The sequence below is a fragment of the Heloderma suspectum genome, chromosome 5 (genome assembly GCF_057233095.1).
Source record: "Heloderma suspectum isolate Gila_16-S chromosome 5, 16-S_ref, whole genome shotgun sequence".
Classification (NCBI taxonomy): Eukaryota; Metazoa; Chordata; class Lepidosauria; order Squamata; family Helodermatidae; genus Heloderma; species Heloderma suspectum.
The window spans coordinates 9,549,283-9,837,640 of NC_139462.1; the positions used below are offsets into that span (position 1 = coordinate 9,549,283).

Here is a 288,358-nt window from a genome sequence, read left to right on the forward strand (position 1 = left end):
GGAAATAAAGCCAGACTGCTCACTTGAGGGAAGGATATTAAGGGCAAAACTGCAGTACTTTGGCCACATCATGAGAAGACAGGATACCTGGAGAAGATGCTGATGCTAGGGACAGGGGAGGCAAGAGGAAGAGGGGCCGACCGAGGGGAAGGTGGACGGATGATACTCTGCAGGTGACGGGCTCGGCCTCGGGGGATCCGGGGGCGGCGACGGCCGAGAGGAAGCTCTGGCGCAGGCTGGTCCGTGAGGTCACGAAGGGTCGGAAGCGACTGAGCGGATAAACAAGTACGACAAGAGCAGTTTCACTTTCAGTTTCAATCGCTGCCTCACTCTCGAGTAAACACCCGCGGAGGCCCGTGCTTGAGAGCCAGTTATGCCCCCCGGGTCGTGTGAACGCGGCGCCCGCGGCCGGCCCCTGGCCCCGCCCCTTCGCCCCCACGTTCCCGCACGGGCGTGACGAGCAGCCCGGGGCGGAAGCCGAGCAGCCAATGGGGGCCGGGGCGGGCCGAGCACGCTCCCCGGGCGAGTGCGCGAGGCGGAGGACGCCGCCCGCCCCAGGCCGCTGCCTCGCCAGGCCCGCGCGGCCCCCCGACCCGGCCCCCGCCGCCAGCAGGTAACGAGGGCGCGTCGGGCCGCCCCGCGCGCGCCGCGCCCCGGGCTCGGAGGGAAGGCCGGGCGGTGGGAGCGCGCCGCCCGGGGTAAGCCCGCCTCCCCCTCCTCGCCTGCCCGGGTCAGGCGGGGGCTTGTGTTCGGGTCGCCCCTCCGTCCGCGTCGCTCTCGGGCGTCGGCCCTTGCTGACCCGGCCGCGCGGCACGCTGGGCGGCAAGGGGCCCTTTTGAGGGGGGCGAAGCGGGGCCTCAGGAGGCCCCTTTGCACGGCCGTAGGCGAACCCGCCCTCACGGATCCGTCGCTTTGCTCCCTCTCCCGCGTTCCCACGCGAGGCGAGACTTGCGCCGCAGCCCGGCGCCCGCTTTCTTGGGAGTAAGCCCCAGGGGAGTCGCCCTAACCGTCACCCTAGCAGTCCCGCGCGTGCCTTCTTCAGAGGATTGCCCTGTAAGGCTGCCCTTCGACGCGCACTTCCCCGCGTTCAAGCGCTCCTGATCGCCACAAGCCTTTCCTAGTTCCCTTCATGGATTCCTGCTGCGCAGGAACGAAGGTATAACTTTCCTTCGCTCGTTCTGGAGCAGTCAAGAACTATTTGTTTATTGCTTATTCTGAGAATGCCCGCAGAATACTGTCCTTTGCTAACAGGGGCCTGCGACAGATGGGAATAGTTTCCTGATAGTGTGGAATAAGCATTGGTTGCCGGTGTGTGGAGTACATTAAAGGTGCAATCCTGTGCGTGTTTAGACAAAAAAAAGCCCCACGACTCCCAGCATTCCCCACCTAGTGGGTAGGCAGGCAAACAAGCTTCTCTTGTGGTCCTCTTGGTCTAACTTCCTGGTTTGAAAAGCTCCATCATATGGCTCCAGAACACACACACACACACACACACACACACACACGGGGAGCTTGGGGACTTTCCCGGTGATTTGTTGTTAGAACACAGAAATGTCCTCTAGGTTCCTTTCCTCAAGGGTGTGGTTCTGTTTCATTGTTAAAACAGCGAAGAATCCTGTGGCACCTTTAAAGATGGACAGTTTTATTACGGCATAAGCTTCTGCGGACCGGGGTCTGTTTCCTCAGACACTTGAATTGTTATCCTAAATGGGCAGTCGTATATACACACGTGACTGGGGAAGGGAATGAAGATGAGTGAGGTCAGAGGGAAACCAAATGCAAAAAGAACAGATGGCAATAATTGCGTAAAAGCAAAATTGTTACAGTGGCAATTAACAAGGCAGTGTTGGTGATGAAACGCACATCCTTATTTATTTATTACATTTCTGTACTGCCTAATAGCTGAAACTCTCTTAGGTGCTGAATTATCTTCTTTTCTGTAAAGGCCTTATCAGGATCTGATTGGAAGCCACTGCCTTCACCCCCTCCCCAAGCCATTTCTAACTTTCAAACAATCTATTCTATAAATAGATTGACAAAATATTAATTTGAACTTAATCCATACAGCCAACCAACTAGCCAGGGTGGGATCTCTTACATAGCGGGTATGTTGGTTGTCCTTATCGTCTTGGCCAAGAAAGGGGACTCTTGCCACAGATCGCATCCAGATGTGTGGTAAAATGGTCATCTGTATTGACCCACAGTAAGAACCACTCTTGGCTTTTACTGGGGTCATTGAAGTCAAAGATGTATGAGTTGAATCACAGGTCAACATTACACCCTCTGTCTTTGGACAAGACAGCCCCCCTTTGGTGCCAACAGGCCTTGTGGAAAGATGAGATGAATTATGGGGACAGGGAAGGAACCCCAGGCATAATCACATTTCCCAAATCTTGCAAATTCTCTTCACTCCCTGTGGACTATGCACCCCCAGTGAAGGTGACAATTGTGATTCCAAAGCCATTTCATAGAAATATGCTTTGGCTTCCATGGAAAAACCCCGGCTAGAATCTGGGCTCCCCAAAGCCTTTCTTTCCCAACAGAGCCATCAGGAGCTGTCTTTTCAAGGTAAGGGGCTACCAGTAAAGCAAAATCCCAGGGCTTAGCCTTTTTAAATTCTCCATTTTAGCCTTGCTTTGTGTAAATACTGTTGCTTTGCAGTGTGGAGAAACCAGAATCAGGTCGCTTTCAATGGGATCCTCCTTATTTATTATTTATTTATTTATTACATTTATATCATGCCTTTTTTCTTCTTGCAAGGAGCCAAGGCGGCTTACAAGGTCCTCATTTCTCCATTTTATCCTCACAACAACCCTGTCAGGTCAGTTAGGCTGAGAGTCAGCAGCTTGCCCAAAGACACCCAGTCAGCTTCATGGCCGAGTGAATCTTGAACCCGGGCCTCCCGAGTCCCAAGCCAACCAGTACACTACACTGGCTCTCCATATCATCCTGCATATGTTCTGAGATTGTTTTTGTCACCGTCTTGGGCATTGTGTCTTTGCTGAAGCAACTTTTTTTCCTGCAATATTCCAAGCTGGCGGCAGCTTTTGCTAGAACCTGCAGCCCTGCAAATTAGATCCCTGGTTGGCACCTCGCTGCTGACTCCTTACTGATCCCTGTGTGCACCTCTTCTACCTTCTTTTTGCCTGTCTGCTCTGCTATCCTAGTTGACTTCCCAAATCCATAGGCTCTAACCCCACATGGTACGTGATGCTCCTTGCTCTTTTCATCACTCTCTTTCTGCAACCGCTCTAGCACTGCTGTGCTGTTGTGGCTGCCTCTCCCTGCACCTTAAGCTGGGATAGCCGTCAAGCACTGGATGAGCGAACGTGTGTAGCCATAGTTTAGCACTGTGCCACTTTTCCTCCTCTGGCTGGAAAGCTCACGTCTAAATTGATTTTAGATGGCTTGATTTTTGTTGTGGTGGGGATTGTTTGGTGGTTGACTAGTTCATGCCTCTTGTTGTTGAAATCTTTATTGCTGGTTTAGATCTATTGCTGGATAAGAGCACACCTGCTCCCAAGAGGCAAACTGTGGTGAGATTTACACTTCAGGCCTCTACGGCTGAAGTTGGTTTGATTGATGCTTGGAGAATTACGCATCCTGGCAAGAGAGACTTCACCTTTATTTCACCTGCCCATCACAACTGTTTTTGATTAGATTATTTTTTGGTTTCTACATCTTTGCTACATCAAATAAATGTTCATAAGATTGATACGCTGGTAGTCTCAGACCATGACTCAGTCAGCTTGGCGTTGCAATTTTCAGATTTGCCAAGGCCGCCCGGGCTCTGGCGCTTTAATGTTTCTCTTCTTAATGGTGTTGTGTTTAAATCACAGATTTCTGCTGAGCGACTCAGGTACTTTAAAATTAATGAGGGTACAGTTGATTCTTGCGCCGTTGGGTGGGAGGCCAGTAAAACTTTTTTGTGGGGCCGAATTATTGCCTATGCCTCTTATAAGAAAATAATTTCTAAAATGCAACAAATATCTCTAAATAAGAAGGTGAAATTTCTTATAACCCAGTTTGCCATTTGCCCAACTTCACAACTTTATCTGGATTTGCAGAATGTTAAATATGAGCTGAATAATATTCTTTCACAGCTGGCGGAACTTGCCTCAACCGGTTTACAACAGGCATATTGGTAAAATGACAAGCATCACATTGTCTTGAGCATCACATCGTCTTAAGCAGCAAAAACAGTGAAATTTTATTTCAGCTATTAAAGATGAGAGTGATACCATATGCACCTCTGCCATAGATAAAAATTCACAATTTTTAAAGTTTTATTCTGATTTGTATAGTATGTGTAGTAAAACATTGGAGCAGGACATGGATGCTTTTCTCCCCTCTCGTGTTGATCTTCCATGTTTAAATTCTTCACAGCAGCGTTTTCTCTTGTATTGAGAAAATTACAAAAGTAATTAGGAATATGAATACTGGGAAATCATGTGGTCCAGACGGGTTTCCAACTGAGTTGTATAAAACATTTTCTAATCTGTTAGTTCCAAAATTTCATTGTCTAAACAATCATATATGAATGAGGCTCCCTTCCTTCATCGTTAAATGGTGCTTATATTACACTGATTCCTAAGCCTGGTGAGGATTATACTTATTGTGCTAACTATTGGCCTATTTCATTAATTAACATAGGTATTAAAATATTAACTGCTGTTCTGGCCAATAAATTGCAACAAGTACTTGAAAGGTTGTCCCAGAGAGGAAGGCCAGGATCTCTTCTCGATCATCCCAGAGTGCAGGACACGGAATAATGGGCTCAAGTGACAGGAAGCCAGATTCCGGCTGAACATCAGGAAAAACTTCCTGACTGTTAGAGCAATAAGACAATGGAACCAATGACCTAGGGAGGTGGTGGGCTCTCCCACCCTGGAGGCATTCAAGACAAGGCTGGACAGCCATCTGTCAGGGATGCTCTGACTTGGATTCCTGCATTGAGCAGGGGGTTGGACTCATGGCCTTGTAGGTGTCAGGAGCGCTCTGGCGGCTTCTCCCAGTAGATTCCAATAGCCAACTCAAGACACAGATGAAAGGATTTCTTTTCAAAGCTTTAATCCTTTTACAACTTAATGACTCTTTCAGATGCTAATCACCAGTGACTAAAGCAAGGAACAGCAGGGTGGCCTAAGCTTCAAGTAGTCAGTTGATCCCCGTTTGAAAGAGAGTCACTTGAAGACCCAGAACTTATGGGCTAGGGAGAGATCCTCCCTCTTTCCCTTGGGTCCATGGGAGGCGGCCGTTGCTTGCGTTCCAAACGGGCGCTACGCCTCCTTTCCGCGCCCTCCATCACTCGTCGCTCTTTGTGTCGCTCTTTGTGTCTGCGTCGAGTGTCTAAGAAGCCCTCCTCCCACATTCCCTCACTACCCGGGTTGCTATCTATCTCTGGAATGCTGGCAGGAGGAATCTCTGCCAGGTGCTGAGCCTGTGAAGGATGAGCTGGCCCCTCTCCCACGGATAGCTGTTCCTCCTCAGAATCCGAACTGCTCTGAGGCTCTCTGGGCTCAGTTTCCACCCTGACAGTAGGCCCCTTCCAACCCTACTATTCTATGATTCTATGAAGTTATCACAACATTGGTTTCAGCAAATCAGGTGGGATTTAATAAACATAGATAAGAGGCTTATAACCTTTGATTAGTTGTTGATTTGATAGCTTTAAACACTGGTAGAACAGACTGGGCTGCCACTGTTCCTTTGGATGCTGTAAAAGCCGTTGACAAAATTCACTAGACATTTATCTTCACTACACTGAGTAATTTTGGGTTTCTTGCAGAAGTTTTGAATTTGGGTCAAATTTATATTCAAGCCCAAGAGCTAGGGTTATGACTAATGGTCTCTTTTCGGCTTTCTTTTCACTTGGGAGAGGTACCAGGCAGGGATGTCCACTTTCTTCTTTGATGTTCGATTTATGTTTGGAATCTCTGGCTTGTGCTGTTAGAGGGAATATTAGTATTCATGGCTTTGTCCATGATTGCTTAGAATGTAAAATTATTCTTTATGCTGATGATCTTTTATTGTTTATCTCAGAACTCCAGTCGTCTGTCCGAGCCTTGATCCAATTGATTAATACTTTTGGTAAGTTGTCTAACTATTCAGTTAATTGGTCAAAGTCTGAATTGATGCTATATCTCGTAGTGTATTAGCTAATTGGCCATTCTGAAGGTGCCCAGATGTTATTACCTATTTGGGAATACTTATGCTTAGAGATGTGTCTCAAATGATCAAGTAAAATTTGAATAAGTTGGTTAATCAGATCTCATGGGATTTAGACAGATGGGCATCTTTAAAGTTGAGTTTGTGGGGCAAGGTAAATCAATGCAAAATTGTTCGTTGTACACGGGATTCCTCTATTTATACCTGGCAAACATTTTCAAAAATTCAATACTCTGTCTTGTAAATGGGGGCGGGGTGGGGGGGTCCCTGCCATGAATTTCCTTGAAAAGGATGCAGCTTCCAATTAGAGAAGATGAGTTTGACTTTCCAGATCTTGCTTTATATCATTGGGCCTATTTGTTGACTTGTACTAAATTTAGGTCTTTTCCACTTAAATCAGATTTTCCACCTTGGTCAGTTTTGGAATCTTTTTGTCTGGATCCTCCCTAAGTGGATGGCATTAGGTTCTCGACAGATTAAAATGGATAGGGTTCCTCCCACAGTTACAGCTGTCAGAGATTTGTGGGCATCAATTACATTTTGATCCATTTTCTCATGCTAAATTGACTCTATGGGGAAACCTGGATTTAAAAATTGGTAAGAGAATGCTTTTGTGGATAAGTCGATTTTTACTTTGGATCACCTAGTGGGTGCTGATTATGGGTTTTTGTCATTCCCAGCTTTGCGGGCCAAATATGATTTGCCCGCTGTGGCTGAACGGCAATACTTGCAGTTGAAACATTTGTCAGAATTTAGGTTTCATAGAATAGAATAGAATAGAATAGAATAGAAGGGTTGGAAAGGGACTACAAGGCCATCGAGTCCAACCCCCTGCTCAATGCAGGAATCCAAGTCAGAGCATCCCTGACAGATGGCTGTCCAGCCTCGTCTTGAATGCTTCCAGGGTGGGAGAGCCCACTACCTCCCTAGGTTATTGGTTCCATTGTCGTATTGCTCTAACAGTCAGGACGTTTTTCCTGATGTTCAGCCAGAATCTGGCTTCCTGTCACTTGAGCCCATTATTCCGTGTCCTGCACTCTGGGATGATGGAGAAGAGATCCTGGCCTTCCTCTCTGGGACAACCTTTCAAGTACTTGAAGAGCGCTATCCTATCTCCCCTCAGTCTTCTCTTCTCAAGGCTAAACATGCCCTGTTCTTTCAGTCTCTCTTCATAGGGCTTTGTTTCCAGTCCCCTGATCATCTTTGTTGCCCTCCTCTGAACCCTCTCCAGTTTGTCTGTATCCTTAAAATGTGGTGCCCAGAACTGGACACAGTACTCCAGATAAGGCCTAACCAGTGCTGAGTACTTCCCGGGATTTGGAAGCTATGCTTCTGTGAATGCAGCCCAAAATAGCATTTGCCTTTTTTGCAGCCACTTCACATTGTTGGCTCATATTCAGCTTGTGATCTACAACAATTCCAAGATCCTTCTCGCTTGTAGTGTGGTTGAGCCACGTATCCCCCATCTTGTAACTATGCATTTGGTTTCTTTTTCCTAGGTGCAGAACTTGGCATTTATCCCTATTTAGGTTACAGCTTTTACAGCTTCAGAGTCTCCCTCACTATTGGAAGCACTTACTGAGGCCAATCAGTTATATCGACCCATGTTTATAAATACTTATTATTGGTGAATAACCTTATGATATACAGGGTTCTAAGCAGGAATGGAATAGGGAACTGGATTGTCTTATTTTGCCTAATCAATGGATCGCCACATTAGCATCTTTACCTGAAGCATCTATGAATCTCAGGTTATACCTTTTTCAGCAAAAAATCTTCTTCCATATCTATTGGACACCACAACATCTCTTTAATGAAGGTTTGTTTAAGTCAGCTAATTGCTGGAGGTGTAACACAGCTAATGCTGCTTTTAACCATATGTTTTGGCAATAGTTGCCTCTTTTGGGAGGAGGTTGTTATATGACTAAACCTTGTACTGGAGCACTCTTTAATATTTATCAAATAATATTATGATGAACATGTCCTCTTAAATTAACTCCCTCTTTCCTGGAAGCTGACACATGGTCAGCGGAAATGGATTCTCCGCACACTTTTGACAGCTAAAAGACTGATACTACAACACTGGAAGGATAAATGCTCACCTCCTATAATGCAATGGATAGAGGGCCTAACAACACTTTCAACATTTGAATGGGTGGTATACTGATGCCAGTTGTGAATGGATACTTATATGAATATTTGGTCTGCTTTTGTTGAAGTTTATGTATCGTTCTTAGAAAGCTATATGTTTCATGTATAACCTTTCATATCCATGCACTGAAATAGATATATTCAAATCTATGTAACTACATTTTTTTCTCTTTCACTGTTTTATTTTATTGAAATTTTACACTAAAATTAATTAAAAAAACCTTTATTGCTTTTATATTGTGTTTGATTTAATAATTTTATGTATACCACCCCAGGATCCCTTGAGGATGGAAGCATGGTTTAGAAACATTTTAAGCTAAATAAATTAGACGGATTGCCTCTCCTGACTTAATTTTAAGGGACGGAGAAATGCAGCTGCTTTAGCCGTGTACGTCCTTTTCATGTGCATTGCAAATTTCAATTCTGGTTATCATGTTTATGAGACAATAACAGCTTCTTTCTTCCCATAGTTCTAGTCACTAACTGAAGATGGGCTTTGCTGAGGACCAAGTGAAAATGTATATTGATAGTAACTTGCGTAAGTTCCATCGCATCCCTGTGGATCAAATGTTGCATCTGAGTTGCTTCACCGAAATGGACAGGGTAATTATTCAGGAGTAACTTACTTTTTCTGGCTAGCGCTGATGTGTGTAGGGTGGAGAGAACTGCCACTGAGAGCATGCCCAGGGCAGGGTCTCCAGGCCAGCTTTCCCCAACCTGGAGCTGTCGAGATGGACTCCAATTCCCATCACCCCTTTGGTCATGCCAACTGAAGATTATGGGAGTTGTAGTCCAACACAACTGGAGGGCACTGGTTTGGAGAAGGCCGGAGTAGACAGTACTGGGCTAAACAGATCAGTTGTCTGACTCGGTATTATGTTCAGCTTCCAGAGATTGTTTTTAAATTAAACCCCTTTCTCGCCTTTATGATTGTAAAGATGGGCTTGAAAGTGTGTGAGCAATTCCTGGTGAAATGTCAGTTGTCAGGGGATGGGGCTCAGTTGCCCTGCCCAACACCTTGCCCCTTCCCATTTTTTAACAGAAAGAATAAATTTTGCAAAATAGTAAGAATTACAGAATAAATTGTGCAAGATGGTTCACAGAGTTGCAGAATTCAGCTCTACTTTTCACAGAATTGTGGTTACTGCCCTACACTTTTTTTTAAAAGGGCAACACACACAAAGACCTGGATAAAAGCAACTGCCCTTCACTGAGACTGTGTGTCCATCTTTACTAGGGGTGCAGAACCTCAATCTCAGAGGCCAGATCCATCTCTCTTGGGTTCTCAGTCAGGCCTCCAGGGGTCCTCAGAAGACCATGCCCCCTTCCCCCAACCACTGGTCATTTGGTGGTTCCTGGCTTTTGTGCAGTTTTTTCCCATTCTAAAAGGTTGAAATGCCTCTCTTAAGGCTTAGTGGCTGGCAGTAAGAGTTTTAAGCTAAAATATTAAAATATTTTTAATTTTTAAAATAATAAAATATTTGGTTTTGGCCCCACCCCTTTTGCTTTTGGTCCCACCTAGTGCTGGGATGCTGTTCCAGACAGCTTCTCTGAAATGGAATTTGGCTCTCAGGCTGAAAGAGGTTCGGCATCCTTAATCTATACCATCCCAGACAGTCATCTCAGCTGGATGGGATTCTCTCCCGAGTGTGTGTGTGTGTGTGTGTGTGTGTATGCTAGGCAACAGCCCAAGTTCCCGCAAAGGAAGCAAGTCGAGCAAGGCCAAGTTTAGGTTCTAGTAAGGCAAAGTCTAGTAAGACAAAGGTAGGCCGGTATTATTATCCCCCCTATTGCAGATGGTGGTAGTATGGGGGTTGAGACAGAGAGCAGCTTGTCTAAGCCCACTTGGTGAGTTCATGACAGAGCTAAGATTTCAACTGGGAACTTTGTGATTTTGTAACTCAGTCTCCTAGCCACTGTACTACATCAGCTGTCCTTGCACTATGCCAGCTTGAAGTGGAACCTGTACATTTGTTCAGTTATGTGTTCACCCTTCACTTTATTTTAAAAATAGCAACATACAGTTTTAAAACAGTTGCAACATTTCTTTGGGTACTGCAGGATTAGGGGGGTTGTTGGTGACTTCGTGGGAGCTGGCAAATCAGTGCCTTCCAAAGTTGGCTTTTTCTGGTTAATTGTGCATTTGCACTGAACGCAGCAGGAGTGCTTCTGAACTATCTGCTCTAAAAAAAGTTACACCTGTCTTCACGTTTAGATCTGACAGCTGGAGATGCTTGGGATTGAATGAGGAGCTTTACACAAGCAAAGCAACACTTATGGGGCGCTTCAGTGGTGCTTTTCTTTCTCCCTCTCCTGAAGCCTGCATTTGCTTGTTCCTCATATTTATAGCAACAGATTACCGCGCATGTGGACAGACATGGGAACGCGAAATCTGTGTGGCACTTCTTTCAACACCTGACGTGCAGGGAAGGCTGGGTGACGTTACTCGTAAAAGCTCTCGAAACAGACAAGTTACAAGACCTAGCTAAGGACATCCAACAAGTTTATGACTCCCACCGGATCTGTAAGTTACCTTTTCTTCTTTTGCAACCAGTGCTGCTTTTCCTTCTCAGGAGCATAGAGAACTTCAGGTTTGCTGAAGGGCGGTAATATAAACTTTTAAAATGCATGTACAGAGGAGGCAGGTAAGGGCTAGTCCATGTTGCATTGGCCAACATGACACGTTCCTTGGGTTAACCTCTAGGTTGGAGTGCTGTAATGTGCTGCTTTGACTAGTGTTCAGGAAGCTTAGCTCACAGGTAGGCAGTGTGGCAGCACTCTTTGCACATGTTTTGGACTATTGCTGATGCTGACTGTGGCTGATGGCAGTTGGTATGTCATGCTCCCTGCTCCTTCTGCCACCCTCCTTCCGCTGCCCCCAGGGCATTTTTGTTCCACAGCGGTTGGGATACTTTGGTTAATTTTGGGGGATTATTCAAAGTGCTGGTGTTCTATCAAGCGAACAAGGGTTGTATCCAGGGTACCTTAAAGACCTTCTAGCCCTGCTGGATCAGACCAAGGGTCCATCTGGTCCAGCATTCTGTTCACACAGTGGCCAGCCAGCCAGGAGCCCACAAGCAGGACATGAGCGCAACAGCACCCTCCTGCCCATGTTCCCCAGCAACTGGTGTACATAGGCTCACTTCCTCTGGTACTGGAGGTAACACATAGCCATCAAGACTAGTAGCCATGGATAGCCTTTTCCTCCAGGAATTTGCCCAACCCCCTTTTCAAGCCATCTGAAGTGGTGGCCATCACTACATCCTGTGGTAGCAAATTCCCTAGTTTGACTATGTGCTGTGTGAAGAAGTCCTTCCTTTTATCTGTCCTGAATCTCCCATCAACAGCTTCATGGGATGACCCCAGGTTCTAGTATTCTGAGACAGAGAGAAAAATGTCTGTGGCATACCTGCCCAAGGTTCCATCTTTCTCTAGCCTCCTCCTCAGAAACTGAGAACCTCCCTACAGTTCCCTTCAGGAACGTCTTCTTTCACTGTTGGACAGCTGTATCCACTGTCCCACAAGCTTCAGCCCTTTTACTCTCTCTGGGTTCCAGAGCAACTCAATATGCTCAATTAGTTCTCTCAACCATCTACAGGAGAAGTAACAGGGATTTAGATATAATAAAGGTAGCGTAAAATCAAATGACACATGGGAATTTGGATTTTTTTAAAAAAATAAAGATTTATTTAAAAAATGACAATTTATAAGTTGTTATTAGTAATCAGTGCTTGTTCCTAACTTCCCTGCCTGCTCTACTCTCTTAAAATCCTGTACACAAGCTCCACTAACTAGATGTTGTTTCCATAGGCACTATCTGACTGTCTGACTGTCATTTCACCCTTTATATAACCTCAGAATCCTCACATACATTCAGGCCCCTCCCACCTTTCACTCGTTCTCTGGTGTACTGTCAACCCTGTCTTACCTGGGTTAAAGTTAACAATGAAAACACATACATTAATATAATAGGCATACGTTACAATCTCCCTATCTACATTCTCCACACCATGCATAATTTTGTAGACCTCCATCATGTCTCCCTTTATCCTCCTTTTTTCCAAGCTAAACCATCCCAGATGTTGTAACCTTCTCTCATAGGGAGATGCTCCAGCCCCTTGATCATTTTAGTTGCCCTTTTCTGCACTTTTTCCAGCTCTACAGTATCTTTTAGGTATGGTGACCAGAACTGTACACAGCATTCCAAGTGTGGTCGCACCATAGATTTGTATAAGGGCAGCATGATATTGGCCGTTTTATTCTCAGTTCCTTTCCTAATTATGAGTCACGTGGGATTTACCTTTTTTACAGTGGCTGCACACTGGGTTGACATTTTCACCAAGCTCTCCACCATGATGGGGAAGGCGTGTTCTCCGGTATATGCCTTCCCCATCATGACATGCCTTAAGGTCCTCTGGGGACAGAACCGGCCCTGCCATTAAATAGAGTGAGGTGGTTGCCTCAGACAGCAGATGCTTGGAGGCAGCAGCGAGGTGTTGGAGGAGGGAGTTATGTGCCATGCAGCCCGCCCTGCACCTCCGAGGCTAGCCAGCTGCCTTATGTGCTTTGGAGGACACTGTCCCATTGCCAGTGCAATTATAACAAAACAAAAAAGGGAGAGGGGAGACAACAAACAACAAAAAGAACACAACAAAGAAAGCATGTTTGTTTACAATAACTGTTCACAACACCATTTTTTTTAATTGGAGAAAAAAGATTTGAGACTGCTGTTTCAAATATATGTGTTAATATAAGTAGCCCAGATATCTAAATAAGCATTCAGACGAAATTGACGATGGTGGAGAGACGTTCCAATGTTGCAAGAGCAGTAAGATCTTCAGACCACTGGGTAGAATCCAGTGTTAATGCTATGTAGAGTAGACCCATTGAAATGAATGGGACTTATGTTAGTTATAACTAACTTAAGTTTCATTCATTTCAGTGGGTCTACTCTGTGTAGGACTAACATTGGATACTACCCACTGAATGATATGGTGGGTGTTTATCTTTCCAGGCTTCAAGTATGAGTCTCTTAGCAACTGCAAAGGCTCTCAGTATGCACTTTTGCCGTCCATCTGTTAATCCCCACATCACAGGAGTATAATTTAAAAGTGTATGAACATCCCCCGTTATCGCAAACTTTTCAAGAGCAAAATTTATGCGGGCCGTAACTTTCGACTGAAAGAGGCTGCCGCAGGGCATACCCACATCATATGCCTCAACAAGGCATTGTCTGCATTATATCGCCAGCATCTAACAGAGCCAGCCAGCTTCTTCTTAAACAAGCCTCTGTGGTGTCCAATATACACAAAACGTCATTTTTGTTGAATTGGCCTCAATTTTAAATCTAGAGAAATAGCACATATGGAAGCCAAGGCCACTTTCTATTTAGTAGGCTGTATAACACATTCCATCTCCTTATTCCATTTATCTCTAACATACTGAACATCCACTTCATTACATTCCAAAAATTCTTTATAAACAGCTAAGATTACAATAGCTGTAGGTGCAGAAACGCTTATTGCTGATGGCCCATATATAGACACCCAAAGGTGCTGTAATTGAATATATCGCCACCCAGCACTAGATGGTAAGTGATATCTAAGCCACAATACTGAAAATGGTAAAAACTCATTGCCTGATCCTATTAACTAATCAAAAGTATATCAATCCAATTCCTCCACTAAAAAGCAGGTAATAAATCTAATTAATAAATAAAGGCTGTCTCTCTATTTTCACATCAAGATTCCCATCCCATTGTTGCCAGTCCAGTCAGCTTTTGTATACAGAATGAGAGGGAGCACTATCTTGTACTTTGTCTCTAGCAGCAAAATGTCTCGGGCTGGCCCTGTTGCAGGAGATACTGATTAAATGGCCCTACCTTCTGAAGTGAGGCAGAAGATTACTTAGAACAGGGCCTTCCCAGCACTGGCCCCCTTGTGGATCTTGCTGTCTAGAGCAGCCTGCTGTTTACTGCGCTTTAGGGAAAGGATTAAGATTTGGCTTTTTCAGGGTAGCTTTTTGTTGGGTTGTATGCTACGGAATAGATTATCCCCTTGTCTGAGTTGTTTTCCTTCACCCCGTATGTTTTATTGACATTTTTCAATTAACAAAAATGTTGACTCCTCCACTGTGACACACACCCTCTACCTATGACTTAGGAGGCTCTTCAGTATTAATAAATGACGAATAACACCCCAAATCTGTTCAGGTGGTATCACTGCCATCACTCCCACTTTACCATAGTTCCCCAGCTGGGCCGGGAGCACCCTTGATCTTTATAAATCTGAACACAGTAAGCAGAACTGAGGAGAAAGCATCATGGAGGAGGTCTGTGAGGAAGGTATCACACCACACAATCTGCTGAATATTCAAAATGGGGCTTATTTATTCGCAGGCAAAAAGGCAGGGCTTGCAGACAGGAAAACATGGATCCACATGCAGAATATATACTCAGGAACAAAAGAAACAAAGTTGTTACCACCCCTAGCTTCGCCGACTCTGGGAGCATTTGGATCAGGGGCGAACAACTTGTGGCCCTCCAGATGTTACTGGATTGCAGTGTCCATCACTGAGCCTTATCATTCGCTATTCTGGTTAGGGCTGATGAGAGTTGCACTCCAGCAACATCTGAAGGGCCACAAGTTGCCCACCCCTGATATAGGGAGTAGTGCAACTGTGTGTATGTGTGTGTGCGAGAGAGAGAGAGAGAAGAGAGAGAGACTGACTGACCATGACAGGCTTAGGAAGAATTCTTCACCTTCCCTCCCTCCAGTTAACTGCCTGCTCCCCAGCTGTCGCTTCCAACTGCTACTGAGGCTGTGCTCATACCCCCTCCTCTCCCTAATTGCACCATGGGTTGGGGGGGCTCCCTCTTGTTAGACAGCTGCTCAGGCCCAGCTACCAAGCCTGCCAGATCACTTTATTAAATCCACAGATTAGAAAGGGAGAAGGAAAGGTAGCATGGCAAAGAGGAGGTCAGATTTACAGAAATAAACATTGTACAAGCATGTTTATAGATAGAAACACATAGAGGCTGCTAGTAGTGAAATCCACATCCATGCCATCGCTGAAAGCCAGGGTGGTTAACTTGCGGGCCACATGCGGCCCTCAGGAAATCTCCCCTGCGGCCCATGGGTACCTTAGCCAGCCACACACCCCACCCAAATTCCCCTGCTCACACCTCTCCCACTTCACTTTTTCCCCCTTTGGTGGTGTAGAATGAACTTTTTGCCACTCTAGCCCTCCAAGTCCTGTCTGAAAAATAGCACTATTGAGAGGGAAATCACAGAGTATGGAGGGCTAGAGTGTCTTCTGCCACTCTAGCCTGCTTTGTTCCATGGTTTCTGAAGGAGAGGAAAGGTGGCCACTCGAGCCCACCAAACTGTGTGGTTTCCCTCTGAATAATACTACTTTTCAGAGAAAAAACGCAGAGATTTGACAGGTTAGAGCAGCCACTTTGCTTCTCCTAGCAGGAAGAGGAAAGCCTTCCCTCCCCAGGGAGTGGAGGTTTGTGATCCTGATCCCGCTGTGGAGAGGAGATAATGGGGGAGTCTCTTTGCGGGAGTGAGTGTGTGTGTGTGTGTGTGTGTGAGAGAGAGAGAGAGAGAGAGGGAGGGAGGGAGGGAGGGAGGGAGAGAGTGAGGGGGGTGGTATGTGTCTGTATGAGAGCGAGTGAGTTGGAGTGGGGGGAGGCTATACTTGTGTTTGTGTATATTTGCGTGTGGGAGAGAGGGATGGAGGAGACCTGCAGCTCCACGCACCGTTGGCTCTGGCCACGGCCACTGACCCTCTGCCACCACCCCGGCTGTAACCAGATGCACTTTACTATCAGCAGAGGCAGGTACCAATTTTTAAAGACACTTCTAATGTTAGAAGAAGAAACTTTTTAAAGGGTTGCATACCAACTTAGTCTTGATGCCTGCCCATCTGCCTGTCTAGGACAGACCACCCCCCCACACACACCTTTCAGGAAGCCATTAAAAGTGAAGTGAGGCGTGGGTGCGCAGTTCTCCTGGGAATCTGTCTAATCTGGGTTTTTATGATTTTGAAGTCTGACGATTGCTTCCTTTGTTTTGTTTTCTGTTTTGTCTTTGCTGTTACCTTCTGATGTAGCGATCCCTGCAGTAAACTTGGTATCCCAGGCTCTGGGTTTTCAAGGCAAGCACGAGTTTTGGTTTGAAAAGACTGATAAACAGCTCCCTGTGACTAATCAAATTTGCCAATTGACCATTAACATCTGTAGTACTATAGACTTTGGGGCCAGGCGCTCTTCCTCAGGCGCTGGACTGTGAGTGCCAAAATAAATGTCCCTCTTGCTTCAGCCAGGGCCTTTTTTGTGTGCCTTACTAGAGGCTCAGTCTTGAGGGACAAATGCGAAGGTGTAGGCAGTTGTCATTTTAATTTTAGTCCAGCGAAGTGAGGGGCTTCCAGGCCAAGGCGCCACTGTCTTGTAGCAGTGATACACCACCACTCCAAATTTATGCAGATAATCCTATACTCCAGGGGAGAGAGATGCCACCACTACACCGGGACATTGTCATGTCCTACATTCACCAAGTACAACAGCGAGTGAAAAGCGCGCACACAGGCGGCTCTAAAAAGCATGGAATGGGGCAACAACAACCGCAACATCCCTAGCAACCATGGCAACACCGCCAGTGCCCACCAGCCATGACCAGTTTGGTGATGGCCTGGTGAAGTTGCAGAGATGTCCACATGTGAGCCTGACACAGGAGGACCCAATCCACCTGTGCAGACAGGGAGATGCCCCGCCTAAGCCCTCTCACCCCACCCACGGTGACACAGTCCGCCACGTATCCTGCTGCTATAGAATCTACCGCTGTGTGATTCACTGTGGCACAGGCAGGAAGACACCAGCAACCAAGACCAGTACCTAGAATTGTGCCTGGAAACAGACCAGGAGCCAGGGTGGCTGTCAATGCACTGCAGTAACAGGATCGGGATGTGTTTGCTGTGCTGTTAAAGCATGCCCTCCAGATGTTTTGGACACCAGCTCCCAGCCATCCAAAACATCTGGAGGGCACCAGGTTGAGGAAGGCTGTGTTAGAGCCATCTGAGTGTGGAGTTTCCGCCACCCACTATGTAGTATGCGGTATAGTTTGCTCTGTCTCCTGTTGGGAACATAGGGAGCGGCCTTATACCAGGTGGGACCGTGGGTCCTTCTAGCCCAGTATTGTCGACATTGACTGGCAGCAGCAGCAGCTCTCCAGGGTTTCAGGCAGGATTCTTTCCTAGCCCCACCTGGAGGTGTTGCTGGGGATTGAACCTGGGACATTCTGCATGCAATCCCCACCTAGGGCTGTACGTGTTGCCCGTCCCCATACCCTAACAGAAATTAACTGCTGCATCCCTGCATGTGTTCCTCCAGTGCCTCGAAGCAGCGCGTCAGCAAGTTCCAGCCCACCTCCTGGGATGAATATTTCCCAGTCAACGGAGTCGGGTGCCACGCCTTCGCCCTTGCCTACAAATGCCCCAAGGGCGGTGTCCTCCTCCACAAACCAAGCCTTCCAGGATATGGGCGATTACAGCGCTCCCATTCAAGAAACCGTGGTAAAACCTAAGGTTGGTTGGCTTGTTTTCCCCTTGACTTTGGGTCTGTCTGCTTTAGTGCCGGGCATGCGTAGCCTTTTAAAATTGGGTTAAATCTCTCATTGCTGTTTTACCGTCTTTGAAATGCCATGGGTGTGCTGTGTGCTGTGTGGAGCATCGGACCGGCTGTGGCTGAGCGGTAAGAGCTCGTGTTTTGTTTGCAAAAGGTCCAAGGACTGGTCTCTCGGGGAATGATAGGTAAAATCAAGGGAAATTTCCATGTCTCCAGTTGTTCTCTTCCCCATCAAGAAATATACAGTAGGGAACTGTATTACACTGTGTTAGGTTTGAGATACTGGGCCAATGAGAAGGTGTAATGGTGCTACTTGGTCTTACCTGCTGCCCCCACTAAGCCTCTGGGCAATGTTATACCACCTTGACATGGTTTCTCATGACTCTAAACAGCAAAGAAATATCAGACATAATCTGCCATCACTTTAAGATATTAAGATACCATGTGACCTTTGCCAAGTTCGCGTCCTTCCCTGTCCCGGACCCATCTGGGGAAGAAGACTTCATTGCTCCACCCTAATTGCATTATGCCTGTGATTTTCCTTTTCAGGCCACAGGTAGTGCCAAGAAGCCAGAATCTTCCAAATCTTCCAAGAAAAACACAGAATCAGCATCTAAGCCCGGAATTGAAGGGGAGAAACCTGCTTCTGTCCAAGCCCCATCAGCTACAAACGTATATCCTGAGCCTTTGACTCAAGGCCATCTGGGAGAGATGCCTGGGGAGGCAGTGCCAAGTATTGTACCAGTTTCCTCAAGTTCTGATGCAGGTAGTTTGGAACAGAAATGGGATGGCCGCCAGCAACGGCCTGTTTGTGTGAAAAATGGGTATTTCGGGAACTTCAGTCGCCCAACAGACAATGGCGTATCTCTAGCACCAGCTGCTGTTCGTAGCCCCGAAATTCCCGGTAGTCAGCCGGAAGAGAATTCCTACATCTCTTCTGACAGCTCCCCATCGGCTCCAAGAGGTCAAGATGAGCTGCAGACTAAAGAATTGCCTAGGGGAGAGAAGGTCCAAGCCCTGCAGTATCAAAGTGAGGACCTGTCGGCTAATCCAGGGAATGCAGGGAGCCCCATCTGCACACCAAGACGCTTTGACGTAGGCCTGGACCAAATCCGGAGCCAGTGGGAATGTAGCGCTCATGCTGCAGTGGTGGATTCTGACGAAATGCCTGAAGCTGGTCCGATAGGCTGTGTGCCTATAAATCCCCAGAGAAGGGGTAAGGGTGTGCCATGCTCGGAGCCCACTGCAGTAAACAAGCCCCAGCCAGCTTGCTCTGATCGAGACCCGCCACCCACTTGTTCATGAGAAGGGGTCAGTGATCGGTATGCCCATGTACACCGGTTGCTGGGGAACTGGTGCTGTTGCGCTCATGTCCTCCTTGTGGGCTTCCCGTTGGGGCATTTGCTTGTCCACTGTGCGAACAGAATCCCAGGCTAGGGACGCCTTTGGTCGGACCCAGCAGGGCTCTTCTTAGGTTCTTAAGGATGCAATCCTATGCACGTTTAGATAGAAAATAGTCCTACAACTCCCAGTATGCCCCAGCCAGCCAGTACTTTTAAAATGTCTAAACCTGCATAGGATCACATCCTAACTTGCTTGTGACGGGAATGAACATAGGAACGCCGGAGTCAGCCTTATAACAGTCAGACTATTTGTCCATCTAACCCAGTATTGCCTACTTGGATTGGCAGCTGATCTCCAGGGTCTCAACAATGGGGGTGGGATGGGTGGGGTGTATTTCCAGTCACCTGCTACTTGATCCCTCTAACTGGAAAGGGCAGGGATTGAAGCTGGGACCTCTGTCTTAGAGAGCCTGTGCTTTATCACTGAGTGAGGGTCCTTCTCCAAGGTACTCTGTGAAAAGCCCACAAGGCATCATGGGTATTAGTAGGAGCGTTAATATCGTGTGTGGCACTTTACAGAGTACTAGAAGACAGATCCCTGCCCCAAGAGGCTTACACTTTAATGTTTGACCAGGGCAGACAAGAGAAGAAGGGGGAAGAGATGGAAGCAGGCATAGCAAGGAGAAAAATACATATTTCATGTACTGACACTTGGGCTTAGTTAACCAGTCCTTTCTCATTCAAATGGCCAGTTCTTGCATTATTACCCTTCCTGCCTGTTGCTGTTATCTGAAGAAGCCGTGCTGAAGATCCCGTGGTCCCATTACATTGAATCAGGCATGGGGAACTCAGGTCAGGATGTCAGAGATCACGTGCCGGCAATGGGCAGGGCCAATGCTTGCATGTCCCCCCCCCTCATATTTTCACACACAATCACCCCATTCACTCGCGCACAGATGTGCACACACATTCCAGACTCCTCCTCAGCTTGAGCCATACAGATCAGTTGAAGCTGGGGAGGGGGCATGTTTATCCCCATTGTGGCACACTGGGTGGAGAGGTTTAAACTTCTGTCAGTGCTCAGCTCCCCCTTAGTCCATCAGGAAATGAGCATATTGCTCAGGTACCCTGCACCCTTTCTTTTAGGCAGCTTCAGCTTCTGCCTTTGACGGTCCTCTTCCATTGATGTGATCTCACCTAACTTGCTTACAGGGCTTACAACTGCTCCGAGTAATGTGTACACCGATGATCTCAAATCTCCTGTTCAAGAGGAAAAGCTGCCTTTTAGCAGCGCAGATGGCACAGTCGCTGCTCCTGTGCATGAGGAGGTAAGCTGTTGTTTGCCAGCTCTAGAGATGTTTGGAGGTGTTGAAGTTGCAGGGAACAAAAGTCGAAATTTTGGGAAACTTGGGGACATAAGAAGTGGCCCTAGGCTGAGTACTTCTAGAACCTTCTGCATGCAGAGTGTGGTACCTAGAGCAGCATGGGAACGATGGTCTAGGCACCTTGCTCTGATTGCATTGCCAGGTACCTGCCTGTTTTCTCTCCTGCTGGCTTTTCTGTGCCACCTCTCAGCAGCAATACAAAGATACCAGGCGTGTACTTAGGGGCTGCACAGAGGGGAGAGAGAACTGTGTGTGTGTGTGTGTGTGTGTGTGTGTGTGTACGCACACTATGCAAGAAAGGAATGATGGTACCAGCTGCTGAAAATGGTGCTTTTATTTATGCAAGCATTTAATTAAGAGGTCTATAAGTTTTTAATAACGCCATTTAAATTTAATTGCAATCACTCCCATAGTAATAACAACAACAACAATTTTAAAATAGCCCTTAAGACAGAACAGTAGAATTGGTCATTCTTCCTCTAACCCTTACTCTACTGGTGGGGAGGAAAGACCACTGTGGGTTGGAGCATGAGTACGGATGATGGAATACATGAAGGGTGGTGGTGGTAGAGAGAATGTGTGTGTGTGTGTGTGTGTGTGTGTGTGTGAGAGAGAGTGAGAGTGAGAGAGAGAGAGAGAGAAAGAGAAAGAGAGAGAGAGAGGCACACAGAGAGAATGAATGGATGATAAAAGGGAGAACAAGGGAGAGAAGGGGTGTTCCCTTCCCACTGCTAGAGAGCCATTGTGGTGTGGCTAGAGTGTTGGACTGGGACTCTGGAGATTTGAGTTCTAGTCCCCACTCGGCCATGAAGCTCACTGGGTGACTTTGGCCCACTCACTGACTCTTAGCCTAACCTACCTCACATGGTTGTTGTGAGGATAAAATGCAGAGGAGAAGGGTTGTGCATGCCACCTTGGGCTCCTTGGAAGAATAAGCAGGATATAAATCTAATAAAAATAAAAATAAATCAATAGTATGCAGTCCAGCACCACTTTCTGCAGAGGGAATGTGGTCCCCCACTTCAAAAAGGTTGCCTACCCCCTGCTGTAGGCAAAGGTTACATGGAGCCTTCCCTCTCCGCTGCTGTCATCCATTTTGGTTCCTCATGGCTACTCCGAGATTGGCAACATCCAGTGGCTCCTTGGGCCTTGCAGGGCCAGATTAACGATAGTACTTTTTAGTGCTTGTGCTGCTTGGCACTTGTCAAGCCCACCTCAGACCAGCCCACCTGAATAATCTCATGCAGCCCTCCCCCAATCTAGTGGCCCCCTGGCATGTGGCACTACTGCTTCCATCATCCCTGACCTTTGGCCATGCTGGCCGGAGCTGATGGAAGCTGCAGTCTGGCACATCTGGAGGGTACCAGGTTGGGAGAAAGCTGATCTCACTAATCCTAACAACATCCCTGTAAGGAAGGCCAGTGTTCTCCCCACAGAAAAAATGGTGGCATGCCTAAAGCCACCATGTGGGTTTGTGGTCCAAGCGAGATTTGAAGAAGGGATTTCTTCCCAGCTGGCCGCTGCAGTACGTCAGCTCCTGGTTGTTGTATCGGTCATACTGATGCTTGAGGATCAAGATGCTAGTAAGGTGCAGGGGCGAAGACATGAAGGGAAAGGCTGGGAAGAAATTTAGAGGACTGGTGATTTGGAGTAGCTAAACTTGAGGGAGAGGGGAAACTGCTGAACATAAATGGGCTGCATCCAGTATGGTGGAAACGCAAGGATGATAGCACAACCGAACTCCCCGCCCCCGTCATCCCCCTGTGCTGCCTGTAAAGCCGCTCCTGAGGGTTGAATGGCACCGGGTACAGAGAACAGGGGATATGGGGTGGGGGGAATCGGGAACCGTAACAAAACCCCTTCTCTCGTCTCCCTCAAGAGGGCGTTTACCTCAGCCTGGGCAGCTTGTCTCCCCCACCTCAGGCTTCCTCCTTTAACAACCTTTTAAATACTCGTATATTTCTTTAAGAGCAGTGGAGTGTGTCAGATGCGCCCTGCTAGTTTTTGCCTTGGTTATGTATGAGTAGTGTTATTATGAATCAAGTACAGACTCTGTGTAAAATAACCAAAACCGTTTATTTAGTTTAAAATAACTACTTAAATTATAAACGATTTCTTTAATATGACGTTCTTGCTCCTGGCTACGATGTCATTTAATCTCCTAACCTGGCCTAAGGCTACGATCCCCACCCCCCCATCCCCAGGAGATGGTGCTGCTTATCAAGCCAATCCCTCTCTGAACCCCCTGTGTATTCAGCTGTCCCCTTTAACCGACAGTCCTTCCCTCCAGCACCTGTCCCATCCCACATTCTCACTGACCAGTCACCCAGACCAGGTGCTCAACCAATCTTAAGGTCCCATATGTTCTCACTCACTCTTCAGGCGACCTCAAATGTATGGAGAAGCTATTAAACCATAAACACAGAGTTTAAATAAATAAGACCATGGGGCAGTTTCGCCACAGGAACCCTCACTGGATTTTCCACAGTTCCCTCGTCCTCCAGCATTTCCTGAGGGTTCCCTGACCCTCGGGAGAGTCTTTGGGGTGGGGGAGCTGCAGTGGGGAGAAGGAGGCAAGGAATTCCTCCTGTGAGAGCATTGCGTTGGATGCAATCCACTTTTGTTTAATTTTCCATGTGGGGGTGTTTGCCAAAAAGAGAGCTATACGTTTTGAGAAGAAAATAGATAAAAATAGATGCTCGGAACTTCCATAAATAGAGACAGGTTCGATGTTCCATTTCATAGAAGGGGCCATTGAGGCCATGGAGTCCAACCCCTTGCTCAGGGCAGGAATCCAATTTAAAGCACAATTTAAATAAAGGAATCCAATTTAAAGCATAAATCCCATTTATGGCTGGCCAGTCTCTGCTTGAATGCCTCCAGTGATGGAGAGCTCACCCCCTCCCAAACACTGGCTCCATTGTCTGAATCTTCGGACCATTAGGAGGTTTTTCCTGATATTCAGCTTAAATTTATATATTTAATTTATTAATCGCCCATCTGGCCAGTCACCCAGCCACTCTGGGCGATGTACAACAATAAAAACAGTTCATACAATAAAATTCAACATTAAAAACATCACATTACTAAAATTACCCTAGCCCACCCCAAATGCCTGCCTGAACAACCACGTTTTTAATGCGTGGCGGAAGCTCATTAAAGAGGGGGCATGGTGGAGTTCCCTAGGGAGGGAGTTCCACAGAGTGGGGGCCACCACAGAGAAGGCCCTCTCCCTCGTCCTCACCAGCCTAGCTGTCCTGGCTGATGGGACAGACAGAAGGCCATCCGAGGCTGATCTTGTTGAGTGGCCTGTCTGGTGTTGCTGGAGGCGCTCCTTAAGATAGGCTGGGCCAGAACCATATAGGGTTTTAAAGGTCAAAACCAACACCTTGAATTCGGCCTAGAAAACAACTGGTAGCCAGTGCAGCTCCTTCAGCACTGGAGTGATGTGATCTCACCCACAGCTGCCTTTAATCAGGCCAGCTGCAGCGTTCTGTACCAGCTGCAGCTTCTAAACCATCTTCAAGAGTAACCCCATGTAGAGCGCATTACAGTAGTCTGCCTTCCTGTAACTGAAGCCTGTAATTTTGTGTCCTGCAGTCACGGATGATAGAGCACAGGTTGCAGGCCTATTCTGTGTGACAACCCTTTAGGTCAGGGGTGGGGAACCCCAGGCTCGGGGGCCCAATCCAGCCATCCAGGATTCCCCAGATGGCCACACTGGCTTTCCCCAGCTCTACCCCTTTCCCCCAACCACCGATCATTTGGTAGTTTCCCAGCTTTTGTGCAGTTTTTTCCCCATTCTCAAAGGTTGAAATGCCTCTCCTAAGGCTTACTGACTGGCAGCAAGGGCTTTAAACTACAATAGGTGGGTCTTTTTTGTATTTTTGGTCCCACCCCCTTTGCCTTTGGCTCTGCCCACCAATGGAACGTGACTCAAGAGCTTCTCTGAAATTGAATTTGGCCTTCAGGCTGAAAGAATTTCCCCACCCCTGCTTTTGTACTCATATCCCCCCTTAGTCTTCCCTACTCAAGGCGAAACATACAAAGTTCCTTCAGTCTTTCCTTGTAGGACTTAGTTTCTAGTCCCTTGATCATCTTTGTTGCCCTTCTCTGAACCTGTTCTGGTTCACCTGAATCCTTCTTAAAGTGTGTGGTCCAGGACTGGACACGATGTTTGAGCTGAGGTCTGGCAAGTGCAGAGTACAGTGGAACTATTACTTCCCATGATTTTGAAACTGGACTTCTATTTATATGGTTTGGCCTAGTACTGACAGCTCGTCCTGTGTATTTGGCTCAGTACTGACTGTCAGAAACTCTCCCAGGTCTCTGCTACATGAGATCTTCAGCTGGAATTGTCCTTCCCTGTTTGAAAGGCTGAATTAATGTCTTGTTTCCCGCAGGTGACTTGGCCTCCAAATGACGCAGGCTGCAGCACCGTGCCTTCATGGGGGACTGGGAGCCGTGCCCTTCGCCCTTCTAGAGTTGACCGTGTCTTCTATAGCAATTGTGATGACAGTGGGCCCTGTAAACCTGGTGTTCTGAATTCAGAGCCAGATGAAGGTTTGGCAGGATCACCTGGCCAACGGTTGAGCAGCCAGGAGACCAATGCTGAATATTCTGGCAGGTCGTCCAGATTTTACCTCAGCAGTGAGTTCTCTTTAACAGATGACCCTTTACTGCTGAGTGATCTCAGCCAGAAGGGTCAGTCTGAAGAGATGTGCCCTGTTCCAGCTGTAGGTACCACTTCCGGAGCTGGCGACGCTTCTCTTCCACCAGTGCGTGGCAGCCACCAGGATGGCAGCTCCATCCAAAACTACAGCATCCATCTGGTGGAGAATCCCAGTGCTGACCTCACCGAAGCACCTAATGTGCTTGTTTTGGATAGTGACCCCAGTAGCCGATCTCCAGATGCTGTCTCTAACGCAGTGACTGGATATCAGCCCATCAGAAGTCCCACTTCCTGCCCTGAGAATTCTGAGGATCCCCTCGCAAATGAGCGAGCCGGTGCCATGCCCCCACCGACAGCTAATGATTATAACTTGCTCCTTGTCGGTTTTGCCCTAGCATTTGTGGCAGCCATGGCTTTTGCGCTGTACAAGAAGAAATAGAAGCTTGGCTTACAGAACACCTCCCAGCCAGCTAAAGATCGGTAATAAATTCCCATGTTGTAGCCAAGCGTTAGAACCCCTTCCTTGCCCGCCAATGCCTTATGCTATGTGTCAGAAACACACTCCCTGGAATGAGCATTGCTTTCTTTTAATATACTTTCTCGCACAGATGTTGTGTGATGCTCCCAGCAATTGATTCCCCTTTTGAACCTGTCAGTTGCCTTAATGTGCGCTGCCTTTAGTGCAGGGCTAGGCTGGCTTCAGACTTCAGATCTTTGTTTTTCCCCAGAACCCTGAGGTCCACCAACTGGCGCCAGCTGCAAGATAGGGGTGCAGGCTGGCAGGTGCATGCTAAGAATGAAAGAATAGGGTGCCTCTGAGCACATGCTCCACCCAGGAATTTGTGATCAGTACCAGAGCCAAGCTCACAAATCCTTTCACCCAAAAATCCATACCTGGTTTCCCCCCAAGAGTTCTTTTTCAGTAACCTAATCTAGGGGGCAGGGGGGGATGAGACTGGTTACTATGGAAACCCTTCCCAATCCACTGCAAATCACCCAGAAATCTACCAGTAGATCCATCTACCTTCTGCCCACCCCTGCTTTGCTCCACCTTTGACTTTAACCTAAAGAATTGGACCTTTTATTGTGATGGGTGGTATTTCACATCTGGACAACCATGGTGCAGTTGGTTACGTCACCCCCTTGGCAGGCACAGGCAAACAACCTCCTTCCTGACGCAGTGCCTTTGGTAGATCTCTCTGGTGGAACAATGTACTTCATTAAGAAAATAAAAATAAATGATACAGTGCATGGATTTTAGAGCAGTTATGCAACACTCTTTTACCAATTCTGCTGGAGCTCTTGTGCCTGAGCTGTTCTTCACTTCCAGATTCAGTAGCATAATACAACTGCTTATCACCTACTGAGGATAAAGAAGAGGGCATGGTTATCTCCCATTACGCCCTGGACTTAAGCACTTCATGAAGGTGTTGCTGATTGGCTGCTGTTGGAAGCAGGATGATGTGGACTTTTGAGGCTCCCTTTGGGTCAGGGATGATGGTTAGAGCAACAGGAAGCTAGTGCTTGATAGTGCAATTGGAAAGTAGCCCAAATTAGCCCTTCTGGGACAGGTCTAAACAAGTCAGTGGAGCTCTTGAAAGGGAGCTCCACAGACTTATCCCATTCCGGAAGTACTAGTTTCCTGAGTTGTGCTATGGAGCACTGGCTTCCTGTTGCACTAGTGGTAATTCCTGCTGCCCATGGTCTGATCCAGCAAAGCCATTCTTAGGTTGCTAGAATCATAGAATAGTAGGGTTGGAAGGGGCCTACAAGACCATTGAGTCCAACCCCTGTTCAATGCAGGAATCCAAGTCAGAGCAACCCTGACAGATGTCTGTCCAGCCTCATCTTGAATGCCTCCAAGGTGGGAGAGCTCACCACCTCCCTAGGTAATTGGTTCCATTGTCGTATTGCTCTAACAGTCAGGAAGTTTTTCCTAATGTTCAGCCGGAATCTGGCTTCCTGTAACTTGAACCCATTATTCTGTGTCCTGCATTCTGGGGTGATCGAGAAGAGATCCTGGCCTTCCTGCCTGTGACAACCTTGCTAGATTTCAACTGATCTCTAACAGAAGCTTAATAAAAGGTTTGTATGGGTTGTACCTGATTAGAGGGCCTTTCTTTAATATCTGTCTTTTAATCCCCCCCCCTTTAGCATTTCTCAGGCTTAGTAGAATCCCAGTTGCCTGATTGCCCAAATGCCTACAAAAATGAGTGTTTTCTTCTTAAGCATTAAAAAAAAATTCTGCTGGATCCCTAGGGACTGGACACACTTTCCCTCAGCCCTGTTTTTTCTGCAACCAGATAAGATATGCTTCTCCAACTTGGTGCATGCCAATAGTTATGCTAGCTGAGGATGATGGATGTTGAAGTCCAACACCCCTGATAAGCACCAGGTTGGGGAAGGCATAAGACCAAGGGCTCTGTTTGCAGTCAGTTTGTATACATGTTTATTATTTGTTTATTACAGATTTTGTATCCTGCCTTTCCATTTCTTGAAAAACACCCAAGGCCCCTGACAATGGCAATAATTAAAGACAAATCAAACCCAAAGAAGAGCAACAAGTAAAATCAACAATAGCAAGGCGTAGTAAATTATAGAAGAGGTACAAAATTATTTCTGCAACTTCATACTGTTCCCCCTTCCTAGACATCGTCAATCCCTCGTCCTTTAATTGCAAAACTTTTCTTTAAAAAACTTTGTGAGGTTGTACCATTCTGCCTGCCTGCCTCATGCGCCTGTTCATCTAAAGACTCTGATCATTGTACATGCTGATTTTTTAAAAAATACATTATTAGTAGAAAGTGTGTTTGGCTGCTTCACAATCCCATCTTCATGTGCGCACATTTCTTCAGGACACTGCAGCAAATATGTTGGGGGGTGGGGAACAGGATGCATGTACGCACATAGCTACAATTGTGTAAATTCAGCACTAACTCAGAAAATATCAAGTGGCAATTTTGGGAGAAGGAACTGCTTATGTTTGGGAAAGTTGTGAAGCTTTGTTCTGGAGCAGAAAAGGATAAAAGCAGAATGTAATAGGGGGAGTGTGCTAGTGCAGACACAATTCTTCAGCAACTTCCTTCCAGTTTCCTTGTGTGCTTTGAGAACGACCCCCAGGGATGCAGATGCATAGAAGATCGTTCTCCCTGAACTAGCCTTCCTGTTGCCCTTTTGCTTTTTTCCAGGAAAATTTTGTGAGCAAGATCCAATGGGAAGGCAGCTCATCCTGTCTCTTGAAAAATCCATGGAGTGAGTAATTCCATTTTAACAGGTTTTGCATGTGTTCTTCTATGGAAGTCATTCCAAAAGATCCCTTTGGCCAGAAAATATTGTTGGAACTGGCCTTGTGATGGCTCATGGCTGTACCAGATGCCTTTAAGAAAATATAATTAATGTTCAGTTGCTACTAGGAACATAAGAAGCTGCCTTGTGCTGATGGGAGTTGTAGTCCAAGCCATCTGGAGGGCACCAGACTGGGAAAGGCTAATCTATGCTGAATGGCAGCAGCTCTCCAGCGTTTCAGACTAGATGCCAGCAATTGAACCCGGGACTTTTTGCATGCAAAGCAGGTCCTCTACTACTGAGTGCCAGAAGGTTTGTTGTGCAAGGTGCATTGCTTATGGTGGATCCAGACATCTTTTCTCCAGATTGTTGTATACTAGTGGTAATATCACAGTGCCTCAGCCCTCAAACAGTAAGTTTTTGTTAACAGGGAACTGTTAACTGCCTCATGAGTTGCAATTGTAAATGCTCATGAGTTGTAATTGTGAATGCTACATTGAGGCTGTTCACACAACACACTAACCACACTCAGTGGTTGAGTGTGGGTTGTTGTTGAACCATGGGTTAGTGTGTTGTCTGAACCCATGACATTTTCCACAGAGTGGCTTGTTAACTATCCTGAACAACCCAACAACAAACCATGGGTTCTCAAGTGGCTTGTTCGAGAAAAATAAGCCACACTGCATGCTTAACAAGTCACCCTGTGGAAAATGTCCTGGGTTCAGACAACACGCGAACTCATGGTTCAACAAGAACCCACACTCAACCACTGAATGTGGGTTAGTGTGTTGCGCGAACAGCCCCATTGACTGAAGTTGAACACATATTGGGAACCCCTGTTAGGCTGTGCCTGCAACATCTATAGTGATGGGCGATCCAGAGGGAACAGGCTGTTATTCCCAGGCTCTGCAGACAGAACAGGTGCCAAGCTTGGTTTCCTGGTGTAGCTTTTTTTAAAATGGATGTTAGGTAGTAGAGCAGGAGAAAGACCCCTTCCCGTGGTCTTCAGAGAGCCACCGCCAAACAGAGTAGGGAGCATTTTCTTTATTTCAAGTATTTATGCTCTCCTTTTTCATGAATAGTGCTCAAAGTGGTGTATAAACCTTTAAAAACATAGACTTAAGTCATAAGACAATTCAGCAGCATGCGCTTTGAAGGATGGCAGTAGAACAGTAGATAGGGCCTGAAAGAATAAAATAGTTTTCAGTTGGTACTTAAATATTGATGCTTCCGGTGCCAAGTGGGGAGGGGCAATAGCTCAGTGGTAGAGCACTTCCTTTGCAAACAGTGGGTCCCAAGTTCAATCCCCAGCATCTCCAGATAGGGCTGGAAAAAGCCCTCTCTCTGAATCCTCGAAGAGCCACTGCCAGTCAAGGTCCACAATACAGTGCTAGATGGACCAGCGGACTGACCCAGTACAAGGCAGCTTCCTATCACCCTGTGGCCAAGTAGACATCCCTGGGGGAGGGGGGTATTCCAGAGGTGTGGTGCCATGACCAAAAAGGCCCTGTCTTCAGTTGCTGCCCCCTTAGTTCATTTGTTGGAGGCACCTGGAGCAGCTGCTGTGGACCCATCAATATTGTACTGGAGAGCAAGAGGCTAGACTTCTGAAAAGTTAATCAGAGATGCTTTTGTTATTCATGCTAATTTGGATCAGTTCAGGCCTTAGCAAGTAACATTTATTTAGCATTTAAATCAGAGATTCCAGGAAGGGATAGATGTTTACTGGACAAGACAGTTCTGGGCAAGACAGACCAGAAATGTCAGAAATTCCACAAAACACTTCAGCGCATGTAACAGGCTTTATAAAGTGCTGGAAAAGGAGGGGCTGTTACTTTCTGTACCGCACAAGAACTGGCCAGCATTGCTCAATCCTCCAAAATGGGAGTTTTTTCTTTTTCCCCCCCTTTCCTTTTTTCTTTTTTTTAAAGAAAAAGGAAGTTAGTCATTGCAAATCTGTCCAAACTATAGAAATCATGGGAAATTACAGGCCAGGTGTATCATACTGTGCTAGATGGACCAATGGCCTCATGGACCAAAGGCAGCTTTTTATGAAAGACAACCTCCACCCCCCCCCAGATACAGAGACTCACATGCCTGAACCACTTGGCAATCTTTTCAAATATTTCATTGGATGAAAAAACTTTTATCAGGTCCTGTCTATGGGATCACTCAAGCATGGGTGTGCTTACTTGGGCTGCAATCCTATATTCACTCCCTGGGAGTAAGCCCTGTTGAATTCACTGGGGCTTACTTCTGAGTAGACATCCCTACGGTTGCACTGCTAGTCTTTTTCTTTTAAGTGGGAAGTGTGCATCACAAATCTGCTGTCCTATGCAACTTACTTAAGTGTAAGTTCCTTTTATTATATGCTACCTTTCTATATATATATAAAAAGAGAGAGAGACAGAAAGGCAGCATATAATAAAATAAAATACAAGGAATTTACTCCCAAGTATTTTTCGGAGCAGCTTACCAGTACAATGTGGAGCAAAACAAATCAAAAGGGCAGCAGATAAAAGCATAAAACAGTGCCATAAAAATTTTAAGGGCCTGGGAAATTTAAAAGCTCTTCCCCTGGTGCTAGAAAGTCATCAGAATAGGTGCTACAGTAGGCCAGTCCCTGGGAAGATTATTCAACAGGTGGGACACAACTATGTTCAACGGAGCTTATTTCCAAGTAAGTTGTGCATAGACTGGTAGCTTAACTAAGGTTATTAGCCTGGGCAGCATTTTGCAAAACCTCATAATTTTACATTTTATTTGAAGGCAGTCTGTTTCTTTTATCCAGCACTGTAGTGCACTTTTCTCCTGATATAAAACATACAAACAGCAGCAGTGGTATGACTATCCTCAGGGCTATATGTAGTCCATGCTAATAAATCGGGTGGGCAACCTTTTTTCTGTTGTGGGCAGCATTCCCCCATTGCTGCTGGTGGGGGGGGGGGCAAAGTCAGCCATGGGCAGGGCCAGAGGCAAATGTGGGTGAGTCGACACGACTTTCTCTCTGCCACCCCTTTTTCTCCCTCTCCCTTCCTGCTAGGGAAGGGATATATCATTCTTGACAGAGGTCTGAATTGATCACACACAGAAGGCTTTCGGAATTGGGCCAAGGGCTTTATGTTACCCACCATTCTAATAAATAAAATTTTGTATGCATGCAATCCAAACCTGTACCAAGGAAGGCTAAATTGTGTGGCTTGGATCGCAAGATAATTTAATTTTAGGAAGCTAAAGGAAGGAAAATTTCCCTTCTTCCTGTATCCATCTGTGCTCCCCTCACCAATCCCCTTCGGGGGGGGGGGGGGCCTCTCAGATGGGCATTGGCCAAATTTTGGGAGATACTCCCAGCAGTCCCCCAAACCCCATCCCACATTGTTCAGAAGCCCCCCCCCCCCCCCCCGAGACTTTTCAGGGAGAGCAGGTTGTTGCAGGATGGATGAGCGGATGGGAGATGTTTCTTCCATGAACTTAAGTCTTTATCTTGGGATCCAAACCTGCAGCTGTCCACATCATATGTTCTTTTATTTTGCACAATTCATTCTGGTTTTGCTAGCCATGTGAAGAGGGCAAGGAGCTGGGTGGGGTACTGAATCCCTGCCCTCAATCACTGGGAATCTTATTTGACTATCTTATATAAAGTTTGCTTCAAATAATGCATTCTGGGCACCCCCACCCCACCCCCTGCCCTGTACTCTTGTGAACTGTTGCACACAACGCTTACAATCTGCTGCATTACTCACGCACCATTATAAGGTGATGGGGTGTTGAGCTTTCAGTGCTGGATCAGACTGAACTAACATACATGTCTTGCGAAGGGGGGAAACTGGGTCAGGCTTTCTTATCCCCCCACCCCCAGTCCCAATCTGGAAAGGCCTTTTTTATATAAACAGAGTGACCTATGGGAAATTGGATCTGGTAAGTTCCATTGATTAAATTGTTCTTATTGCCTCAAATCAATTTTCTCAATAGAAACTGCCTTCTATCATGAAGGGTATAGCTATCTGATCCATGGAGATCTCTTCCTCCACCCTCTTTTACAAAGCCTGTTAGTGTTGAGGCTCTGGAGGGGAAGCGTAGTTCACAGTGCAGGTGTCATTAGTTTCCACCCAAACTAAGCTAGTTCTTGAATGTGTGTCATATTCTTCCAAGGAGCTTCCGACCAGCATCATGCGGACTCCAGCGGCACGTAGATCCAAAGAGTTCCCCCCCGCCACCTCACACACACAGCAACACAGACACATGACCTTTAAATGTGAACTTGGCCCTACATCCATACATGGGGCCTGAGGAGGCCTTGCTCTCTCCCCCGCCCCTTTCTGCAGCAGATGGGTTGCATATGCATGTCAATCAACCCTGGAGGTGGGTTCTGGTTTTTTGGTTCACAGAATGGCTTCCGTTCAGTGAGTCTCCTAGGTTGGAATCCCTGCTCAGCCGCATTTCCCATATCCCTGTACCCCACTGACTTAGGTGAGGCTGCCCTCTTGTTCTATGCAAGCATTGCCAGCAGGAAATAAAACTTGCCTATTCATTACATCTGTTAATTCCCGAGAAATGTTCTTATGGCATTTGTACTCCACATATGCCTGCAGGGTTAGGCTTCCATTTCCTGCACTGCTCTCTTACTAGGCTTATATCCCCCCCTGCTTCTCCAACTCCATCACTTCATAAAATGATCCCCACCCCCACTTCCGTAACTAGCACTCAGTGTCTGTCTTGCTAGCATTAAAGCAACTAAGCTTTCCAAAGTATTAACAATTTCCAGATGCAGAGGTATAACTGAGACAGTATTTGTCTTGGATGTCCATTGACTGGGTTCTCTCTTTTTGCTGTTGATAAATTCTAAGGCAGAACTAAGCTTTAAGAAACTGCAGGGGTGGTGTCAAGGAAGGAAGGAAATGCAGCAGTCGCGTTTCAGCTAATGTTGTGGTAATACCCGTAATCTATGTAAGTGGGTTAGTGGGTTAACATGTGCATCTATTCAGAGGGATCTATGAAGTGCACTGAGACAGCAGTCAGCATTTTAAAGGATGTATTCGAGTACCAGGTTGCTCTCTCTCAAGTACTAAATTGCCCTGTTTTTGGGCAAAAGTGAAAAGAACAAAATGCTGGACCAAATAGGCCATTGGGCTGAGCCAGCTCTTATATTCAGAGGGGTGTACAAAATCGGTTTTCAACTCTGCTGTGTCTGTTTCCTTGTCAGTGTCTTTCAGCACACCCTTGTGCATGTCTACTCAGAAGTAAGTCCCACTGTGTTCAATGAGACTTATCCCAGTATACTAAGGATTGTACTTTTAGTCATTTACTACAGAGTAAGTTCCACTGACCTCTAAATTCTGAGCAAACAGGATTGAGCTGCTAGACTACAAAAAGAGCTCTTTGGCCAAATTAAGGCTGTATGCAGAGTGGCCAGATGTAAAAGAGATCAGGGCTCCTTTGATAGTTGCATAAAAGTAATTTTTTATTATTGATTTAAAATATTTTCAACATGCTCTTCATCTTAGGATGCCACGGTAGCAGCTTGCCATACAAGCTACACTGCTGAAATTCCCATTTCTATATATTAAAGATTCAGGAGCCCTGTATAGTTCTCCATCTGGCCACCCTCTGTAAAGTTAAATAAAACCAGTTCTTTAAAAAAAAAATCAAGTTAAGCTGGATATTGTCATATATGTGAACATGCAGCTAGCTTGACATGTAGAAATTAAACCAATGGAGCTTTTCCTGGCATAGAGATAAGTGGTTTGGGTAAAATTAATCTCCTAAATTTTTGTGTGTCAGATTGCTGCTATTAAAGGCACAGGAAATAGAGCTAGTAGAAAAAGTCAGCAGTGCAATCCTATATGTGTCTTCTCAGAAGTAAGTCATGTTCAATGAGGCTGGCTCCCAGGTAAGTGGATATAGGATTTCAGCTTAATTGTATTAACAGTTCAGGTGGATCTTATAAATGTACACAAGGTATGGGTTCCCAACTACACTTTATTTCATATTTTGTTATTTTTATTCTGTCCACAACCTTCCTGCTTGTCCTTCAGAACAATTTAGTGACTACTGGGCAGGATGCATAGAGGGGAAATGGTTTCCTGCCAAAGTTTTGTAACTTTCCCCAAAAGAGGAGGTGAAAGTCACAAGTCACTGCTAAAAGAAAAAAGTTTGTTTTTTACATACTCAGGGAAAGCTCAAGCTGTGGCCTTGGGTAGGGGGAAGATTCACCTGTCAACCTTTAAAAAAAAGAAAGAAAAAGGAGGGGGAGGTGTTTGAAAAAGCAAGCACATTAATATGATGGAATGGGATTGTTTATTTGTTACATTTCTATACCACCCAATAGCTGAAGTGCTTTTACAGATGTTCCCTGTTTTTTAATTTAGTGTAAAGATCTAGATGAACACTCCTGCATTTGAAGGATATGGCATATAAACATTAAAGGTGTTTTTTTTTTAAGCGTTCAAAAGATATACCAAATGGAACAGCTGTGGTTGTGTCATTTGTCTCTGGGAATGTCAAAAGTGCTATTCAATACATGCCTGCAGTGTACGGAATTGTAGTCCACACACCACTCACAATTTCAATGGAAGCACTAGTCTGGAGCAAGTGTGTGTCTCATTTTTATGGTGACAAAACCTTGTGGTTAACTGCTGGGGAAGTGTGATTCCTCACAATCAAAGGGGCCCCGTCTGGAAAGATGTCTGCAACAGATGGAATAATTTTTACAGTGATAATTGTTTTAAAAAAACCATTAGTGTAAATGAGAAATTTGCTATATACCATGTTGTGTGTAAAATGTTTCCCACGATGGCGAAGGTGGGATTAACCCTTCTTATCCCCACAACACTCCTGCATAGTAACAAAGGGTCCAGAAATACATTTGCCACCTTCTAAACAGCCCTGCTCAACTTTTAGTGGCTAGCTTGACTGCACAGAAATGCGGCAGGTGACGCTTTTCCTGGCATGGGGACACATGACTGGAAAAGGTTCACCTGTTTAATCTCTTAACAAATGGTTTTTTTCAAGTGCCACAACGCTCTCTTGCTGCAACAAACACACAGGCACACCCTCTGGCATTGGTTTAGTGTGTGTGTGTGGCAGCGGCAGCTGTTAAAAGGCACAGGCCTGGTCAAGAAGATGGCAACCCTGCCCATCTTCTAATTCTGCGATGGTTGTCAGCTTTTTAATTGGCTGCTGCAGCTATACCTTTAAGAACAGCGTGGACGTTCGCGCCAAGGTGAGCTGAACACCGCACATGACGGGTGACGCTGTGCATCCCCGTGATACGAAGAGCGCCACCCAGTGACGTGTGGATCCAAGCCACTGTTAAGCGCACACGAACAGGCCAGGCCATATTTTTGCCCTGGTCCTTTGGCAAAGGCCTCTGGTGTATTGGTTTAAAGCGAGCATTACTGAGGTAATGTCTGTGAAGTGTTTTTGAGCACTGTTTTCCATATATATAAGACATATACATACAATGGGGCCATTAATCTATATATTTAATTAACAGCCCATTTGAAATCTGCGTATGTAAATAGCATGCTGATTGTGCGCGCGCATTTTTTTTCCTTGCACCAAATCCTGTCCTAGTTGGGTAGTCATGGATACCTGACGTACCAATCATCCTCTTAGCTCCGCCCTGTAGCTCAATCCCGTTCGTTTCACTGGAGTGTAAACTTGTCGCTCCCCCTTCTGGAGGAGACGGTTGGCTACAACGATTCCGTTATACGTCCCGCCCCTTGAGGCCTAATCCCAACAGTGTCGTGGTGGTCCAACTTTTTTTTTTGCTCTTGTCAATCTCCATGAGCGGACGACGTTAACTGGAGACATTCATTCTTTGCCCCCACCCCTACGCGCTTTCTCCAACCTTGTTGGCTAGTTTATTTATCGCTCTAAACAAGGGCGGCCCCGATTGGTGGACGTTTGAGGAAGCCTTATTCCCCCCCCTTTCTCTGAGGAGAAAAGGGAGGGAGCGAAAAGGGCGTTTGGCGCAGGCGCAGTGCCTGCTTTGGCCACTGCTGTTTCCGCGGCGAATGGGGCTGGGCACCGCTGCGGATGGAGCCTCTGCAGAATGGAAGTGGCACTGAGGGGGCGACGCGGCCAGCGCCTGCCACCGCGACGGGAAGCGAAGCTGGAGCCCCCGCCGGGCAAGCCCTGCGGCGGGCGCCCGCCCCTGCGGCCCCCGCCGGAGGCTGGCGGTGCGGTGGCGGGGCTGGGCGGGCGGAGGCCGTCGCGGGCCGCGAGAAAGAGCGCGCCGGCCCCGCCCTCCGGCCGCGCCTCGACTCCCACCGCAAGAACCGCCCTCGTGAGTGACCGCTAGGGGGCGCCGGGCGCGAGCCGCGCCTGTGAGGGAAAGGGGCGGCGCGGCGCGTTTGTGGGCGGCCCCTGGCTGGGGGCGGGGCGGGCGGGCGCGTTGTGGGCGGGGCCGAAATGACGAGCGGGGCCGATGCGCTTGTGGGTGGGGCCTGGATGGGGGCGTGGCTTGCCATCTGCCCAGGCGTGGCTTGCCATCTGCCCAGGCGTGGCTTGTTCTGAGCTCTCGACCTCTGCGTGAACCTGTATACCAAGATAATTTATTTTTATTACACTTTTGCCCCATTTTTCCACCAAGGGTGTACAGCAGCAGCCTTCCCCGGCCTGGTGCCCTTGAGATGCGTTGGACTGCAGCTCCCATCATTTGCAGCCAGCATGGGAAATGGCCATGCTTGCCGGGAGTTGTGGGAGTTTTCATCTGACATCTGGAGGGCACCACATTGGAGAAGGCTGCTGAACAGTGTGGTGGACGTGGTTCAGTTTTGCCTTCACAACAGCCGTGTGAGGTAGGTTGGGCAGAGCGAGAATGTAGGGAATGGTGCTGGCTCAGAGTAGCTTAATGAGCTTCATGTCTGAGTGGAGACTTGAAAGTGCGTCTTGCTGGTTGTGGCCTGATATTTTGGAGGCTGGCGTTTACAATTCATAAAGAGCCACCTGGTGGAGACCCACATAACAAGATTGTGTTACCTGCATGGGATAATATACTTTGGTAATAACAAACTTATGACCCCTATTTATTTACATATTTATGGGATTATAGTCTTCCATTCAGTAACATTCCCAAGGCAGCTTACTAAATTTCAAAATGCATCAAGGCGTTTTTTGTGTTTTTAAAAAAACACAAATAAAAAAGCCATTAATAAGCATACTAAAAACAGCAAGATCCACACAAGCAGTATAAAAACAAAACATACCCAGTGCCAGCCAAGAAAAAACAGATGGAATTGAATTAAATGGCCTAAAACATAAAAAGGTCTTTGCCTGGTGGCAGCATGTGTACGTTAGGTACACATTTGCACACGTGCACATGCTGCATAACGAGAGAACAATGATTTCAAGATGAATTTTTTTTTAAAGTCATGATTTTAGTATGTGTGCATTCATTCTTTTAATATATCTTGTGCCCTCCTGCTGTGTTGGATTACAGCTCCCAGCATCCCCAGACACCCATGCTGGATGGGGATACTGGGAATTGTAGTCCATCACAGATAGAGGGCGCCAGGTTGGGGAAGGCTGTTGTAGAGCAGTTCTATTCCTTCGCCCCTTTCAGGACTGCTGTGTCCAACATTACACCACCGCCATCTTCACTGTCCACTCTGTGCATCTGATGAAGGCCGTGCCACAGGAAACTTGTTAATCTTTAAGGTGCTATGACACACTTTGCTGTATTTGCAACAACACTTCAACACAGCTCCTCTTCCAGAATGTACATAGATGACGCTATTAATAATGCTCTAATCATAGAATAGTAGGGTTGGAAGAGGCCTATAGGACCATCAAGCCCAACACCCTTTAATGGGGCCATTCAGAAGTAGCTGGTATATGAATTTATAAGGTGTTTATTTAGAAAGGTGGTGAGCTGAAATACCCTGGAGTTTCTTCTTTGTGGCAACCATGAAATAGAAGACTCAAGATGGCAACCATGAAATAGCAGGCTCTGAATCTTGACTGTGTACATAAACCCTTAGTTATTACAAAAGCGTGTTGGTGATTGTGACTCAGTGGTTAGGGGGGTGAAAATGATTCTGGTTTAGTTAATGTGAAGTTTGAAAGGGTGTGATTTTTATGTACATATGGGCTAGGGGGAGGTATTGATGTTTCAAGGGGTGGGAGGAAGGAAATGGGGTGCATAGATGAGAGGTGCAGGCTGGGTTGCAGTCCTGAGTAGGGCAAGATCTTAGTGAAGGTGTCAGAACATTAGGAATGGGTTTAAGAGAATGATGTCATAAGGCTGGCTTTGTACAACAGCAGATTATAATTCAGTGTGGAAAAAAAACTGAAAGGGATGTTAACAGTCAACTGCAGAGAGTATGCCTCATTTGTAGGGTTCAAAAGGGCTGGATTGTATATTGTCAACTGCTCCCTACTTTTTCTTACTGAAGTTCTTAATATTGGGATAGCATTCCTTCCCCTTCCCCACTCCTCCCCCCACCCCCGAGGCCCAGAATTGATGTATGCTCCAGCGCTGGAGAGAGGAAGAGCTCACACCCTAAATTAAATAAGAGGGATGGGTCATTGAGATGCCTACAGTGGAAGGGATAACTTTCCTGGAATTGTCAGGTTTTCTTCTTTGCCAGATTAAAAAAGTGCCTCTTGCAGAGTTCCTTATATGTAAAAGAATCAGGAAAACTACTTATTTTAAAAATGTGGTTGGAGGCGTGGGTCTGTGTGTGTGTGTGTGTGTCAGAAGTGTGTTGCCCCCTCAGTAATGTCAAAGATGCTAATGGGTGCCTGTGACAGCCAGATTCCATGTTGTACTTCAGATAGCAAGGGAATTGCTAGTTTTGAGGAGAGGGGTCAATGGCATTTTCTCAGTGAACACAATATTGCAATTTCAACACTGAGAAAATACAATTTTCCTGCAGCAGATTTTCTAGCTGATAAAAATGTGTTGAGTCTGCAACAACTGCACACTTACTGTGCAATAAAGTTATGCGTCTGTCATAACTCTGTAATTTTTTAGATTATAAGTGGAGTAGTAGAGCTGGTTAAGCAGTAGTTTTGCTTATAGAAAGACATTTGTGTACATCTGATTATTGTCATGGCAGAAAGTGATAATTTAAGTGTGGGCTTTCGGTTTCATATTAGAACATGACAATATAAAAAAAAGGAGTGGAGTGGGTTATTCACATGTCAGTTTTACACTACCTTTTTCTCCATGCTATCCCCCCTTGCATGCACAACTTCCACAGTTGTGTGAAGAAAGTACATTTACAATGGGACTTACTTCTAAATAAACATGTGTAGGACTGCAGTGTTATACAGAACATTTCTTTTGCACTGATTTCTGTCATTTTAGCAGCACTTGCTGGAGCCACTGCAATTGCAGAAATAGGAGCATTGCATGCTTGTATATTCAAGCAGACAGTAAGGGGCGCCAAAATAGTTTTGAGGGGCATATTGCTCAAAACACCAAGACTAACAATTTAAAAGATATTTAAGTACATCAGAAGCTGGAAACCTGTTAGTGAGGTGGTTGCACCATTGAACAATGAGGAAGTTAAAGGTGTGTTAAAGGAGGAGAAGAGATCACAGAGATGCTGAATGAATTCTTTGCTTCCGTCTATCACAGAGATGCTGAATGAATTCTTTGCTTCCGTCTTCACTGTGGAAGATCAAAGCCAGATACCCATACCTGAACTTACTTTTTCGGGGAGGGGGGGATCTGCAGAACCGAGGCAAACAGTAGGATGAAGGCCTTGGCCTTATTGACAAATAAAAAATGAACAAATCACCAGGTCTGGATGGTATCTACCCAAGAGTTCTTAAAGAACTGGTTCTGGTCACCACACCTCAAAAAGGACATTGTACAGTGGGAAAAGGTGCAGAAAAGGGCAACTGAAATTATAATTTCATTTATTACATTTCTGTACTGCCCAACAGCCAAAGCTCTCTGGGCTGTTTACAAAGAGCAGGCCCTCCTCTATGTGGAAAGGTTACAACATTGGGGGCTACTTAGTTTAGAAACAAGGCAGGTAAGGGAGGAACATGATTGAGGTTTATAAAATTATGCATGGTATGGAGAAAGTGGATAGGAAGAAAAACCTTTTTCGTATTGCTAGAACCTGGGTTCTTCCACTGATGCTGAATGATGGGAGAATCAAGCTGGATGAAAGGAAGTACCTCTTCACGCAGCACCTAGTTAAAACTATGGAATTCACTACCGCAAGATGTCATGATGGTTGCCAATTTGGACAGTTTTAAAAGGGGGTTAGACAAATTCATGGAGGATAAGGCTATCAGTATCTCCTAATCATGATGGCTATATGCTCCCTCCAGGATCAGAGGCAGTGTGCTTCTGTGTGGCAGTTGCTGGGGAACTCAAGTGGGAGGTTGCTATTGCACTCATGTCCTGCTTGTGGGCTTCCCAGGGATGTCTGGTTGGCCACTGTGGAAGTGGGATGCTGGACTATATAGGCCTTTGGTCTAATCCAGTAGGGCTTTTCTTATGGTTCACAGAGTGCTTTCCTTCTCTTCATGCCACTGCATACCTGGGAAGAGTTTATGTGCTATATGTGCATGGGATAGGTGATCACCCTTAATGTTTGTCTTTTGTAGTCAATGCTGTAAATGATGTCACCCTTTAGGATTTATATTTATTTGATTTGTACCCCATCTTTCTACCCAGAAAAATGGCACTCAAGGCAGCTTAATGTTAGGAATCCTTACAAGGCTACAAATTGGTATTTCTGAAACCCTTCTTTAAAAAACGACCATCTTAGTATCTCTTCTCTTCATGGCAGCAGAGGAAATAGGAAAGAACTATTTCTTGTGCTGTGAAATGTGCTTACGTTGCTAGCTTCTGAGCTGATTGTACTAGAACAGCAAAAATAGTTCTTAACACAGATATTAATATGTGCTTGTGTGAGAGTTCAGCTGCTTTGGGTTGAGGAGGGAAAAGGGTTTTACATGATCAGTTGTCCTGAACTCTCTTGAGTTCCTGATTTTGAGAGCCAAGAGACCTCAGTAAGTTCACTTGCCGCCAGGTAAATTATCTAGTCAATAGGAAGGTTTTAAATCTTGCATGGGCAAGCACAATTCATGCTCTCCATTACCGTTTATTTGCCATTTACTTTAATGAGGCCATTCAGAAGTAGCTGGTATATGGATTTATAAGTTATTTATTTAGCTAATGGGGAGGCTTTGGCAGGTCAAAATTGGAGGAATGTAAAAAAATTAAGAATAAAAATATGTTCATGTATGTTCTTTATGGGAGAACTTTCAAACCGTCTTGAACATAAAAATATACTTAAATTACATCTACCACATCTGCACAGCTATCAATCCCTCTCTTGGACAAAAAGGTTAAAATTTGTGGAATTTGTATTTCTCGTGTCCCTTTACAGTGTTTTTCCTTGACAGGCTGATGTTTTAATGCTGAATCTACAGAAGCCCTGTTCAGTTATCAGCCTGTAGTCTTGATACACAAGGAGGGGGGAATGGGGATGAGCATGCTTCCTCTTTTGTCATTCTCACTGCCTCCCATGTGTAGATGGCAACGAGAAGAACAATGATGGGGGTGAAGTTAGTATGCTCTTCCCCACCCCTCATGTGTGGGGACTATGCACTTTCTAACAACTGAATCAGGTTGTAGTTTTGCCAGAATTCTAATTTCTGGTACAATCTCCTGATGTTGGAACATTTGTGAACATTCCATGGTGTCATAGTAGCTCAGCCTGTGGGGTGGTAAGTGTTATATATAGGCAGGTAATAGCGAATGTTTTATAGTGATCCTTTTTCTTTCTTATTCCTTTAGCCTTCCCTTGGTTTGGGCTGGATATTGGAGGGACCTTGGTGAAGCTTGTCTATTTTGAACCAAAAGACATTACCACTGAGGAGGAGGAGGAGGAAGTGGAGAATCTGAAAAGTATTCGAAAATACCTGACCTCCAACACCGCCTATGGAGCTACGGGCATTCGGGATGTTCACCTTGAGCTAAAGGATCTTATGCTGTGTGGACGTAAAGGCAATCTACACTTTATACGCTTTCCTACTCATGACATGCCTGCTTTTATTCAAATGGGCAGCGAAAAACACTTCTCAAGCCTCCACACTACCTTATGTGCCACAGGAGGCGGAGCATATAAATTTGAGCAGGACTTCCGCACAGTATGCAATTTTTGGCTTATAAACCCTTAAGCTGCAATAGCACGTTGTTAAAGTTCACAAAATAGAGGCTGTGTGTATTAATATCCCTGTCACGATGGCTGTCTCTTGGAATGTGTTTGCGGTAGTCTACTTTTCCTGATTTGAGTTTAAGAGCAACGCAGGGTTGGCCTGTTGTTGTTCAGTCGTTCAGTCATGTCCGACTCTTCGTGACCCCATGGACCATAGCACCCCAGGCCTTCCTGTCCTGCGCTCTCTCCCGGAGCGTGCTCAAGTTCATATTCATTGCATCGGTGATGCTATCTAGCCATCTCATCCTCTGCCGTCCCCTTCTCCTTTTGCCTTCAGTCTTTCCCAGCATCAGGGTCTTTTCCAGAGAGTTTTCTCTTTGCATTAGGTGGCCAAAATATTTGAGCTTCAGCTTCAGTATCTGTCCTTCCAATGAGCATTCAGGGTTGATTTCCTTTAGGATTGACTGATTTGACCTCCTTGCAGTCCAGGGGACTCGTAAGTGTCTTCTCCAGCACCACAGTTCAAAAGCATCGATTCTTCGGCGCTCAGCCTTCCTTATAGTCCAGCTCTCACAGCCATGCATTACTACTGGGAAAACCATAGCTTTGATTAGACGGACCTTTGTCGGCAAGGTGATGTCTCTGCTTCTTACTATGCTGTCTAGGTTTGCCATAGCTTTCCTCCCAAGGAGCAAGCATCTTTTAATTTCATGGCTACAGTCACCGTCTGCAGTGATCTTGGAGCCCAAGAAAGTAAAATCTGTCACTGCTTCCATTTCTTCCCCTTCTATATGCCAGGAAGTGATGGGGCCAGATGCCATGATCTTAGTTTTTTTAATGTTGAGTTTCAAACCAGCTTTTGCACTCTCCTCTTTCACCCTCAACAAGAGGCTCTTGAGATCCTCTTCGCTTTCTGCCATTAGGGTGGTATCGTCTGCATTTCGGAGGTTGTTGATAATTCTCCCAGCAATCTTAATTCCGACCTGTGATTCATCCAACCCGGCGTTTCTCACGATGTACTCTGCATATAAGTTAAATAAGCAGGGTGACAATATGCAGCCTTGTCGTACTCCTTTCCCAATTTTGAACCACTCGGTTGTTCCATGTCTGGTTCTTACTGTTGCTTCTTGACCCTCGTACAGGTTTCTCAGGAGACAGGTCTGGTGGTCTGGTACTCCCATCACTTTCAGAATTTGCCACAGGTTGTTGTGATCCACACAATCAAAGGCTTTAGCCTAGTCAATGAAGCAGAAATAGATGTTTTTCTGGAATTCTCTTGCTTTCTCCATGATCCAGCGAATGTTGGCGATTTGATCTCTAGTTCCTCTGCCTCTTCGAAACCCAGCTTGTACTTCTGGTAGTTCTCGGTTCGCATACTGCTGAAGCCTAGCTTGTAGGATTTTGAGCATCACCTTGCTGGCATGTGAAATGAGCGCAATTGTGCGGTAGTTTGAACACTCTTTGGCCTTGCCCTTCTTTGGAATTGGAATGTAAACTGACCTTTTCCAGTCTTGCGGCCATTGTTGAGTGTTCCAAATTTGTTGGCATATTGAATGCAGCACTTTAACTGCATAATCTTTTAGGATTTTAAAAAGCTCAGCTGGAATACTGTCATCTCCGCTAGCTTTGTTGTTAGTAATGCTTCCTAAGGCCCACTTGACTTCACTCTCGAGGATGTCCGGCTCAAGTTCAGTGACCGCACTATCATGGCTATCAGGGACATTCTGATCTTTCCTGTATAGTTCTTTTGTGTATTCTTGCCACCTCTTCTTAATCTCATCTGCATCTGTTAGGTCCCTGCCTTCTTTGTCCCTTATCATGCCCTTCTTTGCACAAAACATTCCCTTGAGATCTCCGATTTTCTTGAAGAGATCTCTAGTCTTTCCCATTCTGTTGTTTTCCTCGATTTCTTTGCATTGTTCATTTAAGAAGGCCTTCTTGTCTCTCCTTGCTATTCTCTGGAACTCTGCATTCAGTTGGGTATATCTTCCCCTTTCTCCCTTGCTTTTCACTTCCCTTCTTTCCTCAGCTACTTGTAAAGCCTCATCAGACAGCCACTTGGCTTTCTTGCATTTCTTTTTCTTTGGGATGGATTTCGTTGCTGCCTCCTGAACAATGTTACGGACCTCCGTCCATAGTTCCTCAGGCACTCTGTCTATCAGGTCTAATCCCTGAAATCTATTCCTCACCTCCACTGTATGGATTGAGGTCATACCTGAATGGTTTAGTGGTTTTCCCTACAGGGATATGATTGAGGTCATACCTGAATGGTTTAGTGGTTTTCCCTACATTCTTCAATTTAAGCCGAAATTTTGCATGAAGAAGCTCATGATCTGAGCCACAGTCAGCTCCAGGTCTTGTTTTTACTGACTGTATAGAGCTTCCCCATCTTTGGCTGCAAAGGACATAATCAATCTGATTTCGATATTGACCATCTGGTGATGTCCATGTGTCGAGTCGCCTCTTGTGCTGTTGGAAAAGAGTGTTTGCTATGATCAGCGTGTTCTCTTGGCAAAACTCTATTAGCCTTTGTCCTGCTTCATTTTGTACACCAAGGCCATGCCTGCCTGTTATCCCAGTGATTTCTTGACTTCCTGCTTTAGCATTCCAATCCCCTATGATGAAGAGGACATCTTTTTTTGGTGTTCGTTCTAGAAGGTGTTGTAGGTCTTCATAGAACCAATCAACCTCAGCTTCTTCGGCCTCAGTGGTTGGGGCATAGACTTGAATTACTGTGATGTTGAATGGTTTGCCTTGGATTCGTACTGAGATCATTCTATCATTTTTAAGATTGTACCCCAGGACTGCTTTTCCCACCCTTTTGTTGACTATGAGTGCTACTCCATTTCTTCTAAGGGATTCTTGCCCACAATAGTAGATATGATGGTCACCTGAATTAAATTCGCCCATGCCTGTCCATTTTAGTTCGCTGATTCCCAAGATGTCGATGTTCAATCTTGCCATCTCATGTTTGACCACCTCCAGCTTACCTTGATTCATTGATCTGACATTCCAGGTTCCTAAACAATATTGTTCTTTACAGCATCGGATTTTCTTTTCACCCCAGACACATCCACAGCTGAGTGTCCTTTCGGCTTTGGCCCAGCCACTTCACTCTTTCTGGCGCTACTTGGAAATACCCTCTGCTCTTCCCCAGTAGTATATTGGACACCTTCCGACCTGAGGGGCTCATCTTCCGGCGTCATCTCTTTTAGCCTTGTGATACGTTCCATGGGGTTTTCTTGGCAAGAATACTGGAGTGGGTTGCCATTTCCTTCTCCAGTGGACCACATTTTGTCAGAACTCTCTGCCATGACCTGTCCGTCTTGGGTGGCCCTGCACGGCATAGCTTATGGCTTCACTGAGTTACGCAAGCCCCTTCGCCACAACAAGGCAGCGATCCATGAAGGGGTTGGCCTACACACCTGTAAAACAGTTATCTACTAATTGCAAAACCTTGTTCCTTGCATTTCATGAATTAGGACTTTACAAGAAAAGCTGCATAATCAAGATGCCAGTTAATATTACTGGCTGCTGCAGCTTTGTAACTGCCATCTCTTCATGAGCTTAATGTGTGTTGGCTCAGCTGGTAAAAGAGTTTGTCTTGTAATGACTGTGGTGAATGTGTGATAAATTAGTGAAAACGGCTTGCTTACCATTGGAATGTGTGTGTGTGTCTTGTTCAAGTATCTGTGAAACAGAGCGATGCTTGAAATACTTTCTTAGCTAACCAAAGACCATGGGGGTGGGAGTGGGGAGGCAGTTAAGGGGTCTCTTTGCAATTCTCTTCACATCAGCTCTGGCAGCTATTCTTCATTCTTTGTGCAGGGACACTGGCTTACTGCATGCCTATGATTTCATTGTGAATCATGGAATACAGAGTATCCACCGGACTCTTGCAAATCTCAGTTTTCTTTTTCTTTTTTTTTAAGGACCAGCGCATTTTGAGACTAATGATATCAGAAAGCAATGTTTGTTAAAAGCAATCTGACAGAGCAATATCTTGGTGAAACTCCCTTTCCTCATGAGCATCTTGGAACTGCCCCAGTCAGGGGCAGGATGGTGGGAGGTGTTTATTTTGAGGAAGAGCTGTACCTCTGGTAAAGCTGATGCATTGGGTAGAAAAGGTCCCAGTTCAACCCCTTCTATCTTAAGGTAGGGCTGGGAAAGATCCCTGTCTGAAACCCTGCACAGCCATTGCAAGTCAGTGTAGATGATAGTGAGTTTTAATTGACCAGAGGTCTGACTGGGTATAAGGGAGTTTCCTGTGTTCCTCTCCACCATGATTCCGAACCACCTTTCCCCACCAGCAAATCTTTATGGGTATAAATGTGAATATAAACACGTGAAGCAACCTTACACTTTTTTCGACCATTGATCCGTCTAGCTCAGCATTGTCTACTCTGACCTTGCAGCAGCTGACCTGGGTCTTGAGCAGGGAAGGGCTTTCCCTACTTTCTACTTGAGATCCTTTTCTGATGGAAATGCCAGAGGTTGAGCCTGGGCCCTTCTGGGCCTACCTTTGGGTATGCACTTGGCCACTGAGTGATGGTGACAATCTGTTTTCTTCATGCATAGGAGCTAACAAGATCATGATATAATTTGTCTTTTCCCAGGCCAACTTGGCCACAGGGTTTGTTTTGTTTAGTTTGCATTATGTAGCTTGGCTCACCTGCTTGAATCATCTGGAAATGTGTGCTCAGCAGACACATTCTGTAGTGAAACTGCTGTTGGCATGTATACATTAATTTGGAAGCCTGACCTAATGTGTAGGCAGTCCTGCTGTGTAGCAAGGTTTGGACTAGATGGCTTTAGGGCCTTTTTGACTCTTTGGTACTTCGCTGTTCCCCCTCTCATCCTGAAACCAGGATGTTACATAGTTGTTTGCTGCCCATCACAAGATGATATATGTATCTCTCAGCTCCCAAATACTTGAACCATCATGAATTCAAGAGTGCAACACTATGGCTGAAACTGAGAGCAACTACCCCTGCGTTTGGTGCAAGCTGGCCTAGCTGCTGCTGATCTGCCATAAAACCCCAAGTATAGGATAGTATCCAATGTTAGTCCTACTTGGAGAAGACCCATTGAAATGAGTGAGACTTAAGTTAATCATGACTTATGTAAGTCCCGTTCATTTCAGTGGGTCCACTCTAAGTAAGATTAACATTGGATACTACCAATACCCTCCTTGAAGACTGCAGGTTCTACTTCAGGTCCTCTGCCTCCTGGCTCCCTGCACCATAGGAATCCCATCCTCCCTTTACCTTGAGTCTTCTGCTTAGTTTGTGTTGACTTATTTATTAAGCTATTTTGACCCCATATCTTTGACCTCAGGGGTCCCCAGAGCAGCTTAGAATGGCATAAAATTCATTTTAAAAACCCATCAATCAATTTACAAGAAGGAAAAGCACATTCATCAAACTGAATCATTGTAATCATACCGTTAGTACAGAGTGCCTAACCTAGCACACTGGGATAGGTTTGAATAAAATGTTTCCACTAGTGCTGATGCTGATGAACTTGCCAGATTTGGCATTTCTTGCATTGGAATTCGACTCGCAATAGGCTGGTGTCCCTGAGTGATATGCCTAAGAGAGAAGGAAACTACCATGAAGTGCTAGATCCCACTCTCCTGGCCCTGCTGGAAGTGTTTATCTAGTTCTCTTCAGAGCTTGTTTCTCCAAACAGGTGAGTGACCTCCAGCTTCACAAAATGGATGAACTCGACTGTCTTATTAAAGGAGTTTTGTACATTGATTCAGTTGGGTTCAACGGACACTCGGAGTGCTACTATTTTGAAAACCCAACTGACCCTGACAAGTGTCAGAAGCTCCCCTTCAACTTGGAGAATCCCTACCCTCTCCTTTTGGTGAACATCGGCTCGGGGGTCAGCATCTTAGCTGTATATTCCAAAGACAATTACAAGCGAGTGACGGGGACCAGGTGAGAAGTGAAGGTGAAGGCATGATGCCTTTAGATCTGATAAGCCATGAATTAGTGATCTGCAAGTCATATACGCAGCTGAGTGTCACCAATGTAACAACACCACCGGCATCATGTCATGTGCACACGCTGATCATAGTGTAGTCAGGTAATATAGAGACAAGCTGCACGTGGGAGTAAGCCCCATTTAACACAATGGAACTTAGTTAATGTGGAAACATGCATGGGATCTGGCTGTAAAAGTGTTAACTACTCCCTTGAGTTCTTGGGATATAAAACTGCCAGGAGGATTTGCCACATCCACACACCCCATGTGAGGCTGGTGTGGAGAAATATATGCCAACCAGCAGGATGTCAGTTATTAGCTAGTTAACTTTATTTTCGTTAGGATTAAATTGCAGACTTGTTTTCTTGCCTGTGGCTGTTTCCCCCTGCCTCCTCCCATTCTTTTTTGGGCAGCAGAAATTATTTATGTGTCTTTTTTTTTTTGCTAGCCTTGGTGGGGGAACCTTCTTTGGTCTATGTTGCCTTCTGACTGGCTGTTCCACCTTCGAAGAGGCACTTGAAATGGCATCCCTCGGGGACAGCACTAAAGTGGACAAATTAGTGCGGGATATTTATGGAGGTGACTATGAGAGGTTTGGGCTGCCAGGCTGGACTGTAGCATCCAGGTAAGGCCACAGCTGGTGCTTTTGTAGGGAGCATAATATATCTCATAAGACCCTTCTCTGATTGACCTACTTCACACGTAATAGCAATTCCTGGTGCTTGTCACCTCTGCTTTCAATCAACAACCCAGGAACACCCCATTTCTGGGTTGTTATTGCAACATCCGAACCTGGAGCTCTGGGTTGTCTAGGGGTTAACAACCCAGAGTTAACCAAACAATAACCTGTGCTTTGTTGTTGGGTTAATTCTGGGTTGTTTTACCCCTGAACAACCCACGAATGCAGCGTTCCTGGGTTGTTAATTGAAAAATGACAAGCGCTCAGGAGGCAGTACGCCCACTTGTTCCCACTTGGCTGCAACAATTCCTGGGTTAAACAACCCAGGAATTGTTACAAGCAAACTGGGTCTTTGTTTGCTTTTGACATTAATGTGGTCTTATTAATAGGCTGCATTTAACATTGTTCCTTGTCCAGAGCCTTTTGAGATGGGCTGGGCTGAAATTGAAATAAACTTGTGTTAACAATGAAACAGAATGTGGTCTTCTGCTTCTAAGGCATGAATCCTTAGTCCTACTAAGTATTAGTAGAATATGATAAGGAAGTATTAGCGGAATCCAAGAAATAAAAAATAGCTTAAGTTTTGAATCCCTTAGTTCAGCCTTTCTCAATGTGGTGCCCTCCAGAGGTGTTGGAGTACAGCTCCCAGCATCCCCCAGCCAACACATCTGGAGAGCACTAGGTTGAGGAAGATTGCCTCAGTTGTTCTATCTCTGTCTTTCTCAGTATATGGTCTGCAAGCTCCTGAAAGCATTTGATGAGCCTGTCTCTCCATTAGAGAACAGTGCTTGGGGACAGATAATGGATGAGGAATGGGGCTAGCCTGCCTTGCAGATCAGTTCCATTGTTTCACTCTTAGCCTGAATAAGTGGGCTTTCTTTCATTTTTTAAATTCTCTCTCTCTCTCTGCCATATTTTTGGAATTGTGTATTCTCCCTCCCCCCTTCTCCTGGTCAGATTGGTTGTGGCCCTAGGCTTTTTATTTCCCCCCTGAAGTGAATGGCTCTGCTTGTTTTCTTCGAGTTATCTGGTGCTATTTTGCTCCATGAGCACTTGCTCTCTGCTTGCGCTATGTGTGTGTGGGCTGGTGAGTGTGGGCAGATGATCTTGTGTCCTAGCAGAGCAGTTAAACTAGGAGTCTCTTCCAGCTCTGTGATTATGTGAAAAACATCTTCTGGAATTTTCTTTTTTCATGGTTTTTATATGTATCTTGCAAGTTGTTCAACTTGTTCCCCTAAAAGCTTTTTCTGTGTGTACACTTTTCTGTCCAGCTTTGGAAACATGATGAGCAAGGAGAAGCGAGAGGCAGCTAGTAAGGAAGACCTGGCAAGAGCGGCCTTGATCACCATCACCAATAACATTGGCTCCATAGCACGGATGTGTGCACTTAACGAGGTACAGAAAGAGAAGCTGAAGGCCCTCTCCCCCGTGTCTGGGAGCCATTCAAGGGACGTGCATGCTTCTCAGTGGGAATCCATGCTTTGTTCTTTCTTGCGGGGTGTGGTGGTGGTGGTGGTGGTGAGGAGATGCTTTCTGAAATCAGTGTGTGAATAGCTGTTCTGAAGTCCTTTGCTCTAATGAGGAGTTAGAGTTGCAAAAAGAAATGACACTCGGGCCCCATACTTAGTGAGACTCCATTGCCTTCTGCTCCCAACACTGCAGTGTGAGTCAAGAGCAGGATTGACTAGTTCAGGATATGCTAAATAATGTTTCCAGCTTTCCTAGTGGACTACTCACTTGTTCCTTCGTGAACAACAAATGGAAATGTTCTTTTCTGAGGGTGCTCAGGAGAGTCAGATGGGAGGGACTTTGGGGGTCATTGCTTTTTAAAAGGACTCAATGGCTTTGCAGCAAAGAGAACATGGCTAGTATTCCAAGCTGAGGACGTCCACCAAGGAAGAGGTGAGTGTACCAGGGAAAGGCCTGTCCTACGGCAAGAGTTGCTACATCTCTCCCAGCTTCTGTTGTGGACTTACCTGAGCTTGGTGCTTTCAGCTTCTTTACAGTGCTGCCTTGTTGCAACCATGTCAAGCAGCATTGTACAGGGCTATGAAAGAACTGGGACCTGCTCTTCTGGTTATTTTGGGGCATGCGTCTTTGCACAATTATGTGTCCTTGCAGATCAGTGACCAGACAGCAAGAAAGGCTAATATGTGTGTGTGCTGGTGCTGAAGTCTGTAGCCTGATACAGCAGCTCCTAAGAGAGAGGTTCTGGGGGAACTCGGAAAGGAGGATGGAAGGGTATGTTGGAAAACCAGAGAGAAAGGTAGTGCTGTGGTGGAAAGGGTAAAGGTTGGTCTCAAAGCCAGGACATAAGCTGGGTTTTAGCTGAGTTGTAATTGCCTACCTTGATCCCAGGTTTTAAGGTGAGTCGCTGAGTAACTGTTTTTGTTTATACTTGTATGATCACTGACTAAAGTTTAGAAAACTGTATGGGGAAGCTGATTGAATGTATGCATGCATCTGTTAGATACTGCACTGGTTTATTGTAGTCTGTGTGTGAATGTCATCTCCTCCTCTTGAGTCATTTACCACCACCTTTATTGGACACAGCTTCCCTTGTCCCCGGGCCCCATTTTCACCTCCCCCAGTCAAAACTACTGGCGCACTAATTTTCAGTATTCTGGGACTGATCCTTGCCCACCAGGAGTTAAAATGTTTGAGTCTTCTATGACATCACAACAGTTCGGCCAGTGGCTTGGCTTGGATCTTGTAAAGGGCAGTCCATTTTTAAGATTTTTTGTGCACGATATGTTAACCAAAACTAGTAAAAAAGTCTGGGAACTGCAGTCTTTCCTCAAATGACTCTTCTCCCTATGATATTCCAATCCCCCACTTCAATATCTAGTTTTCCATATTAGCTTGTCCCTTTTCCTGAAACAGGCTCATCTAGACCCAAATTCTATATCTGCCAAAAACCTTTCCACCCAGATCCTTTTCCTTCTTGGTCAGCACTTTGCACCCTCTAATAAATATTTGCCAAGGTGAAAGAGGAGGAATAAGGGGATGAAGACTTCAAAGGACTCCCCCCCCCACCTCCCCAGAAGGGGCCTGCTTTAATGTTGAAACTTGAAGGAGGTGAACCCAAGTGGAAATAATGCTTTGCCAGTAAGACACTTGCTGATGTCTGGGCTTTGCATTGTTTTCTGGGATGTACCAGTGACTCTGGCACTAACTTGGTGATGTAAAGCAGCATGAACAGATCAGTGAATATGGTGCTCTAAATTCATGTCAACAGGCAGTATATTTTTTAGTGTGTTCACTACGCTGAGGATGGCTAGCAAGATTCTAATACTCCTTTCCCTTCTTGCAGAACATTAATCGAGTGGTTTTTGTGGGGAACTTCTTACGTATCAATACAATCTCAATGAAGTTTCTGGCGTACGCTTTGGATTACTGGTCAAAGGGGCAGTTGAAGGCCCTTTTCTTGGAACATGAGGTAGAGTCACACTACATCGCAGACACTTCCTCTCTCCCCACCTCCCTGTCTCACCTGGGGACAGAGCAGCACACACAGGGTTTTTTATTTCCATCTTGATTTCCGTGCTGTCATTTTACTCTGACAATTTAATGATCTTGGAACTTAGATTGTAATTATTTTATTAATTAATTGGATTTATATCTATAACCTGAGGACTCTGGGTGGTGAATAGCAATTTCGTAGGCCACATATAAGAAGAGCCCAAGTGGGGGAGAGAAAGTGTTCGTGGGAGCATGGACAAGATGGGGTGAAACTCGGAACTCTAAAATGATGAATCCCCCTCCCCAAGATCTTCAGAACATAGATAAGAACATAAGAATTGCTATGCTGGATCAGCCCAATCGTCCACCAAGTCCAGCATTCTGCTCACACAGCGGCCCACCAGCCACAAGCAGATAACCGCTACTTCCTCTGCATATGGGGTGCCAGGAGGGGCAACTCACAGCTGACCCAGGAGCAGGTGTGTGATGGAGTCTCTCACTGCCTCTCTGCCTCGGCTGCCTTACATAGGGCTCAGATGATAGAGGCTTTTAAAGAAAATTTAAAATACACTCCAGTTAAAGGATTATCAGTATTTAATATGCTGATTGTTTTTAGACAAAGAATCTGATAAATTACATTTGTGGGGGTTTTGTGGGGTTTCTTCCCCCCCCCTTTTTTTTTAACAGGGCTACTTTGGAGCAGTTGGGGCCCTTCTGGGGCTGCTAGATTCATCCTGATTCTGCATGGAGCCTGGCCCAGGTTGCTGCTTTGGAACATCTAGACCAAAGGGAGCATCTGCGTTCGTTCAGCTTTATTTGTGAAAAGTCTCTGTCTGTCTGACAGACAATATGAAGCAATTGTGAGTGACCTCATCAATCAGTGCCGAGAATGACAAAGGTATTTTTAAAAACAGTTACAGCTAATCTGAATATGTACTAGTTTGTAAGAAACCCATACCTGTATATGCAAATGTGTGGACTGAACATATCTGTCTCTCAGCTCTTAATATGCATGTTTAGTCAGTCTTGTGTTGAGCAGCTTTTGTTACATAAACTGTGAGGGAGCTGGAGCTGAGTGCATGTAGAGCTAGACGATGATGCAAGTTGCACTATTCACAAACTATTTTTAAGCGTTCTTTTATTTACTAACCTTGTATGAATTTGAAGGGCTGTGTGAATTTTCATAATAGCACCGAGATGTGCAGGATATGAAAACACACTTGAAATATTAAATCTATTTTTTAAAAGAACAGTTTGGCATCTTCTTACTTTAAAGAAAATTGCTTTCCTGTTTGTGTAATACATTGAGGGGGAGGAATGGAGGCGGGGAGAAGAGCAGGATTTAAGCCTGCAATCCTGGCTGAGTTTATAGCAACCTGATCTAGCAACTTTTTTCTAAACATCCCATCTCAGAAAACTGGGAGGGTGATCAGATATTGGAAGCCACCTTGTGAGAGGCAGTCTTTTGGGTAAGTATGTGCTAAACCAAGTCCAAAGTATAATATAGGCCCTCTGGTTGGTGCACATGACAACAGTGTGGTTTTGCTTCCAGTAAGGCATCAGCATATGCAGGAGAAGCAGGCAGGGATGCATCCCTGATCCTGTGCTGCACCCTGGCTTTCATCCCTGCGTCATGGTGTGCCACAAGTTCCTGATGCTGATGCCACTTGGGATGACAGTACTGTAGGTTGACCACCTATGGCTTACCTGATCCAACTGGAAGGTCTCCATTCCAGTTCTTCAAGCTCTCAGGTACTATGCAACTGCCCCCACACCTAAAAAAAAATTGTTTTTTTAACCAAAAAAAAAAGGCGTCCTGAGCGCTTGTTGTTCAGTCATTCAGTCATGTCCGACTCTTCGTGACCCCATGGACCATAGCACGCCAGGCCTTCCTGTCCTGCGCTCTCTCCCGGAGTGTGCTCAAGTTCATATTCATTGCATCAGTGATGCTATCTAGCCATTGCATCCTCTGTCATCCCCTTCTCCTTTTGCCTTCAGTCTTTCCCAGCATCAGGGTCTTTTCCAGAGAGTTTTCTCTTCGCATTAGGTGGCCAAAATGTTTGAGCTTCAGCTTCAGTATCTGTCCTTCCAATGAGCACTCAGGGTTGATTTCCTTTAGGATTGACTGATTTGACCTCCTTGCAGTCCAGGGGACTCGTAAGAGTCTTCTCCAGCACCACAGTTCGAAAGCAGTCCTGAGCGCTACAAAGTGCATAAAGCGCAAACCTACCTTGTTTGCAAACTAGATGCGACCCTTTTAGGGCTCCATAGCTGCTGTAGGGTGAAATTTAGCTTGCGAAGAAGCTAGATTTGACTTCGGCTCTCCATAGTCCTGTGGACACTTTTTCCCACTAATTTTTTTTAAAAGATAAAATACTTATAGGGAGACTGCAGCCTGCGGGGTGCATGGGGGGCAAAAATGGCCCCCGGACTTCCCAAAGTTGCCCACCCCTGCATCTACAGCAGAAGAAAAGGACTGGGTTTTTGTTTAGCAGACAGCAGATCTATTTTGGACTCAGTGAGTGGAGCTTTTAAGCACTTACACTTTCTCCAAACACTGAGATAAAAATAAACTCCTGTATTTCTGGTTTTGGTAATAGAGCATCTGGATGCCAGCAGTAGACCATTGTTACTCTTGGTTTTCCTGTGAGAATATTGAATGATTCCTCCCTATTGCGGTACCTTGCAGAGTGCGGGGGCTGCCTATAGTCTTAATAGAATGAGGCAGGCTATAAATGCATTAGAGAGTGAAAGGAACGGAGCTGTGTGTAGTGTTGAACTGCATCACACAGAATTGAGTTTGACCTTGATCTCAGTTTTGCTTCTTTTCAACTTTTTCATTGAAGAAAAAGCTTTTTTGCCTGCCAAGGTAGGCTTGAAAATGCACAAAACACGCAGTAAAATCTCAGAAGCTGAGGCCATGTCACATTTCCAATTGGTCTGGTGGTGAAACTGGGCACTTCGTGCATTTCCTTTTTGCCTCTTCACAGCTAGCAGAATAAACTGCAAATTACACACATTCAGACGTACTTACATATTGAATGCAAGTTACATGATCTTGCAACTTGTGTATATGTAAATATGCTGAATTCGCAGCGCAGAATTCGTACACGCAAGACTGTGGTGCTGTGCAATGCCAATCACATTCTGCACTCAGCCAGGTGCTTGATAAACCCAGTGTTCTTACGGGGCTGTCTGGCATTACAAAGACATACTGAGCACCTCCAGGACATTTCATGCGGATGCTACAAGTCAAGTTTGGCATGCCTTCTCTCGTACTTTCCTTAGTGTACACAACAGGGGTAGGCAACCTGGTGCCCTCCAGATGTTTTGAACTACAACTCCCATCAGCCCAAGCTGGGATGGCCAATGGTCAGAGATAATGGGAGTTGTAGTCCAAAATGTCTGGAGGGCACCAGGTTGCCTACCCTTGACATACAGGAACCTTCTCCCCCCCCCCCATCCCCCTTGGTGTCTTTTCACATCCTCTAATTGGAATGCATCATTGGCAGGAGGCCATGATGCTGTTGCCAAACAGGTCTAAGGAGCCAGTGTCGTGTATGAGACTTGGACTGGAGAGGGCTGGGTTCTTACCTGGGGAGAGAGCCACTTGCTCCACCTAACCTCTCCAGGATAAATGAGGCTACAGACTTGATAGGTTTTTTTATCACAACTACATGGGTGACATCAGTGGAACAGCATGGAGTTCTTCACCGCTTATGAAGTGTCATAGAATAGTATAGTAGGGTTGGAAGGGGCCTACAAGGCCATCGAGTCCAACCCCCAAAGTGGATCTGCTTCCCCCACTGACATGCAGAAGGAAGCTGATAGTCCTGAGGGCTCTGTGCTACCTCCAGTATCGGAGCAGGATGGCTATGTACACCAGGTGCTGGGGAACATGGGTGGGAGGATGCTGTTGCGCTCATGTCCTGCTTGCACGTTTTTCGTGAGCAGCTGGTTGGCCACTGCGTGAACAGAATGCTGGACTGGATGGACCCTGGGTCTGATCCAGCATCAGGGCTCTTCTTAAGATCTTATGAAGGTGCTCCAGGCGGGATTTTGGATGGTCTGTTGCCACAGCAGGCTTCGGCAGAGAGTGTGTGTCTGTCCCAGTGTGAGCTTCATGCCTGAGTGGAGATGTGTGCAACATGGACACACTGCAGTTGTGGATTGGGGTGAATCTAAGCAATTAACTACTGAGGCTCACATGTGCACACAATCAAGCTACACATCTTCATGCCAAATGCTGTGTGCCAACAGGTGCAAACCAAATTGGTGACATAGACATAAATGCTAACCTTCTTCATGCCCTACTTACTAGTTTCCTGATCCATCTAGCCAACCTCTGTTGGAAACAGGATGCAGGACTAGAGGGACTCTTGGTCTGGGACAGCAGGACTGTTCTCATGATGCAGGGTTACCATCTTGGAAAGCACGACTTGTCTTTTAGATCCATCCCTGCCTTATACCTGGTCAGACCATTTACCTATTTAGTGCCCAATATTGTCTACTCTGACTGGCTCCTGAGGGTCTCAGGCAGAGGAACCCTTTTCATCCATTGCTCCTCAATCCTTTTACTTAGAGAAGCCTAGAGTTGAATCTGGAACCTTCTGCATGCAAAGTGTGTGCTCTTGCCACTGAGCTAAAATCCCTCTCCCAAATTTGCTTTTAACTTCCAGGACAATCAGAGAGTACTAAGAGGCAGGGGCTAGGGCAGGCGGTAGGTTACCCTGCATCACACTCCCAGCCCAGTTTTGTTCCACCATCCATTTGGCAAATGAAAGCAAATAATCTTTCTCTTGCATGTTTAAAAACAACCAAAGTCTTGACAAAGTCACCCTTGGTGGTGACATGTATTGTACTTAATGAAAAGTAGGTCAAGAGGAGCGTATGTGCTTAAATAGAAATTTTGTTTTTCACAAATTGTCGTTTAGTAAATTGTGCATCCTATTCTAAGATAGTAATTATTGCAGAAGTAGAGCAGTTCCTTAATGAGAGGAGGGAGGGATTAGAGGGGGGCTGGCAAAGGAGGAGTTGTGTTTTCAACGGAAACTTCCCCAGTGGGTCTGGTTAGAGAAGATGCAGAGGGAGGTTCTGTAGCACAAAAGAATGGGAGCGTGGATTTGCTTCTGAAGGCCAATAGTGGCTTTTTATTTATTTTAACACATACGTCCTGATCCCTAGAGCTTCAGAAGAGATGAGAGTTAAAATACAGTCTTCAAAAGCATGGTTTAGAGATAAAATGAGCAGAGATTTTGAAGCAAAGGGGCCACTGCATATGTTGTTTCTCACAGGGAATATTAAAGTATCTGTGCTTGGAGAGAATGCTGGGAACTGGGTAGAGGCTGCTTTGCAAAAAAGATGAGAGCTGTTTAAAGCCAGACAACCGCTCAGGTGAATTGCAGCCTGTTCAGTGTTGCTCTTGACCCTTATTATCACTAGAGGGCAGCATGGCTCTATCCAATAACACAGGCTTGGTTGGTTTCAGTAGGGATGGGATAACATTTTGTTTCAGTTCACTGTTGATAAGAATTTACCAACATTTGCAAAGTTCTCCATATTTGGGACAAAAAGAACTCAAGATTTATTTTTTTTTTAAAGCATGTAAGAGAAACCAAAACTGACAGATTTGCCCATCCAGGCCCAGGGCTTTGAGTGCTTTCTCAAAGTTTGAATTCCTGTGTATTCAGCCATGTTAGTACTTAATTAGGGTTGCCACATCTTTTCCCCCCCACATTTTTAACAGGTTTATGGCAGGCAGGTATATCATGATCCTTTCCATACAGGGAATAGCTGTATGTATTGAATTTGGCTAGTGCAGATGGGTGAGAAAGCTGTACCTATTGAATTTGGCTGGTGTAGATGGGTGAGAATTTTGTTCCATTTCGTTTTGGATAAGAATTTACCAAATGTTGCAGAGTTCTCCGTATTTGTGAGAGAAGGATCTTGCAATTGAAAAAATCTGAATGTGGTAGAAAGTGAAACTGACAGATAGGACCTTCAACATAACTTAATGAATGGTGACTGGAAATAAAACTGCCCTCTTATTTTAGGGAGAAGATGCCTTTCTTAGCTGCAGTTGACCAGGGCCAAAGTTGATGTCTATTACAGCTGATTAGTAGCTATTTGGCATGTGGCAACTTTCCAGGTCAATTGAACCCCTTGTCCAGATGAGTGTCTGAGGCAGCTGCTTCTCCAGTATGAACTGCCTCCTTCCCGCAAGGAAAACTGTCCTCTATTTGTGAAGCTAGATCTGCTAGGATGCAGAGCGGACTCTCATCAAAGGTGGCCCTAATGGAATTATTGCATCCTCAGGGAGGGGACACAAAAATCGTGGTCAATAGCAAGAGGGGTTCCAGGTAGGCTTCCCAACTGCTACCTGCCCACCAGCCTTGTACCGTCTAAATGTCCCAATACTGTCCTGCCCTTCGATCTGCTAGCACTCTCCCCCTGAAGAACACAGGAAGCTGGTCAGACTATTTGTCCCGCTAGTCCAGGATTGTGTATTCTGACTGGGAGCTGCTCTCCATGGTCTCAAGCAGGGGTCTTCTCTGCCATTTGCACTCAGATCCTTTTAACGGGGTTACTGTGCTTTTCATGCTTTGCCTCATTAGTCGGCTGTGGGGCCGGTTTGCCGTTTCCCCCACCTTGTTGCTCTTTGGCTGGTCATTTGGGGCCCCCTGGGCTATGGACCCTGGACTTTGGCCCCAAGGCCCAGCAGTAGCTGCACCACTAGCTCACCGAAGCTTTGTCGTGGGCCACCTCCAAGCAACAAAACTGTGGGCAAAACCATCCTGGCAGTTCCTGTTCACAATCGGAAAGAATGACTTCTGAATGCCGATGTGTGTAAAAGCCAAAGGAACAGACAGCATCAGGAGGAAAACAAAGCTGGCATCCCTTAGGCCCAGTTCTCCCAAAGGGGTTTCGTATGAAACACATGTTTCTTGGGGACAGAGAAAGTGAGCCAAGTAGGCGGCAGCATTAGCACAGATATCTCCCAGCTGATCTAATTAAATGCAGAGACCAGCAGCCCTCTATCGAAGGCTCTGCCGAAGGTGGCCCCTCCAAAGAGCACACTGCAAAGACTAGCCACGCTGCCGCATGCAAAGACGACACTTCCATTGTGGGAGAAAGTATGCAGCGTCCTACATGTCCTACAGCTTTTCCCAGTTGCATGTCAGGCAGGACTCAACAGATGAAGCTTTCCCCCAGCCTGGAGATTCGGTGATACCTGTCACGCTTCTGCCCGCCATGCCAACCTTGAGTTGCATCTTGCAAACCATTTGGGAAACTCACAGCAGGGGATTCCAGGTTTGTTTTCACATGATGCTCCATGTTTGGCTGGCTGGCAGGGTCTTCTAAAGCTAGTATGCCTGACAGCAGCCTTGCCCAGTCTGCCCTCCAGAGATTTGGGACTACAGTTCCTATGAGCCCCAGCCAGCATGACCAGTGGTCAGGGAAGATGGGAGCTGTAGTGCAAATCATATTCCAGAACAGATCTCTCTTCCCCAGGTTACAGACGGCTGCTTTAACTGGTAATTTTAAATTGCCACGAGAGCCTTTGGGTTGCAACCTAGCAGCTATTGACACATACCAAGATTGCAGTGGAGGGTTCTGACATTACAACCAGGTTGCTATACTGGCATTTACCTTTAAACAACACCATCTTTATTGGCGTTTGACATCACAATAGTCGGCTTGTTGAGGTAAGTTGTTATCGCTCCCATTTTATAGCTGGGGGCTATGGATTAATAGCTGAGGACACTTTTTTTAAAAAAATTAACAATTGGAGGTATACTTTGCCCTCACTCCTTGACAACCATCAGACTAATGGATAAGCTAGCTGTGAATTTTGGAGCTGCAGTCCCAACACAGCTGGAGGGCACCAGGTTGGGGAAGGGGGCCATACATGGCAGCACAAAACTGACCTCCTGTTCCTCCTGTGCCTCCCCATGGACAGATTGGCCATAGCAGTGCCTTTCACACACTATTACATGGCTTGATTTATTTTTATTGCTTCTTGAAGACCTGCAGATAACAGCCCTAACTGCTGGCAACCTTTTGGCATCCGCTTGCTATTCTGGAAAGCCTGCAGACCCTGAGGCACAGGCCAAGTTGCTTATGGTTTGCCCAGCTGCCAACACCCCTCAGCTGCTGCCACCCCCCAGCTGTTTTGGTTCAGTGGTCGGCGGACAGGCTGCCATACCACACATCTTGCACAGCAGGGCTGGTGCACCTGGTGGGTTAGCAAAACATCGTAACACCTCACCCACCCACCTACCTGCAACCAAAAGGAATTCCAGCGCAATACCCTTTGGCTAGAAAACGAGCCTGGCCCCATTTGTTGGCCGGAGCAGGAGCAGCTGCAGGGAGCTGGCTTCTCCCTGCCAGAGAAACACACATACCAGAATTTTGCTCAGGCACTAAGAGCTAGTGCCTGAGTTTGCATTTCCCCTCCTCCCTCCCAACCCCTTTTCCTTGTGTGGCATGCCTTTTAGATTATGAGTCTGAGGGGCAGGGACTGCCTTATTATTCCATCTGTCAAGGGCAGCATGCCGTAGCCCTTAGTTCAGAAAAATGGTTCCACCTAAGTAATAATACTAATACATTACATCCAGAGGCTTACATAAAGTCCTAGATGTATTTTGTGCAGAGTATTTTCTGTGTCCCTTTTCCCTTCATGCTCTCACATCCTTCCCCATTCACACTATGACTGTGTAATGCACTTCCAACTGGGGTTCAACATGTTTTCTTGAGGGTATGTTATTTTATTTTTGGAAGCCACCTTGGGAGGGTTTTCACCTTGAAAGGCAGCATAGAAAACCTAGTAATAATAAAACAGAGGATCAATATAGCACTCGCACAAAGGGGTTAACAGTTCATCAATATTTGTGGCAGTGCTTACTCTCTCCTCTTACGCACCCTTTTTCCACCATCCATCCTTGAGCCTTGTGTGTGGACAGTGGTTTTTTTTTTAAACTTCTAGTCTATGTTTTTTCTCCAGGCCCCTCCTTCCATTTTTATGCTGAGTTTATTTGATCTGGGGAGTAAAATGATAGACAAAACGCATAATTTTTCTGAAAATTTACATGCACTATATTTTGACTCTTTATCTCTTTCTACAACTACAGTAAGATTAGCCCTCAGATCTTATCCAAAGCTGACTTTGGGCTGTATCCAGATTTAGTCATACTTAAGAGTAGACCTCCCCTTCATGGATCACTGCCTTGTTGTGGCGAAGGGGCTTGCGTAACTCAGTGAAGCCATAAGCTATGCCGTGCAGGGCCACCCAAGACGGACAGGTCATGGCAGAGAGTTCTGACAAAATGTGGTCCACTGGAGAAGGAAATGGCAACCCACTCCAGTATTCTTGCCAAGAAAACCCCATGGAACGTATCACAAGGCTAAAAGAGATGACGCCGGAAGATGAGCCCCTCAGGTCGGAAGGTGTCCAATATGCTACTGGGGAAGAGCAGAGGGTATTTCCAAGTAGCGCCAGAAAGAGTGAAGCGGCTGGGCCAAAGCCGAAAGGACACTCAGCTGTGGATGTGTCTGGTGGTGAAAAGAAAATCCGATGCTGTAAAGAACAATATTGTTTAGGAACCTGGAATGTCAGATCAGTGAATCAAGGTAAGCTGGAGGTGGTCAAACATGAGATGGCAAGATTGAACATCGACATCTTGGGAATCAGCGAACTAAAATGGACAGGCATGGGTGAATTTAATTCAGGTGACCATCATATCTACTATTGTGGGCAAGAATCCCTTAGAAGAAATGGAGTAGCACTCATAGTCAACAAAAGGGTGGGAAAAGCAGTACTGGGGTACAATCTTAAAAATGATAGAATGATCTCAGTACGAATCCAAGGCAAACCATTCAACATCACAGTAATTCAAGTCTATGCCCCAACCACTGAGGCCGAAGAAGCTGAGGGTGATCGGTTCTGTGAAGACCTACAACACCTTCTAGAACTAACACCAAAAAAAGATGTCCTCTTCATCATAGGGGATTGGAATGCTAAAGTAGGAAGTCAAGAAATCACCGGGATAACAGGCAGGCATGGCCTTGGTGTACAAAATGAAGCAGGACAAAAGCTAATAGAGCTTTGCCAAGAGAACACGCTGATCATAGCAAACACTCTTTTCCAACAGCACAAGAGGCGACTCTACACATGGACGTCACCAGATGGTCAATATCGAAATCAGATTGATTATGTCCTTTGCAGCCAAAGATGGAGAAGCTCCATACAGTCAGTAAAAACAAGACCTGGAGCTGACTGTGGCTCAGATCATGAGCTGCTTCTTGCAAAATTTCGGCTGAAATTGAAGAACGTCGGGAAAACCACTAAACCGTTCAGGTATGACCTAAATCATATCCCTGATGAATATACAGTGGAGGTGAGGAATAGATTTCAGGGATTAGACCTGATAGACAGAGTGCCTGAGGAACTATGGACGGAGGTCCGTAACATTCTTCAGGAGGCAGCAACGAAATCCATCCCAAAGAAAAAGCAAGAAAGCAAAGTGGCTGTCTGATGAGGCTTTACAAGTAGCTGAGGAAAGAAGGGAAGCGAAAAGCAAGGGAGAAAGGGGAAGATATACCCAACTGAATGCAGAGTTCCAGAGAATAGCAAGGAGAGACAAGAAGGCCTTCTTAAATGAACAATGCAAAGAAATCGAGGAAAACAACAGAATGGGAAAGACTAGAGATCTCTTCAAGAAAATTGGAGATCTCAAGGGAACGTTTTGTGCAAAGACGGGCATGATAAAGGACAAAGAAGGCAGGGACCTAACAGAAGCAGATGAGATTAAGAAGAGGTGGCAAGAATACACAGAAGAACTATACAGGAAAGATCTGAATGTCCCTGATAGCCATGATAGTGCGGTCACTGAACTTGAGCCGGACATCCTCGAGAGTGAAGTCAAGTGGGCCTTAGGAAGCATTAGTAACAACAAAGCTAGCGGAGATGACAGTATTCCAGCCGAGCTATTTAAAATCCTAAAAGATGATGCTGTTAAAGTGCTGCATTCAATATGCCAACAAATCTGGAACACTCAACAGTGGCCACAAGACTGGAAAAGGTCAGTTTACATTCCAATTCCAAAGAAGGGCAACGCCAAAGAGTGTTCAAACTACCGCACAATTGCGCTCATTTCACATGCCAGCAAGGTGATGCTCAAAATCCTACAAGCTAGGCTTCAGCAGTATGCGAACCGAGAACTACCGGAAGTACAAGCTGGGTTTCGAAGAGGCAGAGGAACTAGAGATCAAATCGCCAACATTCGCTGCATCATGGAGAAAGCAAGAGAATTCCAGAAAAACGTCTATTTCTGCTTCATTGACTATGCTAAAGCCTTTGATTGTGTGGATCATAACAAACTGTGGCAAATTCTTAAAGTGATGGGAGTACCAGGCCACCTTACCTGTCTCCTGAGAAACCTGTACGAGGGTCAAGAAGCAACAGTAAGAACCAGACATGGAACAACCGATTGGTTCAAAATTGGGAAAGGAGTACGACAAGGCTGCATATTGTCGCCCTGCTTATTTAACTTATATGCAGAGTACATCATGAGAACTGCTGGGTTGGATGAATCACAGGTCGGAATTAAGATTGCTGGGAGAATTATCAACAACCTCCGATATGCAGACGATACCACCCTAATGGCAGAAAGCGAAGAGGATCTCAAGAGCCCCTTGTTGAGGGTGAAAGAGGAGAGTGCAAAAGCTGGTTTGAAACTCAACATTAAAAAAACTAAGATCATGGCATCTGGCCCCATCACTTCCTGGCATATAGAAGGGGAAGAAATGGAAGCAGTGACAGATTTTACTTTCTTGGGCTCCAAGATCACCGCAGACGGTGACTGTAGCCATGAAATTAAAAGACGCTTGCGCCTTGGGAGGAAAGCTATGGCCAACCTAGACAGCATAGTAAGAAGCAGAGACATCACCTTGCCGACAAAGGTCCGTCTAATCAAAGCTATGGTTTTCCCAGTAGTAATGTATGGCTGTGAGAGCTGGACTGTAAGGAAGGCTGAGCGCCGAAGAATTGATGCTTTCGAACTGTGGTGCTGGAGAAGACTCTTACGAGTCCCCTGGACTGCAAGGAGGTCAAATCAGTCCATCCTAAAGGAAATCAACCCTGAGTGCTCATTGGAAGGACAGATAATGAAGCTGAAGCTCCAATATTTTGGCCACCTAATGCGAAGAGAAAACTCCCTGGAAAAGACCCTGATGCTGGGAAAGACTGAAGGCAAAAGGAGAAGGGGACGGCAGAGGATGAGATGGCTAGATAGCATCACCGATGCAATGAATATGAACTTGGGCACGCTCCGGGAGAGAGCGCAGGACAGGAAGGCCTGGCGTGCTATGGTCCATGGGGTCACGAAGAGTCGGACACGACTGAACAACAACAACAACAACAACAACAAGAGTAGACCTGCTGAAATCAATAGGACTTAGAGTAGTCATGACTAACCTAGGTCCCATTGATTTCATGGTGTCTCCCCTAAATATGACTAAGGCACAAATGATTAAGGCACAAATCCAGCTGGCTGGAGGATGCTGGGAATTTTAGGGCATTTTTCTGCCTAAACATGCATAAGATTGCACCCAGAGTATGCATACACAACCCTTTGATTCTGCAAACTGATGTGGGGCAGTAAGAACAGATTCACACGCGCACACACATTATTTCCAAAATCTGTCTTTATTTACATTTCAAGTCAAATCACATGCAAACTTTCTCCCCCCCCCACATTTAATAATAGTATGATTAGCAAAAAAGATGCATTAGAATTTTAAAATAGCAATTAAATATACAAAAATATAGCTTACAAAATAAAAACCAGCGAATGTTTTCTTTGTCTTATTTAAAAAAAATATTCTGCTGCAGAATTTTATTTATTTTAGTGTACAAATGCGTCTATGAATCCAGGAGGATCTAAGGTTCATAAACTCTTTCGAGGGTCGCACGCTATTTACAAAGATTGTGGAAGGGGGACGTTCAGGGGGTGGGGGTTAGAAAGGGAGTAGACTGAATCTGGATGATCTAAAATGGTAAATGACAATTGTAAGCCTAGGCAGCTATCATTTACTGCTGCTACTGAAATTCATGCCATGTTATCAACTGGCTATTGGAAAGTTACCCTGTTGCAGAAGGGCTGGGAAGAACAGTCTATGCCATTGTTAGAAAATGTACAACGTAATACTGAAAAATCCCTTCCCTGTACCCTTAGATCAACTGCACGTACTGACATATAAATAAAAAATACACTCCTCAAAAGGGATATCAAGGTTTGGGGTTGCATCCTGCCTCCTCTGTATACTCCAGAATAATTTATGCACAGTTAATCTTGACAATGGTTTCCCCACTTTGCAATGATAAAAACTTCCTTTTTTTAATATAATGAAAGCTGATGTTTTCAGGAAGCCAAATTTATAACAAAAGAGGAATTGGGCTCCAGTCTGCCCTGTTTGGCCCTGTAACGGAGCAAAAAAATACCAAACCATATTGCTTGGTAGAGCCTGTTTTTTTTTATTTTATCAAGTCCAGATTTTTGTTAGGGAACTGAAATATCGATTGGAAAAATGAGGGTTCTACTACAGAAATGTGTCACTGGCTACTAGTCATTATGATGTCTATGTACTACCTCCAGGTTCAGAGGCAGTTACAAATCATTGCCTCCGAGTACCAGTTGCTGGGGAACACGAGTGGGAGGATGCTATCATGCTCATGTTCTCTGTGTGGGCTTCCCATTGGGGGCATTTGGCTGGCCACTGTGGGAACAGAATGCTGGACTACAGAGGCCTTTGGTCTGATCACGCTTCAGGGTTCATCTTTTGTTGTCACGCCTGGATTTCACAGATGAACTCCACCACCAAAATCGGCACTTTTAACACATTCAAAACTACTAAGACTTCACATTTCAGAGCCACATTTTTTAAAAAAGCAAACCCATTCTAGTTCTACACCTGTGAATACCCCTCTTCTGTGCTGGCACACAGCTCGAAAGGGATTCGCATTATGGGACAAAATGGATGCTCCCGTATTCCAGTGCTGAGTGTAACTGGCTGGCCATCAGCCCCTTTCATTAGATGCTGACTTGGCCTTGGCATTCCCTGTGCTTCTCACGGGTGATGACCATTAAGGTGACAGTAATTTAAGAGATTTGTTCCTCCCACATTCCTGGGGCACGTAAGGAACCGTTTGCCGAGGCAGGAATTGAGCAAATGTGCATCTCGAGTGCCTAAAGGGAACCATCGCAGCACTGGTGGATCTCGGCCTAACTTCTAATCAAGCACGTTCCATGCATCACCGTAGGGTCTCCAGGCATTCACTCGTCCTTAGAAGTTGTGGGTGGGCTCTGCTTCCACTCCCCATCCCGCACATGCATGAGAGAGAATCTGATGTCCTGAATCATCCAGCAACAAGATCAGGGTTTGGCCTAGCCGCTCGTTAAGTTCCAAGCGCCACAGGCAATGTGGTGTGAGGTAACCACTGGGTGGTGGAATTGCGGGGTACAATTTCCCCAAGGAGAATGCAGTGTCTCTCCATCTTGAGATGCAAAGATGCACGCCGCACACAGGGCACCTGTGTGCTCCTGGTTTTTGTCTCTCAGATCACTCTTGGCTTGGGCCTCCTGCCCTCCTTCGCCATCCATCCGGCCCAAGTCAAACACAGGCACCCGATCTACCCTACAAGCGTCCTTCGTAAAGTGCTCGTATAAAAAGAAGAAAAAAATAAAAGAGAAGCCAAATCCACGGACTCGCCATTTTACCTTCTTGTGTGTTGCACTGGTGGACGCTGCACTATGGATGCGTTGGCAGCCTGAGCACCTGCCCTTCCTCCTTCAAGTGCATCTGGGGAGCTCATCATGAGCCAAAGGGAACCCTGGCAGATACTCCAAGGCCGTAAGCAGCAGCTTCAGAGGTCGGCGAGCGTCTGCATGGCTCTCTCGGGTGGTGGGCTGCGATGAGGGCATGTGCCGCTTGCGGGAAGCTATACGATGTTTGCCGCCCCGGGCAGGGGCTCTTGTGGGGGGCCGTGGTGATCCTGCTTGCTGTGGAGTTGGGCCAGCTGGAGGACGGCCATGTTGCAGAGGGGGCACACTTTCCGAACCTCCAGCCATTTAATGAGGCACCTGGGAGCAGGGAGAAAGCGGCACATTTGGTGATCTGACAACCTACATCAGTACCCTTAAAGCTCCGGCTGTCAGCCAATGGAGGAAAGCCTTCGCTGACCAACGGCCTGCATTTTAAATACAAGAAAACATTCGTTCTATTTGGTTTTAGACAGCCCATGCACAGGAACTACAATTAGCTCCCGTGCTTGGCTTTTACAAATGCTGTGAAGAAACGTATTTTTAATTTAGCCTTTTAAATTACGCCATTTAATGTTTCAACGCTCTACTGTCCTTAATGCTCTTATTTTAAAATGTTCCAAGATTTTGTTTTAAAGTGTTGTAGGCCGCCATCATGGTGTTTTTTTAAGTATTTTTTATTTAGTTTTAAGAATAATACAAATAAACTAACCAACATCGGGGGCAATTTATAGCACATTGGAGACAATATATGTTTCATTGATGATTGGAAAGAGATCAAGTTCATTCATCTAAGAGAGCCTCTCCAGAGAGTACCATGCATATTTGGTGGGTGTCGTTCTTTTGCTTCATTTCTTACATGGTCTAGGAAGCCTTGGTGGTGTTTTAGTAAATAAGGTGGAACGACAACAACTGCAGCGGCTGCCTCTTAGAAGAGGCTTGCCCTCTCGCAGACCAGGGGTGGGGGAGGAAGAGTGATTCTTCCAAAGTGACACCCTGCCACCTGCAATGAGTTCGGAAAATAACTGCATTAAAAATAATGACTTTAAAAGATGTCTGTTGCTGCCCAATTCCCTGGGGGCACATTTTTAATCGATTAATCTAGTTAACGGTTTCATTGCACTGGCATTGTGGCCCTGTGCCTCATCACACATTACATCCTGCATCTTCCAGGCAATACTTTGAGAGGGAAGTCCCACGTTTCTTCCAGGGAAGTTCCAAAGGGGGACGTTAACCTTAAGTGTGTGTGTGGGGGGGGGGGGGGGGAAGCACTGCTCCAGCAACAAAATCATATTAGGAGAAGGCCAGAGGAAAATAATATGTCTTAAAAGCCTGCAATGTCGGAGCATGGTGGACCCGAGGGCAACTTATTCCAGAGGTGTGTAGCTGCTTTATGGTGCTACTCAAGTATGGTGCTGCATCTGTTTTTATGTTGATCTTATAGGAATTGTTGCTTTGGTTTTTGTTGTGTGCATACATTGTTTTTATTGTTTTTCAAAGCTGAGTGTTTCAAGGGCCAAACAAGATCTGATGCAACTGCAGGAACAGCTTTTAAAGGGAAATTGCAGTCGCAGAGCCCCAATCTAGATTGGGAGCCTGGAGTGGGAGCGGAGGGGGCAAATAGAAATTCCCCCCTCAGTGCAAATAGCAGGTGGGGCGGCAAAGAGTTAAAGCCCCCCAACACCCACTCCAGGGTCCCAGTTCAGATTGCACACATCCCCCCCGCCCCTGCCCGGCATGACTGTGATGCACTTTTCAAAAGCCATTCACACCATGGCTAATTGCACGCGTAGTATCTCATTTGGCCCTCAGACAGCGCTGCTGGAAGTAGTGGGATATAAATCAGAGGTGCAGAACTTCAGGCCTGGGGGCCAAATCTGGCCCCCTGGTGCTCCCCAGAAGGCCCTGCCCTCTTCCCCAGGCCCCAGCCCTGACCACCAATAGTTCAGTGGTTTCCTGGCTTTTGCACGGTTTTTCCCCCATTCTAAAAGTTTGAACTCCCTCTCCTACGGCTGAGTGACTGGCAGGAAGAGCTTGAAACTAAAATATGCTGCTATTTTAGCCCCACCCCGTTTTGTCTACAGCCCCGCCCACACCGAAATGCATTCCTCAAAAGCTTCTCCGAAATGGAGTTCGGAGAAAGAGGTTCTGCAGCCCTGAAATGAATCAGTTCAACTGAGTCAGACCCTGTTGTCCTCCTAGTGCTGTCGACTCTGGCTGGCTGGCACGATTTGCAGGAGCATCGACTTTTGAAGTCGGAGCACTTTGGCCTGATGCAGCATAAGCAGCCCTTGCAGTCTAAAAAACACCCCAAGCAAATGCCTTGTGCCTGAAATTGCTTCACCCTGCATCCAGCCATTGGTCTGTCTGCAGACTGGCTGCAGACCCAGGCCGAGGGGATCTTTCTAAGCCTCGCCACTCACAGTCCTTCTAACTGGAGATGCCAGGGGTTGAGCCTGGGTCCTTCTGCAAATGCTCTACCCCCGAGCTACAACCTCCCACATGAAGGTGCACTGGGGGTTGGAGCCTGTACATGGCAATGGATGCGTGTGACTGGAAACTGTGGGGCATGCGTTTCCCCGCCTGCAGTTGTCACGATCTTGGGACCTGGCCCTTAGATGTGGGCGCAATGACCAAGGAAACAAGGAGCCCCCAGTGCCACAGTCTAGGCCCATCTCCCCCCTGGAAATGTACAGGCTGTGAACAGCACAGGAGTTTCCAAGAGAGACCTGAGATCTTCACAAACATTTCACTTTTTGTGCTGATTGGCGAGGTCGGCACTTACTTTCTGTGGAAGGCATGTTTGCATGGACAGATTCCCAACTCATCCTTGGGCTTGAATTCCTCCAGACAAACAGCACAGATCTGGAAAAGAAGCAAAGGACAAAAAGGAAAAGAACAGTCAGCTACACACACACACACACACACACACACACACACACGAACCCCCCCACCCCACTTTGCATTCATGACGGATAAGATGAGATCAAGAAAGGAAGGAAGGAGAAGGTATTTCGTGGTTTCTTTGAGAAAATGCCACTAACTGCTCAGCTAAATTATTTTCCCTGTGGTTACAGATTGGATGAGTTTCCCCAGCTGTGGCATTGACCTTGGCATGCCTTCAGTGAAAGCGGGTTCTACATCTTTCAGATCCTAACAAATGCAATTTGGTTGAATCTGGCCCCAGCCCAGCCCCTAACTCCCCAAGGTGACAGTGGTTCTGCAAGATTATCCATTTCTAAGCTGAAGATGGACGGAAACATTTGAAGAGTAAGGTATTATCCTAGTTCGCCTATGAGGTCATACTATCCTTCAGTTCTGGAGACAGCGCAAAACAATTTCCTGGGGTTGCTGCTAGGTGCCTGGCCCTCAACTCCCAGGGCCTCACTAATGTTGGAGACTTACTGGGTATTGTAGCTCTGTATGTAAATTACTGCTTTAAAACTGCAGTTAATGGAAGCTGTGTCCATTAACTTCCAAAATTGCATTTGCAGGAGAAGCTTGAGAATGACATTCTCAACCAAATTCCTGGCTACGCCAGGTGTGGGAATCCGTTTATCGGTGTGGTTTCTCTTAGGCTGTTTACAACTTTAAAAAAGTAAAAACGAGCATGTTGAATCACGCCCAGAAACAACTTGGTAGCTAGTGGAAATTCCTTTAGCACTGGCAAAGCAGCACATTTCTGGATGTCCTAGTTAGCAACCTCACAGCTGTATCCTAAACCAGGGCTGGGCAGAAAGTAGATCTCTGGAAATATTGGACTTCCAGCTCTCAGCATTCCTGACCACTTACTGATGCTGGCAGAGGCTTCTGGGAGTTGAAGTCTAAAACATCTGGAGATCTACCTTCTGCCCAGGCCTGTTCTAAACTGATGGAAGTTTCCAAGAAGTCTTCATGGGCAGCCCCATGAAGAATGCACTGCAGTAGCCTAAGCCGGATGTTACCAAGGCGTGCAGAACTATGGCCAGGGCATAGTTTTCCCAAGAAGGGCTAGTTGGTTAGAGCCCTTTCTGCTATTAGGGACATGGGCTCTCCAACCCCAAAGCCAGTCCTAGCAGCATCCACCAAGGATCAAGTGGTGACTGAAAGAGCCACTGCAGACCTAACGCTACAGGGAGAGGTTTCGCAGCGCCTCCCACGCAATCCCACTCAACTAAGCCAGTTCATGTATTCAGTTGCACATCACTGTGTGTCGACTAATCAAGGGATCATACAAACTGGACCACAGAGACCTAAAGCAAATACACGTGCCTTGCCTATGCCAGAAAACTAAGCTATTCATCTCTGGCCAGAGGCTCTTTGATGTGCCACCAGCCCACTGGGTTGGCCACGCATGGAGATTTTGAGAGGAGTAAAAAGTATGCAAAGCTCACACTTGGGAGGATGGTGCCAAGGATACACAGCCACCCACAGAAACTGGGCCAGCCAAACACAGCTACTGCTAACACTCGTCGTTTTGTTTTTAAAAAGGGGAACCATGTAGGTCAGGGGTCCCCAACCTCCAATGGTGCCCACACAGATCTTCACTCCCTGCTTCCTTCAAAAGATATTTTAAATAAAAAAATGGAAAAACATTAGGACACCAGGTTGTCCTTCTTGTTCCTGAACCTGCCACTCATCAGCTCTCCAGCGGGCAGGAACAGAAAGCAAGGCAAAAGGACTAGAGGGGAGAGAAAGAGCGTGGCTAGAGGCTAGGAGCAGGGAGAAGCTGCAAGATAAAGAGGTGTGGGGAGAGAAAGAGCGAGGCTAGGAAGGGAGAAAAAAGGTGGCTAGGGACGGGGAAGGGACAAAGAAAGAAAAAGAAAGAAAAGGGGTTGTGGGAGGGCAAGAGCGAGGCTAGAGCCTGGGAGTGGAGGGACAGAGTACAAAGGGAAACAATCTGTATGGACAGAAGACGCAGCCAGGAAGCATCTCTTTCCATTTCTCCCAGCCTCCAGCCTCACTATTTCTCTCCCCGCTCCACCACCTCTTAACTAGCCAGGCCCCCACGACAGCCATGATGTGACTAGCCACATCCTCCATGGAAGCCATTTTGTGGCAGTGCTCACAGCAGTTTCTCAAATTTCCAAATGTGCCCACACGTCCAAAAAGGTTGGGGACCCCGATGTAGGCGGTTCCACTCTCATGCCTCTCCTTCCAAGGCAGGGCAGACATCTTGCAAAGGACAGGATGTTGCCTCAAAAAATGTGTCTCTGTTCGTTTCGTCAAGCACGTGGGCACAGCTGCTTTCCAGCTCTCAGCTTTAACAGGGGAAGGAGAGGAAGCTGATGAGTCAGGTTTGGGATCTCACAATCTGGTACACACTGTCCTAAGGAAATGACTTTTTGTCTCCCACAGCAACAAGTCTGCTTAGCTGGGTGGGCCATCGCTTTCAACCTGAGAGCCAGTCTAGGAAAAAAAGCTGCCCCAGAGCACTGCTCCGTAGCTCCGTATCACCTACATCAAAGGTGCCGAACCTCACAAACCATTTGGTGGTTTCTTCAGTGGAGGCCGGCGGCTCCGATGTCAGTGGGGCGATGTATCCGCTCTGGTTCCAGCCAGAACTCTAAAGGGGCTCTCCAAGGTGTGAAGCTCCTTGCTCTAACTCCGTTAGCATTCTGACTGGTTCTGACTGAAACCCGGAGCAGCTTCACTGCACCAGTGACATCAGAGCCACCAGCCTCCACTGGGTTTCTTGGCATTTCCACGTTTCCCCTCCTCACTCCAAAAGGTCAGAATGCCCATCCTCCTAAGGCTTAGTGACTTGGTTACCCCTGGTCTACCGAGATCACCAGCAGACCTCCAGGGTTTCAGTCAGGGGTGTTTCCCAGCCCTACTGGGAGATGCTCTTTCACTTTCTCATGCAAGCTCAGGTCTCTTCAACATGCTAACCACTACACTGCCCTTTGCCAGATCACTGTTTGATGATCCTAATACATTGGGTATTATGCTGCATACTGGGGGCACACACACATAATACACACACGCCCATATAGAAAAGGATCAACACAGGTGCCTGCATTTTGGGACTTTCCTGGGGGAGCGTGACTATGGGAACTGCCATGATGCATGCCTGCACTTCAAAAGCTACTACTACACCACTACAGAAAGTCATATACTAACTTCTGGGATGCTCAGTGGCAGTGCATCTGCTTTGCATGTAGAAGGCCCAGGTCCGATCCCAGGCAAGGCTGGAAAAACACTGGCCTGGAACCCTGGGGAGCCATTGCTACCAGTCTGTATTGACAATACTGGGCTAGATGGACTGACGGTCTGACGCAGGATAAGGCAGCTTCCGATGTTCCTAACGTCACAGTTCCCAGTTCCTTCCTTTCTAGTGTTGACTTGCCGAATGAGATCTTCTCTTAAAGCAACAGGCCCACCTTCAAGATCATCGCTCTGCGGAAGATACTCTAGTGACCTGCCTCCAAGGCAACTGGAGTGAGCTTTATCACTGAGCAGGGATTTGAAACAGCCTCCCCCGCCCCCCTCCAAGGACCTGATGGTAGCTATTAAAAGCTGAATAACGCTTTTGCAAGGTTGGAGAGGGAGAGAGCAAGCGTTTTGGGCTGGTGAAGCAAAGCAGAAATGCCCCATGGAAAGGAATGGGCACAGCCCCGAAGCTGTGACATATTTTAGCATGGGAGCTGGCTGTCGAATGTCTTGAAATACAAGCAGAACAAGAAACGTGGCTGGCTGTACCCGATGGGCAACTCCAACCTAGCTACGTTGCTCTCGCTTAGACTCCCTTTCCCCCTCCCCCACATCTTGACTTTTAAGAGACGCGTTGGCTTTGCTTTCCTCCGAGGCGCCCAAGTTCACCGTGGGAAGCAAAGAACACGAAATGGTGGTGGTGTGTGTATCAAAACAGCCACGGGGAACTTTCTGGGAAGTGGTCAAATGATTCCAGGTAGTAGTTTTCAGTGGAGGTTCTACATGTGCCAAAATAAAGACATTCCTTCTATGGCGCGGGGGCGTTGCGCACACAGTGAAAACACATGCTGGGTGTATCAGTCCTTGTATGTGAAAAGCTGGCTGTGCCCAAGCGAACCTGCCTGGCCTTCCAGGTCCTTAGCAGAGCCCCCGCTCCAGGCCTAGCCTGTGGACTGTCTTAAAAGTTATCAAAAGAGGTGTCAAACTCACCCTGGCACCTATTTTGGTGAAGGCAGTTTTATTCTCCTCGGCTTTGAACAGACAGAAGTTGCTGTTTTATTACAGTTTCATTGTGTGTGTTTTTAATGCAGTGGGCGGCAGGCCTGGCATCAGGGGTTGACATAGGTGGGCAGCTGCAAGGGCCCAGAGGCTCGGAAGGGCCCAGCTCTGCCCCGGGCCTATCACAGCAGCTGCCGCCATCCTCCTGGCCAGCAAAGGGAGCACTGGGGCTGAGCCCAGTGCCCCACCCTAAAACATTTTTTAAAGTTACATTTTGAGCAGCAGTGATCTGAGCCAATCAGGGGCTGCCTTTGGGAGGACACAGCCAATGAGAGCACAGGGAAGTCTTTTCACCACTCCTGTGCCCTCATTGTCCCCCAGAAGACAGCATCTGATTGGTACTTGCATGCCGCAGAGCCTGCAGTCTCAGCCAGCCAGGGCAGGCGGCGCTTCGCCAGTGAGTGGACTGGCCAGGTGCGGAGGAGGAGGAGAAGCCGTTGCCCAGGTAAGAAAGAGGGGCCCTGCTGGCCCGGCTGGGGAGGGGTGGTTTGCCAGCCAGTGGGGGGTGGGCTGTTTGCGCAGCCAGTGGGCGGGCATGGAGGTGGCGGCAGGCCGCGGGGCGCCCATCACCAGCGCTATGCCGAGGGCCCACTGGACAAATTCTTGGAGGAGAAGGCCATCAATGGCTACTGGTCCTGATGGCTCTGTGCGACCTCCAGTAGCAGAGGCAGTGAGCCTGTGCACACCAGTTGCTGGGGAACATGGGCGGGAGGGTGCTGTTGCGCTCGTGCCCTGCTTGTGGGTTCCCGGTCGACAGCTGGCTGGCCACTGTGGGAGCGGAATGCTGGACTGGATGGACCCTGGGTCTGATGCAGCAGGGCTCTTCTGATGCTCTCATGTTCTTATGACTCTGGCACCAGCCCTGGTGGGCAGGGCTGAATGCAAGAGGCGTGGGATCAAACGCAGAAAGGGGCGGGGCTAAATGGAAAAAAAAACACACCTGGCTATTCCGGCTTGGAGCCCTTGCTGCCCGTAACTAAGCCTGAGGACAGTCATTTGAACCTTTTAAAAGCAGGGGCGGGGAGGTGGGGGAAGACTGCCCAGAGGTTGGGAAACTACCAAATGATTGCTGGTTGGGGGAAAGGGCTGGATTGGGGCCCTGCGCCTGAGGTTCTGCACCTCTGCCATAAATGCTGAAGCGTGGGTGCGTGCGTGTGCATGCGCGCACACACGCGCGTATGTGGACATCTTTCCTTTTGCATCTGCCCATAGGTTCTCTGGGAGTCCAGGGCATAGAGACAGAGGGGTGTCCTTTCACCTTGTGCAAATGCACCTGCTAAGAGGCTGAGTTCGAAAGAGCACTCTGGGACTTGGGCCTGAAAGCTTCTCCAAGGCGAAATGCCACGCTGCCCCTCCCCAGTCAGATGTTCCCCTTTGGAAAACAAAACGTTAAGAACTCGCACGCGTGTTCTGCTGCGCCTGTGTAGGAAATGAACACGCCACCCGCTGGATGCAAGGCTCTAGTCTGCGCTTCACGGTTCGCAGTCAGCTTGGCTTCTTAATAAAAACGGGCCTGGCGGCATTTTGCCTAAACAGAGCCCGTTCTTTTGAGAACGGTACAATGCCTTAGCAGCCTTCACGGAGGCCTGCTGGGACTCTCCCCGCCCCCCGCCCCGTCCATGTGTCCCCACCCAGGGAAAGGATTTATAGCACATATAAATAACGTCTTCATCTGAGCTACTGTTGGCAAGGACAGCCACGGCCCAGTTGCATAACCAAATTTTTGCTTTGCTTCCTCCTATCCGTGTGATAACAGTGTCAGGCTGGTGCCCCTGAACGTGGGGGCTTTAGCACTCATGCATCCAGCCCATCCCCCCCCCCCCCGGCTTCTCCGGTGTCCCAGAGTTTAAATTTAGAGTTTTGGCATTCATGCTGATGGTGCTGCAGTAATTCAGGAAGGCTTGACCTCTCTTTCCTCCTTGCCAATAGAACTCTGCAGATTTTAAGAGTCAGAGGGCTAAAGAACCTCCTTCCTGAATTCGGAAATAGGCTGATGACAAGGTGACCCAGCTAAGATTTTATTTCATTGGATTGAGGCCTGTTGGTAGAGGAGGCAAGCCTTCATAAGTCACTGGGCTCTTCTTCAGATGGAAAAGTATGCCATAGCCTAATGCACCCCATCTGGAGATGACAGGGTCGAACCTGGCACATTCTCCATGCAACGCACACGTACTCTGCCACTCAGCTACGGCTCCTTCCTGCAGTTTCAAGTCTCATAGCTTCCCCCAAAGAATCCTGGCAACTGGAGTTTGGGGAGGGCACAATTATTTGATGAAGATACCCAACCTCCCTCTCACAGAACTATAGTTCCCAGGGTTCCCTGGAGAAAGGGAAGCGCTATTCAACCAGTCTGATTCTATAGCATAGATAAGCCTGGCATATTTGTAGTTTGGCTCCCGTATTCCTAGCAGGCTGCTTGAATTGCTCACTTGACCCGTGAGTGTTTTAAGACATGAGAACTCCATGGTACTGCTGGAGCGTCAGCTGCGACACCTTCTGGACAGCCGGGCCACAGTTCTCCACACCCTGGTAACCTCCAGATTAGACTACTGCAATGCTTTATATTTGGGACTGCCCCTTGGAGACCACTCAGAAACATCAACTGGCTCAACAGTCTATCTGCTTTGAGTGCTGTTCAGGACAAAGCAGTTAGTCTGATGACTGGCATTAGGAACACCTTGCCAGTTATATGGAGCAGCTTGCCAGTTTCATGCCCCCCCCTACACTTTTCCAGGCTCTGTTCAAAGTGTTGGTGCTAATCTATAAAGCCACAAGATGCCCTGCTCCATAGGTGAGGTGAGGTGAGCTGAGGTGGGTGGAGACGCGAGAGAGGGCCTTTCCAGTGGTGGGCCCCCCATTTGCAGATGTACCTCCCAAGATAGCTGCAATTAGCCCCAACTGTGACTGTTTTGAAATGTATGTTAAAGACCCTTTTACTTACCCAATAATTGGGGCTCCTGGCTTGCTGGCCTTGTGGTGTTTTTAGGTTAGAATATTATTGTTGTACTTTAATTGTTTTAGTGTGATTTTATGATTGTCTTATTGGTACTTGTTCTATTAATATTATAAGCCACTTTGACCTCCTCTTGGGGGAAAGGTGGGGTACCAGAACTCTAAATTACTTTATATTAATTTATTATTTTACTCAGGGCCAAAGTCGCTCAAGGACCGGCACTGGGGACATGCAAGCATAATGGGAGTCTTAACATGGTTTGAGACAGGCATCGCTTCCCACAATGTGTACGCTTTTCTTTTACCCTACTGCCCCTTCTGGCTTTTGAACCAGTACCAAAGCCAACAAGACCGACTCGAGCGAGGCTGGTCATGGGATGCCACAAGCAGGGCCCCTTCCGTTCTGAAAAAGCAACAAGCTCCAGTAGCCTTCCCCAGCCGGGTGCCCTCCAGAGGTGTGGGACTACATGTCATGTTTCCCTTGGGCCCCCTCTTTCCTGATGCACTCACACACACCAACAGAGAGGCTTCAAGTCTCATGCCTTTAATTCATTATCAACAGGTTCATTACAGATGCAAATCCTCGAAGACTCTCAGGCTACAAAGGAAGGCCTCCAGGGGATTCAAATGGGAACACCCAGGTTGCCTGCAGTGTGAAGTGAGGCTTGCTGGCTAGAGTAACTTAGGGAGGGATGTCCCGCCCTTCCAGTGATGCTTCCCTACGTCGCCTCTCACACATTGCTAACTGGGTCGACCATCTGAGCTCCGCTCCTGACGTTTCCCTCTTAGCTCTGTGCTGCAGTCTAGCATCTCTTAGGTCACAGCCCCCACTCTCCTCCTCCTCCCGGCTTCTCAAAGAGCAGGGCAAGGGGGGGACTTCAGGCCCGGCCATCTGGGAGTTAGTAATCTGAGAAGCGTGCCTACCCATATCTGAACTGGCTTGGGAAAATGCATCCCCCGGTTCTGACTGTTCCTCTTCTGAATCTGAGCTTCTAACTATCTCCCTGCACTCAGAAACAATCCTGACATCACAATTCCTATCAGCCCCCAGCCAGCATGGTCACTGGTCATGGGAGGTGTAGTTCAACACATCTGGAGAGCACCAGGTTGGAAAGCCTGGTCTACTGATGTCTTCTTGGCAGATGAGGCGGTATAGAAATTAATAATAATAACAATAACAATAACAACAACAACAATACATGGTTATGATAGTGTCTTCCGCTTGGGATGGGGGGACGATGACTCTGTGATCACTTTCTGGTAAAACTGCAGCAATACTGACAAACCAACCAAGTTACTCAGCAAAACCGATGCAAGCAGTCTCCATTCAACAGTTCCTAGAGCAACCCCCTGCCTCTCATGCAATATTCAGCTCTTAGATCACTGCAGAACCTGAGACGGCGCTCCTTTGGCTCACGGCCAAGCTCAGACAGGGTTGAGTACATGATCAGAAGGGAGAGGATAGTGAAAAGCCACAGAAACAGCCTCTAGAACAAGGGTGGGCAGAAAATAGGTCTCCAGATGTTTTGGCTTCAGCTCCCAACATTCCTGATCATTGGCAATGCTAGCTGGGGCTTCTGGGAGCTGAAGTCCAAAACATCTGGAGATCTCTCTTCTGCCCACCTCTGACCTAGACCCCTTGCTCCTCACAATGGCTGCATGCCAGATGATCATTTCTAAAAAGCACTGGGATGGACTTCTCACTTGACATGATCTTTGTAGAACTGACATTGGTAGCTTGAGATTGGAAGCATTGGTGGTTAAGTCATTTGGTGGATCCCCACAGGAAGAAATGCCAGCTTACCTCATGTAGGTTGAGTTCTTTGACTTTTTCCTTTAGAATAACCTGCCAGGAAAGATGACATATTAGCAGAGGGATTGCACCAGTGGCAAAACAAGAATTACAAAGTACAGTTTAAATTCGTGTAAGTTATGCAAGCCCAGCAATAAACAGATCTTGCTCCTTTGCTCAAAAAGCCTTAGCTGCAAAGGTTTGAAAGCAGCTTCAAAACTGCAATACCCTCACTATAATATGAGTGCTGGACACATGAAAAGGAGCCCAACTACATGGCCAAAAGGAATATCAAACTTACTACCAATTTCCAACACCTCAAAGGAGTTTCATGCACTGAATGGCTTCTGTGGGACCCCCAAAAGAGAAGTACAGCAGACCCCTATGCAGGTCTGAATCAGAGGTGACCCTTACTGTGTCCAGTGGAGTAAGTGTGTTTAGGATTGCAGTTGCAGAGTGTGAGAGTTAAACTATTTGGCATTTTTCACTTTGTAAAACAACTGTGCATTTATGGGAGTTGCTACGCATGTATAAAAATTTTGTTTCTGCTCGCAAAATGTGCAAGCATGCCCCATTCAAAGCCCTGAACGCATGGGCAAGCACATGTCTGCCGAAAATTTGTGCAAATTGTCAAACAGACTGTCAAACGTGCACGCATTCATCTTTTTCTCAATTCCCAGTTCGATTTGCACAATTTTCCTAATGTGCACAAATTCTCTCAGCAGACCGAATCAGCCCTGCCATAATCGATGGAGGATATTTGCACAAATTAGGAAATTTGCACAAATTTCGGGAGGTTTATGCAAATCTCCCATTTGATTGCTGCTTGATTTGCACAAATCTCCCATTCGCGCAGAGCGATCAGCGATGGTAACAGGTATCAGCCACGAGATGAGCAGCGAGATGAGGTTTGGAGAATCCTAGCAATACTGAACGTTACTCATTCGCCCATCCCTAGGAATTGAAGGGATTGCCAGCTTTTGTATTCTTGGGGGCTACCTGATTCTCCAGGCACGGGTCTGCCATCTGTAAGTGTATTACGCTTCACAATATATCCCTCTAATGAAAGGTCAGGCGCCTTTGGCTTAGCCCCGTAGGACTCACCGCATATTGAAATCAAGCCTACATACATACATGAACGAAATGCATATTTGGTTCCAGATACCCTGAATCTTCTTCCCCTCCCTTTGTGACAAATCTTAAACTGCAAGTTCACTGGGGCAGAGACCTGTCTTCTTGCCTGTTACTTTGTCAACGTGCACACTGATGACGTTATTTATCAATAGCGACAATTAAGAGGCACCACGGTGCCTATCTGCCAGCACAAATGTGTTAATGAACATTAACAAGTATGTTACTGCACATATTTGTAGGTAGTGCTCCGCAGCAAGTTAACGGCTTCCCAGCCGTGGAGCGCTACCTGCAAATACATGTGTTTACATACTGCATACACGTTACAAACACAATTTTTAAAGGAACATGTAAATTCATGTGAGAAATTTCACTCACTTGCTCAGACCTTGAAAACATTTTTATTTTCATGACATGTGAAACTCTGGGCAAGCTGCTTACTACATCTTGATTAAAAATTGGTATGGCCAGCTGCAGCCACGTAAAATTGCTTTGAGAGAGAGAGAGAGAGAGAGAGAGAGAGGGGACACATTTTATTACATTTATATCCCACCTTTTTTCCTCTTGCAAGGAACCCAAGGCAGCTGACATGTTCCTCCTCCTCTCCATTTTATCCTCACAACAGCCCTGTGAGGTAGGTTAGGCTGGGAGTCATTGACTGGCCCAAAGTCACCCAGTGGGGACTAGAACCTGAATCTCCTGGCTCCCAGACCAACACCCTCACCACTGCACCACACTCACCTGTTTGTAGGCATAAAGCTCTTTGTGGGCTTGATGTCTCAGCCTAGAAACCAAGAACAAAAAAGAATGAATATGAAGGTAGAGTAAAAACAAACAAAAAACACAGCACACGAGGGGGAAAGAAAAACACCCTAGGGAAAAGACCACAACAGAAAGTTTCTTTAAGGCCTGGTCTCCCCAAATAAAATAGCAAATAGCCCAGTAAAATGCTTCCTGCATTGTACAATTTCAGACTGTAGGTGGGGGTAAACACACTCCACACTAAACTATAGTTTAGTGCAACATGTAGGAGCAGGAAAGCTTTGGGTTCTTATGCTGCCTGCTCCCCTTCTCCCACACGGTCAAGGGGCGGTGTTTGGAAGCTTCTGATCTATCATAGCCTTCTTCGATGTGGCGCCCGTCAGATGTTGGACTAGAACTCCCAGCAGCCCCAGCCAGTCAGGGATGATGGAAGTTCTAGTCCAGAACTTCTGGAGGGCACCATGTTTGGGAAGGCCAATCTATCACAACATGGATCCGTGTAAGTTCTCCCCCTGGAATTTGTCATGCTGCTCCATGAAAGACATGTGAAATTCACAGCTTCCACTTTCCTCACGGCAAGGATGCTGAGCGACCAGGGTCAGCTTCAGATCCCAGGCAGCCCTGGACACAGCATCTTCTGTCTGGGGGGGCTTACTTGGCTGCATTGCCAGAGCTTGGCAGCTAGGCCTGGCTACCCTTTCAGTCTCCCATAATGCCCCAGAGTGACGCCAAACCTGGGCCACTGTCTGATCCAGCCAGCTGGTGCTGCTCTAAGTACCAGGTGAGGAGAAAAAACAAAGCTGCCGGGGGGGGGGGGGACAGTGGTCCTGACAGGTGCCCAAGGATGCCTGGGGTGCTCTGAGGGATGGTTGAACCTAACTGGCAGCATAAGCCCACTCAGTGCAACAAGAAACTAGGCTAGCCCATGGCTCCAGGAGGCCATAACCTGCCCCATCTGCAGCTACTGACAGTGTTTTCAAGGGCCTACTGGCAAGACACCCTCAGTGGGCCCCCTCCCTCAGCGAGTCTCCCACCGCCATTGTCACCAGCTGCTCTCGCTCTTCATCCCCTTTCTCATCGTTGCCACCACTTGCTTGCCTGACAGGCGGAGCACCTGCGGGCAAGGAGGCCGAGGCATCTCCTGCTCCTCCTTCTCACCGCTGCCGTTGTCTGGGCCGGAGCGAGAAGCGGGTGACCAAGCAGTTTGCAATGGTGAAGAGGAGGGGCAGCTCCAGGGGGCTCTTGTCCGTGGGCCCCTCTTGGGGCATGGGCCCTTGGCAGGTGCCCAACCAGGCCTACTTTTGATGCCAGCCCTGTTCAGCTGTCTTTCTTGGCCTATGGCGTTGTTCACACACAGATCCCTCTAGCCTCCGTGGGCCTTCTTGCTTTGTCTTCACCGTTCCACTTTTCCTTGCCCTTCTGCCCTACATCAGCTCCTTCCACGCCCCTCCGGCCCACCTGCGCATTAGCTCCAGCTCTTGCTTGCTGTTCCTCCCCAGTCCCTCCCCGGAGCATTCTTTTGGTGTTTTCTGCCTCTGGGCTCCCAATCGTGAAGCCCATTGATCCAAGTCCTGCTAAGGCTTCCAGAAATCAAGGGAGATTGACAACGTTAGCATCGCTTGGTTGCTTATGGGAGCATTCAGTGAAATTAACTCCCAGAACAGTAGATATACCTCCCACATCTTTAGAGAATATCAGCCGAAGAGAAGAGGCTTTAGAGAAGAGAAGCAGAAATCAGTGCCTAGGAACTAGCCTAGGAACACAGGAAGCTGCCTTGTACCGAGTCCAGTGCTGGCCCCAGGTTTGGTAGGCCGCTTGGGCAAGACACCTTCATGGGCCCCCTCCCTCACCAAGTCTACTTTCTCACGCCAGGGTCGCCAGCTGGTCGTGCTCCTCATCCTCTTCCTCATCCTTGCCACCACGTGTCTGCTTGCCAGGCAGAGAGCCAGGGAGCAAGTTGGCCGTGGCACCCGCTGGCCCTCCTCCTCACCTCCACTGTGATCTGGGCCACAGGCAGGCAAGCAAGCAGGTTGCAATGGTAAGAGGAGGAGCAAGTATATGGGGCTCTTCCCTGTGGACCCCTGCTGGGGCGTGGGCCCTGGGCAGGTGCCCACCAGGCCTACCTATCCTTGACACTGTCCCTGCCTACTGGTATAGAGCGTGTGCTTTGCAAGCTGAACATCCTGGGTTCAGTCCCTGGCACCTTCACTTAAAAGGCGCAGAGCAGCAAAACTCAGAAAGGCTCTGGAGAGGGAACAACTGCTAAAAACCAGTGTTAAGTCTGTGGCGTAGACACTTACTTTAAAAAGGGATTTTAGCATCTTTCCAAGTCATTTCCCTCTTATTTCCAGGGTCCAACTAGTGTCTCTTGTAATCAGGAAAGTGAACATTTGCAAGATACCAATGATAACAAAAATGAAGAGTGAGGAGAAAATGAATGAATGAATGAATGAATAACATTTTTATAGATTTACTTCCATTAATAATACACTTAAACTCTCCAGGTTCAAAGACAGAAATCTGTAAAACAGACAGCACAGTCTACAAGAAAAAAACCTCGCCAAAGTCTAACAGTTTGCAAGAGGGAAGCATTTAAAGATGCAGTATCTCTAATTAGCGTCTGTTGGTGGATTGGATACGCACATGACCCACACACACCTTTCCCAGGTCGGAAATGCTAGCAAGCATTTCTCCTTCAACACCTAGGAAAGTCCCTTCCTTGAAAAAGAAAAGAAAAAAGAAGTCTGATAGATTATTTGCTCTGGCTCTTGAACAGGCAGAGTTTTAAAGAATACCATAAACATGTTAAAGCCAGGCACTCGTGTTTCCTGCTATAAATACTTCTGGGTGGTTCTTGTTGTTTTAATTAAAAAAGAGTGCAAGAGACCAACATAGCTTGATGTCCAAATTGGTACTTCTTGTTTTATTTTAATCCCATGCTTGCTTCTGCTTTAGTTTTCATGCAAACAAGAGTTCTGTATTTTACCCATTCAACCCCAGTCCACCAATTGCCACTGGGTGTTCCTTGCAGGAATTTGTACTTCGTAAACAGGTGAGCAAAAGAATTTACTTGCCCAGATGTGGACGTGCAGCTTGGAGCCAGTAAAGGATGAGGCTAAAAAGTCCAAGTGGTGTTTCTATTTGAAAGGAGACCTTTACCTGAGCCCCTGAAAAACTACTACCTGTGAAGGTTGACAGCTCTGGTCTATGACAGGCTGAAAATGGCATAGGATGTCCCTGGAAAAGCACAGCACAGCTCCTCATAGGCTTGTACCACCACAAAATGCACATAGGGGATTTTCCCCATATTGGAATATCTTCCTGTATAAAAATCTTCCTACATGTGAAAAAGTTATTCTAGCCATCTTACTGATGTACTAGCTTTCCAAGTGCAGGGAGGTTTTGACAAAAGCATGCAACCCCACTCCCACCCCATTCATGACGAGGTGGTACAGTCCTGTGATGACTGTATCCGGCACCTTTCCTGGATGCTTCAAAAGGCCTATTCACAATCCATGATGGAAACCTATGAACAAATCTGCCATGCACAATTTGGAATTGTAGGATTTTAAATCAGGCACTCTCTTTCTATATAAATGAGCAGAATGCAATCTTTGTAGACGTCACCCCAGTCTCAATGCAACAGCACTGCATTAGGATCAGAACTGGCTTAACAGAGGAAGAGAAACGGCACTGACGTGCCTTGTGGAACAAAGAGATACTGCATCTTTAGCTTTGCAAAAGGAACAATGAATGATTTGGTTAATCTGAGCACAATTCAAGTTGAAAATAATAAACTCTCCCAACAGCTTTATGTTCGAATATGCAGCTGAATCTGCTTCAGCAAAAGGCATCAGCTGCAAAATGAGAACATCACACCACTGGACTACAACACAGTTATATGGGAAGCTATAAAAATTATACAAAAATCAAAATGAGCCCAAGACCGCTGAGTGGAATAGTTAAGACAGACTGGAAAACAGCCATTTACCTTGCCACCTATGGAAAGCAAAAATTGCCTCCAGGTGAACACCAGGCAAGGGAGGGTTTTGTGCTTTGGAAGGAATTGGTTTTTTTTCTCTTTTCGTTCCTCCATGACTCATATAATCACTTACACAGGTAAGGGTAGGCAACTGTAAAAATGCTTTGTAGGCTAATAACCTCTGCAGATTTATTTGCAAGCCTGAGTTATGGGACTACATTATTTGATGTAGAGAGGAGGTGCTGGGAATTGTAGGACTTCTTTCTGTCTAAACATGCATAGGATTGTGCCCCAAGGGCTTAACTACATTATAGATCAACCTTCTCCAACCTGGTGCCCTCTAGATTTGTCAGACTACAACTTCCAGCATTCCCACCCAGGGAATGCTGAGAACTGCAGTCCAACACATCTGTAGGGCACCAGGTTGGGGAAGTCTGCTACAGACATAGGCAAACTGGCTCAACAATCATTGTCTCTCTCCCTTGGAGCTGTAGTTTCCCTAACAGAGTACTGGATCAATGGTTCCATTCCACTGACTCCTATCAGAGGAAGGGAACCTTGGGATCCAACCCCCACCAAACTACAATTTCTAGGACCCTTGGGAGACCCCATGACACTTAAAGTGGCCATAAAACCAATATACGTACATGTATAGTGCAGACATACCCTTTTATGCTTCTGGAACCTGCTCTTAATCCCATATGAAGAGGACCAACCCTCAAAATAGCCCTAAGCTGACTGGCTAGTGGCATAAACCAGTTTCATCCATCCATCTTAGGCGGTTTATTAGCCAATGGCTGCACTGCGTTGTCCTCCACCTTCTTTTGATTCAAGCACTGTACCCTGCTAGATGTCCAAGGCTATGCCACAAACCTTTTGGCTGTGGTTCCCACTTTGTTTTGGCTTGTCAACTCGGCACGGCACAATATCACTGCATGAAGCATGCAGGACTCAGGAATCCCCCAGGCCAATCTTTGGGGAGAAAGGGGCGGCATTTTTTCTTATGTATCCAGAGCATAGTGTGTTATTTTCAGGGTTAATGTGGGACTGTTTATGACCTTTGTGGAGTGAGTTGAGTGCATTTGTGGCTCAGTGGTAGAGCCCCTGCTGTGCATGCAGAAGGTTCCCACTGCTGCTGCCAGTCTGTGTCAATAATATTGGGCTAGATGGACCAAAAGTCTGACTCAGTATAAGGCAGCTTCCTATGTTCCACTGTTCCATTCAGTGCTATGCAACACCCTGTCCATAATGCTGCAAGTCTCTTGAAGCTGACAGACCAAGGATTAACACCGCGTTTAAAAAAAGAAAATAAACGTTGAGGGTATTTACAAGCAGATGCAGGACTCTTTGGAAAGACGTTAATTGCTCCATTGCTGGAATGCCTTTTGTGTTGCAAAATGTTTACGTTATTAGCTGCTCTCCTCCGCCCTTCTTTTCTTCCATAGTCTTAATGTGTAACTCATTCTGATTCAGGGTACAACCCACCCTAATTTATAAATACCACTCCTCACACCAATGGGACCATAACCTCCTGGAACTATTAGAGAGGTGAGGTCAGAGCAGTTTAAATAAAGAAAATGCTCTATTAAAAACATTCACGTAAATGGGAAAACTAATTAAAAACCTCCCACTCCTTCTTCCCAAGTATAATATCCATGTGCCACGTCCCTGCCACAAAGCACGTACACAGATTTCCAGTGGCTATCCCAAGCTGTGGAACTCCCTTCTACTGGAGATTTGAGAGAGTGAACTTTTACCAAAACTGATGTACGTACGGATCACTTGTTTTGGGATGGCAGCTACATAGGTCCTTTAAAAATTCACACATTTTACATTAAAGTTTAAATTATTGCTTTTAGTTATACTGTTATCCCTATGGGATGGATCAGGTTTGAAGTGTATAAATAATCAAATAAAATAAAAGAGAGAAAAAATGCTTAATGCTCCAGCACATTTTTTTAAAGTCACTGACCAGTAGGGCATCCTTCATTTACATGGAGAAATGACCGTGGAGAAACAGGAAAATTGTCACCTTGTGGTGCCATTTCCCTAGAAACAAACATCCATCTTAAATCATCTTCAAATCTTGGGAGGCAGTACCTGCAGTTCTTTCCTGCCCACAGTTTTGAGTGTGTCTCACCTGGCGTATGTTCTATTGAATACAACGGCCTTTCCTTCCAAGTAAACATGCTTTGGAGGGCACTCCAAAGATATTTGCACAAATAAGCGGCCTTGCTCTGTAGCAGTGGTTCCCAAGCCATAGCAGAACATAAGAAGAGCTCTGCTGGACCAGAACAAAGGCCTTTCTAGTTCTTTGTCTCCTACAGTGGCCAACCAGATGCTTCTGGAAAGCCCACAAGCCAAGTGCTGGATCAGCTCACATCTAAAAACTGCGTAAGCCTATCCAGCAGGAGGGGGTGAGTGACTGGTGGCAGCTAGGATGGCCATGTGTCCTGCGTTACAGAGGAGAGTCCTCTATTTGGAGGGCTGCTAGAGGACGGTCCTCTATCTGAAGGCGTCCTCTATTTGAAGGGCTGCCCAGTCCAAGCCCGTTTTAAAGATAAAGAGGCATAAGAAGTGTTGAACAGGCAGGCACACAGGTCACCTGGCCACAGTCTTCCGCTCTATGGCGAGATGTACTGCATTTCTATATAAACGATAAAAGTTATTTCAAAATTTGCATCTACACATATAAATTAGCTCATGCAAATTTAATGCACAAATCCATGCCCCATTTTGTCCTCTTTTGGGTGGTGGTCACCCTAGGGGCAGCGGCTGTGCCAGCTGGGGTGTTATGTGCAGAGGTTCCATTCAATGAACAGAATGCAACCATCCTTCCATGCACAGACAGCAGCCTTTGGATCCAACCCTCTGAGTGGAAGTGTGCCTTTGGTTTTGATCCAGGCCAGGGGGAATGCTCTGGGTTTCCCCCCCAAAACTGAAAAGCATGCCCTAGAGCAGCCTTCCCCAATCTGGTGCCCTCTAGATGTGTTGGACTACAATTCCCATAATCCCCCAGCCAGCTATCTTGGCTGGGGGTTATGGAAGCTGTAGTCCAACACATCTGGAGGGCACCAGGTTGGGAAAGGCTGTTCTAGAGTCATGAGTTAGCGAGATTTCCATTGCTCTTGAGTTTGACGTAGCTAGAATAATATGTAGACTCTTGCACTTGGAACCCCGCTCCCCAAATATCACTGCAGCGTCTCTTACAAATGTGCTTTCACTTTGTGGACATGCACAGTCACTGCTGAGTGGACAGCTCTTTTGGAAAACTCTCTTTTGAAGCTAAGCGCTGCGTTTGGTTGTTCACCATAGCGGCCAATACACTGGAATCCACACAATAAAACCCTTTGTTCCTGACGGGCCAAGGAGAGCAAGAATGTAGCTTGCTGAAGGAGCATCACAGAATCCCCCCCCCCCCCCGCTGCTCTTGTGGTCAGGCATGTCGATTGTCTTAAACCAATTAAAAAAAACACCACCTCCCCCCCAAAATGCCACTCCAGTCTCTTGCCTCCATGGTTAAATAGTCAAGTATCTCAAGCAGCAATCGTTTTGCGAAGGGGCTGCCTTTTCTTCCACTTTGTTCAGATGAGCAAGTCTAGCCTGTTTCATTGACCTCTAAACCATGCTGTTCAGGGAGCAACGTACATGTGACAAGATCAGGGGAGGTGGTGGAGAAGGATACCAACAATTTCTTAAGCACAAAGTATGAAAGTTATGAGCGGGGGGGATGCTTTGGAGCTGGCGTCTCCAGAGTGGTGCCTGCTTGGAAGCTCAAGACTTCATCTCTGTTTGTAATTATGTTCCTGGGCAAGTTACATTTCTTGTAGTTTACCATTTGCCTTCTGGGAAATGAGTGTTTCGTGACCAGCCATGCCCACCATGGCAGCCATTTTGTGAGAGTGCTCACAGCATTCTCTCAAAATTCCAATTGTGCCCACTGACCCAAAAAGGCTGGGGACCCCTGCCTTGGGGTGATAAAGGCAGGAAACCACCCAGTGAGCTTGTTTCCACCTCCCACTGCATGTAAAACCCACACGCTGGAGTCATGCGTGAACAAGGCAAAAGACTTCTAAAACGGTTATATACAGAAAGCTATGGGGCGGGGGGGAGCAACCACTGAGTCACTAAATAACCAGCAACAGTTCCACAGAATTGCTTTTCCAAACAAGGCATCCTAAGATCTGCCTGGAACATCAAAGCACTTACTGCACCTGCTTCTGTGTAGAAGTTGAAAAACAACGAAGGCAGCATCTAATAAGCAAATAAGTGAATCATTCTGCTTTGGAAAGGGGAAAACATTTAAAACAATTTCTCAAGTGAAAGACGAGAAGCATCAGAAGAGAAACCAGGTATCAAGATGCTGAGTAGAGGAAGCAAATGCAGCCGAGGGTATGTCTCTGTTTGCACAAGTTGAGAAACTCAACAGTGAATACATTAAAAACCTGATGGGATCTGGAGTACCAGTGGGGAATGGGGAGAAAATGGACTTTTCATAGAGAGATGTTCTGTTTCCCTAAGTGTAAAGCAGTTCTGAGTTGGGGAATTCTTTGCCTGCCCCACTTCGGAATATAACACAGAATTGGAGTAGTGCGTTTTGTTTTGAAATAAGGGGTGTTGAACCTCACCCCTGTGGGCCAAATCCAGCCTGCCTGGAGGTCTCAGTCTGGCCCTCTGGGGTTCCCCAAATGGCCAGGCTCCTGTTTTTCCTATTCTAAAAGTTTGAAATTGCTCTCCTAAGGCTTAGTTACTGGCTGGCAGAGCTTTAAGCTAAAATATATAGATATTTTTTACTATTTTGGCCCTGCTCACCCCTAGAATGCAGCCTCCAAGAGCTTCTCCAAAATTGAATTTGGCCCTTGGGCTGAAAGAGGTTCGACACCCCTGCTTTAAATTGACATAACATGCTGTTTTGTGCATACACCATGCAATGAAAATGCACAGGTCTTGGGAATGGTTCAACATGCATCCTGATCACAAGAAGATTGGCATTCTTGGGTTAAAATTGTACTCAGTCAGTCTTCCCTGACCTGGCGCCCCCCAGATGTGCTGGACTACAACTCCTGGCTGGGGATGCTGGGAGTTGTAGTCCAGCACATCTGGAGGACACCAGGTTGGGGGAGGCTCCTAAAGACGATCTCCATCAAAACATGCTGTGAATACCGTCTGCAGGACACACTGTGCTGAAGGGCTTCAACCAGGAGCCCAGATTCCAACACTCGCTCCTTCCATCAGGGGTCCCCAATGTGGCACCTGTGGGCATCTCCAATGGTGCCTGCACTGCTCTTCACTCCCTGCCCCCTTCCAAAAAAAAATTTATAATAGAAAACTGAAAAACTTTTTAAGAGTACCAGGTTGTCCTTCTTGTTCCTGAACCTGCCACTGAGCAGCTCACCAGTGGGAAGGAAGAAAAAAAGACAAAGGGGCAGAGGGGAGAGAAACAGCAAGGCTAGAGGCTGGGAGAGGGGAGAAACCACGAGGTAAAGAGGTGGGAGAGAGAGAAACAGTGAGGCTAGAGGCTGGGAGTGGAGAGAAACAGCAAGATGAAGGGGTGAGTGGGAGAGAAAGGCTAAGGGCCAGGAAGGGAGCAGAAGAAGTAGACTAGGGATGGGGGAGGGAGAGAAATAGCATGGAAAGGGTTTGGTGGAGAGAAATAGTGAGGCTAGAGGATGGGGGTGGGGAGAAACAGCAAGATAAAGGGGTGATTGGGAGAGAAAGCGCACAGTTAGAGGTTGGGAGTGGGGACTGAGAGAAAGAGAGAGTACAAAATGGAAAGGTCTGTGTGGATGGAACAAGGTTGGGCAGGCCAGGGAGCAACCCTTTCCACTTCCCCATCCCTCCCAGCCTCTAGCCCATTTCTCTCTCCCCTTCACCATCCCTTGACAGGCCAGGCCCCCACAGTAGCCATGATGCGACTAGCCAGGCCCCCATGGCAGCCATGATGTGACTAGCCACATCCTCCATGGGAGCCATTTTGCTGTGGTGCCCACAGCAGTTTCTCAAATTCCCAAATGTGCCCAGGAGTCCAAAAGGGTTGGACATCTTACTTGCTGCACCACTGTGACATCTGGCCAGGGTGGGCAACTACAGGCCTTGAACACATGACACTTTACACCGAGTCAGACCATAGGACCATCTAGCCCAGGATTGCCTACTCTAACTGGCAGCAGCTTTCCAAGGCCTTTGGCAAGAGACTCTTCCCCATCCCTTGATCATTTTGTTGGAGATGCCAGGGGCTGACGTTGGGGCCTTCTGCATGCAAAGGCAGGTGGTCCACCACTGCGCCAGGGCACTTTCAAAGCTGCAGGTGGAAGTCTTTGGGCAAAGCCCTCCTAGGCAGGGAGTCTGGTAATAAAAATGGCCTTCCATTCCTTCCAAAACAAATTGCAGGAAGTTGCTGTTTCTCTTCAGTCTGAGGAACACGACACCTCTAGGGAAGCCACCTGGCGGCTTTGCGGTGCCTCTTGGGGCGTGTGCAGATGTACATAAAAAACAGGACCCTGCCTGATTTTTTGTTTTTGCACCTGCTGGGTGAGCATGGCTTCCTCCTTCCCAAGCAGCAATCTGCCTGCCTGTGCAACGAATGCGGTTTTCCTTGTGATTTAGGCCTCTCCCACCAAGCTTCTGTTGGGCTGTCTTTTGTCTGTTTGAGGGCAGGCATGGTTGGGCACCTGCCAAGGGCCCACATCCCAGCAGGGGCCCAGCGACAAGAGCCTCCTGGGCTTGCTCTCCTCTTCCCCAGCCTCTCATTTTGGCCCAGACAACGGTGCTGGTGAGAAGGAGGGGCAGTCGATGCCACTGCTTGCGTGCTGACTGGCTCTCAGCGCATCAAGCCAGCAGTACAATGGTGAGAAAAAGAATGACGAGCAAGAGCAGCTGGTGACCACGGCGGCGAGAAGGGAGACTCACAGAGGAACGCCACTGAGGGTGCCTTGCCCCTCACAAACCTGGAGCCGGCACTGCATATGTGCAATCATACATTTAAAAACAAACTTATGGTACTTGGTTATTTATTTGTTTAGAATGCCAAACAAATGGGTATTTTTAGAGTTGAAAAACTGCTCCTGGGATAAGGTGCTTCGTAATGTCGCAGACACCTAGCCAGCTGGAACTCCGCATAGCCCTTTCTGCTTCAAACTGGCAGAACTGGGGACCCACTGAACCCGATCCCTGAGAGAAGATTGTACAGGTAACAACACGATGGTGAGACACTTTCCAGAGCGGAGTGGCTCCTGTTTTTAATATATTAATATACATCTGTGTATACCAGCCTTCCCACCTGGGTGCCCTCTACACATTTTGGACTTCAACTCCCATCAGCCTCAGCCAGCATGGCCATGGTCAGGAATGTTGAGAGTTGTAGTCCAAAACATTTGGAGAGCACCGGTTGGGGAAGGCTGGTGTACACCCTCAGACTCATCCCCCTTAAACACCTGCCTCCTTACCATCACCTGCTCCTACTCATGAGAAAACATAAGATCACCCCTGCTGAATTAGTCTAAAGGCGCATCTAATCTAGCATCTTTTCCCAACACGGGCCAGCCAACATACTGGGCTTCATCACATGGAGCTTTTATCCTGTGATTGAGATTGCTCCTTCACAGAAGTTTGCGAGCTCTTTACATGACGCTGTGACCCTGCCGTGACACCCCTGCACTAAATGCCCTTTGTTCTGTTTTTAAATAGATCGCAGATAATGAGCTATCAAATTACCCCATTGTGTTCCGCTTCAGTTTCCTCCATGAAAAGAGTTAAAGCGGGAAGAAGAGGAGCGAGATCAATGAAAGATAATGGAAGACTCAGATACGGGGAGAAGAGGGTCGGGTGCGGGGGAAGGAAGTGCATGTAAAGGGAGTCAGTGGTGATCCTGCATTTAAAATGGAAGCAGAAAGCCCCATTTTAAATGCAGGATTTTAGGATGGTGTAGAAATGCCCCCTGTGAGATGGTTGCAGGCTAATCACGGACTGGTGCTGCCTCACAAATCTGATGCACATCTAATTTATTCTCAAGTCCAGACCGCATGCAGTTAACCCACAAGGCAATCGCAAACACCAACTTGCAGAGGGGGAAAAGCAAGAACAGTTGTGTGAATCCATGCCACCGGATTGGGCGAAGGGGAACCAGGCATGCTCCAGCTAGCAACAGGAGTGGTTCATTTACCTGATCAAGTAGCAGCAGAAGAGTAAACTGAGGATGAAGACAAATATGGCAGTGCCAAAGACCACGATGTATATGTTCAGAGGCAGGTTCTGGAATCCAATGTTTGGCATCCTGAAACTGTAATGCTGGAAATCTGAGCTCATGGATGGTCTGCCAAGAAAAAGAGGAAGAAAAAAAATGAGGTGGGGAGAATTTAGAAGTACTTATTAAAATGTTTCAGGCCCCACCTTTCAATTCAGCAAAGCCTCAACTCAACTATAACGTCACTTTAAGAAACACACACAATAAGGGCACAATCCTATGCAAGTTTAGACAGAAAAAAAGTCCTACAGCTCCCACCATTCCCCAGCAAGCATGACTGGGTGGGGAATGCTGGGAGTTGTAGAACTTTTTTCTGTCTAAACATACATAGGATTGTGCCCTAAAAGACTAAAATCAATCACGAAAATAAAACAGCAAACACAGAGCGCCAAAAACAAGAGAAACAACCAGAGGGATGCTGTCAGCTCAGCAGAAACAAAACCCAGCTACAGCTAATTGAAGCAATCGGGAAGCCCCCAAACCACTCGGAAGTGGTACGCTGCTTTTATCAAATGCCAGGAGGACCCATGTGGTATTTTCTCCACTGTGCAACATCCTTACACCTCTTTACCTAGGTGTGCAAGACAACCAGGATATGGAGCATAAACTGTGTCTGGCTGCAGTATCCAATGGGGGGAAGGGACCACCTTCATGCATGGATCCCAGCCCCCAGGAGGCAGAGTGGGAGAGCCAGGAAGAAATCACCTGCTGATTTAACCACCCAATTCACTCAAGTGCTAGCAAGTACTGGAGGGCTGCACTGTGAACTGGGAATTCCCTGGTTCAAATGTTGCTTACTGTCGAGGGACACAGAACACGTGCTTTCCAGAAAGAAGGTGCCAGGTTCATGCCCCGGCATCTCCCGTTGGAAGGATAAGGTAGGAGGTGATGGAAAAGGCCCTTCTCTGCTTGAAACCCCAGACAGCAGCTGCCCGTCAGAGTAGGAAGTACTGGGCTACATAGACAAATAGCCTGACTTGGGTGCTTCCAGACAAGGGAATATAAAGTAATTGTCCCACTTAAGAGTAGGCTCATTGAAATGAATGGGACTGAAGATAGTCACGATTAACTTAGGTCTCATTCATTAAAATGGGTCTACTCTAAGTGGGATTAATAGTGGATTCAAATCAAGGGGTTTTACTGTGCAATCACACTGCTTCATTCACGGAATTTTACAGGATGCCCAGACGTCCATTTGTAGCCCTCCTGTGTTTTCCCACCGCTTCTTCCATCTTTTTTCTTACCAGAAAAAATATTTTAGGGGGCTAAGGGGAGACAGAATAACTGCACAATGCCTTTTGAGTGTTAGCACTAAGAGCCCCCCATCTGGAAGCACCTTCCTATCTATAGCAGCTTCTGCCAGAGGTATGCCTCTGACATGCCTTTGCCACTAGGTTGTCTCAGATATCTCCTCTCCCTCTCTGCCTCAACTCCCCGCTTGCAATAACAGAGAATAGGGAGTGGGAGGGGAGAACACAAAATGCAACACAGGTTTGCCAACTCTCCCACTTTAGGCAGGCCCGAATCCAGAGAAAGCCACAAAGGAAAGCAGAGAGGAAAAACATCTGCAGCCCCCTATTTGATCTTCTTAGTTCAATATTTTCCTTACTAGATTTACACACCAATGCTCAGATTGAGAGGGAGGGAGGGAGGGAGGGAGGGAGAAGAAAAAAGAAAAGCGTGTAAGAAAAAGAAAGAAAGAGAGATATGCTTAAAATCATTTCGGCACAATTAGACTTACATGCTATGTGGCATTGGGATAACAGCAAAGGACAACAGCACCAAAAACTTAGAATAGATTGAGAGGTTTTAAAATAGTTTTCTTCTTAAGTGGCTTCTACCAAAGATGAGTCATGTTTCTTTGGCAGTTGCAAGAAACAGCATCTCATCCGGTAGAAATTCCCTCCTCAAGTTTTCACAGCCTGCCTAGCATTGGCTGTGGTCCAAGACTGCTAAAGCATTTGAGAGCTGATCCCTGTCTCAGCTTGGCCAGGATGAGTGATCATATATTAGCAGAGAGCATTCTCCTTTTGTTTCCAGGCGTGGTTTCCCCATCGTGGCATTATTATTGTTCGGTTCACACGGGGGAGGGGGAGAAGGAGGAGGAGATTTCCATTGACCACGTGGCAGATCCAGAGGAAAATTACAAGCATCATAAAAGCGGGACTTTACAGCTCTCATGTGGCTCTGCCTGCAGAGCAGCTGTTTAGCAGGTTTTAAGCTGAATTCCTCGTTTTCTGACCTTCTCTAAGCATGCGGGCTCACCCACAGGAGAAATAGGATGCTAGCCCAGAGCGCGTAAGCTCCTCTTGGGCTTATTTCACATGAAATGGTCTCCTTTTTGGAAGGTAGGCATGCGCTTGAAGCAGTATTACATGTAGGGATGGCGGAGAATTTCTCCCCGAATCTTCGGGGGGCCGAGCACCAATGCATTCACCCCCCCGAAATCGGCGGTGAAATTCTCCGCCCCCCGCCCCCCCCGGGATGGGACTTACCTTTGGCGAATGTCCCTCCCGGCGGCGGGTCCCGGCGGCGGTTCGTTGGCCTTTCGTTGGGGGTGGGGGCAGCAGCTGGTCTTCTGACCAGCTGCCACCACCGCCATTACAAAGTAAAGTGTAAAAAAAACAACAACCCCGATAGGCTACATAACGATTAACGTAGCCTATCACGGCTAGATTTCCAAAGTCAGCCATGATAGGCTGACTTTGGTAGCCAAAAAAAAAAGCACATACGCGTGATAGCCAAAAAAAAAGCACATACGCGTATGGTGTAGTCTACGTAAATCTTTACGTAGACTACCGGGACCAAATAAGGAACACAAATGGCAGCGCCCATAGGGCACCGCCATTTGCGTACGCACTTATTTTATTTTTTTTCAAAGTCACCCGTGATAGGCTACGTAACGATTTATGTAGCCTACCACGGCTGACTTTGGAAATCTAGCCGTGATAGGCTACGTTAATCGTTATGTAGCCTATCACGGTGTTGTTGTTTTTTTTACTTTTTGTTTCGCGGCTGGGGAGACGGGGTGCTTCTCCCCGGCCTGAATTTCGACCGGGCGAGGCGGGACGCCTCCCCCCCCTCGCCTCCCCCCCACCGCGAAGCACCCCTGCGAAAAGGTAAGTGACTTTCGTACATCCCTAATTACATGGCATGTGCAAGGTATTCATGCAGCGATTGCAGCACACATCAGCCAGGGCCAGCGTCAAGGGTAGGCATGGTTGGGCAACTGCTGAGGGCCGACACCCAGCAGGGGCCCACTGACCCAAGGGCCCTCAAAAAACCTGGGGCCGGCACGGGCCATGGCTACATGTTTTGGTTCCGCACCACCTCAAAGATGTTACCGACAGGTTTGATCTACTCATGGCTGTGCTGATATGGCTGTATCCTGAACCCCCCACCTTCCATGTGGTCAGGAGGCGGTGCCACAGCTATAACATATACAAGTGCTAATGGGGCTCAGGTTGTGAGATTAGCGCAAGCACTTTTAGATGGAGATGTAGCACTGGGGTTTGTTCAATATGGAGCCTTGATGACATGGAAGTAATTTTGGGGTGTAATCCTCATGGCTAACTTATGCATCGGAACCCACTGGGATGTTTTCTGGAAGTGTGGCAACAAAGTATCTGCCAGTGGGTGACCTGTGTTACACTGAGAGTTTGCAGAGTGGAGCAGCCCACAAGGCGGCCATTTTGAGTGACATGAGCCTTAAGGAGAAGGAGGACACAAGCCACCAACCCAGACTGAGAATACAGGGCTGGTTCGAGCTCTCCATTTCCATTCATCCCGGCAAAGGGGAAAACACGCGACTAAAACCTATTTCCATAAGGATAAACTTAAATTTAGATTAGATGAGGATTCCTTTCTGAAGTAATGGGAAGGACATTACAGTGTGGTGAGTCATTACTCGAGAGACCAATAACATACAACTGCTCTAAGAATCTGTTCGGCGGAGAGAACAGGAAGGAAGGATTTTGTCATCCTGAAAACGGAGGAAAATAATTATTTAGCATCTGTGACGTATGTTTGCCTTAAATTCATAGCAGGGTTGCAAAGCCAACAATGGCAATGGGTCTGGAGATTCACAGAAGGGTTCAATGTTAACTATTTGGCCCAATCAGATGCCTTCAATGTTTTGAGAAAAGCAGAGCTTCAGGAATTTAGCTCTGGAAAATAATTTTTTACGTGTATACTTTTGAGGTAAGGCACTGAATCCCATGCCATCAGTTCTGCTGAGCGATCAACAGACCGTCCCGTCAGTGGTGCAGCCCACGGGGCCCCAAAATTACCACCCAGAAAGTGGCCTGGTGGGGGGTGGCAAACGTGTCAGCACCTGGACTGGCATTGGCCCACGAGACCTACCAAGGCTGACACCGTTTGCTGCAGCATTCTTAGTCTTTTTATTTTAAAAATATTTTATAGCAAGGAAGCGTCCGGTTGGGCTTGTACATGATTACAAGATGCTCATTATGCTGTGGATCACTGCCTTGTTATGGCGAAGGGGCTTACATAACTCAGTGAAGCCATAAGCTATGCTGTGCAGGGCTACCCAAGACGGACAGGTCATGGCAGAGAGCTCTGACAAAATGTGGTCCACTGGAGAAGGAAATAGCAACCCACTCCAGTATTCCTGCCAAGAAAACCCCATGGAACGTAACACAAGGCTAAAAGAGATGACGCCGGAAGATGAGCCCCTCAGGTCAGAAGGTGTCCAATATACTACTGGGGAAGAGCAGAGGGTATTTCCAAGTAGCGCCAGAAAGAGTGAAGCGGCTGGGCCAAAGCCGAAAGGACACTCAGCTGTGGATGTGTTTGGTGGTGAAAAGAAAATCCGATGCTGTAAAGAACAATATTGTTTAGGAACCTGGAACGTAAGGTCAATGAATCAAGGTAAGCAGGAGGTGGTCAAACATGAGATGGCAAGATTGAACATCGACATCTTGGGAAGCAACGAACTAAAATGGACACGCATGGGCAAATTTAATTCAGGTGACCATCATATCTACTATTGTGGGCAAGAATCCCTTAGAAGAAATGGAGTAGCACTCATAGTCAGTAAAAGGGGGGGAAAAGCAGTCCTGGGGTACAATCTCAAAAACAATAGAATGATCTCAGTATGAATCCAAGGCAAACCATTCAACATCACAGTAATTCAAGTCTATGCCCCAACCACTAAGGTCAAAGAAACTGAGGTTGATCGGTTCTATGAAGACTTACAACACCTTCTAGAACTAATACCAAAAGAAGATGTCCTTTTCATCATAGGGGATTGGAATGCTAAAGCAGGAAGTCAAGAAATCACCGGGATAACAGGCAAGCATGGCCTTGGTGTACAAAATGAAGCAGGACAAAGGCTAATAGAGTTTTGCCAAGAGAACACGCTGATCATAGCAAACACTCTTTTCCAACAGCACAAGAGGTGACTCGACACATGGACATCACCAGATGGTCAATATTGAAACCAGATTGATTATGTACTTTGCAGGCAAAGATGGAGAAGCTCTATACAGCCAGTAAAAACAAGACCTGGAGCTGACTGTGGCTCAGATCATGAGCTGCTTCTTGCAAAATTTCGGCTTAAATGGAAGAACGTACGGAAAACCACTAAACCATTCAGGTATGACCTAAATCATATCCCTTATGAATATACAGTGGAGGTGAGGAATAGATTTCAGGGATTAGACCCGATAGACAGAGTGCCTGAGGAACTATGGACAGAGGTCCGTAACATTGTTCAGGAGGCAACAACTCAATCCATCCCAAAGAAAAAGAAATGCAATAAAGCAAACTGGCTGTCTGATGAGGCTTTACAAGTAGCTGAGGAAAGAAGGGAGAAAGGGGAAGATATATCCAACTGAATGCAGAGTTCCAGAGAATAGCAAGGAGAGACAAGAAGGCCTAAGAATGAACAATGCAAAGAAATCGAGGAAAACAACAGAATGGGAAAGACTAGAGATCTTTTCAAGAAAATCGGAGATCTCAAGGGAACGTTTTGTGCAAAGACGGGCATGATAAAGGACAAAGAAGGCAGGGACCTAACAGAAGCAGATGAGATTAAGAAGAGGTGGAAAGAATACAAAGAAGAACTATACAGGAAAGATCACAATGTCCCTGATAGCCATGATAGTGCGGTCACTGAACTTGAGCCGGACATCCTCGAGAGTGAAGTCAAGTGGGCCTTAGGAAGCATTAGTAACAACAAAGCTAGCGGAGATGACAGTATTCCAGCTGAGCTATTTAAAATCCTAAAAGATGATGCTCTTAAAGTGCTGCACTCAATATGCCAACAAATTTGGAACACTCAACAGTGGCCGCAAGACTGGAAAAGGTCAGTTTACATTCCAATTCCAAAGAAGGGCAACGCCAAAGAGTGTTCAAACTACCGCACAACTGCGCTCATTTCACATGCCAGCAAGGTGATGCTCAAAATCCTACAAGCTAGGCTTCAGCAGTATGCAAACCGAGAACTACCGGAAGTACAAGCTGGGTTTTGAAGAGGCAGAGGAACTAGAGATCAAATCACCAACATTCGCTGGATCATGGAGAAAGCAAGAGAATTCCAGAAAAACGTCTATTTCTGCTTCATTGACTACGCTAAAGCCTTTGATTGTGCGGATCACAACAAACTGTGGCAAATTCTTAAAGAGATGGGAATACCAGACTACCTTACCTGTCTCCTGAGAAATCTGTACGAGGGCCAAGAAGCAACAGTAAGAATCAGACATGGAACAACCGAGTGGTTCAAAATTGGGAAAGGAGTACGACAAGGCTGCATATTGTCACCCTGCTTATTTAACTTATATGCAGAGTACATCATGAGAAACGCCGGGTTGGATGAATCACAGGTCGGAATTAAGATTGCCGGGAGAATTCTCAACAACCTCAGATACGCAGACGATACCACCCTAATGGCAGAAAGCGAAGAAGATCTAAAGAGCCTCTTGTTGAGGGTGAAAGTGGAGAGCACAAAAGGGTTTGAAACTCAACATTAAAAAAACTAAGATCATGGCATCCGGCCCCATCACTTCCTGGCATATAGAAGGGGAAGAAATGGAAGCAGTGACAGATTTTATTTTCTTGGGCTCCAAGATCACCGCAGACGGTGACTGTAGCCATGAAATTAAAAGATGCTTGCTCCTTGGGAGGAAAGCTATGGCAAACCTAGGCAGCATAGTAAGAGGCAGAGACATCACCTTGTCGACAAAGGTCCGTATAATAAAGCTATGGTTTTCCCAGTAGCAACTATAAGGATTATAAGGAGCTGGACTATAAGGAAGGCTGAGCGCCGAAGAATTGATGCTTTCGAACTGTGGTGCTGGAGAAGACACTGACGAGTCCCCTGGACTGCAAGGAGGTCAGATCAGTCAATCCTAAAGGAAATCAACCCTGACTGCTCATTGGAAGGACAGATACTGAAGCTGAAGCTCAAATATTTTGGCCACCTAATGCGAAGAGAAAAATCACTGGAAAAGACGCTGATGCTGGGAAAGATTGAAGGCAAAAGGAGAAGGGGATGGCAGAAGATGAGATGGCTAGATAGCATCACCGATGCGATGAATATGAACTTGAGCACACTCCGGGAGAGAGCACAGGACAGGAAGGCCTGGCGTGCTATAGTCCATGGGGTCACGAAGAGTCGGACACGACTTAACGACTGAACAACAACAACAACAACTTTAAAATATATATTATCCTTTTCTCCAACAAAGTGGTTCTTATTCCTCAAGTTTGTTTGTTTGTTTATTTATTTATTACATTTCTATACCGCCCAGTAGCCAAGGCTCTCTGGGCAGTTCACAACAAGTAAATGTGTTTAGCATCAGGGCCGCAGAAGCAAACTCCTCTTTTTTTTTTCTTTTCCGTTTGTGCAGTCATGATGGTGCCATGATTTAAGTGAATTTAAAATGTGAAACTGCACATACGCAGAGTATATCTTTTTAAAAATCAGGGTTGGCATACTGTCTTTTGGGTGGGCTTTGCACAAACCTATCAGGAATGTAGACGCAGTGGTCAAACATGGCACGATGGAGTGGGGGAGAAGAGAAATGTTAGATGTGTTCTTCACAACGGAAGTAATACACATGGCCATTTAAAGCCCTCCCACCTCTCTGTAAGACTATTAAGTCTAGGGTCTAAAATTAGTTAGCTGCGCTGCTGCTCAGTGGTGCCACTAAGGCTAGACTTTGAGACCAAAGACGGGGGGGCCAATATGACCACCCAGAGAGTGGAGGTGACATTTTATTCCTGTAGTCATGATGGAGTTTCAAATGCAAAACTGTACATGCTCAGAATATATATATATATATATTCTGAGCATGTACAGTTTTGCATTTGAAACTCCATCATGACTGCAGGAATAAAATATATTCCTGCAGTAAATATATATATATACACACACACACACACACACACAAAGTGTGTGTGTGTGTGTGTGTGTGTATATCTATCTATCTATCTATCTATCTCAGGGCTGGCGAAGAGATTTGTTCTTATTGTTGCAACATATCAGGAATGTAAAAGCAGTTGTAAAGCATGGTCTGACAGTTGGGGGTGGGGGGCAAAGAGAAAGTTTTGCTGTGTTCTTCACAAGTAATACATATGGCTGTCTAAAGTCCACCCCCACCACACACACACACACACACACACACACACACACACAAAGACCACTGACCTGGTTTGAAGAATCAAAATAAGCCACTGTCATGGTTTAAAAGGAATTCTACTTTGTTAAACAGGCCAGCAAAACAAGCCAAGGTCTGTTGTTGGCTTAGTTGGCAGCCTTCCCCATCCTAGAGCGCTCCAGATGTTTCAGATGACAGCTCCCAGCATTCCTGACCATTGCCCATGCTAGCTGAGGCTGATGGGAACTTCAGTCCAACACATCTGGCGAGCATCAGGTGGGGAAGGTTGGCTATGTGATGAAGTCACTGAGGGCAGTTGGAACAATGCAGATCAGGGACCGACAATGTGTGGCCCTCCAGATGTTTGGGCCTACCACTCACCATTGGCTCTCGTGTCTAGGGCTGATAGAAGTTGTAGGGCAAAACATCTGGAGACCACAAGTTGCCCAACCCTGAATTTTCAGCACGGCTTGTATTTCTGCAAGCTGTGCTGAAAGACAGCCAACAGGGAGAGGTTAACTGCTGGGGAAAAAACTCATTAAACACAGATCAGTAATTTCAAGCCAACCCTGTTGAATCGTGGGGATCCAGATGCCTTTTTTTTTTTTAAAGATAGTATTTCTGTTAGAGGGATCTCACAGTTCCTGAGGACTCCAAACATATTCGTTGCAAGGAAAATGAGATTCCTACAATCCTGCTAAAACTGTTCCGCCCACTGCAATTACAAGCTCTGCATGGAGTGTCAGCGTGTGGGTGCCATAGGCACCTATTGCACGGGTGCAAAACCACTCTCAGCTGGAGGGCTGTATTCCATTTTGGAGAAGCTCTCGGGGGCCACATTCCAGTGGTGGGCCAGGCCAAGGGGGCCAGGCCAAAAATAAGGAAAAAACCTGCACAAAAGCTGGGAAACCACAAAATGATTGGGGGTTGGGGGAAAGGGGGCATGGCCTTTTGGGGAATCCCGGAAGGCTAGACTGGAATCCCCAGAAGGCCAGGTTTGGCCCTCAGTCCATAATTCTGCACCTATTGGATAGTGCCTGTGACACCATTAGCGACAACTGTCCTCTATCCCTGCCTGCACCATTTTGCAGCAAGTTGTGGTATATTTCCTGTAGCAAGGATACTGCAGTACCTGATGAGAGCTAACACAAGTATAATAGTGCTAAGGGGTGAGTAAGGGGACAGAACAGTCAGGCAAAGAGGCCAACCCCAAACAGCTTGGGTTAAGTTCATCGTGCATCATTTTGTATTTTTGTGTCTTGAATTTTGCAAGCGTAAAAAGGAACTCAGTCACTACAACGGTTGCTCGAAATGCTGGGTGGGATTAAGACATAGTCCTACTTGGAGTAGTCCCACTGAAATCAACAGGGTATAAGGGAGTCATGACTGACTTAAGCCCAACTGATCTTGATAGGTCTACTGTAAATATGACCAAGTGGGGATCCAACCCACTGTGTATAATTCCTAATACTTTATAAACAGTCATGGTAAGACTATGGAGGGGATGAATGAGACATTAAGTGGGGCAAAGAGTCATAACCACAGACATAACCACACTGTTCCAGCAAATTTATTTTGGTCAACAGCAAAGATCTTTTCCTTAAAACTCCTAAACCAGCCCTCCCCAACTTGGTGCCCTCTAGTGGAGTTGGACTACAATTCCCAGCATTCCCCAGCCAGCATGGTCACTCAGCAAGATGTGCCATTAACTACTATCTTCACCGGCCTTATATTTATAAACACAGCTAATTAATCTCTCCCAACTTCCTTTTTCTCTCCCTGCTTGGATTTCAGTTTTCATTATTCACTGAATGTTTATACAGAGACAGAATATGTAGAGATGTTTCTCCCCCTCCCCACGCCCCCACTATCGAACCTGAGACTTTATGTCCCTTCAGGCATGGTTGCCCCAGCCCACTCCTTTTCTGCTTGTGCTATAAAATTCCATCTGATCTCCACTTAAGTGCAGAATTCTGAGTTTTCGTGGTACACTTTTGAAGGTGTGCAAAGTCTGAGCAGCTCTGACTTCAAATTTAAACCGCACCAACTTCCCCAAACCTTCTCCACAGAACAGCTTGGAAAAGACCCAGGAACCTGGTGTTGCAGTACTTGCATCTAAAAATCCAGGTCTTCTTGTGCCTATGAGAGATTGATACAAGTGCCTGGGAATTTGAAATTCTATTCAAAGCTCTCCTCTCGAGTTTCCTGTTTGTGAAAGTTTTGACCCTGAGCAACCTTTCCACTGCTTTTGCACAAGGCAAGGATTGCACTCACAGGTCTTCCCAAGGCATTCTCACCACTTCACAATGCAGGTGGGAGCTAATATGACTGAGTGCTCCTCCATGCAACAAACAAACAAACCCAGTCCTCTCACATAGAAAGCTAACATGTCAGGGAGAAAACTAGCTTAGAATCAGGATTTTTGCCATCTAGTTCTCTACGTGCAGAGGATATTTTTTTTAATAGAGAATTCAGGCATATGTGTGTATGCGCCCATGCATGTGTGATGCGTGGGCTCCAGGTGCATGGGCTCTTCTAAAGACCTTTGTGTGTTGAGCAGGAAGGTCTGGCAAAGGGTTTCTACACACAGCTGGCTAAACGCGCTTAGAGCATCTGTGTGTTTGGGAGCCCTGTGGCAGAAACATCTCATAGATCTTCCTGCTCAACAGGGCCAGGATGCTTCTGTATCGCAGGTGCTGGTGAACATGAGCGGGACGGGGCTGAAGCTGAATGGTGGGAAATTCAAGATGGATGAAAGGAGGTCCTTCTTCACATAGCATGGAGTTAAACTGTGGGATTCACTACCAGAAGATGTGATGGTTACCAAACTGGACGGCTTTAAAAGGAGATAAAACAAACCCACAAAGGATACGGCTATCAGTGGCTACTAGTCACTGAACTGTTGTGAACTACCCAGAGAGCCTTGGCTATTGGGCAGTACAGAAATTAGATAGATAGATAGATGGATGGATGGATGGATGGATGGATGGATGGATGGATAGATGGATGCATAGATAGATAGATAGATAGATAGATAGATAGATAGATAGATGGATGCATAGATGATAGATAGATAGATAGATAGATAGATAGATAGATAGATAGATAGATGGATGCATAGATGCATAGATAGATGGATGCATAGATAGATGGATGCATAGATAGATAGATAGATAGATAGATAGATGCATAGATAGATAGATAGATAGATAGATAGATAGATAGATAGATAGATAGATGGATGCATAGATAGATAGATGGATGGATGGATGGATGGATGGATGGATGGATGGATGCATAGATAGATAGATGCATAGATAGATAGATAGATAGATAGATAGATAGATAGATGCATAGATAGATAGATAGATAGATAGATAGATAGATAGACAGACAGACAGACAGACAGACAGACAGACAGATAATGGTCACGATGGCTATATGCTACCTTCAGGGTCAGAGGCAGTGTGCCTCTGTATGCCAGTTGCTGGGAACACGAGTGGGAGGGTGCCGCTGTTGCACTCATGTCTTGCTTCTGGGGTTCCCACAGTCATCTTGTTGGCCACTGTGTGAACAGAATGCTGGCCTTTGGGTCTAATCCAGCACAGCTCTTTTCATGATCTTTAGAAGAGCCCACACATTTGGGGGCCTTGGGGTGGGATCTGCATGCACACCCCTACCCCGCTATCCAGTTTGAGCCCTCCCGCGTACCAGCCAAGGCCTGCGTAGGGCTTGTGCCCAAGAAAGAACGGCTGTACACATGCATTGTGGGCCAATGTCATTCCAGTGGAATAGGGCAGAGTGTCCCAAAGAGCTGATAGCTGAGACACATGATGTTCCCGCATAGCGGGACTGCAAGTCTGCAGTCTTAAAGACTACAATTACTTGTTGACTTTGTACAGCCACAACAGTATGAAAGAAGATACTTTCTTTCATACACTCGAGAGGACCCCACCTCTTGAGTATTTGCCTCCTGACTTGAAGAGGGCCAGCCCATGGCAGCAACTCACACAGGGATACACGGGCAGCCTCCTGTGGAGCCTGTAAACCAGGGATGTGGAACTAATCCAGCCCACAGAGGTTCCACATCCAGCCCACAGAGCCCCTTGGGTTCCTCCAGAGGCCAGCCCGTAGCCTCCAAGCCTTGCTTTATGGAGGAATTCCCCCACGGCCTGATTGGAGGTAACAGTAGGGATATGGACTGCAAAGGACTTGGCCAGAGCTGGGAGAAGCAGATTTAGGGTGCAATCTTATGCATGTTTAGGCAGAAAAAAGTCCTACAATTCCCAGCATGGCTGGCTGGGGTAAGCTGGGAGTTGTAGGGCTTAGAGTTGTCCCCTTAACCCATTTATTTTTCACCACATGCCAGCAGTTTTCACAGAGTGTGACGCTTGGGAACAGCTGGGACCGAATACGATGTCCAATCTTGGAAGATACCCACGTTCAGACTCCTGCTCAGTTTTCAAGTGTGGGGCAAGTCACCGTCACCTGACTTAACCTAAGATTGTTCAGAGGATACATGAGGTAAGAATGATTAAGTGGCAGGCTGGTTAATAAATATTAAGGGATACGCTTGGGTGAGACAATGCGCATGTTTGTTCCTGGGTGGAGCCGAGAGGCCAATTCTAAAAATCACTCCCAAAAGCTGTTCTGCAACTTCCTTGACCTTCTTGAATGAAGCTGCCAGATGGAAATTCCTACCTAGTTACAAACTCTGGATTTGGCAAATCAGGTATTCTGTTACAATCTTGCAGAGGCAATTTCAATTCAGGGGATCCCATTGACACAGTTCATTCATTATTTGGGGGAGGTCTGGTACAGGCTGACTTTAAATTTGAGGGGCCTCTGTGCAAAGTATCCTCTGGTGACCCACTGCTCCATCCATAGGTTGTGGTGAACTCATCTGGTGGTGGCTGCAGTGACAGGGGACTGGAAATTGCAGTATTAAATATCTCAAAACGCTGCCAAAATAGTGTCATTCCAAGGCATTGTGGGAAATTTAAATTTCCCAAATGCATGTCTGGTTAAAATTAATGCAAGGGGCTTGGGGAAATTGCAGAGGAGAGCCCATTGCTCGGTGATAAAGCACAGAATGGCTTGCATGCAGAGGGTTACAGGTGAAGTCTGTGGCACATGCAGAAGTTTGCAGGTTCAGTCTGTGGCACCTCCAGTGTAAGGGCTTTCCTACATGAGGCTTTTAACCTACCATTTTACCAAGGCTTCTGCTTCCGGATTCTTTGTGGAATAAAGATCTGATCATCTCTACACATATTTTTCCCGGCAGTTTTCCTTCTCTGCTTTTCTATATGTTCCATTACATAACCTCTAGGTGGCACTGTGTTATAGCAGAATTATGCAACTACACTAGGGTTTCAATCTGCTGTCCCTGGATATACGAGACTTCCCCTGATTACCCCCCCCCCCCGCCCGCTAAAATAGTTGCAAGGAACAGGAGAGGCCTTGGAGGATGATGACATCATGTACCCACAAACTACCATGACTGAAGAATCACAAGCGCACAATAAATGCCTTGTGTAGAAAGGCTCTATGAAAGCATTAGATAGCAGGGTTGGGAAAGACACTCTGTCCAAGGCCCTAGAAAACCAGTGCCAAGCAAATTAAACTGTACTGGGCTAGAAAGACAAATGACTTGAATCTGTATAAGGTAGCCTTGTATATCAATTTCATATAATGACTAAAGGGAGGATCCTCAACCTCTTCACCTGCCAGCTATGGGGAGTGAGTAAAGAAATGGCCAAGGGGGTGATTTGCTGGGGGAAATCAGCTGATGCACAAAAAGGGAAAGCCCCTGCCCCTCGCTACCAATTCTCTCCATCAAATGCCCACCCCCACCCCTTGCATTGACGTGAGAAGAAAAACCACAAAGGAGTCATGAACCCCTCTCTTTCTTTACAACTGATAGTTCTTCCCTCAGACAAGCCATTGCCTCCAGGGCCGGCCCTACCATTAGGCAGGGTGAGGCAATCACCTCAGGCAGCAGATCTTGGGAGCTGGCAGCAAAGTGTTGGAGGAAAAAAACTGTGTGTTATTCCGCCTGCTCTGTGCCCCCTAAGTTGGCCTGCGGCCTTCAGGTGCAGTGGAGGATGCTGGAGCATGGTCAGTGTGGAAGACAGATTCTTCTGGCAGGCCACTTGGCTTTCATACATGGGATGGGAGGGGCGCCATCTTGATCTTCACGTCAGGCAGCAAAATGACTTGCGCAGGGCTGTTGCAAGGTTTACCAAGATTATGTTAGTGAAGCACTCCAAAACGCTACACAAATGCTAAGAACTATTCCTGAGAAGTCAAAAGGCAGTGTATTAGCCTCTAACAAAATTAAGCTCCCTTAATACCGAATCCATTCAGCTACTTTATGAATAGCGGAGTTTGCCAGAATCTCAGATGATGCTTGAATGAGTGGATTTAAAAACTGAACTTAAAAACTCCACCATCAGAAGTCTCAGTGGAATGAACAAACTCTTGTCAAAGCTGATTAAAAGCTTCACATTTTGCTTGCTATCTTGTACCATAAGCAAGTCAAGAAGCAGCCTCAGGGGATAAAGGAGCAAAGCCACTCCATTGCCTGCTTCAGAAACATGTTTTTAAATATTTCTTAAATATGCTTTAAAACTGTGTGTGTGTGTGTGTGTGTGTGTGTGTGTGTGTGGTGGGGGAGGGACACCAGCTGGCCTAATCCAGCCCTCCAGGCTTCCCCATCCAATCCAACATGCCACACCCCTCCCTTTTCTGCAGCAATCTGGTGATGCAGAAAAAGATTGGTTTCTTCCTGCATCACTAGATTGCTTGCATTACTGAGCACTGAGAAAGGGGGGGGGGGAGAGAGAGAGAGAGGGAAGAGAGAGAGAGAAAGGGAAGAGAGAGAGAAAGAAATAAAAGAAGAGAGAAAGAGAAGAAGAAAGGAGAGAGAAAGAGGAAGAAAGGAAGAAAGGAAGGAAGGAAGAAAGAGAAAGAAAGAAAGACAGACAGACGAGCCATACTGGATCAGACCAAGGGTCCATCTAGTCCAGAATTCTGTTCACACAGTGGCCAACCAACTGTTGACCAGGAACTCACAAGCAGGACACAAATGCAACAGCACTCTCCTGCTCATGTTCCCCAGCAACTGGTGTACATAGGCTCATTGCCTCTGGTACTGGAGGTAGCACATAGCCATCAGGGCTAGTAGCTATTGATTGCCCTTTCCTACAGGAATTTGTCCAACCCCATTTTAAAGCCATCCAACTTAGTGGTGATCACTTCATCCTATGGTAGCGAGTTCCATAGTTTAACTATGCGCTGTGCGAAGAAGTCCTTCCTTTTACCTGTCCTGAATCTCCCACCAATCAGCTTCATGGGATGACCCCACTGGGTTCTAGTATTTTGAGAGAGGGAGAGAAATGTCTTCCTATCCACGTTCTCCACACCATGCATCATTTTGTAGACCTCTATCATGTCTCCCCTTACCCTCCTTTTTTCCGAGCTAAACAATCCCAGCTGTTGTAACCTTCAGAGAGAGAAAGATAAAGAAAAAAACATTGAGAAGGAAAGAAAGAAAAGAGGAAAGAAAGAAAGAAAGAAAGAAAGAAAGAAAGAAAGAAAGCGGGAAGAGAAGGAGAAAGAGACAGAGAGAATGTTGCTTTGGTCCTGCTCACTTCAGGCTTGGCCACATCCAGCACCGGCATGTGGGTCCCAGAGGATTACTCATACGTGAGTGTAGCCCTCGGACTAAAAAAGAAGGGGGACGACATACCAAATATTCCTATGACCATTTCACAGATAAATGATTTGGCCAAAGGCAAAACTAAGAGCATTTTTAACCAGATACCACAACCAAGTGTATTTCTACATTACAGGCTCCAAGAGACATCTGTTTAAGCTTCATCATCACAAGGCTGCTTGGGACAAAGGTGAAACTTTAAGACAAAAGAGGCTGGATTCTTGATTATTATTAGTTTAAAACTGAGAAGAGAATGAAGGGTTGCCTGATGCCATTTTGCCCTTAATGAAAACAAAACCTCAGTATTTTAGTGACGCCTCCTCGTGTGCAATACACGCCACTCCACCACTGTGTGGCGCAGAAGCTATGCTGTAGCCCTGCCCAATTTCGCCTTGCCAAGCCATAAGCACCACCCATGCTCTGGGAGGTCACCACTCCAACTACACACACAGAACAGTGGCTACTGTTTATTAAATCACAAATCACATCAACACATCCTTCAGGACCTCAAAAAGGAACCTATATTGAGGTTTTAGTAATATGCAAGTATGGGCCGTAGCTCAGTGGTAAGAGCACGTTTTGCATGCAGAAGGTCCAGGTTCTATCCCTGGCATTTCCAGGTAGGGCTAGGAAAGACTCCTTCCTGAAAACCTGGAGAGCCGCTGCTGCCAGACAGTGTCGACAATAGTGGGCTACATGGACCAAGGTTCTGACTCAGGGCTTCTCCACATGGAGCTTTTAACCTGCAACTGAGATTGGTTATTCATGGAAGTCTGCGGGTGCTTTGCATGACATTGTCAAACTCCAGCACCTCTCCCATGCTTTCGGACCATTTCTGTGGCTTTATTTGAAACTTAAATAATGAGCTAATAAAAAGAAGCGGTTTGATTTGTCCGTGTAAAGAAGAAGTGGTGCTATAACAGCACCATCTAGTGGCTCTATAATGAAACATATAGAACTTGCAGATAAAGCTAATCCTTCATAAAAACCCAGGAAGCATGTGTGAAGGAGCCCATCTTAAGCCTGCAAGGAATCCGGAAGCAGAAGCCCTGGTAAAATAGCGGGAAGCCCTCAATTTACGGCAGCTTCCTATGATCTTATGTTCCTAAGTTTAAATTTAATCATTTCATTAAAAGGCAGATGTTTAATCAACTAAAACCATTCAGTACTTGAAAGCATAAATACATCTCCACTTCATGGTTTTCACTGCATGGACATGCTGGAGACACACGTCAGCTGTAAAAAGTGGCCCAAAGCGAAACCGTGACTTGACTCAGGTCCCCCTTGGGCAGAGGACATTGCATACGAATGTAAGAATGTAAGAAGAGCCATGCTGGATCAGACCAAGGGTCCATCCAGTCCAACAGTCTGTTCACACCATAGCCAATCAGCTGCCTGTGGGAAACCCACAAGTAGGACATGAGTGCAATAGCACCCTTCTGCCCGTGTTCCCCAGCAACTGGTATACATAACCATACTGCCTCTGATACTGGAGGGAGCACATGATCATCAGGACTAGCAGCTATTGATGGCCTTCTCCTCCAGGAATTGTCCAACCCCCTTCTAAAGCCATCCAAATTGGTGGCCATCACTACATCTTGTGGTGGCAAATTCTATAGTTTAACTATCTCCTGTGTGAAGAAGTAGTTCCATTTATTGATCCTGAATCTCTCACCAATCAGCTTCATGGGGTGACCGTGGGTGCTACGGTTTCTTCACATGGAACTTTTATCCTGCTATTGAGATTGGTTACTCACAGAAGTTTGCAGCCCTTTGGATGACATCGTCAGTCTCCAGGGCATCTCCTGCACTAAATGACCTTCATTCCATTTTTAAATAGATCAGAGATAACGAGGTATCAAATTACCCCACTTGTGTTCTGTTTGAGTTCCCTCCATGAAAAGGAAAAGCTGCAAGAAGAGGAGCTAGATCAATGAAACGTATGGAAGACTCAGATAAGGGGGGAAAGGAAGCATGTATAAAGGGAATCCGTTGCGATCCTGCATTTAAAAGGGAAGCAGAAAAACCCCATTAAATGCAGGATTTTAGGCTGGTGTAGAGATGCTCCTAGTATTATGAGAGAGGGAGACAATTGCCATAGGCTCTGACAATGCTACTTTGAACCTTAAGAATTGCTTTGGTGGATCAGACTAAAGTCCATCCGAAATCATTATCCTGCCTCCATCCCGGTACCTTCCCTCAAATGCTTATTTTTCCCCCTTTTGCTTTCCTTATCTACCTGTTTCTTTCCTTTCCCCTCCCCACGTTCTCTGCTTTTGCCCTCTGTTTCCCTCAGCTCCTATCTACCTTGTACCTAAAAAGGTAAAGGTGTCCCCAACCAGTCGTGTCCGACTCTAGGGTGTGGTGCTCATCCCCGTTTCTAAGCCGAAGAGCCAGCGCTGTCCGAAGACGCTTCCGTGGTCATGCGGCCGGCATGACTGAACACCCAGGTGCACAGAACGCTGCTACCTTTCCCGCCGAAGCGGTACCTATTTATCTACTTGCAATTTCTTGCTTTCAAGCTGCTAGGTTGGCAGAAGCTGGGACTGAAGACGGGAGCTCACTCTGTCATGCAGCACTCGGGTCTCGAACTGCTGTCCTGCTGACCTTCCAGTCTGCAATTCAGCATCTTACCTTGTACCTAGACAAAGACAATTACCCCCCCCCCCCACCACCACTTCCTCTATTAAAGTTAGGAGGAAATAAATGCTAGCAGTCCTAGATAGAGCAAGATGGATTTGTAATCTTTTTTAGGGAAGATAAGTTACCTTTTGAAGATAGGTAAAGCACAGTACATGACTGGCAAGACCAAAGGATAAGCAGAAAATTCCAAAATGGTACAATAGACACAGAAAGGAAAATTACAGCACACTGTTATGAAAGGAAGAAAGCTCTAACTCGGCCCCAAGAAATATAGCAAACCATATTGCTTAAACCACACAAACAACACCAGGAATGTGGCACTGGGCATATCCATCTGGGACATACAGGATGCATTTGGAGAGCAAAGCCCCTTTAAGTCAGGGCTGGGAAACATCTTCCAGCCTGAGAACTGGATTCCACTTCAGAGAAGCTCTCGGGGGCCACATTCCAGTGGTGGGCAGGGCCAAGGCAAAAGAGGCAGGGCCAAGAATATCTGCCAGTAGCTGAGCCCCAGGAGAGGCATTTCAACGTTTTAGAATTGGGGGCAAAAACTGCACAAAAACTGGGAAACCACCAAATGAACAGTGCTTTGGGGGAAAGGGGTAGAGCCAGGGAAAGGGTGTGTGGCCACTTGGGGGATCCCAGACAGCCGGATTTGGCCCCTGAGCTTGAGGTTCTGCACCCCTGCTATTATGGGTACTAAAGCCTTAAGTTAGGCTTGAGGTTCTGCCATGCTAGGTACTGGACAGTTATATCATGAGCTCAGGGCAGCCTGCTAGAGAGGTTACTCTAGTTTGGACTCCACTCAGATGTGGATTAAAGACATCTCTGTAAACTCAGAGTAAGGCTTCCTCCAGACTGAAATATTCCTACAACTCTGCTTCATCTACATCTCAGTGGAGTCCAAACTAGAGTAACCTATACCTTAACGGTTTGGGGCCAGCTTATCTGAAGGATTGCCTCCTCCCATAGGAGCCTGCCTGGACCTTAAGATCATCCTCAGCAGTCCTTCTCCATGAGCCCCTGCCAAGGGAAGTGAGGTGGGTGGCTACCAGGAGGAGAGCCCTTTCTGCTGTGGCACCCCAGCTGTGGAATGAGCTCCTTAGAGAGGTTCACCTGGCATGTACATTCTACTCTTTCCAGCGCCGGGTGAAGACCTTTTTATTATACCAATATTTTAGCATTTTAGCTTCTTAATCTTTTAGCTCTGGTGTTTTAAATCTGTATTTTAAACCTCTGCATTGCTGCTAGGTTTTATTCTGGCTGTACTGTTATACTGTGGCTTTAAGCTTTCATATTTTGTATTGTTTTATGCTGCACTTTGTGGTTTTAATTTTTGTGAACTGCCCAGACAGCTTCGGTTATTGGGCAGTATAGAAATGAAATGAATAAAATACCTTGGAGTGGGGAAAAAGGGGAGAGCAACCCCAGAACCTAGCAGGGCATCCCACTTGCAAGACCCATTCATGCCTCACCACCTGCCTCTCTGCCTATTTAGTACTCCACTAACTTTGACCTTAAATCTGCCACCTGCCCTAGAAGAAAATAAGCGATTCAAAATATGCACGCAAGTAAACTTGCCCACCTGGGGGAAAGCAAATCACAAACACACACAGAAAAGAAAAATCAGTCACCTCAAAACTTCAAAAGAAAGATATCAGATATGTCCCTCATGGGGCAGCCTTGGTGAAGAAGGCCAACCATAAACTTGGTTATAATGTTTTTCTTCTTTGCCTCCACACACGTGGATATGATCAGAAGGGCTCATGCCAAAAGAGAAACCTTAATGCAGCCTTTCTCAATCTGGTGCCCTCCAGATGTGTTGGGCTACAACTCCCATCAGCTCTAGCCAGCTGGCTGGGGATGATAGGAGTTGTAGTCCAACACATCTGGAGGGCCCAGTGCTTGGAGTAGGCTGCATTAATGCATCTGAAGAGGTAGACCCCAGTCCATGAAAGCTTATGCCATATTACGTTAGTCTGTAAAAGTGCAACAGGACCTGTGGTTCTTTTTTTTTGCTGTCATGGTCTAAGACAGCTATCCCTCTGGGTTAGGGTTGGCGGAGAATTTCTCCACGAATCTTCGGGAGGCTGAGTGCCGACGCATTTGGCCCCCCGAAAGTGTTGGGGAAATTCTCCGCCGGCCCCCCGCCCCCCCCCCCCAGGATGGGACTTACCTTCGGCGAATGTCCCTCTCGGCGGTGGGTCCCGGCGGTGGTTCGGCGGCGTTTTGTTGGGGGCGGGGGTGGCAGCCGGTCTCCTGACCGGCTGCCGCCACCACCATTGCAAAAAAAAAAAGTAAAGTAAAAAACAAACAAACACACACCCGTGATAGGCTGCGTAACGATTTACGTAGCCTATCACAGCTAGATTTCCAAAGTCAGCCGTGATAGTAAATCGTCACGTAGCCTATCACGGGTGACTTTGAAAAAAAAAGCGTGTACGGAAATGGCGGCGCCCATTTGCGTTCCTTATTTTGGCACGTCTAGTCTACGTAAACATTTACGTAGACTACGGCAAAAATAAGGGAACGCTATTTGCGTTGCCCTTATTTTCGCCGTAGTCTATGTAAATCTTTACATAGACTAGATGTGCCAAAATAAGGAACGCAAATGGCGGTCCCCATGGGAGCCGCCATTTGCGTACGTGCTTTTTCCCCCCCAAAGTCACTCGTGATAGGCTACGTGACGATTTACATAGCCTATCAAGGCTGACTTTGGAAATCTAGCCGTGATAGGCTACGTAAATCGTTACGTAGCCTATCACGGGTGTGTGTTTGTTTGTTTTTTACTTTTTTTTCGCGGCCGGGTAGACGGGGCGCTCCTACCCGGCCTGAATTTCGCCGGCGAGGGATGGGGCGCCTCCCCCCCGGCCTGAATTTCGGCCGGGCGAGGCGGGGCGCCTCCCCCCCCTCGCCTGAACTTCGGGGGGAGAACTGAAGCGCCTCCCCCCCACCGCGAAGCAAGCTGCGGGACAAGGTAAGTCCCTTTTGTCCATCCCTACTCTGGGTGTGTGGTGGGGGAAATTGATGCTGCAGCCCAGTCTGTAACAACGCCCCCACCCCTCTTTGCCAAATATTAAATAAAACATGCTTTAAGGCATAGTTAGAAAACCAGGAAGATACTCAGCTACCCTTTAAGAGGTCAAGGAGGCAAAAGTCACCTTTTGCCTCGTGGAATCAAAATTTCACTGTAGGATTTCATCAGACTTTTAGCGTAGATCAGAAAGGCCAAAGAGAGGATGCCTCAAAGCACAAGAATGTGATTTTGGGGGCATGGGGAAGAGAAGAAGATAAGAAACACAAATCTAAGGAAAAACACAGATTGAGGGTTGAAAGGCAGCTCCTTCCAACAGGACAGACTGCAATAGAAAATGCAGGGAGGGAGAGGGAGAGAAAAAGAGGGCGGGAGAGAGAGAGAGAGGCTGTGTGTGTGTGTGTGAGACAGAAAGAGAGAGAGAGAGAAGCTGTGTGTGTGTGTGTGTGTGTGTGTGTGTGAGAGAGAGAGAGAGAGAGAGAGAGAGAGAGATTTGTTGTTTCCAAGAAATGCCAATATAAGGACCAAGAATGCACTGCTGATGTTATTTAAAGAAGAGGGGGAAAGTTCAGAGGTGCTGCTCCAGCTGGTAGCAATTTCTAAGAAAGTATTTTTTAGCTTGAGCAAAAAGGGGCACGGCCGGCCAGGGGCGGAAGGAGGAGAGGTGAGGTGGCAGTGAAACATTTACTCACCTCACGTTTTAAATATTCTTTCAGTTTATTACAGGGCCTGGAAACACCCTGTTAAGGCAACAGGACAACAACATCAAGTTCTCTCACGGCAATGCACGCACATAACGGCTACCCAATGGAATGGGTGCCCAGGACAGATCTAATAATATCTAAGCCAGGGCTGGCTACGATGCTGCATTATGTTCTCATCCCTCAATGTCAAAGCCCAGATTCTGTTCTCTCCCAAGTGAAAGAGAGGAAAGACTCTCTCTGCAAGATGTGATGAAAAGCCACTGAAGCAAAAAGTCAAGTATGGAAAGCTACAGAAGACATGCCAGCTGGAGAAGATGGGAGTTGCAGTCCAACACATCTGGAGGGCACCAGGCTGGGGAAGGCTGGCGTAAAAGGAGATTTAAAAGGGAAGTCCTGCTTATGTTTGTGGGTGGTTGTGTAAGAACTTGTGCAATGACTTGGTTGTGCAATCACTGCACCATTTCTCCATTTACACACATTCCATCCACAGACACATGGCCTAGTAGGCTGAGATCCCTACTCGGCCCTGAAGCTCATTGCTCTGGACAGTCGCCATCCCTCAGACTAATTTACCTCACAGGATTGTTGTGGGGATAAAAGGCTTGGGGAGACAAGCTGTGAGCACTGCTCCGGGCTCCTTGGAGGACTGGCAGGATATAAATGTAATAAAACAAAAGGGAACCCCCCCCCAGTTGATATTTGAGAAAGTGTTGCCTGCTCCTGCCCTCTGAAGTGACTTCCCTTCCCACCATCAGCACACAGCGTCATCTGTGCCTGGGCCTTGCGTGCCAACAGTGTTTGTGAACCTTCCACAACAGCTCAGCAGCAGCTGTGGTAGTTTCAGACACTGTATCCTGTGTTTGCCATCCGGGTTCCCCCACACGCACGCTTTTTGTGTGTGGGTCAATTATCGGATCTTCAGGTGCAGATGGATCACTTCCCTGAAAGTCTGCATGTCCTGTGTTTTAGTTTGATCTGTTCTCTGTACCTCTATGACCACCAGAAGTGCCATAAGACCACACAGCTTCCAGAACACTGCTGGCACACAGACTGCAAAACGTGGTGCAGCCTGCACAGCAGTGATCAAGAGTACCACCAACCCATCCTCATGGCACGTGCATTGAATGCAGTTCAGGGTCTTTCTATGAGCCTTGAAAAGTTGCCCCTTCCACTCCCACTTGCGCTCAAGGGGAGAACTAATCACCCAGTGTACACAATTTTTGTTACCCTTTATCAGTTGGCTGATTTGGAAACCGTGTTTTTAAAGTTGCAACACAGTGATGAAATGCAAAGAGAGAGGAGAGAGAGGCATCTACCCATGTCCTGCACAGAAGGGGCATGGCCAACTCCACGCTCAACCTCCGAGTGACAGATTAGCTAGGAGGCAGATCAAGGCAACTCCGGCTGTGCTGGAAGCAGGCCTGCCTGGATCATGCCCCGTATCTGCAGTCTCCCCATCGTCCCTTCAAAATGCACCTACAATATGCCCAAGAGCTGTTCATTCAAAGGCAGGAGGAGTGGTGCGGTGGAATGAATTGTACCAAAGGAAAGAAAATGTTTCCACCCTTACAGGTGGCCTAGAAACATTTTTAGATAAAATTTTAGAGAGATAAATCTCGCGGTCAAACTAAATTATGCAAGTCAACCAAACACAGGCAAACTTCTTTTCCACAAACTGTTTTCTTTCTGCATATTTTATTTTCAGCCCAGCTGAGAATTTTTGCATTCACTGGAATTTGGGGGATGGAGTGAGGCGCATGAGAATGTGCAAACTGCTTTACCGGATCAGCCCAAGACCCATCTAATCCGGCTTTCTGTTTCCAGCAGTAGACTGCTGGAGGCCAGGGGATGGGGTGGAAGGCTTCTCTTGTTTGTCCACAGCATCTGCTATTCAGAAGTAAAGTAGGACCTGCGACAAGGCCACATTGCCTCCTAGCAGGTGTGCTCTTGCTCAAGGGTCTAATCAGCCCGCTGGCAGGCCATCCCCAATCTAGGCTGCAGGTCCCAGAAGAGCTGATAGACTCCATGGATTTGTCAATCAATGGCTAATAGTCACGATGGCCACATGGGACATCCATTTTCATAGACAATACCAGACTGAATACCAGTTTCTGGTGAGCAACAGTGAGAGGGGGCTACTGCATTTATACGTCCTGCTTGTGGGTTTCCTGGAGGCATTTGGGTGGACAGATTTTGTTTTGTTTATTTATTACATTTCTATACCACCCCACAGTTGAAGCTCCCTGGGTGGTTTACAAAAGTTAAAACACTGAAATACAATTTGTTGTATTTGTATCCCATCCTTCTTTCAAAGAGCTAAGAGCCAACTTGCATATAGTTTGTTCAACTTACATATAGTTTATTCAAAGCATTTTATATAGTTCCTCTGTGATTTTCCATCCAAGCAGTTCTCAGGGCCAGTTGTTCTAGCTTAGCTTTAATAGTTAACCCTCAAATAACCCTCCCCAGTCAGGCTCGCATGACATGGACTAGGTGGACCATTAGCCTTACCCAGCAGGGCTCGTCTTCTTATGTTCTCACAAGTCACAACTCTCTGGGTGGCTGGGTCACGGGCTGAGCAGGTGCACCCCAGCATAAGGGATGGTGAACCTGTGGTCCTCCAAATGTTGTTGGACTACAGTCATCCATGACCACTGGCCCTGCTGGATGGGGCTGATGGGAATGGGAATCCAACAACATCTGGAGGGCCACGGATTTCCCACCTCTGTCCTACATGTTAAAGTAAGCAACACACTCCTAGAATCTTTACAGGCTCTCTCTTTTATTAGAAAGTCCTTCCTGTAACTTGCACAAACCAATTTGCAAGGCCAATTTAAATCAATCATACTTACAGTATATGCACAATTCATTAAAAAAAGAGTACTGCTGAAAAGATCCTCAGCACACACATCTAACACCATTAGCCTTTGTTCAAACAAAGGCAGCTTTAGAAATAACTTGAAACTGTTGCCAAAAAATATCCGATATACTCACAGCTAATTCATTTTCCAAGTTTGGATGCTTCTGCTGCAAAAAAACACACCTGGTACCACCCATATGCAACCAGGACTTATCAATAGGCTAAGGGGGGAAAAAAACAGAGTTTGCAAAAGTAAAAAATTAATATTAAAACCAAATTTAATGGGGCAGCAGGGAGAACCAAGTATACTCCATGGGCACAGAATGTTTACTTGAGGTTTGGGTGTGGGTGGAACCTGGAAAACCAGGCAGGGTGTGCGTGTGTGTGTGTGTGTGTAATGGAGTACCCTAGAAACAGACATGGCTGGCTGGAACCCCGAACAGGAACATTGCACTGCAACATTTTTGTTGCAGGTTCCATGTTTATCTATTATATTTCTATCCTGCTCTAATAAGGCACTGCTAATAGTCTCCCATCCAGGTATGCCTATCAGGTATGCAATTGCTTAACTTCACTAAGCATCAGGTACTTTCATTCTCCTTGCTGCCTGGGTCCATTTCTAATGCTTATGTTTCAGAATACAAATAAGTGACATTCAGTGGAGCTAGAAAACCATGATGTAAAGAGGCAGCAGTCTAAATGAAACTGTGAAATGTAGCTTTGGGGGCTGGACCTGCAGACCTTGAAGAAGAAGAAGAAGAAGATAACATCAGAAGAGCCCTGCTGGATCAGACCAAAGGGTCTGTCCAGTCCAGCATTCTGTTCACACAGTGCCCAACCAGTTGTCAACCAGGAACCCATAAGCAGGGCATGAGCACAACAGCACCCTCCCATCCATGTTCCCTAGCAACTACTGTACCTAAGCTCACTGGTTCTGGTACTGGAGGTAGCATAGCACATAGCCATCAGGACTTGTAGCCACTGATAGCCTTTTCCTCCAGCAATTTGTCCAACCCCCTTTTAAAGCCATCCAAATTGGTGGCCAGCACTACATGCAGTGGTAGCGAGTTCCATAGTTTAACTCTGCACTGTGTGAAGAAGTCCTTCATTTTATCTGTTCTGAAACTCCCATCAGTCAGCTTCATAGGATGGCTCCGGGTTCTATGATGATAATCATGATGACGATACAGTTAACTTAAGATGTGTATAGGAGCCACTAAAATAAAAGGATGATTATATTCAGCATGATGTTTACATCACATGTTTTGCTGGAAAATTACTCACTGCCCTTAATGGACTATAAATAATAATTCTTAAAAAACGATGGCGAAGAACATGGAATAGATCCAGACCTCAGTCTTTACTCCCTATTTTTGTCATAATAAAGACGTACACGTTGTGGACACTTGTTTCCATGACTGTGCAAAGAGCCTTAATGGCCTTGAAGTTTCAGTATCTCCCAGCTCAGTACATGACGAGATGTTAATTTAAAAAAGCCCCATAGAACAGAGATTACGTATCTATTTATTTATTAGATTTATATCCCAATTTTCCTCCAAGGAGTTCAAGGCAATGGATATGACTCCTACCCCTCCCATTTTATCCTCACAACAACCCTGTTAGGTAGGTTAGTGACTGGGTGAAGGTTACCCAGTGAGCTTCATTGCTGATTTGAATCTGAGCCTCCCTGGACTTAGTGTAACACCCTAACCAGAACATCACACTGGCTCACATCTATAGCTATATTTTATAGCTCCAAGCATGCTTTACCTAGGAATAACTTTCTATTAGCCTGACTTGCCCAGGCAATGGAAACCAAAGATCAGATGAAAATAAAACCAACAAATCTAAGGACAAGGTGGTCACGACCAAGAGGAGATTTTCACTGCAGCAGCACAGGAGTTGAGATGCATATTTGTAGAAGAAAATGTGGTTGATTTTGCATGAGTCCATTACTCTAATACCACTGAAGTTCTTAGGGACATCTGGATTTTTATTATGATCATTGTAGTGACTTCTGCACAATAAATTGATAGACTGAAATACAAAGAATCTGGGCAGATGTAAACTCCTAACCATGGCTTGTTTCCCATAACCATGGTTAAGCTTTCTCCTATCCAGATAGCTAAACCATGTTTAAGAATTGTTTGCCTACCAACAAATGAAACCATGGTTTCTGGGCTGCCCCAAGACATTTTGCTGCCTGAGGCAAAGAACAAGATGGCACCTCCTCCCATCCCATTTACAAAGGCTGGCAGGACCAGCAGTTGAATCTTACTTCAATACTGAAGATGGGACAGCCTCCCCCGCTACACCTGAAGGCAGCAGGCTAGCTTAGGGGGTGCAAGGTAGGTCGCGGGGCCCACAGTTCTCTCTTCCAACACTTTACTACTGCTTCCCAGCCTTTGCTGCCTGGGGCGAGTGCCTCACTTTGCTTCATGGCAGGCTGGCCCTGCATTGTTTGTAGCTTGCCATGCACAGCACAAGCCATAATTCAGGCATTTAATCAGACATCCCAGCTTTGGAGGGGTGGTGGTGGAAAAATGAGGCCTGAAGCCACCTCTCTCCCGCCCTGCCCCTCCGAGTGTCCACTTTCTCATTTCTTTGTTTCCTGGCATTTGGTAGGGAAGGGCAAGATTAAACTGTCACATCCAGCAGTGTTTTACTTTCATTTCTCCCTGGCCTGGCGAGAGATTGAACAGCTCATGCCATTTATAATAAGTCAGGACTGATATTAATACTCAGAACTGGAAAATGAATACTTCCATCTTGGTTTGCCTGGTCACAAGTTCACTGATTGCAGACTGGAAGTTTATGTAACAGTGTGAGTTCCTTTGTACATTCCCTTCCTTTTTAAAAAGAAAAAATAATAACTCTGCCTCTTCATATAAAAGGAAGGGTCGTATTGATTTAAACTTGCTGGAAGCACAGATACTTATCCATAGAGGTGACAGAAGGTTATGTAAAGTAACGAAAGGTTGATGAAACGGAGGATGCTTTTTACGGTTCTTTACATTGCATCTCAGTGTATGCGACAGTGCTCACAAATGCCTCGGCAAAAACAGAGACAGGTCTTTGTCCCCAAAAACTATACAACACCTGGCACCCTCCTAGACGTTTTGGACTTCAGCTCCCAGCAGCCCCAGTCACCAGGCCTGATGGTTAGGAATGCTGGGAAGTTGTAGGCCAAAAACGTTTGGAGGACAATAGCTTAAGGCTGCTGCACAATCTAAAAAAAAAATGACAGTGGGCTAGACTTGAGAACAGGAGGAGGGGAGAGAAACCAACTTAGCTCAGTGGTAGAGCACCTGCTTTGCATGCGGAAGGTCCCAGGTTCGATTGCCGGCATCTCCAGGTGCGGCTGGAAAAAACCTGCCTGAAACTCTGGAGAGCTGCTGCTGCCAGTCAGTGTTGACAATACTGCACTAGATGGACCCAGGGTCTGACTCAGTGGCTGGATTCGCATGACCAGCGGGGGAAACAACTCAGTATGGGTTGTTTCCCCGGCCTGCCATTTGCTCAATTACCTGCGCCGTGTTGCAGGTTGCAATGTCGTCCGAACCTGGCATGTGGCACAGCAGGGGTGGCTTCCAGTAGGGGTTGTGGGGTGGGTTAGAAGCCACCCCATTGCACCACACACCGGGTTCAGATGAGACAACAGTCTGTGATGTGACACAGGTAATTAAGCAAATGCCAGACGTGTTAGCAGCGCGCCCGGGGCGGGGGAAACAACCTGTACTGCGTGGCTTCCCCTGTGGTTGTGCAATCCCGGTCATGACTTGGTTACAGCTGCGAACAAGGATGAAATGATTAAGCCCAGGACTGTACAAGAAAGGTGGATGTTCAGGGGCCTGAAGGAAGTGAGGGAACTGGTCTCTCAGCAAGCAGAATTGGCCCAAAGTCCAAACGTTAACTCCTCTTTTCAAAGTAACTAGCTTATGTTTCATACAGATGTCTTCCACCCCATCCCGCCTCATTTTAAACACTACAAATGTTGACCTAAGGAGAAAACATTAACTTACATCCCCAAACAAACTGGCACTCTCTTCAACTGAGACACACATAGAAAGAGAGTTGTTTGGTCTGCAGGCAACCGCTGCAACCTAGGCCCCAAACACATTTAAACGGTTGAAAGAAATGGCTTACTTGTCCCAAATTAAACACAATTATTCAGCAGTACTTTTTAAAGAGCAGAAAAAGCAAAGAACTGAGAGCCAAAGTAGATGCCACATGGGAGGACCCTGAATCAGATGTCCCAATTGTGTGTGTGTCTGTGTGTGTTTAAGGTAAAAAGCAGCTGGGAGGGATTCGGACTGGGGCCACAGTGCTGCAGGAGAAGGGGTTGAAACCTGTCTCTCCTGCAATGCAGTTACTAGCAGCACCTTCAGGGGGGAGGCCATAAAACCCTCTGCTCCAACGTCACCCCCAATCCAATTTGCTTCTCCCTCTCCCCAGAGCTGCTTTTAAGCTTTTAAAAAAGCTACGGGGGATGGGGGCATCAGGAGTTAGGAGATCCAATCAGCAGAGTATTCTACACAGAATACATTGCATGTTTATGGGTTGCCTTATTTATTCACTATATTTATACCCCATCTTTTCTTCAAGGAGCATGAGTCAGTCAGTATACATGATTTTCTACCCACCTCCACTGTTATCCTCACAACAACCCTGTGAGGTAGGTTAAGCGTGATTGGACCAAGGTCATCCAATAAGCTTCGTGGCTGGGTGGGCATGTAAACCAGGGTCTCCCCAAGTCCTAATTAAAATTCTATCTGCTACACCACACTGGCTGTCTTAATAAAAGGGTGGGCTGCTATGTAACACTTACTGGAGGTGTGGTAGATGTAGAGCCCCTTTGGGGAATGTCCAGAGGTGGCAAAACATATTAATCTGGAACATGCAGGAAGGGATCTTTCAAAGTAGTTGGCAATTGGATCCAAATCAGCTATTTGGAACTTTAGAGAAGGTAAACATGGCTTGCTTGGATCAGCACCCATTGCTCAAAAGGCGGAAATGGTGTAAGTGGAAAGACCCAACCTGACCAGGGGCCTGTCTTCATGGGTGGTTTGCTGCAAATTGAGACCATTCGGAGGTCCTTTGTTGCACATGATGTCGTGGCCAGTCCCCAGCCATGCATAGTTTGCCTGTGGGAAAGCTGCATTCTTGCAGAGTACTTTTTCTCCATTGTTTTTCTTTAATTCAGCTCCCCTGCAGTGTGCCCATCCCTCTGCTTTAAATTTGGTATGATTCCTAGGGGTGTGTCTTTCACCTGGCCATGACCTCGGCAACGAGCCCTCAGAATCGCGTTGCACTTCCTTTTTGCCAGTGGGACTAATGGATTATGTACTTCTCTGATGTTTGCATTACTTTGCATCTGATATTGTGTTAAGTCGTTTCTCTGATGTTGTTTTAAATCCCTTCTCCGCTATTGTGTTAAGTTGCTTCTCCTATGTTGTGTTAATTTGCTTCTCCTATGTTGTGTTAATTTGCTTCTCTGAAGTTGCATTATTTCGCTTTTCTGATGCGCATAAGGGCTTTATCGCAGTAGCAATCTAGCGCAGTCTCGGGATCACAGGAGCAGAGAAGCCTGTCACTGCAAGCTGGGAGAAGTGCCCAGAGAAAGAGAAAGGGTGGTTGGAAACTGTAAGTCCATGACAGTTTGCTGGAATGGGGCGAAATTGGGGTGGTGGGCTGCTCTCATAGGGAGCCTTCAGTTGCTGCACTGGAAAATTGGGGATTTTGGCTTCTTCACTGAAAAGTGTGCACAATGGAGAAAAGGGGGTGGGAGCAATAACTCCATGACAGTTTGCTGGAATGGGGTGAAATTGGGGTGGTGGGGTGCTCTCATGAGGAGCATTTAGATGCTGTATTGGATAATGTGGGTGTTTTGCCTCTTCATGCAAAAGTGAGTATTTTCCCCCTATCCTCCCATTTCCCCCTATTCTCTTTTCTTTGGCATTAAACAAATGTGCATAAGGCCTTTTTTGCAGTAGCAATCTACTGTGGTCTCGGGATCACAGGAGCAGAGAAGCCTGTCACTGCAAGCAGGGAAAAGTAGCCAGAGAAGGAGAAAGACGTGTTGGAGCTATGACTCCCTGACTATTTGCTGGAATGGGGCTTATTTGCGCTGGTGGGGTGCTCTGATGGGGAGCGAGTATCTAGTCTGCCTTTTTAGCACTGTTTCAGTGCTTCAGAACTGTGAATTAGTTACTCTACATTCATAACAATGTAGGAGCAGTGGGGAGCCCGGACGTCAGCCAGGAAACAAGCCTCTCTTACTGGCTGAGCAGCCCCTGCCAGGCTGATGACATTCAGTTCTACTCCTCCCACCCAACCCGGAGGTATGCTCCTTTGAAGTGCTGAAAAGTTTGAAGTCCATGAAAAGCGTATTTTTAAGGTACAGTACACTTGGCTTTTCTTTCCTCGTGTGTCCCTGAAGGGACAAAGCCAATTCCATGAAAATCCGGATAATACTAAAATCTGGAATAGATGCTGGAATACAATTCCCATCAACCCCAGCAAGCATGGCAACAGCCAAGCTTGTTGGGGGGGGTTGAGGGGAGGTGTAGTTCAATGGATCAGTAACTACTTGAGATTTTTCCACTTGCACAAGGGTCATTGAGTCGGGGAAGGGACAGCACTGAAAATGGTCAAGCAACAACATGATGAAGTAATACATCCTGAGGCCTCCTTCCTGTCTCTCAATCACGTTTTGTGCCAAAAGCTGTTCCTGGTTGGACTGAAGATCTTACTGCTCTTGCTACCTTTGAACATATCTCTTACAGCTGTCAATTTTGTATGGATTTTTATTTAGGTGAACTAAAAAGACCCTGATGCTGGGAAAGACTGAAGGCAAAAGGAGAAGGGGACGGCAGAGGATGAGATGGCTAGATAGCATCACGGATGCAATGAATATGAACTTGAGCACGCTCCGGGAGAGAGCGCAGGACAGGAAGGCCTGGCGTGCTATGGTCCTTGGGGTCACGAAGAGTCGGACACGACTGAACGACTGAACAAATAGACAGCTTACATTAACATATATATATTTGAAATGGAAGTGTTAAATTCTTTCCTCCCCCTCCTTTTCTCTTTCTTTCTTTCTTTCTTTCTTTCTTTCTTTCTTCCTCTCTCTCTCTCTCTCTCTATATATATATATATATATATATAAAGGGTGACATAAATGATTACTGTGTATGGATCTGTTTTACAGTATGATTTTTCTTTCTTTGGTTGCTTTTTTGTTGTTGCTGTTATTGTTGTATTTGCAAATAAAAAGATGTTTTAGAAAGCTGTTCCTGATTCAAAAAATTAAAATACTGACCATAAAAATATGTCAAGAGGATAAACGGATCCTGCTTAGGTTTTAGCATAAAGCAGCAAAGTGTCTTAGGAAACCTAAAAGACTGACAAATGTTTTCAGCACTTTTTCCATGGATCACCAGTATCTACATCCATCCAGTGGAGTGAAATCCACTTTCTGTGGACTAATGCCAATAAATGTAGGTGCCACAAGACACTTTGCTGTATTTTCTGCAACGGACAGCACGACTGTCCCTCTGGAAGGTTTTAATACAGACTGACCTATTTCCCCTTGTCAGATCGGTACACTAAGTGGTGTCAAACATGTCTTCTGAACTGGCCACTTCCCCATCATGTTTCACAATTCTATACACTGAAGCATCACCAGAACGGTTTGCTACGCCGTGCAAAACTGTGGCATTTTAAAATCATTTTTAAGGATAGCTTTCTTTTAAAAAACAACAACACTCATTTCTTTGCAGGAACAGCCCTTCGAGTGCAGTTAAGTACGGTGTCACACAGCCTTGCTAATAAATAGAAAATGGAATTCCCATCTCACATAGAAGCTGAAGCCAAATCAAAACCATTGCAGTCATTAAAGAGGTAAGTAGTCACCAGGTGAATATTGGCTTCACTTTCCTTGAGCTAAAATGCAAGGGAGTTAAAATTAAGCATGTTAAGATTAAGTTGTATGCGAAGTGGTTTTGGATGGGGAGGGGAAGTAAAGGAGGGGCCACAGCCCTGCGCTTTCTACCACCACCACCGGCATTTCCATACTGTCTTCCTGTTTCACTTTACGAACCCAAGGCCACAAAAACCTTGCTGGAAGTATGGATCTCATCAGTGCTTGGATAAGAGACTGCCTGGGAACGCTTTATATGTATGGCACCTTCAGTTCCATCATGGAAGTAAGGTGGGATATCTGCAGAGCTGGCATTTTTTGGAAATGTTAGATACTAATGTTTACATGTTCTTGATATTACTGTAAGCTGCTTCGAGCATGGTTTTGCCATGGAAAAGCGGCATACAAATAAACTGATAATGATTACAATGATGAGTGGCTGGGCAACTGACGAGGCCCCACACCCCAGTAGGGACCCACTGACAAGAGTCCCCTGGACTTGCTCCTCCTCTTCACCATTGCAAGCTGCTTGTTCACCTGCCTCTTGCTCTGGCCCAGGGAATGGTGGTACTGAGAAGGAGGAGCAGGAGATGCCCCTGCCAGCTTGCCCCCTGGCTCTCTGCCTGTCAAGCAAGCAAGTGGCAGTAATGATGACAAAGAAGATGAGGAGCAACGGCAGCTGGCTTCCATGGTGGTGAGAAGGTAGACTCAGTCAGTGAGAGGGCCCACTGAGGGTGTCCTGCCAACAGGCCCTCAAAAACCTGGAGCCAGCGCTGGATATCTACGCAGTTAGAAAAAATGGGAGGCTGGCGATTGTCGTTGTCTTAGTCGTGCTGTGACGAGGCAAAGGGTGTGATCTGAGAACTCCAATCTCACTTCAACAACAAGTCTGGGGCAAGCTGATGCTCTCTCAGCAACATCCTGCCCCCCCCCCCATCATATGGTGACCACAGCTTAGTGTTAGAGCCCACGCTCCATGTGTGGAAGGTCCCAGGTTCAGTCCCCAACTCCTCCACTTAAAGCAGTGATGTCGAAACTCTTTCAGCCCAAGGGCCAAAGGAAAAAGGGGAGGAGCCCAAAATACCATCATATTTTAACTTAAAGCTCTAACTGGCAGTAACTAAGTCTTAGGAGACACATTTCAGCCTTTTTCAGCCTTTTGGAATGGGTTTTGGGGAAGGGGGCATGGCCATCTGGAAAACCCCAGCCGGCTGGACTGGGAGCCCCAGATTTTGCCCACGGCCCTGGCATTCTTTGCCTGAGGCTTTGGGAGAGCCGCCACCAGGCAGAGCGGAGAATGCTGGTCTAGATGGACATATAGCCTGAGCCAGTGTAAAACACAGCGGAGGCTGATAGCTCCGATGTCAGTGGGCCGGTGAATCTCCTCCAGGATTCAGTCAGAACCAATCAGAACTCTAAAGGTGCTCTCCAAGGTGCTTTGCACTGGTAAAACAAGTTCCCTTGTTCCTGACTTTACAGGACTGTTGCAAGCATTACTGAGGTAACAGACAAAGTGGTTGGAAAGTTCTAAGGCTTTATGCACAGTGCTTACAGGGTCAGACTAGGGCTGAGGTGACCCAAGTTCAAATGTCTACTCTGCCTAGAAGCTCACCTAGTAACTCTCTAAGACTAACCTACCTGACAGGACCGTTGTGAACATAAGATATGCGGGGGGGGGGGGGAGAGACCATGCTTGCCACCTTCTTGGGAAAAGGGCAGTATAAAAGTGCCATAAAAATTAATAAGCTATAATAAGCTTCACATTAAGTACAAATGTTAGAACACAACTTGGTCAAGACCATCTTCTGGATCTTACCACCTCCAACACCTAATACCATGTTGTCCCAGTAGCAGTACAAGCTGTTCAGGATCAAACAATCCCTGCAGGGGTACGACAGCACGTTAAGAGAGCATGAACACACATTAAGATAACCCTCCAAAACCTGGTGCCCTTGAGATGTGCTGGACTACAACTCCCAGCGTCCCTGACCTTTGGCCATGCTGGCTGGGCCAATTATTTATTTATCTATTTATTTATTGTTTCATTTATATCCCACCTTTTTTCTTCTTGCAAGGAACCCAAGGTGGCTTACACAGTTGTCCTCCTCTCTGTTTTATCCTCACAACATCCCTGTGAGGTAGGTTCATCTGAGAGTCAGTGACTGGCCCAAAGGCACCCAGTGAGATTCATGGCCAAGTGGGGACTAGAACCAAGATCTCCCGAGTCCCAGTCTAACACTCTAACCACTACACTGCACTGCCTGATGGGAGTTGAAGACCAAAACATCTGGAGGGCACCAAGTCAGGGAAGCGTCATTATGGTATTAGCACAAGGGAAAAATGAAGCCACACCATGACTATTTTTATAGCATGTCTTCACGATGCAACATGTAACCAGAAACCTGAAATACTGGAAGGCAGAATGGTATTACTAGTTCTAGCAGCACATCTCAGTAACTAGCATGCCGGAGGGAGAGAGGTTACACTCTAAAGGTCAAGGTGGCCTATGTATCTGCAGTCAAGGAGTAATCCAAGCTTTTAATTCAGGTTAAAGGTATTTGATGATAGTCCATTTATCAAAACACAGCAACCTGACAGTTCCCAGGCTTACTGTGCAACTCTTTTACTATGGCCTAATTCTCAGAAATGCAGATGAGGTACACCAACCGATGTCTGGACTGGGTTGTTTCAGACTGCAGCTGGGGGCTCAAATGTCTAAATCTCCTCCTTATTATATGTGTGTGTGTGTGTGTGTGTGTGTGAGAGAGAGAGAGAGAGAGAGAGAGAGAGAGAGAGAGAGAAAATGAACATGTCAGGGAAAGGACTACAACTCCCAGCATCCCAGTCCGGCTGGGGTATGCTGGGAGTTGTAGTCCAACACATCTGGAGAGCACCAGTCTGGGGATTCCTGGGCTAAGCCTTTGCTTTGTGTCTGGCATGCGAGTCTGTAATAATGGAAGAGGATGCATGGCTCTCTGTCCACGCCACAACGCCAAGACCGTAATATCTAGACATGTGAAACTTGGTATGCATACAAAGGGGACCCGAGGGATGTGTGCCTCAGGGTTATTTTGTTTTGAAAGCACATTCATTTCATTTAAATGTGTTCATGTGGTTGAAGCCCGCAGTAACATCTTCAGCTACTAAGGGCAGCACACCGTTTTGCAAGCTTGAAGCCAGGGGAGATTGGCAAGCCGAGGATTACAGTTATATGCCTGCCTCCTCCCCACTGCTGTGGGGCAGCCCCCCTCAGGGGAATGGAGTGGACCAAACCCTCTCTTAAGGGGCTACAGGGGTGCACCGGGCAGGGGCCATGCTTAGGGGTGTCAGCGGGCGTAGCTTCACTCAGATGGGGTGGGCACAATGTGTCCAGCTCTTTGGGGGTTGTGTGAGTTTCCATGAAGGATTCGCTGTAACATACTATTCCAACCCGTGCAAAGCCGGGCCCGTTGGTTAAAATGGTACAGTCCAGACACATGCTGAGCGCTTCAACTGCTATTTGTGAGAATCGGGCCTCTGAACTTCCGAGTCCGTAGTGTAGCTGCACTGTATAAATTTCACTAGAAGCGTGACAGGCCTGCTATGTGCCGCTCGCCATTTCCCAGGTTAACAGCACACAACAAGAATTCAAGTTAGCTGCAGCCCTCATGCTAGATTAACAACCCTTTAGCTGACCGGCCCATGCCACGCCACGCCGCCCACCACCACTGAAAATGATACTGTCGCCGTGTCTATTTCGGAAAATGAAACAGCATCCTAAAACAGAAGAGTTGCCTTTGCATCAGAGAGACATCTCAACTCCAGCAAGATTGGCCTATTTCAAATTGTAACCAAACTCGTGGAACGGGTGAGCTAAAAATACCACCACAGCAGCTATTGGCACAGCTCACAGATGACTTTGCACAAGCCTGCCCACAAAAAGAACTGCTCATGGCCGAAAATGTGACTTCTCTCTTTGTACGTATTATCTTTTTTAAAACACGCCTCACGCCTGTGAACACATCCTGGGCGGTGGTGATGGTTTTCCTGGCTCTGCCAATCAAAGCCAAGATTGCAACACTCAGAAATAAATAAAACAGGATGGGCAAGTTTCTTTTTTCCTTTCTTTTTTGAGTTAAACGTTCATTAGCCAGCAAGCTTCAGCATTTCGACAGGGAAGCTCAGAGTGCACACAGCGGTTACACTAATCTTCATTTTTACCTTCATTCCCTGGAGTGCTATAGGGATGGTGGCATTTCCTACAGGTGGAGCCATCCTCAGAAATGGTGGTGCCCAAGGCATAAAGGCAGAAGAGCAACACACAGCACATACTCCTGGGCTTTATGCTGCTGTTGCTGTATGTTCCAGTACGGATTCTGCAAGCACATGTCCCAGTGAACTGAACCACATGATGCCAGATGTTGTGGGACCTACACCTTTTGCCAAGGATGGGCCTGCAAGCAATACAGGCTGGGATGCCAACACCAGAGACCAGAATGTTCCTGGTCCCAGATCCCCCAGATCATCCTGGGGAGACAATCCAAGGTCTGGATGTACTCTCTCAGAGTGGGCCTCTTGTTGCTGAACAAACCCAGTTGGGTATCCCCCGGTGCTTCCAGGTTGTTCTTCTGCCTGTCTGTTGTTGCCTCTGCTCCAGGTACTTGCTGCTTCTCCAGACATGGCTGGGGTCTGGACCTTGCTTGCCTGCACTCAGAACTGTCACCCCTCTACCCTTAAGGCACCCCAAACCTGACCTTTGCACATGGCCATCTCATGAACACATCAAGCTGCCTTAGACTGAGTCAGACCATCAATTCCTTCTCTGTACTGTCTAGCAGTAGTCCTCCGAGGGCTCAGGCAAGGGGTCCTTCCCCAGCCCTTTCTTAAGTGGAAACGCCAGGTGTTGAACCCGGGACCTTCTGCATATAAAGCGTGCGTTCTACTGCTGAGCTGCCGTTCCTCCCAAGATGGGGAGGTAGGCAGGAGCAGAGCCCACACATCACACTCTCTAACCCAGCCTTCCCAAACTAGGTGCACTCACGAGGTGTCGGACTGCAACTAACACCATCCTCAGCCATGACTGGGGATGATGGAAGTTGTAGTAGACACATCCAGTGGGCACCCGGTTGGGAAAGGTTGCTCAAAGCACTGAGCCACAGCAGCCGACTTCTACTTACACAGAAGGACAAAGCAACACAACATCCCCCGAGTACTGGGACAACTGCTATACTTGTGCACGTTGCTGAACATTGAGTCATCAATGATCCCTTTTATTCTCTCTCTTTTCCTCCTGTACCAAACCACAGGAGTTTTCTGTTCCTGACTGGCTGTAGTCTACTCACTTTGCCTTCGGAGAGATAGATACAAGTCATGCTTCTCAAAACAAAAACCTCGAGGAACAAGCCAGAGTCAAGCTGGACAATTCAGAAATTTTTTTCCAGCAGGTCTCAGTGCCAATTAAAATAAACAAAGGCCACAATTCAAACCTCTGCCTTTAAAGCTGCAATCTAAAAGTGCAAGCAGGAAACTCACATCAGCCAGGACGCCTAAAGAATGGAGAGAGGAACAATGCCAGTTAAATAGCAACGTCACCACCTTGTTCCTGCAGAATCTCAGATGGAAAACTGGGGCAGGGGAGAGAGGAGAAAAGAGGGGCTCTCCCCCCCTGAAATAAGTCCAAGTGTACAGTGCTGAAGGCTTACAACAAGTACACAGCAAGTGAGTGAGGGGTTTCAAGTGTGTGAACAAAGAGTTAGGGCATCTGAGTCCCTTTTTCTGTGCTGAGGCAGGCAGGGGGAAGGCAAAATGGGTGGGGTCATTACATCAGTGGGCATGGCCACACGCGCTGAATTATCTGGCCTGGTGAAGGGGGAGCAATTCATCCCCCTACCATAGTTCCCCACCTTTGCTCTAATGCCGGGCATGGCAAAATGAGCTGTCTTTTCTGTGGCTGCAACGTGATGGCGAAATCCCATCCCAAGAAAGTTCCGCCTGGTGCTTTCACTGTTTTGGTTTATTTCTTAAGGCATCAGCAGAAACCTGCCTTACCCACTCAGGTTGTGTGTGTGTGTGTGTGTGTGTGTGTGGCAATTGCATTGGATATGTACTTTGCTGGTTCTTACTTATCATAGTTTATGTTTATGTTGTTCTACTATGTTTATGTTGTGCTGTTTATTAGTGCTTCTTGGCTTGACTGTTCCTGCCCAGCATATATGGGGTGCATTCAACTTTGATCAGCTATCTTGATTATGTCTGATATTCTGATATTTTGTTAGCTGTCTTGGATGCCCGTAATAGCGGAATATATCCAAACAAACTCTCATTTTAGGTCTGCAGCCTTTAAGAATCTTTCTTTTGCCTTAAAGAGCCTGGACTGTGTTTATGTCCACTCATGACCACAAGAACGTAAGAATATAAGAAGAGCCCTGCTGGAACAGACAAAGGGTCGAGCATTCTGTTCACACAGTAGCCAGCCAGCTGTCCACGGAAAACCCACAAGCAGGGCATGAGTGCAACAGCACCCTCCGACCCATGCTCCCCAGCAACTGGTGTACATGGGCATCCTGCCTCTGGTACTAGAGGCAGCACAGAGCGATCAGGCCACTGATAGCCTTCTCCTCCAGGAATTTGTCCAATCCCCTTTTAAAGCCCTCCAAATTGGGGGGCATCACTACAGCTTGCAATACGCTGCCTTCAAGTACAAAGAGGAGGGCTGCACTGATCACACAGAGGTTCAGCGTGTTTCCAGACTGCAAACTGCAGCACTGGGGTGCAATGACTATTTACTGTTTTGTCTGCTCTCCAAGGCGGCAGGTGGGCAGGCGGAGAAACTTACCACAGATGACCAGAATTTTGCATGTCTGTCCCAACTAAGAACACAGCTTGTTTGCACCATGCTCCCAAATTTGAAGGGCCTGGGGCGAAGTACATAGTGGGGAGGGAATGGGACTGAGTTAATCCCTGCAATTTTCTAAGCGTTTTAAGATGGTAAAGCTTTGATTTCATTGTAAGGAATTAAGAACCCTTCGTCCATTTGCCAGTAAATGTTTAAAAACACAATGTCTGCAGAAAACAAAACAAAATCAGCCTAAGACCTTCCCATAACCAACACCCCCAAATGAATCTTAACATACACCAAGTCACAGCTGAGGAAAACATGCTTGGTTAGCCTGTAATAAGAACATAAGATCCCAGTTGGATCAGATCAAAGGCCCATCTAGTCCAGCATTCTGTTCCCACAGTGGGCCACCGGTGCTGGTATTAACTTTCAAAGCCCTAAACGGCTTGTGGCCAGGTTATCTAAAGGATCGCCTCTTCCCATATGTACTTGCCTGGACTCTAAGATCATCTTCAGGGGTCCTTCTCTGTGAGCCCCTGTCGAAGGAAGTGAGGTGGGTGGCTACCAGGAAGAGGGCCTTTTCTGCTGTGGCACCCTGGCTGTGTAATGAGCTCCCTTGGAGAGGTTCGCCTGGTGCCTACGTTGTACTCCTTCCGGCACCAGGTGAAGACCTTTTTATTCTCCCAGTATTTTAGCTTCCTAGTCTTTTAGCTCTGATGTTTTAAATCTATATTTTAAACCTCTGCATTGCTGCTAGGTTTTATTCTGGTTGTACTGTTATTTTGTGGTTTTAAGCTTCCATATTTTATATTGTTTTATGCTGCACCTTGTGTTTTTAATTTTTGTGAACTGCCCAGAGAGCTTCGTCTATTGGGTGGTATATAAACAAACAAGCAAACAAACAAATGCATGTGGGAAACCCAGAAGCAGGACATGCTTGCAACAGCACCTTCCACTACCAGCAAGCGGTATTCAGGGACATGCTGCTCCTGATACAGGAGATAATATAGACATAATGACGAGCAGCCGCTGACCCTCCATGAATTTATCTAAAGGCTAAAGCCATCCATGTTGCTGGCCACTACTACATCTTGTGGTAACAAGTTGCCTTTTGTCCTTTGAACTACAGGCCTGCCTGGAAGGCAACTTCCTATATCCCAGCTTTGGTGCACGGGGGCATATTCATAAACATGGGAGACATCTCCAGAAAAGGCAGATACACCCTCCTCTACGGCAGAGAATGCAGCACCTCAGACCCAGAGACCAAATTCAGTTCACTGGGTTCCCCAGAAGGCCACACTTCCTTCTCTGCCCCACTCCCTTTTCCCCAACTGGTTTCCCAAATTTTGTGCAGCCCCCCCCCCCTCCAAAAAGGTTGGAATGCCCCTCTTAAGACTTAGTTACTGGCATTAAGAGCTTTAAGCTACAACATGCTGGTATGTTTGGTATTTTGGCCCTGCCCCCTTTTGCCTTTGGCTTCGCCCACCCCTGGAATGTGGCCCCAAGAGCTTCTCCAAAATGGAATTTGGCACTTGGGCTGAAAGAGGTTCAACACCCATCCTATGGGAAAATCCAGCATTATATACAGGGTGGCCCAAAAGTAGGTATACAGTTGTTTAGAAAGTTGATGGGAGGGAGAGAGAATTTTCAGTCTTCCAGTACTGCTTTAGAATCCACTTTTTTTGTTCTTGACTCAAGTTCGCTGCCATCATTCACAATATCAGTAAAAAAAATAACTAAACAACTGTATACCTACTTAAGGGCCTCACTCCCCTCACTCTCTACACTTAACTGATTTAACTGTCACTCCCCGTCACTCACTCTTCCCAACTGTCATTCTGACTCCACCCACACATCTTCTGCTCACACATTCTCTCCCCCTCCCATCAACATTCTAAACAACTGTATACCTACTTTTGGGCCAGTCTGTATATAAAAAAGGCAAGGTGGATGGACAATGCTAGCCCCACAATGGTCCTTTCCAACTTTGTGTGGGCATATCTGTACTATCAGTATATACAGATTTTAAGCCAGTTGAACTATCATGGGTTCTCCCAAAGAGACTTGGGAACTGTAGTATTGCAGGAGTACCGACCATTTTCTGGGGGAAATTCCTTGCCCCCCTCACAGGACTGCAGTTTGCAGGGCTCCCTGGCAAGAGGGAACAGCTGTTAAGCCAGTTTACATCTGTGGCATTTAATGGTTTGTTTGCAGAGTGTATAACTCTATTTTCAACCATACAGCTTCCAAAACTGTTCACAAGATGAGACAAAGCAAAACTTACAACAAACGTTTGTTGTACAACAACAAGCAGACTTACAACAAGCATCGTTATGATTTCAGGCTTTGTGTTTACAAAGCCTAAAATCATAAAGATGCTGATAAAAAGCCAATTTGGCAACAAATAAAACAATATGGAATAAAACAATAAAGGACAGCAGACAAAGCAACGGATAAGACAGAGGGTGGGGGACTAAAAACAAGCCTCTACAGAAAAGTACAAAGGCCTTCAGCTGGTACCTAAAACTTGACAATGAGGGCATCAGGTGGACCTTTCTGGGGAGTCCATTCTACAGATGAGGCACCACCACCGAGAAGGCCCTGTAGGAAGCAACAAGAAGCAGCTTTGTACAGAATCAGACCCTTGGTCCATCTAGCTCAGCACTGTCGACACTGGCTGGCAGCAGCATTCCAGGATTTCAAGCAGGATTCTTTCCCAGCCCTACCTGTAGAAGCCAGAGGTTGAACCTGGGACTTTCTGCATGAAAAACAGATGCTTTACCACTGAGCCCTTCCCCCACTCGCCTCACCTTGGAAGCTTGGAAGATGAGGCAACACTGAAGTAGGGTGGCCATGTGTCCTACTCTACAGAGGACAGTCCTCTATTTTGCAGAGCTGTCCAAGGAGAGTCCTTTGTCTGAAGGCATCCTCTACTTGATGGGCTGTCTGGTTTAAAGCCAAAGCACCCTAAAGAGGGAGGGCAGCAGGGGTCTTGAAGTTACCTACCCACGGTTAGCACCTGAACATCAGACTGGGAAGGCACACAGCTCACCTGGTCACTCTTCTCCCCAGTGGTGAGATGTACTGCATTTCTATTTAAATTATAGCAATTATTTCTAAAGGTGCATCTATACATATACCACAGCACATGCAAATATTATGCAAATTGGTGTCCTCTTTTTTTTGCAATGCATTGCCTCTTTTTTGCCAATGTGTAAACGGCCACCCTAGCACAGAGAAAAGCCTTCCACACAGACCGTAATATCCAGGCAGGTTCATGGGGGAGTAGACAGTCCTACATTTACCCTGGTCCCAAGCGGTAAAGGGCGAGGAGGAGGGCCATGTAAGCCATGTCGGGTTCCTTGCAAGAGGAAAAAAGTTGGGATATAAATGTAATAATATAATGCATAATCATGCAGTAATATCAAGTCAAGGCAGAGAATGGCCTCTGGACCTCCTTAAATTACTGGAATGCAACAAACATGCACACCAGCATAGCTCCTGGGATCGCTGTCCAGCTGGCTGGCTTTATTTTTTTATATTGTTTTTACGTGCGGGGAGCAGAGATTCAAGAATGTGTCTCAGACGAATTCCTGCCATATGTGAGGTAGCATGAGAACCTCACTGACATCATCGAGGCTTTTTCTCAGAAGAAAATGCACCAAGAGAATGACTCTGGTGCCCAGCAGAGGTGCAGGAATCCAGCATTTCACATTTCATGATGATCCAGCCACAGCAGGGCTAAGGTCTGAAGGCATGCAGTGCAGCTTCCTCGTGGAAGTGAAGCTAGGCCTGGAGTTTGGTCAGGGCCAGGATGGCGGGGGGGGGGGGGGAATCAAGGACCCAGATAGATGCCGCCTTGAGATGCATGGAAGTGGGATGTGCAATTAACTAAACATAACAATAGTTCAGTCCTGGTGGAAGTCAGTGTCTACAAAACTGGGCTAAATGAACCAGTGGTCTGGCTCAGTATAAGGCAGCTTCTGAAGTTCCTATGAAGCTACAATTCAGGGGGGGAAAGGTATGCTTCAGCTCTCAGAAGTTTGGAAACAGCTGTTTTATGCAACCATCCGGAGACAGACCACAAGAAAGAGAGAAAAAGTGCCATGACATTCATGGTAATAGCTCAGAATATGTGGTCATTTAATTCCCAGTTATATTTTCCAAGTTCTTGCTCAGCAGTTGACTCCAAAAAAGCAATGTGGACTTGAAAGTTGTATTTGTTTTGAGACATCTATCTCAGGAGCTTTGTATGCACAAGGAGAAGTGGCAAGGAAACAAACACATTGTAACTAGACTTTTAGGCACAATACTGTGACGGCTGCCACCAGAGAGTCAACTTCCTCTTTTTTTGTAGTGCTACAGTCGAGTTAACGCTAGTTATGTTCTGCTACACACTTACTAAAAATAAACTTTTGGAGTTGCAAGAAGTGAAGCTGTAATTCAGAAGAAAGAAGAAATAATTGACCCTGTAGGTGCAACTCTATCAAATGCAGTGTACACAGCTGGTGCTAAATAAATAAATGTTGAAGGAGAAGGGGAATCCTCAACACAGGAGTGTAATTGCAAGTGTGAAATGCACAACCCTAAAAAATCCCAAACACAACAATTCGGCTGCCCAAACAAACTTTTCAGTGTTTGAAGCTGCATTTATTTTTTTGTTTCTTAAAATGCGTACAAGACAAAATGCAAAAACAACAAAAGCTTCATATGGACACAGAACGTCTGCCAAGTATATATACTACAAAAGGAAGAACCAGGTCAAATAAGGGAGGGTGTGACCAAATCAAGCATCAATGGAAACCCAAACACATCATTACAACATAATTACAGTATCCTCTTACTTTCCAGTTACATCCTACACAATTACATAACTGAGCAAAGCGCACACAATGAATCAAACATTTCTGCGTAACACTCATGTATCTGATGAAGTGGGCTATAGCCCATGAAAGCTTATGCCAGAATAAATTTGAAAAGTCTTTAAGGTGCCACGAGATTCTTTGTTGTTTTTGCTGCAATAGACCTCTGGAAATGTCTACATAAGAATCTCAGCTAGAACAGTAAATTTCACTTCCTGAACACAACAGACTTGCATATTGCCAAATTATGTAATTCCACAGTTCATGCTTCAATTGAAGGCGGATGCGGCGATTTCGGAACCAGCCTCTTAGTATTCAAAAACACATGTCTAATCTGAGCAGACCTGGCCACAGGAGTTCCAGTTGGCTGGGATAATACCAAACACCACCAAGAGAGCAGAGAGACTGAAAAGCTAATAATTTGTGCAGTCACCCAAAAGGTGGACCCCGTGAGACAAAGCCACATCATGCTAGTCAGAGGTACCCTGACTCAAATTACACCGTCAACAGCATTTGGGAGTCTTTCAAGCATTTGTCAAATAATAAGAGTCCGATAAACACAAAAACCTGCTCTTTTGTAACTAAATCCTCTCCATTTGCCAGTGGAAAACAGATAAACTATTTTTATATTAAGTGACCTAGAGCTTCACACTGCGAAGCAAACAAACTCAACAAGCCTCATTTGAAGTGGGTGGGTGACTGACCCTCCTAGATATTTTTTTTGGAGAGGAGAATTAAAATACAGAATTACATATAAACCACGAGGCAAATTAAGAAGGTTAGTAGAGTCATATTCAAAATCTAAGAACAGAATACATTGCAAAGCTCAGGTATTTAGAGGGCACGAATAGGGAAAAATAATCATCCATATAGGCTCTATGGGTGGCTCTGGTAATATACAGGATGACATCTACTGGAACGGAGCACTTGTAATGATCTGCTAGTCCCTTGGCCCACAATAATGCAACGTATGATTTATTATGTCATTCATAAATGCGTAAGTTAAAATAAAATATTTTCCCTTTCATTAACAAAAAAGAGAAAGTTTTAACTTAATCTGTTGGATAGTTAATATATTACAAATGTAGACATCAATGTGTCTCTATACTAAATTTATATATTTCATTTTAAACCTGGCTGGTTTTTAAAAAAGAGATGCCTTAAAGTTTTTTTTTTTTTAAACCAACCAACAAGCCAACCAGATGTTTAAACCAACCAAACAGATGTGTTGACGTTTGTATCCCCTCTGATTGAACTCCCTAAGTACTAAATGTTTCAAGTCACACTAGTTATGACTGGCGATCCTGTTCTCAAGATAACACAAGTCTGTTCCAGCCAAATTAAACACAAGTCGCAGGAAAATGCTAGCATTAGATACGGAATTACAAACAACTCGAAACAGGTAGCACACTTGCTAAATAGGTACAGCTGGATATGCTTCCTGATGGGCTCTTCCTAGTGCTACTAATCAAAAGAAGACATTGCACAGCTGTTCTTCTGTGTAAGAAAAGAAAAAGACAGAAGAAGTAGCAGGAAAACATGGGAGGGTTACAAATGCAAGGTGGTCAGGTCTGGACCCCACTCAACCCCTGTCAAATGTCATGAAAGATAGCCCCATAAAAGCCTCATCTAGAAGCATCCAAGGAGACGTAATTATTCTCCATTGTGTGTAATAGTCAGCAAACACCACCACAGAACTCAACCTGATACCCCCCATAAACTCTTTTTCCCATTTTTTGCATGTAAAACTCAAGAGAGTTTTGCAATGACACCATCTGCTTGCAAGTTTGTTCATTTCTCTAAACCAACTGCCTCCCAAACCCCAAGCTTCCATTACACCAGAAGCAGAAATCATGGTCGCCCAGCATTGATTCCTTCACCCTTTCGCTTAGGCAATCCTGTATTTGGGTAAAGATCGGGCTACAACTTACAGCAAGTTGGGCATCTGTATGGAGATGGACATCTGTAAGGATTAAAAAAACGAAAACAAACAGGAAGACCACAGAGAAGCACACAATAATAGCAGCAGTCAAAGAAAGAGCTCTACTAACCCCAAATCCCACTGGCCACAAGAAGCTACAAGACTGCTACAAGACTGGAAATTAATATGGGCCACAAGAATCCTGATGATGCAAAGGCGCTGTAACTGACAGGCACATCTGCTCAGCACCGGGGTTGGAGCCAGCCGACCAGATACAGGATGGGTGGGTCTTCCATCGGCCTTTGATCAGCCAGGAAGCCTACACCACCACCCAAACAAGAGCTGACAACAAACACTGAAAATGCAGCTGAATGCTTCCACACACACAACCCTGGCCCCCACCACGGTGGATGGCAAATGGATCAGGCGAGGGTGGCCTCCTATTCCTTATTCCACCTATATGGAATAAATTTGTGCACATCTTCTACGAAAGGAAAAATGCATGTCTGAGAACATAGGAAGCTTCTCTTTCTGTCTCAGGTCAGGCAGTTGTTCCATTTAGTCCAACGCTCATCAGACTAGCAGAATACCCCAGGGCTTCCAGTAGGGATGGAGGAGAAATTCATTCGGCTTGTATTTTAATATGAACTTACCTAATTTTGCACCAATATGCAAACCAAAACACATTATCCTTCCAAATTCACACTTCTCCTAATTTTGCAGTGGAGTTCTCCAATTAAAAAATGCATTCAAAAATGCATGTATTAGTGAAAATAACATTAAAATGCTTCATCTTAGGAAAATTATTTGCAAAAGGCGTGTATATACGGCAAAAGTGCATACAAAAATGTATGTATTCAGAAAAAACGTGCACAAAAATGCATCCAAATGTTCATGTGAACTTTAAAAAAATATCAAAGATGAACCAAACATACGCTTCAAAAAATGAGAAAAGCAGAGAAACCAAAATTGATGCAGAGGTCTTTTTCCTGAGCCTTTTAGCTGGAAATGCCAGAGATTGAATCTGGGACCTTCTGCATGCAAAACATGGGCCGCTAAGCTACAGCCTCTCCCATTTTGAAAAATGAAATTGCTGCATAGGGTATATAGGGGTCATAATGACCATTAGGCATGACTAACCCACTTTCCAACTCCATAATTAATAACTGAGATACATTACTCGGGGCAAGCAGCCAGAGATTTCATTGCTTACCCAAATCAATGCTAGACAATCTGCGTCTCTCTTCTCTGTGCTCCCAATTGTCCTTCTTTTCTCAGGTCTACTTCTCATTAAGGTGATCAACCTATATCTAAGCTGTATGCTTCAGGACTGCAGGTATAGTATCCCATAACGCAATGCTCCTCTGTGCAAAAAAATCCCATGTGCATAGAAAACTAGCATGACAGGGAGCCTAGGCACTTTCTCCCTAATATGCTAGTTTTCTACATGCAGAGGAATTAATATTCTTGTATGGCAGAGCAGTCTGACATGCGAGCCACTGCCTCCAGCCTGGGGTAGTACAACCCAAGCACAGACTGGCCACCTCAGTGATACCTAGACCTAAGTCTCCTCCTTCTAGTCTTCTCCTTGTTCCTCTGGCTAGCTCTTAAGTCCCAGCACTCATGAAAGAGGGAAGCCCCATTTCCTTTTTTCCCTGGCCTGCTTCCTTCCCAGGTTGCTGCTTCCCTAGCTCCATATTTCTTGTATTGCCTCCTTTTCCAGGCCCTTCCGTCTACCCTTTCTTAGGAGCATTCCCAGCTCAGCCAATGTGCATACATTACCCCTCTCTGACATCAGAGAAGCTTGAGCAACCACTGCAGGTGAGGCGTCATGTTTAGCCTTGAGAAGACTGAGGGGAGATAGGATAGCGCTGTTTAAGTACTTGAGAGGTTGTCACAGAGAGGAAGGCCAGCATCTCTTCTCGATCATCCCAGAATGCAGGACCCGGAATAATGGGCTCATGTTCCAGGAAGCCATTTTCCAGCTGAACATCAGGAAAAACTTCCTGACTGTTAGAGCAATACGACAATGGAACCAATTACCTAGGGAGGTGGTGGGCTCTCCCACACTGGAGGCATTCAAGATGAAGCTGGACAGGCACTTGTCAGGGATACTTTGACTTGGATTCCTGCATTGAGCAGGGGTTGGACTCAATGGCCTTGTAGGCCCCTTCCAACCCTACTGTTCTATGATTCATCCCCATCATAAAATCCTTCAGCAATACTATATGGTTCTTACTAGACAATCACAATCACGATATACGTGGCTGCAATAAGCCCCTCTGTTTTACCCCACTGATGTGGCAAATGGCTTGGCTATGCATAATGTGCAAGGCTAGAGTCAAGGTAAACCTAGGCTAGGGCTCTACCACATATCCAGAGAGAGAGAGAGAGAGAGAGAGACTGAGTGCATGGTGTACCATCACTCACTCTGGTCGAGATAAGTTTGGCACAGCCTCTTCTACCACATCAGCAGGAGAAACGCTTTACTGGATGTAGCTATCTACTTCTTGCAAACTCCAGTGTTTTCCCTGAGAAGAGAAAACCAAGCTCTGTGGTAGGGCACATGCTTTGCTTGCAGAAGGTCCCATATTCAATTCCTGGCATCTCCAGGTAGGGCTAGGAAAGAATCCAGCCTGAGATCCTGGTCAGCCATTGCTGCCAGTCCGTGTCGACAGTACCGGGCTAGACGGACCAAGGGTCTGACTCAGGATAAGGCAGCCTCCGATGTTGCTATGTTACTGGGGGCAGATTTGTACATGGCTGGTTTAGGCTGATGCTGCAGATTCACAGGCTCTCTACAGAAACACATTATGTGCTGCTTCACGTGTACGCGTGTGCATGCGTGCGGTAGGAGCACAGCAGAGAGGAAAAATGCCCTCTAACTGACAGTGTGAAGCAGTTCCAAGTTGTCAGTGCTTCTCTGTATCCTTGGAAGAGGGAATCACTCCCTCTTATAGCGAATTCAACTGCTGAGTGCTGACAAGAGTGTAGCCCAAATGGGCCCACTGAGAAACAAGACGATACTCCACAATGCAAAATTTTATTACAGGTCCCACTGGTTATTTTCTGTTTCCCTCACATGCAAAAATGCTATTCCAGAGCCAAGCTAATTAAGAGGAAGGCAACTGGGTTAAAAACAGTATCTTCATGGATTTTGCCCTGTTTTTAAAAAAGGGCCTGGGTACCTTAAGATTGCAAAGCTGATGTTATCAGCTGGCAACCTTAGATCACACTGTCAGTCTCGAACTGTGGCCTTCAAGCTCTTCAGATCCAGATCCCACCTTTAGCCAAAACAGTGCTGGCTCCAGGTTTAGAGGGCCCTTGGGCAACACACCCTCAAGTGGCCCCCTCCCTCAGTGAGCCCAGTTCCTCACCACCAGCATCACCAGCTGCCGTTGCTCCACCACCTCTTTCTCCTCATGGCTGCCACTTGTTTGCCCGACAGGCAGAGAGCCAGTGAGCAAGGGGGCCATGGCATCTGCTTCTCCTCCTCCTCACCACTGCTACTGTCTGGGCCAGAGCAAGAGGCAGGTGAACAAGCAGGATGCCAAGGGAAAGAGGAGGAGCAACTCCAGGGGGCTCCTTTCAGTGAGTCCCTGCTGGCGTGTGGGCCCTCGGCAGTTGCCCAACCATGCCTACCCTTGACGCCGGCCCTGAGTCGAAAGACACTTTGGACCTGCTTCTTAATCTTTTACAATATTTATACAGTGCAGCCTTCCCACAACCTGGTGCCCTCCAGATGTACCCTCCAATGGCCAGGCTGGCTGGGAATGATGGGAATTGCAGTCCAACACATCTGGAGGGCGCAAAGTTGGGGATAGCTGGTATAGTGGTAGTGCTGCTGTTGCAACACACCTTAGGTCAGTCTGCAACCCAGTAGTGGGTCCCAATCCACCTGCTGAAGACCAGTGGTCCAGAAAATCTACTTTTCTCAGAGACAACAAGAGGGTGGAGAAAGCTCTGGTGCCAGATGCTGGAGGAAAGCAGGGAAAGGCCAAACAGGTATGGCAAGTGAGGGTAAGGAAGGGAATTAAGGGAAGTGGGAGCCAGAGGGGGTGTGGGTAGATGAGGGATGAGCAAGTAGCAGCCAGACAATTACATTCTGGCTGGCAACCAGGGCTCACTGACCATCATGGTGGATGGTGGAACTGAGGATTCCAGTAAGGAGCAAGAGGAAGCTACCGGTCAATTCTCTGTTACAGCAAATGGTACAACTGCATTTCAAATTGTACTGGGAAGGTCTGTTCGTTCACTTGTCGTCTACTGATTACACAGGTCAAGATTCTTCACACCATGGCCTGGATCTAAAGAACCACACAATTCATTCTGCATGGCCAAAGGAAGTTGGACTTGCATCTTGAAATAGATTTGCTGGATGGTAAACCAGATTTGAAACCAAAGAGAGTTCCATAAACAGCTTGTGATAAGGAAAGGGAGTTCCCCTTATGACCTGGACCCCCTGAGCAACTCCTAAGGATCTCTTGCCTGCTTAAAAGTCCCACCTTCCCTCTTTTAAACTTCCCCTTCCCAATAACGTGGGGTTTAGGTTGTAGACGTGGGGTGATTGACACACCAGATACTTAGGGTTTAAACACAACAGTTTACTGGTAAATTTAAGCAATCAAATCACAACTAAAGGTGTTGGCACAATAGAGCTGATACAAAAGGCATTAAGAGAAAATAAAAGTTGCAAAACACAAGTTCCATTTCCCTAGCTGTACTTAGACTTCTCCAGGCTGCTTCTTCCTGCTCCCTCTTCAAGCTCTTGTCTCCCTGACTCTGCTCTTACTGGCACTCTTTATATACCCTCCTCCCTCAAAACTGAAAGTACTGTTTCAAACCTGAAGACATGACACTTAACTGGGGAAATAAAGCTACTCATCTCAGGGATACCTCTCAGGCCACTAAAACTGATCGTTTTTCCCTTTCCCTCTGTAGGCCTCAAAACCTTCACACTCCCATTCAAAAGAGAAAAATAAAGTCCAGAACTCCACCAGGCACACCTGAAGTAGCTCCTTGGATCCTGGCCAAAATGTACAGGCATTGCTCAACCATAAATAAAGAACTGACCTGCATTTTTCACATGGTTTTATTTTTTTTAAAGAGTAAGTCAAGATAAGGCTGAACTTTACCTATGTCACATCAACAGGTGAGCAAACAGCAGAGTCTGGGAACTGGATGATAATTCTGTTCATTCGGCAGTTAGTGCCTTTTTCTAACCTCCAGGTCTAACTAAGCTGCTTTATATTGAGCTAGACCACTGGTCCATCTAGCCCAGTACTGTCAACACTGGCTGGCAGCAACGGCTCTCCAGGGTTTCAGGGAGGGGTCTTTCCTAGCCCTGGCTGAAGAACCTGGGAACTGAACCTGGGACCTTCTGTGTGCAAAGTAGTTGCTCTGCCACTAAACTCGGGTACTTCCTTTAAAAGCAAGAGAAGTGACATCTGTAGCTGGCAGTAGATACTGTTCCCATATTATCACCCATCCAGCTTTCCGCCATCGTTGATTCTGCTTAACAAGAGAGCCAGTACTGAATTGCTGCCACTGAGCTAAACACAACAAACATCTAGTGACCACAATGGAGCTGCTACCATTCTTGAGCAGTTGCACAGTCCCATCCATTATAGTTTTGGCTTCCACTGGAGAAAAAATTATGACCCCGCCCCAGAGTTGGAGACTGCTGCGAAGTGTGTGTGTGTGTGGGGGGGGGGGGGCGTTATGGCAACAGGGGAGCTCTGCCTATTTCAGGCTGCAAACTCTGCCTAAGCAGCACAAGCCAAAATGAAAGAACCACAGCAAAGGGTCCTATGAACTGAGCCAATGAAGGTTTCTCAGATAATTCGTTTATTACATTTTTATCCCACCCAAAGAGCTCGGGGAGGAGCCACACATGGCTCTCCCCACCCCAATGCTAGCCACACAACCACCCTGTGAGGTAGATCAGGTTAAAAGATAGCAGCTGACCCTAGTTCACCTAGCAACAATTTAAACTCTGGTCTCCTGGAGACTAGTCTGAGACACACTGGCTCTCCCTTGTCTCGCTTTGCCCTCTCTTTTGGGGTAGCGGTATGGATTGGGCCCAGAGGGAGAGGGGAAAGCAAATGGGCAGTGGTGACAGTGCTAAGGAGATGTGGTCACTCAGGAAAGATTGCCAACCCCCCGCCTCCCAGGAAAGATCTAAGAAGACTGGGAGCTTTTTCTACGCGAGGATGTTAATCGGCTGGCTTTACTTCCGGTTTCATCACAGAGTGAAAATCTGAGCACTACACAAGGCGCATTTCCTTTCCTGCTTTTCCATTATACAACCTCTAGATGGCACTATGGTGTAGTGGAATATCGCAAATGCACAAGAGGAAATTGCTTTCTTTTGCTTTCACAATTAAATGCTGCATTTCCCTGCTCTAAAAAAACTCGCCATAAGGGCTGGCTAGACACAGATGTGGAACTGGAGGGTCACGACATCATCTAAAGAACCTGTATACAACCGTGGGTATAGAATGACTAGTGCATGATAAATGCCTTGTGTAGAAAAGCGTAGTAAAATACCTACTGTATATAGACAAACATACGACACCTTATCTTGAATGACACCATTGGTCTATCTTACCCAAAGTATTGTCTTACAAGCATTGGCTTTCCAAAGTCTCAAGCAGAGATCTCTCATCACTTGTTGCCCATAATTCCAGGGACTGATCATGGGATATTATATGTGCGAAGTGTGTGCCTGACCTTGCGAAGCACTCCTGCATTAGCATACGAGACTGTTTCTGTGGCAGCTTGCCCATCTCTGTTTGCAGTTCAGTTTGCTTAAGACCTCATGAACCTTTCACTTATCTGACAAGAACTGTACAATCACCGATTCCAGGTCCAAATGGTGTATTCTGATTAGCAATTGCACCTGCTTCATTTATATCTTATTTTTCCTGCAATATCGTTAGAGATGGATGTGAAAGCAGGTATAAAGGACCCTTCCCCAACCTGGTGCCTTTCAGATGTGGTGACCAATGGCCATGCTGCCTGTGGATGATAGGAATTGTAGTCCAGCACATCTGGAGGGCACCAGGTTGGGGAAGTCTTCTTTAAATCAAGGAACACACACACACTCTTGCCTTTGGAATCAAGGGAAAGGAGCTGAAAGGAGCTGATATGTTGGATTTGTAAAGCTCTCATTCGAACACAGCTTTGTAAACACACCTCTTTGTAAGCTGAAGTGGGAACATTTGACACACCAGCACTTTCAGAGTGGCACCATTGCATCTAAGTCGGTGTTGATGCAAGTCAGACTCATGCTTTTAAATGCCATTTTAGGAAGCTCAAGTTTTTGTTGGGTTTCCACTCCGAATTTCCAGCTGGGTCTGGCCAGGGACAGAGCTACATTCAGTGGGTTTCCTGTCCCCAAATGACTTCACGGCTATTGCAGATATTATGCAGCCAGAGATCTGTAGCCAACAGTTTCGTCAAGTGCCAATTAATTATTATTATTATTATTATTATTAAGTGAAATTTACTTCACCTTTCTTCTTTAGTTTCTTAGTTCTCAAGCCCACAAGCTCTTTGCCTCCAAGCCCCTTATGTCTTTGCTAGCAATCAGTGGCTACTAGTCCTGCTGGCTATGTATCATAAGAATGTAGGAAGAGCCATGCTGGATCAGACCAAGGGTCCATCTAATCCAGCATTCATTCACACAGTGGCCAGCCAGCTCTCGACCAGAAAACCACAAGCATGAGTGCAACAGCACCCTCCCGCCCATGTTTCCCGGCAACTGGTGTACATCAGCAAACTGCCTCTGATACGGGAGGTCGCACGGAGCCATCAGAACTAGTAGCCACTGATAGCCTTCTCCTCCAGGAATTTGTCTAACCCCCTTTTAAAGCCATCCACATTGGTAGCCATCACGACATCTTGTGATATGCTGCTTTCAAGTACAGAGAGGAGGGCTGTATTGACCATACAGAGGTTCAGCATCTTGTGGAAGTGAATTCCATAGTCTGACTATGCGCTGTGTGAAGAAGTCCCAGTATCAGACGTGATATTACTCTCGATACCAGTCCCTAGGGAGCATGAGCTATTGTCCTCATGTCCTGCTTGTGGGCTTCCCATAGGCATCTGGTTGGCCACTATGGGAACAGAATGCTAGACTAGATAGGACTTTGGTTTGATCCAGCAGGGCTGTTCATTTATGTTTGTTACTCTTCACATCAGTCACAGAGATACCCCCTTGTCCCTAGGCACTGTTTGAGATTTCCCCATCCCCATGTCCCTTAGCACCTCTTTGACCCTCTTCCTCCTTTATTACACAGCCATCAGCACCTCTGGCGCTTTGCTCCCTTTACAGCACTCAGCCCCTCTGGTGTCTCTAGATCCTGCCTGTTTCTCTTGTAGCAACTGTGCCAATTGTACTGGCCTCTTTTCTCCTTCAGTTAGAATACCTGTAAACATTCCATGGCATCACATCCCATGACATCATCAACCCAATCGCAAGAGGTGAACTGCAGAACTGAAGGGAAGCATACTCTGATGCCATCCATCAGCCAAAGGATCAAGGTTGCTGGTGTGCATACATGCGTGTCTGTCTGTCTCTCGCACCCACATACACACCTACTACAATCTATTGTAAATCACCTTCAGGATCATTCAGTCAAAAGGCAGGATATAAATCTTCTAAGTAAATATATTATATTCTTAGAGAAATGAACTTGTAGGAATTTTTAAAAACTCCCTTGAGAGTTACAGCATATGTTCTAGTTGTCTTTCATGCTCCTCCTGTGTTTTACAAACCATTCCCTTCTTCCTCTAAGCCCCTGAGGGGAAAAGGTTAACTTTTATGTACCATAGACTGTATAATGCCATAGATAAGGGCAGCACCTGGCCTAGAACCTTTTGTAAATAAACATTCAAGATAAGCCAACCAGTTCCTGTGTGTGATTTTATGATGTGCCCGCCTTAATATACCCCCCACAGCAGGACATGAGCTCCATTTAACACTATCAATACTTCAGCAAGAATGGGAAGAGCATTCATGTACCACAACATGAATCAATACACCACTTCCTTCTCAAGATGTATGGTTCCGACTGCATCTTTGGATGCTGCAGCAATTAACAGCTGGAGAAACACCTTGCAACCCCTTCTTCAGGAGTGGCGTCGCATGGAAGGACCCAGTGCTGACGCTGCCTGTGGTCAGGAGGACGTTCCAGAGCACTTTCTGCAGGTTTCAATTCCTAGTGAGGAGAGAACACTGAAGACCTATGTTGTTGTTTTAAAGGATTTTATTTGTGTGTTACATTTCTTTGGGGGCACCCAATAGCTGAAGGATATGTTTATTTACAGCATTATAAGTTAACCACAGGGGAACAGGCAAATAGGCAATGCTTGCGTATAAAATAGCATTATTTTCACAAATAATTATTTTCACCCTTGTCCCGAGCCCAACCCAGCTGAAAAACCCAGACTTCTGTCTCCTTCAGTGACTACATTCGTACATCCAAACTTGCAGAGGGGTAAGCCAATGTTAGTCTGTTACAGAAAGGAGTCCTGAAGCACCTTAAAGACTAACGAAAGCTTTGCCATAATAAAAGGGTTAGTCTACAGGACTCTTCGTTGTTTCTCTACAGCTAGTGTTTCTCTCCAGCCTGTGCAAAAGAAGGTGGGGTTAAGTACAATAGCAAGCAGCCACCAGCCATCAATGTCTATTTAAAGAAGGGAAGAGTAGACTTCATGCTTGCAGGGTCTATTTTGTGTTTTACTAGAACTCTGAGATCCACCAACTGGAGCCAGCTGCAAAATGGATACACTTCGAATTAAAGGATGTGGTGCCCCTGAGCAGGTGCAGAGCACAGAAATATGTTCTGAGTACCGCAACTGAGCTGATCCCACAGTCTTTCCACAGAATAATCCATTCCTGGTTTCCCCAAACTTCCTTCATTTCAGCATATAAAAAGATGTGTGTGTGTGTGCAGGGGGGGGGGGGGAGAGAATTATCTTGTTGATGCTATTGTTGAACTCGAATTCAGAAATCCTTACCTATCTAGTGTAAATCACCCTGAGATCTACCAATAGATCTCAGACTACCTTCTGCCCACCCCTAAGGAACATTTTTAGCTATAAGCTAGAGGAAAAATCTAAAGAGTTATTTTTATTACACTGTGCCATGTTCCTGGAATGCTCTTCCGCCATTGATCCAATAGGCTTCTTCTTCTCTCTTTTTAACATTAATGAAAACTAATCTTAGCGAGCCAGTGTGGTATACTGGTTAGAGTGTTGGACTGGGACTCGGGAGACCCGGGTTCCAGTCCCCACTCGGTCATGAAGCTCACTGGGTGGCTTTGGGCCAGTCACTAACTCTCAGCCTAACCTACCTCACAGGATTGTTGTGAGGATAAAATGGAGAGGAGGAGGGAGATCATGCAAGCTGCCTTGGGCTCCTTGGAGGAAAAAAGACAGGATATAAATGTAATCATAAAATAAATACATGAATAAGGTTTTTTTACTCTCACATTTTCTTCACAATACTTCTCGCCTTTTCTTGATGGATGTTTGGCACAGTCTCCCCCTCATCCCTCTTAATTTTATTAGATTTGCTGGTATGGCCACATTCCTTAATTCTTATATTGCCCCAAGTATAGCAACTGGCATCATATAAGCGCTACATGACCACAACGTTGAAGTTCACACCCAGAGTTGCTGGCCAGAACACTAGAACTGATGGAGTATAGTGAAAAATCCATGCTTAGATGCAGGCACTGGCAGCTGACATACAAACTGACCTCGCTGCTGGAGAAGAGGCACAGATCACACAGTCTGGTTGTACATCAGTGCACAGCAAGTGTTAAACCGATCCATGGATTTGCGCACACGCCGCCAACGCGTCCTATAACTCAAAACACACAAAGAATGTAGACAGAGCAAGGTATCAGTCACAAGGAGAACTTCACACAACTCCCTGGCCCACACTGCTATACCAACATGTAACCACTGCTGGGACAGAACCTGGTCATCACACCTAAAAATATATATATTGTAGAGCTGGAAAAAGTGCAGAAAAGGGCAACTAAAATGATCAAGCGGCTGGAGCATCTCCCCTATGAGAGAAGGTTACAACAGCCTGGACTGTTTAGCCTGGAAAAAATGGAGGGTAAGGGGAGACATGAGAGAGGTCTACCAAGTAGTACATGGTGTGGAGAATGTGGATACGAAGATATTTGTCTCCCTCCCTCGTAATACTAGAACCTGGAGTCATCCTATGAAGCTGAATGGTGGGAGATTCAGGACAGATAAAAGGAAGGACTTCTTCACACCGCGCATAGTTAAACTATGGAACTCGCTACCACAAGATGTAGTGCTGGCCACCAGTTTGGATGGCTTTAAAAGGGGGTTGGACAAATTCCTGGAGGAGAAGGCTATCAGTGGCTACTAGTCTTGATGGCTATGTGCTACCTCCAGTATCAGTGGCAGTGAGCCTATGTACACCAGTTGCTGGGGAACATGGGTAAGAGGGTGCTGTTGCGCTCATGCCCTGCTTGTGGGTTCCTGGTCGACAGCTGGTTGGCCACTGTGTGAACAGAATGCTGGACTAGATGGACTCTTGGTCTGATCCAGCATGGCTCTTCTTATGTTCCTATCAGCCTTGTGACAGCATAAGCTAGGAAAAAGAAACAGGCAAAATAAGCCAGTGTGGTACAGTGGTTAGAATGTTGGACTGGGACTCAGGAGATCTGGGTTCTAGTCCCCTCTCAGCCATGAAGCTCACTGGGTGGATTTCGGCCAGTCACTGACTCTCAGCCTAACCTACCTCACAGGGTTGTTGTGAGGATAAAATGGAGAGGAGGAGGAACATGTATGCTCCCTTGGGTTCTTTGCAAGAGGAAAAAAGGTGGGTTATAAATGAAATAATACATAAAATAAATCATAGAATCACAGAATAGTAGGTTTGGAAGGGGCCTATAAGACCATTGAGTCCAACCCCCTGCTCAAATAAATCTACCCAACAGCTTTGGGATTGGCTGGACTGATCCGAGAAAGCGTTCAGGAAGACTAAAGAACTGGTGCAGCTAAGGTGGCACAAACCTGACCTGGAAGAGCAGAAGATAAATATGAGACCTTTTCCCAGCTCCTCAACCACACACACACACACACACAAAGAGTAGCCAAATAACCTCAACTGTCCTGGAAGGGAAGTCTGGGCAGAAGGAAGTAACCCAAGGTACAATTTACATAGTCTGTGCCTCAGAGTTATCCCTACCCATCATGTTCAGAGGAAATACGTAAATCATGTAAATATGGGATCTTTTGCATGCAGAGCATATGCTCTAACACTGAGCTATGTCCCTTCCTCAACATATTTAGTTGGAAATAAGCCTCAGAGATTCCAGTGAAAATTACTTACTCATGTGCTTAGAATAGGGATGTACGAAAGTCACTTACCTTTTCGAAGGGTGACATTCGCGGTGGGGGGGAGGCTCTCCGTTCCTCCCCCCGAAATTCTCTCCGTCCGGCTCCGCTCCACGGAGATTCCGCAGAGCCGCCAGCCGGGGCCGCCCACAGCCGGACATCCGGCTGCTAGGCAGCCTGCAGGGACGCAAATGGCGGCTGCTGTAGCTGCCGCCATTTGCATCCCTGTATTTTGCCGTATAGGCTACGTAAATATTTACGTAGCCTATCACAGCAAAAAACAAAACAGCGGATGCAAATGGCGGCAACTACGGCGGCCGCCATTTGCGTTCCCCTTTTTTTCGCCCTTTTAGCCTACGTAAATATTTACGTAGGCTATTATGGCGAATAAAAGGGGAACGCAAATGGCGTAGTGGCCGCCATTCGCGTCCCCTTTTTTTTTGCCGTTTTAGCCTACGTAAATATTTACGTAGGCTATTATGGCGGGGGAAAAAAGGAATGCAAATGGTGGCCACTATGCCATTTGTGTTCCCTTTCCCCCCCCCCATAATAGCCTACGTAAATATTTGCGTAGGCTAAAATGGCAAAAAAAAAGGGGGGACGCAAATGGCGGCTGCTGTAGCCGCCACCATTTGCATCCGCTGTTTTTTGAGGGGGTTTGCCGTGATAGGCTACGTAAATACTTGGTGTCCCTGCGTTAGCCGTGATAGGCTACGTAATTATTTACACAGCCTATCACGGCTATAATGAAGAAGCGAATGGCGGCAGCAGGTAAGTGCTCCGTTTCGGGTGCCTTTCCTGGGGGGGGGGGCGGGGGGCTTCGTTCCACCACGGATTTCGGGGGATTTCCGAATGCCAGTGCATTCGGCCTCACCGAGATCCATGGCGGAATTCTCTGACATCCCTAGCTTAGAATCAGAGGCTAAGATTTCCACAGGCTGCTAGTGTTGGGGCCAGAACAGAATTGAGTTGGTGTCAGAAGATACAAATTCAGTGCAGGGTCCAGATTTTGGAGGGCCCTTGGGCAAGGTAGCCTCCATGGGCCCTCTCCCTCAGTGAGTCTCCCTTCTCACTGCCATTGTCACCAGCTGCTATTGCTCCTTATCCTCTTTCTCAGCAAGCAAGGATGTAGTGGCATCTCCTTCTCCTTCTCACCACCTCTGCTGTCTGGGCCAGAGCGAGTGGCAACTGGACAAGCAGGCTGCAGTGGTGAAGAGGAAGAGTGACTCCAGGGAACTCTTGCCAGAGGGCCCCTGCTGGGACGTGGGCCCTTGGCAGGTGCCCAGCCATGCCTACCCTCTATGCCAGCCCTGCACAAAAATATCTTATGCATGTCAGAGGAGTAACCAATTCTTGTTGTAAACAGAAAGGAAACTGGAACACCCTAAAGACTTTACCCATGTCTCAGCACAATGCACAGTGCATTCTGGGAAACTGGGATCCATGTGAACTTGAACTCCCATGGCTCTCTGCAGCATCCAGGGCCCAAAACCCTGGTCTAGCCTTTAGGCTATGAGTGGAACCTACCCCTTTACTTCTAGTAAGCAGTGAAAGTGTGTGTGTGTGTGTGTGTGTGTGTGTGTGTAGATGGTAGCAGTCATGTCCCCGCACCGAAGTCATGGCTGCAGCAGCAAGATTCTGGCCAGCAAAACACAGTAATTATGGCATCACCATGTGCCTCCAAGGGGCTCAATCTGGATCCATTTAGAAACAGACCTCAGACAATCTGCTGTCTAATCCATCTCTACCACTTCAGACTGCAAATGGGGGGAAATGACTGAACGCTTTCCCCTCCCCTAAATATAGCAAATTAGCATCTCAGGGAGACAGCTAGGCTATAACTCCCTACTTTCTACTTCTCTTGGTGCAGGGAGTACTTTAAAAAAATATATGGAAAAGGTATGCAATCCCCCAACCCACCTGTGGCCTGAGGTTGTACAGCCCAGGAACAGTTTTACCACGTGGTCTGCTGTTTGTGTAGACTACAGAAGCTGAAGCAAAACACAACAGCACAATAAGCGCACAGCTGAGAGGGGAGAGAAGGTCAGCTTTTCCAGCCTTCTCCACGGAGACAGGATTCCCTGCAACTAAACATTCCTAATAGATTAGCCACCATCATTCAGATTATAGTGTGCCAAAAGCAGAGAGAGCAGAAGAGGCCCAGGACAGATCAGATCAGGCAGGGGAAAATGCACTGAGTACAGCCTGGCATCCTCCAGATGTGTTGTACTACAACTATCATCATACCCAGCCATGCTGGCTGGGGATTATAGGAGTTACAGTCCAGCACATTTGGAGGGCACTACGTTGGGGAAGGTTGATTTAGCAGAACAAGCTGGCGAGTTTAGGCTAGCACGTGGTGCTGTTTGCAATGAGGCCAAAACTTGCACCCACTTGATCTGGAAGAGTATTCTTTCTCAAGCCCAAATCTGGCGATCAAGCCTCACCTGAGCAGCACCTTGGCTTCAGGACATTAGCCCGAACGATGGAAGTGGTACCTGTGGGAAAAGTTACACTCCAGGCAGAGGTCTGTACACCAGCATTGCTACACCCTGCACCCGCATCAACGTGCCACCCACATACCTGCCACGTGGACCACACGTTGCCACAATGCAAGTCGCTTGGATGCTCTGAATGAGTGCAACCCAATATTCACAAGGACTTCAGGTGGAAACCCTTTGAAGACACTCCCATATAGCAGGTAATGCTAAACACGTATGTAGAGCATCACACCTGATTATTTTGCATGCCGCATAGAGATGTAGTGGATGCATTCATACCAGCTGGAAAGCTGTGAGACCTTCCACACCAATTCCTTTGGATCAGAGGGTCTCAGACATACAACACAACTGACCCTAATGCTCCTCACAGCTCTTTGCAACATTCCAATATTTTGCTGCACTGATTGGGACTTAGAAGAGCAATCTAAGTTGTGTGTGTGTGTGGGGGGGGACTTGTAGCCCTCTGGATATTTTGCCCTACAACTCCCATGACCCCTCCCATGATTGACTATGCTGGCTAGGGCGGATGGGAATTTTAAGCCAAAACATCTGGAGGGCCACAAGTTGCTCACTCTAGATTTAGGGGATTTTAAATTCCTTTACTCACTTAGAACCAAGAGGATAGGGTGGGACATTTTTTTTGAAAAAATAATATGTGATGGGTTCAAACAAGAAGGTGGGGGTAAAATCCCAATCTCCCCCACAATACAACTTGCAGAACTCTCCAATGCATTGTTGTCCTCTAATCCAAATTTCCTTTAGTTCAGAATAACCACAATACTTAACATTTGTACCTCTTTCAAATGTTCAAAGCTCTTCATATGCATTTTCTAGGTATAATCCATACAACCACTCTATAAGGTAAATCGGTATTATCTTCTATATTGTAGATGGGGGGGGGGAAACCTGAGGATGAACCTAACGCAACTTAGTGAGTTCTGGTAGAAGCAACATTTGAACCAGGGACTTCCGGATTCATAGTATGGTCTCTTTAGCTACCACACTACACCAGCTGTCCAGAACTCCTCCATTTCACAGGAGTCCACCGCGTAAATATCCAGCAATTCACATTGACCCTTATTAAAAAACAAAACAAAACACAGCACTTCAGAAAAGGCTGATGTTTGAAAATTAACTCACCCACCTCTGTTAAAACAGCTACACATCTACACGCATTAATGTTTAATTTCACCAAAATACCTAGTCTCAAATTAACACAGTTGTTGTGTGCAGAGAAAATCAGTTGTAAGCGAGGAGGAAAGGAGAGAGATCTGGAATTGATCAAGATGCTAGACATTTTTGGACAACTCCCCTAGAGAAACTACAAATCTGCTTAAAAAAATGACATCCCAGCCGAGGTCATATTCTGAAAGAAATTCCCAGCTATGTAAATGTACTGGAACCTCCTCTTTCTGGAGGAAAGCCTTACAAAACAGAAAGGCAAAAAGACACAAGGGCAAACTTGACAAAAGGGGAGGAATCTGTGAGAGTGCTGAAACCATAACGCAAATCCAGGACAATGAAGCCAGCAGGAAAGCGCACTGCATTTTTAAGAAGTCCTGCAAGAGGAGCTACTGAGCCAGGTGCCATGTTGCTAAGCACGTTTAACATGCAACGATGCAAAACTACAAATGGAAAGGGGAAGGAGGGAGAGGAGCCAACCAGAGCAATATGCAATCAAAGTCTGTTGCCAAAGGTTCTTTACACACACACACACACACACACACACCAGATGTAATGGGTTTGGCACCTCCTAAGATATTTGCAAAAGGGTGTGGAAGAGGCCAGCATCAAGGGGCAAGCTAACCACATTGGCTTGTAATGTTAACAGACATTAACAAAACCAGCTGCTTTATTTAAAGTCTCCACAAATATCCCTTAAGAGATTTCTATTCTCTACATTTTGCCTATTCTTTGTTTGGAATCCAAACTCTGTGATTTCAGACTGTCACTCTTCCTCAGCACAACCGATTTATTTATTTTTACACCATCCTAGCGCTTTGCTTGATCGTGCTCTGATCAAAGGCTATTTGGGCAGGGGTGGCGGGAGGGGGGGGGGATGAGCCGAGAAGCTGCAAGAGAAGCTAAAACTACTTCTTCTGTATGTCTAGACAAGCAAGAGACATCCTTATAAATCTTGTGTGACTTCCTTCACACAAAGAAACTGTGCCGCTAGTCCTCCTCCTCACAGGATCCTGTCTCTTTGGGAAGATGCAGGTCTGGACCTGTATGCTTTAGAGAGGAACGTACACGTCAACAGATCAGGGTCTTTTGCCTTTGCAATACAGAAATAGCTGTCTCAGTCCCGGAGGGAATGCATATAGCCACTCAGTGGTGCCCGCACATTTCCCATTGCCTAGGTCAATACAAACTAGCAGAGGGCGGGCACTGCGTCCCCGCCAATGCCCACCAAATAAAACAGCAAGGACTGAATTAGAAACTAGGACAGCAGCTTGGGGACCTGGCCTTTTCCCCACATCCAACATGGGTTGAACCAGCCTCTCCAAGATGCCCATGAAAACAGGGCTGACCGATGCCGTGGTATTTAAACGAGGGGACGTCACATTGTTTCCGAATGCACAGACTCACACCCTCCCAGGGCCATGGAACAGCACCCCACGGCAGCCCCATATGGTCACGTGTGGTGACGCATCCCCTAGGGAGCGAAGCACCCCGCTGCCCTTCAGAGAGCCTAGGATGGAGAGGGGCCATTTCCCATGGAGACCCCAGACACCGTCCCAAAGATGCCGGCTCCACAGAGTGCTACACAAGAGACACCACCCCATCAATGTAGAGCCCCCACAGGAAAGACCATATAGCTGCCTGGGGTGGAACGCCCCACAGGACAGAGGCCGGCCCAATCCCACAGGAGCCCCACAAATGTCCCCCGGCCCCCGCGTCTAGCCATATACCTCCCCATGGAACAAAAAACGAGACAGTCTCAGGGAGCATATTAGGACAAGGCCCCCTGCCCCCCCAATTTCACAGGTACCCTCAAAACTGCCCCTCCCCCCCATTCCTCTCACAGCCTCACAGAAGAGGATACCCCTTCCCCGCAGCTCTACTGTGCCCAATGGAAAACCATCCACAGAGCCCTGGAACAAGATCCCTGCCGCCCCATCGTCACCCCCACAGAATGCCACATGAAGAAAGCTCCCTGGCAGACATCCCCACCAGTTCCCATAGATCCGAGACCTCCCCACACAACCCTAAAAGGGACAGAGCTTCCCCCCCTCCCGCCCCATGCTTACATGGAAGTCTGCAGAAGAGACCACCCAGGGAGCACTAGAGAAGCTCTGTCCCTTTTAGGGGGTTTAAAGGCTCCCCTCTCTGAAGCCCCACAGAGCCGCACAGAAACTGCCACCCTGTTTGGTTTTTAGCAGTACAACCTCACCCCCCCCCCCCATACCATTCAATGTCTGGCACCAAAGACATCCCAGACATGTACCCATTTCCTGAGGAGGGGGGAGCAGAGAAGGGCCAAGATGATGCCCTCCTCCTCTCTTGATCTCCCCCCCCGCCTCACCCACTGTGCCTTCACACCCCAAGCCCCATAGATGCCATAAGTGGGGGCACGGAGAGGAGACGGGGGGGTAGCGACTCCCCCTCTTCCTCTCTTTGTTGCAAGTCAGCCCCCCCACCCCCACCCCTGGCGCCCTCCAGCTGGGTTGAGCTTCAATTCCCATCATCTTCTGGGGATGATGGGGGTTGCACTCCAACCCATCTGGAGGGCGCCAGGGTGGGGGAGGTTGATGCAAGTCACATATGCAGGGCAGCTCTAGATCTATGCAACCCAGCAGGGGCTGGGAAATAAATGAATTAATAAAGGATAAATCACACACACAGCCCCAATTTGAATGAGAGAGACTGGAAATTATCCCTCTCCCCCCACAACACCTCTAATTTTGCATGAGACTGGAAACAACTCCCCTCCCCGTGCATTTTGCATGAGAGGCTGGAAACAATTCCTCTCTCTCTTCCTCCCCCGCCCCCCCAGGATGAAGAGTGAGGAGGGGGACACAGAGCAGCTACTCACCCAGTGGAGATGCTGCTGTCTTTGCACCGGCGGAAGGGTCTGCGGAGCTCCGAACGTTGACAGCCGCTTCACAGCCAGAAGCGCCGCTCAATGCCAGGCTAGAACACAGACACACAACAGCGGGAAAGGAACCCGGATGTGGAGCACTCCGCCCCCCGCTTCTCCAGCCCTCCCACAAGCATTGCCCGTCGTGGGGCAAATCTGGCGTGCGGCTTCCCTTGCAGTACTGCGCAGGCGGCTGAGCAATAGCTCGCCGCTCAGAGGCGGTGGCTGATTTTTGGGGGCGCCGCGTTGCAGCAACCACAGAGCCATAAACTAATGCCGGAGACAATTTTGTTAGTCCTTTAGGTGCCACTCTTTGTCAGGTTAGGTAGTGCAACAAGTAGGGGATGGATGGGACGGGGACCAGGAAGGTCCAAAAATGTGTGCCCCCTAGCCTGATGAAGAGTTCTGGAGAACTCGAAAGCTTGCACATTTTTGTGGAATTTTGGTTGGTATTGTCCATCTTAGGATCTTGGATTTTTTGGTGAGAGTGACGGACTGGGAGCCGGGAGATCCGGGTTCTAGTCCCCACTCGGCCATGGAAGCTCACTGGGTGACTTTGGGCCAGTCACAGACGCTCAGCCCAACCCACCTCACAGGGTTGTTGTTGTGAGGATACAACGGAGAGGAGGAGGATAATGTAAGCTGCCTTGAGTTCCTTGTGAGAGGGAGAAAGGCGGGGTATAAATGCAATAAATAAATAAATAAATAATCTTTCTTTTTAATACAAACGTCGTTACCTTTGCTGCAATACACTAACACAGCTACCCCGTTAGAAATGTTACAGTAGTCCAGGATCTGTTATAGACTGCAAGAGAAACATGTGAACCGCCCAGAGAGCTTCGGCTATTGGACGGTAAATAAATAAATAGTGCAGAGAATATTGACGTTTGTATTTAAAAGAATGACAGCTGCACTAATCCATGAGGAAAAAATTATATCCAATAATAATATATGTGCTTGTAATTGTGTAATGTCACTTATTTTGAATCATTAGGAATAAAGTAAACTGTATATGTATATTGGGTTTGGGTTTGGTTGCATTGATCTCCAACAAACCATCTCGAAGTGTTCGCACTCTCCGGCACTGCTTTCTGTGTCATGCCATGTTCCAGTTTCTAGAGGTCTATCAAGGTAGAGGTCTGCTGAGTGGACAGTGGCTGCCAACTCTATGATTTACATAAGTAGTTACACCAGGAAGGAAATAGCTGCTATTAAAAACAAGCCTTTCTGGTGTTCTTCTGATACACCCAGGAGTTGAATCTAGCATTCTTAAGGTCATACACAGTGATTCATTGACTAGATTATTTGGGAATGTAAAGTACAAACACATCAAGGAAAAAAAGTCAACCCAACTCCGTGACTGTTGAAAATATTTCTAATCTCTGTTTAGAGCAGGGGTGTTGAACCTCAGGGACCTTGGGGTCCCAATCCAGCTCTCCAAGGTTCCCCAGGTGGCCAAGTGAGGAGTACCAAGGAACAGCAATAGATGACTAGCTCAAGACTGGTCTGTGAAATCGTGGCACAGAACTCTTAGAGCACAATCCTATGCATGTTTAGAGAGAGAAAAAAGTCTTACAAATCCCAGCATGGCGCAGCAAGAACAGCTGGCTGGGGCATGCTGGGAATTGTAGGACTTTTTTCTAACTAAACATGCATAACATTGCACCTTTAAACAGAAATAATGCCTAAATAACAATAATGAGAGTGCCTCTGAACATATGCCAAGTATGTTCCCCTCAGTACTGAGCAACTGCAGCCTCCCCTCTCCCCACACACGGAGAATTAAGAAGCTAACCAACAGTGAAAGTATCTAGTTTGTTTTTAACACACCACATGTTGCAGAGGAAAGTTCAGCAAATGCCTACAAAACAACACTGTTTATGCCAATTTCTTTCCTTGCTTCAGGTGTTACGTGATCAACAATAATACTTTTGACATTGCCATATGTGTAAGGCTTTCCAAACTACAAAGGTGTGTGTGTATATATCAGGGGTAGGGAACCTCAAACCTGTGGGCCAAATCTGGCCCTCCGGAGTTCTCCAGATGGTCACACTCCCTTTCCCTGCCCCCCCCTTCCCCCCAGCCACCGATTGCTAGCTGGTTTCTCAGCTTTTGTGCCATTTTTTCCCGATTCTAAAAGTTTGGAAGGCCTCTCGTAAAACTTTGTTACTGGCAATAAGAACGTTAGGGTGTAATCCTATGCATGTTTAGACAGAAAAAAAGTCTAAAACTCCCAGCATTCCCCAGCCAGCCATACTTTTTCTGTCAAAGCATGCATAGGATTGCACCCTTAAGCAACAATATGCTGAGGTGTTTTTGTGTGTGAGTATTTTTGGCCCCTTTTCTCTTTGGCCCCACCAACTACTGGCCTATGGCCTTAGAGAGCTTCTCTGAAATTTAATTTGGCCCTCAGGCTGAAAGTGGTTCTTGTTGTTGTTGTTGTTCAGTCGTTCAGTCGTGTCCGACTCTTCGTGACCCCATGGACCATAGCACGCCAGGCCTTCCTGTCCTGCGCTCTCTCCCGGAGTGTGCTCAAGTTCATATTCATTGCATCGGTGATGCTATCTAGCCATCTCATCCTCTGCCGTCCCCTTCTCCTTTTGCCTTCAGTCTTTCCCAGCATCAGGGTCTTTTCCAGGGAGTTTTCTCTTCGCATTAGGTGGCCAAAATATTGGAGCTTCAGCTTCATTATCTGTCCTTCCAATGAGCACTCAGGGTTGATTTCCTTTAGGATGGACTGATCTGACCTCCTTGCAGTCCAGGGGACTCGTAAGAGTCTTCTCCAGCACCACAGTTCGAAAGCATCAATTCTTCGGCGCTCAGCCTTCCTTATAGTCCAGCTCTCACAGCCATACATTACTACTGGGAAAACCATAGCTTTGATTAGACGGACCTTTGTCGGCAAGGTGATGTCTCTGCTTCTTACTATGCTGTCTAGGTTTGCCATAGCTTTCCTCCCAAGGAGCAAGCGTCTTTTAATTTCATGGCTACAGTCACCGTCTGCGGTGATCTTGGAGCCCAAGAAAGTAAAATCTGTCACTGCTTCCATTTCTTCCCCTTCTATATGCCAGGAAGTGATGGGGCCAGATGCCATGATCTTAGTTTTTTTAATGTTGAGTTTCAAACCAGCTTTTGCGCTCTCCTCTTTCACCCTCAACAAGAGGCTCTTGAGATCCTCTTCGCTTTCTGCCATTAGGGTGGTATCGTCTGCATATCGGAGGTTGTTGATAATTCTCCCGGCAATCTTAATTCCGACCTCTGATTCATCCAACCCGGCATTTCTCATGATGTACTCTGCATATAAGTTAAATAAGCAGGGTGACAATATGCAGCCTTGTCGTACTCCTTTCCCAATTTTGAACCAATCGGTTGTTCCATGTCTGGTTCTTACTGTTGCTTCTTGACCCTCGTACAGGTTTCTCAGGAGACAGGTAAGGTGGTCTGGTACTCCCATCACTTTAAGAATTTGCCACAGTTTGTTGTGATCCACACAATCAAAGGCTTTAGCGTAGTCAATGAAGCAGAAATAGACGTTTTTCTGGAATTCTCTTGCTTTCTCCATGATGCAGCGAATGTTGGCGATTTGATCTCTAGTTCCTCTGCCTCTTCTAAACCCAGCTTGTACTTCCGGTAGTTCTCGGTTCGCATACTGCTGAAGCCTAGCTTGTAGGATTTTGAGCATCACCTTGCTGGCATGTGAAATGAGCGCAATGGTGCGGTAGTTTGAACACTCTTTGGCGTTGCCCTTCTTTGGAATTGGAATGTAAACTGACCTTTTCCAGTCTTGTGGCTACTGTTGAGTGTTCCAGATCTGTTGGCATATTGAATGCAGCACTTTAACAGCATCATCTTTTAGGATTTTAAATAGCTCGGCTGGAATACTGTCATCTCCGCTAGCTTTATTGTTACTAATGCTTCCTAAGGCCCACTTGACTTCACTCTCTAGGATGTCCGGCTCAAGTTCAGTGACCGCACTATCATGGCTATCAGGGACATTCAGATCTTTCCTGTATAGTTCTTCTGTGTATTCTTGCCACCTCTTCTTAATCTCATCTGCATCTGTTAGGTCCCTGCCTTCTTTGTCCTTTATCATGCCCATCTTTGCACAAAACGTTCCCTTGAGATCTCCAATTTTCTTGAAGAGATCTCTAGTCTTTCCCATTCTGTTGTTTTCCTCGATTTCTTTGCATTGTTCACTTAAGAAGGCCTTCTTGTCTCTCCTTGCTATTCTCTGGAACTCTGCATTCAGTTGGGTATATCTTCCCCTTTCTCCCTTGCTTTTCGCTTCCCTTCTTTCGTGAGCTACTTGTAAAGCCTCATCAGACAGCCACTTTGCTTTCTTGCATTTCTTTTTCTTTGGGATGGATTTCGTTGCTGCCTCCTGAACAATGTTACAGACCTCCGTCCATAGTTCCTCAGGCACTCTGTCTATCAGGTCTAATCCCTGAAATCTATTCCTCACCTCCACTGTATATTCATCAGGGATATGATTTAGGTCATACCTGAACGGTTTAGTGGTTTTCCCGACGTTCTTCAATTTCAGCCGAAATTTTGCAAGAAGCAGCTCATGATCTGAGCCACAGTCAGCTCCAGGTCTTGTTTTTACTGACTGTATGGAGCTTCTCCATCTTTGGCTGCAAAGGACATAATCAATCTGATTTCGATATTGACCATCTGGTGACGTCCATGTGTCGAGTCGCCTCTTGTGCTGTTGGAAAAGAGTGTTTGCTATGATCAGCATGTTCTCTTGGCAAAACTCTATTAGCTTTTGTCCTGCTTCATTTTGTACACCAAGGCCATGCCTGCCTGTTATCCTGGTGATTTCTTGACTTCCTACTTTAGCATTCCAATCCCCTATGATGAAGAGGACGTCTTTTTTTGGTGTTAGTTCTAGAAGGTGTTGTAGGTCTTCATAGAACCGATCAACCTCAGCTTCTTCGGCCTCAGTGGTTGGGGCATAGACTTGAATTACTGTGATGTTGAATGGTTTGCCTTGGATTCGTACTGAGATCATTCTATCATTTTTAAGATTGTACCCCAGTACTGCTTTTCCCACCCTTTTGTTGACTATGAGTGCTACTCCATTTCTTCTAAGGGATTCTTGCCCACAATAGTAGATATGATGGTCACCTGAATTAAATTCGCCCATGCCTGTCCATTTTAGTTCGCTGATTCCCAAGATGTCGATGTTCAATCTTGCCATCTCATGTTTGACCACCTCCAGCTTACCTTGATTCATTGATCTGACATTCCAGGTTCCTAAACAATATTGTTCTTTACAGCATCGGATTTTCTTTTCACCACCAGACACATCCACAGCTGAGTGTCCTTTCGGCTTTGGCCCAGCCGCTTCACTCTTTCTGGCGCTACTTGGAAATACCCTCTGCTCTTCCCCAGTAGCATATTGGACACCTTCCGACCTGAGGGGCTCATCTTCCGGCGTCATCTCTTTTAGCCTTGTGATACGTTCCATGGGGTTTTCTTGGCAAGAATACTGGAGTGGGTTGCCATTTCCTTCTCCAGTGGACCACATTTTGTCAGAACTCTCTGCCATGACCTGTCCGTCTTGGGTGGCCCTGCACGGCATAGCTTATGGCTTCACTGAGTTACGCAAGCCCCTTCGCCACAACAAGGCAGTGATCCATGAAGGGGAAAGTGGTTCACCCTGGTATATATGTATTTGTGTGTGTGTGTGTGTGTGTGTGTGTGTGTATCTATGGACTTCTATTAGGCAGTTTCTTTTTGATGTCTAAGGCGTTGCCTTTTTAGCCTTTTAGCTGCCACTGCAAAGAAAGAAAGAAAGAAAGAAAGAAAGAAAGAAAGAAAGAAAAGATCCGCCTAACCTACCTCACAGGGTTGTTGTGAGGATAAAATGGAGAGGAGCCACCTTGGATCTTGGAGGAAAAGGCAGGATAAAAATGCAGCAAATAAACAATAAATAAATAAATAAATGTTGCTGCCTGAAAACTGGGATATGTAGAAAAGTGAAGTTTTCCCAGAGCCATCATCATTTTTTAATTTTTTTTAAAAAGCCAGAACACCAAAATCAGGTTTTCAAAGAACTTGTGCTTTGAGCAGCATCTGAAGAAAGGCTGGTTCCACCACCGGCCCGAGAGAGATTAAGAGCATAAGAACATCAGAAGAGCCCTGCTGGATCAGACCCAGGGTCCATCTAGTCCAGCATTCTGTTCACACAGTGGCCAACCAGCTGCCCACAGAAAACCCACAAGCAGGACATGAATGCAAAAGCACCCTCCCACCCATGTTCCCCAGCAACTGGTGTACATAGGCTCACTGCCTCTGGTACTGGACATAGTGTGGCACTGCAAACGTTTTCGAGGCTTTCCTTCGAGGCTTGCGAAAGCGGCACCTGGGCCTGCAGTGCGGATCTCCAGAAACCGTCACCCTGATTGACGTTTTCAAGCTGACTTAAGGAAAAACCCTCTGTGGATGGAAAATAAACCCTGCGCACCCGTTGTGTAAGGAAAGGGCTGCGAGTGCAGAGCTCACACCCTGTCTTGACTTTTTGTCACAAGTAGGCTGACGGCATTTGGACTAAGCCCAGGAAATCAGCAGGACGTTCCCCCAGCTCCGTTCTTAAGCGTTCAGCTTAACTGGGCTGCAAGAAAGACGCAGGCACTCTGGCGTGTGATTGCAAAAAACTGGCTTTTGACCTCAAGAATGCGTGAGCGACATGAGAGTGAGCCAAAGCCCTGGGCGGCCTTGTCTTTATGAGAGCCTCGCTGCTGCTGTGAGAATCCCCTGCTCAGGCAAGAGAGGGGCTTCCCCCAAAGTGAGTCTTCCAAATGGAACGAAAAGCTGGCGCGAGCGATGGCTGGTGGCTAATTTTCACAGGAAAGGACAAGCAACTGCAAAGTAGGGCCTTCAGCAGTGTGTAATACTGTGGGCGGGTGGTGTGGGGGAGCTTGGGCAGTGACATTTGGTGGGCCCCAGGTTGCCTGACCCTGGGCTACAACGTCAACAAGGTCAACAAGGAACCCCTCAAAATAGGGACCAAAGAGGGACAGTGATTTATGGGGGAACAGAGACTGCCCCTCCCATTTGGAGCATGGAGATCTGCTTACCAGGGGGCAATGGAGGCTCAGACTCCTGGATCTTGACTGGATGTGGAGAAGTGGGAATAATGGCAGGTGCTTTTAGCTTTGTCATGCAGGAGCTGGGAAAGCCACACCCGGCCCTGTAATTCCTTCTGCCCCGCGCTTCTTCAAAAGCACAGGTGCTGTGGGTCCACTCTAGAAGGTAGGAGGTGGTTCCACCCTGGCCCGACTTCACATTTCAGTGGCAAGATCAGCCTTCCCCAACCTGGCGACCTCCAGACCCCGACTCACATCATCCTAAATGGTTCTCCTGGCTGAGGATGATGGGAGTTGTGGTTCTGGTCAACATATCTGGAGGGCAAGGGCTGGGCTAGATTAATTTCAAGAGATGCTCAGCACAGGGCCCCAGAGCGGTCAGTGTGAGGGCTTCTCTCCGCTGCGTGTTGTGGCTGGAGGCTGCGCTGTATAGAAAGCAGTGACAGAATGGGGCAGCTTGCTGACACAGGCCAAAGAGGACAATGCGTTCTGCATGAACACGCTGTTCCTTTGTCGTTTTGTAGCTAGTGCTTATACCAAACTTTTTTTTTTAAAGCAGGTTTTTTTTAATGTAAACAAATTAAGAATAATCTAGACCTGAAGCCAAAATCAAGGCTGGTTCACTGAAATGGCTAGCGAATTTCAAGCCCGAACTCCAACCTCTATGATCATCACTGTTTAGTTATTTATTTAAAGTATTTTTATACTGCTCCTCCAGGATAAAAAGGCTCTTGGAGCGCCTTACAACAATCAATTTAGTGACGGTCCCAGCCCACAAGCTTAAGAGTTAAAAAGGCATGATGCACAAGGAAAAAGGGACAGGAAGGGAAGAGGAAAAAAAATAGTCTTCAGCAGGGCTGGTGGAATAGCCCTGCTTTCCCTCTCATCTCCCTCTGCACAGCCTGCTGGTATGGCTGCTGCTGGTGACAGCTGAGGGAGAGGAACCTTCAAGGGGATGGTCTTTCAGCAGGGCTGGTGGAATGGCCCTTTTTATTTATTTTATTTTATTATTAAATTTATCAATCGCCCATCTGGCTGGTCACCCAGCCACTCTGGGCGATGCACAACATACAATAAAAACAGTTTAAAACAATAAAATTCTACAATAAAAACATTTTCTAAAATACCCTAGCCCACCCCAAATGCCTGCCTGAACAACCACGTTTTTAATGCATGACGGAAGCTCATTAAAGAGGGGGCATGACGGAGTTCCCTAGGGAGGGAGTTCCACAGAGTGGGGGCCACCACAGAAAAGGCCCTCTCCCTCGTCCCCACCAGACGAGGTTTTTCTCGTTGGTCCCGCCTTCCTTCAGCTCTCTGCTTCTCTTTCCCCCAGCCCTCTGCAAGCTCCATCCATCTTCCCATCAGGTCTTTGCTTACTCAGCCCACTGCCTACTCAAACCATTTCTTGGAGACACATTGTCATTCTTTCAGCTACCATCTAGCAACTTCCAAATATCTCACTACCTTCAACTTTTTCTTCTTTTTTTGTGCCTTTGATTTCCTTTCCTGGAAAAAGCATGCGGCCCTTTCTGTGTCAAGAGTCAGTGTGGGGTGCACCCAAGACCTATTTACCTTTCACTTCCATTGCAGACGTTATGCTGTTTGTCTGGATTCTATTCCTGATAGCTTCCCCTGGATAGTTACAATGTTCATGAACATTCCATAACATCATAGAAGCTTAGCCAATAACTACAGGTCTTGCCCGATGCAGTTAATAGCCAGTTAACTCTCCCTCCCTGTGTGTGTGTGTGTGTGTGTGTGTGTGTGTGAGTGATGCGCCTGCCATCCTGTAGCAGCATTAGGAGAGGCTATCCTTATATGAAGGCTGGGAATACACTACGGATCCTTCCTCCCTCCCCTTCCCTGGGCCAGATCTACACCTCGTGTTGTATCGATACAATCCCACCATGGTGATGCTATTGTTGTTCAGTCGTTAAGTCATGTCTGACTCTTCGTGACCCCATAGACCATAGCACGCCAGGCCTTCCTGTCCTCCGCTCTCTCTCGGAGTGTGCTTAAGTTCATATTCATTGCATCCGTGATGCTGTCTAGTCATCTCATCCTCTGCTGTCCCCTTCTCCTTTTGCCTTCAATCCTTTCCAGCATCAGGGTCTTTTCCTGTGAGTTTTCTCTTCGCATTAGGTGGCCAAAATAGTTGAGCTTCAGCTTCATTATCTGTCCTTCCAATGAGCACTCAGGGTTGATTTCCTTTAGGATTGACTGATTTGACCTCCTTGCAGTCCAGGGGACTCGTAAGAGTCTTCTCCAGCACCACAGTTTGACAGCATCAATTCTTCAGTGCTCAGCCTTCCTTATAGTCCAGCTCTCACAGCCATACGACGTTACTACTGGGAAAACCATAGCTTTGATTAGACGGACCTTTGTCGGCAAGGTGATGTCTCTGCTTCTTACTACGCTGTCTAGGTTTGCCATAGCTTTCCTCCCCAGGAGCAAGCATCTTTTAATTTCATGGCTACAGTCACCGTCTGCGGTGATCTTGGAGCCCAAGAAAGTAAAATCTGTCACTGCTTCCATTTCTTCCCTTTCTATATGCCAGGAAGTGATGGGGCCAGAGGCCATGATCTTAGTTTTTTTAATGTTGAGTTTCAAACCAGCTTTTGCACTCTCCACTTTCACCCTCAACAAGACGCTCTTTAGATCCTCTTCGCTTTCTGCCATTAGGATGGTATCGTATGCTTATCTGAGGTTGTTGATAATACCTCATAGCGCACACAGTGACATCTGATAGTATGGAATAAAAAACAAGAAATAACACTAGAAAAGTAGTATACAGAATGCATAACGTGCCCCAACAGTTATCAGTGCATTTCAATACCGATAAAAAGCACTATTGTAGATCTAGCCCTGGTCCTACAGTTTAAAGTTCTTCCAAGATCCACTGTAGCTCATTCTGTCTCCTCATGGACAGAGCTGGCACGCTGGTGAGATGTTTATGGGGTTGACACTTTGGCGAACTATTTTTGGTGGCAGAAATGTCAATAGGATTTGATTAGTTGGCCCTGGGCTAATAAAGTGAAGAATGGGATTGATTCCACCGAGAGGGCCGTGTAATTCAGAGCAATCCATCTGCAATGGATGCCCTAACTGAGCCAGCATGTTATGTATCCATCACCCTGCCTCTCTTTCTCTGTCCCCATATATTCAGTTCAATTCGGCACTGATCAGAGTCTGGGTCAGTCAGCAAGTTAATTCTAAAACATACTGGATCTCACGGCTGTGTAAAGAGTCACCTTTCCTATCTAATCCTACAGTCAGGGCCAGAAATATTGGAACAAGGATAACTGTTTTGGCAGTTGGCCTCTGTACACCACCACATCGAAGTTGAAAGGAAACACACCCAGATGGGAGCGAAGTCAGGACTTTCAGCTGTAATTCAAGGGGTGTGACAAAAGTGGGGCACTAACCATTCAGGAAGGACAGCCAGTGGCATACACACACACACATCGTTGGTGGCTCATAAGTAATGGAAAAAACCAACATCATTTCAAACTTAAGGATCGCCTTTAATACCTGGATGAAAATCCTTTGCAGTCAATGACTGCCTGAAGTCTGGAACCCATTTTGTTGTTGTTGTTGTTCAGTCGTTCAGTCGTGTCCGACTCTTCGTGACCCCATGGACCATAGCACGCCAGGCCTTCCTGTCCTGTGCTCTCTCCCAGAGTGTGCTCAAGTTCATATTCATTGCATCGGTGATGCTATCTAGCCATATCATCCTCTGTCGTCCCCTTCTCCCTTTGCCTTCAGTCTTTGCCAGCATCAGGGTCTTCTCCAGAGAGTTTTCTCTTCGCATTAGGTGGCCAAAATATTTGAGCTTCAGCTTCAGTATCTGTCCTTCCAATGAGCACTCAGGGTTGATTTCCTTTAGGATGGACTGATTTGACCTCCTTGCAGTCCAGGGGACTCGTAAGAGTCTTCTCCAGCACCACAGTTCGAAAGCATCAATTCTTCGGCGCTCAGCCTTCCTTATAGTCCAGCTCTCACAGCCATACATTACTACTGGGAAAACCATAGCTTTGATTAGACGGACCTTTGTCGGCAAGGTGATGTCTCTGCTTCTTACTATGCTGTCTAGGTTTGCCATAGCTTTCCTCCCAAGGAGCAAGCGTCTTTTAATTTCATGGCTACAGTCACCGTCTGCAGTGATCTTGGAGCCCAAGAAAGTAAAATCTGTCACTGCTTCCATTTCTTCCCCTTCTATATGCCAGGAAGTGATGGGGCCAGATGCCATTATCTTAGTTTTTTTAATGTTGAGTTTCAAACCAACTTTTGCACTCTCCTATTTCACCCTCAACAAGAGGCTCTTGAGATCCTCTTCGCTTTCTGCCATTAGGGTGGTATCGTCTGCATATCGGAGGTTGTTGATAATTCTCCTGACAATCTTAATTCCGACCTGTGATTCACCCAACCTGGCGTTTCTCATGATGTACTCTGCATATAAGTTAAATAAGCAGGGTGACAATATGCAGCCTTGTCGTAGGCTGGAACCCATGGGCATGGCCAAATGCTGAGTGTCCTCGCTCGAGATGCTTTGCCAGGCCTTTACTGCAGCTGCCTTCAGCTGCTGCTTCTTTGTGGGTCTTTCTGCCTTCAGTCTTGTCTTCAGTAAGTGAGAAGCATGCTGTATTGGGTTGAGATCAGGTGACTGACTTGGCCATTGAAGAACATCCCACTTCTTTGCCTGGAGAAACTCTTGGGTAGCTTTTGCTGTATGTTTTGGGTCATTATCCATCTGCAATATGAAGCGGCGTCCTATCAGTTTGGCAGCATTCGGCTGAATCTGAGCAGAAAGTATAGCCCTATACACGTCAGAATGCATCCTGCTGCTTTTATCAGCAGTCAGGTCATCAATAAACACCAGTGACCCGGCTCCATTGGCAGCCATACATGCCCATGCCATAACACTGCCTCCACCATGTTTGACAGATGATGTGGTATGCTTTGGAACATGAGCTGTTCCTTTCCTTCTCCATACTTTTCTCTTCCCATCATTCTGGTACAAGTTAATCTTGGTTTCATCAGTCCAAAGAATCTTATTCCAGAACTGGGCAGGCCTTTTTAGGTGTTTGCTGGCAAAGGCTAATCTGGCCTTTTGGTTCTTGAGCGTTACCAGTGGTTTGCACCTTGTTGTGAAGCCTCTGTATTTACATTCATAAAGCCATCTCTTGACTGCAGATGTTGATAATGACATGCCTCTCTCCTCAAGAGTGTTCTTGACCTGGCTAGATGTTGTGAAAGGGTTCCTCTTCACCATGAGCAGAATTCTGCGGTCATCCACTTTAGTTGTCTTCTGTGGTCTTCCAGGCCTTTTGCTGTTGCTGAGCTTGCCAGTTAAGTCCTTCTTTTTCAGGATGTTCCGAACTGTTGTGTTGGTCAGTCCCACTGTTTTTGCTATCTCTCTGAAGGGTTTATTTTGTTTCCTCAGCCTAATGATGACCTTCTTCACTCACATGGACACTTCTTTGGACCTCATGTTGGGAGCTCCAGTGAACAGCTACCAAATGCAAATGGAACACTCAGAACCACCTCCAGGCCTTTTATCTGCTTGATTGGTCATGGGGTACCCAGGAAACAGGCCACACCTGGCCATGCAGCTGCTTGTCAGCCATTCATTCCATTACTTCTGAGCCACCAACGATGTGTGCGTGTGTGTGCCACTGGCTGTCCTTCCTGAATGGTTAGTGCCCCACTTTTGTCAAACCCCTTGAATTACAGCTGAAAGTCCTGACTTCGCTCCCATCTGGGTGTGTTTCCTTTCAACTTCAATGTGGTGGTGTACAGAGGCCAACTGCCAAAACAGCTATCCTTGTTCCAATATTTCTGGCCCTGACTGTATATGTGTAGGCCCAAACTGGTGTCTATCAGATACGTTGGATTGCAACTTCCATCCTTCCCAGCCAGCATGGCCATTGGACAGCATGGCCATTGGACTCCAACACCCATCTTTCCTGGCCTCAGCCCCCCCCACACACACACATACACACACTGCAGCGTTTGCAAGGGATCCTGTTTGTACACTTCTCGGATCAGGAGCCACAGTCCACTGGGGTAACACAATGCTTTGGTTCAGACATCATGCCCAATTAGAGTTAAGCAAGTGGGCCTGAATTGACAAACCATGGTTTGTGGTCAGCCAGTAAGCCAGAATCAGGAACTATGGATCAAAGGGGGTGTGCAAAGCATGGTTTCTGCTAGTTGTGGTTTGGCATGAGGTCTGACACAGTTGCAGCCATTGTTCCACCACCACCACCCCAGGCCCCTGGACTCAAGGAATGGAGGGCTACACAGAGGGGAAAAGAAAGCAGACAAGCCGCTTTGAACCAGGGTTTGCCTGTGCTTTTGGAAGCTCAAACTATGGCTTGTGCTCTAAGCTAGGCTTAACATAAAGCCATGGTTTAGCAATGATATCTGAATTGAGCTGCTATCTTAACCCGGCTCTGTTCACTGGTGATAGAGGGCTAAACAACATGCTAGGTTTTGTGTGTGTGAGTGTGTTTTACTTTAGTGTAAGTGCAGGGCCCTCTAGTCTGGATCAGGACTGCCATGCCTTAGAGCAACACCACGTCACAGGCATTGTGGGAAATTAGTCATTTAGATGTGGCCGCCTAGTGCGGGGAAGCCAGGGCAGGCCTCAGCATAGCACTGGGCCTTGTTGGGACACTAGTCCCTGCAGATGTTTGAGAGTATGCTGACTCTGGGCCCGAGTCTGTATGATGATCAGAGCTCCACAAATGTAGTCGCCATTGGTGACCAGGAATCTCTTCCAGGTGACTGCATTTGTCAATGAGCATGAACCGAGAGGCCCCTCTGAGTTCTCTTCATTTGTATGGCAGGGGTAGGCAGACCTGAAGCTTTTTGGATCTACCTTGTTGTTGTTGTTTACTAGAATCCAATCCTGAGATCCACCAATCAAAGCCAGTTGCAAAAGATGGGCACTTAGCATTAAAGAACAGGGTGCCTCTGGGCATATTCTGAGCCTATGAATTTGTTTTCAGTACCAGAACTGCACTGAGTTTACAGCTGGGGGTAAGAAAGCCTGTCCAATCCTATGCAGATCTCTCAGAGATCTACCAATAGTTCCCGTTGTACCTTCTGCCCACCCTTGTTGAATGGGATAACAAAATATGCACTCTTTTGGCTAACCCACTGTGCCAAGAATAACTCTCTTTAGTTGTCAGTAGGTAGCTTTGCAGTTCTCAGCTTGGGTGTGGCCCAAATCCAGCATGAGCTGTAACTTCTGGGACTCACTAGCATGAGCCAAGTTGCTTTAATGAGTTTCTTGCTGCTGCTATGTTTAACCTCTGTGCCTTTTAATCCATCCTTTCAGCAGAAGAAATTGTTTTCATATCTGCCCACCCATTAGCTGCCTCTCCAGGATCATATGTGCTTTAGCTGTACATCCTCCTAAAAACCAAGAAACCATAGGAGAAGTCGAGCCTGCGGCATAATCCACAATCCATTGAAACCAGCCAGCCTGCACTTGACGTCAACGGCACTAATCCAGTCTATGTGCAAATGGCAAGAGTTTAAGTGGTCTGTGGGTTTGCCCGTTTGCTTACTTTGGGGAGATAAAAATGCATTAACAAATAAAGCAATTTTGTGGGCTGGCAGTCAAAACGAGAATAAAGAAGATGGCATAACCTAGTTATTATAACGCATTAGAATTCTGGTAGGTGGTCACATCAGGGTTGTGATCCTATCTGCAATGACTTGGAAATAAGTCCCAATGAATTTAAGGGATCTTACTTCCAAAGGAACATGCACAGGATCAGGCTTGGTAGCATTTAGGAGCAGAAGATCTGAAACTTCGCATGAAAGAGTCCTAAACTCTCCTTCTAGCCCAGTATCCTATTTCCATCAGTGGTCAGCCAGATGGTGTGTCTCCAGTGCCTGGAATTTGGAGGAAGACTCTGAACCCATAATGTCCATTTACAACTCATGGCTAAATGGATGCACGTGAAAACACAGAAGCAGGCAGAAGGTAAATCAGGAAGTACTGGTAGTTCTCTGGGTGATTTGTAAGGCTTTTCCACACAGGCATTTATTGTGTGCTTGTCATTCCCTGCTCACAGTTGTTTACAGTTTCTTTAGACAACATCATGACCCTCCAGTTTTGCTTCTGTGTCTGAACAGCACTTTTGGTGTGTGTGTGTGGGGGGGGGGGGGGCGTAGAGCAGGGAAAATATGGTATTTAATTGTAAAAGCCAAAGAAAACATTTTTTTCACTTGTGTATTTGCGCTATTCTGCTGTACCACCATGCCATCCAGAGGTTATGTAGCAGAAAAGCAAGAAAGGAAATGTGCTTTGTGAAGTGATCAGATCTGAATTCTGCGATGAAACCAAAAGTAGATACAGCGGATCAACAGCCAATTAACAGCCTCGTGCAGAAAAGCTCATAGAAGAGCAGCCAGGATTTCTGGCTCCCATAGGAAGTTAAGCTGAAAGTTAAAAAAAATTAATCTGCCATGGCTGGCTTGTGCTAATCTCTCTAGCCTGTGGGCCTAGGCAGATGATTTTAAATCAATATCTTAGCAGCTCCAGGTTTTGGTCCCGCCCCCCTCTTACCCTTGAGGTGCAGGGGACATGACATGATTGGGACGCTAGTGTGGGGGGATATGGGGGATTTTAAGATCTGGATCAGGCTCTAGATTAAAAATGAAAAAAAACCTTGAGCCCAGCTGTTAGATATGGATTTAAAGTAATGTCCAGTTTAGCCCGTTCCTCACCTGTGTTCCTTCCTCACCTGTAAAATATGAGTATCAATTGGTGGCCTTTGGCCAGGTTTTTGTGCAGCTCTCCTGGCCATTTTGCGGGTTTTGTGTCAGAATCCCCAATCAATAGTAACTCAGATGTAGGTTTGTATTTGCATATACAGCGTATGGGTATGGCTAATGGATGCAGGAGGTCATAGACTGCACCAGGGTGGCTTTAGGGATGGGAGAGCTGGTCACTTACTGAGGCTGGTGACTCAGTGTTTGTTGAGTGCTCTGTGGTAACTATATTACAGTTAGACACTGTTGTTCCGTTTCAGGAGATGTTCCCATGTTTGCATGCTTCATCGCGCATCTTTTCGTGTGGCACTTTGGAAATGATTCCAGGGTTGCTTTTTTTTTTTTTCCCATGGGTTGTGCAGGGAGCTGTGGCAGTGTGCTGTGCTGGCTCTCAGTTTCGGAGTGCCCTGGGGCGAAACACCCTCCATGGGCCCCCTCCTTCGGTGAGCCTGCCTTCTCACTGGTTGTCACCAGCTGCTCTTTCTCCTCCTCCTCTTCCTCATCATGGCTGTCACTTTCTTGCTTGACAGGCAGAGAACCAGCAGGCAAGCAGGCCATGGCACCACTGTGTCTGGGCCAGAGTGAGAGGCAGGTGAACAAGCAGCTTGCAATGGTGAAGAGGAGGAGCAAGTCCAGGGGCCTCTTGTCAGGGGGCCCTGCTGGGGTGTGGACCCTCGGCAGGCGGCCAGCTATGCCTACCCTTGATGCCAGCCCTGGCCTGCTCTGGACAGTGGGAGCCAATAGGTGTGCTGAGACAGAGGGACAAGAGTCATGGCAGGCTCATAGAAACAGGCTCATAGATCTCATAGAATCATAGGGTTGGAAGGGGCCTACAGGACCATTGAGTCCAGCCCCCTGCACAGTGCAGGAAGCCTAATTCCCTTCCCAGGTGGTCTCCCATCCAAGTACTAACCAGGGCTGACCCTGCTTAGCTTCCGAGATCAGGTGAGATCAGGCGCATCCAGCCCTTTGCTCGGACGTTCTCGTCCATCTGCTTACGGTGCAATAAATGCACAGCTGTGGACTCGTTTGCTTCCCCCAAGGGCCCTGCTTCTGTTCCAGACACATCCTTTCCCCCCACTCCACCACCCTGGAATAAACCACCATAGCTTGTCACTTGTCATTGCTCTTTCAGGTGCTCTCTGTGTGCAATGTAGTGGCACCACTATCACAAGGCAGGGTGGCCAATTTTTGCATCAGCCAAAAAAGAGGACACCAATTTGAATATGAAAATGTATATGCATAGGTGCAAATTTAGAATTAACTATAGTTTAAATAGGAAAACATCTCACCGTAGAGGAGAAGACTGATCAGGTGACCAGTGTGCCTGCTCAGTCTGCTGTCCAGGTGGTCCTAACTGCTGATCGATAACTTCAGGGCCCCTGCCATTCTCCCTCCTTTGGGTACTTTGACTGTAAACTAGATTTGGACGGGACACCTCTTCAAACTGAGGACACCTTCAACTAGAGGACAGTCCTCTTCCAGCTCTCCAAAATAGAGAACTGTCCTTTGTAAAATAGGACACCTGGCCACCCTGTGGCACCTACAGAGAACAAATTGGGGCTCATACTCCTTATGCTAAGAAGGTAAGGACATAAGAAGAGCCCTGCTGGATCAGACCAAGGTCTATCTAGTCCAGCATTCTGTTCGCACAGTGGCCAGCCAGCTGCCCGTGGGAAATCCACAAGTAGGACACAAATGTAACACCACCCTCCCATAGGGTGCGGTTGCTCCTATATTTAGGGTGCTCCTATAGGGTGCTGCTATTACAGAAGTCATTCCAAGACTGCCCTTCAGGCCTTCTGTTTCTGGAAAGAGCTGTGTGCTGTAGCCACAGTCACTGCTTCTTCCGTGCCATGCTCACTGAAAAATCCTATTAATAATATCTCACTGGCAGAGAGAAAAAGGAGAACGATATATGATGTCTTCCTTCCACCATAACCTAAAGAACTTGACCTTAGGTCATGTCTGTGGTTTGTTTTTGTTAGAAGGGGAAGTCTTCTGCCCATTCACCGCTACGCTGAATGGACACTTCAGAAGAAATGACGGTGAGTGATGTGATGAGCTTTGGAGTGTTCACAAAGCTTCTCACGTATTTAGCTAACAGGACCAGATCCCCTAAAGAGCATAAACAAATAAGCCATCCTAGCTTGTGCAAATATATCGAGTCAGTTGAGATTTAAAAAACAAAAATGAAGGGCTCACCTAATTCATTCTTAACCCGAATGTTACAACAGAGCAAATATGTTAACCTAACAAGGGTGATAAAAAGCAAAACATAAAACAGGTCAGCTGATGTGATAGGCCTGATGAGTGATGTGAAACCACAGGAGGAATTCTAGTTTTCAAAATAATAGTAATAGTTGTCTTTCCCTTATGCCAGGCACAAATTTCTGTGGAACATCCATTTGCACATTTGACACTAGCCGGTTTCATGTCCATTCTTTCACTTTCATCAATTGTTTGTAAAGGTCCTGGATTTTTATTGCTCATGCATAGTTTACCCATGATTGCACTGCATCATGGAATTTGTAGTCCTAAGGCCCGCAGTGCATGAATAATTAGATTCTTTCGTAAATGGGTAAAAAGCTTTAAAATACCATAGAGATGAAAACTCACGAACGCTTCTTGGATGAGCGAATGTGCACCAGATGCAACAGAATTCTCATTATTGGTTTTGGTAGGCTTGCCAGCTGTTTCTAGAATGGTATTCTACATTACTGGAAAGGTAAATTTTAAGCTCAATTCTGATTTTTAGAGGAATTTGGCAGCAGTCCTTCCAAGGATGGGCACACTAGCCTTAGCCCAGGGGTAGGGAACCTCTTTCAGCTGAGGGCCAAATTCCATTTGGGGAAGCTCCCAGGAGCCACATTCCAATGGTGTGCCACTTTCCTCAGTCTTCTTCCTTTGCAATCAACACACTCCAGGAAACAAAGCTCCAGGCTAACACTACTTTATTGGATAACAACTAGCTTCATTACAAATGCAAATTCTAGGAAACTCTGACTGCAATGAACCAGCTAATCCACACATCCATGAATATCAATAGAGGAGCCGAAGTGGAAGTTAGAGAAGTTGCCAGCAGTTTGGGCAAGAATTTCTCGGCCAGACTAGCTTCACAGGGATGCCCCTCCCTTAGGGTGGCTCCCTCATACGTTGGCTATCACGAGTGGCCAACCTGGCAGAGCATCTGAGCCCTGCCCCTAACTTTTCCCGCTTTGCACGGCAACGGACCCTAGCATCCCTCAAGTCATGCCCCTCTCCCTCCTCCTCCTTTCCCTCCTCAACTTGTGTTCTCATGGTAGAGGAACGGGCATGCTGTTCAGCCTGTGTCATCTGTGTGTCAGGGGTTTGGGGAAAAAGTCTCACTGTATCTGGGCTCATTAGGGAGGGTGCCCCCCCCCCCTGTTCTGGCTGTTCCCATTCCTAATCTGAGCTGCCAGACATCTCCACATGCTCAGATTCATTCCTGACAGGTAGGTGGAGCCAATGGCAAAAGGGGTGGGACCAAAATGCAAACAATATGAGCATATTATAAGAGCTTAAAGCACTTAGTGCCAGGAACTCAGCCTTAGGAAAGGCATTTCAAACTTTCAGAATGGGGAAAAAATGGCACAAAATCTGGGAAACCCCCAAATGACTGGTGTTTACGGGAACGGAGCATGGCCAAATCAGGACCCCAGGAGGGCTGGATTTGGTTCCCTACCCCTGCCTTAGCCCAATTTGCAACTGGTTTTAAGCCAAAGTTCATCATCATTGTCATGGGGCTGGGTTTGTACCTTCTTGGGTATTGGAACCATGTTATCCATACCTTTGTGATCTGTCCTGGGATTAGTTTACTCCAGGCGTTATTTTATGTGACAAACTATTGCCGAAGGGTCCCTCTATTTCTGTGTTTCAACCCTTGTAAGGGGTTATTTGTTCATTTCCTTGCTCTGCCCTTTCTGATGTTTATGCAGCCAAAGCCGATGCACTTTGTGCATTCTCATTCTCTTCTCTCTCACGGGGTAGCATGGTACATCATTCCTTTCAGTTAAAAAGCAAGTTTCTAGACCTCATGTGTTTGGAGATATCCTCCTAATCCAGCACAAAGGAAGCATGGCTAAACCTTTGGAAATAAATGATTTTAAGCGTGCTGGATTTGGTTGGATTACGGCTTTAGGGTTCAACGTTCATCCTGACAGTTGGAGTGACAGGGCCTGATCCCAAAGGTGCTCATGCAGTCCTTGGGAATGCTGCTGGCACCCTGGATTGTTGCTCAGGTTGGTCATCCAGTGTTGCCAAGAAAATCTGTCCATTCCCAATTTCATGAATGAAACAAGATCTGATGAATGAGAGAATGTTTGTCAAGTGACGAGGAAATGGGCCTTGAACTGTGGTCAGTGTATATTTCATGGTTTGGCTGTCTGGATACGTTGGAACTGGCACAGAAGAGACTCCTCCTCCTGTGTTATTGTTTTTATGCATGGTTCCGGATCTCAAGGAGAGCCCGCCTAGCTAATCAGCAAGCTGTGTGACTCTGTTGTTTGCTCCCTGTTATCTCCCCCTCCCGCCTGTGACTCAGACAGGAAACATGGGTCACACCGATGAATCACCCACTATTTCCCTCGCTGTTAAGCAAGGGTGGCGGTCCTGTGGCCCTGGAGAAGTTGTTGGAGTACAGCTCCCATCATCCATGACCATTGGCCATGATGGGAGCTGGAGTCCCAACAGCTTCCCCACCTCTGCTGTAAAGCCTAGGAAGAAACTGAGGATTGCCACCAGCAGGGCCTGTGAACCCACAGTTAAATTCCTGAGGTGACTGGCACACGTGGGAGCTTGGGCTTCAGAGCGCCGTGCTGGCTGGGAATTACAGGCGTTGCCCCACAGCACATCTGGAGGGCCCCAGGTTGGGCAGGGATACATTCATTGTCTTCACCCCTGATAGTATATAACCACACCCTGAACGTATCTCTGTTGTATACAGTTATAACTGTCATGGCTGTTCCTAAAGGACCTGGGAACTGTACTTTGGCAAGCCCCTCCTCCCTCACAGAACCACCATTACTACGGTGCTACGGTGAGGGGGAAGGAGTATTAACCCAGTTTAGTCACACAGTCTCATGCATGTTTAACTGGAAATAAGTCCCACTGAGACCTTTGGAGTAAGCCCCATTGAACCTAGCAGGACGTACTTCTGAGTAGACATACATAGGCTTGCACTCTAAGTTTGTAGTGTAGACATCTCCTTCCAGAAGAGGAAGCAGAAGGAAGTGTAGTAAACCACCTATTGGTTGATCTTTCTATCAAATGGATTATATGATGGACTATTTGAGTATGGCTCACCTTTGTTGTTGGTATTTTTCTCGGAAATGTGTCGTCTCGTACAAGTATCAGTCTCCTGAGAATCTAAGGTTTTACTTTTCAAAGAAAAATCAAGTTGCTGCTGCTGATTATTATGATTATGATTATGATTATGATTTCTTGGCCACCTTTCAGGGCAGAAGCCCTCCCAAGGCAGCTCACAGCAATAAAAGACATAAAAACAGTTAAAATATTAAAAGCGATAAAATCATAAAAACAATAAAAACAACAATAAAATAAAACTAACAACGATGTTAACAGCAGCAACAGCAGTCATATCACGAGATGGCCAAAGTAAAATAATATGTTTTCAAGGCCTTCTTAAAAGTCTGCAATGACGGAGCATGGCAGACCTCGGATGGCAGCTTGTTCCTAAGGCGTGGGGCCACTGCAGAGAAGGCTCTCTCATGTGTGATCACCCACCGGACTGTTCTTACGAGTCGGCAAATGAGAAGAGCCTCTCTTTCTGATCTTAAAGTGTGGGCAGGCTGATAGGGGTGAAGGCAGTCCTTCAAGTAACTTGGTCCCAAACCGTTTAAGGCTTTAAAGGTCAAACCAGCACTTTGAATTGGGTTCGGAAACATACCATTAAGCAGTGCAGCTGGTGCAGTATAGGCATATGTGATCGAATTGCCTCACCCCCACCAATACTGGGGGGGGGCATTCTGCACAAGCTGGTGTTTCTGAACTGTCTTCAAAGGCAGCCCCATGTACAGCGCATTACAGTAGTCCAGCCTGGACATGACTAGCGCATGGATAACCGAGGCAAGGTCTGTCTTCTCCAGATAGGGCCGCAGTTGGCGTACCAGCCTAAGCTGGTAAAAAGCACCCCTGGACACCACAGCCACCTGGGCTTCCCCAGTTAGCTCCCAAACTGCGCACGGTCTTTCAGGGGGAGGCAACCCCATCTAAGACCAGTTGTAAACCTCCATCTGAAGTACTGTGGGTTTCCCAACCCACAGTACCTCCGTCTTGTCTGGATTAAGTTTCAGCCTGTTCACCCTCATCCATCCCAAAACAGCTTCCAGACACTGGTTCAAGAGTTCCACAGCCTCCCTGGGATGTGCAGATGGAAACGAGAGGCAGAGCTGGGTATCATCCGCATACTGATGACATTTCAGCCCAAACCTCCTGATGACTTCCCCCAGCGGTTTCATGTAGATGTTAAAAAGCATGGGGACTAGACAGAGCCTTGCAGCACCCCATAGGGTAATGGCCATGGGGTGGAGCCTGTCCCCCTTCTGAGCACCACCTTCTCAGAACGCTTGTCCAGAAAGGACTGGAACCAATTTAAAACTGTGCCTCCCAAGCCCAATCCAGATAAACGATCCAGAGGGATACCATGTTCAATATTATTCTAGTCCTTATGGCTGTAAATACACATTCTTAGAGATACCTGACAGTACTTTTATTATGGCCTCAGTATAATAAAAGATATTTCAGTTCAGATATCTGAATATTGAAAAGTTTCAGGTTTTGGTTTTGAAAGTAGTTGCTGAGATATATTTGGCAGTGTTGGTAGGACTATTATGATTATTGATTAAATGTTTGAGTCTCCCTATAGCATAGGCTCTCAGGGTGACGTACACAATAAAAGCAAGACAATACAATCAATAACTCGAAGATACAATAACAATAAAATGCGTCAGCAGAAACACAATTTAAAAAACTCAGAACACAGATTAAAACAATAACAAGGCAGCATATACAAAAGATCTAAAACATTCATGGAGGTAAAGCAGCTCATAACACAACTTCAGAACATGACATATAAAATACAGAATATATCTAGGAATGGATGACTATGTTCCTTTCAGGTTCTCTTGTTTTCTCATTTTTCTACTCTTAAACTCAGTCCTAAACTTTTTTTTTAAGTTCACATGCAAATTTACACACATTCTGGTGCATTTCTCCTAATACATGCACTTTAATTCAATTTTGGTTAATATATACATTTTTGCAAGCAATTTGCCTAATATAATGCATTTTGAACATTATTTTCAGCAATAGACACATTTTTCTGTGCATTTTCCCCTAATAAACTCATTTTTGTAGGCATTGTTAGATTGTATCATTTAGAGAAGTGCCAGCTTTGAAAGATAACTGAGTTTTGTTCCTTGTATTGGTCTGAAAGTGTGAAATTAGGTAAGTGAATTAAAATGCAAACCCAACAAATTTCTCTCCCATCCCTAAATATAACTCTGCAACAAAAGTGTATATTGAGTTAAGAGGCCTGTGAGAATGAAAAATGGTTTTGTCTGGTGCTGGAACATCACCAGGGAAGGCACCAGGCAAGCCTCTCTGGGGTGGAGATTCCACAATTGGGGGCCACCACTGAAAAGGCCTGGTCACAAGTAGCTCCCTGCACTTGGAGCAGGGTCCCTGATAATGACCTCCAGGCATGGGCGGCACATATGGGAAGCAGCGGGCCTTCAGTTACTGTGTCCACAAGCCATGAAGGGCTTTATAGGTCAAAAGCAGCACTTTGAATTGCGTCCAGAAACAAACCAGGAGCCGGTGAAGGTGATACAATACTGGTAACACCCATTTCCAGTCTGTACCTTTGCAGCCATATTTTGGACTAGTTGTACTTTCCAGACTGTCTTCAAAAGCAGCCTCATATACAATGCATAACAACAGTGGTTTCCATAGTGGAGTGCACGCACCCAGGGGGCGTGCAAGACGATCCACTGGGGTGCGCGAGCTGCCTCCCGCCGCTCCTGCAAGCTGCTGTTGTGTGTTAGGAGGGTGGCGGCAGCTGAAGGAAAGAAGGAAGGAGATTAACCCTTCCCACTCAGCAAAGCGGGAGGGAGATTAGCCCTTCCCACCCTCCTTTTGCAGAATGAAGCCAAGAAGGAAGCGGGCACTTTCCTCTCAGCTTCCATCCTGCCAAAGGAGAGCAGGAAGGGTTAACAGCCCAGGCCAAGCCAAGCCACCAGTCCTCCGAGGAGTGGGGACTCTGTGACCAGGACTCCTGGCTGTGGTGCAGGCAGGAGCCCGACCAAGCATGCCTTTCCCCTCCTTGCAAGGAGACCTTTGCCTTCCTTGCAAGTTGACAGTGGTGCCCTCGCCTGATTGTCAGCGTACAGCAACGACATGTGCATGGTTAAGTGGATTTACAGATTATGCTAATAATAATTTTTTAAGTGAGAGAAAAACGGGTTTTTGTACCGTTAATAAAAAATATTTTAAAAACATTGTTTATTTCATCTTTATTTGTTGTGTATGTTTTGTAATGTACATAATATATTAGTACCATAGTACATGTATATAATTTATAAATGAATATACCTATATTGGGAGTGCGTGCTCAATTGTTTTTCACTGACAGGGGCATGCGATCAAAAATGTTTGGAGACCACTGCATTGCGATAATCTAGATGGGAAGTTACCAGACTCCTGAAGCCAAAGTATCACCATCTAGTTAGGGTCGTAGTAGCTGGTAAAAGGTAAAAAAAACACCAGTGCCCCCTCCACGTGGGCCGTGGCCCCAATCTGGATCCTTCCCCACCCCCACCTGTAGCTGCTACTTTAATACAACAACAAATCCAGATATGTCAGATGTGTAACTGCATCATCCAGTTTGTCCCTAAGCCAGTGGCTCTCATCACATCTTGTGATAGTGAGATCCATAAGATTAATCATGTTTGGTTTGGAAAAGTGTCTCCCTTTTTATTAAAAAAAAAAAAAAAGAACAGTCAAAAGCAGGAGTTTCCCTTTTGCTGCAAAAAAACAAACAAAGAGCAAGTGGGTGAGTGTGAGAAATCCAACACTGTAGCATAACGAAGCCTCTGTTGGAACATCATGTCCTTGAAAATACTTTTTCTCTCCCTCTGTCCAAATTTTCAAAATAGAAGAATGTGCACGTTCCTGAAGGCCGATTATTGTTGTGGTTGAAAATATCCTGGGAATGGACTCCGGACCTTGGTGACTAAGAGGCGTGAAATGTGGCACATAGATTAATCTCCCCTGTTGCAGCCTCAGCGTGATGATGCGGCTGCGTAATGCTGAGCTAATTCGTCCTGTGGCTGTTCTGGGCGAACTTGAACCTCTGTGAAAACTCCCTGTTGCCCTCAGGGAGTGGTTGCTCGATCCACAGTGGCTTTTGCTTTCAAAAGGCCAGCCCACATCTCCCTTTGTTTCTTGCACAATGCCTTGTAGAGAGGTGTGGTACAAGCACAAAAGGATAACAATCAGTTCATTTTGACTCATTTCTAGCCTGCTTGAGGGGCCAAACGTGTTTCATCCACGTGCCTTCCGTGTTGACATGAAACACGTGGACAGGTTTACTCTTCATATCCAAGGTGTGCAACTTGTGGCCCTCCGGACGTTTTGGCCTACAACTTTCATCAGCCCTAGCCAGCATAGCCAATGATAAGAGGTGATGGGAGTTGTATGCCAAAACATCTGGAGGGCCACATGTTGTCCATCCCTGCTTCTTTCTTTCTTTCTTTCTTTCTTACTTACTTACTTACTTACTTAAAACACTTGTATCCCATCCTATATCATTAAGATCTCAGGGCAGTGTACAGATAAAATCAGTTTAAACAGTATAAAACAATACATAGTATAAACAGCTGAAACATTTTAAACCATTAAACTAGCTAATACCAATTAAAATCCAAAACAATAAAGCAGATAAAACAGTGTGCTACTTTGGGGAATGCATTTAGCCCTCAAAGGCTTTGGTAAAAAGCCATGTTTTTACCTGGCACTGAAATGAAACCAATGTACACGCCAATCAGGCCTCCAAGGGGGGCGTTCCACAACCAGGGTGCCACAGCTGAGAAGGCCCTCTCCCACGTCCCACCATAGTGTATGTCTCACACTGGTGGGATGTAGAGGAGGGCCCCTCCAACAGAGCTCAGCCGTCAGGCAGGCATATATAGGGAGAGGCGCTCCCGCAAATATCAAGGTCCCAAGCCGCACTATGAAAAGGAGTGTGGGAGAGGGCAGCCAGATCCACCCTCCTCCACCTTTCCTCTCTATGCTCCATTGCTTTAAGCCCAGTGGTGTAGTGGAGCCAGGGCTCGCAGGGACATAGCCCCAATGTGTTTTTATTAGCAGGGATGCTGATGTCATCTGCCACCCAGAATTCCCTGCTCCCTCCAAGCTTAGCTACAATCCTTACAGTAGCTGGAGGGACATGAATTTTCCCAGCAACAATATCTTGCTCCCTGTTGTCATGCAAAGTATTTGCTGGGTGCCTTGGTCTTGAATGGGCAATTAAGACCCATTACCTGGACAAAAGACCTGCTCCTGGTGGAGATGGAAAGAAACTGCTAGAACTGACTTTCAGATATGGATTGAGGCAGCTGCCTGAATTTTTGGCCTCTCCTTGGCGGCCTGGCTATGGCGACTGCCATGAGTGCCTGCACATCAGCGTTTCTGCTACACAACTGTTTAAGCCAGGGGTGGGCAACCCCACATCCTCCAGATGTTTTGGCCAACACTCCCATCATGCCTGACCATTGGCCATGCTGGTTGGGGCTGATGGGAGTTGTAACCCAGAAACACCTGGAGGATACCAGGTTGAGGAAGACTGGTTTAGCTCATTCCTCCATCATCACCATCATTACAGTACAGTAGGGACGCTTTTATGGATCAGACGGGGAAAGGAGTCGTCTTTGGGTTTCAGAAGATATCCAGAGCAATCCCTCAGGTGGTGCCTGCTGGCACACACCCACTAAACAACAGCTTGAAATCCATCCTTCCATGTGCATGTGCGTGCATGCGCACGCGCGCTGAATTCTGGGAAAGAAGGGGCAACCTTGTGGGGTGTCTCCAAAGCTAGATCATTGGGTACAGAGATCAGAAGACAGCACATCTGGAGATGATTGCCCCCAAGGAGGATGGAGCGCCTTAAGTGGAGAGCTGTTTCAGGCAACCTCTTCTGCAGAGGCATGTGTTCTTTCTTTGTCTTGCTGGAAATTCTTTGGGTTGTTCCCATGCTTATTTTCTGTTGTAGTTCAACCAGTTTCAGATTTGGTTGCCAATGGAAGAATGCCCAAGAAGTTTAACTGGAATTACATTGGGCAAGCAATTAAATAATAATTTTCAGCAAAAACAAACAGAAGGCTCGAAATGAGAGAATCTCTCTGAGGCTCTGTGTGTGTGTGTGTGTGTGTGTGTGTGTGTGGAGAGAGAGCTGCTGCTCTGCCATAGTTCACTGATTATTAACAGTGGTGTAGTGGAGCCAGGACTTGCAGGGTCGAAGCCCCGAGATGCTTTGATTAGCAGGGATGCTGACGTCATCTGCCTCTCCTCCCCATTCAGAATTCCCTGCTCCTGAGCTTAACTGCAATCCTCACAATAGCTAGGGGAAACAGATTTTCCCAGAGAGAGAGAGAGAGAGAGAGAGGTGGATCAACACAACTGTCTGCATTTTTGGACTCTCTTTAGGGACCTCGCTATTGGGAGTGTCCCTAAAGTGAAGAGCACTTCACTTCAAAATGTTCCACTACTTCTTATCAGGGCCAGCCCTACCATTAGACAGAGTGAAGCAGTTGCCTCAGGCGGCAGGTGCTGGGAAGTGGCAGCTAGGTGTTGGAGGAGAGACCCGTGTGCCCTGCGGCCTGCCCTGCACCTCTTAAGTTAGTTTGCTGCCTTCAGGGGCGGTGGAAGTTGCTGTTCAGTCCTCAGTGTTGAAGACGAATCCATTTGCCGGTCCAGTCAGCTTCTGTACATGGATTGGGAGGGGGCACCATCTTGTCCTTCACCTCAAGCAGCAAACTGCTGTTCCAGCCGGGGTGCCCATTTATGCATCAGCATAGAAGAGGGAATGCATCCCCAACAAAAGAGGACAAAAGAGGACACTGATTTGCATACATGTTCAGAGCCTTTCCCATAGTGGCCCCCATTGTTGAAGTCCTTCCCTACTGAGCTGTTTTTTGTTGTTTTTTTAAGGGATTTAAAACATTGGGTGGCCTTTTCTTGAGGATTTAATGTAGCTGGCTTTAAGTATGGAGTTTTGCTAAATATTTTTTTTAGTATTATGCCTTATATATTGGAGTTTAAGCTGCTGTTTTATTAGTGTTTCATTAAAATTATTGTTTATCTGGCCTATGCTTTTTCATGCTGCTATTATATCATTGATTGGATCCTCTTTTCTTTTTCTTTTTTTTAAAGATTGCAATATTGTAAGCCACCTTGTATGGGCTATGTGCCCCAAAAGGTGGCACATAAATACATTTATAAATAAATAAAACATGTCTAGATGCACACTTAAAAATAATTACTAGTAAGTGAGGAAAACTGTGACCAGGTGATCTGTGACTGCTCAGTCTTCTGTCTAGGTGCTAAGAACAAAAGAAGAGCCATGATGGATCAGACCAAGGGTCCATCTAGTCTAACGTTCTGTTCACACAGTGGCCAACCAGCTGCCCACGGGAAACCTACAAGCAGGACATAAGTGCAACAGCACACTTCTGCCCATGTTCCCCAGCAACTAGTGTGCATAGGCAGACTGCTTCTGATACTGGCGGTAGCACATGGCCATCAGGACTAGTAGCCATTGATAGTCTTATCCTCCATGAATTTGTCCAACCCCCTTTTAAATCCATCCAAATTGGTGGCCATCACTACATCCTGTGGTAGCGAATTCCATCGTTTAATTGTGTGCTGTGTGCTAAGTATTGATGGACAACTTTAAGGACCTACTTGCTCTTCTTAGGGTTTTTTGTATTTAAAAAACAAAAAAAACTATTTTTTTAAAAAAAAATCCTAAATTTGGACTAGACAGCCTTTCAAACAGAGGACTGCCCTCTATAAGGTAGGACACAATGGCCACTTTACAGCAACTGAGAAACAGGCCTACTCCTATCCGCAGCACTCCATCTTGGGTACTATTTTTTGGTTAAGCAAGTCAACGCCCTGAACCTGGGCTGGACTACAACTCCCATCATCTGCAGCCATTGGCCATGCTAGTTCAGGAAGGCTGCATTACAGCGTAAAGGATGTATATATTATCTCTTATAACGATCTGTCCATTACATAATTATCTAACCAAAGTAGAAATAGGAGTGGATCCTTCACTAAATTCCTGCTGCTATCAAGCATTGTTACTTCACTTTTCTTTTCGAGATGCCAGAAGCACAGAGGATTATGTCATTCGATTCTCCTCTTGCATTATGTAAAATGTTATTGGGAAATGCCGGGCTGAGGAAGAGACATTGAGCTCTTTGGTGGTGGAAATTCTTCTCTGCAGACTTGCAGAACTCTGGGCCTGTTACGAGGCACAGTTATTTGCACCTAGAACAGTTGGAACTAGAGCTGAGCTGAAGGCGCTCCCTTGCAACGTTCGAATTTGCCTTTGTTGTAGCTACAAAACTGACGTTTATTTTCAGGATTTGTTTAGAGTCAGCCCAAAGAGTTTATCCATGTTCATCTGCATTTTGAGTAGAGCAATCAACCATGGAGGCTGGTGGCTCCGAGGTCAGTGGGCGGTGAATCCGCTCTGGGTTGTTTTCACACCTTGGATAGCTCCTTTAGAGTTCTGGCTGGTTCTGACTGAAACCCGGAGTGGATACACCACCCCACTGACATCAGAGCCACCAGCCTCCACTGAGCTCACCACTGCCATCGAGATGAAAGAACATATAAGAACAGCCCTGCTGGATCAGACGAAAGGTCTGTGTCATTCAGCATCTTGTTTCCAGTGGAGGTCAGCCAGATGCTTCTGGGAAGCCCACAAGCAATGCTGGCTCCAGGGTTTTGGGGGCCTTTGGGCAAGACACCCACATTGGGCCCCCTCCCTCCGGGAGTCTGCTTTCTCACTGCCATTGTCATGAGCTACTATTGCTCTCCATCTGCTCTCTCACCATTGCTACCACTTTCTTGCTTGACAAGCAATGAGCAAGTAAGCAGGGGCATCTCCTGCTCCTCCTGAGGATTTTCTCAGACCTTCTCCTGCACGGCCAACTGGCCTACCTCAGAGGGTGTGGTGTGGGAATGTGGATTAAGGGCACAATACTATGCATGTTTAGACAGAAAAAAATCCTACAGCTCCCAGCATTCCTGAGCCAGCATGACTTGCTGGGGAATGCTGGGAGCTGTAGGACTTTTTTCTGTCTAAACATGCATACGATTGCGGCCTAAGGCAGCCTTCCACAAGCTGGTGCTCTCCAGATGTACTGGACTACAGCTCCCATCATTCACAGCCAGCATGGTCAGCCTTCTCAGAGCTGGTGACCTCCAGATTTGTTGGTCTACAGCTCCCATCATGACAGCCAGTGCAGACTGGGGATGATGAGATTTGTAGTCCAACACACCTGGACAGCCCCACCAAGGCAGCCTTTACTAAGCCTCTTCTATATGAATTTGTCTAAACTTTCCATTGTTTTTCCCTGTCTCTGCTCTTGTTTTTACATGATTTCATTTAGCTTTGACATATGTGGTTTTATTAGTGTATTTTTAATGTTGTAACTGTCTAGCACTGATATTAGCCAACTTGCATTTCTAGTGCAATACCTGTTTCTAAGGCCTGTATATAAGATTAGAATGTTGGACAACATAAACTTTTGATCTGATACAGCACGGTTCTTGTTCTTAAGTGTGTCTGCAATTCAGGCATGGGGAATTAGCTCAGTATTGCAACCGAAACTCTCCCCATGACCTGAGTTCGATCCCAGCGTAAGCTGGGTCCCGGGTAGCCGGCTCAGGTCAACTCAGCCTTCCATCCTTCCAAGGTCAGTAAAATGAGTACCCAGCTTGCTGGGGGGAAGGTAGTCACGACTGGGGAAGGCAATGGCAAACCACCCCGCTATAGTCTGCCATGAAAACGCCAGCATAAGCGGCGTCCCTCTAGGGGTCAGTAATGACCCAGTGCTTGCACAGGAGGAACCTTTCCTTTCCTTTCCATCCCCTTAAGTACAGCCTACCCTCCAGAATTCCCCCCCCCTTCCTTTAGACTAGGGGAAACCCTGCTGCAGGCTGTGTTAACAGTCCTGCCAGGAAGAGAAAGATACACTCACACACACACAGATCCCTGTTAAGTCAACCCGTTAGTTGCCAACACCTGTGTGCAGTGCCCAAAATGGGAGAAAAAAAGGAAGTGAGATGGTTAGGCCAGATTCAGTTATAGCCACCTGAAAAGAAGTGGGATGTTTATAGCCAATAGGCCTACCTGTAAAGAAGTGGGATGGCAACTTACATGTAGAGCTTGAATCCAGTAGTATCACGCTTGAACAGATGACACACAAGAATAGAACTTCCATTCTCGCGTTCAGTGCAGCATTTTTCAATGGAGCCTGTTCACAGATTGCCTCATGCGAGGGCACAGTAATCCTGTGCAGAGAAACACACTGATGACTGACTGACCATGTTTGTAACTGTTCCCAAATGCAAGTTACTGCAAACCGTACCAAAGGAACTCAAGGCTGGAGGTGGGATCTGCGGACCTTGATGGCTTAGGTTTAATGGCTGCATCTGTTTTATTTTTGAAAAACATTTTAAAATAGGTTTGTACGTATTTGCAGTTTTGATTATTTGACTGGAGTTCAAGTGAAGGACAAGCATAGAAAACTTGGCAAACCAATCAATAAATCTCAGGTATTCCCTTTTCAGCATTGCAGGGAGACCAAACTAAGGGGAGGGCCATTTTTTAAGGCTTGCGTGAAGACACAACAGGCCTCCGCCTAGCGGGTGAACATGGTTTCCTGCAGAGTGGCGGGGATCCTATATCAAGTGGCTCAAGAGGCTTCTGAGCTCAGCTTCCCCACAGATGATAACATGGCCCCGTCCTTCCCGCCCCCCACAAGCAAGGCTGAACAGCTGCTGTTACTGAGGCGCTTGCCACCGCTGCTGAGTGGTCCCACTGAGGCTGTGGTCATTTGATAACCCAACAAATTCCAGGCTGGAGAAGGAGCCCTCCCGGTGTGGCTGAGCTCGTGGCTGAAGGGCGAGATGGGAACGGGATCCAAAATGACATGGAGTCAAGAGGCCGCGGCCGGGGCTCCAGTGGTGAAAAGCCAATCAGCATTGCAACTGGCCTGATTCTGCCAGATTTGTACTGCTCGTAAATGGCTGAGATTCGGGCATGATGAGACGCAGAACCACTGTGTGTGGGCTGCGGGGTTATTCTTCAATCTTCCGATGGCATGTGTATGTTCACTTTTTTGAGGTCTGTACAGATCGCATGGCAAAATGATCATGTATGCAAGCAGCCATGACCAGAAATGGCCAGCATGCCCGTAATGACTGTTGTAGACCAGGATGCTGGCTGGAATGATGGAAATAGTACTCCAACACACGTGGAAAGTACCAGGTTGAGGGAGATGGCTCGAGGTCCTTGCAAGGGAGGGATGAATCTGTCATTTTTGCTTTCTCTCGCCCTCAAGTTTTTAAAATCTCAAGTTCTTTTCATCCCATCAATAAAGAAAGTTGCGGATTTTGGTGAATTTTTAAGAAAACCAGACTGAAACAAAATTCTTACCCAACTGCATTGGTCAGATTCAATAGGCGCAGCTATTTCCGGCACGGAGAGGACCACGTTGCACCTTCCTGCCATGGACCTGATAAAGATGTAGAGCTGGACAGAAAAAAAGAAAGTGGCAACCCTTATTTCAGCACCACAAGCATGGCTGAATACACAGAGATGAAAAACAAGACTTCTGAGAGCTAAGCCCTCAAAGTCCTGGGCCTGGTTCGTTCAGACGCTTCAACTAGTGCAGAATTCCGTGGCTAGAATCCTGACTCGTTTATCTAGGTGGAAGCATATCACACCAATTCAGAAAGAGTTATGCTTAAAGAGTTTAAAGACTGAAACGGTTTGGGACCAAGTTACTTGAAGGACTGCCTTCACCCATATCAGCCTGCCCACACTTTAAGATCAGAAAGAGAGGCCCTTCTCACTTGGCCACCTGTGAGAGCAGTCCGGTGGGAAACCACACATGAGAGGGCCTTCTCTGCAGTGGCCCCATACCTTTGGGACACGTTGTCCATTGGAAGTCCGCCATGCTCCGTCATTTCAGGCTTTTAAGAAGGCCTTGAAAACATATTACTTTACAGTGGCCTTATCTTGATAATGACTGCAGTTGCTGCTGTTACTGCAGTTGCTGCTGCTGCTGCTGGTTTTGTTGTTGTTTTTATTGCTTTTAATATTTTAACTGTTTTTATGCCTTTTATTGCTGTAAGCTGCCTTGGGAGGGCTTCTGTCCTGAAAGGCGGTCAATAAATGTTTTAAATAAATAAATAAATACGCTGGCTTCCTATTTGCTTCGAATCCCAATTCAAGGTGCCCTAGGACTAGAGTATCTAAAAGCACATCTCCCACATCTACCTGCTCAGATCCTTCAGTCATCTTCAGGGGCCCTCCTCTGAGCGCCCCTGCCAAAGAAAGCTAGGCGGGTGGCTACAAGAGAGAGGGCCTTCTCTGTGGTTGCACCCCACTAACGGAATAAACTCTCCAAAGAGATTCACTTGGCGCCTATGTTGTTAGGTTTTCAGCCCCAGGCAAAGGCCTTTCTCTCTCTCTCTCCCAGGCATTTTAGAGACCCAGTTCTAGGTTATTATTAATGGCTGTTTTATCAATTCCTGTGCTGTTTATTGATTTGCATTATATTTACTTTATTCTTTTAAATATTTGCATTGTATTTTATACTTTTTACTGTTCTGTGGCATTTTAGTTGTTTTAACTGTTTGTAATCTGCCCAGAGAACATTAGTTATTGGGTGGATTAGAAATGCAATCAATCAATCAATAAAATAAATGGCTTGGGCGGCAATTCCTGAAGAAATTTTCCACGGGACTGGAAACAAGGACCTATGAGGAGAGATCGAAAGAACTGGGCATGTTTAGCCTTGAGAAGAGAAGACTGAGGAGAGAGATGATCGCACACTTCAAGTAGGGATGGCGGAGAATTCCACTGCAGACTCAAATGAGGCCGGATTCCAGAGAATCTGACCTCCGGATTCCGCAGCAGAATGGCATCACTTACCTCCAGCTCTGGAGGAGTTCGTGCAGAGTGGCTCTCTGGCTCCCTATACAAGGCGATGCGCTAATGGAGGCTGCCATTAGCCTATCGCTGGGACAAATACAGACACAAATGGCGTATTGTAAGCCATTTGCGGCTGTAAAGCCCTGTTGTTGTTCAGTCATTAAGTCGTGTCCGACTCTTCGTGACCCCATGGACCATAGTATGCCAGGCCTTTCTGTCCTGCGCTCTCTCCCGGAGTGTGCTCAAGTCCATATTCATTGCATCGGTGATGCTATCTAGCCATCTCATCCTCTGCCGTCCCCTTCTCCTTTTGCCTTCAGTCTTTCCCAGCATCAGGGTCTTTTCCAGTGAGTTTTCTCTTCACATTAGGCGGCCAAAATATTTGAGCTTCAGCTTCAGTATCTGTCCTTCCAATGAGCACTCAGGGTTGATTTCCTTTAGGATGGACTGATTTGACCTCCTTGCAGTCCAGAGGACTCGTAAGAGTCTTCTCCAGCACCACAGTTCGAAAGCATCGATTCTTTGGCGCTCAGCCTTCCTTATGGTCCAGCTCTCACAGCTGTACATTACTACTGGGAAAACCATAGCTTTGATTATACGGACCTTTGTCGGCAAGGTGATGTCTCTGCTTCTTACTATGCTGTCTAGGTTTGCCATAGCTTTCCTCCCCAGGAGCAAGCGTCTTTTAATTTCATGGCTACAGTCACCGTCTGCAGTGATCTTGGAGCCCAAGAAAGTAAAATCTGTCACTGCTTCCATTTCTTCCCCTTCTATATGCCAGGAAGTGATGGGGCCAGAGGCCATGATCTTAGTTTTTTTAATGTTGGGTTTCAAACCAGCTTTTGCACTCTCCTCTTTCACCCTCAACAAGAGGCTCTTGAGATCCTCTTCGCTTTCTGCCATTAGGGTGGTATCGTCTGCGTATCTGAGTTTGTTGATAATTCTCCCAGCAATCTTAATTCCGATCTGTGATTCATCCAACCCGGCGTTTCTCATGATGTACTCTGCATATAAGTTAAATAAGCAGGGCGACAGTATGCAGCCTTGTCATACTCCTTTCCCAATTTTGAACCAATCGGTTGTTCCACGTCTGGTTCTTACTGTTGCTTCTTGACCCTCGTACAGGTTTCTCAGGAGACAGGTAAGGTGGTCTGGTACTCCCATCTCTTTAAGAATTTGCCAGAGTTTGTTGTGATCCACACAATCAAAGGCTTTAGCATAGTCAATGAAGCAGAAATAGATGTTTTTCTGGAATTTTCTTGCTTTCTCCATGATCCAGCGATTTGATCTCTAGTTCCTCTGCCTCTTCGAAACCCAGCTTGTACTTCCGGTAGTTCTTGGTTCACATACTGCTGAAGCCTAGCTTGTAGGATTTTGAGCATAACCTTGCTGGCATGTGAAATGAGTAGGGATGGCAGAGAATTCCGCCACGGAATTCCAGTGAGGCTGGATTCTAAAGAATCCGGCCTCACTGGAATCCGTGGCGGAATTCTCTGCCATCCCTACTAAAGAATCCGGGCCCCCAGAATCCGTGGCGGAACGGCCTCCTGCCCCCCCCGCCCCCCCATGGAATCCCCCCAGGACGGCACTTACCTGGGGTGGATGCGGTGGATTCGGCGGCGGCGGTGGTTCCGGCGGCAGCGGCTGGTCTCCTGGCCAGCCGCCGCCGGGCTGCCGCCGCCGCCATTGCCATCCTTGCAGCCATTATGGGCTACGTAAGAAATTACGTAGCCTATCACAGCTACCCCCCCCCCCCGCAAAAAAACAGCGTACGCAAATGGTGGTGGCTACGGCGGCCGCCATTTGCGTTCCCCTTTTTTTCGCCGTTTTATCTTATGTAAACATTTTTTATTTATGCCGCCATTTGCGTACGCTGGGTTTCTTTGGGGGGAGGTAAATTCTTACGTAGCCTATCACGGCTGCCTGGCTGGACGCAAATGGCGGCCGCTACAGCAGCCTGTCTGCGGCCGGAAATCCGGCTGCGGACAGCCCTGGCCAGCTGCTCCGCAGCCTGGCCGCGGAGCGGAGGGGAGCCAGCTGTCCCTTCCCCCCATCCCCCCCTCACCGCGAAAGATTCCGCAAAAAGGTAAGTGAGTTTCGTACATCCCTAGAAATGAGTGCAATTGTATGGTAGTTTGAACACTCTTTGGCATTGCCCTTCTTTGGAATTGGAATGTAAACTGACCCTTTCCAGTCTTGTGGCCATTGTTGAGTGTTCCAATTTTTTGGCATATTGAATGCAGCACTTTAACAGTATCATCTTTTAGGATCTTAAATAGCTCAGCTGGAATACTGTCATCTACGCTAGCTCTGTTCTTAGTAATGCTTCCTAAGGCCCACTTGACTTCACTCTCGAGGATGTCGGGCTCAAGTTCAGTGACCGCACTATCATGGCTATCAGGGACATTCAGATCTTTCCTGTATAGTTCTTCTGTGTATTCTTTCCACCTCTTCTTAATCTCATCTGCTTCTGTTAGGTCCCTGCCTTCTTTGTCCTTTATCATGCCCGTCTTTGCACAAAACGTTCCCTTGAGATCTCAGATTTTCTTGAAAAGGTCTCTAGTCTTTCCCATTCTATTGTTTTCCTCGATTTCTTTCCATTGTTCATTTAAGAAGGCCCTCTTGTGTCTCCTTGCTATTCTCTGGAACTCTGCATTCAGTTGGATATATCTTCCCCTTTCTCCCTTGCTTTTTGCGTCCCTTCTTCCCTCAACCAGTTGTAAAGCCTCATCAGACAGCCACTTGGCTTTCTTGCATTTCTTTTTCTTTGGGATGGATTTCGTTGCTGCCTCCTGAACAATGTTACGGACCTCTGTCCATAGTTCCTCAGGCACTCTGTCTATCAGGTCTAATCCCTGAAATCTATTCCTCACCTCCACTGTATATTCATCAGGGATATGATTTAGGTCATACCTGAATGGTTTAGTGGTTTTTCCTACGTTCTTCAATTTAAGCTGAAATTTTGCAAGAAGCAGCTCATGATCTGAGCCACAGTCAGCTCCAGGTCTTGTTTTTACTGACTGTATAGAGTTTCTCCATCTTTGGCTGCAAAGTACATAATCAATCTGATTTCGATATTGACCATCTGGTGATGTCCATGTGTCGAGTCGCCTCTTGTGCTGTTGGAAAAGAGTGTTTGCTATGATCAGCATGTTCTCTTGGCAAAACTCTATTAGTCTTTGTCCTGCTTCATTTTGTACACCAAGGCCATGCTTGCCTGTTATCCTGGTGATTTCTTGACTTCCTACTTTGGCATTCCAATCCCCTATGATGAAAAGGACATGTTTTTTTGGTGTTAGTTCTAGAAGGTGTTGTAGGTCTTCATAGAACCGATCACCCTCAGCTTCTTCGGCCTCAGTGGTTGGGGCATAGACTTGAATTACTGTGATGTTGAATGTTTTGCCTTGGATTCGTACTGAGATCATTCTATCGTTTTTGAGATTGTACCCCAGGACTGCTTTTCCCACCCCTTTATTGACTATGAGTGCTACTCCATTTCTTCTAAGGGATTCTTGCTCACAGTAGTAGATATAATGGTCACCTGAATTCAGTTCGCCCATGCTTGTCCATTTTAGTTCGCTGATTCCCAAGATGTCGATGTTCAATCCTGCCATCTCATGTTTGACCACCTCCAGCTTACCTTGATTCATTGATCTGACATTCCACGTTCCTAAACAATATTGTTCTTTACAGCATCGGATTTTCTTTTCACCACCAGACACATCCACAGCTGAGTGTCCTTTCGGCTTTGGCCCAGCCGCTTCACTCTTTCTGGCGCTACTTGGAAATTCCCTCTGTTCTTCCCCAGTAGTATATTGGACTCCTTCCGAACTGAGGGGCTCATCTTCCGGCGTCATATCTTTTAGCCTTGTGATACGTTCCATGGGGTTTTCTTGGCAAGAATACTGGAGTGGGTTGCCATTTCCTTCTCCAGTGGACCACATTTTGTCAGAACTCTCCGCCATGACCTGTCCATCTTGGGTGGCCCTGCTCGGCACAGCTTAAAACTTCACTGAGTTACGCAAGCCCCTTCGCCACAACAAGGCAGTGATCCATGAAGGGGGTAAAGCCCTGACTTTGACCTAATTGCGGCTGTAAATGGCTACAATTAGGTCAAAGTCAGGGCTTTATGGCCGCAAGTGGCGTCCAATACGCTATTTACGTCTGTATTTTTCTCCATGTTCGCTAGTGTATCGCAGGAATAAATACAGACGTAAATAGCATATTGGACGCCACTTGCGGCTGTAAAGCCCTGACTTTGACCTAATTGCAGCTGTTTACAGCTGTATTTAGGTCAAAATCAGTGCTTTACAGCCGCAAGTGGCATCCAATATGCCATTTGCATCTGTATTTGTCCCAGTGATAGGCTAATGGCAGCTGCCATTCGCGTATTGCCTTGTATAGGGAGTTGGAGAGCTGCTCCGTGAACTGCCCAGGACGTGGAGCAGCTCCCAAGGATTTCGAGGGGCCCTGAGCGGCACAGAGGGCCTCTCTACGAACCCCCCCGGACCAGAAAGTGAGGGGTTAGTACATCACTACTCTTCAAGTACTTGAAAGGTTGTCACAGAGAGGAAGGCCAGGATCTCTTCTCGATCACCCCAGAATGCAGGATACGGAATAATAGGCTCAAGTTACAGGAATCCAGATTCTGTCTGAACATCAGGAAAAGCTTCCTGACTGTTAGAGCAATATGACAATGGAACCAACTACCTAGGGAGGTGGTGGGCTCTCCCACACTGGAGGCATTCAAGATGAAGCTGGACAGCCATCTGTCAGGGATGCTTTGACTTCAATTCCTGCATTGAGCAGGGGGTTGGACTTGATGGTCTTATAGGCCCCTTCCAACCCTACTATTCTATGATTCTATGAAATGCCCCCTTCCATACCAACCTGCCCATGCATTAAGATGTCAGATGAGGCCCTTTTCTGTGTTCCATCAGCAGGAGAGGTGCATTGTATATACATGAAGAACAGAGCCTTTTCTGTGGTGGCACCCACACTCTGGGATACCTTCCCAAGGGAGGTGTGACTGGTGTAAACACGACATTCCTTTTGGCACCAGGTCAACACTTCTTTGTTTGCCCAAGCATTTTAAATTGATTATTTTGGATTTTAGCTGGTTCAATAGTTTCATTGATTGCCTCTCAGTTTTGATTGTTATGATGCTTCTTTGTTTTAATATTGTGTTTGTAATGTGGATTTTTAAATACTTGTATACCACCCTGAAATCCTTTTATTATTTTGGCTCTAGGACAGTCCAGAGGTTTGTAAAATAAAAACAAATAAATAAACTAGGGGCAGCATGGTGCAGCAGTTAGAGTGTCAAACTAGGACTGTAGAGGCCTGAGTTCAAATCCCTGTTCAGCCACAAAGCTCACTCAGACGCTTCAGGCCAGTGACTGTCTCTGAGCCTAACCCACCTCACAGGATTATTGTGATGTTATGAAAAAGCCTATGGCCGTCACACCCAGTTTATGGGCTTCTCAGTGGCATCTGGCTGATCCTTGCTGGAAACAGGATGCTAGACTAGACCCTCAGTCGAATCCAACAGGGTTGTTCTTATATGACCATGTTGCCCTTGCTATTCAAAATGCAGATGGACTTCCTAGCTGACCGCGAACAAATATCAGTTTTCAGCTACAGCCAAAACAAAAGTGAACTTTGCACATTCCTTCTGCTCATCTCTAGTTTCGACACGCCACTTTCCACCAGCACATCAGGTTCTGGGTGCGAATAATAGGCTCAGAGTTCTCCAAGTCTGCAGAGAAGAACTTCCACCATCAAAGAGCTCAGTGTCTCCTCCTCTAATTAACCGGCCTGGCATTTCCCAATTATGTTTTACATAACACGAGAAGAAAATCGAATAACATAATCCTCTGTGCTTCTGACATCTCGAAAAGAAAAGTGAAGTAACAATGCCTGATAGCATCAGGTATTTTGAGCTAACCTGTCAGAAGGAATTGTTTCTGTCTCTACATTGGTTAGATAATTACACAAAGGCCAGATAATTAAGGCCCGGAGAATCTACATGTACAGTTCTCAGCAATGGATAGCACTCATCACCGGAAAGCAAGAGGCTTATTTTCATACCAGGAAAAAGCTTGGGTTGCTGAATTAGCGTGTGTCATGTTGCTGCTGTTACCGGCACAGGATCAGGTTGAGTAAAATAGGTGGCAACCCTGTTCTCCCAACAACTCTGCAATCTTCCATCTCACCCTCAGTGGAGGCTGGTGGCTCCAATGTCAGTGGGGCGGTGAATCCGCTCTTGCTTTCAGTCTCAACTACTCAGAACTCTACAGGCCTTGGATAGCTCCTTTAGAGTTCTGCCTGAAACCCAGAGGGGATTCACCACCCCACTGACATCAGAGCCTCCAGCCTCCATTGCTCTCACCCCAAGACGTGTTCGGAACATAGGGAATTTGCCTTATACTATTTGTCCATCTAGCCAGGTGCTGTCCACTCTCTGGGGTCTCAGGCAGAAAAAGAGTTGTTTCCATTACCTAAAGCCTGTCGGGGATTGAAATGGGGACCTAGTGTGTTCAGAGCGGGTGCTCGACCATGACGCTGTGGCCCTTCAGAACTATTCTCTTGAGCTGTGGAAGAGCCCTCTAAGGAAATAGTTTCAGCAAAACTCTTTGCTTTCCTCAGCATTGAGAGCAGGGCCCTCCCAAATTCACATCAACGGTTCAATTTCACAGTGACGTTAAATGCCGGCTCTAATATCCGGTTTTATCAGCTTTCCCTTCTCCAGTCCTGGATACCCAACAGAACATGGGGTGAGTGGTAGATGCTTGCCATCACAAATGGAACACAAAGCAGGTGGGAACCAAAGTGTTCCAGGAATAGTTGTAGTTAAGGAAGCAGCTCTGGGGAACACTGAATAAGGAGCAGAAAGGTAAGAGCAGCGGCCGTTTTGCACCGTCATGCTCAAGGTTGTGTGTTGTTAAGTAAAACTGATCAATTGCACAGTCCAGTTTCCAGATTGCATCATTTATAAACCCGGTAGTGGGAAATATTACAACATCCATAGCAATTGGCTTGCATTCATGTTTGAACGCAAGCCATTTTGGATGAAACTGATTACCTAGATCCATCCCAATCAGGTTTCAGGCCTGCTTATGGGATGGAAACAGCCTTGTTCACCCTGGTTGATGACTTACGTATGCCAGGGAATGGATGGGGGGAGTTCACCCCTGTTGGTTCTTCTGGACCTCTCAGAGGCTTTCGATACCATCGACCATGGGTTGTTTATCTGCATTGGGCTTGGGAGGCACGGTTTTAAAGTGGTTCCGGTCCTTTCTGGAGGAGTGGTCTCAGAAGGTGGTGCTGGGGGACGTATGTTCCACCCCATGGCCATTAGGCTGTGGGGTGCCACAAGGTTCGATCTTGTCCCCCATGCTTTTTAACATCTACATGAAACCGCTGGGGGAAGTCATCAGGAGGTTTGGGCTGAAATGTCATCAGCGTGTGGATGATACTCAGCTCTGCCTCTCGTTTCCATCCGCACATCCCAAGGAGGCAATGGAACTCTTGAACCAGCGTCTGGAGGCTGTTTGGGGATGGATGAGGGTGAACAGGCTGAAACTTTATCCATACAAGACAGAGGTACCATGGATTGGGAAACCAACTACTTCAGATGGAGGTTTACAACTGGTCTAAGATGGGGTTGCACCCCCCCTGAAAGACAAAGTGCACAGTCTGGGAGCCCTCCTGGACTCTGAGCTAACTGGGGAAGCCCAGGGGGCTGCGGTGTCCAGGAGTGCTCTTTACCAGCTTAGGCTGGTATGCCAACTGCAGCCCCATCTGGAGAGGACGGACCTTGCCTCCGTTATCCACGCACTAGTCACGTCCAGGGGGTTGTCTCCACCAGCAATTTACTCCGAGCCGGCTGCAACTGCGTGTTGAGGTCGTTAGGGGTACATGATGTCGCGGCCATCCAGCAGCCACCCAGGAGCTTATCAGGGAAAAGCTGGATTTCCTGAGACTGCTTAAAGGCCAATTCTTTCCCTCAAGTCAGGTTCTCCCTGGTATAGTTGCTGTGTGCCCCAGCCCCTGCATAGACCTCGGGTATGCTAGCCCTGCCCAGGGGTGTGCCTTTCACTGTGACCCTGGTCAAGGGGTATTTCCTGTGTGTTTCCCATCCCTGCACAAACCAGTTAGTGTCTACTCAGAAGTAACTCCCATTGTGCTCAATAAGGCTTGCGCACATCAGAATTTACAGAGATCTCCCTGAACTGAATACAGACTTTAAAGCATTGATTCCCTGAAGCCTGTAAAACGCTCTACACTGATTCCCTGAAGCCTATAAAACACTTTATTGGAGACATCGTATTACAGTGGTTTCGGTCCTTCCTCTCTGGCAGGTACCAGAGGGTAGCACTGGGAGACGAGGTTTCAGACCCATGGCTGCTCACTTGTGGGGTGCCACAGGGTTCCATCCTCTCCCCAATGCTATTTAATATCTATTTGAAGCCGCTGGGGGCTATCATCAGGAGGTTTGGGGTGCAGTGTCATCAGTATGCGGATGACACACAGCTCTACCTCTCGTTCAAATCTTCACCAAGGTTGGCCGTAGAATCCCTGTCCAAATGTCTGGAGACGGTGAGTGGCTGGATGGGGAGGAACAAGCTGAAGCTGAACCCTGACAAGACTGAGGTACTTTTGGTGGGAGACAAGAGGAGGCTGGGGGATGTTGACCTGGTGTTGAATGGGGTACGGCTACCCTTGAAAGACCAGGTTCGCAGCTTGGGGGTCATCTTAGACTCCCAGCTGTCCATGGAGGCTCAGGTGTCAGCTGTGAGCCAGACAGCGCTGTACCAACTCCATCTGATATGGCGGCTGTGCCCCTACCTTCCCGACTATCTGCTTCCATCGGTAGTACATGCCCTGGTCTCCTCTCGTTTAGACTACTGTAATGCGCTCTACGTGGGGTTACCCTTGAAGACGGTTCAGAAGCTGCAGCTGGTACAGAACGTGGCGGCTCACCTGATTAAAGGCAGCTGCCGGCGAGATCACATCACTCCAGTGCTGACGGAGTTGCACTGGTTACCAGTTGTTTTCCGGGCCAAATTCAAGGTGTTGGTTTTGACCTTTAAAACCCTAAACAGTTCCAGCCCAGCCTATCTCAAGGAGCGCCTCCAGCAACATCAGATAGGCTGCTCAACAAGATCAGCCTCGGATGGCCTTCTCTCTGTCTCATCAGCCCGGACAGCTCGGCTGGTGAGGATGAGGGAGAAGGCCTTCTCTGTGGTGGCCCCCGCACTGTGGAACTCCCTCCCTAGGGAACTCCGCCATGCCCCCTCTTTAATGAGCTTCCGCCACACATTAAAAATGTGGTTGTTCAGGCAGGCATTTGGGGTGGGTTAGGGTAATTTTAGAAATGTGATCTTTTTAATGTTGAATTTTATTGTTTTGAACTGTTTTTATTGTTGTACATCGCCCAGAGTGGCTGGGTGACCAGCCAGATGGGCGATTAATAAATTTAATAAATAAAAAATAAAATTAAGACATTTACCAAACCAGTGATTCCCCTTGGCTTGGTTTATTGCCTTTGGAAGTAACTAATTCACACCTTTGTTATAGAGAACCTGCAGTTAGAAAGGAGGCTGGTTTCCCATCCCTGTGTTCTCCCCCTGCCCCCTTTCCCAGCACAATCATATATGTGTCTACTTGGAAGTAACTCTCACTGTGCTCAATGAGGCTTGCTCCTGGAATGCAGGTGCATCTGGACCTTCAGGGGAAAGGAGAAAAGGGGGGAGGGGGGAAGCCTCTCTTATTGGTTGAGCAGCCCCTGCCAGTCAGATGACGTTCACTCCAACCCCCAACCCCACCTGGAACTATGTTCTGGGAAGTGATTTTTACTGGTGGAGGCACTCGCTCATGGAGCCCTGCATGGACCAAAGCACAGCAAAGCTGATTCCTTTTAAAAAATCCGGTACCATTTGCTTCTCCTTCCATTGTCATGGAGACATGGTCCAGGCTGGACTACTGTAATATGCTATATGTGGGGCTGCCTTTGAAGACAGTTCAGAAAGTCCAGCTTGTGCAGAATGCAGCTGCCTGAGTACTGGTGGGGGCAAGGCGATTCGATCACATAATGCCTATACTGCGCCAGCTGCACTATTCCCCAGTGAGTTTCTGAGCCCAATTCAAAGTGCTGGCTTGACCTAAAGCCTTAAACGGTTTGGGACCAAGTTATTTGAAGGACCACCTACACCCGTATCAGCCTGTCCGCACTTTAAGATTAGAAGGAGAGGCCCTTCTCATTTGCCCACCTGTGAGAGCAGTCAGGTGGGTGACCACATGGGACAGGGCCTTCTCTGCAGTGGCCCTACACCTTTGGAACAAGCTGCCATTGGAGGTCCGCCATGCTCCATCATTTCAGGCTTTTAAGAAGGCCTTGAAAACATAATATTTTACCTTGGCCTTCTCTTGAAATGACTGCTATTGTTGCCATTACTGCTGTTAACACTGTTGCTGGTTTTATTGCTGGCTTTTATTGTTGTGTTTATTGTGTTTATGTTTTTATTGCTTTTAATATTTTAACTATTTTATGTATTTTATTGCTGTAAGCCGCCTTGGGAGGGCTTCTGCCCTGAAAGGCGGCCAAGAAATGTTTTAAATAAAAATAAATAAATAAATAAATAACTGTTTTCTTCAGGTCTCTGTGGATGTCGCTGGATGTCCTTCTCCATGCCTTGAAAGGTAGTGCGCCTCTTAACCCCCAGCTCTTTTTGTTTCCCTTAAAATTCCTTTGATCTTTCAGCCAAGCAGGAACCTCCAAATAGGCCTTGAAGGGTCTCTTTGGCTTAGGGTGCTTGGAAAGGTGCTTTGTCCAAGGGGGCTTCCAGACAAGCCTGCCTCTTTTATGGAACTTTACGAGGGGTGGGGGTGGGGTCCACATGACGACATCTTCCAGTTGTAACCGTCCCGTGTTTTCCCACCACTTCAACTGTGTTTTTTCTTGCCGCAATAAATCCGTTAAGGAGCAAAAGTTGGAATAGCTCACAGAGCCTTTCATTATTAGTCCTAGGAGCCCTCCATCTCAAAGCACCCCAGCTCTGGACATCTCCAACTTTTCCTGTTAACCCTGGTTCACACACCTGCCAGATGGATTGGGTTGAGTTACAGAAGCTTTCCCCAACCTGATGCTGATTGCAACTTCCATCATCCCCAGCAAGCATGGTCAGACTCCCCTAAGCTGGTGCTCTCCAGATAAATTGGGCTACACCTCCCATAGCCCCCAGCCAGCATGTCCAACCCTCCCTGTGCTGGCACCCCTCAGGTGGGCTGGACTACTACTCCCATAATCCCCAGCCAGCATGTTCAACCTTCTCCAACCTGGTGCCCTCCAGATGGGTTGGACTACAGCTCCCACAGGCTGGAGAGGATGGGAATTGAAGTCCAGCACATCTGGAAGGCACCAGGTTGGGGAATTCAATCCGGTGCGGCAGCTGGACAATTGCTGTAGTAGGCTCATCTCTCCCCCTGCTGGCCAGAGGCAGAAATTCTGATCCCAGCTCCCAGCTAGATAAACCATGGACAAGGTTGCAGGTATCCTGCCCACACCCATGGGCTTTCCACACACTGGAGGTCACCAGCTGGGGAAGCTTTGCCGGCTTAAATTGGTCAGGCTGCTATCAAAGGCACAGGAGTGGCACCAACCAAAAAGACAGTGAAGCACCTCATTTCTTACTTCCTTGCTAGAGCAGAATAAAGGTTCAACTCATCTAGTCTCCATGAGTGGCCAGCGAGATGCTGGGCTTGTCAACCTTTTTGTTTTGCATTTTCATAAGGGTTGCCAACTCTTCAATCAGCCTCTGTAACTGTGCCCTTTAACAGCAGTTTGGGATTAGCAGGTAAAACTTTGCATGGGACAGAGATACATGTTATCACCTGGCAATCAAACTGTTGTTAAACACACAGCTGCAGCAGCCAGCTGAAAAGTTGGCAATTGTACCAGATGCCTCTGGGAATCTCTTCAGAAGGACCTAATGGCAATATCCAACTCTTGTTCTTTGTCCCCAGTATCTGGTACTTAGCGGTACACTGCTTTTAAATATGGAGACAGGAGGATGAGCTTGGTAGCCCTACTGAGAGCATCTGGGCTAAAATAAATGGAGCAAAGAATAAAAGGAACATGGTGGTCAGAATCTACTACCAACCACCCAATCAAGGAGAAGATGAAGATGAAACTTTTGTAAAGCAAATTGCCAGTGTATCAAGGAAGCATGATGTAGTAGTAATGGGGGACCTCAATTTCCCCCCTATTTGTTGGGAGACAAATTCTGCAAAACATGGCCCCTCCAAGACATTCCTGACATGTGGCGGATAACTTCCTCCTGCAGAAAGTGAAGGAAGGAACTAGAGGATCAACTATCCTTGACTTGATCCTAACCAACAGAGATGACTTAGTGGATAAAGTAGCAGTTACGGGAACTCTGGGGGAAAGCGACCGTGTTGTACTTGAGTTCTTGGTTCTAAAGGATTCAAAAGCTGAGTGTAGCTAAACGCATACCCCGGATTTTAGGAAAGCTGATTTTAATAAACTCAGAACAATGATAAGTAAGGTCCCATGGCAAGCGACTCTAAGGAGTCCAAGATGGGTGGTAGTTTTAAAAAAAGGAAATTCTCAAGACACAATTACAAACAATTCCAATAAGAAAAAAAGCTGGAAGATAACAGAAGACACCAATGTGGCTTCACAAAAAGCTTAGAGATGTCCTGAAAATAAAAAGCACTCATATAGGAAGTGGAAGGAAAGACAAGCAACAAAGGAAGAGTACAGGCAGGTAGCACAGAATTGCAGGGATGGCGTCAGGAAGCCTAAGCTGAGAACGAGCTGAGGTTCACGAGGGATTCTAAAAGCAACAAAAAGGCTTTCTTCAGATACATGTGTAGTAAAAGTCAAAGGAAAGAAATGGTGGTTCAACTATTAAATACGGATGGCAAAATGATAACAGATGACAAAGAAAAGGCAGAGGTGCTCAATTCCTACTTTGGCTCAATCTTCTCCCAAAAGAGGGTCTATAACCCCCCTGGCAAAAGTGAAGTACAGGCTGAAGGGGCAGGATTGAAGCTTGAGTTTGATAGGCATATGGTCAAGGAACACCTAATTACTTTGAATGAGTTCAGATCTCCAGGGCCAGATGAACTGCACCCTGAGTAAGAAAGGAACTGGCAGAAGAACTCTCAGAACCTCTGTCTATTATCTTTGAGAAATCGTGAAGGACGGGTGAAGTGCCAGATGACTGGAGGAGGGCTAATGTTGTCCCTATCTTCAAAAAGGGCAAAAACGAGGAACCTGGGAACTACAGACCAGTCAGTCTGACATCAATCCCTGGGAAATGTCTGGAGCAGATTATAAAGCAATCCATCTGTAAGCACCTTGAAAACAATGCAGGGATGACTCGAAGCCAACATGGATTTGTCAAGAACAAATTCTGCCAGACTAATCTGATCTCATTTTTGGATCAGGTAACCTCCCTTGTGGACTGTGGGAATGCTGTGGACATAATATACCTTGACTTCAGCAAAGCTTTTGGCAAAGTGCCCCATGATATCCTGATGAGCAAACTAGCTCAAAGTGGGCTAGATGAAACAACCATCAGGTGGACCCACAGTTGGCTACAGAATTGGACTCAAAAAGTGCTTATCAATGGGATCTTCTCAAACTGGGGAGAGGTAACGAGCCGGATACTGCAGGGCTCAGTCCTGGGCCCAGTGCTCTTCAACATTTTTATTAATGACTCGGAGGAGGAGGTGCAGGGAATGCTGATCAAATTTGCAGATGACACAAAATTGGGCGGGATAACTAATGCCCTTGAAGACAGAAACAAAAGTGATCTTGATAGGCTGGAGTGCTGGGCAGAAAACAACAGAATGAAATTTAATAGGGACAAATGCCAAGTTCTGCACCTAGGAAAAAGAAACCAAATGCACAGTTACAAGATAGGGGACAAGGCTGTCACAGAGAGGAAGGCCGGGATCTCTTCTCGATCATCCCAGAGTGCAGGACACGGAATAATGGGCTCAAGTCACAGGAAGCCAGATTCCAGCTGAACATCAGGAAAAATGTCCTGACTGTTAGAGCAATATGACAATGGAACCAATTCCCTAGGGAGGTGGTGGGCTCTCCCACACTGGAGGCATTCAAGATGAGGCTGGACAGCCATCTGTCAGCGATGCTCTGACTTGGATTCCTGCGTTGGGCAGGGGTTGGACTCGATGGCCTTGTAGGCCCCTTCCAACCCTACTATTCTATGATTCTCCAAGAGTCTATTTTTAATTATTATGGCTAAAAAGGTATCAATAGGACCTGCATTCCATTAATCTTTTTAACAGTTTTAAAAAGCCACCTAGGCTATTGGCTATATGACATCTTGTAATTAACTGACTAATGATCCTGGTGATAAGACAGAGACAGCAAGTTCACAGTGGAGCAACGATGCTTTGGTTCCTGGTTGAAATTCAAAGCCATTACATAATGAGGGAGTCGATCTGAGTTACGTGCTTGCTTTCATGTCTCTGCAGAGACCTGGCACAGAAGCGAGGAAGACAACTTTATTTTTGCACTTGGCTGAGTTTTGCTGACAGATAGGATCGGGTGGTGCTGCCAACTCTTGATAGCAATAGCAAGCAGCCGAAGGAGAAAAGGGAACCCTGATCCATGGGGACCGAAAACTCAGCCGAGAAATGGAAGAACCCAGGAAAGAAGCTGGTTTCAAGTGGAATTCCCTTCTCAGCAAGGCCTAGGGTTGCCACTTTTGTTTATTTGGCCCTGCTCACATGTCACATGTCTCACATGTCGGCAAGTCTCTCTCTCTCTCTCTAGTGTGGAGACCAGTAAGATCTTTAAGCTACAATATGCTGGTATTTTTTGCAGTGGAGGCTGGTGGCTCTGATGTCTGTGGGGCAGCGAATGCACTCCAGGTTTCAGTCAGAACCACTGGGAACTCTAAAGGAGCTACCCAAGGTGCTAAGTGCCTTAGAGTTCCAATTGGTACTGACTGAAACCGAATGCACCACCCCACAGATATAGGAGCCACCAGCCCCCACTGATTTTTTGTAGTTTTGGCCCAACCCCTTTTGCCTTTGACCCTGCCCACTACTGGAACGGGTTCCTCTGCAAGCTTCTCTGAAACTGAATCCAGCCCTTGGTCTGAAAGAGATTCCTCACCCCTGTACTAAAGGCACAGGAGCAAGGCCAGTGTGAAAAAGATGGCAATGCAAGCAAAGTGTGGAGATCGAGGATAAGGCTGTCCACTCTTCAGGCGGTCCCTGCTGGTCATGCTTGGTGCCCTGAAAAACGGCACCCCGCTGAATTCTTCCAACTGTGCCACTGCTAAGAGGCAGAAGAGCAGGCTGGACACATTTTTACTGACTTGTCAGCAACCCTACATTTCAAGGCTGTGAAAAAGTTGTCCTGAATGTTTTAAAATTCTGCACCTCAAAGTTGCACACCAGACAAATCCGAGGCTGGAGATCTTGCAAAGCTTGGGTTCGTCTTCGCAAGCCCATTATTAAGTGAAGCCCAGTTGATCTGTGTACTCAGCCCAGTGCCTCTGAAAACCCCAAAGGGAGGGCCTGGCTCAGGGCTGCGGTTGGGGAACATTACAGTGCATACTACCTACACAAGTTGGCACTGGTGGCCCAGGAGATGACATGGCTGGTTTGGAGTTGGCGCTCAAGTCGTGTCCCAACAAGATTTGACAGGCCACACCAGAGGCTATCATGGTGGCATTTCTAAAATAAGCAGTGGCATGGCCTGTTCTGTCAGACACCAATGTGTGAATTTATTCTTATTAATTTTATTTATTCCTATATCTACATCCCACCTTTCTTCCAAGGAGGCCAAGGTGGTACACATTATTCTCCTCACGCCCATATTATCCTCGCAACAACTCTGTGAGGTAGGTTAGGCTGGGTGGCTGGGCTTAGTAAGCTTCAGGACTGAGGGGGGATTTGAACCTGAGTCTCCCCATCTTAGACCAGCACAATAACTACTACACCACACAGGTTCTTTATTGTAACACAAATTAAAACAAGCAAACAAACAAACAAACAAATACAATCTTCTTTGGAGCCATAATGTCCTGAAGCGAGGGTTGATCCCTCAGCTGTGGTGACGACAAAGAACAATTCTGTATTTTCTACTGGGCCTGGTGTGGGTGGATCTTTGGTCAACTTTGTCAAGACAGAACCCCTAAACGTCTGGAAGTGGTGCCGTGGGGCTGGTGTGGATGTACAGCAGAGTGGGGCGATGTGTAAACTGAGAGAACCCCTCACCACAGAGGCCTCTGCACCACTGCTGGGTGTTCTGGGATGCATTTTACGGCCATACTGTGTGCTGCGTTGGAGTAGGCCAAGCCCTGTGTCAAAAGAAAACAAAGAAGGAGGCACTGGCTCCTGGTGGTGGCCTCTGTGCCTTTGTGCTCCATTTGTGTGTGTGTGTGTGTGGGGGGGGGGCGTGCTTAGAGATAACAGGAGGCACAACACCCACTCCAGGGAAGTCTCTTCTATTATAATTGGTCATTTATTTATTTGTTACATTTACATACCATCCTTTTCCCTCTTGTAAGGAACCCAGGGCGGCTTACATGATCCTCCTCCTCTCCATTTTATCCTCACAACAACCCTGCCAGGTAGATTAGGCTGAGAGTCAGTGCCTGGCCCATAGTCACCCAGTGAGCTTCATGGCTGAGTGGGGACTAGAACCCAGGTCTCCCTGGTCCCAGTCCAACACTCTAACCACTACACCACAGTGGCTCTCAGCCAGTTGGAGTCCTCTCTGTGGTCATACTTTATTGCATGGCCGGAAGTCCACCAGGTCTTTCCATTGCTCTCCTAGCTCCTTTCTCTTACTGTGGGAGCAGTTTCCTTGTTTCCCCCATCGTCTGGCCAGGGCTGCCTTCCTTGAGATTTCTACACGAGTTTTTTATTGCACACGTGATTGGTCACTCATGGAAGTTTGCGGGTCCTTTACACGATGCCGTCAACCTCCAGGGCATCTCCTGCACTTTCTGACCATTATCCTGCTTTTAAAAGATCGGAGGTAATCTGATATATCAGCTGTGTGTAATTGTACAGTTCCAATATGACCACAGCGCCATCTAGTGGCTGTAAAATGAAACATATAGAACTTCCCAAGAAAAGAATTCCCCAATTCAAAGCACATGTCAGCTCGTGTAATGGAGCTGAACTTAATCCCACAAAGAATCTGGGAGCAGAAGCCACAGTAAGGTTGCAGGATTTTAGCCTCGTGTGGTGAAGCCCCTTGTCTCACTGGGTCCTTCCCTTTTCCCAAGGGATGTTGCTGCCTGCTTCCCGTTGCCGCTGCTGGTCTTGCCTGACCACTGGAAGTGCGCCCCTCCACCCGCAAACTGCTCCAGTCTCCACCATTTGATTTGCGTGAAGTTTTATGTCTTGCTTCCCCCCATCCCCCAGGATATTAAATTGGCATACATGGTCTTTTCTCTGTCCCTCTCCCCTCCCCATTTTATTTATTTATTTATTACATTTCTATACCACCCAACAGCTGAAGCTCTCTGGGCAGTTCACAACAATCACAACTATTTTATCCTCACAACAACCCTGTGAGGCAGATTAGGAGGAGAAATAATGACTGGCCCAAGTCACCCATAGCTGAGTAGACTTTGAACCCAGGTCTCTCCAGTCATAGAACAACACTCTCATGACCTCTCCGTGTCCCCTTCTTTCCTCTTCTCTCTCCTCAGGGGCTTCTTGCGAAGGCTCAGACATTGCTTCAGACTGCCTCTTCCTCCTCCCACCTCCCACTGTGCTTTTATGGGGCCCTGACGCCTCCGTAGCCTGCCTGCCTCTCAGAGTGTATCTGATCTTGGTGTCAACAGGCGATGGGAAGGGGGGTGGAGTCAGGCCGCCAGGGGTACCTCTAGCCACAGTGAGAGGCAAGGCAATTTATACGTTAAAAACAAATAAATAGAGGCTCAAAGCTTTAAGGCTGCTCACATTTCCTTCCTAGCAGGGCTCCTGTGCTGTTTAGGAGCTCAGAGCATGTGGTATTTCCAAATCTTAGGAATTGGTGCAAGGTGCAGGAGCCTTGCCAGGGAAAAAGTTGGCAACCCGAGACTCAAGATAGGTAGAGCCCCCCCCCCCCCCCGGTGTTCTTTCCAGGGCCTTTAGTTTCTCACAAAGGGCTTGCCCAGACTGATCTTCCTGTGCCATCTTTATCCTGAAACGCTTGGATGACTTCATCTGTTATGTAATGTAACCTAACCACTTGTGAAAAAGATGCCTGGGGGGGGGGGAGAGAAGGGGAGGGGGAGAAGGAGCATTGCACTTCTGTGGTTTGGGGGAAGCGGCGCCCAACAGCTCTCTTTCCAGAAAGCACTGCAGTCAGAGCACAGATTCCATTCCAGGAGGACCCTGTTGCCACTGACTGGCTGTTGTGGTGCGTGGCACATTCCTGACCACCCCGAGCCCTTTCTCTTTGACCACAGGAAGCTGCCTATGCCAACTGGTCTGTTTAGCCCACTGTTGCCTGTCTGCCCTGACTGGCACCAGTTCTCCAGGGCCTCAGGCCCATCACCAGATGTCAGAAATTGAACTCAGGGCCCATCTGCATCCAAAGTGCGCAATTTATCAAGGAGCAACGGCCACCCCCAGAAAACTGAATTTTGCCAATGAAACGCTGTGATGCTAAGGATCCAGGCCAGGCCTGCCGGCAGGTGCTCTCCATGGGCTCAGATAATTACTGGAAAAGGGAGGTCTTTCTCAGCCCACTCACCTGACATCCCCTGAAGTGGGAGATGCAACTGATTGAACGTGGGGCCAGTACTGGTTCCAGGGCTTGGGGGTCCTTGGGCATGGTGCCCTCAATGGGGCCCCTAACTTGGAAGAGGTGGGACAGGCAAATGGAGATTTATTTATTTATTTATTTATTTATTTATCGTCTACTCTGTGCAATGTGTTGATAGTAGCACTCGTGCGGTGGAGGGCCCTTTGCTGGTCTTGGGGCCCTGGCAACTGCCCTACCGTGCTGCCTTCTGGCACCAGTCCTGCCTGGGACCTCCTGCATGCAAAGATTTGGCTCTCCGCCATTTGCTGTCTGGGTCCTGCCTTTTGGGTTCTTCACAGCTTAAACAGGGAGAGGAAATGGAAGCTCACGTGTGATGATTCCCGGGGGAGGGGGGAAGCAGTGCAGCAGATCCAGATGTGGGGTACCAGACGTGTTTGGAATGCAGAGCATTCCTCTGAGGCAGAGCTCGGCTTTGACGAGCACGTCCAAAGTCAAGCTAGAAAGGAATTTTGTGCTAGAAGGCGAGAGGGGTGGCTGGATTTGCAGAGTGGGGTGGACGGGGCAGGGGAGGTCCAAAGCACGCCCCCTTTCTAGGAGAACTCAGGCCTATCCTGCCTCTTGAACCCTTTCCTCGCACTGTTGTTAATGAGGAATTCTGGGCATTCTTAAGCTGCTTTGTGCCATGGCCGGCTGGAATGATTCAGCAGAAAACAGCAGCAATAATGATCAGTGAAGCCGAACAGAGAAGTGCAACAATACATGAGCCACTCCACGCAACCCATCAGCCCTACGTCCTCCATCACAACAGTACTAACTGCTCCCATAACAATCCTGAGATTAACTCCTGGTCCACTGGCTTCTCTACTGCACCAGGTGTTGGGTGGGGTTTTTTTTGGGGGGGGGGAATCTTCAGCCTTTATACTTGCAGAGAAAAACTTGGGAGGGGGAATGTAGACACCCTGGTGTCTTCCAGATATTTTTGGACTACAAGTCCCATCAGCCCCAGCCAGCATGGGCAATGGGAAGGGATTGTGGGAGCTGTAGTCCAACACATCTGGAGGGCTCTAGGTTGCCTACCCCTGGCATAGTCAATGCCTGTGAAATCGTAGCCATCAGAGGTGGCTCAGGAAGGGATTCCAGGGGTTACAAGAAGAGCGGGACAGGGTTCGGTGCCCTGGGGAGCGAATCATTCTTCCCCCTCCCCATGGCTACAGTTCCTTACCTCCAGGCTGTGTGCATTCTGGGATTCATGCCCCAGTCGGCACTGTGAGCAGAATTTAGCATCCTATGAATCTCTGTTGCTTAAAAAGAAAAGGAAGAACGTGGGCTGTGGAATTCATGTGAAATTCATCATGAGGGGCTGGGCAGCATTTGCCGTGCCCAGAGGGTAGGTGGGTGGGCTTTCATGGCTGCCTGGGCTCCTTGCGACCAGGAGAAACACAATCCATTACACAAATAAGCATACACGTGCCCCTTTGTTTGATTTGCATCATGTGCGCAGGTCATAAAGTACTGCTTTTCTCCCAGTGTAGAATTTGAGCCACCAGGGTTGAGATGTCTTTTTTACTTGCCTTTCTGGGTCGTGTAATAAGATACAAGTTTCTGAAGGATGATGACACTTTGCCAAACTTGTTAGAAAAAGCGGAGAAAAGAGAACATACACAGTGTAAGCAATACACAGTGGCTGAATCTAATATACCACTTCAGCCTCGGGAAAGCTATTCTGATGTGCTCCCCAATCCACCAAGCGGTGAGAGATTTCAAGGGCACAGCACTTACCTGGGGTGGCCTCCTCTGGAAAGAGGTCATTGGAGGGCTTACTGACATTTTGTAATGTTTGCGTTTATTTACAGATATACAGGGGAAGCACAGATGGAGGCTCACAGCTTAGCACGCCAAACTCTGCTGCCCCCGCCCTGTTAAGACCCTCGGTCCGTCTAGCCCACTATTGGCTTTTCTGACTGGCAGCTCCTCTACAAGGTCTCAGGCAGAGCTATTTCTCAGCATCCGCTACCCAAAGGCCAAACGACATGTGATGTAAGAGACTCGTGACCTCTGGGTGTCTTTTTTTAGCCTGAAAAGCAGCTGCAGGAGGACAGTGCACCTGGATCAAGGCCATAGCGACAGGGGTGGGGATTCACTCATTTGCTCCGTGCCATTTCCCGAGTCCCCCTCCAACGCTGTCTGCTGTGGAGGAGGGAAAAGACAGGTACAATACAGTGATTTCCATTCATGCTGGCTGTGCGTGGGCATGCGATGGGAGTTGTAATCCCCAGCCCCCTGGGCTGGGAAAGGCTGCACTGAGGAAGTAGCTCATGTGGGAAAGGATTCCTTAATCCTGGTCCAGTTCCCTCACCAACTGTTTCCAAAACTTTCTTTTTTAAAACATCAGGAGACCAGCATCGTATGTAATTTGGCTCTCTCATCCTTTTCAACTGGAGATGACAAGGGTTGAACCAGGGACCATGCATGGCCACTGAGCCACATCTCCATACGCGCTGATATGCATGAGAACTTGAGTCAAGAAATATTCTTCCCCTGCAGAGATTTAATTTCTAGATAATTGAGGAAGTGGGATGTGGCCTCAAAAAGGACAACTCTGATGCAGACTTTTTTCTTTTAAAAAAATAAGGCATCCTTATAGAGCTTTTCTACACAACGCTGTTAATCTACTGTATCTACTTTCGGTTTCATCGCAGAATTGAGAGCCGAGCACTACACAGGGAGTGTTTCCTTTCCTGCTTTTCCATTACATAACCTCTAGGAGGCACTGTGTTATAACAGAATAGCACAAATACACAAGTGAAAGTTTTCTTTCGCTTTTACAGTTAAATGGTATATTTTCCCTGCTCTAAAATACTGGCTGAAAGTGCTCTTCACAGAAGCAAAATTGGATGATCACATTGTCATCTAAAGAGCCCGTAAACAACCATGAGTGGGGAATGACAAGGGCACAATAAAAGTCTAGTGCAGAAAAGCCCATCATCTCCCACAAAGGCAAAATAGGGACACTGAGTGACAAGCATGCTAAGAATGCCACTGCCCCTGCAAAATAGTGCATGAAATTCTCTCTGGCTCAAATAGAACAAGATTTTCCAGAGTTGCTTGGAAAAAGGCATTAACTGAACAAAATAAGTCTATAGTGCTGATACAGACCGAGTCGTAGTGCCTCCTCCCTCCCCTCCTCGCCCAATTGCAGTATGGAAATAATGCCACTGGCCTACCTTATAGAACTGTTGTAGAGATTGCTGAGTTAATGTACGCTGAGTGCTTTGGATACTGTAAAGCATTATGTAAATGGAATTCTGATTTATCATGTTTATGATTTTATGATTTTTTAAATGATTTATGATTCTATGATTTATGAATCATGATTGGTGGCTGAGTAGTGGTGCTTTGCTGCCCTCTGGTGGTCAATATAGGAATTTATTTATTGGAGGCAGGTAAGATCAAACACAGTAGGGTAGATTTCACAGAATCACAGGGTTGGAAGGGGCCTACAAGACCATCGAGTCCAACCCCCTGCTCAGTGCAGGAAGCCTGATTCCCAGGCAGTCTCCCATGCAAGTACTAACCAGGGCTAACTTACTGGGATTCAAGTCTGTGGTCCCCCCCCCCCCCGTTATGTGTTAGTCTGGACCTCCCACCATGCACATCCGAGGGATGTGTGTTTCTGATCACGCACCAGACCAACACCTCTGAAAAGCAGGCTGAAAACCACACACAAAGCAGGGGGAGAGATGTAGTCTGTAGGTGGCTTTGCTGATATTCGCATGTCTGCATTTGGAAGACTGGATGGGGTTAATGCCTTAGGAATGGTTGTGTTCTATGCGTGGCAGATGTGAAGTGGAGAAGCCAGGCATCTCCTTAAGATAAACTATGGATTTTGCTTCCACGAGATCTGGGGAGGGGCCGTGGCTCAGTGGTAGAGCACAGGCCTTGTGTGCAAAATGCCCCGGCTTCAATCCCTGGCATCTCCAGTTAGAGTGGAAACATTCCTGCTTGAAACCCTGGAGGGCCACTGCTGCCAGTCAGTGTCGACAGTACTGGGCTGGATGGACCCAGGGTCTGACTCTTGGTATAAGGCAGCTTCCGGTGTTGTTGAGATGTAGTGATGGCCGCCAACTTGTATAGCTTTAAAAGGAGATTGGACAAATTCATGGAGGAGAAAACTCTCAATGGCTGCAAGTCATGCGGGCTATATATTGCCTCCAGGATCAGAGGCAATGTGCCTGTGTTGCTGAGGAACACAAGTAGGATGGTGCTGTTACACTCATGTCCTGCTTCTGGCCTTCCCACAAGCATCTGGTTGGCCACTCTGTAAACACAATGCTGGATGATGGGCTTTCAATCTGCTCCAGCAGGGCTCTTCTCATATTCTCATTAGAAAATTCTCAGCACCTTAAAAACACACTATTCCCAAAGTTCATTTAGGGCCACCATAATGAAAACCAGTTTGAAATTAGTTGTTCTTTTTAGTCTTGGCTGTATTTAGCTACAAGTGGAACTGTAGTTGACGACTCTCTGTCAAAATCCAGACATAAACTTAATGTAATTTTATTTTCTTTTTCATTTGTCTCTGTATTTGGAAAATTAGTTTTAAAAATTATGTAGGCTCACCTGAGTGGCATTATACAGGCCGTACCTCATCTATCCCATGTCTGAAAGTGTCTGTTGCACACAAATCATGCGCCATACTGACTGTTGTTGTTTTTATTGTTGTGGATGCAGCTGCATCACTTGTTCTGGGATATCCTGTCCTGAGAGAAAGGATGACGTCTGTGCAAAGGAAGGAAGACAGAGGAAACGGGGCTGTTTGAACTCCAAAATGAAAGCACCCCGTGGGATTTGATTTGCTGGGAGGAGCAAGGGAAACATCACTGCTTCCCCTCATCCCTATTCTCTTGCTGGGTTCCTATCCCACTGTGGAAGATGCAAATAAACATTCTGCCTCCACCCCAAGTCTTGGCATCCCATCCGCTACTTTTTCTCTTCAAGTCAGCACAACTAGGAGGTGAATTGCAGGGCAGAAGTGCCAAGGGAGTACTTAACACTCTCTCCCAGCTATTGTACCCCATCCTGATGAGGGCCCCTGGGCCTGCAAGCAAATTAACAGTAGTTCTAGAGATGCTTAGAGATCCATAATGCTCTCTGCTTTTGCTTATTAATTGCAATTTCTTGCAGTTGGGCCTCTGGGCTCGTAAGATGAATCAAAGGCCGGTGTAGTGCCCCCTCAGCACATTCCAGAGCTAACGAGCTCTGGTACCGTTTATCTTATCAGAGCCTAGGTGTGCCTGAGAGTAAAGCTAAGCCACAGGTGTCTATGCTGAGAAAATTCTGATAATCCTGCTTCTGCCAAATATGTTACCAAGCACTGCTGAGCTATGCTGGGAAAGTTGTAGATGAACTCTAATGTCTGCACCTGTCATATTACCTCACTGCTATGCCTGAATAACATGTATGATATAAAAGTCATCTTGCAACACAGTTCTTTGTTCAGAGCTGTTGTCTGATCCAACCATTGGGTACGCCTGTGCGCTGTAAGTACTCAGTAAAAACTCCTTGTAAGCAAACCTAGATCTGACTTAGCACTTTCTCGGCACCTCTAAATCTTGGAAGCCCACGGCCAGGGCGTACACCTGGTAATCCAGCTAGTGTGGCCAGTTTTTTTAACAGCCTGGCTCCCGCACCTTTCAAAACAGCTTGATACACAGAAATGTCAAGTTAAACGTTATTGATGTTTCATGTATATTGGACACCATGGCAGCTTGTGAAGAAGAAGCTGGCTAGCTCTAACAGATGCTGGCAATGTAATGAGGACAATGCCTCATTGAGGCATATGATGTGGGCATGTCCTGTGGTGGCTTCTTTTTTGTTAGATGTTGTCACTTGTATACATTTTGTTCTTGAAAAATCTGTAATAATAGTGGATGTCCATGTGTTCTGAAATTACATCCCTGTGATGTGGGGATTAACAGACAGACAGCAAAAGTGGATACGGAGAGCTTTTCTACACCAGGCATTTATTGTGCACTCATAATACCTTACTTAGGGTTGTTTACGGGTTCTTTAGATGACGTTGTGATCCTCCAGTTTTAGTACGGTTTCTTAAGAGCACATTCCCAGTATTTTTTAGAGCAGGGAAAATGGGGTATTATTTCTGAAAGCGAAAGAAAAGGTATTTTCATACTTGTGTCTTTGTGCTACTCTGCTATAGCACAGTGCCACCTAGAGATTATGTAGCAGAAGAGCAGGAAAGGAAAAGCTGTTTGTGTAGAGCTTGGATCTCAATTCTGTGATGAAACTGGAAGTAGATACAGAGATTAACAGCCTCATTTAGAAAAGCTCTGAGATCCCTTACAGTTGCAAAGAGACTTAGAGCACAATCCCATGGCTGCTAGTCAGCGGCTAGATGGCTGGAACCGACCTCGGAGCCCGTGCTCTGAAGTTGGTTCCCTGAGAACTGACCTCCACCCCCTTCCGTGCTGCCTCATAGGCAGTGCAGAACAGCTCCACATTCCATGATCAAAAGAGGAGCGCAGAGCGGTGAAAATGGGGCGTTCCTGGGGTCGTGTCAGGGCGAGGAAGTCAGAAACACCAGTACGACACATCCCACGTGTCGTCCGGCTGCTGCTTCCCACGCTCCAAGGTCCCATGGCTAGACAGCTGAAATTGGCTGTCTAGCCGTAAATGCAGGGAGGCTGAAACACAGAGGGGACGATCCCCTCCGCGCTTCTCCTGCCCTGCATTGGATAGGTGTTCGCCTCTGAGTTTGGAGGCGGCCGCCTATCCCGACAGGATTGCGCCGTTATACTCCAAGCTTACATTTCTATACCACCCAATAGCCAAAGCTCTCTGGGCAGTTTACAAAGATTAAAACATTTAAAAATACAATATACAGATTTTAAAAGCCAATTTAAAATATACAGACAAACAGAACAATATACAAGAACATATATTTAAAACAACTTCAACAAGCAATCTCAAAGAAGACAACCATAACCATATCTAAAACAACTTCAACAAGCAATCTCAAAGAAGACAACCATAACCATACACCACTCCAGGATCAGTTAAACTTATCATATGCTGCCAAATGCCTGGGAGAAGAGAAAGGTCTTAACCTGGCGCTGAAAAGATAACAATGTTGGTGCCAGGTGGGCTTTATCGGGGAGATAATTCCATAATTTGGGGGCCACCACCGAGAAGGCCCTCTCGTCACCATCTTCTGAGCTTCCCTCAGAGTAGGCAGCCAGAGGAGGGCCTTAGATGTTGAGCATAGTGTATGGGTAGGTTCGTGTTAGGAGAGGTGCTCTGTCAGGTATTGTGGTCCCAAACCATGTAAGGCTTTATACGTTAAAACCAGCACCTTGAATTGGTCCCAGAAACATACAGGCAGCTAGTGCAAGTTGGCCAGAATCAGTCTTATATATTTGGACCTTCTGGTCCCTGTTATCAGTCTGGCTGCTGCATTTTGGATGAGCTGCAGCTTCTGAACTGTCTTCAAAGGCAGCCCCACGTAGAGTGCATTGCAGTAATCTAACTTGGAGTTTACCAGAGCATAGACAACTGAAGCCAAGTTATCCCTATCCAGATAGGAGCGTAGCTGGGCCACCAACCAAAGTTGCTAGAAGGCACTCCGTGCCACTGAGGCCACCTGATCCTCAAATGACAAAGATGGCTCAAGGAGGACCCTCAAGCTATGGACCTGCTCCTTCAGGGGGAGTGCAACCCCATCCAGAACAGGTTGAGCACCCTCCATCCGGTCAGCAGAACCACCCACCAACAGCATCTCAGTCTTGTCTGGATTGAGCTTCAGTTTATTAGCCCTCATCCAGTCCATTGTCACACCCAGGCACTGATTCAGCACATCCACAGCCTCACCTGAAGAAGAGGAAAAGGAGAAATAGAGCTGTGTGTCATGAGCGTACTGATGACAATGCACTCCAAAACTCTGGATGACCGCACTCAACAGTGTCATGTAGATGTTGGACAGCATGGGGGACAAAACCGACCCCTGTGGAACCCCATATTGGAGAATCCATGGGGATGAGCAGTGTTTCCCAAGCACCACCTTCTGGAGCCAACCCTCCAAATAGGAGCGAAACCACTGCAATGCAGTGCCTCCCGCTCCCAGCTCAGACAAGCTTAGAAGGATAAATATTTCAGCCCCCCTGCCCGACCCATGAGCATGAAGACTTTGAAGTTTTGATTTTATACTAATTGCTGTTATGGCATCATAATACCTCTAACAAAGACTTTTCAGGACTGGCTTTGAAGAAGAGGGGGAAAATGCAGCTGCCTTTACAAGCGGCTTCTCCGAAGCAAGCTCAAGGCCACAAGGGCACACAAGCCGATATGGGTGTATGAGCAAAAGAACAGAAGAATTGAGCATGCTCAGATGCCCACTAGGAGGCAGAGAATTGCAGTTAGACATCTCGTGGTGTGCACCGGCGAAGATGTCCTTCGTCGACACTAGTTGGACGAGGGAAGTCATAGCACTGAGCACGAGTGACAATTGGGAGGAGGCATTCGGGCGGATATGACCAAATATGACCAACGATGAACATGAGTTCAAAGAAGATGTACCAGGAGAAATACGCCAATCAAGAGAACATGTTCAGATGGCACACTTTTAGCCATGTTTAGTAAACCTCAAATTAACCTGTTAGTGGTAATGCCAGAGATGTTCCCAAAACACATGGGCATAAAACGTGAGATTGTTGGGGATAGAGAGACACCTTGCTTCTGATTGGTGAATGGGTGGTCTAATCGCTCATGCACCCCATTTCTGATTGGAAGATGGTGGTCTCATCACTCACTGGAGCCCCCACTTTTGGCCAGAACAAGTGTACAAGAGCACAGGGTCCCGGGGCTGCAGCTCACTTTGCCCCTTTGTCTGTGGTCTTCTCTGGATCACTGGATTTGGGTAACTATGGATCTCTCTAGACTCTTAGACTGTGGAACTTAGGGTTATTTCTGAAGTTAGAACTTGGAATATTTTCTGAGTTTGGGACTTGGAGTTATTTCTGAGGATGGGACTTAGAATTATTTCCAAGTCTTGGGTTTTTCCTTTCACTCAAGCTTCTACCATTAATTCTTCACATGCCTAGAGAAACTAGAGCAATGCTTTAGCTTAGCTTAGCTTTTATATTCAAGTAATGTGCAGGAGGAGGTAAAGGGGAGAGTTAGCAATTATGTGTTAGTTTAGTTTAGTTTAGTGTAGTTTAAGTGTAGCTTTAAACCGAAAGTAGTGAAAGCAGGAGAAAATGGGAAGGAGGAGTCATAACAATGTTAGAAGCTCAAGCCGTTATCTTATTAGCTAAATTCGTAGTACCAGCGTTGTCCATTGCCATTCTTTTAATTAATTTCATATTTTTGTTGCATTCTCTTTCCCTGTAATCACAGAGGAAGTTTCTAACGCTCATATAACCACCATGCCACCACTTTCTTTTAATTTTGTAATTTTCTAAAATGAAGCATTAAGAGAACAAGCCTATGTCCCCTAAACAGAGTCTGGGGGAGATAGGATTTTTCATTTTCCCAGGTCCAAGCTCATAGACAGCGCTACAAGCTCGTGGCTGGAAAATCATGCTCCCTGCCCCCTTGTAGCCAGGGCAGAGAGAACCGCCGCGGCTGCCCCTCTGTGCCTGTCGGTGCTCCTAACATGGACAGGATGAAAAGGGAGCATTCCTGGGGGCAGGGAGGGGAGGAGACCGCGGAAGCTGTCCTAGACAGTTTCCTTTGCAGTCTCCAGCTCTGTTCCCGCCCCTCCCCGAAGCTTGCTTAGAGACCCAAAATCAGGCATCTAAGGAAAACTGCAGGGCAGCCAGACCACGGAAGGAATCCTCTCCTCTGTGCTTCAGCTGCCCTGCATTGGATGGGTGGTCACCTCCGAATTCAGAGGAAGTTGGAGGCAATCATCTATCTCAATAGGATTGCACTTTAAACAGATTTCAATTTACAATTTTGTCTATAGTGATATTTGTCTGTTTGGATTAGCTTGGTTAGAACCCATTTCGTGTAGGTTCTGAAGTTAAACAGGACCAAATTTACACAACAAACCGCATATCTTTCTGAAGAGTCAGAAGCGACTGACCGAATAAACAACAACACCTCAGCTGTCAATTTCATATGGATGCTTATTTAGATATATGGACTGCTTATATTTATATATATTTAAAACAGAAGTGTTACATCCTACTTTTGGAAGCTGCTTCTTCTTCTTCTTCTTCCTCCACCCCCTCCTCCTCCTCCTTTTTATGCCAAGGGTGATATAAAGGGTGCCTCTCTATATATATGCCTGCCCGAGAACTGAGATCTGTTGGAGGGGCCCTCCTCTGCATCCCACCAGTAGAATAATAGAATCATAGAATAGTAGGGTTGGAAGGGGCCTATAAGTCCACCGAGTCCAACCCCCTGCTCAGTGCAGGACCCAAGTCAGACTCAGAGCATCCCTGACAGATGGCTGTCCAGCCTCGTCTTGAAGGCCTCCAGTGTGGGAGAGCCCACCACCTCCCTAGGTAGTTGGTTCCATTGTCGTATTGCTCTAACAGTCAGGAAGTTTTCCCTGATGTTCAGCCAGAATCTGGCTTCCTGTAACAGGAGCCCATTCTTCCGTGTCCTGCACTCTGGGATGATCGTGAAGAGATCCTGGCCTTCCTCTCTGTGACAACCTTTCAAATACTTGAAGAGCACTATCTTATCTCCCCTCAGGCTTCTCTTCTCAAGGCTAAACATGCCCAGTTCTTTCAGTCTCTCTTCATAGGGTTTTGTTTCCAGTCCCCTGAACTTCTTTGTAGCCCTCCTCTGAACCCTCTCCAGCTTGATTGCATCCTTCTTAAAGTGTGGTAACCAGAACTGGACACAGTACTCCAGATGAGGCCTAACCAATGCTGAGTAGAGGGGAACTAGTACTTCCCAGGATTTGGAAGCTATGCTTCTATTAATGCAGCGCAAAATAGCATTTGCCCTTTTTGCAGCCACATCACATTGTTGGCTCATATTCAGCTTGTGATCTACAACAATTCCAAGATCCTTCTAGCTTGTAGTGTTGTTGAGCCGTGTATTCACCATCTTGTAACTGTGCATTTGGTTTCTTTTTCTTAGGTGCAGAACTTGGCATTTACTATATCCCTATTAAATGTCATTCTGTTGTTTTCTGCCCAGTGCTCCAGCCTATCAAGATCACTTTGAATTTTGTTTCTGTCTTTCAAGGTATTAGCTATCCCATCCAATTTGGTGTCATCTGCAAATTTGATCAGCATTCCCTGCACCTCGTCCTCCAAGACATTAATAAAAATGTTGAAGAGCACTGGGCCCAGGACTGAGCCCTGCAGTACTTGGCTCGTTACCTCTCCCCAGTTTGACAAGATCCCACTGATAAGCACTCTTTGAGTCCAATTCTGTAGCCAACTGTGGGTCCACCTGATGGTTGTTTCCTCTAGCCCACTTTGAGCTAGTTTGCTCATCAGGATATCATGGGGCACTTTGTCGAAAGCTTTGCTGAGGTCGAGGTATATTATGTCCACAGCATTCCCACAGTCCACAAGGGAGGTTACCTGATCCAAAAATGAGATCAGATTAGTCTGGCAGGATTTGTTCTTGACAAATCCATATTGGTTTTGAGTCATCACTGCATTGTTTTCAAGGTACTTACAGATGGATTGCATTATAATCTGTTCCAGAAGTTTCCCAGGGATTGATGTCAGACTGACTGGTCTGTAGTTCCCAGGTTCCTCCTTTTTACCCCTTTTGAAGATAGGGACAACATTAGCCCTCCTCCAGTCATCTGGCACTTCATCCATCCTCCATGATTTCTCAAAGATAATAGACAGAGGTTCTGAGAGTTCTTCTGCCAGTTCCTTTCTTACTCAGGATGCAGTTCATCTGGCCCAGGAGATTTGAACTCATTCAAAGTAATTAGGTGTTTCTTGACCATAAGCCTATCAATCTCAAGCTGCAATCCTGCCCCTTCAGCCTGTACTTCGCCTTTGCCAGGGGGGTTATAGACCCTCTTTTGGGAGAAGATTGAGCCAAAGTAGGAATTGAGCACCTCTGCCTTTTCTTTGTCATCTGTTATCATTTTGCCATCCTTATTTAATAGTTGAATCACCATTTCTTTCCTCTATCTTTTACTATGCATGCATCTGAAGAAAGCCTTTTTGTTGCTTTTAGCATCCCTTGCTAACCTCAGCTCATTCTCAGCTTTAGCCTTCCTGACACCATCCCTGCAATTCTGTGCTACCTGCCTGTACTCATCCTTTGTTGCTTGTCCTTCCTTCCACTTCCTATATGTGTCCTTTTTTGTTTTCAGGACATCTCTAAGCTTTTTGTGAAGCCACACTGGCTTTTTCTGTTGTCTGCCAGCTTTTTTTCTTATTGGAATTGTTTGTAATTGTGTCTTGAGAATTTCCTTTTTTAAAAACTACCACCCATCTTGGACTCCTTAGAGTCGCTTGCCATGGGACCTTACTTATCATTGTTCTGAGTTTATTAAAATCAGCTTTCCTAAAATCCAGGTATGCGTTTAGCTACACTCAGCTTTTGAATCCTTTAGAACCAAGAACTCAAGTATAACATGGTCACTTTCCCCCAGAGTTCCTGTAACTGCTACTTTATCCACTAAGTCATCGCTGTTGGTTAGGATCAAGTCAAGGATAGCCGATCCTCTAGTTTGTTCCTCTACTTTCTGTAGGAGGAAGTTATCCGCCACACGTCAGGAATGTCTTGGAGGGGCCATGTTTTGCAGAATTTGTCTCCCAACAAATATGGGGGAAATTGAAGTCCCCCATTAGTACTATATCATGCTTCCTTGAAACATTGGCTATTTGCTTTTCAAAAGTTTCATCCTCGTCTTCTCCTTGACTGGGTGGCCGGTAGCAGACTCTGACCACCAGGTTCCTTGTATTCTTTGCTCCATTTATTTTAGCCCAGATGCTCTCGATGGGGCTAACAAACTCATCCTCCTATATTTCTGTGCAGAGATATGTATTTTTCACATATAGTGCAACCCTGTTCCTCCTGTTCTTTTTGAACAAGTTATATCCTTCAATTGTTGCATTCCAGTCATGAGAGTCATCCCACCAAGTCTCGGTTCCACCTATCAAGTCATGATTTCCCTCTTGTATTAAGATTTCAAGTTTGTTCTGTTTGTTTCCCATAGTCTGGGCATTAGTATATAAACATCGAAGACCATGTGCTTCATAGTCTGGCTTTCTTCCTAGATGTGTCTGAAGACTATTATTGGGCACTATTAGAGCTGTTCTCTCTGTTGTGGTGCATGAGCCTTCGTCCATTTTTATCCCCAACTTTACGTCTCCCTCCCCCATAGGATTCAGTTTAAAGCCCTCCTGATGAAGTTCTTCATGCTGTGGCCAAACACATCCTTCCCAGCCCTTGTGAGGTGCAACCCATCCCATGCCAACAGTCCATCTTCCAGGAAGATTGGCCTGTGGTCCCAGAATCCAAATCTCTCTCATCGGCACCACCTTCGTAGCCAGTCATTCACCCGGAGTATTTTTCGTTCCCTTTCTATCCCTCTTCTAACTACTGGAAGGATGGCTGAGAAAACTATCTGGGCCCCAAAGTTCTTGAGTTTCCTTCCCAAAGCTTCAAAGTCTGATGTGATTTCTTCGTGGTTTCGCTTGGCGGTATCATTTGTTCCCACATGGATGAGAAGAAAGATACCTGTCAGTGGGCTTTATGAGTGCAGGCAACCCTTCAGTCATGTCTCTAATCCGTCCTCCCAGGAGACAGCATACCTGGCAAGTCCACGGGTCTTTGCGACATACTTGTGTTTTGATCCCACGCAGCAATGAGTCTCCCACTCCTCCTCCTCTTCTCTTCTTGTTGTTGTAGGCCTTGGTTTCATTGCCTCTGCTTGACTGACCTTCAGCCTCTTGCTCACTCTCCTGCAGGTTCCCCTGTAATTCTTCCTCTGCAGGCTGTCCTCCAGTCTCATCCTCAAGTACCTGGAAATGGTTCCACAGCTCTACTGCTTCCACTGATGCAGACTGGCTTCTAGTTCTTCTTCTCCTAACTGTCACTCTTTTCCAAGGAGTATCCTCTACTGCATTTTTCCTCACCTCAGCAGTTTCCTCTTCTACCTCAGCTTGCTGTTGCTCTTCTAACTCCTGTACTTCGCTTTGCTGCTGTAGTTCCACCATTCTGTCCAAGAACTCTTCGTGTTCTCTTATTCCCTGGAGGGTCGACACTTGCCGCTCCAGTCCACGTACTTTTTCTTCCAGCAGCGTGATCAACTTGCACTTGTTGCAGGTGTAGGCCATGTTGTTCTCAGGCAAGAAAACAAACATTGCACACACCTTGCAGGTCACCACCACCGGAGAGTCCTGTCCTTCCATTGCCTCTTTTCCCTTTTTGTGTCTAGCTTTGTGATTGTTCTAGAGCAGCCTGTGCTTGGTCCTCTACTCACTGGAGGTTAAAAACAGAGCCCCACTGGTATGGAAGTGTGCGTAAAAAGACAAATAAATTTTTAAAAATGTTTTTTAAAAAAATGTTAGGGGCCTCCCCCTTGACCTCCCCTGCCGAACTAGTATGAAACATACACTATGGTGGGATGTGGGAGAGGGCCTTCTCTGCTGTAGCACCCCGGTTGTGGAATGCCCTCCCCTTGGAGGACCGATTGGCGCAGACATTGGTTTTGTTTCAGAGCCAAGTAAAAACATGGCTTTTTACCAAAGGCTTTGAGGGCTAAATGCATTCCCTAGCACATTGTTTTAACTGTTTTATTGTTTTAGATTTTAACTGGTTTTAGCTTGTTTAATAGTTTAATATGTTTTTAGGTGTTTAAATTATTTATTGTTTTATACTGTTTAAATAGATTTTATCTGTATGCTGCCCTGAGATCTTAGTGATATAGGGTGGGATAGAAATGTTAAAAAAAAAAAAAAAGATTATTGTGTATGGATATGCTTTATGACATGCTCTTTCTTTCTTTCTTTCTTTCTTTCTTTTTTCTTTCTTCTTTTGTGCCCCCCTTTTCTATTATTGCTGAATTTGCAAAACATAAAAAATAAACAAAAGAGAAGTTAAACTTTATTTAGTCCATAATTAACTTACAAATCAATGTAATATTGTTTTTTTAAACAGGTGGTTGCAACCCTGGGGTGAGACAATGCAAGAACATGAGAAGGGCCATGCTGGATCAGACCAAGGGTCCGTCTAGTCCAGTGGATCAGACCACAGGTGGATCAGACCTTTTTTCATGACATCGTCAACCTCTAGGACACATCCAGCAGTAATTCCCGGTTATTCCATGTTAAAAAGATCCGGAGGTAACAAGCTAATAAAATATCCTAGATTTTCCTTACTGTGCATAGTTGGTGTTGAGCTATTAAAACAGCCACTAGATGGCAGGTCTACGGAACACTGAAAATGAAAAACTTCCCCTCAGGAGTCGTGTGGTCGCCATCTGGGACCCTGCGGTAAGCGCGGAAAGGCTCCACAACAGGAGGACTGCAGGCTTTTTCTTTAACGTAGAGACGCCTCAAGTCGTTAGCCCCCTTGTAGAGCCTGAGACATGAACAAAACATTCCGGGACATTCCAATGGTTTTGTGAGGAATGAGCCCTGCTGCCACCTTTCCGTGTGTTGAGTCAAGGAGTGAAGTCACAGCTGTGATCAGCTTTTGGCCACAGAGAGAAGCGTAGAGTGACCATTTATCTGCAGAAGGGGCTTTCTGGTTCATTTTGGCCCCCTCCTTTTTGGGGGGGCGGGCCCAGGAAGCTGTGTGTGTGTGCAGGGAATCTGGAGTGGTGGTGTTCCTGAGGGTTTTGCTAGCTCAGCTAGTGGTAATGGCAGAGAGATCCCCCTGCCCAGTCAGCTACCCTTCTCTGGTCACCCTCCCCCTCCACCCACTACAGCAGGAAAACAGCAACGCACCAACTCCCCAGTAAGTAAATAAGTGTGCAATCCTATGCATGTTTAGACAGAAAAAAAGTCCTACAACTCCCAGAATTCCCCAGCCAGCCATGCTTATGCTGGGAGTTGTAGGACTTTTTTCTGTCTAAACATGCATAGGAATGTGCCCTAAGTGTATTTAGTATTTCAGGCCAGGGGCTTCTTCACACAGAGCTTTTATCCTGCTATTGAGATTGGTTACTCGCCACAGTTTGCGAGTCCTTTAGATGATGGCAACAACCTTCAGGGCATCTCTTGCACTAAATGACCTTTATTCTATTTTTTAAAAGATCGGAGGTAATGAGCTATCAAATTACACCGCTTGAGTTCCACTTGAATTCCCTCGTGAAAAGAGGAAAACAGGCAATAAGAGGAGCTAGACCACAGTGCCATCTAGTGGCTCTGTAATGAAACATATCAAAGACTCAGATAAGGGGGAAAAGCAGGGGGAAGCGGGGGGGAGGAAGTGCATGTAAAGAGAGTCCGCTGTGATCCAGCATTTAAAACAGAAGCAGAAAGCCCCCTTTTAAATGCGGGATTTTAGGCTGGTGTAGAAATACTCCAAGTTTGTTTATCCACTGCGTTATTTCTGTGCCATATAGTAAGCTGAAGGAAGGAAATGTGGGCAGAACGCAGGAAAAGAGGGATTTAGGTTGGAAATCTATGCTCACATAGCTGGTAGTATGTTTTATTGAACACAATGGGGCTTTTTTCTCTACATAGACATGCATAGGATTGTGCTGTAAGGCTGCAATCCTATACCTAGGCGTAAAACTCGCAGAACACAGTGGTACTTACTTCTGAATAAACATGTATTCTTATTATTAATTATATTTCTATACCGCCCTATAGCCAAAGCTCTCTGGGCAGTTTACAAATGGAAACAGAAGTTCACGGATCCTATACACAATGTCGTCATCCTCCAGGGCACTTCCCACTCTTTGCAATCTTTATGATCGGTTTTTTTCATGATGACGAAAATCTGGCAGTTTCCCTCCTCCTGCTATGAACCACGGTAAATCTACGGTGTACTGATGAAATGGCACTTTATCGCAGCAATATCACAGCACCATCTAGCAGCTTTATAATGAAACATATAGAACTTGCCCAGAAAAAAAAAAGGAGAAAACTGCATGGAAAAGTGTCAATTGTAATTCTGCAAGGAATCTGGAAACAGAAGCCCCGGTAAAGCTGTGGGTTTTTCGCTTCATGCAGGGAAGCCCTTGGTCTCAGTCACCCTCCCCAGGGTCTCTAAAGGACAGATTTCCAAATGGGATATTGGATGCATCTTGTCTCTAGTGCACATGCATGTAAATGAGTGCACACGGGCAGCATGCAATGTACAGCGGGCCATTTAACATGCTAGGGAGGCTTATTATGAACACAGTATCAGGCAATTATGTTTTTCTAGTATAAAAATATTTATTTTATTACACTTACGTTCTGCCTTTCCTCTGGAAGCTAAATATCTCCCAGTTTTTATCCTCACAACAATCCTGTAAGGTAGCTAAGCCTGAGAGGAAGTGACTGGCTGAAGGTCATCTAGCAGGAAATGAGAAGCATTTGCTAGCCCTCTTCAGGCAGCAAAATGGTGTGTGTGTATGTGTATCTTGTTTGGCTGTTGAGTTTGAGCGAGGCAGCCTATGTCTCTTTCTGAGTGTGTGTGTGTGTGTGTGTGTGTGTGAGAGAGAGAGAGAGAGAGAGAGAGCGAGCTTCAATGTGTGTTGTATTCTCTGTGTGTATGCCATAAAAGGGTAGGTTTGTATTTGTATTTGAGTTCTCTACCATGGAAAAGAGGTATAAGCCTTTGCTTCCAGGAAAGCATGGAAGACTATTTCCACTAAATAGCAAAAAATGTTTTTGCATTATTGTTGTACATTGTTGACTCTGTGTGCTCGCACAAAAGTCACGTGTGAATTCAGGATTAGGGATACAATAGGAGGCCCACTACAGATGGCTAGCCCCTGGACCCATCATGGTCTTCACCCAGCCCTGATCCTGACTAATAGGCTTTGATAGCCTTCTCCTGAATTTGTCTAATCCCCTTTTAAAGCCATCCAGAATGGTGACCATGCCTACATTTTGTTGCAGTGAATTCCCTAGTTTAACTATGCACTGTGTAAAGAAGCCCTTCTTTTTGTCTGTCCTGAATATCCCATCATTCAGCTTTGTGGGATGACTCCATTGGGTTCTAGTATTCCTGGTGGTTCCACATGGACCCATGGCCCAACTGGAGTCCACCAGGAAAAGAGCCATCAGCGTGGTGGCCCCGTTCCTGTGGAACTCCCTGCCTTTGGAGGTCAGGCAGGCGCCAATGTTGTGTTGCTTCTGCCGCCTCCTGAAGACCTTGTTATTTCAAGAGGCCTTCCTGCAGTGACCAGCCACGGTTTATTAAATTTGGTCTTATCAGAACTTGTTTCTTTTTAAAATGTTTTAATTGTTTTAACATGGTGTTTTATTCTTTTGTCTTTGCTGTTCACCACTAAATCTTTTGATGTGGAGCAATATGTAAATATTGTAAATAAATAAATAAACAAACAGTATTATGAGAGAGGGAGAAATACGTCTCCCTCTCCACTTTCTCCACACCATGCATCATTTTATATACCTCTCTCTTTTCTCCCCTTACTCAAAGAATTTATAATAATCACAGGAACTGCTCCCCTAGATAAAGATTCACATTGATTCATGTAACACAAGTCCTGACAAAGCTCAGTGGCCTTTGAGCCAACACCAAGCCCAAAGGGGGCTGGTTGGGTGTGACCAGCTTCCACTCTTTAGCAAGGAAGGGTCTATGGGCGCAATCTTATGCATGTTTAAACAGAAAAAAGGCCTACAACTTTTTTTCTGTCTAAATATACATAGGATTGCACCCTAATTGTTGTGGATTTTTTTAGCCATGGCCATGGCCTTTTCACTGCTTGGAGAGAATCTTATTTCAGAAATGTGTAGCTCTGGGGGCAATAAAAGAAATCATCGAATCATAGAATAGTAGGGTTGGAAGGGGCCTACAAGAGCATTGAGTCCAACCCCCTGCTCAATGCTGGAACCCAAGTCAAAGCATCCCTGACAGATGGCTGTCCAGCCTCGGTTTGAAGGCCTCCAGTGTGGGAGAGCCCACCACCTCCCTAGGTGATTGGTTCCATTGTCGTATTGCTCTAACGGTCAGGACGTTTTCCCTGATGTTCAGCCGGAATCTGGCTTCCTGTCACTTGAGCCCATTATTCCGTGTCCTGCACTCTGGGATGATGGAGAAGAGATCCTGGCCTTCCTCCCTGTGACAACCTTTCAAGTACTCGAAGAGCGCTATCCTATCTCCCCTCAGTCTTCTCTTCTCAAGGGTAAGCATGCCCAGTTCCCTCAGCCTCTCCTCACAGGGCTGTGTTTCCAGGCCCTTGATCATCTTCGTTGCCCTCCTCTGAGAAGAAATCAATTCTCCTCCCCTTCCCCATCCCCCCCCTTTCTGTGTGTCCAGTTTACAGGGCTAATGTGTACGCACCATGAGGTCAGCTGATGGGCACATACTTTGCTAATGAGGTAAGTTGTTATAAACCAAACCAGGATGTGTGTGTGTTTATTTTAATCTTCCTTCCTGTGGTTTGGCACGGCTGTCCATTTTTTTTTTTTTTTTTTTGGCACACGCTTTTGGTCCAAAGGGCACAAATAAACAGCTTCAAGAACACAAAGAAAGATGGTGGTGGGGTAATAAGTGCCAAAGGAACACCTCATCATTTTGGAAATAATAGACTGACTTTAGTGAATGGACCCGGCTTTGGACGGGTTAGAATAGCCCTTAGTTGATACCGCGAAGGCTTCAAGCAAACTTAAGCAGCTGTCAGAGTCGGAGACACTGGGCCCACACCATCTGAGTGAAGCTGTGCATGGCGGCACCCTAGGAACGGCCCCTGCCACGGTACACCCCTGTGGCCCCTTGAGGGAGGGGTCTGTCCCTGCTGGCTGGGGAATGCTGGGAGCTGTAGGCCTTTTTTCTGTCCAAACCTGCATAGGATTGCGCCTTGAAAGCACAATTAAAAACACAACAATACAAGAAATAAAGAGCACCCAATCAATTAAAAAACCCTTCAGCAACCGGCCAGCATACACACCAAAGGCCTGCCTGAATAAAAACATCTTTGCCTTCTGGGAGAAGGATTACAGAGAGGAGGCCACCCTGGGAAAAACCCTGCCCGAAACCCCAGAGAACCGCTGCCGGTCAGTGCTGACAATACTGGGCTAGATGGACCAAGGCTCTGACTCAAGGTGTCTCTACACAAGCAATTTATTGCACGCTCGTGATTGGTCACTCACGGAAGTTTGCAGGCCCTTTACACAACATTGTCAACCTCCCAGACGTCCCCTGCACACTTCCCCCTTTCAAAAAGATCAGAGAGAAGCTGGTAATAAAAGTTGATGACGCCATATTGGCAGTGTGTAGTGCCGGCGTCGCGCTATGAACTTGCCAAGGCAGGACTTTCCTTGATTCAAACCACGTGTCTGCCATGTAAAGGCTTGAGCACATTTCTCGATCACAGGCTGATCGGAAGGAGAAGAGGGCAAAATGCCTCCCTGCAACAAAGGGAGAAAGATCTGATCCCCCACCCCACCAAGCTCAGAATCAGTGTCCTCTGTTATTCAGAGCACCCCATTAAGTTCAATGTGGCTTACTCACAAGTAAGTGTGCCCAGGACTGCAGACTTATACCGTGGTATTATCTCTACTTAGAATAAGTCCCATTGAATTCATTGTGGCTTACTCCCAAGTAAGTGTGCCCAGGACTGCAGACTTATACCGTGGTATTATCTCTACTCAGAAGTAAGTCAGAGGTTTCCAGGGGGCTGCGAGAAAACAGTACAGCAGAAGTTGAGCTATGAAAACAAGACCCCACCCCACCCCACCCCGCTTTGCACACATGCCAGGGAGGGAGGAAGGCATTCCCTCAGTTCAAAGCATGTGGCTGCCATGTAAAGAAGCCCTTCCTAATCCCGCAAAGAAACCAGAATCAGGAAGCCCCGATAAGGATGCGGGTTTTTGCTTAATGCAGAAACACACTCAGTATAAAGCAGGGGAAAATTGTGGGGAACTCCTTGACCTGTATCCCTTCCCATGAAACAGCTGCAGTAGGAACAAGCAGGACTATGGATCAGAACATCCCTTGGATTGCTGCCCAAGGATGACTTCCTCTGAACCAGTGTGGTGTATTCATTTCCAGCTGCCCCCCCCCCCCATCAGCTGTACCTGCAGGAGTGTAGAAACCTCTCAGTTATTAAACTCTCCCTCTCACCGCTCTTCAGATCTCAAAGGGACAATCAAGAAAGGTGAACTTGGGTCAAGTTTGTGTAAGGGGAAAACTTAGTATGTAAGGGGAAACTTGAGAGTTTGGCGAGGTGTGGGTTTGTTGTGCATTGGCCAGTGGGAGTCATGCCGGGGATGTTCAGAATAAACTTGTGGGAAGGCGCATTTGGCGTGCATGTTTGTACATATGCAAGTTCAGTGGAGAAGCTTTGGAAAGCCAAATTTGTTCGATTGCACCATTGTGGTAGAATTTTTGTTAATTTTTTTTTTTAGAAAAGCTACCGCTGCCCCCAACTAACAAAACCCAGATTTGATGTTCTGTTGTTAAAACAGAGGGCCAGCCAAGAAGGGGTTGCGCTTGATATGTCGGAGACAAAATATGTAGACATCTGATGGTCACTGAAGCCCTCCTCTTTCAATTTCGCTGTGTTTAGTGGGGGTTATTCTTAAGCAGCGCTGGCCTTAGAAGTGGGCGAGTTGGCCAGTCATCCCAGGCGCTGAGGTAAGGGGGGCACCAAGCTGACCTGAGGGGGGCACTAAGCTGAGCTGTGGCTGCGTTTTTTTTAATGTGCTGTCTACTGTGAGCTAGGGTGGCAAATAGCAAGTGTCTGTAACCATTTTCCCCCCAAGGTTCTACAGGCTGTTTGGGTACTAACTACAAAAATGATCTTCCTTCAGTTAGCTTTAAAGTATGTATCTTTTTCGGTTTCCACAACTGGCCCCCAAGCAGGCGCCCACAAAACAAGGGCCCCACTGCCTCAGTTCCTGTGCATACCAATTGGCCCTTGCCCTGACCCTGCCACATTGCTCACCGTTATTATTGGTATTTTGCTTAAAGTTTTCATAAAAAGAGGAAATGGTATCTTGGAGTGTAAGATGACACTGAATCTCAAAGGGACCACTCCCCAGCCATGATGAAGTAACTATTTTACATAGTTGCATATGAAACAGAATAGATGCTAATTTGCGACTTAAGCTGGCTGTAAAATGTATCCTTGGAAGGCTGGAAGGGAGGGGCCTGCTTATTAGCCAGGCAGGCAGCCCAGTTGTAAGGGCATCTAAACCAATCATGGTAAGGTAAAATCTTCCTTTATGTCTGGGCACCAATAGAGTTAAGACTGGTCAGGCGGGCTTATGTTTGGCCAGGCCAAGTAGCCCTGGTTACAGAGTTGGTTGTAAGGAGAGAAGGAACAGGGAAGGCTTTCTGGAGGGACTCTGTGGCAGAGCAGGTAGCCTGTTCTTGTCATATACAGAACTCCAGGCCTGCTAGGGAAAGAGTTCAAGGGTTTCTTCAGCTTTACCAGGGCTTCTGCTTCTGGATTCTTTGTGGGATTAAGACTGGCTCCTTTACACGGGCTGATGTGGGCTGTTTCGGGTTTTTTTCTCTTTCTCTGCAAGTTCTGTATGTTTCATTATACAGCCACTAGATGGCAATGTGGTATAGCACAATTACAGAAGTTCACGCATCTGATAAAGCACTTCATCGCGCTTCGAGAGAAAATGACATACTTTCCCCGATCTTAAAAAAAGCCGGGATAAAGGTTACAAACCACAAAGGAGCCCCTGGAGGTTGACAGCGGCATGTAAAGGACCTGCAAACTTCTGTGAGTCACCAATCACAAGTGCACAATACAAGCCTCATGTAGAGAAGCCCCCAGGAGTGAGTGAGCTATATATATTTATATAGCAGCGTCCACACACACAGACAGTCCTATATAAATAAATAGTAAGAATCCCTTAAGATGTACAGCTAAAAAAACTAACAGCTTAGGAGGAACCTTCTCTGCTGCACACCTGACCTTGCTTTTATGATAACTAGCTCAAAAGCCTCAAGGAAGGAAAAAGCAAAAAGTATCAGTTAGGCTACTCCCTCTCATCACCCCACCCCACCCCACCCTCTTTTTCTCCTTCCTGGTTGCTTGGGAACTCAATGGCTCAGTTTTAGGACTTTAAAGGCACAATCCTATGCATGTTTAAACAGAGAAAAGGCCTACAACTCCCAGCATTCCCCAGCCAGCCTGGCTCAGGAATGCTGGGAGCTGTAGGCCTTTTCTGTCTAAACATGCGTAGGATTGCACCCTAAGTGGGGAAAACAGCCAAGACAGCTAAAAGAGATTGAATATACTCCATTCAACATCACAGGCCTTGCTCTGGATTCCTTATGAGACTCAGTGAGCATCCACAAGGAGCAGGGCCTTTATGGTTGTGGTATCAACCCTGTGGAAGGCTGATTAGGCCTGTCAAGCCCAGACACTGTATAAGTTTAGGGGCCAAGCTAAGTCCTGGCCCTTCCAAGTATCTTCTGGACATGGATGAATCTTGGATTTATTTTTTAAATTTCTGTGTTCTGAGTGCAGATAAATTGCTAGGATTTCTATGGGTTTTGCTGTTCATTTGCTTTTTGCTTTAAGAGAAACCTTGTCTTTTAAAAATTCATTGGTATGTGTTGTTGTTTAAAGAAAGGCAGGATATACATTTTTAAATAAATGAATGAATTAAACTGCCTTAAAAGCTAGGTGCCATGCAGCAAGTATATGTTACGAGATGGAGAGGGGGGATAACTTTTCCTCCTGGTGAACCTGTTCTTTATGTGGGTTCCTCAGAGAAAGGATTGCTGATAGGCTGGCACTAGTCAGGAGGGACCTCCTGACACACCTAGTCTGCCCAGCTGCTTGGGGGGTTTCTGGGCCCTATTGCCAAGGTCCCCTCCCTTCAGCCCAGACCTAGGAAAAAGAAAAGAAAGGCGCTTTGGACTTTCCTTCCTGACGTCCAGAAACAGAAAACTTCCCAAAACCCTAAGAAAAACCCAACCCAAACACTTAAAACACAGGCAGTGGCTTTGTAACCATGCGGTCTTTCACACCGGGAAGACTTTGTGGAGAAATCCTGTTTAAAACAACACAGCCAAATGTCCCAATGTAAATAAAAAAATAAATAAAATAATCTAGGGGGAAAAAGAGAAACCGGGGAAAATACCAGCGAAGGCAACAAACACACACACATATATAGAATTCTAAATAAAATTCTAACTTATCTAGACACATTACCTACTTGAGTAGGGCCTTGGGTTCCAAAGTTCATTGCAGAGAGGATGGTCTGAGAGAGGGAGAGAGCATCTGGCCTCCACTTAGATGGTATATAGGAAAGCTCTAGCAGAAATGAGGGAATCTTTTTTTTCTGGGAATCGCTGCTTAGTAAAAGCCAGCCCCTTGGCAGAGACTGATAGTCTGTCCAATAATGCGATAGTCTCTATTTCTGATTTCAGTGGACTCGCCAGCAAATCAGAAAATTACTTGGTGGCTGGACTCACCTTCCTAACTACTGTAACTTACATCTCAAAAGCCCAAGGTGGTTGGGACCAGTCAGCATATTCAAGAAAAGAGATTAAGGTTTTGTTCCCATTTTGGAGGACAAAGAAGCCAGATAAAACTATTCAGGTTGCCCAGCAGACTGCCAATGGCCCAGATGTTTTAGGGAGCACTGTGGATCTTTATTAGAAGTAGCGGTTTGTCACAAACAGGTACATTAAAAAGAACAAAGCCTGTCCTCAGGCCACAGCCAGCTCCGGGTTTTGTGGAGCCCTTGTTATGGGGCCTTTTGGTGACCCCTCCATGTCAATGGAAGGCCTCACTCCTCCAATTCATTCTTTGCCAGATTCAAGACCTGGCACTGGCAGGTGCGCTTATTGGAGGAGGGCAGGGGTGACGGTGAGCATCAGATGAGCACCAGGTGGCCACCTGACACCCACTGATGGAAAAAAGGGCCCCAGGATGGCATGATGAGAAGCAACCCAAGGTGATCCATGCAATATACAAGCCCTCCAACAGTCAGTTAGCATTCCATCATCACTGAGCATGCTTCTTTGTCAGGGCTGTTTCTGAGCGCAGGGAGTGGGATAGCAGTTCAGATTCTGAAGGAGAACCGCCAGACATGGGGGAGGTGTTTTCCCAGGCTAGTCCAGACATGACTGGCCCAGCTTCTCAGGTTACAAATGCCCAGCTGGCTGAGGATGAGGGTTCCTCTTCAAACACCCCTGTGAGAGACAGTGAACAGAAAGAGGTGTGGGTGGGTTGGAGAATCTGATGTAATAGACGCCAGGTGCAGACGCAGAGCAAAGAGAGCGAAGGCTGGGGAGGAACTTAGGCGGTCTACCCGATTGACCTTGCGTGAGAAGCTGCGCTCAGAACCCTCACGGGAGAGAGGTTTTCCCCCCCCTTAAGTTAGGCTAGTGAGACCGCCTTCCTCTTCAAAAGGCGGGCAACTTTCTTAACTTCCTTTCGAATTCTCCTGAAGACATTGTAGACTGAGAGTCACTGAGAATTTGCATCTGTATGTCCCTGTGAAGAAATGGATTAAAAGCTGTAGATTGAAGCCTCTCATCTGTGTTTGTCTTCGGCGCTGAAATAAGGTGCGGGCTAAAGCAATCCTGACATTCGTCTTCATTCGCTTGCTATGGTTTCTCTCTCTCCCCCTCTCTCTCTCTCAATCTCTCTTTTTTGGTGGCACTTCTGCAAACTTTGGGGTTCCCACAAGCCTGCTGATGCCTCAGTCCTGTGTATGGATGGTGCCATTTCAGTTATGTAAGGAACCACATTCAGGGTGCTCTGTGATGAGGTGTTTGCCACCCGATTGCCCTGCCTCAGTTACAGCGAGTTCAGACATCGTCGTCTTCCAGCTGTAACCATCCCGTGTTTCCCCACTGCTTCTTGCATCTTTTTTCTTTTCACACAAAGTACATTAAGGAAGAGAAGACAGAAGAGGTACACAACGTTTGTGTTTTTTTTAATTGGTAGTGCTAGGAGCCCTCTGTCTAGAAGCACCCTCGGAGAATAACTTCGCGATTTGTACACAACTCTAAATGAAATACCCTGCAGTGGCCACGAGGGGTCAGCTTTAATATGCTGTTCCTAGCATTTGTCAATAAATTATTGAAACTTTTTAAAGTTTCCTGTATATGGCTAGAAATTGGCCCTGCACACTCTCCACCTGAACAGCTTTTAATGTTGCTTGTGTTATCCCATCAAGCTAGTTTAAGGTATAGAATTGGGGTGGCTTCTTTTTATTTTTATTTTACAGTGAGTATTCATTGAAGGGTGTTATTCAACTAGAGATGGGAAGGTCTGTGCAGTGTAAGGTTTCATTTATGTGTCCTGACAGCAGGCCAGCAGGCCAAAAAACAATTTAGCACGTGATTCAGTTATGGTCTGAACTGGATTACCAACGGCTCTGGCTTTCACATGATCAGTGACATAGCTGAGCATGGATGATGACTGAAGTGCCAGAGAAGGGTGGGTCTGTCCACAGCTAAAACCAGTTTCAGTACAAACACTCCAGGTGTAAGAGACGTACACAATTGTACCAGACCAGTTAATTCCAAAATGTATAGTGATTAGTGGTACAATTAAGGCAACTGGTTTTTACAAAACAACAATTATAAACTGACAGTCAAACATTTCAACACAGCTCTATTAGTTCTGCTTGTCAGTCTCTGGAACCCTGGTTTGTTTCCGTTCCGACTCTATAAGTCTTTGTCAGGTACTCACACCTTTGGGGTTGGACTTGATGGTCTTATAGGCCCCTTCCAGCCCTACTATTCTATGATACTCCTGTAGATGTAACATGTTCAGTAACAAATTGCAGTAACTGATAGCACTGAAGAAGAAAAATTTCACTTCCCGAGTAGTCAATTTTTTTTGGTGGTATACTGGTCAATGAAAGCAAAATAGCCTCCTTGATTTGTGGGTTAAAGAGTGAGGTGATCCCTCTGATTTTTTCCAGCTCACTCTTCCCAGAACGTAGATACTGTCAAGACCAGTCAGTTATTTGTTTGTTTGTTTATTTATTTAATGAAAATATTTATATCCTGTCTTTTGGCCCCTCATGGGACCTCGAAATAAGACAGCAGCCTTTGGCCTCTGCCATCTTGAGAGATCAGGGAAACAGAAAAGGCTGTGGTCCTTGGCACACTTAGCTGGAAATAAATCCCATTCAATCTCAGCAAAACATACTTCTGAATAAGAATGCCTAAGATCAGGAGGGATGCTTGGCTGGAGCTATGGGCTGGCTGTTTACTGGTCTGTGTGCTGATAAAATCCCTATTTTCCCAATATTTGTTTTAAAGGACCACTCTAGTTCACAGTTTCTTATAGCTGTATCTTGGAGGTAGTGTTGATGGATGTCCATTAGTCCATAATGTTCCATGTTTTTCTTTACTGATTATAGCAGAACAAAAAGAAACCCTACAGAGCGGAGAGAGGTCAACCATTCTCCTGGCTTGTTCTTTCTCCACCCATCCTCTTGCTCTCTGGGGTGGCTTTGAAATTGCATCCTAAAATGACAGACATGTCTGTCTTGGGGGTGTTTCCACCAGTGATTTACTCAGAGCTGACTGCGTGTTGAGGTCTTTAGGGATACATGTCGTCATGGCCATCCAGCAGCCACCCGAGAGCTTATCGCGGAAAAACCGAATTTCCTGAGACTGCTTAAAGGCCAATTCTTTCCCTGAAGTCGGCTTCTCCCTGGTATAGTTGCTGTGTGCCCCAACCCCCTCATTGACCTCGGGTATGCTAGCCCTGACTAGGGGTGTGCCTTTCACCATGACCCTGGTCAAGGGGTGTTTCCCCAGTGTTTTCCCCACCTGCATTTCCCGGATGTTTCCACCATTTCCCACTGGCCGCCAGAGTACTTTTTTTAAAAAAAGTAAAGGATTTAACTGAAACAGCGCTTTAGCACTACATCGCGAACCAGAAGTAAGCACTCCCCATTCACCAGCCACCAACTGGATTGATGTTGGACATTTAAAGTCGTTACTCTATCAGGGGCTAAGGCTTACCGTACTAAAAGAGCCGTGGGGTGAGGTGTACATATTGAAGTTCCCGGCCAGGTTGCAGTTCTACAGCTAGAGGTAATTACTGCTGAATCCTCATTTGCACATTTAGAAGGTATCACTATCACTCCACAGTGAAAAAAGCCCCAGTTCTCCAGCAGCATGTCTACCCCGCTTCTCGCTATCTCATTACAACAGTACTGAGCATTTTTGCCATCAGTACACATACCCCCATCTCAGCATTTCACTATCATTCTATCACTGTATCGCAAAATAGTGTTAACACACGTTTGCGCTATCACATGATAGTGCATTTATTTGGGGGTTCTTGCTAATGCGGTAGTGCGAGTTTAGAGGAAAAGGGGAAAAATGGTGGAATTGAGCATTGGGTGGGGAAGTAGAGCACTAAGTAGACCCAGGTACATCATGTATTCATCGGGTGAAAGGCAAACTAACTCCCTTAATGGCCGTGAAATGCTGTTTTGAAAGCTGCATGTCTCTGATGTTTGGTTCAAGGCTTTTGGGGAGAAATTAATGCCAGTTTCAATCACTGCAGGGGGCAGGAGAAAGAGGGGCGAGAGCCTGGAGGGGAAGCCTCTCTGATTGGTTGAGCAGCCCCTGCCAGTCTGATGACATCCACTTCCAATCCCCCCATCACGCCCGGAAGTATGTTTCCATCAGCGACTTATAATGGTGTGGGGAACTTGTTAGTGGAACCCTGTGCGAAACCATGCCGATTCCATGAAAAATCTGGTATTCCTCCGCTCTTCAATTGTTGTGGAAACACGGCCTTGGACATGGTTTCCTGACACAACCTGTTGTGAGGGTATGACATAACTCAAGTGCCCATCAAGCTCCCTGAGAGAGAGAGAGAGAGAGAGAGACATACATACATACAAACAAACAAACTGGGAGGCTGTTATGCTGCAAAGTGAAGCACTGGCCTCCAGTGCCATCATTATTTCGAAGAATGCTTCTGGGACCCATGTGGCATTCCTGCCCAAGTTACTTGTCTCTGAGACTCATCGGTTTGCGCACTGTGGATTCAAATGAGTGGTTTTGTGTTTGGGAACTCAGTACCCACTTCTGCCTTGTTCTTGGGTAAGTGTCAGGGTTCCGCTTATGACCTGGACCCCTTGAGCAACTCCGTAAGGATCTCTTGCCTCAAGAGTCCCACCTTCCTTCTTCTAAACTTCCCCTTTCCAGTAGCGCGGGGTTTAGGCTGTAGGCATGGGGTGGTTGACACAACAGACACTTGGGGTTTAACCACAACAGTTTACTGGTAAATTAAAGCACTAAAGGTATTTATACAATAGAGCTAATACAAAAGGCATTAAGAGAAAATAAAAGTTGCAAAACGCAAGTTGTTTACCTTAGCTGTACTTAGACTTCTCTAGGCTGCTTCTTCCTGCATTCTCTTCTGGCTGTGGTCTCCCCAACTGTGCTCTTGCAGGCTCTCTCCCTCTCTTTATATACCTTCCGCCCTCAAAACTGAAAGTATTGTTTCAACCCTGAAGAAATGAAACTTAACCGGGCAAAGAAACTACTCCTCTCAGGAATAACCTCTCCCAACAAAAAATTCCAGGCCTCTACGCCTGACCTTTCGCCCCTTTGCCTCTGTAGGCCTCAAACCTTCACAGTAAGTTACTTTTCTTTCAGCCTCCCCAGCTTGCCTTCTAGGAAATGGGTGTTTTGTGACTGGCTGCACCCACCATAGCAGCCATTTTGTGATAGCACCCACAACACTCAAAATCCCAAATGTGTCCACCAAAAGGGCAAACAAAAAGGATGGGGGGGGCTGTATTAAGTAATATATACAGGGTTAATATTTGATATTTGTTGATGGGCTAGCATCTGCCTTTGGAGTCACTCATGCAAGCAGAGATCCTGGCAAAAGGGCTCTTAATTCCTTTCTCCCCAGTGACAAAGACATAGAGGATTTGGCAGAGAGACTCCTTTAGACATCTGGAAAACTCTAGAGGGCTGGACTGGGACCCCACATGGTCTGGATTTGACCTCAGGCCTGAGGTTCAATACCTCTGCTGTACAAGCACAGAGGTACTTTCCTTTATTGTATAATATTGCTTAGTACAGGGTCCCCTACCTTTTTTGGGTCAGTGGGCACATTTGGAATTTTGAGTGTCATGGGAGCTCTCACAAAATGGGGGATTTGCCCATTCATAAAATGGCTGCCATGGTGGGTGTGGCCAATCACAAAACACTCATTTCCCAGAAGGCAAACTGGTGAGACTAGAAGAAAAGTCACTTGTCCAAGAACTTAAGTATAAGGCAAAAGTGGGGGGCTGAGCTCCAAAACACAAAATCACCCTTTCGAACTCAAATCAAGATGGTGCTGGAGGGCAGCAGTTCGCTTAGCAGCATGCCAGCCTCTGAGAAAAAAATGCTTAAAAAAAATCTTAAGAAATTAAAGAAAAATCAGGAGGGGGAGACGGGTGTCACTGGGCACATTGGTGCCTATGCGTCACTTGGGAGACTCCAGACTTAGCAGTGTTATGTTTAAGGGGGGAGAGGGCGGTGCCAAATGGGTGTGTTTCAAGAAGGAAAGGTGAGGCTGCAGGAGCAAGGCCAAGAGTACCTGCGAGAGAGGGTCCCCCCCTCCCCCTCCCCCCCGGCTCATTACAGTGCAGGGTAGAAGAGGTCAATAGCCCGTCAGTGACTGAACCACTTAACTAACAATGTGAAGTGGCCATTGGCAGTGGCAGCTCCAGGTTTCTGAGGAGCCCTGGGCAGGACACCCCCCCACGGGCCCCCTCCGTCCCTCCCCGAGTCCACCTTCTCACCGCCATGGTCATCAGCTGCTCGTGCTGCTCCGCCTCTTTCTCGGCACTGAACCACCTGCTTGCTTGACCGGCAGAGAGCAAGTCTGTTGGAGCATCTCCTGCTCCCCCTTCTCGCCGCTGCCTGGGCCAGAGCGAGAGGCAGGTGAACAAGCAGGTTGCTGTGGTGAAGAGAGGAGCAAGTCCAGGGGGCTCTTGCCGGTGGGCCCCTGCTGGGGTGTGGGCCCTCGGCAGGTGCCCAGCCATGCCTACCCATGACGCCGACCCTGTCTTGGGGCTCGGGAGCACGGGACTGCTTGTGGGTGAAGAAGGAAAATCTCTGCTGCCTTGGCCAGATTTGCTGAGAAGAAAGCCTCCCTTTGTCTCCCATAAAGTTCTCCTTTCCAGCCCCCACAATGCAGCCATTGTGCGAAAGCTGCAGGCATGGCAAAGCAGTCTCTCTGGGATGGGCAGGCCTCTGCTCCAGGGGAAAAGGGATCATGCTTTCCCCGCCGTGTTTTATTTTTAATTCAGACAGGGAGGAAACCCAGGAAGCTGGTTAAGAAACTGAGCATGGAAAATCTCAATGGCCTGCCTTAAAGGGAGTATTTTATCGGGCACTTCAGCCAGCCGATAACAGGAGAAGTGATTCTGGCTAGGAAAGCTGCATTAGAGATTGAATGTAGTTCAGATAACGCGAAAGAAAGAAAGAAAGAAAGAAAGGGGAAAAGGAAGGGAATATCTTATAGACTCGAACAAATCCCTATTTCCCAATTTTATTTTCTTTCTTTTAAAAATATATATTTTATTATATATAAGGAAATATAACATATAATGTAATACATATAACATATAAGCCAGTGTGGTGTAGTGGCTAGAGTGTTGGACCAGGAGATCTGGGTTCTAGTCCCCACTTGGCCATGGAAGCTCACTGGGTGACTTTGGGCCAGTCACAGACTCTCAGCCCAACCTACCTCACAGGGCTGTTGTTGTGAGGATAAAATGGAGAGGAGGAGAAAAACGTAAGCCTCCTTGGGTTCTTTGCAAGAGGAAAAAAGGCAGGATATAGATGCAATAAATAAATAAATAAATAAATAAAATAATGTATAACATATAACATATAACATATATCAAAATATATTGTAAACAAATATAACTTTCATGCAAAAAAAACAACCAAGCATCAACATTATCTAACATTCTCACCCAATATTCAGAACAGCTAGCTAGTGAAAAACAAAACAAAAACTAAAGCAATTATAACAGTGTAGACACAAGGTGACACATTTCACATCTTAAATGGATTATAACAAGGAAAAACTTTTATATTTATCCATGTCCAAGTTGTATCTAGCCTCATAATGCCAATAAAAGGGCGCCAGATGTTAGGAAAAAACAGGCAATCCTTTGTCTACCATCTCTTCAAAGGACATACTCTACTAATTTAGCCATCTCTGCCACTTTCCAAACCTTACACAACCATTCTTTCAAAGTGGGGATAGCATTTCAGCTCCAGCTTTCTGGCACCAAAATCCTAGCAGCAATCAATAGATTCTGAACCATTTCTTTATGTATAGGAGCTTTCTGTCCTTCTACATAACCAGGCAGGATGGTTAGAGGGTCACAGCAGAGAGAAGCATGGGTAATTACTGATATTTCACATATATTCCACTCCCAACGTAATTAATTAGAGGACATTCCCATGAAATGTGCATCAAATGAGCTTTGTCATTTTTACATCAGCCACCACCTATCTTCACAGTTCCCATAAATGTGGCTCAATCGGTTAGGTATCAGATAGTATTGATATAGTATTTCATAGTGGTTCTCCTTCGTAGTAATATTCCCAGTTTTCAAATATCATAAATGTTAGTGTCTATTTTGTCCCTGGTTTAGGTCACTCTTTTTGGGGTGCTGTCTTTAAACGTTGTCATGCAGTATAAGAACCCTGCGTCTTTAGCACAGGGCTTGGCAGAAGGTTGATTGGGATCTGCCAGCAGATGTCTGAGCGAGTTGCAGTAGAACAGCAGTTGTTTAACAACAGCAGCAGAAAGGTCCCCCCCACCTCTAAATGAGGCTGCTGAAATGCGGAAAGCTGGCGAGGGGGGTGGGTGGGAAGGAGCCCGGAGTGATTTTTTTGCACGAAAGGACTGCAAGCTCATGCTGAAAACAAATCCTTGGCAGCCCCCTCTTTCATCCTTCCAGGTCAGCTTTCCCCTATCTGGTGCCCTCCATTTGGACCACAACTCCCATGCTTGCTGGGGGATGCTGGGAGTTGTAGTCCAAAACATCTGGAAGGGACCCATTTGGGGAAGGCTGCACTAGGTCTATGTCTGCTGTGAGCCACTATTTTGTCCCTGACTCCAGTTGATGGACCCTTAGGTTCTAGTAAAAAAACAAAAGTCAATTCTGGAAGCCACCATTGCTCTAGAGGTTAAATTGAATAGGAGCACGTGCATCTGAACTCTGGGTCCAGAGGCATGCGTGTGGACACCTAGTGTGCAGCTTACCTTGTCACATGCCGCAGCTGGTGGGGCTCCTTTTGCACTGATAAGGATGAGAACATTTAATAGGACTGGTTGAGGCAGCAGGGTGGGAGATGGGACATGGCAAAAAAACAGCCAGGGTGGTGGATTGAATTAGAACGTGGGTGGAGGGAGAGGGGTTTATTTATTTATTTATTACATTTATATCCCGCCTTTTTTCCTCCGTAAGGAACCCAAGGCGGCGTACATAATCTTCCTCCTCCTCCGTTTTATCCTCACAACAACAACCCTGTGAGGTGGGTTGGGCTGAGAGTCTGTGACTGGCCCAAAGTCACCCAGGGAGCTTCCATGGTCAAGTGGGGACTAGAACCCAGATCTCCCAACTCTCAGTCCAACACTCTAGCCACTATACCACACTGGCTCACACTGGGTTGAGCACCCATTCCAGTGTGCCAATTCTCCCCTGCATTGGCGCCACCTGTTGTAAGGCTAACATGGAGTTGGGAACCCGTATTTCTCCTGTAGAGGCTTTCTATATGAGGCTTTTATTGTGCGTGCATGATTCCTCACTCATGGTAGTTTGCGGGTCCTTTACACGATGTCGTCATCTTCCAAAGCCTCTCCTGTGCTTTGTAACCATTATCACAGCTTTTTTTTTCCTAACGAGGAAAGTCTGGTATTTTTCTCAATGGCATTATAGAAGCCTCGTGCATTTGCACAATTCTGCTACACCACTGCACCACCCAGTGGTTGTCTAATGGAACATATAGAAAGGCAGAGAAAGACACCCCCCACCCCCGGGAAAAAAACACATGTAAAGGAGCTGAGCTTAATCCCGCAAAGAATCCAGAAGCAAGAAGCCTCGGTAAAGGTGCGGGTTAAAAGCCTCAGGTAGAAAAGCCCAGAACGTGCATTTCCACCATATGTTCATCCTTCTTTGGTTGTATGCACAAATAAATGCCATGCTCTGCTTCCCTTTCAAGTGGTACTCCCTGCTGGCATTTAGAACACCAGGTCTGAAGGGCTGATCTTCTGTTCAGCCTGCTAAGCATGATGTTGAATGCCTCCTTGCAGTTATTAAATGCAAATAACCAGCTGCGGGGCAGGGGCTGGTAATTACCAGGATCACAGTAGAATGAGAACATAACCCTTTCCTCCCCTGCTGGGATCCTGAGGTATTTGCATTGGGAGAAAATCCCCCGTTTGGCAAAGGAACATCATGTGCAATTTGGCCCTTTTTACTTTTGCTGGTCAGGCCCAATCAAGGATTCCTTTGTGCCTCCTGTTATTCTGGCTGCCAGCCTTCCCCCAGCCTGGTGGCTTCCAGAGTTGGAATACATCTCCTATCATGTATTCCAGAGTTGGAATACATCTCCTATCATCCCCAGCCAGCATGGCCACTGGCTGAGGGAAGGCTCCTGTATCCTAAATTTTACATTGTTTTGGTTAACATAGTGATGTAACTTGAATCTGTCCAGGCAAAGTGGGAAGTGATACAATGCTTCAGTGGCATATTTTGGTCAACTGCTTGGTTGTCAAGGTTGAACAATAATTTTCCCTGTGATTTCCCTGTTTATGGGAATGGGTGCTCTCACCTGAGCTGTTTTGCTCAAACTACACTCATGTCATATTTGAGAAAAGCCCTGCTGGATCCAATCAAAAGTCCATCTAGCCCAGCTTCCTGCCTCCAACGGGTCAGCCTGCAAAGCACACAAGGCCATCAAGGTCATAGGCCTGCCGCACTGTTTGTCTCTTAAGCTTGGTATTCATTCATTCATTCAGAAGAATATTCCTCTGAACAAGGAGATCCCATTTATCAGTCATGGCTAACAGCCATTAATTGACAGCTTTGAAGATCACGCCTCAATTAGAAAAAAAAAACATTGCGGAGAATCCCCGATCCTGCGAGGATAACGCCTTAATTTAAAAAAAAACATCCAGAGCGGGGGATAGGAGGGGGTAAAACTTAATCTCATTTGAAGGGATACAACAACCCCCTGCTCAATGCAGGAAGCCTGATTCCCAGGCGGTCGCCCATCCAACTACTGACTGGGGCCAACCCCGCTTAGCATCCGAGATCAGACAAGCGCGTGCAGCAAAACAGCAGGAAAACAGCACAGCGCTCAAGTGTGAACCAAGCTTGCACATTCGATGAAGCACTGCAATGGGGAAGATGGGTGAGTGTGAATAATCACATTTTAATGCAAGAGTGTTTAACCCAACGGGACACCAAATTCATTGCGATGGTGGGTGCAATGTAGATCGGCCCTTTGCTTTCTACTTGCATGGAGCTGTGTGTGTTTTACATAGGAGAGTGTTCCCTTCAGACTCCCATCTGCAGTCTGAAGTGGTACAGGCCAAGAAGGGCCTTCTCGGTGGCTGCTCCCAGGCGGTGGCATTCTCTGCCGAGGGAGGCTAGGTTGGCTCCTTTCCTCCAGCAGGCAAAAGACATTTGTATTCAAGCAGCCCTTTGACATGTAAGCTGATCCGTTGGGTTGGGCGCCGTTTTTATTCGGTTGTGTTTTTATTGTATTTGTTTTATTATTGCCTTAAGCAAGTTTTGTTTCATTTTAAAATATTTTTTGCTATGACTATAAGCCACCTTGGGTGCCATTTTCTTGGTAGAGAGGCAGGGTATGACTCAAATATAGGCCATTCTCTCCCCTCAGGACTCTACCACGTTCCCTTCTCATTCTGTTGCACCTGGGAGTGCCCTTTGTGCAGGCAGCTGGAAGGGCAAAAATGACTCTGAAGGCAAGGGCAAGTGAGGCCCGAATGCGGTGAGAAGGTCATCGAAGGAAGACGATTGATTGGGAAAGCAGGCCCGGCCCGGCTGTAATTCCCGGCGCTCTGAACTCCTGGTTCATCCAGAGGAATGCCTAACGACTTGTGAATGCTGATGAAGCCTTCTGATACTCTCACGAGGCAGGAAAACGGTTGGCTGTGGCATTAACCACCCCCACATTTCTGTGGGGCGTAGAATGGTGCCCTAGGCGAGGAGTGTATCCACTGTCCATTTGTTCCGCTTTTGAATCTCTTATTTTTCATGGCCTCTGTAGTCCATTCCACGGCTTTGATGCAGGATTTGCAGAGGCACTGCCAGGTTTGCCCCCTGCCCGGTCCAGCTGCTTTCTGTTTGCCCCCCCCTTGCTGTAGCCAGCCTGCTTTTTGTTTCCCCAGAGGCAGTGATGGCAGCAGCTGCAGCTCTTCCTCTCCTTTGCCCTGCCACTGGCAAAAGGAAGTGTGGTGCAAGCAGTGGCCAGTCACAGCTGCATCCCCGCAGTGCGCCATTTTAAATGAGTCTGTATTTATTTCATTTCATTTCTATACTGCCCAAGAGCCAAAGCTCTCTGGGCGATTCACAAAAATTAAAACCACAGAGAGCAGCATAAAACGATATAAAATATGAAAGCTTCAAACCACAATATAAGCGTTTGTATATTGAGAGCCTTTTCCTTTCCTGATTTTTGAGTAGCAGCAAGATGAACCCATCGGATGCTGCCTTTGTGTGGCCAACGAGGGAGGTGGAACAACAAGAGATAAATGTAACTGGTGTTGAAGTTAGTGATTACGTACAATGCGTTTGATAACAATAAATTGAAAAGTGGGTTAAAAAAAGAAGAATCCATTTTGTTCTGGAAAGCATAGCCAGGGAGCTGCCAGGAATGTTGTTAAGGCTGTGGAAGCTCTGTAGAGGCAATGGAGCCATAGAATGGACATGCTTCCTTGATTAAAGGAAAGAAGGTTTGAACTGGCCAGTCAAAAGCTTGAGTGGGAACAATGGTGCAATCCTGAAGCGTCCCCACCTTCCAGCCAGACCAGCCAGGTCAAGTGTAACACTTTTGCTTCAGGGTCTCGAAAGGGACTCACAGCAAAGACTTTGTACAGGGACAATGAACATATATTTTAATATCTTAAATTAAAAACAATAATAGTGCATGCGTAATACTCTTACATGTATAACCATACACTTATCACCAACACAATAAAACAGAGCACTGCCCTCCCAAAGTTGTGTCTTTTTTTTCAGTTTGAGTCCACAACAAAAACATAAATAAAACGTCTCTCTGAAGCTTGATTTTTCTGCTGGCCGAAGAAGGAAAACAGTCTCTACTCAGTTCATTCCAGCTCTGCAGCAATCTTCTCAAAAAGGCATCAGGATCCAGTAACACAGGAACAACTTCGTAAACAGCCCTTTATACAATATAACAGAACATAAACAAACAAGGATCTCATAGTGTTTGTTAAAAAAAATGATGACTCTTAAAAAAAAAAAAAGAATTTCACAAGGAAACCTCTCTATTAACCTGTCTCAAGGGTTCAGGGTCTTACAGAGAGGAGAAAGCAAGCTTCTTCCACCTACATTTTGGTAACTGCCCAAAATGGTGGCCACTCCCTATCTCCTTTACTAAGCATGTGCAGGAATATTCCCACTCAGAATTCCTAAAGAAAAATATACCAGTGGGTTACTACCCGAGTACTCCTAACAACACCCTTTTGTTTTGAATATTGTGTTATGCTGCCCTGTCTAGCAGGGGGGTAGAACCTGTTTGGGCTCAAGCACCAAATTCCATTTTGGAGAAGCTTTTAGGGGCCGCATTCCAGTGGTGGGCAGAGCCAAAGGCATAAAGGGGTCGGGCTGGAGGCAAAATGCTGAGGCCAAGATCCCCCAGATGCCAGCACAGCTTAGCTTAAAGCTCATACTGCCAGTCACTAAGCCTGAGGAGGAGAGGCATTCCAGACTTTGAGACTGAAGAAAAATCTGTACAAAAGCTGGGAAAGCACCAGATGATCAGTGGTTGGGGGGAAAGGGGCTGGGGGTGTGGCCATCTGGGGAAGATTTGGCCCCTGGGATGAGGTTCTGCATCTCTGCTGTATAGCAAGCTAGATGAAAAATGAATCGGGACACAAGGAACCTCCCTGAGCCTGCTATTCAGTGGCCAGAGCCAAACTATTATGTCCTTTATTTTTATTTAATTGTTTATTACACTTATACCCCACCTTTCTTCCACTGTGGAACTCAAGGTGGCTACATGTGGTTCCCAGGTGGTCTCCCCTCCAAGCACTGACCAGACCCAGACGTACTTGGCTTCATCAAGGTGGCTGCCTCATATGCCTTCCGACCATGTCTTGGGACCAATCCTGGATTCATCCTCAGGATTTTAACCCATCCTGGTTCCATCCTTTCAGCCATCAAGCTCTTTGTTCCCTCTGTTGCAAATCCTATACCTGTCCCAGAGGTCAGGCACTCAATGTTCCTTCTTTGTGCCTGAGCATCCCTCACCTTAGTGTTCCTTCTCAGCTTGGAGAATAAACCCAGGAGGATCCAATTGACTTCTCAATAACATTCCTTCTGATTTTTCCCTAGCACGATTTTCCGCTCTACTCTAGCGCCTATCTCACCTTTTTCAGGCCAGAGATCCCCCCTCCGCCACTCTCCTGTTCCATTTGCTCCAGAAAGATCCATCTGACCTCTGTGCCCAGAGTGAAAGCGTTGCTTCCTGGTAAAGCATCCCACAGAGTCTAAAGTTGGGTTCTGATGCAGCGCAACTTGCCATCGCTATACAACCATTCCGGGACAGTGATTTATGCATGAGTTGTCTGTTTTGAGTCCAGTAAATGAGACTGATCCCACAGAAAGCATAGAGCATGGAGAAGTGGCTACCAAAAAGTCTCAAACTGACTGAACGATTTCTGAATTTAACTGAAAACTCTATGAGGAAGCTCCATTAGCAAAGCTCTCTGCCTGAATCTGTTTGCAACAAAAATTGTGGCAGTTTTGGGGTCCGTAATAACAGCTTAGCCTCTGTTGGCCTCCCCATCATCACCGCGAGTACCCAAATGATCAAAGCATCTCTCTTTTTTTGGCAGTTTCTTGATCGTTTGGTAGTTAATCGTGCCATAAGCGGTTTGAGGCTATTGCCCCATTTTTGTAATTTGGAACTAAGCTGAGAAACTCAAGGGTGGTCTGAGCACACAGCATTCTTCTAATTTTTGGCAACCAACCAGGACGTGAAGTCTTTTGAGCTACCCGTCCTCTGAAGCCAGGTAATTATAGTTGCTCCTGCTCTATTTCTTCTCCTTTTCTCCTAAATAAATTTCTGCTCCATGATCCACCATGTTCACTAGAACCTGAGCATCTTTGTATAGCCTTGCAATACCTGCCTCCACCACCATTTCCATAGCACCATCTTCTCCTCTTTATTCCCCTCCTTATTTCCCCAGTCTTCATCTTAGGAACATTAGAAGCTGCCTTCCGTTGAATCTGACTGTTCTCCACATAGCCCAGTATTGTTGTCAGCACTGACTGGCAGCAATGGCTCGCCAGGGTTTCAGGCAGGATTCTTTCCTAACCTTACTGGAGATGTTGGGGATTGAATCTGGGACCTGCTGCATACAAAGCAGGCGCTCTACCACTGAGCTACGGCCCCTCTTTTCTATCTTTCAAAGTAGACCTATTAGAGCTGTTATACTGACTAATGTGCTAGAGATGTGTGTATACCAACCAAGTCATTTTTCTCCTCTGTAATGAGGAGAAAAACGCATGTATGTGTTTTTGAGAACAAATATCTTTAAAACTAAAGTTCATTTCTGGAGACTGTGAATGAGGGTTTGAGCTAATTTCCCCATTTAAGCAGTAGATGTTCCCTGTTTAGTAAGAGCATTGTGAGTATATCCACTTTATGCACACCACAACTTGGGTTAAAGCCCCCCTTAGACTCGCATTGGTCATTACATGTGACAGCAAGTGTGGCGTAGTGGTTAGAGCATTGGATTGGCACTGGGGAAACCCAAGTTCTAGTCCCTACTTGGCCATGAAGCTCATGGAGTCACTTTGGGCCAGCCACTAACTCTCAGCCTAACCTTCCTTGCAGAGTTGTTGTGAGGATAAAATGGAGAGGAGGAGCTGCCTTGGGCTCCTTGGAGGAAAGCTGGGATATCAAAGGAAATCAATCAGTCAATCAAACATAACAAGTGGCATGTCTGCATGAACGACAGAGCCATGGGAGGCAACAGGGGGAAAGTGTTAAACCCGCTCCCCCAACACCAGTGCCCAGATCTAGATTGGGCCTCCCATGGCTTTTAGGATGCCATGGTTAACGTCATCACATTAATATCATCATGGTTAATGTCATCATCATGGTTAAGTCATCATCGTGGTTAACATTATCATCGTGTTAGCGTCATCATCATGTTAGCGTCATCACGTTAGTGTCATCTGCAGCAAGCAAGACCTGCAGGACAGGTAGTGCGCCTCAGCTGGCAGGTCAGATGATGTGACCCACGGTTCTGTTGAGCTGCAGTTGACCTAGCAGATCAATTTTATAAGAGTCACACGTCCTAGCTCTCTTGCCATGCCCAAGGAGAACAAAGAAACAGGCCTTCCTTTTCCCAGGCTGCAGTGGCTGGAATCGTTTCAACTGCATCGTCTAAAATAAGCACTTTGTGTGAATTTTCCAGAGGAAACCATTTGGGGAGAGGGAGAGAGAAAGAAGAGAATAAATCTAAATAAATCAAAAGGAAAGGTTTGTGTGCTCACGGATACGCCACTGGGAAAGTTTGTTTACCGCTTCCTGAGTGTGACGGAAGGTGTGTTGATTTACTGGAGATGTCAAAACTTGGCAGTCATTGCCTCAACAGGTTGGGAGTTCAGTTAGGCTGCACCTCCATCTTCCACTTATAATTCATTAGTGGGCGGGGGGTGGGCAAAGCACAGCGGCAATGACCCCCACATGATTGCATGCTGGAGTAAAGTTGCCAGTGGGCAATTCTTGAATTGCATGTGTTTTGGCGTAGTTACAGGCTGGGATTGGTTATGAGTAGGGAGGAGTGAATTCCATTTTTAAATCTCAAGGTCTTTTTCTCCAGAAAATTTATTTATTTATTTATTTATTTATTCATTCATCCATCCATCCATCCATCCATCCATCCATTATATTTCTATACTTCCCCATAGCTGAAGCTCTCTGGGTAGTTCACAAAAATTAAAACCATTAAAATACATTATATAAAGTATAAAACCATTCATGTAAGGACATAAAACAGACAGCACACACAACAAAAACATATACCTAAAACAATACAAACAATCTGTCAGAGACCACCCAGGACCTGATCAAAAGACATATGTTGCCAAATGCCTGAGAGAAGAGTGCACTTGTAACCTGGCACTGAAAAGATGACAATGTTGGTGCCAGGTGGGCCTTGTAAGGGAGAAAATTCCATAAATGGGGGGCCACCACTGAGAAGGCCCTCTCCCTTGTTGCCGCCCTCCAAGCCTCCCTTGGAGGAAACTTCTGGAGGAGGGTCTTGGATGCACAGCATAATGTATGGAACAGTTCATACCAGGAGAGGCGTTCCATCATGCACTTTGTGAATTTTGGTAAGTTCAAAACCAAACTGAAATTAATTCCTCTCCCATCTGCACCACCCACGTTCAGTCGGTACAGCTATTCCCAGCATGGAGGGGACTATGATGTATACCTGCCCGCCATTTTATTTATTTATTTATTTATTTATTACATTTATATCCCTCCTTTTTTCCTCTTAAGGAACCCAAGGCGGTGTACATAATCCTCCTCCTCTTCATTTTAGCCTCACCACAACAACCCTGCAAAGTAGGTTGGGCTGAGAGTCTGTGATTGGTCCAAAGTTGCCCTGTGAGCTTCAGTGGGGACTAAAACCCAGATCTCCCGACTCCTGGTCCAACACTCTAGCCACTACACCACACTGGCTCTGTTAACATATACCCGTTAAAGATGAAGAGCCTACCAGAAAAAAGAGCGGGGCAAACCTAGTTCAGCATTAATATGGCTGACTACACAGTGATTCAAAGCCAGACTTTTAAGAGCTAAGCAGTACTGGCCTGCATCTGGTGGCAGAGTGAGAGGAGGGGCAAATTGAGCCACTCCCCCCTGCCCACCCCTCAGGAGGGCCCACTACCATCGCTCTGGAGAACCCCACCAGCTGCTCTTCTGCCGTGGATTTGCCACAGTGAGAGAGCGCCCAACGGGTCTCTCTAGAACAGCCACCCACCCTCTGTTTGCCTCGTTGCACAGAGAGCCACACAGCTGGAAGAAGCGGCTGCGAGGGGTCACTTCTTCTGGCCCCAGGGCTCTCTGCATAACAGAGCAAACAGAAGGAAGGCAGTGGCGGCAAAGGTAAGGGCGAGTGATCCGGCAGCACATGTTCTCTCCTGCCTCAGGCAATGAGAGCACTTGTGCCAGGGCTGGAACTAGCCACTCAAAGCTCTGAGCCCGAATGGGTGCATTTGTCAGCACTGATTTCTCCCACATTCAGATTTTTTAAATGCCAAGTTCTTTTTGCCCCAAATGTGAAGAACTTTGTAGATGTCGGTAAATTCTTATTAAAGCCAAACTGAAATGAACTGGTTTGGCTTTGTTGTTCCTGGCTTGTTAGGGGACTGTGTTTCAATAATGCCAATGTAAGCTGCCATGAGCATCTTGTTACAAGCTGGAAAGATGGGATATAAGTATTTTAACAAACACACAAATAAACCTCAATTGCATGTTGGAGCATTTGTGCTGAAAGGAACATGATCTGCATTTTCAGAAAAGTGGCACTCTGTTGCGAAGCTTCCACAGAATTTCAGTGGTGCCTTCTCTGGCTCAGATAATGGTGGCTTATCTGACTTATTCCTATGAATATGACCCTTGTCTTCAGCCTGCCTTTGCAATTTCCATTTTCACATGTCACCATGCTCTCAGAAATCCTTCAGTCAGCTGACTCAAAATGTTAAGCACAAGATACAGTTAATGACATTTCACGCTCCCTAAAGCTCTGTGATCTACGACAAGATCTACTTATTTAGATAGCTAGGCCAGCCACCTCCCCTCTTGGCCTCAAAAAGATGGGGAAGGTTGCAATAGAGTTCTGTTGTTGTTCAGTCGTTCAGTCGTGTCCGACTCTTCGTGACCCCATGGACCATAGCACGCCAGGCCTTCCTGTCCTGCGCTCTCTCCCGGAGCGTGCCCAAGTCCATATTCATTGCATCCGTGATGCTATCTAGCCATCTCATCCTCTGCCGTCCCCTTCTCCTTTTGCCTTCAGTCTTTCCCAGCATCAGGGTCTTTTCCAGGGAGTTTTCTCTTCGCATTAGGTGGCCAAAATATTGGAGCTTCAGCTTCATTATCTGTCCTTCCAATGAGCACTCAGGGTTGATTTCCTTTAGGATGGACTGATTTGACCTCCTTGCAGTCCAGGGGACTCGTAAGAGTCTTCTCCAGCACCACAGCTCGAAAGCATCAATTCTTCGGCGCTCAGCCTTCCTTATAGTCCAGCTCTCACAGCCATACATTACTACTGGGAAAACCATAGCTTTGATTAGACGGACCTTTGTCGGCAAGGTGATGTCTCTGCTTCTGACTATGCTGTCTAGGTTGGCCATAGCTTTCCTCCCCAGGAGCAAGCGTCTTTTAATGTCATGGCTACAGTCACCGTCTGCGGTGATCTTGGAGCCCAAGAAAGTAAAATCTGTCACTGCTTCCATTTCTTCCCCTTCTATATGCCAGGAAGTGATAGGGCCAGATGCCATGATCTTAGTTTTTTTAATGTTGAGTTTCAAACCAGCTTTTGCACTCTCCTCTTTCACCCTCAACAAGAGGCTCTTGAGATCCTCTTCGCTTTCTGCCATTAGGGTGGTATCGTCCGCATATCGGAGGTTGTTGATAATTCTCCCGGCAATCTTAATTCCGACCTGTGATTCATCCAACCCGGCATTTCTCATGATGTACTCTGCATATAAGTTAAATAAGCAGGGTGACAATATGCAGCCTTGTCGTACTCCTTTCCCAATTTTGAACCAATCGGTTGTTCCATGTCTGGTTCTTACTGTTGCTTCTTGACCCTTGTACAGGTTTCTCAGGAGACGGGTAAGGTGGTCTGGTACTCCCATCACTTTCAGAATTTGCCACAGTTTGTTGTGATCCACACAATCAAAGGCTTTAGCGTAGTCAATGAAGCAGAAATAGACGTTTTTCTGGAATTCTCTTGCTTTCTCCATGTGAGGTAGGTTGGGCCATGAAAGAGAGACATCACCCTAAGGCAAATCCAGCGAACTTCTTTGTTGAGCCGGGGATCTGAACACAAGTCTAACACACCTGATCAAATCAAAGTTTATTATACAGTCACAGACCCACTCACACCTGAAGAATTCCAATACTAGTCTTCTGGGCATGCAACAGACATACCTATCTCACTTGGAGGCCTGTGATGGAAAAAAAAACTTCACCTGTTACATTTTTGGGTTCCAGACTGCTGCTGTTAAAAGCACAGGAGCAGAGCCAGAAAACCAAAAACAAAACTGCAACCTTGAGAGAGCCACTGTGGTGTCGTGGTTAGGGTGCTCAAATGGGACTCTGGAGACATGGGTTCTAGTCTGCACTTGGCCATAAAACGCATTGCCTCTCAGCCTAATCTACATCACAAGATTCCTGTGAAGATGAAACGGAGAGGAGGAGAGGATCATGTATGCTGCCTTGAGCTTCTTCGCGGAAAAAAGCAGGATATAAATGTAACAAATATATAAATGATTAATAAATCGGATTGCATCTCCAGCGGCCTCTTCTCCCCCCACGAGCCACCTGCTGTTATCCTTTCCCTGTAAAATGTCACCCTGCCTAGTGTTGGGTTGTCAGCTCTGAACCTGAAGGAACTAGCTACTGACTTGCTGCTGGGGTCAAGGTCATTAACTGTCAGGGGTGTTTCTGAGTGCAGGGAGTGGGATAGCAGTTCAGATTCTGAAGGAGAACTGCCAGACATGGGGGAGTGTCTTCCCAGGCTAGTCCAGACATGACTGGCCCAGCTTCTCAGGTTACAAATGCCCAGCTGGCTGAGGATGAGGGTCCCTCTTCACCCCGTCCCCGTGAGAGACAGAGAACAGGGGGAGGCGGGGTTTGGGGAGTCTGATCTAGTAGACGCCAGGTGCAGAGAGAAGAGAAGAGACGCCAGGCGCAAAGAGAGAGAAGGCCGGGGCGGAACTTAGACGGTCTATCTGACTGGCCTTGTGTGAGAAGCTGCACACAGAAGCCTCACAAGAGAGAGGTTCCTCCCCCTCTTAAGTTAGGCTAGCGAGACCACCTTCCTCTTCAAATGGCGGGCAACTTTCGTAACTACCTTTTGAACCCCCTGAAGGCATTTCCTTTAGACTGAGAGTCACTGAGAATTTGCATCTGTATGACCCTGTGAAGTAATGGATTAAAAGCTGTAGACTGAAGCCTCTTGTCTGTGTATGTTTCAGCGTTTGAAGTTAAGTGGGGAAAAAATAACTCCTGACATTAACACCCCAATGCAGTGATGGGGGTTCATGGGGAGGGGGGGGATCCTCACTTTGGCAAATTTTGCAGCACGCAGACAGGCATATGGGCCAGGCTGCATTTCTTCTTCTTTTTCTCCTCAAGCATTGACCCAGATCTCCGAACACCAGGACAAACTTTCCCTTTGTGCCTTGAGAAAGCCTGCTTAGTAAGCCAAGCACAAGACATCTTGCAGCCAGGAAGGCATGTGCCAGGTCAGCCAAGGACAGATGGACGGTGCTGCCTCTACGGCTGAGTGACCTGCTTTGATGGCTTTGTACCTGCCTATAGCTTGTACGGCATGCAGCTGCAGGATCCTTTTCCTCCCCTGGGTGAAGAGGACTTTTTGCTCTGTGTTTGGGGGGAGGGGGCGCACAGCCAGACCACCGCCTTCCTGCTGCCCCCCCCTCTCACTCTTAGCATCACTGGGATTATTGCTCTCAGAGGTGGCACATGGCAGTTAACTTCCAGGGGCAGGCATCCCACAAAATTGGGCCCCTGGCCACTGGTGGTTTGGTGGTTTGGTGGTTTTCAGTTTTAGTTTGCTATTTTGCACAATTCATTGTGCTGAATGGCATTTGCTTTCACAAGATGTGGGGATGGCCATTACCTTAAGCTGGAATCCTCTACCCACTGACCTGGGAGTAAGCCCCATTGGGACTTACTTCTGGGTAGACCTAGGATTGCAGGTTCCAGCAAAGCAAGGGCAGGTAGGTTAAACAAAGGCATTTCAAAGAGAGATAGCAGTGGGAAATTGCTGCAGCACATTCATCAAGAGATTCAACTCTGTTTCCTGTGGTTTGAATAAGGACAAAGGCTTTTTTTTAGCCACATCTCCTCAACATTGTAATGATGCCTGTCGCCCAGCAACATTTTGTGAATGGCAGCTGTTAAGGTAGCCATCTTCCTCTGTACTTTCTGCATTTCAGTTCCCTCTGACAACACAGTTTTCATCCCATGCCCCAGCATGTATTAAGCCACCAGTTTGAGGTTAACACTTCATGCATTTGATGAAGTAGACAGATGCCATGGCTGGGGCATGCTCGGAGTTGTAGGACTTTTTTTCTGTCCAAACATGCATGGGATTGCAGCCTAAACGTACTACCTTCTATCAACAGCTAGATCTAAATTCGCTGTATTTTTTGTTTGTTTGGCTTCATATTTGTGATGCAGCGATGAGCACCGGCTGAGGAGGCTTTTCAAAAGGATAAGGCCAGCCCATGATGAATGGGCTGGTCTTGATGGCTATTTCCAATGACAAAATGGGACCTCCCTGTGCAGAGACAGTATACCCCAGAGTATCTGATGCTGGGAACCAATAACAGAGGGGAGAAACCCTTCATGCCCTGCCTGTAAGCTTCCAGGGGAATCCATCTGGCTGCTGATGGAAACAGAGCACAGACATAGATCAGCCTTCCTCAAGCTGGCACTCTCCAGGTGTGTGGGACTAGTCAAGATGAGGCTGGACAGCCATCTGTCAGGGATGCTCTGACTTGGATTCCTGCACTGAGCAGGGGGTTGGACTTGATGGTCGTATAGGCCCCTTCCAACCCTACTATTCTATGATTCTATGACTACAATTCACATCACCTGCAACCAGCATGGGCCTGCTGGCTGGGGATGATACAGTTGTTGTCCGACCTATCTGCTTACGTCCACAAATGCTTATGCCGAAATAAATGCGTTGATCGGTCTCTGAGGTGCCACAAGACTCTTTGTTGTTTGTGCTGCAACAGACTGGTATGGCTTCCCCTCTGGAAACTGTAACTACATAAATGAGTAGCGACGTCGGAGAAATCCGCAATGGAATCAAATGAATTTGGATTTTTATGAATCTGACTCATGGATTCCACAGCAGACTGACTTTTCCCATTTTGGGCGGATTCTGCAGAATTGTGGGCCATTTTTCTAATTTTCTGGAATTTTGTGCAAATTTAGTAACAGAAAAATATGCACAATTTAAAAAATGGCTGAAAATGTGTATTTCCTCCATAGGCTAAAGTGTGAGAATGTGCATGGGGGGATTTGCACATTTTGCAAGTGTGAATTTGGGCAAATGAGAAATTTGCACAAATTCAGAAACTACCCCCCCACACACTCTGTCGATGAGCGGACAACAGAATGAAAGGTGCCTGACAATCCATAAAATGCAGATGGAACAGATTTTACACAATCCATACATCCCTATAAATGTGTTCCTTTATAGTAGGCGTGGGCAACTTGTGGCCCTCCAGATGTTTTGGGTAACAAGTCCCATCAACCCTAGCCAGCATAATCAATGGCGAGGGATTATGGGAGTTGCACGCCACACCTGGAGGGCCCCCAAGTTGCCCACCCCTGCTTTAGAGATTACATGTCTGCGGGGAGATGGGAGGAAGGACCAGCATTGCTCTTTGCAAAATGGAATGGTCTACTACAGTATGGCAGAGAGAAGGGTGGAGATTAAAGTGGAACTGCTCTCGCTGCCAGCAAGTCACCACACTCCCATTGGCAAAGGAGGCAACAGGCTGTGCTTTTACCCCTGTGAAAACAAGGGAGATGGTGGAAAATCCACACCCAAAGCAAATCAGCTGACAGATGGGAAGAGATCTTCACTCTGCACATTAGCCAAGCGCAGAAGGTGCCAACATCTGGAGAAAAGAGTGTCCAGCAGAAGGGTTCCCTAAGCCGCTGCGGGCTGATGATCGGGAGCTCACCCATGAGTGTCGTTTCACATGCTGTGCAAAGGCAAACTTGGGTCTGCCAGCAAACACATGCTCAGCAGGGCGCTGTGGCCAATTATGGCTCTCTTCCAAGTCTATCAGTGGAGGCTGGTGGCTCTGATGTCAGTGGGGCAGTGAATCTGTTCTGGGTTTCAGTCAGAACCAGTCAGAACTCTAAAGGAGCCATCCCAGGTCCTGACTGGTTCTGACTGAAACCTGGAGCAGATCCACTGCCCCACTGGCATTGGAGCCACCAGCCTCTACTGAAGTCCATCTGTGTGATGGACATGCTCGCAGCATTCCCCAACCCGGTAACCGCCAAGTTTTGGACTCCAACTCCCATCAGCCCCAGCCAACATGGGGGAAGGCTGGACTAGATAGTCCTTTGCTCTGATCCAGCAGGGATCCCCTTACATTCAGGTGCCATTCTTGTGTTAAATTGCTACCACAGACTCCAGAGTGAATGTTCTATGGCTGGTTCGTCACAAAGACTTGTACATGACTTGATTTATTGAACATTACTTGATTCTGCTACATGCAGTTACTGCACCCTTGATCTCTGGCCATGGAATGTATGAACCCAACTCCACTGGAAAGCACTGTAGGTGAGCTGGCAGAGATTCCATGGGTGATGTTACACTTGCAATGGTCCATTCACACATGCAAATCATTGTTTGATACTGCAGTGCAGTTATTTTCTATCCTGTGTTCAGTCCATCTCTCCTCCTCCTGGCCTTTTCCCATAGTGCAGTTTGCTATCTGACCACCCGTAGGGTAGGACTGGACGAATGCATCAGTTTTGTTTGAATGCATCAGTTTTGTTTTCTCCCACAATCTTTTTCTTTTCTAGTTTTAATTTTTTCCCATTCTGTTTATGAAAAACCCTGTGAATGTTGGCAAGTTCTTATAAAAAAACCCAATCTGAACAAAATCCTCAGCGATCTGCACTGCCCGGATTCAATAGCTACAGACTTTCCCAGCATGGACCTGCTTGCCACATAGCTTAAAAGTTGAGGAGCTGGTCAGAAAAAAGAGGTGCCAACCCACATCCTGCAGCACAGACACGGTTGAATACACAGGGATTCAAACCCAGACTTTTAAGTGCAAAACTCTCAAAATCCTCTGCCTGCATGGATGAAAGCGTCAATTATTTGTGAATAATTTAAGCTCTTCCTGCTCCATTTATGAAGAATTTTGCAAACTTTGGTAAGTTGTTGTGCAAAAACACACCAGATGAAATTCTCACTCGTCCCTACAGTGGGGTGGAGAGTGTGGGGGGGAAGTTAATTTAATCCCCATAAGTATTGAAGTGATGCAGTTGGAGCTTCTAAATCCCAGTGGCTGGAAAACTCATCCAATTCTTGACGACTTCGGAAGCCTCTAATCCTTGGGAGGCGTTCCTCCCCTCTGCCCAAGAAATTAATTCAAGGATAAAGAAAGCTATTAAGGAGACAAGATGTAGATGGGTCGAATTGGGTGGGAACCCTCAGATCCTTCCTGGTGCAACGTGAGAGAAGCTGAGAAGAGTGATTCATCCTTTGAAATGGTTGCTGGTGAATAAAGCAATTATACCCTCACAAATTCCTAATATCCAACATCCCTGCAGCAAAGAGCAGCTTTCATCTGATGTGGGTGGAAAACACCTTGCTCATGAAGCTGTTGGGCAGCCTTCAAAAGACTCCGATGCGTTGCCAAGGTAGGATGTCAGGAAAAGCAAGGATTTCCCCTTCGAGAACATCTGGCCGGTTGAAGAAGAGCTGAGTCAGCACCTGAGGTGCTAGGTAGGTTTATATACTCAGCAGGATGAAATGATAAAAAGCTTTTCCTTGGCTGTGCCACTCTGTGTGTATCTGTCTGTGTGTGGCATCTGAGAAGTTACATTTCTGGATGCTCCCTCAACAACAAAAACCTGACCCACCTTGCATATTGAAATGTAGCATGTCAGGGAGCTGGCTAGGTTAAACTTTCTCTTTGCCATGCTAGCTTTCAATGTTCAAGGAATTTTCTCTCTCTTCCCCCTCCCCTGCAACAAAACAAACAGATAACTGACTGAATCTCCCTGCACATTGAAAAGTAGCAAGACAGGAAGAGGACTAGGCCAAAATTTTCCCTTGCCATGCTGACTTTCAATATTCAGGTAAGCCTGCCTGCCTGCCTCTCTCTGCGTGTGCGAGAGAGTGTGAGCATGTCCATGAGCTACAGGTAATGGCTAAAAGGCAGCTGCTAACCCAGCAAAAGGCCAGCGGAGACTGAAAGCCTTATGTACTCATTGCCAGCCCCTCCCCTTCCTGGTCTTCAACTGGGTCATTGCGTGCAGCTGGATTTTTCCCCTCCTCCTGCGTAGACTCTTCCTCCTATGTCAATAGGGTCTTCTGGCAGCATTCTATATATTTCTGGTCTCTGTCACTGCCCTATTTTTCTACCCATAATTCTGTGCTGTTTCCACTTTAAACGATCATTTTTTAAAATAAAAGAAGTATCAAAATATGTGTTCAAATGATAATTCAATATATATTCAAATGTGTGTCTCTAAATGCACATTTAACGAAAACTGCTGAGAACTGCATTGCAACAGTGAGAGAAGAGCAAGTTCTGATGGGATTGCTAATTTCTGGTCTGCGCATTAGACTCGGAAGATAAGGATCAGTTTCTTTCAGACAGGAATTCGCAAAGATCACATTTCTCAAGCATCCCTAACCTTCAGTCCTGATAAATTTGTTGTCAGTTTCACCAGTTATGATGGCATATTTTAACTGGCATTGAGGTTGGAGTGTAGTGATCACACCACTTCGTTTGTTCAAGCTTGCACGCTATAAACATTTGGAGTCATGGAGGAGAAGGCTATCAATGGCTACTGGTCCTGATGGCTCTGTGCTACCTCAAGTATCAGAGGCAGTATGCCAATGTACACCAGTTGCTGGGGAACATGGGCAGGAGGGGGCGGTTGCACTCGTGTTCTGCTTGTGGGTTTCCTGTGGACAGCTGGTTGTCTACTATGCAAACAGAATGCTGGACTAGATGGACCCTTGGTCTGATCCAGCAGGGCTCTTCTTATGTTCTTTAGAGTGTTTCACTTAAATTCAGTTGCCCACAAATTCTCCCTTATCTCAGCTAGGCAGTGTTGATTTCTAATTGGTCAGGCAGCTTCTCTCAGAGGCCTTTGGTACTTTCTCTGCTAGCAATAATCTGGAACACACAGTATAGCACAAGTCAAAATGCGGTTCATGAAGGATGGCAAGTTGGAGTGAAACTCGGCTGGCTGGCTGGTTTATTTTCAATAATTCACAGGTGAGCATTGTTGGCATCTGATTCATAGCCCAAAGGGGTCACCAAGTCTTTTTTGTGGGGAGGGGGAGGCAAAACACTTTGGCCTACTAATTCCATTGCTGGATCCACATTTCATTTCATTTCATTTCATTTCATTATTTCATTTCTATACCGCCTTTAAAACCAGGCACTCCAACTCTCCCATCTTGGCTTGGAGGTTTCTAGCCTTAGCATAGCTGGAGGGAAAATGGATTTTTCCAGCAACAATATATTGTGAACAAACATTTATAATACACACACATACATGCGCCATGGGTTGATATATCTACCTGTAATTTTGGACTCTCCTTGGGTGCATGTCTATGGGGACAGTCACGATGAGGGCCTGCATTTCGAAACTGACCACCGTGCCATTCAACCACACCAACAGTTTACTTACATAATGGCATTACGGTAGTCACAGTTTTACTTTCAACCCCTTTCCTGAACATCCCCAAGACTGAGTTTGCCTTTTTCACTTCTGCTGCACACAGAGTTGACGTGTTCAGTCAGCTGTCCACCACCAGCCCAAGATCCTTTTTCTGTCCGGCCACAACCAGTTGAGACCCCATCAGCACATACGTACGTGTGAGGCTAGGATTTTCTTTTTTTTTACTGCAACGTGCATCACGTTGCACGATGTGTCTCGCATGGCGTCGCCTCTGCCCCACTGTGGTTCATCCACCCAGTTTGGAGACATCCTTTTGGAGCTCTTGTTTGCAGTCTAGCTTAGGGCTTTTATTATATTAAGTGGTAGAGAAGTAGCACAAATACACTAAAATCCTGAATAATTTGTGTCATCCAGAAACTTCATTTATATATTTTGCTTTTGTCGTATATTACTCTTTTCTTTTAGAAAGTTCAGGGAGGTTTACAGGGGGCTCGCGATACATGACGTCGTAGCCATCCAGCAGCCACCCTGGAGCTTATCAGGGAAAAACTGGATTTCCTGGCACTGCTTAAAGGCCGATTCTTTTCCTTCAGTTGGGTTCTCCCTGGTATAGTTGCTGTGTGCCCCAACCCCCTCATTGACCTCGGGTATGCTAGCCCTGCCAGGGGTGTGCCTTTCACCGTGACCCTGGTCAAGGGGTGTTTCCTGTGTGTTTCCCGTCCCTGCACAAACCAATTAGTGTCTCCTCAGAAGTAACTCCCATTGTGCTGAATGAGGCTTGCCCTCAGAATGCTCACATCAGTACTTACAGAGATCCCCTGCAATTGACATGGCACAGTTTAAAGCCCAATTCCCTAAGTGCCGTTAAGCGTGATCTCGAGGCTCCAATTCTCCATCGTTTGCTTTATTGCCTTAGGAAGTAACTAATTCAGAGCTTCGTTATAGAGATCCTGCGTACTATCGGTATTGGTTAGAAAGGGGGCTGGTTTCCCATCCCTGTGTTCTCCCCCCGCCTTTCCCAGCACAAGCATATGTGTGTCTATGCAGAAGTAACACCCATTGTGTTCAATAAGGCTCGGGGCTTGTTGGGACGCTTGTCTTACAAATGCGCACAAGGCGAAGTAACTACTTTGCACCTTCCTTACGGAGCCTGGAAGGGGAGGGGAACCTCTCTTATTGGTTGAGCAGCCCCTGCCACTCAGATAATGTTCACTCCAACCCCCACCCCACCCTACCCGGAAGTAAGTTATGTGAAGCCACTTAGAACGGTGTGATGTACACCCTCGTGGAGCCCTGCCCGGAACAAAAGCGGCTCCTACAAAAAAGCGGGTGAGCCACTCCTCGCTTCTCCTTCTGTTGTCGTGGAAACAGGGCCAGGTCTCCTGCAAAACAGGGGTGGGCAGGAAATGGACCTCCAACTTCAACTCCCAGCATTCCTGACCATTGGCTATGATGACAGGGGCTTCTGGGAGTTGAAGTCCAAAACATCTGGAGATCTACCGTCTGCCCACCCCTGCTCCAAAAGACCAAATTAATCGGGAATGAACTGGAAGGATGAATTATCAAGCCGTAGCAGATTGAATCTGAAGTTTGGGAAGTTGGTAATGCTGAAGAGGAAAATGTTTCAGAGTTGCTGGTTTATTGGCCGGGTTCACGCCTACCGATGTAATCCGGTTCGAGTGGCATTGTGCAATCTAATGTCTCAAGTCTAATGTGGCCAGTACTAAAACGTTTTCCATCAGCAAAATGTGCCAAATCACGATGACATTTCACCCTAGCATGGTACAAACTCTACTCCTGATTGGAATATTGTGTAATGGGAAATGCTGTGTTTCGCTTTGTTTGTCGCCATTTCACTAGACGAGATACCAATTGTGGTGAGCGCACACATGTACTCATAAAGGGTACAACCACTGGCAAAAGGCTATGGATGGTGATTTGGCACTGAAACTGCATAACAGAAGCACGGTCCACAAAGATTGCATGGTGGTATGGGAGGTAAAGACAAAACACAGAAACACAGTGTTCTCTCTGCGTAACTTTTTTTGCGTGGGAACTGAGCTTGTCTGAAAGCATTTTTCTTTTCTTTTCTTCCTTTGAAGTAGATTGGTTAATACTTGAAATATATGTGTATGTATGTGTATGCGTTTGTGTGTGTATCTATATATCTATAAGCACATACATTATATCACCTAAGGGCACAATCCTATGGCCGCTAGACAGTGGGTAGACGGCCATAGGATGTTTCATTTTCTGGGAACTGAGCTTGGAGCCAGCGATCTGAGCTTGGTTCCCAGAAAAACCACCTCCCCGCCTTCTCCCCTTCGTAGGTGGTGCAGTTCATCCCCAGCTCTGTGCTTGTAAGAGCAGCATGGAGTGGGGGGAAAGGGGGTGTTCCTGGGGGTGGGGAGGGGAGAGATGGCAGAAGCGCCCTTACCACACTTCCTATGTGCCATCTGGTCTCGCCCCCCCCACTCCGAGGCACCCAGGCTAGAAGGCTGAACCAGGCCATCTAGCAGCAAATGCTGGGTGGCCAGAGCATGGAGGAGAAGATCCCCTCCGTGCTCTGCCCGCCCTGCATTGGATAGTTGGCTGCCTCTGAGTTCAGAGGCGGCCGACTATCCCTATAGGATTGCGCTCTTAATTAACTTGAACAAAATCAGAAGGGCATTTCAGAGAATATATGTTTAGCACGAGAATGTGAAATGGAGAGCTTACTAGCTTACAGGCATAATTAAAACCGATTAAAACAATAAAATACATTAAAATACAATAAAAACAGAACTGTTACAGAATAAAAAGTAAAAAAACAGCACCCAAGCCAACAGATCCACTTAAAGGCCAAAGGCCAAAGGCCTTCTTGAATAATGTGGTCTGTGCCTGCCAGCGGAAGGACAACAGAGAGGGAGTAAAGCTGGCCTCCCATGGGAGGGAGTTCCACAGTCTAGGAGCGGCCACCGAACGGGGGCTTCTTATGGCTGTTTTATTGATTCCTGTGCTTTGGTTTTTTTGTTTTGTTTTGTATTCTTTAAATATTTGTATTGAATTTTACGTTTTAACTGTTTGTATGGCATTAAAGTCTTTTAACTGATTGTAATCCACCCAGAAAACATTGGTTATTGGGTGGATTAAACATACAATAAACCAACCAACCAACCAACCAACCAACCAACCAACCAACCAACCAATAAATAATAAGGGAATTGCTCCTGCCCGCTGATCATTTTGGTTGTCCTTTTCTGCACCTTTTCCAGCTCTAACCAATGGAGGACAGTGGCTCCAATGTCCATGGGGCAGTGAATCCATGCCGGGTTTCAGTCAGAACTCTAAAGAAGCGATCCAGGGTGCTCCACAGGGAGACCAAGATTCCAGGGAACAAAGCACCTTGGATGGCTCCTTTAGAGTGCTGACTGGTTCTCTGACTGAAACCCGGAGTGGATTCACCACCCCACTGGCATCAGAGCCACCAGCTGTCAGGAGGTCACCCCTGCCTTCTTCTGAAATCCTCAGGTGGCCAGAATCAACATGGAGACAATAGGGCTCTTTTCCAGGGCTTTATTTATACGAAAAGGAGATTTCTTGCCCTTAAGGAGGTCCATGAGAGGAGATGTCAGTCTAGCATAGCCAGGGAGAAACTTCCTGTAGAACTTGGCAAAGCCCAGGAAATGCTGTAAGTCCTTCTTTGTGGATGGAGCCTGCCAGGAAAGGACAGCCTGGACTTTTGCAGGATCCATCTTGATGCCGTCAGCTGAAATAATGTAGCTGAGAAAGTTCAAGGATGTCAAGTCAAACACACATTTCTCCAGCTTGACAAAGAGACTGTTTTTGTGGAGGCACTGCAAAATGGCTGTGACATGGTGCCGATGGTCGTGGGGGTCAGCAGAAAATACAAGTAAACCATCCAGATAAACAATGAGGAAAGTGTCCAAATAGTCCCTGAAGATGGCATTCATAAAGCACGAAAACGTATGTGTGTGTGGGGGCAAACAAGCGAGTCCAAAAGGCATCACCAAGTATTCGTACGCTCCGTACTGGGTTCCGAAACAGGTCTTCCACTCATCCCCCTCCTGGATACGAATCAGATTGTAGGCGCCATGCAGGTCCAATTCGGTGAAAATCTTGGCTTGCCCCAGGCACTCAAGCATCTCAGGGATCACGGGGAGGGGGTATTTGTCCAGGATAGTGATGGAGTTGAGGTTTCATGCCCTGGCCTGAGCTCACCCGTCTTCTTGCGAACAAACATCGTCGGGGCGCAGGTGGGGGGGTGGAGGGGCGAATGAACCCCCGACGGAGGTTGGTGTCGAGAAACTCCCGTAGAGCTCGATGCTCTGGCTCTGACATGGAATACAGCCGGCCTGCCGGAATGGTGGCACCCGGGATCAGGTTAATGGCACAGTCAAAGGAGCGGTTGCAGGGGAGCTGGTCGGCCTCCTTCTTGTCAAAAACATCCCAGAACGCCACATACTTCTCTGGGAGTACAACTGGAACAGGAGAAACGCTCGGGGAAGAAAGGGAGGGGGCGGAAAGGGTTAAGGCCTGGACTGGGGCCACCACCCCATCTGGGAAGCAATGCTGCAAGCAGTAAGGAGAAGAGAACTGCACTTGACGAAGCTCCCAAGAAATCTGAGGATTGTGCTTAGAGAGCCAGAATATGCCCAGCACGATGGGGTATTGAGGAACCCTGGCCAGGTTAAAGTGAACCTGCTCAACGTGGCCCTGGGAACGCAGAGTGACTGGAGCTATAATCTGAGCAATTGCTCCCAAAGAGAGGGGACGCCCGTCGATGGTCTCCACCTCAATGGGGTAGGGAGGGGCAAAGCAGGAATGTTGCACTGCCGGGCAACGTTCATCCATGAAACAGGTAGTAGCCCCAGGGTCCACCAGTGCCAGAACTCCCCCCCCCACCGGGAGGACTGGAGGAGTACAGGAAGGAGCAGATGGGAGGGGGGGTTCGAGGAAGGTGCTCCACCGGGTGCAGAGCAGGCCCCCCCACTGGACACCCCCAACAGGCTTGGGGGGTGGTCTAGTCAGGCTTGGGGGCCAGGAGGAGGAGGAGGAGGAAGAAGCGGGGCTGTTGGTCGGAAGCAACAGGACCTGGCAAAGTGCCCCCGCTTTCTGCAGTGAAAACAACGATGCTCAGTACGCCGCCTTTCCAACTCCTCTGGAGACAGCGCAGCTCAGGTGGCTCCCAGTTGCATTGGGGTCTCCTCCGCCCCCATTGCAGGGGTGGGGGGGTAGAGGTGGCAGTAGCCAGGGCGGAACGGTAGGAGGGAAATCCCGGCCACTGGAGCTCCGCCTGGCCTGTCAGCGCCCCTCCAGGCGACCGTCGATCTGCAGACAGGATTGGATGAGCTGCGCCAGAGTAGGTGGGTGGGGCGCGCACGCCAACTCATCCAGGATCTTGTCGTTCAAACCGTCCAAAAATTGGGCCACCAGAGCAGCATCATTCCGCTGTAGATCCTGCATCAGCAAGTGAAAAGCGGTCGCATAGCGGGAAACTGAATCCTTGCCTTGCTTGAGGCGGCGAATGTCCCGAGTAGCTGTCTGTGTGCGAAGGGGATCACTAAAAAACTCCGCCATAGCCGTCATGAAACCTGGATAGTCTCCCAGCAGGGGGTCATCAGCGAGAAGAAGAGACGAAACCCAATTAGCTGCCACGTTGGAAAGCAGGTTAATGACAAACCCCACATGAACCTGATCCGTCAGGAAATCCTTAGGCCATAGGTGCATGTACAGCTCTGCCTGGGCATGGAAACTGCGAAAACGACCCCTCTCACCCAAAAATTTCTCCAGCAAGGCCACCAGGCACTTGTTTCGGGGGGGAATGGGGGGCGGAACGGGCTGAGCAGCAGACTGCAAGGCTTGAACGGCAGTCGTCAGTTGGGTGACTTGCTCACGCAGCGCCTGGTTCTCCTGCATCAGAGTGGTCAAAACCTGCTCCATGGCACTGTTCCAGAAGTAGGAGGAGGAAAAGAAAAAGGAACGGAGATCAAGCTGTCAGGAGGTCGCCCCTGCCGCCTTCTGAAATCCTCAGGTAGCCAGAATCAACACGCAGACAACAGGGCTCTTTTCCAAGGCTTTATTTCCATTCAATTTAATGATGCTTACAGATGCTAATTGCTTGATCCTACAAGTGAGACTTAAGAGAGCTGCCTACTCAGGGGTTCTAGCCTTAGGAATCAGTTGGTCTCCATTTGGAGGGGAAGGCAGGAAACCTCTGTACTTATGGGCTAGGGGGAGAGAGTCCACCCTTTTCCCGTGGGGCATCAGGGCGCTGCTGTTGCTGTTGTGCCCAGCGGGCTGAGCGCCTCCTCTCAGCGCCCTCCATCTCCCGCTTGATGCTGCGCTGGTGCTTAGCGTCCAGAAGCTGCTGTTGCGCCTTCCTCTCCCTGCCAGGGTCACTATCACTCTCAGGAATGTGTACCGGGAAGGGCTCTCCCCCCAGCTGCGTCTCTGAACAGCGCGCGGGTTCCTCTTCCATGGTTTCTATCTCTTACTCAGAATCAGAACTGCTTTGGGGCTCTCTGGGCTCTGATCCAACCCTGATCCAACTGGCTCCAGCCCAATAGCTGTTCCTGGCTCCTCACCACAGAAGTGTCCTGCCTTGCCACTAGGCCAAAACTCCTGGCTTCTGGACGGCAGAACCAGCCAGCCTGCCAACCCTTCCACTGCGATGCTAGGGCTCCATGGTCCATAGTGTAGCTATGGGGGTGAGTGTGGATGGCAGTTCAGGATCAGACTCCAGTGGATATCAAACTGGTGGTAACAGGGCCAAATCCAGGTTTGCATAGGCCCTCAGACAAGAGACTAGTGCTGGGCCCCTGTCGGAGAAGAAATCTGCCTCTCCTCCAGCACAGTGCTGGCTCCAGGTTTTGGGGGGTCCTTGGGCAAGACACCCTCCATGGGCCCCCTTCTTCAGTGGGTCTCCCTTCTCACTGCCATTGTCTCCAGCTGCTTTGCTCCTCATCCTCTTCTCATCATTACTGCCACCTGCTTGCTTGACAGGAGTAGAGCCAGGGAGCAAGTCGGCAGCAGCATCTGTTGCTTCTCCTCAGCACCGCCATTGCCTGGTTCAGAGTGGGAGGCAGGTGAACTTACAGGTTTCTTTCTTTATTATTTCTTATGTTTCTGTACTGCCCATTAGCTGAAGGTTGCAATGGTGAAGAGGAGGAGTGAGTCCAGGGGGCTTTTTTCAGTGGGCCCCTGCTGGGGTGCAGGCCCTCGGCACCTGCCCAACCATGCCTACTCTTACACCAGCCCTGCTCCGGCAAGTACCTCTTCTGCCATGATGGGCCTTCTCCACCAGACTCTCAAGCAAGGGAAGAGCAGTGAGGAGGGTGGATCGTGGGTCATTCTGGATCTTGTGGAAGGGCTGAGCTAAAATGCTCTCCTCACTTCCTCACGTCATTTACAAGCAGAGAAACTGGGGAATATTTTGGTGATTTGGGGGTGGCAAATAGGTATGGACAATGAAGGGGCTCTTACCAGCGGCGGTGCTGCTGCTCTGGGTGGGCAGGTGGTTGGCTATTTTTATTTCCCGAAAACATCTGGTGCCTTCCAGATGTTTTGGACTTCAGCCAGCATGGCCGATGGGCAGGAATGCTGGGAGCTGTTGCCCAACACATCTGGAGCATAGCAGGTTAGGAAAGGCTTGCCTTAAAGGATGGCACGTGTCCCTTCTGCTGCTACTGAGCCATAAAACTACCAGAGAGAATTGTGCCGAATGTTTCTTCCCTGGAAGCCTCAAGGCTGTGGATTGCAAAGACAGAAAGTCCTGGCATGAGGCCCATCGCTCCTTAAGTTAGTCAGCAAAAGAGAGGCTGCCGTTGCCTGGGATCGCCCCGTCTGAGCTTTAGTTGACTACAGAGCTTTTGTCTTCCCACCGTTTCTTGGGAAGCATCAGCTTTGGGGGAGTCTCACCTGCTTTTTGTGCAAGGGTGTCATTTTAGGAACCAAGTGAGATTTGGGAGGCCAAACCCAGCCAGATTCAAGGCCTGCTCCTGAATCTACTCATTATTATGTTGCAAGAAAGCATGTTGTGGTTGCGTTTGTTTATGCCTCACATAGGTAGGGATGCTCCCCAAAGAATAATGGTAGGTGTCCTGAGACACAGGGGAGGACTAGCCCCCTAAAATAATACTCCTGTCTTTATAGAATCATAGAATAGTAGAATAGTAGGGTTGGAAGGGGCCTACAAGGCCATCGAGTCCATCCCCCAATCGGGTTGTACTAGGAAATACGTCGTGTTGTCAGGAGCTGCTGGAGCTGGGATGGGGAACTTGGCTCTGTTTGTGGATGCCCCCCCACACACACAGTGAACCCCCAGGGCTATACGTTGGAGCATTACAAGTGGCCATCCCCAACATGATGCCCTTGGACTACAATTTCCATCATCCCTAGACAGGATGGCAACCATCCTGGCTGGGGTATGATGGGAGTTGCAGTTTGACACATCTGGAGGGGACTGAGTTTGGGAAAGCAGTCCTAGAGAGTGAAGGGTTCCCAGGCACCTCCTACAGAACAGTTATCAGCTCTCCTCACCAGAAAGCACTATAAAGCAAGGGGTGGAAACCCCTTTTCCTACGAAGCGCCATATATCCATGGGAAAAAGGCAATCACAGGCTGCAGAACCCAAAGTGGGAAGAACCAGAGCCCAAAGGGGATGGAATTTGCAGCACAGCATAGCTCTTTCTCTCTCTGGGCCACACCATCCCTTCTCCCCCCACCCTGCTTCTCTCATGCAAAGCAGAAGAGGAAGTGAAGCCCAGAGCAGTGGTCTGGAGAGCAAGAGAGGGCCTGTAGTGTCAGGAGAGCCAGATGATGCTGAGGGTCACACATGAAACTTGGTTGTGGGTCACAGGTTCCCTCCTACCCCACCTGCTGTAAGGTTGTTGAAACTCAGGCCTGGGATCCCACTCTAGTCTTTTGGGGTTCTGGGGTCCCCAGCTGGTCATTCTTCCCAATCACTCATAGTTTGGTGTTTTCCTGGCTTTTGTGCAATTTTTTCCCCGTCCTAAAAGGTTGAAATGCCTCTCCTAAGGCTTAGGTACCTGCAGAAAGAGCTTTAAGCTCAAACATGCTTGTATTTTTGGCCCCACCCCTTTTGACTTTGGCTCCTCCCACCACTGGGATTTCCCCACCACCACAAGCCACTCTGAGACTGAATTCATCTTTCAGGCTGAAAGAAGTTTGAAAGACCTGGTGCAAAGACTTCCTTTCCAGCGGAGACTTTGCCTGGGCAATGCTAGCCTTTACTGGTCACCATGAATCAATAATCATATTTTGCCTTCATGTAGAAAAAGAGTCACATGCTGTGATGTGTGAAGTGCAGCACGAGTGTTTAATTCATTGAGGCTGTTCACACAACACACTAACCCACACTCAGTGGTTGAGTGTGGGTTGCGGGTGAATCGTGGGTTGTTTGTTGAACTGTGGGTTAGTGCTGTCAGGGTGGAAACTGAGCCAATACAGCCCCAGAGCAGTTCTGATTCTGAGGAGGAACAGCAATCCGTGGGAGAGGAGCTCAGTCATCCCTCACAGGCACAGCAGCTGGCAGAGATTCCTCCTGCCAGCATTCCTGGGAGAGATAGTGACCCTGGTAGTGAGATAGCGCTGGAGGGGGGCTTGCTGGACGCTCAGCACAGACGCAGGGAGCGACGACAGATGGAGGGCACGGAAAGGAGGCGTAGTGCTTGTTTGGCACGCAAACAACGGTCACGTCCCGAGGACCAAGGGAAAGAGGGAGGATCTCTCCCTAGCCCATAAGTTCAGGGTCTTCCCATGGTTCTCCTTCAAATGGGGACCAACTGTCTTACCTGGAGCTTAGGCTACTCTGCTATCTTTCCCCAGTGCTGTTCCTTGCTTTGACACTAGCTACTAGTATTCTAAAAGAGTCATAAAGTAATAAAGGAATAAAGTCTCGGAAAGAATTCCTCGTTGTCTGTGTCCTGAGTTGGCTATTGGTGGGGACTGCAAGAGGCAGCTAGGGCGCTCCTGACAAGCACATTGTCTGAACACAGGACATTTTCCATAGGGTGGCTTGTTAATCATGCAGTGTGGCTTGTTAGCCACCCTGAACAACCCAGCAACAAACCATGGGTTCTCAAATTATCTTGTTCAAAATACGCTACATTGCATGGTTAGCAAGCCACTCTGTGGAAAATGTCCTGGGTTTGGACAGCATGCTAACCCATGGTTCAACAACAACCCACACTCAGCCACTGAGTGTGGGTTAGCATGTGCGAACCCAGTCACTGTGGGTAAAAGGGGTGGACACTGGAGCATTTATACACCGCTGTCAAGACTGGGCAACAAATCCGTCAATTCAGAGCAATGTATTTATTAAAGTATTTACAGGGGCCACCCTCCACAAAGCGGCCAACAGCAATCGATAAGAGGTTGGACTAGATGACTTCCAACGCTATGAAAACACAATAATAAAATGGCAACAACTTACATGAAAAGAGATGAGGAAAGGCTAAAAGAGCATCGGAGCAACAGCGAGGCCAGTGTAGCAAAAAACAACACAAGATAGAATGCTTGAGGAATAAGGATGGGATAATTCCAGTGATTCTGTATGCCAAAGCTGTGTCAAAATAGGGTGGTTTTAGTGACATGGCTACAGCGGGGAGCGAGAGCACCCTGGACTTGTCAGGCTTATGACTGTTTGTGTGTTTACTTACTGGAACACCGTTGACAATGTCTCCCTTTTAAGGCAACTGTTGCAAATTTGGCTGGCTTTTACCCACAGCTGCTGAAACTCCACAGGAGAAGCAAGAATGTTCTGGGGTCAATGGCTCTGCCTTCAGCTGTCTTTTAAAAGGGGGCGGGGGGAGAAGAAGTTGCAAAGATGTCTTGTTTGTCCTGACCTCCAGTGACATGCGCAGCATTTAAAAGAAGGGGAACGGTTGAACGTGCATCAGACGAAAGATCGGCAAGGAATATCTTGTGAGGCCACTGCCCTTTCTGCAGTGGCCCCACACCTCCAGATGTGTTGGACTACAATCCCCGCTGCCTGGCTGGGGATGATGGGACCTGCAGTCCAACACATCTGGAGGAAAGGCTGTTCTAGTGCACTGACTTTCCAAAGTCCTTCTTCACTCAACTGGGTTTATCCGGAGCTGCCAAATTCTGAGTCGGATGATTGGTCCACCTAGCTCAGGAGGGTCTATTCTGACTGGTGCTGGTTTTACAAGGATTTGGCTCAGATCTGTCACAGCCCTGCCACCTGCAGACATAACAAACTTAAAAATGAGTGGGAGGATCATTTGGACAGTGGGTTTTAGGCAACTGCCACTCCCCTGATCAAGTGAGGATGAGATCACCAGTTCTTCTGGAGCCTCTAGCCTTCCCCAACTTGGTGTTCTCCAGATGTTATGGACTTCAACTCCCATCAGCCTCAACCAGCATGGCCAATGGTAAGGAATGCTGGGAGCTGTAGTCCAAAACATCTGCAGGGCACCAGGTTGGGGATGTCTGCTCTGGACTGATCTTTATGGAGTCCCATCATTCTGCATAGGGGGGCTGTTGTGTTGCTTTTCAATACTTACCAGAGGAAAGCAGGAAAGGCCTGAGGTTCTCCATTCGCTGTGAGAAACTGTGGCAGGGACTGAGACCCCAACTGCTGCAGAACATGTTCCCAGGGATGCTGGGAACCACGGAATGTGTTGCTGGAACATCAAAAGCTGCCCCATATTGAGTCAGACCATCTAGCCTGGTATTGTCAACACTTGCCGGCAGCAATGGCTCTCGAGGCAGGAGGTTTTCTTTCTGGATATGCCAGGGATTGTGCCGGCGACCTTCTGCCTGCAAAGCAGGTGCTCTACCACTGAACTACAGCCATTCCCAGTGTCTACAGCATCCCTGGATTCTACCATGCAAGTGTGGCAGCATTCAAGGCCTCCCTGCCCCTCTCCTGAGAGGGAGAGACCCTCTTTATGACCGTTACCCACCTCCTGTAAGCAGCATGATGTGGGGTAGGGGGCATCAAGCAGGTTCCCATCCAGGCTGGAAGGATGTAAGGGGCTTCCGTGCCCCGTCATGCCTCCAATGATGTCATCATATCCTTGGCAGGAATGAAACATCTCCACTAGTTTTATTTATTTATTTATTTATTAAATTTATTAATCGCCCATCTGACTGGTCACCCAGCCACTCTGGGCGATGTACAACCCACCATAAAACAATTTAAAACAATAAAATTTTACCATAATTTTTTTTTTTTAAATACCCTAGCCCACCCCAAATGCCTGCCTGAACAACCACGTTTTTAATGCACGACGGAAGCTCATTAAAGAGGGGGCATGACAGAGTTCCCTAGGGAGGGAGTTCCACAGAGTGGGGGCCACCACAGAGAAGGCCCTCTCCCTCGTCCCCACCAGTCTAGCTGTCCTGGCTGATGGGACAAAGAGAAGTCCATCCGAGGCTGATCTAGTTCTTCGTAATGAGGTCAAAGTCCAGGAAAAGCAGCATCACTTGGGGAGCCAGTCCTAGCTTTGCAGTGTTCTATGCAGAACTATGCAGTGTTCTAGGCAATGTTCTATGCAGGGCCTTTTTGGTGGCTGCACCCAGGCTTTGGAACTCCCTGCCAAGGGAGGTCAGGCTGGCTCCATCTCTGTTGTCCTCCCGCTGGAAGGCAAAGTCATTTTATTCAGTAGGCTTTTGGTGCCTTGACCTGATTTGCTGCTGAAGTGGGTGGTAATCTGGGGAGTGAGGTTGTTGCTTTCTTATTGCCAAGCAAATGGACTCAGCTTCTCATGGGTTGAAATAGCCCTTGCTTTGATACAGCCAAGCCTTCATGTAAAGTTACGCAGCTGTCAGAGTTGGACGCATCGTGCCCCCCCCCATCTGAGCGAAACCATGCCAGCTGGCACCCTTAGGCATTCCTGCTGACATGGTACACCCCCATGGCCCCTGAGAGAGGGGTCTGCCCAGTCCATTCCCCCGAGGGGGGGCTGCCCCATAGTAGGGGGGGGGAGAGGGACCTGGCGTATAACTCTGTCCCTTGGCCTGCAAAACTCCCCTGGCTTCAAAGCTATAGGGAAGGCTGCCCCTAGTGGTTGAAGATGTTACTACGGGCTTCAGCTGCTTGGACACATGAGAATTGAAATCAATGCATTTTAACAATAAAAATAACCCTGAGGTGCAGACCCCGAGGGCCCCATTAGTATGCATGCCAGGTTTCAGATTTCTAGGTTTCATTGTCTTGGCACTATAGCACTAATAGATGGGCAGACAGTCACACATCTTCCACCACCACCATCATCATTAAATACATGTGTTTTATTTGTATTTTGATTGGATGTGTTTTTGGTTGGATGAGTTTAAATGTTTTCATTACAACTTTGCCATTTTATCTCTGTTATTGTCAGCTGCCTTCAGCACTTGGAAAGGCAGTTTAGGCATTTAATAAATGGGTGGATGAACTGAGCTGCTCCCACTCATAGGTCCAATTCTGCTACCTAAAAAGCATTGGTTACATGGGGAGGCGATGCCAGTATGCTTCCTCGGTATGCCAGCATGTGTCTGATACCTCCTTGACATTTTTCTCCAGTGCTGGAGCTAGGGTGACCACTTAGGTATTGCTAAAAAAGCGGAAATGCGTCACCAAAAAAGGAAAAAGGAAAAAAAGAAAAGGGGACAGTAATTTGCATAAAATTTGCATGTCCTAATATATATGTACAGATGCAATTTATAAATAATTATTATAATTTAAAGAGAAACACAGTATATCTCACCATAGTATGAGATGACCAGGTGACCTGTGTGCCTACCTGTTCAGTTTGCTGTTCAGGTGCTGCTGATGGACAACAGTTCCGATGGTTCTTTATCTTTAAAGCAGAATTGGACGTGACAGCCCTTCAAAGAGAGGACTGTCCTCTGTAAAAGAGGCCCATGGCCACCCTGGGGAAACACCCTCCTCTCTCCCCCACACTCAGTGCAAGTTTGATTCATGGTGAGAATTCTCTCCTATCTGGTCGATCACATCCATAATTTCCTGCTAAATGCCAGTGATGCTTTTATAACCTCTTGCGCCCACAGCTCGAGACCTTGCAAAGGAGAATGATGTCAAGTCGAGAGATGGTTCCCACAGCAACAGGATGTCAGTATTCTGTACGTCTCTGTGTGTGTTTGCGTGGCACCTTTGGAAGGAATGTGACTGTGGTTTACTACTCTGACGGAGGAGCTCCCGTTAGGGACTAGATTTTTGTGGTTGCAGAGATTAAGGGGTTTTCCACCCTAGAAGAATGAAACTGGACAGCAGGGGCTGAAACATAACTATTTTTAGAGGGGTCAGTCTGTCTTAGCAAAAGCAACAAAGTGCCTTGAGGCATCGTAAAGATTAACGTTTTTTCTTCTGGTGTAAGCTTTTGTGGACACTATCCAATTCATCAGGTGCATGAAGCATTAACCTCAAATTGGCAGATCTATATGCATATCCTACGGGTGGGGGGAATGTAAACTGTGTGGTCAGAGAGAATTGAAATGCAAAAAGTACAGACAGTGATAATTACTTTAACAGTTGCTGCTCACAAAACATTGTTGGACGATAACACAGATGTCACTGCAACGGTGAGCTGATTCACCCATGTAGTATGACAAAACAAACAAAAAATCTTTGTCCTTATTCAAACCACAGTTGAATCTCATGATGAACTGTACTTCAGCAATTCTACCTTTGCTATCTGTCTTTGAAATACTTTTGTTCAAAAAGGGCCACCCTAAGGTCATTGATAGGGTCCTGGGAGGTTGAATTGTTCCCCCAATTTTTTTTTTAATATTGCCATTCCTGATGTCAGATTTGCATCGATTTATTCTTTTGCACAGAGGCCTGTATGTCCTATGTAGAATGCAGTAGGCAGTGGAGGCTGGTGGCTCCAATGTTGGTGGGGTAATGAATGTGCCCCAGGTTTCAGCCAGAACCAGTCAGAACCTTGGATAGCTCCTTTAGAGTTCTGACTAGTTCTGGCTGAAACCCGGAGCGGATTGATCACCCCACCAACATTGGAGCCACCAGCCTCCACTAGCAATAGGGCATTGCTGGAAAATGATGGTACATATCACACTGGAAGATGAATGGGTGAATGAACCCCTGATGTTGTGGATGGCAGGATTAGGTCCCATCACAGTGTTGCTAGAGAAGATATGGGGACAGAATTGGCATAGGTTCAACGTTTTTTGTTTGTATTTTAAATGCAGAAGTACATTCCAAGAAAGGGAGTGGAAAATGTAAAAGGCGCTAGCAAGAGAAATGCATGAAAGATGTTTGTTTTCCACCTTAAGGAATCACAGTGAAAAGAACTGTTCTTGTGAATGCTGAAGCACGTTTGGGCTGGGGACATGCCTTCCATTCCGTGTGTCCCCTTTCACGGATGTCTAAAGAGGGTTTCTCATGGTAACTTTTGCAGATGTGTGAGCCATCACCACATTGGTAAGACAACATGTGAATCCCCAGAACTGGTGAAAATGTAAAGTCTTGCCAGAGTTTGAATGTCGAATGTCAAATTCAAACTCTGAACGTGGAATTACATCTTGAAATTAGGGTTTTAGGGTGCAATGCTGTGTGTGTTTTGACAGACGGGTCCTGCCCGGAGCTGGGGTGAAAGCAGGGCTCTCAGCACTGGCAGGTCTGGCTCCAGGTTCTGGAGGGCCCATGGACAAAACATTCTCAACGGGCCCCTTCCCTCAGTGAGTCGGCCTTTTCACCACCATTGTCACCAACTGCTCTTGCTTCTCCTCCTCCACTTCCTCATCATGGCTGCCACTTGCTTGCTTCATAGGCAGATAGCCAGGGAGCAAGCGGGCCGTGGCATCTCCTGCTCCTTCTCCTCACCATGACCATTGTCTGAGCCAGAGCAAGAGGCAGGTGGACAAACGGGTTGGGGGGCTTTGCCAGTGGGCCCCTGCTGGGGTGTGGGCCCTGGGCACCTGCCCAACAGTGCCAACCCAAGATGCCAGCCCTGGGTGCTGGGATGGTCCTTTCCAGAAATTTGGCCTGGCTGCCCCAGTCACACTCAGGGCTTCCTGTACAAGCAGCAGGCCTCTTACAGCAACTGCTGGCAGGAAGCGGCAGTGGACTGGTGCTGGTAGGTTTTCTGCCTTTGTGGGCAGGCGGTGGAGAGAGCGTGTTCTTTTCTGAAAAGAGAACCATTCTTTTCTGTCTCTTATGTGTGTTTTGTATACGGATGCAGGCGAAATCTAATCTAATCTTGAATTTTAGAACCTATATGTGAAACGAAATTCAGTTATCCTTCCAAATGTACCAGATGTACCAAATGTATCAAAACATTCCCCAGATTGGGGAAACAGAGTGGGAGGAAAGGGCGGAAAACCCCACCCGCAATGCCGCTGCTCCAATCTGGCCTGGAGGCCGCTTGTGCTTGCTTTTTAAGCAAACAAGAAAATCTTGCAGGGACCTTTACTACAGCATCCTTTAGGGCTGTTGGAATCTCTGTCCCACAACCAAGCATTTCTGACCTTTATCATCCAGCTATCTAGGCCTTGCCTGGCACACTTACTGCACAATTGTACACATCTCTACTCCATTGTAGAGATCTCAAGTTCCATTGAGATCAATGGGGCTTACTCCCTGGATACCGGGTATAGGATTACAGCCTTAAGGAAAGGATCTAGAGCAGGGGTGCAGTACCCCTGGCCTGTGGCATAATCCAGCCCGCTGAGCTGCCGTTGGTTCCTCCTGGGGTGGAGCTTGGCCTCAAAGCCCCACCCCCTGGAGGAATCCTCAGTGTGATCTGAGATATGACATAATGGTAGGAATTCCCCGGTGCGCTGCCCTCCCTTCCACAGGGATGACAGTGCTGCACAAAGCCAGGGACTCAGCCGGTGCAGGGAAGAGCGGCTGGTCTTCCCAGTGGTGTCTGAGTCACTTTGTACAGCATAAGAAACTCCCACAGGGATGCTGGGTGCCGTGCAAAGCCAGGGACATGGCAGGTGCTGAGCGGCTCCTGTGTGCCTCTCTCAGCACAGAGAAAGGCTAAAATGAGCGGCAGGGTTGAGCAGTGATGTCAGTGGCTCACTGACGTCATCCGGGCCACAGAGGGGGCTCTGCACCTCTGGTCTAGAGAACACGTGCTGGTTCTCCTTCTCCAAGGAACTTGACCACATCCTCGGCCAATCTCACCTCGCCTCAGGTGGCAAAATACCGCTATGCACGTGGATCCCACTTCTGAGTGGTGAGAAGTTTCAGGGCTTCTAGCCCATCACCCAGGATTCAGTTTCCTTGGGAATTGCTCACTGGACACTTAGGGAATTTCTTTAAGAGAAAGTTTATTTACACATATATACAGGATGAGCATCAGAGGAGGGTTCTCAGAATCAACACACCAGTGGATTCCTGCTCCCCAACAGATGTACCTAGGGCCACTGGATTTCCTACAGAGAGCCAAGTCGGCTCTCTGCCTCCTCCTTCTGATCCAGTCCCAGCACAGAGTGATGGCTACACACAGAGGGCTCCTTCACACGGAGCTTTTATCCTGCTATTGAGATGACTCAATCACGGAAGTGTGTGGGCTCTTTAGATGACACCATGGACCTCCAAGGCATCTCCTGCACTAAATGCCCTTTGTTCCGTTTTTAAATAGATTGCAGATGAGGAGCTATCAAATTACCCCACATGTGTTCCGCTTGAGCTCCCTCTGTGAAAAGAGGAAAAGTGGCAAGAAGAGGAGCAAGATCAATGAAGGATATGGAAGGATATGGAGAAGGAGGGGGAAAGGGGAGGGGGAAAAGGAAGCACATGAGAAAGGGAGTCGTTGTGATCCTGCATTTAAAACGGAAGCAGAAAGCCCAGATTTAAATGCAGGATGTAGGCTGGTGTAGAGATGCTCAGAAACTTATCTTGCTCTTATTGTTCTCACCCCAGAAAAAATTAGCACATTCCTTAGGGAGGGAAGAGAGAAAGGAAAAAAAATGAATGACCTTCACCCAAGACCTATGTCTTCTTGGGCCATCCCATTAAAACACATCAACAGAATGTTACTGGCTATCAGCAGTCTGTTGTCAGATGTTTGAGAGGTGCTGCCTTCAGCCATCAAGGCTGATAACTCTACTTCTAGAAATCTTAGCATCAAGAATTACAGAATGGGAAAGGATCCTGAACCTGTTTGCAGTCAGAGGCACTGGGTTGTAAAGGGTCCTGGAAAGGTCATTCAGTCCAACCCGAAACCGTTGATAATATTTTGAGCCAACCCTGCTGGTGTCTTCCTTACTTCACCTTGCCCAGTCATCTTGTCTTCTGAAAACCAGCCTTTTGCCTAGCTCACTCCGCTGTGGCACCCCCATCTCCAGACCACCAGTTTTGACATGGGAATTAGCCAGTGCAATTGTTAATCCATAAAATTAGAACATTTAGCAGTGGAAAACCTGACTTCCCTGCTTTGATCTCACAAAATATCTCTTAAATATATACACTTTCATGGGCATACATACCACTAAATTGAGTCTCTGACCACTTTTGGTGGGTTCCTGGCTTTTTGCAGTCCCCCCCCCCTTTCTAAAAGGTTGAAATGCCTCTCTTAAGGTTTAGTTACTGGCGGAAAGAACTCTAAGCTACAATATGCTAGTGTCTGGGGGCTGGCCCTGCCCATTTTGCCTTCGGCTCTGCCCACTTCTGGAATGCGGCCCCTGAGAGCGTCTCCAAAATGGGATTTGGCCCTTGATTTGAAAGAGGTTCCCCCACCCCAACTCCCCCGCTTTAGATTGGAATAAGAGGCATGAAAAGGCTGCTGTAGCACTGCTCCTTCTTGACCTACATAAAGCATTGCTTTATTTGTAACTAGAGGAAAGGAAGTCCACATGTTCAATTGATTGGAGGGCTCCAGAGAAGCCATAGCGATTAGATCACTTAGCGATATGCCACGAAACTGACTCCTTTTCCTTCTCTGAGCAGAGGTCAAGTGCGAGGCACTTCCCGTCTTCTCTGGCTGACACGTGGCTGGCCCTCAACAACCCATAATCTCCAGGCACACGGCTTGGCAAACCCGCCGCTCTTTTAAACGAAACAAGCTTATGACTCGGGCGCGCGCGTGCATGCGAGAGGGAACAATGGAAGGTATTAAGAAGGGACCTGGCTGGATCCGTGTCAGGCCAAAAGTGTTTAAAAATAACCCCACCAGCGGCAGTGGAAAATGTTTTCCAGATGGGCTGGGGAAAGATCATCTGAAACACTTTCAAGAGCGTTTCTCTTAAAAGACCAACATGGCTACATATTGATGCTGTGTGGGGGGAAGGCAAGCAACAGCGTTGATTAAAAACTAGGGGTGGAAGCCTCATGTTATAAGACTGGTGGGCAGAAACTAGATCTCCAGGTGTTTTGGTCTTCAGCTCCCAGCATTCCTGACAACTGGCAATACTAACAGGGGCTTATGGGAGTTTAAGTCCAAAACATCTGGAGATCTACCTTCTGCCCACGCCTGTTATAACAAGCGCAAGGCTGCTGCTGAAAATGGCAGCCCTGCAAGAAGCTCCCCTTTGGTGGCACTGATTCTGGCTGGTGCTGGTGGGGCTGAAGGAATGCTCAGGGTAGGGATGTTAAGGCACAAGGGGAGCTGTGCTGCACAACATATACGGGCTCCTGCTCCGCGTTGCCTTACATTGTCTAATTCTGCCATCAGAGGGTTCCAGTGATATGTTACTCCACCATTTGTCTAGAGATGGGATATGGTTTAAATTGTTGTTGTTCAATCGTTCAGTCGTGTCCGACTCTTCGTGACCCCATGGACCACAGCACGCCAGGCCTTCCTGTCCTGCGCTCTCTCCCGGAGTGTGCTCAAGTTCATATTCATTGCATCCGTGATGCTATCTAGCCATCTCATCCTCTGCCGTCCCCTTCTCCTTTTGCCTTCAGTCTTTCCCAGCATCAGGGTCTTTTCCAGGGAGTTTTCTCTTCGCATTAGGTGGCCAAAATATTGGAGCTTCAGCTTCATTATCTGTCCTTCCAATGAGCAGTCAATGGTTTAAATATTTGAGGGCAAACAAATTGAAGTTTGATCCAGACAAGACAGAGGTGCTCCTGGTTAGTCAAAAGGCAGGTCAGGGAATAGGGATTCAACATGTACTGGATGGGATTACACTCCCCCTGAAGACTCAGGCTTGCAACTGGGTGTACTTCTGGACTCAGCCCTGAACCTGGGTGCCCAGGCTTTGGTGGAGGCCAGGAGTGCATTTGAGCAGTTGAGGCTAGTGTGCCAACTGTGCCCATTCCTACAGCCTTCTGGTCTAGCCACTTTCATGCATGTCTTAGTTACATCCAGTTTGGACCACTGTAACGTGTACTATGTGGGGCTGCCATTGAAAACTGTTTGGAAACTTCAGCTGGTCCAGAATGCTGCAGCCAGACTGTTGACTAGAGCTGGTTATCGGGAGCATGTGACTCCCTTGTTACCACAGCTTCACTGGCTACTGGCCTGTTTCTGAGCAGAATTCAAAGTGCTGGTAATGACCTAAGAAGCCCTATATGGCTTGGGACCAGGCTACCTGAAAGACCACCTTCTCCCATATCAGCCTTCCTGGTTCCTAAGATCTTCTGGAAAGGCCCTTCTTTCAAGACTGCCATCTTCAGAGGTGGGTTTGGTGGCGACTCAAAAGAGGGCCTTCTCAGTGGCCGCTCCCTGGCTATGGAATTCCCTCCTGACGGAGGCTAGATTTGCTCCAGCTCTGCTGTCGTTTCGCCAACAGGCAAAGACCTTTTTATTCAAGCAGGCCTTTGGTGTGTAAGCGGGTCTGTTGAATTGGCTGCTGTTCTTATTGTTGTGTTTTTAATCGTGTTTTAATGTACTTGTTTTATTATAGTTTTACTCACGTTTTCGTTATGACTGCGAGCTGCCTTGACTGCCATTTTTCTTGGTAGAAAGGTGGGGTACAAATCAAATAAATAAATAAAATATAATAAATAAATAAAATAAATTCCAGTAGCTCTGGAACGCTTTCCTAAGGGAAGCTTGCCATCCGTCCACATTGTTATGTTTTCAGCTCTTCTCTGTCCTCCAAGGGGCTTTTAAAGTATTTTAGTATTTTTAGAATTTAAGATCTATTATTTTATTTCCTGTCATGTGGTTTTTACTTTTATACCTAATGGCTATTTTAGTTTTTGTACTCCTTTATATTTTATGCTACGGTGGCATGTAGACGGTAGTTACAGTATGGATTGTTTTTATTGGGATTTTATTGGTATTGTTCTGTTGTCATTATTATGTTTTAAATTGTACAACACCTAGATAAATTTATTTATGAGGCTTTTAAATAAACAAATGAATGAATGATGGGAAAGTTCCTCTTTTGGCTGAGACCCTGGAGAGCTGCTGACTATCAGTGCAGAAAACACTGGTGTGGCATATGCCCTGGTTCAGAGATTCTCTCAAACGATATTGTCAGTATGTTTATTTATTTAATTTCTATACCGCCCAATAGCTGAAGTATGTTGGCAACTACTGATCACCTGTTTACTGTGTATACAGTCAGATTTCTCTTACAACCAAATACCATCTGGAGCCAGTTCAGTACTTCACTCTGATAGGGGTAATACAGAATTCTAGTTCTTAAGAAACACTCTCTCAGACAAGATTTGTCTTTTTGTCTTTTACTACAAAGTATTAGCATAACGGTACTAAATACAAGAGCTTATGCATGCATAAATGCAGACGCATGAAACATCTAACATCAAACAAGCCTTCTAAGCAGAGTAAATACATTTGCTAGTTCTCAATGATAATATCAGGTTGATTCTACAGGCAACATGTTAAGGAAGGCTGATCCTAAAGGATAGGTTCCCTGTTCTGAATCTTCTTTATGTACTTTTTGGATGCTATAAAATATGCCCAAACTATTTTTACTACAGTTTATATTTCTTATCCAGGAATTACAAAGATAACCTTTCTATTCTAAATCTTCATATGTTTAAATAAGATTATCAAATTTTGAAGTTTCTTACTGAGATAAATGTAAATACCAACATACTTATCTAAACATTTTAGCTTTCTTTGACATGTTACAGGTATGTTTTTCACACAAACATATTTACTCGACATAATCCTGTCTTGTGGGCTTGTTTTTCTTACCTGTTTACCATCTCCAGTGAGGCCTCTTGGTCAGTTATCTGATGGCCCATCTGACCTAATAACTTTACCATACTCTACTAAATGGAAGTCGTAACCCTACATTTAACATTGACACCTCCTTATCTGGATTCCTTTCTAAACAGTAAAAGGTTGGTAATGATCTGTTTCTAATGGCCTGGTATAATTGTCTCTCATCTAGCAAACCTCAGAGATAAGACATTTTATTCTTGGGTGAGAAGATCATACTGGGTGTTATTAGGCAAATCCCATTTTTAATTCCAGAATTATCTCGGAGTCATTTGATTAGTTTTTGTTCAGTCGTTCAGTCGTGTCCGACTCTTCGTGACCCCATGGACCATAGCACGCCAGGCCTTCCTGTCCTCCACTCTCTCCCGGAGTGTGCTCAAGTTCATATTCATTCATTTGATTATAGAATGTCCTAATCAAGCAGCAGGGGTAAGATCATGCAAATATGAAATATTTTCTTGATCTGCCACACTGGGCTAGATAGACAGCCTGTCCCTAGCATAAGGATGCTTCCACAGGTCAGCTCTGCTGCCCAAACTCTGCTACCGTTCTGAGGCCGGATTGGGCTCAGGGGCTGCCACTTGCTGACCCCTATGGGCCCAGCCACTGAGCTAAAGCCTCCCCCCAAGTGTGTGAGAAGGCCCACCTGCAAAAGAAATATTGATAAGATCCGAGTCCTGAACCTGAAATAAAAGCTGCATTTGAATTAGAAAACATTTTACTTGCATTTGCTCTGCAGCCCTCTTTTCTTACCTCGGCCTTATCGGAACAACCATGACCTTGTACCTCCGTCAGTAAGAGTCTTTGCTGGGTTTGAGTCTAACTGGGCTTCTAGGTGCTGTATGGTTGGTAGGGTACCAGATTCAGGTGGACCGGGCAGCACAGAATCAGCTACATTGGTGCAATCCTACACCTCAAGAGATGATATCAGCCTGCTCTAATGGGATTTCAGCTCTCTGGATGGACCTGTTTGGATGGACCTGTTCCACTTGCCTCTTGGAAGGTGTTGCTTTTAACTGTGTCAGCGCAAGCCACTGCCATATGCCAGTCTCAGCGATGTGGATCTATCTCATGGATTCTGTGGGATCATGACGCAACTTAGCTCCAGGCTCTGCCCTTAGCTGAAGCTTTTGCTGAATTATGCATCAGTGTCCCTTTGCGGAGTCATGACTGATCACTGTTGGAGACACGGAGCCTATAACTTCTGGTTCCTTCCCAGTTCCCATTTCTGAGCAGCTTGTCCATGGGACCTGTTTTGCCAGACTTTTGAGGGCTCCACCCAAAGAATCTAGTCTCCGTTCTGACCCTCCAGCTGTTCTCCCTACCTGGACAACCCCACCCAGTTTGTCTCTGTGCTTCAGCAAGTTCCTTTCCTATCCTGCTGGAGTTGACAAAGTGATTTCAACCTGCGCCTTGCATGCTTTGTCCATTGTCCATTGCTGCTAGACTCTGTCAAAGCC

The 288,358-nt window shown here is 46.7% G+C and overlaps 3 protein-coding genes and 1 long non-coding RNA gene across 20 annotated transcripts; 3 read left to right on the forward strand and 1 right to left on the reverse strand.

Moving 5' to 3' along the window:
• Positions 1-467: 467 nt before the first annotated feature.
• Positions 468-27,902, forward strand: MAVS (mitochondrial antiviral signaling protein). Of its 9 annotated transcripts, XM_084855332.1 has the most exons (11): positions 468-613; positions 6,043-6,090; positions 8,790-8,922; positions 10,669-10,843; positions 16,435-16,479; positions 17,711-17,904; positions 18,494-19,160; positions 20,500-20,615; positions 25,076-25,322; positions 27,267-27,429; positions 27,814-27,902. In XM_084855332.1, exons 3-10 carry the CDS (start codon positions 8,809-8,811, stop codon positions 27,380-27,382), a joined length of 1,674 nt encoding a protein of 557 aa, XP_084711458.1. In that variant the 5' UTR covers positions 468-613; positions 6,043-6,090; positions 8,790-8,808; the 3' UTR covers positions 27,383-27,429; positions 27,814-27,902. The 9 variants fall into 9 exon arrangements, with proteins under 9 accessions (XP_084711458.1, XP_084711460.1, XP_084711451.1 ...); XM_084855334.1 differs by lacking the exon at positions 16,435-16,479; XM_084855325.1 differs by lacking the exons at positions 27,267-27,429; positions 27,814-27,902 and having other exon boundaries at positions 25,076-26,611.
• Positions 27,860-54,140, forward strand: PANK2 (pantothenate kinase 2). Of its 3 annotated transcripts, XM_084855336.1 has the most exons (9): positions 27,860-27,949; positions 28,533-28,596; positions 34,411-34,488; positions 42,404-42,756; positions 48,456-48,709; positions 49,204-49,380; positions 50,706-50,829; positions 52,748-52,873; positions 53,584-54,140. In XM_084855336.1, exons 3-9 carry the CDS (start codon positions 34,473-34,475, stop codon positions 53,632-53,634), a joined length of 1,101 nt encoding a protein of 366 aa, XP_084711462.1. In that variant the 5' UTR covers positions 27,860-27,949; positions 28,533-28,596; positions 34,411-34,472; the 3' UTR covers positions 53,635-54,140. The 3 variants fall into 3 exon arrangements, with proteins under 3 accessions (XP_084711462.1, XP_084711463.1, XP_084711461.1); XM_084855337.1 differs by lacking the exons at positions 27,860-27,949; positions 28,533-28,596 and having other exon boundaries at positions 34,384-34,488; XM_084855335.1 differs by lacking the exons at positions 27,860-27,949; positions 28,533-28,596; positions 34,411-34,488 and adding an exon at positions 36,577-36,919.
• An 11,449-nt stretch (positions 54,141-65,589) lies between these two features.
• RNF24 (ring finger protein 24) lies at positions 65,590-159,930 on the reverse strand. Of its 4 annotated transcripts, none has more exons than XM_084855341.1 (6): positions 159,798-159,930; positions 93,687-93,836; positions 81,523-81,565; positions 79,663-79,704; positions 70,501-70,580; positions 65,590-68,036 (listed from the first exon to the last, which is right to left on the reverse strand). In XM_084855341.1, the coding sequence occupies exons 2-6, from the start codon at positions 93,827-93,829 to the stop codon at positions 67,895-67,897; spliced, it is 450 nt and encodes a 149-aa protein (XP_084711467.1). In that variant the 5' UTR covers positions 93,830-93,836; positions 159,798-159,930; the 3' UTR covers positions 65,590-67,894. The 4 variants fall into 4 exon arrangements, with proteins under 4 accessions (XP_084711467.1, XP_084711466.1, XP_084711465.1 ...); XM_084855340.1 differs by lacking the exon at positions 159,798-159,930 and adding an exon at positions 140,998-158,678; XM_084855339.1 differs by lacking the exon at positions 159,798-159,930 and adding an exon at positions 95,509-96,463.
• LOC146343585 (uncharacterized) lies at positions 68,030-119,594 on the forward strand. Of its 4 annotated transcripts, none has more exons than XR_014791944.1 (4): positions 68,030-75,351; positions 106,761-106,912; positions 112,402-112,590; positions 116,499-119,594. It is a non-coding gene; the product is annotated as an uncharacterized LOC146343585 (long non-coding RNA). The 4 variants fall into 4 exon arrangements; XR_014791943.1 differs by having other exon boundaries at positions 106,758-106,912; positions 116,499-117,301; XR_014791945.1 differs by lacking the exon at positions 112,402-112,590 and having other exon boundaries at positions 106,758-106,912; positions 116,499-117,301.
• Positions 159,931-288,358: the final 128,428 nt, after the last annotated feature.

Bases quoted from the DNA above. Each gene is read 5' to 3' on its own strand.
- MAVS (XM_084855325.1), top strand. From the start codon at position 8,809: ATGGGCTTTGCTGAGGACCAAGTGAAAATGTATATTGATAGTAACTTG. The intron at 10,844-16,434 runs GTAAGTTACCTT...CTTCTGATGTAG, and splicing joins TTATGACTCCCACCGGATCT to CGATCCCTGCAGTAAACTTG. The intron at 16,480-17,710 runs GCAAGCACGAGT...GTGTTCCTCCAG, and splicing joins CCAGGCTCTGGGTTTTCAAG to TGCCTCGAAGCAGCGCGTCA.
- PANK2 (XM_084855335.1), top strand. From the start codon at position 36,670: ATGGAGCCTCTGCAGAATGGAAGTGGCACTGAGGGGGCGACGCGGCCA. The intron at 36,920-42,403 runs GTGAGTGACCGC...TTATTCCTTTAG, and splicing joins CCACCGCAAGAACCGCCCTC to CCTTCCCTTGGTTTGGGCTG. The intron at 42,757-48,455 runs GTATGCAATTTT...TTCTCCAAACAG, and splicing joins TTGAGCAGGACTTCCGCACA to GTGAGTGACCTCCAGCTTCA.
- RNF24 (XM_084855338.1), bottom strand. From the start codon at position 81,741: ATGCAGGAAGCATTTTACTGGGCTATTTGCTATTTTATTTGGGGAGAC. The intron at 79,705-81,522 runs GTGAGTGTGGTG...CTTTCCTGGCAG, and splicing joins AGCTTTATGCCTACAAACAG to GTTATTCTAAAGGAAAAAGT. The intron at 70,581-79,662 runs GTAAGCTGGCAT...CTTCTTTTCCAG, and splicing joins AAGAACTCAACCTACATGAG to ATCTGTGCTGTTTGTCTGGA.